Source organism: Scomber japonicus, chromosome 11, assembly GCF_027409825.1.
Source record: "Scomber japonicus isolate fScoJap1 chromosome 11, fScoJap1.pri, whole genome shotgun sequence".
Classification (NCBI taxonomy): Eukaryota; Metazoa; Chordata; class Actinopteri; order Scombriformes; family Scombridae; genus Scomber; species Scomber japonicus.
The window spans coordinates 13,545,936-13,834,293 of record NC_070588.1 but is presented as its reverse complement, the minus strand read 5'-3'; the positions used below and the strand labels follow the sequence as shown (position 1 = coordinate 13,834,293).

The following is a 288,358-nucleotide window of genomic DNA, read 5'->3' as shown; positions in this document are numbered from 1 at the left end:
GCTGAGTTATGTTTTGTGTTTATTTTAGTGTAAGCTTGTTTGGTAGCTGTTGTGTCGTAGAATGATTCTTTTTCTTTGATGTGGCTCCATTTATTTGCTGCTCTTTCCCTTCCTGCTAACTTCTCTTTTATTATTTGTGTTTTTGATTTGTTTAAAAATCAGCACTAAACAGTAAATACTTGTTTTTTGCAACTTTACACTGGCATTATGTTGCTTCTATTTCCACTGGAAGTCTGGGGATGCTTTAGAGAGGAATTCATGTTTCTGTAAATATTACCATGTGTTCTGTTTGTAATAAGCAATGACCTCGAAATAGAACAATAATACTCACAGAAGTCTAATCTGAATTTGGTGCTACCACTGAAATGTGTTTAAGCTCTTACATTGTTTACTCCCTCAGTAATTGTGTTTTTTCATCACAAACTGAAATTTAACCAACACATTATCTGAACAGCCATTAATCTGTTCTACCATATGATGTTAATTGTAGCTACAGGTAAACTTCTGTTGCAATTATAAATGTTATGCTTCTGGCAGCATTTTTTCAGACCTGTTGGAAGAAAGATGAAGCATACAGCTGTTGCCTTGGTAACCTAATGTTGCCTTGTGCAACTAAAGAGATGCTTGGCAACAGAACCACACTATTCTGAGGAGATTCAGTGATGTAAAGTCAAGAGATAAGTTTTAATTGTCTTAAAGTTATCGAGCCCCTATTGTCAGAAAGCTGCAACAGTCCCTCATATTGTCAAGTGCTGGAGAGGAGGCATTCAACCATTAGTCTCAAAATCCTTTGCTGGACACAAACCACCACTGGAGGAAGCTGTATCAATGAAGACCAGTTAGGTAAGAGCACCAGCATTGCTGCCTCAGTGAGTGGGTGGTAGACTGAGATACTGTAAAGCAAGGTGGAAAAAGAAAAAGCGACACTGAAAAGCATAACACAACACACAGGTATAACACTGACATCAACACTGAGACAATGGATTTGTGGCACAAGACTCACGTTTCCACCTCCTGCTGAGTAGCCCCTCCTGTCCAAGGACCCACACCTAGACTGAACATGGCTATAGTCCAGTTTAACACTGGGGATCAGAACCTGCAGGAGCGGAGGTGAGGAATAAGGTGGGAAAAAGCTTGGGCTTTCTGGCATTACACTTCACTATATTTAACAGGTTGTATCCACCCACTGATATAAACATGCTAAGCAAAACAGATTAATCTCACATGACTCACAGTATAAGCTTTGACCCTATAAATTAGCCTGGCTTATGTACTAAACCTGGCTTATATCTGGTGTCTCATTAAGATGATCTTCTTTACTCTATGCCTTCCTCGACGAATCAACGTAACATCCTCTGAAACAGATTTCCTGCAACAAATGGTGCTATGATGTCCAACTGAAATCAGTCAAAGTTTCAAGATGTTGCTGCAATGAGTTAGCTTTTACATGGATCCACAAAAGAATGCAAAACCTTCTGGAAATCTTGATATCACAACTGTATCACAAGAAGAGGCAAAAGGCTCATCAAAACTTCTCAAGAACATACAGTACATGAGTAAGTCATCAGACTTTCCTCTGTGATTTTACATTTCCTGACATGACACAAGTAGATGCACATTAAATGCAGCTAAAACCCATCAGTTTAGGGTGTGAGGATGATAAAATATGAATGTGCTACAGTGTAAATGGCTCTCATAGCTGCAAAGTGAGAAAGCAGGAGTGAAATGCAGACACAGCAGAGTTGGTACAGTGCAGTACATAACACTAACAATTACACATTTAAACCAGCACAGTGAAAGCAATGGGAACTACACTGGATTGACAAAAGACATACAGTACATACATATCCAATGAGGAGAGGAGAGGAGAGGAGAGGAGAGGAGAGGAGAGGAGAGGAGAGGAGAGGAGAGATGTGAGCTCTGTATTTTTATCTTTTTTATCTTCGAGATACCTTGAATACACCAAAGCAATACTTTAAAATGCTTTGATATAGTGTAACACCAAATAAGAATATGCAAATGATTACTCAAAGTCAAAACACATTCTTTACAGAGTATACCTAATGTACTGTATATGACATAAAAAACATGAGAAGGGAGCACCAGTTTTGAATGAGGGGGTGATAAATGATAGTGATAAACAGAGAGTGCATACAGTTCCCAGTTAGCAAACTTTGAAAAATAGTGGCAAAATAATGAAATGATGCACAATCAATCAATTCATGAGCCCCTGTTTCCAGAAGATAAAATTAAACAGTTCTCAAGACTACTTAATATTAATTGGTGTTTCCATAAACATTGTCCTCTTGAGTGTCAGTAAAACATTAGAAATTAGAAATAAAATTCAGCCTTATCATTCCTTCATTTTCCTGACAAGCACTCATCATTTCTTTATGATAATTCATTAGAGTTGATTATCTGTCTCAAATTAAATTAAAATAAATGCTTTAGGCTGTTCTTTTTACTACTGGGTTTCATGCTTAATCATGAATCGTGGGGCACACTGCACACTGAAATAAAAGCTAATGTTATCCTGCTGGAAGAAGGAAAATTGAGAGTGCAAGGAATATTGCGACAAATTTCACTTTGTGTAAAAATTGTGAGGTTTTTGAAGGTTAATGGCACTCTTCTGATAGTGGTAAGGTAGCTAAAATCAGAAGTTGACAGACTAGTTGTTTTTTGCTGCTCATGTATACAGTTATTTGATTAAAATAGGTTTACAATCATAAAGATAAGCTTTAAAAGTGACCTTTGTTACCCTTAAACTACAGGTGAAAGGGAGTAAATGAATTTTAAGGGTACAAGTATCAAACTACAGAAGGAAAATGAGGTATGAAAGTAAAATATAAACTAGGGTACTATAACACTTAAAGTGGCCATGTATCCAGCCTTGCACAGCACAACAAGATGAAAATAACATGTCACTAAAATACACAGTAGGGTCCTTGGACAAACTAACTACTAGAATTAAATCTGGTCTTCACCCATCTCCTCGATCGAAGGATCAAGAGGGAGGGCAAAGAGGGTAAAGATGGAAGAGTTCATACATTGCCTGCATGGGGAGAGGGCTTCAGATTATCCTTGGAGCTGCATTTTGATTGTATCTGACTGAAGTCCAGCTTCTTGTTTAAAATATGAATCTATAAAGAAATACAGAGAAAGTATGGGCCTCTTAAATAGGGGATGGGAAATGCTTATCAACAATACTGGGAAAAACTGGGATACTTATGAACAATGAATTGAAAAAGTTGATGTTGATGCATGACACTGTCTTTTTTATTGCTGACAACTAGACATTGTTGTTTAATATGTGAAAGTTTTTGGAAAGTTAGCCTATAAATCATCGATCTATTTTTTGCTCCAGTTCTTGGTGGTAACACAGCACATGTTTGATAATAAACTACAAGCTTTGTATGACCAGACAAATTACAGTTAGAAACCATCACCTACTACATTGACTGTCTGAACAGGGAAGAATTGTAAACTACATTACTTTGGAGTATATTCTATATAAATCTTTTCATCTTTTCATCTATCCCCAGCTACACCTTACATCATATATTTCGGGTGACTTACAGTTTAGGTGCACCCTTGGGCCAGTGAAATAAACAATCATCCATTTGCACTAGATTTATTGGCCTGGAGTGTTCCACTGGAATAAATACAGAATTTTAACAATTTAAGAAGTAAGTTAATTAATTGCATATAAAAACATAATTGAATCTCCTTTATAATACAATTAATAGAGTAAACAAAATCCCCAAATTAATTTTGATAAGGCGTTTAAATTTCCAGTTATGCTTACTTCTAAATGTGCTGTAGTTGAGCAGCTAGTTAGATATCTAGCCTGCTAACAGTGGTAGCAATGCATGTTTCCCCGTGAATGTTTGTTTGGTGGCTCGTTTAAAAGCTGAGGTAAAGGACAAGATGTGTGTTTGCTTGTAAGTTCAATAAGAAGGAGACTTCAGCATGAATAATGGTGACGCTTTATGCAAATATGGTTGAAAAGGAAGAGTTTAAGCAGAAGGAGAAGAGGTAAGATCAGGTAGCAGGTAAGAGTAAGAGAGTAAGGTAAGAGACACAAAAACATGCATTTTTTCAAAAATCTATGTTTAAAATTAATTTGTCAATTCAAAACTTTATCAATGTCTCATTAAAATTCAAATTTCATCAATCACAAGTAGCCCTGTCTAATTATGGACATAATAACTGATTAATATAATGTTATTATTCCAGTGGCACACTCTACTCCAGACGCTAAAAGAAACGTGGTGCCGTAATTAACAGTGCTGTGGTGTACCAGCAAGTCTTGGGTCCAGGTCACACTGTGTGTCGCTGATAGACTCAGAGTAACGGAGATGAGGCGCAGCACTGACTTCCAGATCCATGAGGCCCTGTGTTTGGCCCCTGCTGACATATTTTGGTCCTTGTGATTCTATGAGAACAGTCGTGGACAGGTCAGTGGCCGGGCAAAGGCCTGCTGTGGGCTGAGGGAGGTTCACTACAGGAGGTGCTTGGGACTACTACGGGTCAAGAGAGTAGTAAAGTATATTGCTGTCATGTTAAATTGTATTTTCTAACTGTAGGAACATAAAATGGCCGACTGCAAAGGTGGCTACTGTATAGTGACCTCTATCTACACTTTAAAATTTTCAGCTGTTGAGGAAGAGCTGGAGCAAAGCACACTGGGTAATGGGAGAATGACACTGTTTATCAACTCCTTACGAAAAACTAATTGTTCTCAAAATCATCATGCTATATATTGGAAATTATACAATATGTTTTCTGATGCACATCAGTCAAAATGTCACCCCGACTGTTGCCTGCTCAGCATTGCTCTGATAATATAATCACTTATTTTGGTCCTCAGGTGGGTCTTCAGTGCCCCAGTTTATAAGGTATACGATGTTACAAACATAGACATGCACCTTACAACATTCACACACCATCTTCACCTTCAGGCACACCCCACACTACTATAGTTTTCATCAACAGCTCATTCATGTTTAATATGGAAGAAAACTTAAAATAGAAAAATCCTCTGTCTTAACTGCTATTTTACAAGCTGATAAGAAAAGGATGAAAAACATTACTGCCTAAATATGTGCAATTGTGGTTCAAAGCACAAATAGATTGTAAAAACAATTTGCTGCAGCATGTTGGTTTAAAATATAGGTTTGCCAAACCAGAGTGTACTGTATGTGATCACAAGCAAGTTAATTTGGAACTATAAACTAAACTAAACTAACCTAAAATTTGAAAAGGTTTATCATATGTTTGAGTTGGCTAGCACTATTTTGTCAGATTTCTACTTCCATTTATTGTCCGATAACTCACATTCAGGAATTATTCATCCCTCTCTGGGCTGCCTTTGTTTAAATCATTTATGAGACGCAAATAGCAGCCTTTAGGATTAAGTGTTTGGCTAGACACTTCCAACCGAGTCTCCTAAAACACACTTATGCCTTTAAACCCCTTGAGTCATCTCATCAAAAGATCATAGAGCCATTGCCTTAAGAGGATGATTAAATTTTAACTTTGTGTCAGGCAGCTTATGGCCAAAGAGAAGTTGGGGAATCACGGCAATCCCTATGCCACATTCAACCCTGTGTTTAGCCGGAAACTGCCATCACTACTTTATGTCTTCTAGGGAGACACCTGATGCCACCAAGGGGTGACACACACAAGTAAGCGCACACACACACACACACACACAGGAACACACAGTGAGGCTGTGGGTAAAGACACTAAAGCTGCTCTATACAAAAACAAAACAATGTTATAATTATTAATGCTAATGTTCATGTAAAGAAATCTTGAGTTTGTAATATTTACTAATCAATACAATTTTCACAATAATACAATAATCTGTCTGGTAGAGTATACTAAATGTTTGACACTGTCAGGACATTAAGATGATGTGATGTCTGAACGTTAATACGAGCTGGTTGGTTTTTGAAATTGCAGAAATGCATCCTGTATCTTTTCTGCATTATTATGACAATCCTTCGTAGGCTGAAGGAACAATATGTATATTAACATGAAATCTTTCAACCAACAAGTTATCAGACGAGATTAAAGTTCTAATGAGGAGGTAATCCTTTTACAGGATACTTTATGTTACACAAAACAGATCCAAAATACCCTGTCTCAAGCATTGGCCAACCACTTCCACAGCCAAAAGTCTACAGAAGAAATTCCACGGATGTGGCACTGGATTACTTATGCCGCTAAGACACTTTTTCACAAATGCCCAGATTGCATCAGTTAACAACTTTCATCTAGGTGACCCTGACAAAATCACTCGCAAAGACTCCTGTTGTAAGTTGACACCCTCTCTTCACAGCCAGGTTTCCCAAAACAGGTGTGTAAATAATATTGCCATTCTTGATAAAGCACAGTCACTGATTATGACCCAACATGCATGTTTGCATGCACACACACACACACACACACACACACACACACACACACACACACACAAACACACACACACACACACACACACACACACACACATACAGACACACACACACACACACACAAATGCTTCTTCTGCAAAAGACAGGCAGGCATTTGGAGCATGATCCCTTCCTATTTGGTGGCTGGCTGCACAAAGCAGCACAGAGCCCAGGCAAGTCATAAAGATGTCAGCCAAACACTAAGGCTCCTAATCAGGTCATCAGTGAAGGCTTGTAAGAACTGATGGCTAGAGACACACACTGCTGTTTTCATCACAATCCTTACTGTTACAGTGGTGACTTTAGTGTTTCAGACTGAAGCTGGAACAAGATATTTGTCAAACTGCAGGGTGTACATTCCCAAACACCCTGCTAATGCAGATTCTGTGCAGCAACAGAAAACATGATTTGAAATGCAGATTTCTGTTGGCTGAAGTGCTGTCCTGGGTTTATAAAGCCAGGGGAATAACTGAGGGCACAGGCAGTGCTCACATTTCTGTCACTCACTGAGATATCAAACTCAGGTCACCATTCAGTTAATTGAAATTTGGGGTCTCAGAAATGTTAGAAGTAGCTGAATAAAGATTGGACCACCAGCCCTCATCATAGAGCTTTTATGAAAAGTGATAGTGAAGTCTCAGTCTTAGCTTTTATCCTCAGGATCAGTATTGTTGATCCCTGAATGGAAAAATAGCCACATTAATTATTTGAAAGCTGTTTAAGGAGGGCACACAGCTTATATAAAAGTCCAAGCAATAGAACATGGACACCCTGTTGGAGACTTCTTTCTTACAATTTGACAAACAAAAAGTCTAATATTTGCTCACCTTTCAGCCCTGGTTTTGTTTGCAAATGTTTTTTCCTCACTATGGCTCTCTGCCATTTCCCAGATAGCAGGAAATATAATCACATATGTGAGCTCACTTGCTGGCAACAGCTGCCTATAGCTTTATTTGGGGACACTAGAGGAAGTCAACCATATTGACTGGTGAATCAAAACAATAAGCTGTTAGTGACTAAAATGCAAATAATTGCAGAGGTGGGTGCTGGTTCTCAACATTGCCATTTTATTCAATGTTAATATTAAAAGTATTGCTAAAATGAGTTATATGTAAATTCTTATTTTAGCACAGCGTGGTATGTGTATCTCTGTTACTCTTTGATGATATACCACTCAGTGAAAAACGACAAGTCATCACAACCAGTGCCCACAAAGTAAATCTGAATGGGATTTGATATTTCTTCAAACTGCACTAGCATTTTGGTGCTAAATTCTAACATTGTTTTCTACTTTTTAATCAATGTGAATTTAATGTTTTGATAAATGGATCTATAAGTTAATATAGTTTTGGTTCACAAAATATTCTTTCTTAGCTCATTTAATCTCTTACATAAGTGAGCCAGCATGAGGATTTGAAGGGTGATGGTAGAAATAGGTAGGTAAAATACTAAGAGACTATGTGTGTGGAGAAAGGATAGAAATAAACATATAAAGTCAGAGGAAAAAGCCAGAAGAGGTTAGTCAAAAACACACTTAAAATTACACTCAAACAATTAGTTTAGATTGTTGCACCCAGTACTGCTCGCCTCAACGGCACACAGTGTACAGATTTTTCTTTAAGAAAAGAGAATTACTGTCTGCCTATATTTCTTTCTATTGCCACTGAACCCTTAACTGTTGCTTTGAAGCCTAAGGACAGAATCCAAGTTATGGTCGGGTTTGATGAAATGTCTTTGTTTGCAGATGATATTATAATTTCTTCTTTTAGATCTAATTTGTTTGTACTTATTTATTCATGTTTTACTTTTAGTTCGATTTGCTATTTTGGAATTCAGTGTTTCATTATGGGGAAGAATGCTACATGTACTAATTAAGAAAAAATGTCTATGAAATTATATCTACGATCACAGGTATAACAGAGACGTGGGAAAAACTGAAACTAGTGAAGTGAAAAAACAAGCAAGTACTTAGACAGAGACTACAGGGATTGGAGTAAACATGAGAGATGAGTGTCACCTGTCCTCCTTTAGGCTGGTACTTGATATTCTCTGTGGAACCGATCTTGGACTTGATGTTCTTGAAGTCAGGCAGCGGCTGGTTGATGATGCGGAGCTGCTTAGGCGTGGTTGCAGGTGACTTGGGTGGGGTACGGACAACAGCCACCTTCCTCTCCTGGGAAATCAAGCTAAGGGAGCGTGGGGTTCCAGGGGTCCTGGAAGATGATGAGTAGCTCGGCGGGGTTCCTGGGGTAATGGCTGTGGAGCCAGGGGTGCGGGGGGTCGAATGTCCACTGCGAGCTGAACGGGAGCGCATTGATTCTGCAACTTGCGGGGAGGGATATAAGGATGAAGATTAAATTGGAGGTAAAGAGGCAAAGTCCTGTAGTTTTAATGGTCCTCAAAGTATATAATTCAAATTTGGGTAATTTCTATGTTTTAAAATCAATCATATTAACTATCCACATTGCATAATTACCTGTACTGAATCAAGTCTAAAGCACTGTATATCTGTGAAGGTCAATAGGGTTCTTGGTAAGTATAAAAACAGTTAATGACTATTTCACAAGGTGCTCACATTAAAAGCTTTCACTGCTCCCCTTGAAGCTTAGACATTAAGTTGCTTTATAACTCAACTGATGTATTTCATGATATTGAAATTTAGATTATTTCAAGAATGCCATTCAATTTTTGTACCCTGATACATACTACTGAGGATACCACTTTATACCTAGACCTGTACAACCTCATGCAATCCATTGCAACAGCCATGTAACAAATTATTTTCACAATGACAGAGTTATGGAGAATCTCCTCTACCTGTCATACTAGGGGCTCGTCCTGTCCTGTGCTCTGCCCTCATCTCAGTGCGAAACGCTACAGGAGGCAAAAGAGGAAAGGTTTAAGATTTAGAGACAGGAACCATTAAAGAGTGGACGACGGTGAAAAAAGAGAAAGTGGATATTTAAGGCTTGTTGGCAGTTGTATTTCATACAAGCCAGTTATATATATGAATAAAACGCCAAAAACAGTTGCAAGGGATGGTGAAAGAGGGCTAGAGAGAGATGCATAAAAAAGAGAAAATAAGATAGATTTACAGCTATATTGCTAGTAAAAATAAAATCTAAAGAAACAAAAAACAATGCAGCGAGCAAAAAATTAACAACTGGATCTTCCATTGGCACACTATAGTAAAAACTTCTGGCATATGTTGTTGCTGCTAAAAAAATCTGTTCAATTTATGAGGTTTTCAAAGTTAGACTCTGGCCTTAAAATGTCAAGAAAGACTTTAGCTCTTGATCAGTCTTGACACTGATCTTCGTTGCAGACCCACCCACCTAATGTTACTTACCTAAACGGATACCTAGTAAAGGGAGTCAATTAGTCAATTACAGAAACTGCTGCCTACATGTGGGTCTGCGAGGAGCTGTTGAGCCAGAGCTGGTGATGGAGGTAGAGCTCTCCTCCTGGTCATGGTATCCACGGCGACTCAGAATGGCGTGCCGCGGCAGAGAAGATCTCTTGTCAGGGCTCCGAGACCCACCATCCTGTTGAGACAAGAAGTAGATCCTTCGGTCAGATGAATTCTTATTTTCTTAGTCTTTTGATTATACAATTTTTTTTAATGTTCTTTCCAGAACTCCTGTAGCTACTGTTCAGTGCTGCACTAGCATCCACCTACCTTGGCTGTGAGTCTCTGTGATAGTGGGGAGCCTTGTGGCTCTGGTGAAGATGAGTGAGGTCTATTTAATGAGGCAGCCACTCTGGATATGGAGGTGGGGATCTTTGTTAGTGGCAAACGATGGGCATGGCACTGAGATGGTGCAACGATGAGACCCGGTGGGTGAGTAACACAGCATCAAAACACAGGACACAGGGTGACAAAATAGCAAAATAATAGTGTGTCAACATGCATTATCAAAGCACAAGATCTGATGTAGCCTCTGTGAAATAAGGAATAACATATTAGCATCAGATCTAGTGTATGGTATTTGATCATAGACCACCAAAACAGCCCTTCAGGCACATTTATTGTGACTATTACACTGAGAAATTATGTATGTGACATCTACACAAAAAAACAAGGAAAAAAATATGACCATGCTCATGCAAAAATTCCTGTGACTTCAATAGCAACATGTTAGACTTGCAGACAATAGTATGAGGAATGTCCGAAGATGGTAAATAGAAGGTGTAAATCAAAAGCGGATTATAATTTGTGCTCAAATGACAGAACACACTTAGAGTATACTGTAATGACATGACATTTAAGATAACTGTGTTATTTTAGACACAATAACTGCCATTACCATAGTGGAGAAGTAAAATGGAGTCACGACCACAGCCGTTGGAGAAATGTCACAGGGTGATTCAACACCCACTCAGTAATTCTAAATGGATCTGCATTGTCTATTTGTGCAAAAACCCATTAAACGAGGCAACAATAGCAAACATTTTACAAAATGCAAAGGCAAGGCACAGTTTTTCATGCAAGGATTAAGGCTTCGATAAGACAGAGAGGAGACAGCAAGGCACGCTTTCTATCTTCAATGTCAATTTGTCTAGGCTGATGTTTATTTAGTTGCTCTACTGCAATTCTACAGGGTGATTCAGGTTTGCCAGAAAAGCTTTGATATAGTATTTCTCTGAGTGGTGCCAGAGGTTATACCCTTCTTGCGCTGTAGAAGTGTACTCACCGATGCTCTGTCGCGTGACTTTCTGGCAACACTGAGAGGCTGACGACCGTCTGGTAGCACATCTGGGAGAGAGAAACTGAATGTCAGGAACAGTTTAAAATACAAACAGCATACATGTGTTCACCTTCATATGTAAAAGGGAAAGGAGTGAGAACCTTTTAAATGTCCTACTTTGGAGGATTATCATTATATTTATGCCTTTATTGCAATATTTGGTTCCCATTAGTACAAAAGTACAAATATACAACTTTGTCACATATCTGGCATGGTAAGCTATATGACAAATCGAATGTACTGGGAGCAGGTTTCTACCCCCTTGAGAGTACTGTTCTGCGAAGATTTGGCAAGATATCACACAGAATGGGGGATTTTGTATTATGTAAGGCAACCCTAGAAAATAATCTAATTGGGGCAGAGCTGCAGTATCCTGAGCTTTCATCATCAGTGACACAGAATTCAGTCCGTCAAGGGAAAATGAAGTGCATACTGCCTCAGGGACAGGGAAACATTACAGAGTCTTTATAGTATAGTCCGTAGAAAGAAAAGCCATGGGTTACTAGTTGCCTAGCAACCATAAGTTGAAAAAAGCTTGAGTGGATATGAGAGAGAGGTCAGGAGTTTTAAAGTGTAATAGTGTTTTTTAGACCAAACAACTTAGCCCATTATAATCAGAAAAGCTTTAAAATATTTTTAGACAATTATATGAAAGACACTAGCAAAGGATATTAATGTGACAGCGCACATCACTGACAGCTGACAGAATATAAAACAGTTAATAAATGGCAGCGACAGAGAAGGATGCATTTAAATCAATCGATGCATTTGAAGAGTAAGTTAACACCAATTAAAATGTTCTATTACTACTCTATATCAAGTACTGAAATTATATACAGTGTATAGAAGTGTACAGTCACTGTTAAGTATGGCTATAAATGTATACAGTAGAGAACATAAAACAAATTTTCAGATCGGTGTTAGGTTACTCTTTTTTGACCAAAATAAAGACGATGCAAAAAAATCCATAACAAAAAAAGGACAAATGAAGCCAAATAAAACATGTATGATAGTATTTTTATTGCAATCAAATACAAAAAAACCCATGTAACATAAAAAAACATCAGAATGGATACCAAAACCAAAATGGAAGCTGACAGTGTAGGTGAGATGCGGTTTGAACTGGTGTTCTGGTGGCTCGTCTGCACCACACCAAGGAAATGTGTCACCTGTGGGTCTCCTTCTGGGACAGGAATGGTGCTGGGTGGGACGGGTCTGGCGGACAGCTGGTTTCAGCACGCTCCTCCTGGTTGGGGATTGAGTCTGACCCTCAATTTTTTTGGTAAACTCTGTCTTCTTAATCACAGCTTCATTATCAGGGGGAACATGGCCATTGACAAAAGCAGAGACACAACAATAAGCAGAAGCAGAAGTTGAATCATAAAATACAGAATGCTGAAGAATAAAAAAAACCCAAATCCCATTTTTTAGTTGCCATAATTGTTCAACTACACTACAACGGCAATTGACTCAAATCACTGTGTCAGTGAGTTATCACGAGGCACATTTTTTTACACAAACTGTTGTACAGGTAAGCTATAAACTATGAAATGCTGTGTTTTGTAACAGCTGAGAGCCACAGTGAGGCACATGATGACATTGAGCCACTGCTTTGAATGTCTATAGTAATAACAAAAAAAGAGTGACCAAGTACAGTTTTTTAGCTACAACAAGGGTAAATAGTATAATGGTGATAATCTTTAACTACAGTATACATAAACAACTACTACTATTAGAATTCAAAAGGAAAACAAGATCATGACAACCTTTTTTCTTCTTGACCTCCTCTCTGGGAATGTAGACAGGTTCTTTGCGGACAGGTTTGCGCTCTGGTGTGGAGAGTCGGCCTTTAGTCCGCCCTCCTTTAGTCTTGGGTTTGACTGGCTTTTCCTGTTTCTCTGTTTTCTTCTGTTGTGTCTCCTTGTTCTGGACCACATCATGCTTTTCAACCTGGCTTGGCCCCCTAGGCAAAGGCTCAATTTGCTCTGTGAGCATGCTCCTATCATCATCTGAAATGTGGCAAAACAGGACATAAAAAACATATTTAACATACATGTTTTAATTTTACATGAAACAGTATTACACAAAGAAGGAGAAGAAGGAGAAGAAGAAGAAGAAGAAGAAGAAGGAGGAGGAGGAGGAGGAGGAGAAGAAGAAGAAGAAGAAGAAGAAGAAGAAGAAGAAGAAGAAGAAGAAGAAGAAGAAGAAGAAGAAGAAGAAGAAGAAGAAGAAGAAGAAGAAGAAGAAGAAGAAGAAGAAGAAGAAGAGAGTTCACCTTGTGTGTCCACCCATGAGCTGTCCAGGATGGAGTCGTCCATTGTGGTTTCATCTCTGTCATAACTTTCTGTCTGTCCTTCTGTTTCAACGGTCTGAGCCTCCTTCTCAGGAGATGCAGGGGTCTCAGGAACATCACAAACCTCCTCTAGACTACCAGCTTCCATGTCTGCTTCCTGGGCCAACTCCACAGACTCCTCATCTTCCTCATCTTCCTCTTTCTGTACACTATGAAGACCTTCAGGCTCAGGTGGAGAAGAGAAACGAACACTGTGTCCCGGTTCATCTGCTTCATCGATGGTCTGGACCACAGTGATAAAATCATCTTCAACCGTCACTACTGATTCAATAGCGGCACGAGTCTCTGGGATTTCCTTTATCACGCCTGCCCCAGCACTCTTGCTTTCTTTATCTAACACATCTTCCTCACCTTCCTCTTCCTCCCTCTCAACCTCCACAGGTGTTTTAGCTTCTTTAACAGCAGGTTCCATCACTGCTTTTTCCTCTGGTTGTTTTGCTATGTCCTCAGGCTTCTCTGTAACATTTTTGTCCAACTCAGCCGCTTTCTCTCTCTCTTCCTTCTCTTTCAGTTCCTTTTCTATCTTTTCCTTCTCTTCCTTCTCTCTTAACTTTTTCTCTTCTCTTTCTTTTTCCTCTCTTTCTTTCTTTTCTTGCTCCTCTCTTTCTATCTTTTCCCGCTCTTCTCTTTCTTTCTTCTCTGCCTCCGCTTTCTCTTTCCTCTCCTTCTCTTCTTTTGCTTTCAGCTCCCTCTCCTCTTTCTCTTTCCTCTCTTTTTCTTCCTTTTCTTTCATCTCCCTCTCCTCTTTTGCTTTCCTCTCTTTCTCTTCCTTTTCTTTCATCTCCCTCTCCTCTTTTGCTTTCCTCTCTTTCTCTTCCCTTTCTTTCCTCTCCTTGTCCTCTTTTGCTTTCCTCTCTTGTTCTTCCCTTTCTTTCATCTCCTTCTCCTCTTTCGCTTTCCTCTCTTTCTCTTCCCTTTCCTTAATCTCTCTCTCCTCTTTCTCTCTCTTCTCTTTCATTTCCTGTTCTTTTTGTTCTTTCTCCTTCTTTTCTTTTTCTTCCCTCAAAATTCTTTCTGCCTCTTCTTTCTCTCTTTCTTCCTTCTCTCTCCTTTCCTTCTCTTCTTTTTCCTTCATTTCCTTCTCTTTCTTTTCTGTTTCTTCCTTAATTTTCTTCTCTGCCTCTTCTTTCTCTTCTTTATTTTTTTTCTCAGCTGCTTCCTTTTCTTGCTGTTCCCTCATTTTTCTTTCTGACTCCTCTTTCTCTTTGTCCTCTTTGCTTATTCCTAACACTGGGGAAGGCGTTCTTTTAGGGGAACCATAAACTTCTCTTTGTTTAAGTTTGGAAGGTGAGAGCACTGGGGAGAGCAGCTTATCATCATCAATATTGCTCTCCACTGAGGAGGCAGGTGAAGTTTTTACAGGCCTGGCAATTCTGTCCTTGGCCATGCCAGTCAGCTGGTACACATCTTCAGCGTCTACCTCTTCGTATGCCTCCTGGTGGACCAGCTTAACCTTCTCCCGAAGCTCTTGCAGTTCTCGTTCCTCCTCCAAACTAAGAGGCCTGTCCTCCATCTCCAATTTGCGGATCTGCCTCTCATAGTCAGCAATCTCAGTTTCTGATGCTGAGCCTTCACCACTACCTTGTCGTTGTGTCTCACTATCTGACCTCCCACCTTCTTCGAGAGTGACAGTGACAGTTGGTGTCACAAAGGCCTCACTTGGCAGCGCAGGTGGCTTTTCCTGTTCGCTTACAGACTTTTTCAGCTGGTCATCTACAACGCCTGTACCTTTTTCTTCAGCAGAATCTTTTATCTCAACTTGCTTCTTGTCTTTTTCTTCTGTGCCTGCAGCTCCTGATGGCTGGCTCTTGTCCTCCACAGAAGTGTCTCTGACAGCTAATTTCCTAGCCTGCTCAGCCACTTTCTCCTCCAGGACAGAGTGGGCAAAGGCCTGTGCAGAAGCATTTGTAGGGCTGAACACATCTGCAGGGGATGGCATGGGCCCTGAATATTCACTGAACACACAATAGCCCATCTCTTCCAACTGGCTCTCACTCTTTCTGGCTCCGGGGCTCAGTTCCCCCGAAACAAGGCTAGCCAGCGGGTCATCACTGAAGGCAGGAACATCAGCTTGAATTGACTTTCTCCGGATGATTTCTGGGTCAGTGTTTTCTGATGCCAGTCTGGAACGGGTACCGGCAAGGTCTAGCATCTCAGGCAAATCTTGCGCCATCACTGCGCCATTTTTATAGGCGTTCTTTGAGGGCTGAGGTGATTCTGGGGAATCTGGTTCAGGGCTGGGTTTTGAAACTAGTTCAGAGGTCCTTGGAGGAGATGAGGAATCTGAAGTGACAGAAGCTGCAGTCTCCAGAATCAGAGGAGGAAAGGATGGCGGCTTCTCCACTGAAGGGGTAGTGACTGGGAGGTAGTCCGCTGACTCATCTAGACTTCCACTAGTATATGACATGATATCTGTAGCCAGTGGGGAGAAGTTCCTCGGTCTGCCTTGGCCACTTTGATCCATTGCTCCAATAGTGATGTTAAGTGAGTAGCTCCTCTGCTCTAAGGCCAGTTTCCCTGGGGAAAGCCTGCATTCATTACTCTTGTCGGGAACTGTGAATACTCTGGTGTCTTCGGCAGTATTCTTTTTGGTTTCAGGTTTATCTTGGGGTTCAGCCAGTGCACTGTAGCTGATCTCCTGAGACTTGGAATCAACCACAGGCTTGTCTTCACCAGCTCTGCTCAGTTCATAATAACCCTCACCCTTACATTGGGGAGCTTCATCTACTTCCATGGCTGATGTTTCAAAATATGCTGACATGCCAGATCTATCTCTTGCATCTCTTGCTGAGTCTCCTCCTGGAACTTTTGTCCCCATTGAAGAAAAATCAGAAGGTGCACCAATGCTGCTGAACTCCACCACCTCTACTGATGGCTGCTTCTCTGATACTGTAATTGGCTCACCATAGGTAGGCTGAAGGGTGAGTGATCTGACAGGTTCTTTGGTTTGGTTTTGAACAATCGGGGGTACAAAGGAGGGCATATCCATGGTGGGGCTCTCTGGTACAACTCGATCACCAGCAAAGAACCCCTGCATCTGGGGCTCAAAAAACTCCTCTGGGCGTTTCTCTGATCCAATGCTGTCTGGGCTCATGGAACCACTTTTTTCACTCCCCTGCTTGTCTGAGTCCATCTTCAAAGCTGAAAGGACATCTGTAAGTTGGCTGTTTTTGAACATCATTGAACAAATACTGATTTGGCATGCTGCAAGTGAGATATTTATTTAGCCAGGGTGTCACAGAAACAGGCAAAGCTCTCCTCAGAAACTTACAACACAATGATACGGCCATCACTGAAGAAGAACGGCGAGATTATGGGATCCACCAAGTCACAAATGGATGAGAATATGGCATGGTATGTGACAGAACCGGCATGAGGCAACTGTGATGCTGATTAATGGGAAACAAGCAATAATAGATGGGATGGATATCCATGCAACTCTTGTAAACATCAGATCAAAAGAATAGCATTTCTGTCATTCTTTGTAATGAATGTTATGATAATTTGACCAGTTTTAATCTATGATTGTTCACAACGTTTTGTTAAAGGTTCTGTATGTAGAAATCAGAAATTCCTACTCAGTAGCAATACCTGTGGACGTCAAGCTTGTATGCTCCAAACATGCTTGTAACACAAGACCATTGAAAGGTGATTACTCCCCCCTTCTCCCTCCCCTTATTGCTGTACACTCACATACAGTACAAGCACATATACAGAGGCTCCTGTATCTTTACCATCCAACCTGAAAAAATATGTGTAAATCAACCACTTGAACCAGACCTGCAAACCACCGACATTTAAAAAAAAAAAAACGTGTTTAATAAACACCAGTAGACCCAGTGAGCTGTGACCAGAAAGCGATGCAATGTGGTTTTGTTGTGAAATGTGTGCCACCTACCAACAGAAAAAAACAAAAGGGGTAAGTTATGTTCCGATTATGCTCTGGAGCTTGTTTTCTGCTCCTTTGTTGAGGAAATAATGTTTCAACTGTGTATGTGCTCTGGAGTGGACAACTGGACATTGTGGCTGTGTTTGTTGTGAAAAGTGTTGTGGTCAACGGGGGTAGCCTGCCGTCTCCTTAGCTGGGAAGCTAACATCTGCAGGATGTTTCTACTTGGATATCCCCATTATTGTTGTGTTATGTTATGCTGGTTGGTTGTTAACATCAGTGTGAGAAAGGCAAGGCACTCAGGAGCACGCAGTAACATCACATTCGTTGGATTTGTGTACAGTTCCTGTCCAGAGATACTCCGGTAAAAGTCGGGCTACAGGCTGATAAACACAACCGACAAGTTAATATCAGGAAATATCTCATTTTTATGTTATTATCCATTCACTCGCTGGCAATTACAAAACATTGTAACAATTTAAAAATGAATGCAAATAGTTTTGTAATAGTTACATACAGAACCTTTAAGATCAAGATGAATTTGGATCTTAATAAGTACAAATACAGAAGAACATTGCTGGTGAATGACAAAGAAATGCCATATGCATGTGGTCACCAGCCAACTGTGACAAAAACAAAAGAAAACTCAGATGAATAGGCGTCTAGCTGAGAAAATAAAAAAACTGAATGAAACATGGTTCTACCAACAACTGTACCACACTGAACATGAGACAGCCAACATGAAATCCCCTGCAAATTCTTAACAAAGTATTGTGAAAATAATGAGTGATCCATGTTTACTAAGTATGATTTATGGTTTAAAAAAAAAGAAAAGCAGCACTGGCACACCAGTGCCAAGCCAACATAATGAGAGACCTGTATGCTTATAGCTGATGATAAAAAGCACTGTTACGTTCAGCAACACTTTCACGTCATAATACCAATACGAAACGGCCGGCCCCGAAAACCACAGCAAGAAAACGAAAATACAAGCGCAAAGATCACATACAATAAAACTAAGTCAAGTTAAAAGAAAGTGACTCTTTCACCAACAAGCCTGTGTTGCCTTGCAGCCACAGCAGAGCGCAGGGAGAATTATTTGCCATTCCACCTGAGTAATGCTTATGTTATATGCTTATGGGCTTGTTTTGACACATCTGGCAATCTTATACAGTGGACAATGCAGTAACATGCAGGCAGGGAGAGCAGAGGGCAGGACACACCTGTCTCAGGGCTCTCCTCACCCTCTGCTTCCTCCTCCTCTCTGTCCATAGAGCGTTCTGTGGCAGCACTAGCTGCGTCAGATAGCTCCAGGGCTAGGTCTTGGGCCTCGTCTATGGCCTCTGCCTGCTCTAAGGGCTCAGCTTGCGGGCTGTCCAGCTCGGGCTCTTCCCCGCTCCACTGCTGCTCATCAAGAGCTGCCTCGGACTCTGCTGCCTCTGCACTCTCCTCCTCCTCCTCTTCCACCTCCTCCTCGTATTCAGCTGTAAGAGCCTCGATGGTCTCTTCTTCTCAAAAACAGGGTGAGAGGGGGACACATTAAGACTACAGGCAACACAGACTTGGGTTATGTGAAAACACAACTTATGAACTTATGATGGGATACTTTCAGCTCTCAGAAGAGATGATCTGAATAGTTTGTCTGTTCACACATATACACACATACAGTACGTACAGTGTGTTGAATGTGAGTAGATTTTTATTATGTCTCTATGCTTTCTTTTTATACTTTGGGTGTTTCGTGTACCCAGCATGTGAAAAAACTAGCAAGATATACTGGTGCAAGGCATGCATGAGAGTTATTAGAGTAAAAATAGAGTAAATCTCTCAATATCTATTGTATTTTTATCAATATTTACTGTATAAGAACCCCTGTGAGAAAATAAATGACCATTTCCTCCTCTACCTTTCTCTCGCTTACACCATACCTGCAGCCCAGATTGAACTACCATCAGTGATGACTGAGGTTGTTTAAGGAAAATGGAAACATAAATGAAGCAGTAAGACTTCATTGCCAAACTAATGTAGAAGAAAATCTGTTCACAGCACTGAAATTCCTGACTATTTACAGAAGGCCAGTATGAAGAGCTGAAGTCCAGTCGAGTAAAAAGGGTTAGGGTTAGTGCCTTCCTCTGTCAGTTTTGTGCCTTTATACTACTTTCTTCCTATGGGTATTTCATCTTTCATTAAGTACCATTGCATTTTCAAAGACTACTTTGGCTTTTGTGCTTTCCAATCTCAACAACATCAATGTTATGAGTTTGTGTTATGTTGTCATGTTTTATTGTGTTTGCGTGTGGAGAGAAGATGGATTATGCTTTGGGAGCAGACAGAGGTATGGATGAAACTCTAATCTGCTGCTGAAACTGCCCTGGCAAATGATTTATTTTAATGATAATGCACTGAAAGAGGCATACAACATAATAAGCTATGCTGTGTCTTTATGCGGCCGAAGTGTAAATACACTGAGACCCTAGATTTTGTCTATGTACTTTGGCAAACATTTTTTAAAATTAAACCTGTATCTTATATTTCTACAGACAATAAATAATTTAGTCTAGAGGGTTCTTTGCAGTGTGCGGAAGTTAAAACTGCGCCATAGAGGCTGTGTAACCAGACTTCAGTGTAGAGGGTTTGACATACAGTAGTACAGCATAATTTAAGAGGTGAGATAGTAGTCTTGGGTAACAAACCAAAACACAATTCTGAGAAATGACTGGCATGGACAAATATGTGTATGGAGGTCGTGCACAGTATCTCTGAGATATTGATGGATATTTGGACCATGTCCCAGGAGTTAACCTTGTGGGGCCATGTGGTCTCACTGATGAGAACTATATTTTATAAGGTCCACTGAGGGAATCATGATAAAAAAAAAATATTCCCCTACTTTAGAGACATCCCTACTATGTGTTGAACTTAACAGCATGGCAACCACAGGTAGCAATGGCTTTGGGTGGAATAAAGGAAAAAAAAGACTCTTAAATATTTATGAAATTACTCAGATTATGAACAAACAAACAACACAAGGACACACAAACACACACAAAGACGGACGAAGAGACGAACTGACGGACGGAGAGACGGAGGAACGGAAGGGGTAGGGATGAAGGGAGGTCAAATCACAGAAGAAATTGGTGTTAAAAAGAGAAAGGAGAGGAAGAAGAGAGAGGAGATGGAGGGGGAAATGGCAAAGAGGAACCATGCGTGGTTCACCTTCAATCTGTCTAAAGGCCACAGCCTGCCCTGTGGGGCGAGAGCCCGAGTGCGTCCACTCTGGGCTGAACAAGGGGTGCTCATAGTACTCCTCGTCGGAGTGGTAGGGGTCGTCCTCGGGCACGGAAACTGAGATGGAGGGGGCGAGGAACTTGCACCTCTCCCGTGAATTTTGGAAGCGGCGGAGAGGACCTGCCTCCTCCTCATCCCCTACATCTACAAACAAGACAGACACAAGGAGAAGAACTGCAGGGAAATCTAGACACACAGACTGAAAGAGTGAGTGAAGAAGGAAAGGATAAAGGAAAAGGAAGAAAAAGGAAACAAGAAAGAAATGGAACACACCAAAGAATGTCCATCTTATAGCTGATTTAGCCTTATATTTAGACATCCATTTTTTCTTTGAAAACACTGATAGGATGTCAACTGAACAGGGGTTATTTTAGTAAAAAAAAAAAATAAACATAAAGTATTTGTAAGTTTGTTCCCATCATTTGAATCTTTGATTTTTCTTCAACTCAAAAATGTAAACTTTTCATAGCAGTTCACATGAAATGATGTGGGCTTTTGGCATTTTGGCTTTGTTAATAGGCAGGATTAAATTGTTCAACACATAAAAAAAGTTGTGTCCTAAATCGGAAAGATATTGAATGTATTTCTTTCTTTTAACAGTAGGTCCTTTTGAACAATTCACGTGTATTATTATTATTATTAATGTTATTATAATTACTATTATTATTATCACTGTCATCATCATCATCATTATCATTATTTATTTATTATTGTTAGGGTTAATTCCTCAGGTGGAAATTATATTTAGTTACATACCCTTAAGCACCTAATCAAAATGGACATTTTCTGTAGTAAGAAGAGAAAGAAATGGAGGAGAAAAGAAAAGAAAAGAAATACAAATAAATACAAATTAAAAAATAGATAACAAAAATAAGTAGTCACCAGAGAGGGGGAATGCAAGAAGGAGACACCATGTAATTGAAAGTAAGAGAAACATATCACACACAGGACACTGACGAGGAGACAGTGACAAGCAACTCAAAGGTGACCAAGCTTTAGGGGCCAGCCATACTCTGAGACAATCCAATTATCACTTTGAAACAAATGGAAAAACTAGTGTAGCTCAAAAGGTCATATTAATTACTAAGGAACACAACTTCTACAGTCCTCAGATGACCGAACCTCTCTGTACCTACATGCTAGAGTACAATATGAATCATGGCCACGAGTACAATAACACACCAGATATACAACTAAACCTCTTTACCTCTGCATCTGATCAAGAACACAGTACAGCTGTCTTCTTGTTGCTCAAAAATAAATCTGTATGACATCAGTCCTTACTTAATACTGTACAAGCCAATACAATATTAACAAAATAAAATTGTGGTTGATACATGGCTGGCCCACCTTCAGACTCTCTTCATTACACAGCGCTATTACAGACTGAGCAGACAAAAGGACGAAGGCCAAGCATGAAGCAGACGGACGTTTTTAGTAACACTGTACAACCATTTCTTGCAGGCAGCTGCACAACAAATAATAGCACTACTTTAACAAACACAATGTATCACAGTGTTAACTGGCAAAATAGAAAAGTAATTTCTGTATAAGATTTTAGGTAAAAATAAAATCAAAATTAACTATCTGTAATTTATGAGCATGGCATTCAAAATATTATAAGGTCAGAATGCTCATTAACACACACACACAGATATATGCTGGTGTGCTTAGTTTAAGCCTGGATGGCCAACAAGGTTACAAATTGGCAAATGTATTATATTTATTTATTATAGTAGTATTATACATTTTATACCTTATTTTTCTTCCAGGCATCAGTTTTATATAGCAAATAAATCATTTGACTTTAGCTTGAGGGCAGCTCTGTCTTCAAGTAATGTTTATAGAGCTAAAACTCTGATCTGTAGCCACAGCCCGACACATACAGAAAAGACTGGCAGTAGACGATGACAAGAAAACACAACACTATGATCAGACGTCGAAAAACAACCAAACCAAAAAGACAAATAACGAGAAGTTGGAGGGTCACCTAAATTGGCTGTCATATTAGTGTGTGAGAAGACAGCAAAGTATGGAGGTTAGAAAGGGCAATGGAAGAAAAGAATGATTAAAAAAGAGTGCACCTGTTGAAACATGGTGGTCATGTAGTTCTTTCTTTTAGAGATAAATGATGATGGTGATTATGATGATGATGATGATGATGATGAAGAAGATACAAATCTGTGTATCTGTGCCAGATGTACAATGAGGAGGAGTGAGCTGGATTTCAGAAGAAATCAATGTGTGAAAGATGGAGAACATGTTCCTACTTTTAGCAACTCTGTTATGTATAGGTTTCTTGAAGGGGTACCAATGTGTGGTTTGCCCCCTGGAGGTGGGGCAAGGCCCACAGGGGGGAGGATTAAAGAGTAACCCCAGAGCCAAACCAAGTCAGCACCCCAGTGTGTTGGCGATCACAAAACTCCAGAAGCTACAGTCATGGGAAAGAATGAAACCACACTCTCATCCATTAGACACTTACTCTCCTATATACTTATAACATTCTTGGCCTACCTTGTTCCAGAGGACCAAAGTGCTCTGCAGCAGGGGAGGGAGGAGGGGAAGGAGGTAAATTGGTGGTGTCTTCAACTACAAAAAATGATAGAGAAAGAGAAGGAACAGTTATATAAATCATATTTTGTACATAGTGTGCATGAGTTCCTGCATTTCATCTGTATAAACACTCTTCAGGTACAGTTAAGACTCGACCAACAATTAAGAAGTATTCAGCTTAAAAACAAAGAGGATGACTCAGCCTTTTCAAACTTGTCATGAAGAACATTAACCAGTGACCAAAATTGCGAGTTAGATCTAATTTTGGTTTCTTTTTCTATATTTACTTAATTACCTACTACTGGAACTCCAAGCCCCCAAATAATATGTTTTAAATTATACTGGTCTGTTAATTAAATACATATGAATAATGCATTATTGGCAATTAGGTCGTATTTTATCAGTTGACAATAATGGTTAGTGATTTAAAAAAACAACATTTTTAATGACAAAATTTGTTCTTCTCTGTGTTGGCCATTTTATTCCCTTGAACATTAAGGGTATACATTTTGAATAACAGTATGAATGGGCGCTCACGTTTCTTTCCACAGTTCAAAGACATGCAGGTTAAGAGAAACGGTGACTCTAAATTGCCTGTAGTTTCGTTTTCATGGTGACCTCTCCACAACTCTCCTCGTTAACTCTTAATAGTGCCATCTGGCTAGAGGCCTCTGCAACCAATCCATTAACTATACCCTATAGATATAGGTAATGAAGTTGGAAGGACGAACCATGTCCACCGTGACTGTCACTGTGCAGCACTTGTGAATTATATGTGCATGTGGCAAACCTGATGGCAGCCTTTGAGTCTCCTGTTCTCCCTTAAGCACCGCCACCGCCTCTGCTGTCACTTCCTGCACGATCCGAGCTGACACTTGCTCTGAACACAAATACAAACAGACACACACAAAAGGATAATTAAGCTTAAGATATTGTAAAAATATTTACCAGCAGTGGCTTAGGATGGAAAGTTGAGTAAAACCCCAGGAATGGGAAGTTAACTGGGAAAATAAAGTGCACAGACACTTTAGCTATATTAGTCTTCAAGTTTTAAATTTGTGAAATAACTGTGAAATTAGAGAGAATGTGAAGTGGGAGTGTTGCTGGAAAGACAACATGATGCTCAGTCAACTTTCACGGGATACGCCAATGTCAAACTAATTTGTTCAAACAAGAAATCACTCTCTCTCATCTACAATCCATTTTATTTCACTGTATTTTCTTTTTCATGTCACTCCAAACCTGAGATGAAAGCCAATGTGGGGGAGCTGAATTGTGTAAAAAATCAAGTGCAGAGATGCCAGGGCTGCGCTGGTGAAGGCTGTAAGTGTTACCATGAAAACACAGCAGCAAGTGCAGACAGAAAATGAAACCTGGATCAGACAGGAGAGAACATCTTGTTCATTAAATGTCGACTATTTTGATCACAGAAGCACTAAGCTACAGTATTTACAAGGACATACACTATTCTGTGTTTCTGAAGAAGCTTGATTTAGAAATATTATACTGACCCTGGAACTTAGGTACACAACACCAAGTTGGCAGACTTTGATGTGAGTTCCATTTTAAAAATTAGCTCATCTACTATGGGCTTTTAACACTTGAATGTTAAATGACCAAAAAAAGGGCTGCACGGGAACACGAGCCAGTAGACTGTGTAGACTTCACAGAGAAAAGGTGAGAAAGTATCTATTGATAGGACCCAAACAAGCTCTTTCTGTGCCCAATTCATACATTTCAAAGTTCTGCACAGTAGTTATTTTTTGGAAAAGATCAGATATGAAATGATAAGTAAATTATTTGGGAAATGGAATGGTCTTACCACCAGAGTAGACTATTATATGTTTCTTTTTTTCTTTTCTGCATCATTTTCCTTTTTTCCTCCCTTTATTTCATAACTGCTGCTTCAACAGGGAGAGTTTAAAATGTGCAGGGTGGTACATATGACTATTAGCAATTTTTCATCTCCAGTGAGGGTGGGTGAAGGGGAGACTGGGGACTGTAGGGGAATTGTGATCAACGAAAGTGTGCGAGTACTGAAATTGCATTTTCCTCTATAATATGTAGAACCAAAGAAAGTCAAAAACTGAGAAAAGTGAATAGACCTTGAGAGTGTCTGTTAAACCTGCATTCATCAGTAAAGAAATTAATACAAAAAAAGAATCCATTAGGACTACCTGAGAATTTACCCTGTTCAACTAAAACTATTAAATATGACCTGAGCTGAAAAGTTGCTTGTAAATATTTTAAGCTGTCTGACTGACTGCACACACCAGATATCTATTACAATTCCCAGCTTCCTCTTTTTTCTCTATTCAACTTGGAGGATGAAATGCAATTTCAGCTTGTTGATTGTTACCATTCATACTGCTCAATAATGAATTCAGCCTCTTGCAAGAAAATTGAAGTAATATTACAATCCCGCTTTTCATCACGACACTAGTCTTAACAGTTAGAAAGAGACTGTCAACACTGTCTGGCACTGGTGGGAAGCAGGTGCTAAACAAGGACAGCACTGTAGGAAAGGTGCACAGTGAGTAAATCTTAAAGTAAAAACAAAGTAAATCTATGATGATAGTTTGTGTATGTTTTTAATGTAGAAACGGGACACACAACAATGCTCTCTTATCAATTTAGGGCAAAACAGGGACAACAGGTCACTCAAATTCTCTAATAGTGTCTGCATTAAAGCTTCCATCTGTCTGTAGGAATCAGTTTAAACATTGCATTTCATGCAGAGCGTGACTATACTCAACCTTCATCTGCATGGTAACAGTGGTTATGTGGGGTTGGGTGCCAATGTAATGCTTTTACTGCTGCTGTTTCAGGACCTTTTTCTATCCAATATCACCCACACATCAACACAAACAGGCTGGAGGCATATACACAAAAATTACACATACAGGCACACACACATGCATGCTTCTACCGGGAACACTTAACACTTAACACCCACTCACCAACTCAAAGCAGCCATTTCCCATTTTCAATAGCAAAGTGGAATAAATGAACACTACCTATTTAAGGGTTTAGACAAAACTCTTTCTTTTAAAACTAGAGGAACATATTCAATGGTTGTAATGTCAAACAACTAAAACAAACCCTGAATCTTACATCTCATGGGTTAAATAACTCTGCTGACTTGGGCTCCTTACATAAATTAGTTTAAAAACTAGTTACCTAAAATAGCCTAAAACACAGTCTTTAGGCACAATGCCTTGAGACTTAAGACTGTTAAAATGTTAGTCATCATCTGCCCCCCATGGTTAAAACATATGACAACGTGAACTTGAATCATGTGATGTTCTCTTTGCTTTTTGTTACAGTGCTCATTAATATCCTGCCAGGTCACTGTAAATCCACACAGTCCAAAGTTAAAATTCAGGGTTTGGAACCAGTGGTAAGATACTCTGTGGTTATATTTTGAGTTAACTCGACTCCTCCTTTACTGGCAAAAAGTAGTTGAAATTTGTCATTCTTTAGTGAAACAACTCAACAACTATTGGGTGGTTAGCCATGTTCACATTCATGTCACCTTCAGGATGGAATGCGATAACTGGATTTTTGATTGGAGGTTACAGAAACAGTGACATCAGAATCCATTTTTTTTTGTCATTTAAAATATTTTTTCATATATATCCCTTAATTTAGTGTTCAACTGAAAAAGGATTGTGACATTGGAGCAATGCAACATCTGACAAAATATGTTCTCAATAAGTTAGTTAATTATAACACCACATGCCTAAAACTGTCAAAAGCACTGTAGTGTTAAAAACTCTCTTGAAAATGGGTGAAACTAATGTAATGTTAAAAAAAAACATGAATCTGGCTTTGTGCATAAAAAAAGGCAGTCTCTTCCAGACATACAGTTAAAAAAATCATGTAAAAGCAACAAGAAGCGTACAGGGCTCAGTGAGACACCATGGATTTCCAGTCTTACAACAAATACACAGACATGCATATTCACAAAGCAATAGCGCTGAAAAAAATGACCTTGTCGCATCCACAAAGCTATGACAGTGACGAAAACTAGTCTGGTCTGGTCGTCTCAGCATTTCTCTGACAGAGTGATGTCAAATGAAATAACAGTCTGGCTTTCACTGGCTTTGGCAGGAGAATAAATCACATACACAAATAGCTGCTTTGATATACAGAAAGGTTACATCATATCTGTGGATCTACATCAATATACAAAAATAATAACATACCTACACACAGACAGTGAAGTAAGAGCATTTATTACCTGTATGACAGGCAGACTGAAGCTGAGAACACTCCGTCTCTGAGCAGAGACTACGACTGATAGACCAGAGTCAACACACAGCCAGAAAGCCACACACACACACGCACACACACACACACACACAGCAGGACTGAGAGGGCACAGAGAGAGCAGGAGTGCTGCTTGGTATGATACCAGTCGGCAACCGAAATGGATAAAGACAGTGGTCGCCATAGCAACAGACTGGTGGGCCAGTGACTTGGGTCCCAATGTAATTCAGATGCCAGCAACATGTCGTAGCTGATTCAGCCTTTGTGTCTGTAGCCTCCAATATGATTGCTGTGTAACATGGCTGAATACTATAACAAATATACTGTATATACCTGAAATATGACACATAATATAAATCAGAGGGAATCTCATAAAGCCAGTCCACTTTTGTTTTACTGAAATCTAAGATTTCCTAAACATTTACTTAATTTTTTTTAAATTTAAATCACATTAAACCATAAACTCAGTGGTACTTAAAGCTGCAGTCTGTAACTATTTTTGTATTAGATTTGCAAAAATTGTCATTATGATCTGACAGTAGAATAAGATACAGATAAGCTGTGACAAAATTCCACCCAGTGGTCGTAAAATGATTAGCAAGAATCCATTCGCTCCCGAGTAAAACAACCAATCAGAGTCCGGAGGAGTGTCAATGACACTGTACACACGCTGCTGGCAGCCCTCCCCCACACAGCGTGTTCTATCACTCGGCAGCGCTCCTCCCCCGTGCAGCGCATGCTCTCACTGGTCAAACAGGCTTCCTCTCTTACTGTAGGGACGAGCCTCCACGTGCATGCAAGGTGCACTGCAGGTTCCTCTGTGGGGAGGGGCTTAGAAGGCAGGGCTGCAGCACAGCAGAGAGGAAGAAGGAGGGACCTGGAGGCTGTAATTAATTCAATTAATTAATTAAAAAGCCATCAGGTAAATGTTATTTTAATAAACTCCTGGTGTACTTACAAACGTTCCAATGCATCAATTTATGAGTAAAGACCCTATTTGTACTACTGTAGAAGTTTGATATCAATCCAGGCATTATTAGTGGGGTAATTTACGAGATACACTTTTGGTTCCATTAGCGCCTGTACTAAGCCATTCGGCTGATGGCTCTAACTCCAACAATTTGCAACCAAATTTAAAAAAAGGGCTGAGGGGGTGTTTAGATAGACGTCATAGTGCATATGACGCTATGTCGAAATTACGTCGAAACATCGCTTTAAGACAGTGAATTATACCAGTTGATAATAAAAACTGTTTTGTCTTTTGTATTACTTTTATGACATATTTAAGTGTTTACTTTTTTGATAAAATGTGCTTGTATTTGCATTTTGTGCTAAAGTAATGTAAAGTAAAATTCTACAGTAAAATCTAACAACATTTTTGAAATTGTCCCTGTCTGTGTGTCATTTCACACCAGAGCTTCATTAGTATGAATTGGGTAAATCTCCCCTCTGCTGCATCCACATACTGATTTACACTGATGACATGGAGGCTTCAGATACTTACATCTGCTCAATAACATAGACATCAGTTCAGTAAACTGAACAATGTTTTGCACTCTTTCTATTTCTATGACCTCGCTCACTCCCTTTCTTTCTCTATTCCTCCCTCCATCTCTTTCTCTTGACCACTTTGAGCATGGCTGACTGGCTTTTTCAACTTTGTGTCTGAGGAAAGTCAAGGGGGTAATTTCATACTTCAGTAGTTCTTGTTGTGTCTGAAGAGCTTTTCACTGGGAGAAAAGGCTCACTGAGTGCCAGCAACAGCCCTTCTGTCACCCATCCTGCCCCACTTATACCGGTCTTGCTCCAGCCTTGGAGCTATGCTAATGTATGCTGACAAAATGCTCTGGAGAAAAACACAGCTTTGATTACACAGCTGCTGTCGTGTTCATGCAGATAATTTACAAAATTGTGTATCTATATACTGATCATAAATAAGACAGCTTTCACTTGGAACTGATTCATTTTGTGCAGTTTGGTCTATGTTGTATACCAGTCCATCATTATCAGCCATTGTAATTTTAATCATGTCAGCTTCTGATGAAAAAAGTTGAGAGGAGATATTTGTTGGTACACTGATTTCAAAGACATCCTTACAACAGATGTGGCTCAGAAAAACCATATTACCAGAATCAACCCCAAGTTCTAAATAAAGGGCTTAGTCTTTAAAGCTTTGACCCTCTCAGAGAAAAAAGTGTTTTCTTGACATCAATTTGAAGCCATGACTTTGAAGTCAAAAGGAGGCTGTTTACAGCTCTCATGTCTTTGATATGTGCCAATAATGAGCAAAAGGCAAACATGAGTTGCTAATTATGTAGACCCACTTGCCACAAAGGTAGCTTCTCTATTCTATTAGAAAGTAATGATTTGCAAGAAATGTGAGTAGAGTCTTGGACATTACAAGTGTGCATCATATTTAAGTAAAGTATAATACAGTTATTTAATCAGAAATGGATTCTCATTAGTGACACCAGTGTTAAGTGAGCTTCAGTTAGCATCTTGGTGCTCATGGAGCGAGCATCAGCACAAGACTACTGCAGGGGATTTCTTTTTCCTTGCTTACACTTCTCATAATAACATAGAAGATCTCTGATGTTGTGTTTTGCACTGTGTTTCACTCCTACTCAGTCAGACTCCATTGCAGTTTTGTTGTGAGATGTCTGTTTATTACCACTTTTAGCCTATCAACAGAAAATATAAAAGGGGTAAATTATGCTCTGTTATCGCTCCACAGCTTTTCTGCTCCTTTGTTGGGGAAATAATATTGTTTTAGCTGTGTGTGTGGTTGGGAGTGGGTGACTTGCCCTTGCAGTGGTGTTTTGTTGTGATATGTACACTGGTTGATGGAGGCAGCTAGTCGTCTCATTAGCTGGAGAGCTAATATCTGAATGATGTTTCTACTTGGATAGTACCGTTTTTGTGGTGTGGGTCCTTGACACAAAAATCAGTCCACAGACTGATATATCCAACCATCAAAGTCGGGGAAGTTTCCCAAGTTCCGTTACAACCTGTTCCCTCATTGGCAGGGGCGGAGCTACAGGGGTGGCTAGGGGAGCAATTGACCCCCCCGAAATCTGATTGGCTACCCCAACTGCCCCCCCAGATGATTGACGGCACCGCAAAAACAGTTGCAGATTTGAAGTCTTTGACTGCGATTGCATTCAAAATTGCACCTTTTGTCTGCTTAGTATGTGGCTACTTAAGCATGATTGAAAATTACTGCTTACATGTGTATATAAGAAAGGTCAATAAGCCTTAATTAACTTGTAAATTCTGCACCAAAAATAATCACAGTGTGTGTGTGTGTGTGTGTGTGTGTGTGTGTGTGTGTGTGTGTATACGTATACAGTATAAGACAAAAATGACCAGTCATGACATGTCAACACAAGACAAGACCAACATCCATAAGTCCATGTAAAATTTAAAAAAAAATAGTAAACACAACATAAACAGGTAGGCTGTGCAGCACTCGTTATGTCTATAAACCATTGCCCCCCTGAAATACACTTGGCCACCCCCTTGCTACCCCAAGGATAAAAGTCTAGCTCCGCCACTGCTCATTGGTTGTAAAAAAAATAATAAATGTAAATGGATTTGTAAAATATTGCATATAGAACTTGTATTATGTATTTTTGACAAAAACCTGGTTTATTTCACTGGTTGAAACTGTCCACATTACACTTGTTGGAGAGTAGTTGATCTTAGCCTGCTGAATTCAGTGTGAAGAAGTTGAAATGTAATAGGCCAAAAAATGATCTTGAATGGCTGCACTTATATACTGTACTGCTTTCCACCAAAGTGCTTTACAATGTTTCTGCTACTCATTCACCGATTCGCACACACACTCACACTGATGTCAGCAAGCTATAATGCAAGGTCCTGGCTCAACCATCTAGAGCAATTTGGGGTTCAGTCAGTATTTTGACCAAAGACACCTCAACAAGTGGACAGGAGGAGTCAGGGACCGAACCACTGACATGATGATAAGTGAACAATATGTTCAACCTCTGGAACCCCAACCACTACTTTGTGGTGATACTCGAGACACTGTTTTTCTGTGCAAACAAAACATACATGGAATCAGGCCAGTTACTGCAGGGCAGATATGTTTTTTTTTTGTCATTTACAGAAAGAAATCAGACCTAATCATGAGTCAATTGTGGGTGGTTTATGTTTATGTGTGCGTTTGGATGATGCTGGTGTATTGTGCTGTTAGATAATCAACAAGCTGAATGTTTGGTTTGTTAATGTGTCTGGATAATTTTATGAGGGAGAGATCATGTAAAAAACCAGACACTAAAATCAATCATTCATTAACTCACAAATAACCTCTGAATAGCAGCTGTTTCTTCCATACTTTCTAAATAAAATCAGCTTGACTTGAATCTTACATTTAATCAAGAGCCATTTTGTGATGATAAAGCATAATCTTTCTTTTAATTTCTTTTTCAAGATATAAGCACTTGAGAAAACTTTGAAATGTCAAATGTTCCTGGAAGCAGATGTATTTGGCTCATTCATTTACACCATTGTTTCTGTTAAAAGCAAGATTTAATGATACTTAAAAACTTAAGATGGGCATTGTGGCCATAAAAATTGGCAGCTACATTCAAAAATACTGTTATCAGTGTTCAAATCTGGTAACCCCTAATAATGTGGAGATGGGAGGTTAATTGGGCTCTTGTCAGTGTATGTAAAATGGCCATGTCTGTGGCAAGCTACAGGCGAAAAAGAACAAAAGCCCTGGCAAAATAAATTGTAGGGGAGCTGTTGCCATGGTTACACCAATGGTACCTTATTGTTCTTGTCTCCAGGGTGTGAGGGAGGGTGAGGTGGGGGCTGAAGGGTAGCGAAACAGATTTTATGTGTTAATTATAGCACTGTTAATAACAGTATGTGATTCTGAAAAGGACGTAGAGTGCTGCAAACCCACGCACAAGAGTCGACAGGACAAACATATTTCAAAACACCACATACACATCACTATCATGCAAACTAATTCACATATGACCATGTCATATGAGAATGCTGACAGGTGCGATCACATTCTCAAACACAAGCATGCATATGCAAACACTGCACACTCATATGTGCACACATACAAGCAGACAAAATCCCAAAACACGACTCTGATTTGGAATTTCCTCTCCATCTGATTTGCCCTCACTGACATCAAACACTTTCACATGAACCCAAAACGCATTTACTAACTGCTTTTCCATTTGAGAATCACCACTGTACCAGTCCGTGTTCACAAAGTTGTAACACAAATGCACTTAGCAGAAGGGACTTAGTGACATTTATCTGCACTTGAGCCTTGATTGTTAAAACATTATTTTAAAATATATGTCAGCAGTGCTTGCAGTGTTTTCTCATTTTTGTCCTTAAAAAACAAAAGTTAATATTACCAGCTTCCTTTCTCCCTGATTCTGACTATCCACTGGCTGCCAGCTTTCTTTTTTGTGGATTTACACTACTTACTTCCATGTCTGTACTTGCTTTAAGTGTGGTAGAGACACATCGCATTTGCTCTTTTTGCTGATGTAGCCACATGCAACTCTGAACCAATCAACAAGGATAAATTATGAATGCTAAATGTGTTAAGTCTTGTGTATCATGGGCCAAATATACATAGAAGCTTGTTTAACGTTTCATCAAATTAGTAAAAAAAAAATCTAACATTTCAAGGCAGCGTTCCCTAGTGGTTGATTTGAATGAAACCTTCAAGTTTTGTTGCACTTATGCAGATATATCCTGGACATTTTGTGATGATTGGCTCAATGGTTGTTGATTTGTTATTATGTTATTATGTTCTATTTATGAGCCACACCCTTTTGAAGTTCATTAGTCAATATCTTGAAAACTTATAAAATATCAACAAGCATTTTACAGTTTTGATAAGGTTAGTCCAATAATGATCCAAAAAAATTTGGTAGCAATCAGACAAAAATCGTGACATCAACAGAATCGAGGACAGACTTACTGTTCAAAAGTAATGGACCAAAACATAAAGTTTGTTGTCATAGTGCCACCCTCTGGCTGACTGAGGTCACATTTCTTGTGCATCACTCACACACAACTTATAATCGATGGGTAAAATCTCGTTTCCACCATTTACCATCTCAAATGAATTTGCGCAAATATTTGTGAAGAAAACCAATAATAAACCAGCACAAAAGCAACAGGGTTTCATATTATTATTATGATTATAATAATATATGAAAAAATGACTTTCTAGGGTTGCCCTGGTGGCCTAGGGGTTTAAGGCAGTAGCCAAAAATGACAACGCCCACAGTTTGAGTTTGCTATCTTTCTCTCTCCTGTTGAAACTACTAAAAAGGCATAAAATGCCCCAAAATTTGACCCATTAAGTTCTGGCTAAAAGGGGCTTACATTAGACCTCTATATAATCCAGGTTCATTTACATTAAATCTCTGTTCCTCAACACAACCCATCTGATGACAAGTAAAACAAGAGAAATTATAAAGACATCTTACCTGCAGTTATAGCAGGAGCACCAGTTAACTCCCCATTGAACCCGTTCTCCCTGGTAGTATAAGATGCCGCAGTCATGTGGGCTGCACCAGGCTGGCAGGTCCTGTAGGTGGAAGAAGAGTAACCATTGGCTCCATGAGTGCCAGTGGGTTCCTGCCCCCCTGATGGGTCCCACTGAGGGGCACCGTCTTCTGGCTGTCGACTGTCTGCCATGCTGGTGCAAGCTAGCAGCAGGGGAGGGTGGGCAAGGGATGGGTTCTCTCCTTCAGGCTGCGAGACAGGAAGGGATGTTGGAGGCTGGAGAGAGAGGAGGCATGGTCAAAACTCAGCATGTCAGTGTTAATAAGCGCAATGTTAGCCATGTTACATGAAGGACAATGAACAGTGCACAGACCAGCGGAGGCTCTAGGACATGCTACATCAGTCACGTTCACAAATCTCTTTTTGTCAGTCATAATCCCTGTTGGAGCATCACTGAGCTTCACTGTCAACAATTCTGAAAGTGCTTGTGTGTATTCGTGTGTAGGTGGTTGTGTGAAATACTGTCCTTGTCCATGAATGCAAGCAGGTAACAGCCACTATTGATTTGTGTAATGGCTTAAATGGCCAGTGGCCCAGGTGAAAATCACAACTGGTTGGAAATTAACAGAGCAGACCTTGAATTTGTGTAACTCATGCAGGGTTGTACGGATGTAAAGTGGGCTCTGATCAATCAATGTATCAGGTAGCCACTGTAGCTCAGCTGTAGCTTAGTCATATCATACCAACAACTGTTTTGCCTTGGAATCGAACAAACCATACTTTTTCATATTAAATCAGACAGTGTCTTGATACATTAAAATGGCCTGTTCAAAATTAGCAAATACAAAAATGAAAGGTTGAAGAATTGAGTGGATTGAAAAAAAACCCAACACATTCATTTTGCCTGAGGGAAGTACAGAACTACTTGCAATGACACAGTGGCCATAATGAAGTATGGGAATGCAAAACACAACACCAAACAAGCATATTTTGAACAAAACTATCTCGAAATCACTGAGGTAAGAACCACAAAACTGAACCAGTTGAAGGCGTGATTCAGACTCCAGCAGAATGTAAAATCAAAACAATTTTCAACAATGACTGCAGTGAAGATCTCATTAATGAACACTTACTGTCTCTTTCTGGCCATTGCACCCTTTTATGCTCACGTTTAAGGACTTGGTTACACAACAAAGGTGTCACAACTCACATTAAAATAAAAAATGCTGTTCATGTACTGACTTTTGATGTGGTAGAAAATGTATTAAATTAACCTCTAAGAATTGTATTTGAGATTGTACAAAAAGTACAAGTATTTCCAGCTTTGACCAACCACTATAGGGCTAACATGTAAAAGATAAAACAAACGATTGATCAGAACAGCATGGAGAGGAGATCAAGCAGAAGCAAAAATGGGAAAATATTGATCAGCCCACATAATCGCCTGAGGCAGGGTTAGACAGCAAGATTCAATCACCTCTTGGACGATATTTGGCAGAAGGTGGGGGAAGGAGATAAATGAGCTTGATGTAGTGTAACATCAATACTTTGCTTGTGTATGTGAAGACCTTAACCCTGGCACTACTCCCAATAAATAGATAATTGAGTTAGCTGGATGGTCCATTGACAATTCATTTTTTATTTGCTTTATGTTGTTCGATTTTCTTTCATTGACATTTTATCATACGATTGATTTGAGGCAATTATCTAAAGATAACAGCAGCATTATTGGCCTTCAGACACCCAAATTAAAGTAGCCTTAGGAGTGATGGGACACAACTAGAGATAAAGAGTTTTTTGAACCTGCAGGCAAAGACAAAAGAAAAATAAATGCTCTTAAAAGGAATTCAAGATTTTTGCAGGAGGCTTGTGGCTGGTAGTACTTCAAGCACTGGCCAAAGCAGCCTGTGTAGCTGTGCATAAAAGGATGTGTGAAAGAGCAATTTGTCATTTAGCTCTGCAGTCCCCAGAGACTGACGAGAAGTCTACTGGATAAAACCGCAGTCAATAATTGCAGCCTGACACCAAAGTGGTGCTACACTGAGCACGAGTCACTGCATTTACAGTATATTCAATACTACTGCTTATGGTCTGTACACTGATAGAATAGAATAGAATAGAATAGAATAGAATAGAATAGAGAACATAAGGTACTTTGAAAGAGTAAGTATGCTTTGATAAAAAGGAAAAAGATCCACAACCAAGTAGGGAATTAACACAAATATAATTACAAAAAATGTATGTCGCAATAACCAATAAAGTACCAACTCTGGTGTTCATTGCATAACCTTAAGTCACTCGTAACACTTTAACGTCACATGCAGAAAACTAGTGAACAAGTGAACAGATGGCAGTGGTTGTGTAGACCACAGCCAATGACAACACGCAGGTTGTGAGGTTGGGACTCGTAGCGTAGTGACTAGGTTACATTGCTGTCTCTGTCTCCCTCCTTTGCTCTGCTCTCTGTCTTTGTGTCATGAATGTATAAAGAGCTGCAGGTCTGTGTGTCTGCTTGACTGAGGGCGGGGCTCACCTACACACACTTGCAGAGTAGAGAAGCCACACTGGACAGGATGAAGCTCTGCATTTACACAATTTCAAGCAATGCTGCACCTTCCAGCAGGGTGGAGGTATACAGAGGTGGGTTCATATTTATTTGTGCTTTAGAGCTGTGAAGCAATCAGAAACTTGCATTTTAGTTATCTGACTTCTCAGCCTACTCTGTTTGAGCAGGAAGAGGGGCCAGCTTTGAATGATGCAATCCTGCGTAATATGACTTTAAAGTCAATTCAAGACTTAATGACAAGGCTGTAGGGTTACATGACATAAAAATGTTGGGAACCACTGGAAAATAATACAATAGGGATGGAGCACAAAGGAGCAGAATAGTATTAAACAGGTCGACAGCAAAAAATAAATGCCTAGAATATGTGATGTCTGTAAGCCCTTGCAGTCTAAATGGATCAGAGTCAGGAGTCAATGGAGCTTTGCATGACTCAGCTCTGAAGGGAACATCAGTGTGAATGAAGCTTCAATAGAGACTCTACAGCACACAACACAACACTGCGCCATCGCCTCACTAACTACAAAATGCTTACTCTGTCTCTGTCCAGGGACCACAGCAGTATATTTTGAATCACTTCTTCATTGTCGCTGTCCCTTCCAATACCGTTCAACTAACATGACCCTGCTCGAGTGTCCACTGAAGAGCACTTTTCCAATATTAAAAGAGTCATAAAATACAGAGATCAGACTGCTGCCCTGGTGCTATGTCTCACTGCTGTCTGCTTGGTGATGACGGTCACTTTGAGATCTGTGGCCGACGTCCAGACCCAACAAGAGTGGTGCTGTGGTATTAAGTGGAGGTCGGGCCAAGGGCGTGAGCAAATGCTGGTCCAACCTGTCTTCCTGAAGCCCTGCTGAGCTACTGATGAAAGTATTTAGTCTGTATGTTTGCAATCAAGGAGGTGCATGCATGTGTGAATGAAACAGCACCACCTGCTGGGTGAAAACCTGAAAGAAGACAATTAGGGCAATTACATCATTATAAAAACTCCACATGCAAGGTTTAGAGATTAGAGAGGCATTAGACAACATTACCATGTGAAACTAGGCCTTTTCTACCAGCCTATATCACAAACAGGCCACAGTCTCATGCCTACTAATTATAATGCTGTATTTTTGCTCTAATTGCCTAAACAAAATCTCACAATATACTGTATAATGTAAAAACTCTGGATACGATGAGCAGAGCCAAATTATTGAGGAAGAAGTGCAGAGGACTGATAAGAGAAAAAAAGGAAAGGAAATGTGAAGAATCTTGTCAAGCAAAGAGCAGAAAATTGTAGATCACAGATACCAGACAATATACAGTACACTATCCAGATAATATATAGTCCTCAAGGCAATGTGTCAGTCGAGGAATGAGACTGTATGAGATGGTAATGACACAATGTCAGGTGTCTCAATAGACAGCAGGTCCATTGCACTTGGCAAAAAGCCAGCAGTACTTTGCCAGGGGGATGGAGGATGCCAGTACGCTCCCTCTCTGTCTTTGCGTGGGACGAATGGAGCTAAATAGCTGGACATACCTGCTACTGGACATTTAGCATAGAAGTCTTTTAGTTACCAAACCAAATATACATCAATAGAAACAAACAGTAGAACCACTGATTGATTTTCATAAATTAGTAAGTGATTGTGATACCAAGCTTGACTGCATTAGAAAAGTTGACTTTCTCTGACATTAACTCATGTAAAGCAATGACACACATTTGATTTCTGATCATTAACAAGACATACCTTGCTGATTTCTGTAGACTCCCATAACACCTTAAATGTATAATTATGCAAACGCACATGAATACAGTTATATAATGATGGTGTACTAGCATTTAATTGTACTATTCAATACATTTTTCTAAAGCACACAAATGGAACCTGACAAAAAATAGTGTCAGTAAGTATGTGTTATGTGTTAGTATATGTTCTGATTTTATTGTGAACATAAAAATGTGAATTCTAAAGCAAATACAGTATTTGATCGTATCGATTAAAGAATTAGTAGCAATTAAACAATTACTTAAATTTTGTCTGTCTGGCTTTATGTATGATTGTTATTGTTGACAGATTGAAGCCGGATGAAACAAGATGATGCTGTAAGTATATGGCAACCCCCGCCCACACACACAGAGGCACAGCACAGGGGTGAAAGGTCATTGACAAAGATCAAGGAGGCTATTCACACCCGACACCATCCTCGAACCAATACGATTAACAACACCATGTATAACCAGTTGTTATCACATCTGCAGGAAGACAGGTGAGCGCTCTACAGGGTTGTATGTCAGACTTTTTATTGCAGTGTTGTTGATGATTAGTTGCCTACTTTACATAAATGTTACTCAAGGCTGTGCTTTTCAAAATGATTTCATAATAACTAAGAATATTGCTTGAAACTCTAAGTATGCGTTTTCCAAGCAGCAAAACAAAAAAAAAAAAGAATGAAAATAATGCTAAGCTGCAGAGTTTTATTGGATGATAATATTTCCACTTCTTTGTACTTATGCTAATTGAATATTATTGTGATGATGTGTTTTCAATAGCAGCTATTGAGCTGGTTGCTAAGCAACACATATGTATGTACTGTATAAATGCAAGCAGTGACTATTGGTTCACAATTGGATTTGTTTCACAGATTTACACATCAATAATTCACTTCATAATTCTTTTGTTCAAATTACAATTCACTTAATTTAGAAACTAAGGGGCTGTTATGTCTCTGATATTTCAGGTTACCACATACTGCAGAATGAAACTGTTACATGTCCTGAAAGTGTTACGAGAGCACAGACGGCTGAGAATCAAGGTTCAGTATTTCTATTCCTTTCACCTATTGCATAATGGCAAACTGATCATCTTCCAAGAGTGAATCAGCAATGACAAGGTGGCTTTTCCAATGTAGTGTGATGTAAATATTGCGGTAATGTTTCATTTCTTTCTACCCTTAAGCATGGCTTTAGCGGCATGGCTTTAGGCAATTTTCCTCTTTATGTTCTCAGAAAAGACCACTCAGGCACTTTTCCTTTCAGGCTTAAAAAAATGTAGCTCCAGAAATAGAGATGAATAGACTAAAAAACTACAATATAACTGATAAATGAATTTTGCTTTCTTGGATTTAGTTTTGTTAGATTTTTAATCTTGACAAAGGAAAAAAAATATTTAGCAGTGTTTTTATTATCTTTTATCTCTTTCTTTAAGACCATGATTTATGCAAGGAGAGATGACAGAGCATTGTGATGTCTTCAAACAACTGCACACTTAATATTCATATAGATTCACATACTGTTACTGCAAGCTGCCCATTATACCCACAGTGGGGGTTTCTTACATCAACTGAGCAGCTCTACTGGAGATGTTCAGTGTCAGAGGTTACTGGGGTTCAGAGCCTTGCTGAAAGACACCTTGACAGTCAGTGTTTCCCACACATTCATTTATTGGTGGCGGTCCGCCACTAAAGAATTACGTCCGCCGCAAATAGATTTTTCGGCTTTTTTCTCGCTCATAAAATAATTATAATGGGACTCTGTCTGTGAATGTAGCTTGTCGTTACAAATCCGGGGCAGTATGTGGCGGCAATAAAACCAAAGAAGACGCACTTAATGCACCTGGTCGGCCAGAAGAAGAAGAAGAAGAAGACGACGACGACGACGACGAAGGCCGGAGGCCGGAGGGTATCTGCTGGTGTGTGGTGTAGTATGAAAGAAGAGGAGCTCACGGACGTAAACAAAACAGTCACGTGTCCCACAGATGTACGTGTAGGTCAGGAAATGACGTAAACGGACCGTTTATGGTTTGTTCCGTGTGTGTTACGTTACGTGTTGGACTAAATACATGGACATATTGAGGAAAGTATTCCGGTTTTATGGAAACGGATTTCATATTTCAGCAGAATGGATACTTGTCGAGCTGTACAGAAAGTCCTGAGTCATAAGATGATCGTTGTGGATAAAGGGAAGACTTTGAAGGTATGTAGCATTATAGCTGTTAGCTTACTTTAGCTAAGTGGCTAGCCGAGCTAACCGCTAATACTATTACGGTTGTGAGCAACTATATAATTCGTGAGTGGTCTTGAATGAATCGGGAGAATCTAAGCTTTCTAACAATGTACGGCATGAATATATATGTTGAAGGGTTGGTGTTTAAAACATTCAGAAGAACTTGTCACTACCTCCCAATTTCCGGTCCGTCCCGTAGGCGGAACAGCGTGTTTTATGTGTCTGCAGTTCCGATCCTTCATGTTGGCTGAAACAGACAAGTCACCCTCAAACATGCTGAAACCATATTGAAGTTTGGCCTGCAGTTAGTCTTCCCTAATGTTTATGTGACAAGCTGTGAGGGGGAGCGATCATTTTCTCATTTGGGGAGAATCAAAAATGAGCTGAGGACCACACCACCACCACCACCACAAATAGATGCCTGTCCTGTGGGAAACACTGACAGTAATTACTAAGGGAGGGAAAAGTGTGACTTTCTCAACCCGTATTTTCCCAGGGAGAGAAAATCCATATGAAATGATTGATCTACGTATAGTCAATACAACGGAGATATACCTGATAGGACACACTCCTGGTGGTGGAGTAAAACAAGGGGCACACACACAAACACTTACTTATTCCCATGACCTCAAAATAGCAGGTTGGTTATCTGGCTTCACAATAATACTCCATGAGGACACAGATTGTAAAATTTTGAATTTGATTGAGCTTGATGAAGTGAAATTGTATGTTTGTTTATAGTCTAAATATTTCTATTTCATACAACCTTTCTTTCTGCCGGGCCACTATCAAAGAGCAAAAAAGCAAAGATTAAAAGGAATCCTAATCTTCAAAGAAAATTTAAAATTTGCAATGATCATCACAGCTAGTCATGCCAGAAAATGTATTAGAATCTGTAAAATTTCTACTGTTTCTAAAATGAGCAGACTGAGAGAGTCCAATGTGTTTGTTTATGAACTTATTGACTGAAATGTATTTGTTGTCTTTTGTGTTGTAGCATTACTGTTGAGTGCTGTTTTGTATCTTTCGGGTCCTTTTATAGACTACCAAAATATATTAACTTGACATTTTTGAAAGGACTACAACATCATACAATCAAGTATTTTGAGGATAAACTTGCAAGCTGTGGGAGTAGTCTGGTTTATTTTTCATTTCAAGTGTGTTTCCCTTGTCAGTTCTAGCATATATCACGATCTGTGTCTAGCTGTAAGAGATGAAGTGGCACTGACATGTGAATGCAAGCTGAACACATAGCCATAACGATTATATCCAGACGAGGTAATCACAAAGCTAATTAAGTAGCCCATTTGTGATTTCTATGGCTCTTACCTGCTTCTTCGTCTTCTTTTGTCTGATTTCTTAGCATCCTTTCACCTATGGGTCTTCCTCCTACCTGTTATTTCTTCCTCCCTCTTCACTTACGTCCACCTCCTCCCAACACTGTTCCTCCACCTACACACTCCTCCTCCTCCTCCACCTCTCATCAGGCTTCATCTTTCCCTTTACTCTTCTCTCTCTCTCTCTCTCTCTCTCTCTCTCTCTCTCTCTCTCTCTCTCTCTCTCTCTCTCTCTCTCTCTCTCTCTCCTCATCTCCCTCCTACGTTCTGAACACTTTCACATGCCACCAATTCACGGTGTGTGTGTGTGTGTGTGTGTGTGCCTGCGTGTGTGTGAGTCACACAGATGCTGCATTGCAGGGCTCTCCTCTCAGGGCCGTCTCACTGCAGGAGCCAGGGAGCACAGTTAAGGAGTTTGGAGATGCAAGGTATAGTTCCTCTTAAGGTGTTTAAAGACAGAAAGCAAAGGGAATGTTCCGTCTCACATCGTTCAAGTGAATTCGACCACTGGACCGTTTGTGTTTATTTGCTCTAAACAACCATTATACCAACTGTATGTTATCTGTAAGCTAGCTAGCAACGGATGCACCCACCATACGAGGGAGTGTGTCTGAGTGTTTGTGTTCAGCGCAGAATCTGACTGATCGCAGAATCACCATAAACTCCCGTCCTCTCTGTTATTTCCCTCCAGTCTGTCTCCTTTTTTCTCTCGTATCTCTACGTTTATGAAGCAGATGCATAAATCCCCTGGATACACGTAAAGCTTTAGTTCAAACGGAAACATTTTCAACCTAATTCGTGCCGCCCTGAACAAATTCATGTCTAATCACGTCTTTTCAATGACTTTGCATGGAATTGAGTGGCATATGAAGTCTGCTTCAAAGTCTGTCTGAACACACAGTAAGAAAGGTTGCCCCTTCGTTTTTGTGCAGATTAAGCAAAAAAGATTTAAAGTGTTAATCACTATTCTTTTGAGGTCAGGTAGTTTAGTCTATAACCTTTAGACAGAGCCAGGATAGCTGCTTCCCGCAATATCCAGTCTTTATGCTAACTTAAGCTAACTGACTGCTAGCTCCACCTAAATATTTAGCAAACAAACAGTGATATCAATGTTCTCGTCATACTCTGAGAAAAAACTATCCCTCCAGCTGTTCTACATTTGTGTCATGTTAGAAAATCCATGTTAGTCCTGAGGCTAGATTTAATGGAGCAGGAAAAACTGCAGTTTCTTTCTACATAACTGACCCAAACTAGGCCACCAAGTCCAGTGGTCAGGTAATTCTCACAAGAAGGACTAAAGAGGTCCTGTATGGTATGTTTTACCTTCATTGTTTGTGACTAATTCTTCACAGTAACAAATTATTATGTAGGCAGGTTAGATTGAAACATAAAAACACTCATGTCAGAATGTACTAAACACTAATCTATTATAATAACTGAATTAAAACCCACCTCATTCCTGCTTTAAGGTGCTGTTAAAAGAATATGCTATTAGAGCAGCTTTCAGTGTGAGCTGTAGTGAACATGTTAATGTGAGTTCAGAGGCTTTTCATCTGCACACTTAGGATTTTTTGGCATGAAAGTAAAAAGATCACAGCATAAACAGCATATGCTGTTGAGCAGCTTCAATCCAGGAATTATGTGATTAGTGCAATATGGGTCTTTAAAAACCTATGACCAAGTACAGATTAAAGGGAGAACACAGAAAGACACCAGTTGCCTCCTGTTTAATGACACAGTTCAATCATTAGCAGGATAATGTTGCTATCGCATTACAAAAACTCAAGGAGGAGGTCAAGGTGGGTGGTCGGGCATACAAAGTGACAGACAATGACAATGTGGTTCAATGTGGTGTAGCTAGTTTTAATTGCTGTCAAATATATTATACATTCCTCTATAATGCTAATTACTTACTTCAAAGGTAATATGTTCAAATAGGGAACCAAGAGAGGTCATTTCAGTTGTAGTTGTCACAACCAATCAATCTCATTTAACACTGCCTGCCTGATTGCATCTTCAACGCCACCAGCTACACATGAACACAAACTGCCTTAAACTATGTGTGCTTAAGTTAGTTTTTATTTTGAATGTTTTGAATGTTCAGACTGCAGCAAGGATAACATTTCATGACTGTCAAGTTGTTTCACCTACAGTAATTGTTGGTGTAAAGGTAAAATGTATATTTGAATATTATTTACTGAAGCGATGAAGCAGGACACATTGGTATTGTCAGCCAGATGCCACAAATCAACATCTCTCAATAGAAGAGTGGCCACAAATGATAACAAAAGATCAGTAATAAACTGTTTTTAGTGAATGCGGACTGGAGCAACCTCATCTAACAACACCAATCTAATCTTTTTTCTTCTTCTTTTAATTCTTAACCTATGGCATGGCCATTGTGTACAAGCTTTTGGTTTCTATGATATGTATGTCTTATGTTTCATGATGTGTAGTATGTACATTTTTAGTCATACTTGAGGTGTGGCTCAGCTGGTCGGTTGGTCACCACTGTGGTCCAGAGTGAAATATCTCAACAACTATTGGGTGGATTGGCATTAAAATGTTGGTGCATTGATGATGCCCAGAGGATGAATCCTATTAACTCTAATGATCCCTTTACTTTCTGTCATCATGTTAAAATTTCATGATGAAACTGGTAAAGATGGTAAAAAAAACATTATACTTGCTTAACATCAGCATGTTAGCACTGTCATTGTACGCATGTTAACATGCCGACATTAGCGTTTTACTCTCAACACTGTGTCTGGCACAGCTGTAGACTCTTACACTGCATCCAAAATGACTATATTTACAATAGTACACTATGTACTCTACATTACACCATTTTAGTTGTGTGTTTGAATACTGAGTGCCTAAATCTATCCACAGAAATGTTCAGTGTCGTAGTGTCCCTGGCATGATGTTTTCTACTTTCAGCTTACATTCCCTTACAATACAGTGAACCACATCTAATAAATGCAAAAATTACCATTTGCAAGACAGCACCGGTCACTGATGATGATTAATAAATGTTTGAAATCTTGATTTATTGCTCACTGTAAGATTTAGGCAATGAGATAAAGAGTAGTGAATGACTGAAAAGGGGAGTAATTTCAGACAATGTTTGTATCTCATTAGTTCTCAGTTTGCAAAAGTTGCAAAGAAAATGTATGTAAACTTTACTGTGGCACAAATCATAAGATCATACAATCACTTTACTTACTACCACTTCCATCAATTGTTTCATTTAAGGCTTGCAAAAAACTTTTCATACAAGTATGTTAAGTTTTTATCCAATCTATTCAATCTTGCTTCTAGTCAGTCTTATAACTAGACAGATAATGATTTGAATGAATATAATGGGAAGAAAAACCTGTTACTGACCCTCACACATACACACACAAACAAGCTATAGAAAGTACGCATAAAAGCACTCTAATCCACTATCCATCACCAACCTTATTACCTGTAACTCTGTCTTTGTACAAGTGCAGAAAACAAAGAGAACCCATGAAAGCGTGACTGCCTTTCAGCGAGCCTTGGTACTGATCGTCTCACTAAAGCAGCTCTTCTCTTCCCACTCAGTACCCACTTCCCACTCACAGCTCCTAGGCAGCCTGCACTCACATGTTCATCCACCCACATAGCCATTTCATGCGTGGAGGTAGAAGGCATTTTTCTGTCTCCTGTTGTAAATGTTTCTTTTCTCTCTCTGTGACAGGTATCCAGCACGTCACGAATGTTTATGGTAAATGAATGTGGCTCTGAACAAGCTGACACCAATACTGTTTAGGTTTCTTACTTTCTTTCATTCAGGCATGGTGAGCTGCCACTGCAATCCTGGCACACAATAATGCTTTATTTTCTCATGATCACATTGCCAACAATGACTTTCTGTAGTGAAACCAGGAACCTGACCAGATCTTCACTCATTTCCCTCCTATCCATGTAGTTTTTCAGCCTGGAGGTACACTTCTCAATCAAAGATGTGTGGGCTATAGAGTTGCAGTAGTGTTAGGAGTATAACTGTCATATCATCACATATCATGAGGATAAAACTCTCTGAAAATGAGTCAGTGTGCAAGCTAAAGGTTCATCTCAACACTGGCTGACAGATGACCTGAGGCATGTTACTGTACGTGTAAAACATAGGTTAGTTTACAGAGCGATAACACCTACATACATACACGAGAAACAATTCCTTTGTCACTAGAGGTAAAGAAGTGACATCTGTTGGGAAGTAGCAACAGCTTGTGCTGTAACTTTGTGTTGGCAAAGCAAAATTTAATTTGTGATAGCAGCGAGAAAGCAGGCACTAAATTAGGTAACACATTGCAGGTATCTTTACCTGGTTAGGTGGTGTGGGACTTCGGATGATGAGTGAAGCCAGATGCAAAAAAAATCAGCCCTCTCTCCTTTATCTCACAGGGGTTGAAGATTGTCAGGGATGTAATGAAAGCCAGGAGGGGTGCAGCCTCCTAGTCACACCTGAAAATCATGAGAATGATGAAAAGTGATTAATATTTTTAAAATATTTTTTTACTTAACCTGTATTTGTCCACATTAAATAGATAAGATAGACATTAGATAGGCAAGATGAGCAGTCAACAAAGCAGCAGCACATCAAACATAATACATAATAAAAAATGTTTGTGGTAGTTAGACAAACTCAGGAAAGATGAGAGAAGGATAAACACAGGAAATGAAGAGAATATGTGAGCTATTCCTCGCAGATTGAGCAGAAAAAGATGGTCGATGCTCAAGTTGTAGTGATTAAAATATATGCAAAAAATATGAGTATGATCCTGTAGATTCAGTTGTCAGCCTAATGAATGAAAAGAAATGAAAGAAATGAATTGAAAGAAATGCACACCCATATCAGTGAGGGAAGCTAGCAACATTAGAAACATCTCTCTGTATAACAAAGAACTATTCAGCAGCACCACGGGCTACAAGGTACAAACATTTGTTGTGTACTGAACCCAGATGGATGCATGTTGTTGTGGTAGAACAGTTGATAATGACTCAAAAAGATGGGCACACACAAATGACCAAACATCATGGAAAAACACAGCCAAAGATTCATTTTATATAACACAAATCTACAATACCACAAACTGAAGCCTAAACAATGACCACAGTGTTGAGACCTAACTTATCAATCCTGTAAACTTCACAATGGCATTGCTAAATTAATTTCACACAGATTTCTAATCACAGCCACCAATACTATGTTTAATATTCGGTTACAGGTTCCATTTTTCCTCATTTCCAACGAAAAGACAATTTGCATGTTGTCAGTATTCATGACTTCTGAACTCAAATATCATCATTAGCGGCACCTGCAGGCACAAAATGAGCAAAAACCTGCAGGATAAGAAATGTTTTGTTTCACCTTTATTGATAAAAATAGCAGAGAATCCAGAGTAGCACAAGTGTCACTTTCCTCAAGTAACACTGCTGGCTGCAAGTAGATCTGAACATTATTTTGCCTTGAAATAATTAGATTGCATAAGAGATGAATGTGTCATATAAAATAATGTAATAAGAGCTATACACAACAAATATCAAGCTTTTAAGCAAATTAGTTTCAGTTTCAATTAGTGTATATCATAGACATTCAGACAGATGGAACTTGTCTTTTTGTGAGTAGTGAACAAAAAGTCTGTTTTTCTCTCTTATATAATCAGATTTTCCTTCTGCAGTTTGAGGCCAAGAAGAGGATATTTGATAATTGTCTGTATCCTGTATACACATACTCAAACTCCACTTGTTATTGGAGCTGTAAATTGTCCAAAGCAATCAGCTAATGCATTGGCACATGGCTCAGACAGTGAGTGTGGAGCTTGAATGGTAATGATAGAAAGATAAGTGCTGTGTAAAAAACATGACACTAATTAATGTTTCTTTCATACTAATGTGACAAATAGTCTATGTACTGTAAACATATACGTCAAAGGTCCAAATACAAAAATGTGGTTTTTGGATTTGTTTTGCATGGCTAAAAATAATATATATCATACTGTAAGGACTTGTAAGGAATGTGTTTGCCTCCCTATTTAGAGGTAGATGAGATGATGCCACTTTCACAACTGTAAACTAATAATGTGAAGCTAGAGTTGGACAAGATTAGCTTAGTTTAGCATTAAAACTGAAAGTGGGGAGGAAATACTGTAGCTAGAAACATTTACAGAAGGTAACAAAGTCTACTTGAAAGTACCTCATCTGCTTACTGTAAAGGTGAAATGAGGGAGGAACCACTGTTTGTGGAAGCCACCCCCCCGCCACCCCCCCTTTTGTTTTCTCAAATCAAATTTACAATACCCTCAATGATACTTAATGAAACACAGAAACACAGACCTCCCCCAGATGATGTAATGATCCTATAGGTTTATATTATGGTCACCAGGCTCTAAATACTCAGATGCCAATCAGGGGCATGAATGAGAGCAGTAGCACATTTCAAACTCAATTGATTCAACAAGTGACACAGGGTTAAAATGTTAATTGATTTAAGCAGCAGATTGTTTTCAGTTTTCTCAACATCGTAATCTTACCACCATCAACAGTGCATGTAACAGAATTTAAGCTCTGTGATTAGATGTTTCTTGCCAAAATGCAGCTATTCAACTATCCACCTGCTTCTTCCATCTCCGCACTTAATGGACAAATATGAGTGTGGCATCAATTTTCACATTTCGCTCTTGGCAAGAAAGCAAATCATTTTGAACAACTCCTTCAAGTTAGAACTCTGGACTCACAGTTTCACCCCAGATCAAAAATATGGTGGTCAAGTATATTTAAAATTGTGTGTGTCAATGTGTTTACAGATATAAATTGACCTCATGATGTTTGTTGTCAGTATATCTACACTCACCACCCACTTTATAAGGTACATCTGTGCAATCTAATCAAATACAACAGCTCTGCCATACATTTGACTGTAAAGAAGCGTACACATTTTCAGTTTTTGTTGTCACTGAAAAGAAAAGGTGATAATTCTGCTTTATGTTTATTATTGCAGTTGTAGTAGGTGGTGGTGTAGAATAATCACGTTGCTGACAATGTCAACGAAAACTGAAAATGTATAAGGTTTGTAAAATTTGAATTTATGGCACAGCTGATGTATTGGATTGCATTAGATATGCTTTATTTCAGCTGACTTCTTTCCATGGCTATTACTGTAGCTCTCTGATACAGTGCCCTACTCCCAAATATGAAAACTTATTGCAACTCTATCCTGCTTTTATTAAAAAAATCATCTTATACCACTATCTTCTATTCCCAAATAACACAGTTTCTAAAGGATAAAAGTCTGTAATAACTCTGATTTGCACTTTACATGGTGAAGGTGACTCATAACCACAAGCAAGCAAAACCTGTGTGCTTCTGCCTCTGCCAATTCTTGCAAAATAAGTGTGGTCAGTGCCTATATAATAAAGTATTAAATAATACATACTCTATCTTTATTCAAGTGCTGATGAGAGCCACGGCTTTACTTTTCTTAAGGATCAAAGCAAGTTGAGTCAGCAGCAACAGAAGCTTTTTCTTAACCATATGACAAAAAGTGGCTTATGTTCTTATATCACACTGAAAGTAGGAAGAAGTGGGAGTTCTGGAGGAGAAAGACAAGAAAAAAAGATGCTCTTACACCTGGGTTGTTAATATGTTAGATTAAAAAATGCAGCTGTAGTCTGATAATTGGACTGCACTGCCATTTAGTTTCAATTAATTTATTCAATTTCAAAATCTCTTCGAATTCCTCAATAAATCTAAGGTGTGGGCAGCAATTTATGTATGCAACCAGGCTACTGCAGCAAATGTGTACATAAGTGATCTAATACCAAATAACATCTTCCAGTATAAAACTTCCTGTGTTCTGTCCTATATATACTGTATGATTTGTCTTTTTTGTATAACTTACCATTTTCTACATAATAATATGGATTAAAATTAATCAAATAAATGAGTAATTATAATTACTTATGTAAAGTCCTGATCACTGACAGCAATATTAGGACTGTAATATTTTACTCTATGAAAGGATAATCAAGTTCAAAACAAGTTACAAAAAACAAATATAATAATATTATATATATACCTATTTTACTTAATATTAAAAGTGAAGAGTACTTTGACAGAAACGGAAGCATTTCTTTGGAGATACACTCATCATAATAATATTTTTCTCTTTCCAGTTTCCAGTTATACTCTTGCAATACTCATAAATGGTCAGTCCTCAGTCAATAGCTCTACTTTTCAGTGCAACAGATATGAGAACACTATTCATGTTGTTCAGTGGTATCAAGGATCATCTTAACTTGGTTCATTTTGGTGCCATACTTCATACATAATAGAAATATATGAGCCATTGATTGGGAATCAATGCCAGCCTGTTGATAAGCGAGCCAAAGCCTCAGTGCTTAGAAACTGACAATGTTTAGAAAAGCAAAAGACATGTCTTTATTCTTTGCCTCAACTCAACAAACAACTGAGGGTCAAAAGTGAGTCATTCATCGGACAGAGCTGTATCTTATCTGTGTAAATATGCAGGTTTGTTCCCACACAGTGCATTACACCAGGAGACAACAGACCTCGGGCTGAAGGTACATATTTTAACACCTTATTAAGATACTGTATGTCTCTCTGTGGTAAAATGCAAATGAATGCCTTGAAGCAAAATGAGTCATAATTAATAGAAAAAAATAAGTAAGAAAAACATGAACTTGTGTGCGCAGCAGTGGATGGACAACAGACGACTGGAGCCATAGCCAGTCTCTGACAGCATCACTTTGCAATTGCAAAGCATCGATTGTCTAAATAATACCATGTGTTTAGACCACCATGGTTGTCTCTTTCTCCGTTACACCTAAAAGCTACAGTAAATATGTAGCTGCCAAGAGCTTATAAGGAGTTTCCATGTTGTTAGCCATCAAACAGAAAACAGTTCAACTTTACTGTTGTTTCTTTTTCATTATAGAGATATCCTACAGTAATATCTATTGTGTACTTATAATGACTGAAAGGAGTTCTGACAGTCAATGTAACTGAACTGATATTAGCACTCAAAGACCAAGAGTGATAATATCAGGATGCATTTTTAAAATGACAGTACTAACATGCTGATGCTAGATAGAATAGAATAGTAGAATAACTACTGGATGTAATTTTTATAACAAAAATATGAGAAAACACACCCCAGATGATGACAGGGGAGTATCTGGGAGACATGAATATCTGTGTAAAATTGGGTTCCAATCCATCAGATAGATGTGGAGATAGTGGAAACCTTGACCTGCTGGAGTAACAGTCAGGGATTCAAAAACTCACTAAACATTCATCCTCTGTGCACCAAGATTATCTGTACCAAATTTAATGGCAATCCATTGGATAGATGTCAAGACATTTCACTAAAAGACAGATATATCAACTAGCTGGTGGCACTAATCTGGGGATCACCAAAGTCATTCGGATTCATTCTCAGGGGACCCCAATTGTCTGAACAAAATTTCATGGCAATCAATCAAATAGTTTTGGACCACAGTGGTGGATGAACTGACAGACAGACAGACAGACCACCTGGCATTGCCATCAATTTAGCTTAGAAAAACATGAGGAGTTCCATTTAGGCTTCTCTGTTCAGCTCTTTTCTTTACTTTACACCCTCAAGAACTGATGGCTTAAAACATGAGGCTTTGGTACACAAAAACATAGCATTTCCAACACCAACAATGCTGTAACTAACTCCAACACCATCAATTGTGAAAGCTTGACTGTATACTGTAAAAGCATGCTGTGAAGGTATTGTGGACTCTTCCTCTATTGCTAGCACAGTGCAGATGATACATTTACTTTCATTTGATTTCAGAAATTGAAAATGGAAAATATGAAATTAAATCAGTCATTTTACTTGCTGTGACCCTCAGTAAATTCGTGTATATTGTGCTCTTGCATAGCAGGCGAAAACAACCTTCACCAGAATAACTCATTCAGACATTTCTATTTTTCACTCCATATTGTAAAAAACAGCCTTCATTTTCTTATCCCACAGCAACAGATAGACAATCATCACCTCTGTTATACAAGGACTGTCACTGTCCCTGATTCCAATCTGTGCTAAATATATGTTTATAGTAGTTATTATATTATAATCTCAGTTTTAAAGTGGCATGTTTTAAAATATTTCATATTTCCATGCTGAAAATAAATAATTCTCTTTCTAAAAGGTGATAATTGTCTTATTAATTACAATGAACATTATTCTATAACATACATTATTTTACCATTCTCCACCATGAAAATAATAACTTTTAAAACATTGTTGAGCTTCTTATTTTCCAAAAGAGTCATTACATATCATTGCCATTATAATTACTTATAATTACACATTTTAAAACTCATTACATTACAAAAACACACTGTCCGTAAGCTAATTAAAAAAATAACCAGAGTTATAAAATCTTGAATCAAAGTAAACACAACAAACACAAACTGTGAACATCATTTGACATAGTTTCACAGTTTTTCAAGTCTGTTTTAAAACAGCAGTCAGGTGTCAATATGAACAATGAAAGCAGTTTTCTTCACTGTAATCATTCCTCCTGTTCAAATGTGCTTCAAATATGCAATATAAGTGATGGACGTCAAAAGCAGTCTGAGTTAGTCATATCAAGTGGATATCTGACACATTTACTGCTTTTTAGGATCAAATGTCCTCTTTGTGTTTCCTCGGACAGTGTTTCCATGTTGAGCTGCAGTAGTGGTATCAAAAAGAGGGACTTTTAAATACATGTTTGCACAGCAGCACTGTGGATTTTGGCCTGCATAACTTACATTTCATTATGAAGGGATCTGATCTCATAGTGGTCAGTATGACCAGGAGGAATGATAAGGACAAAAACACAAAAATGTCAAAGTAAATTTAGGCACCTCACTATTGTTTTAAGACAGACTTGAAAATATTTACGTATTATTAGCTATTAAAAGTGTTATTGCAAATGTGTTAGCCTATTCGGCAGATACAAAAACTTGGATGACCTGTCCTAAGCTTTTCTTAAACTTAAGAAAAAACTCTAGGGTATACATAACTCTAACCTTCAGTTTCTCTGCACTACCATCTGCAGGGGTGACGTATTTGACATCTAATGGACAAATATAATGTTTCTATAAGAATACACACACACACACACACACACACACACACACACACACACACACACACACACACACACACACACTTTAGTGAAAAGTAGAGGGGATATTGGATACATCACTCTAAGATATCCTCTCCTCCTTTTCAGTGTGAAGGTCTTTTCTGCCCATCTGTCATGCAACCCTTTACCATCAAACACACACACACACACACACACACACACACACACACACACACACACACACACACACACACACGTTAAGCATAAAAACCCACACACACGCAATGAAAGTGCTTTGTTCTGTCTCAGGGGACTGCACATCCAGCAGCCACCTGTCAGCCCATATCTAATGCAGTCTGCAGGGGGTGGTGTGTGTATTATGTATGCTTGTGTGTTACAGGTGACCAAGCTTTTTTCTGCTTTTGAAAGCGCAAGGAGCTCATGCATTTGCAATGTGACCTGTGTGAGGAGTTATGTGCTGAATCCTCAAGGCATTTCAAGAAAAAAAAAAAAAAAAATCAAGAAAAAAGTGTGAAGCTTCAGCTTATTCAGTAATGCTGTAAAATGTGTTCCTAGAAGGTTTGATTCTGAATCATTTGGTTATGTAAAGCTTAACTTTTTAATGAGAGTGTTCTTTCTAAGCTTAAGCCTTTACCTCTGCCTCTATGATGCTGCAGTATATAACTCACAGATGATGCACTTACTTGACCTTTGAGTAAAATGTATACAGTACATGGATTTGGACTTTTTGAGACAGGTGACCAAAACCCAAATTGTTAAGTTTCTAATGCAATGAGATACACAAACCTTACTGTTGGCGCTCTTGAAGATTAAAAAAAGGAATATGATAAGTGAAATGAAAAGAAAATCCTCAGTCACCTATACCAGATGTACCATTGTAGCTCCGTGGACTAATGTATTTATTCAAAGCTACTCCTTACTGTAAAAAGCAATATTTAAATGTAACTTATATTTAAAATGAATGAATTTGTGCTATCTGTTAGAATCTACACAGAGCTTCTGCTGGGCAAAGTGATGATTCTTCTCCATTAGCCCCTCATTTATCATCCCTCTCCTCATTAACCTGCTCTTCCTCAGAATTGCTTGGAGCTGTGATCCACTGTGAATATATGAACATGTCTTTGTGTGTGTGTGTGTGTGTGTGTGTGTGTGTGTGTGTGTGTGAATGCACATGAAACTACCAGGTGCGATCATTAAAGAAAGTTAACACCCAAATTGTCCTGACAGTGCCATTGGTTTTAACTATGCACTGTCACAACCAAATCAAACACTGTTTCATGAGTTTATTGGGATGAAAGTGAGACCTATGCAGCCAGTGAATAAAGCTCTATATCCTTATAGGGAGGTAAACTCCACGAAGGCCTAGTTAAGTACTTTGCAACTCTAGTTCAATTAGTTTAGTCCATCTAACCTGACCGATACAGTCCAACAGTAGGACATTACAACATTTCCGTCATTCATAATAACTGTCTGACACATTTTTATTCATTGTAATTTCAGCCGGTGTGCATTACCCAGGTTTACAGAGGCATGAGTTGGGTGCGTTTAATTGCACTGTATCCTAATTGAACCTAAGGGAGGCATTGTGACTAATATTCTACCTCTAAATTGTAATCTTTTAGATCAGACTTCAAAAGTATTCAGAATCTATATGTTAACTCTTGGAAAAGCCTGCGAAACAGCAATGACACAAATTACTTCATATCAAATAAAATCAGAGATAATAAGGATGATTTATATAAAGTATACAGTAATAAGCATTATTGGGTTTTTTTGGCCACTTGGGGGCAGAACTCTACAACAAGTTTACATATTATGGCCTCATATAGTTATTACAGTATGGCTTAACATTGGTTACTAAAGGAGAAAATGTGTTTTTAGATGTGTGAGTATGAATTGTGAAGTTCAGAGTAATCTTAACCTCGGGATTAAATTGATTCTGAATTATTTTCCTTTGTATGCACCTAAGATCAGTTTGACAAAGGTCAGTTTAAGATTGTGTCCAAAATTTGGGACTCATAAGCTGACTCACAGCCGTGATGCACCTACTGCGTGCATCACAGCTGTCAACCACAGTGTCACGGAGAAAATTACCTTCAGCAACAACGATTTCAGTTCAAAATTGGCTGACAGCAGAGTAACCTATATGCACAGTTCACATTAGGAGCCCAAACTGTTTGCTTTTAATGGTAAATGCTGAGCATAGCCACGTTGCCAGCACACCAGTTAGTTCACAGATGGTTGGTGGCATGTTTGTGAGTCTACAGCAGTTTTAATGTCCTGTTTGGAAGCTCACCTGCTGCACATTATGTTAAACTAACAGCTGGGCTGCAGGTAAATGCAACCTTTTAGTGAATAGCTTTCCTGCTAACTGGTAGTACTAACTTAGCACTGTCATGCTGCAAGCTAGTATGATGTCTGCTCTGGTGGCTTGGTGTGCTGTGTTGGTGCCTTTTTAATGATGCAAAATGACAAAGTAATGCTTCTACTCAACATCAACAGTCTGCAACTGCGTTTCAATGCATACCTGCTCTAATTTATATATTGCATTGTTTGTGTTTTAATGTAATTTAAAAAAAAAAAAAAAAACATTTTTAGTCTTCACAAATATAGGTTGTGATCTAATCTATTACATATTTCTATTATGTGATAGGCATTTTTGTTTTTAAAAAAAATCTTCATATTTCATTAACTTGCAAAATAGTCAACACGAAAAAGAATTGTGATAAGATTGTGGACCGTGATCATGTCTGACAAAAATTGTGATATGTTTTTCCCTTATTGCCCATGTACATATATGTGTACTTGGTTCCTACAGAAATCAGACATATAGACAGGATGCTTTTAGTTCACTAAACGCAGCCTCAATCTTCAAGAGGCTGAGCTCCTTTGTGCTCAGTCTGTCAGCATAAAATCAAACGTATGAGTTCTCTGTGACTTTCAGGTACAAAATGTTGCCTTCCAGCCTTTGAAAATGAAAAACATATTGCATGTTGGGACTATTGCTTCCACTACTGTCAAACTTACAGTATAAAGCTATTGGTAGAGACAAAGGTACATTAACTACAAACATTAATGCAGATTAAAGGCACTTTTATGTGTGTATATTTCACAACAATTTTTATCTGAGCAAGATGAAAATGAAACAAGAAAAAAAGAGATGAAAAGAGATGCAGAGAAGAGGTGGTCAAGAAGAGAGATGGGGGGGGGGGTGAATGAAAGAGTCTAGCCTGAGGAGTGGGGAGAGTCTGGGCCATTACATCACTGCTGCAGTGGCTGACAAACGAACATTACTCTCTCTCTCTCTCTCTCTCTCTCTCTCTCTCTCTCTCTCTCTCTCTCTCTCTCTCTCTCTCTCTCTCTCTCTCTCTCTCTCTCTCTCTCTCTCTCTCTCTCTCTCTCTCTCTCTCTCTCTCTCTCTCCATGTGTCTACAGTGATTGCAATCCTGTATATTGTTATGACTGTCTCACTCTCAATTTCTTTATTTGTGTGGCTATTTATCTGACATACTACTGCAAGCGATATTCAAAATTAAACATTTATACCACAAAATGTCATTATCATTGTTCAAAAAAATGTATGTTTGTATGAAGCATAGGTATTTAACCACTTTGCATTAAAACTTAAAATTAAGTAAAATTCTGCTAATCACAGCCCTCAGTGCAACACACAGACATCTAGTATAAAAGCAGTAATCTGGCAGAAACAGATGTTAACACCGGGGTGAGTGTTATCTCTACACTTAAGGTAATCTCCTTGTGCTGGTCCACACCACTGTGCTGGATGTGGCGATCCTGATGTAGGTGTGTGATGAATATTCCACCTACATCTACACCTACACTGTTTAGCTTTCTGTACCTGTGATGGACAATTGGTGTACAAATCTATTCCCTGTTAATCTGGAGAGCCTCAACATAAGATTGGCAATTCCTTTAAAGATTTACTCAAACAATTTTTGCACTTCCATACATTTTAGGGACTTGCCAGAGACAAATTTGAAAAGGAGAGATAATTGTGTCAAAATGTATGCAGCAAAAGATTAGATATACTGACTTTTAATCCCTAGTCTGGGTCAAGACATTCCCTTATTTGGTCAAGTTTAAACTGAAATGACTAAAGTGAGTTATTTCTCAGACATGGCAAAGCTTCTCAAGAGCCACAGAGGACAAACAATCAGCTGTTTTCACAGGATGAGTAGTACTACACCTGGCCAGTAAACTACATGTCTATCTGCATGTGTAAAATAAATGTCCTTTTAATATTATGCTGATACCAGTACAGAAAATATCATTAATTTACTGTTAAGCACAACAGAATGCATTTTTGCTGTACGGTATGGACTAAGATAAAAATCAGAGCAAAGACATGGTGTGAAATAGAGCTCTGTATTTTAGTTCACTTTTTAATAATTCAGTAATTGTTGATAGCACACTGCCACAGTCCTCATATTTTCAAGCAGTCCTGTTGAATAATGTAACGCATATTCACTTCCATGACATGGAAATAGATTAATCTACCTAATTTCACGTTTACTTTATGTGCACATTGAACTAAGATTTGGTTCAATAAGCCATTAATTAGTCAATCAAATTAAATATACATATGATATCTAGCCCCTCTATTCACAATGGCTTGTAATAGTTGATAAGGAAGCGGATAACTGGTAAATATGGCACTTTTGACTACACATATAACAATGAGCTACAATTCAAGGTGCTCACTTGACCATCCGGAGCAAAGTGGGGTTCAGTGTCTTGCCCAAGGACACTTCAACATGTGAATAGGAGGAGCTAGGGATCAAACTGCCAAAACTGTGATTAGTGGATGACCTGTTCTATCTCCTGAGCCACAGCCGGCTAAATGGCTGTGACGTAAACAACGTTAAAGATACCCAGGTCAAGATCGCCTGCCTTACTTGTTCAACCACAAGCAAGTATGATGGAGGGGTGAGGAGCAAAGAAGAAAAGAGAGGCTAAACAATCAGGAGAAGGTCAAACAGACATGTTGGGAAATGCTAACGTTTTCCCTCTTGAGGACAGCAGGGGACAGAGAGACAGAGGGAAGGCTTACATGTTTTCACATCACATCATATATTTTCATTGTGTTTGAAATGGCACCCTGTTAAGAAATATTGAATGTCAGAGCGTGTGTGTGTGTGTGTGTGTGTGTTTGTGTGTGTGTGTGTGTGTGTGTGTGTGTGTGTGTGTGTGTGTAAAGAACAAGACCAAAAGAGTGGTTGGGTCCAAGAGGCCCTCAAGTAAACCAAGGAGCTAAATGATCATTATTGACTGTGGAGATATGGTTATCTGAGGGACAGCAGTATGAAAAGCTGTCTCTCAGAACAGCGTCACTTCCCAGGGTGATAATTACAATTGCTAATAGATGGTGAAGATGGTGAAAAAGTCATTTTGCCAGAATTTTCAACCTGTACTGTCGTGTTTTTGTGAGGATGGGCTGGTAGAGAGGGCCACAGAATAAAGAAGACAGTGTATTCAAGAGGACATACTGAAACATACATATTTCTACATCTATATTTTTTATTCTAGGGCTATACTGGAATATCTTTGCATGAGTTATAAAAAAACTCCTTATATATCTTTATGTTGTAGTCTCTAAGTACAGTATCTTTCAGCTCCTGTCTCTTCAAAGCCTCTCTGCTCTGTTCTGAGTAGAGTTGCAAAGGGGCGAGAAATTTCCGATAAAAGTTAAGCTGGGGAATTTTCGAAATATTCAAAGTTGGAAACTTTCCATGGGAATTATGGGAATATATGGGAATTTATAGGAATTAACTCGAAATGTGGTGTCATTTATACAAACTGTATCAACTGTGTACAGACATAAATATAAAAGTTTTGTTTTATCATTAGCAGATATGCCCCCCCCCCCCCCCCCCAAAAAAAGTCCCTTGATACCATGATAAGCCGACCTCTTAAATGTTATTAAGGAAGCTCAGATCTTTTGACATCTGTAGTAAGATGCTGCAGATGTTTTATCAGTCTGTGGTGGCAAGTGTGTTATGCTGCAGTCTGCTGGGGAGGCAGCATCAGACACAGAGATGCAAGGCGGTTGGACAAACTAGTCAAAAGTGCTGGCTCTGTGATTTGAGCCAGGTTGGACACACTGGAGGAGGTGGTGACAGATGCACTGTCAAGATGTTCGATGCCATCTTGAAATACCCGGATCATCCGCTACACAACACCTTTATGGACCAATAAAAACAGCAGTGGACGGCTCCTCTCTCTCTGTTGCAATTTTGAATTTGAAGTGGTGTGAGCTAGCTTACATTTAGCATATCTGATTTACCAGCTAGCTACTGTACAAATACATTTTGATTTAATATTTGCAAGTTAAACTTTAATAACATACAGTACCAGTCAAATGTTTAGACACACTTTCCCATTCATTTGAATGGGAAAGTGTGTCTGGTATTTGTGACTGGTATTGTAGATCAAATATATTTACCCCAAACAAAACACATGGAACAACATCAGCAACAAACGATACCGAACAGAATGTCATTTGTGGGCATGCCTGAACAATAGGACATCAGTTTAATGTCAGCAGGCTGAAACTCTGGCTTTTGACTTGAAGGTGGCATTTTTATATTTGCCTCAGGTTCACCTCAGGATTTGCAACTTTGACTATATGTTTAACATTGACATCTGACTTTATAACTGTATATGACATAAAATCAGAAAAAGCATGTTATGTCCTCTTTAAAGTCTTGGCCAGGTAAAGATAGGACTACTGGGAACAGAACCAGCACCAGGGGGCAGGAAAGGTAGATGGGTACCACACAGGTTACACAGCACATGCCCTCACCAACAACCCTACCCTCCACAATATATCCGTGAGCAGGAAGCACAGTCCCCAAAATCCCCTGATAAACTAGACAAACCGCCTCTCTGAACACTCCATGCAGAAGGAAATGTTCCTACACACTGCCTGGCCCCAGGGACTCACACTCACACAGAACTTAACTTTGTATACCTGGGCGTGTTTTAATTAGCTGATAATTTATTCTCTTTTTGTTCCCATCCTTCCCTGAGGCTCAGTTGTTTCTAACCCTTTAGGAATTTCAAAGTTTTCTTTGGGAGAAATTTTGAAATCTGCCTTGCAAACACGATTACAGTATTACTGACATCAGATTTGCTATTACTTAAGTCTTACAATTACAGTTTGGAAGTTGAATATATATATATATATATATATATATATATGTATATATGTATATATATATATATATATATATATATATATATATATATATATATATATATGTATATATGTATATATATATATATATATATATGTATATATGTATATATATATATATATATATATATGTATATATGTATATATATATATATATATATATATGTATATATGTATATATATATATATATATATATATGTATATATGTATATATATATATATATATATGTATATATATATATATATGTATATATATATATATATATATATATATATATATATATATATATATATATGTATATTTAATTATTTAATGTATGTCTACTGAATCCCACAATAAAACTACAACAGGGCAATACCACAGCAGATGCTAGATCTATTCTGATTTGCTGATGGACCCAAACATGTAGGATCTTTTTTGTGCATGTGAAAACTTTTATATAATCCATATTCGTATTATATAAATGAAGACATCTTAGGCTGAATTATAGCTAATACTAAATACATCTTTCTAGTGAATTGCCATGTTAAAAGATAATGGAATCATCACGCCTTATTTATCAGTTTTATAATGATTTTATCTTTAAGTACACTGTATTTAGAAATGTTTTCATTAATTTCCATTAAACCGTGATCTCTACCACATAGGTAGCAACATCATCAACCTACAGTTTACTATTATCAAGTGCGAATGCATGAGCATAAACACTTGCATAACTTAACTTAGGGCACACTAACACTAGGCCTGATTGGCTTGAACCGTACCGGAGCACGATTGGCTCGGGCACAGCATGGATTGCCTAGTGTGAGTGCGCCCTTAAACACCCAGCTTGCTAGCTTCGACAGGCTTTTGTGTTTGCCTCCCTTCCATTTTGTTCTGGGCTGAAAATGCAATTAGTTAGTCTGGGCTTGTGACCTGGAAGCAGCTGCAGATGGTTTTATACAGGGCAATAGCCGTAGTCACTCATCCATATAGACCAATAAACCAAAACTGTGGTTAAAGAAAGTGCATCATCCCCTGAAGGCTGGCCATCCATGTTCCTCTTTGGCTCTCTTTGGATGACGCATGAGGATTCAACCTTCTTGTAGAGCATACTGTATATCAGCTGTCTTATTTTTACACATTCTTAAAATCAACCCAATTAATGCCCAGTGCTGAAATGCATTAGTGAAATAAAGTAGATTCTTCCAGAAGTCAGCTTAGTGCTCACTATTGTAAAATGCTTAAAGCTGCAGAGTTTGGTCTTGATTCTTTGTAAGATTGGTGCTACAAGCTGTCCTTTCACATTACAGGTCGGTCAGTTCAATGATTAAATTAAAATAATTTTTACTTGTTTACACTTTTGTCCAGATAAGTTGACACAGCAGCTGAAACTTTGACATAAAAACAATCCATATTCATGCAGAGATAAGTTCAACTGATTCAGGCGTTTTATGTTTGATGATGATGTGTTCAGTACTATCTCGATGGAAGAGAGGTGCAATTTTGAGTGCAAATCACATCTATCAGTTTGAAAGTGTTAAAGCTGCATCAAAGACCTAAAGATGAGGATGGAAAATAGCTAAGGTAATGGCAGTAGCCTTCTCCAATAGCACAGTTATTATTAAGGTGTACCACCTTACTTGGATCAAAAGATTTGAGGTTGGTGTGTCCACCTTTGTCTGGATGAGGCGCTAGACAATTTGTATTTCACACTTTTTGATTTGTCACTTCAAATTAACAAAGAACAGACCAGACTTGACAACAGAAATTAATTCAGACAAACAGAGCACATCTACAGTGTCTTAATTAGTGAGGATAATGCACCTTTCCACCCTGCACCTGAACAATATGACAGCGAAACTGCCCAACAGAATGACTGTCTGGGAGTGTCTAGACATGTCTACACATGTCTACGCACACACACACACACACACACACACACACACACACAGTCTGCTATTTTCCACATGTACACTCACCAAAAATGACTAAACCAATTTAAGATACAAATGTACATTGCTCTATATGCTTCGATGATTAATGGAAACACCTAAATGAATTCAGTTAGACACACATAGACAGAGTAAGAGTGCGACAAAAGAGGACTGCATACATTTTTTCTCAGCCAGCTACTAGTCCTACAGTTAAATTACAATTCGACAAGAAACCGGCACAATGACGCAGCATCTTTGCAGCAGCACCCAAAGGCATGCAGTGAGGAGAGAGAGGGAAAGAGCGAGAGAGACAGAGGGTGGGATGAAAAAACAAAAGAGAGAGAAAAAGATTGAGAGAGAGACTCACCTGGCTAACTTGGATGCTGTCTGTGGCTCAGAAGAAAGGAAAACATCCGAGACCTGAAAGAGTGAGAGAGGATAAGGGGGGAGAACAGTAGTGAGAGGGAGAAAAAGAGAGGGGGAGAGAGAGAGAGACAGAGAGTGAGAGAGAGAGAGAGAGAGAGAGCGAGATTAGATTTGGCTGCCAATATTTTAGGAGTGCAGTGGCAGGTGGCATATCGGTTAAAACACACACATACACACAGCATCAGTATATCTTAGGGACAGATGGGAAATTATGGTGTAAAAGCAGAGGTGAGAAAGTAGTAAAAAGCAGCTGAGGTGGGAGAGTATGACTGGTAGTGGTTTCCAATCAATTGTGGATCTAAAGGAAGCCCTTTGCTATCACCCAGCTGAGAATTGGAGACTACACAAGGGAGAAAGAAAATGACAATGACAAAGAGAGAGCTTATGTGAATGTGTGTGTGTGTGTGTGTGTGTGTGTGTGTGTGTGTGTGTGTGTGTGTGTGTGTGTGTGTGTGTGTGTGTGTGTGTGTGTGTGTGTGCATGTGCTCAGTTGGTGTGTGTTAATGCCCCGTGCAGTGCTCATTCGACAGCAGCCACAAAGACTCAGACGTACTGTATTCTCCACTTCCCTGCTGCTGTCTCCTCCCCAAATACACAAACACACACACACACACACATACTGTGGAAAGCTTCATGAAATGCTAAGCATGCAGCTCAATTTATCAGATACACAATCACATACAAGTGCAGACACTATCTAATTGGCTTTAGTCCACCGGCCACAGTCTGAACACACATGTAGACACTCAGGGCCACTGTGGGTATTTCAGGAAAAACAAAAAGGGCAATGAGTTTGTCATGACGGTATTGAACTAGTCATAGGTTTAATGAACTACATAGACTGTGAAGTGTCCACGTACTTAGCAGGAAAAAAAGTTGCATAGTCAATCCTTTCCTGTTATGACTTTTGACAGCAAATCATTATTTTCTCATTACGGAATCTGAATAAAGAGTCACGGTCAGCTGTTTCACCCTATACCCATTCCCTGGATCATAGTGGCAACAAGGTGAAAAAAGAAAGGGGCCAAGAAATGATTTTGCGCCACAACTTCCTTACTTAACCCTGAGAGGTATAGGGTTAGATCCATGAATTCTAGGGACAACTACGACATGGCTCACACTGACAAACCGATCGCCAAACTCAACATTCAGAAAGGAGCAGTATTAATACCAACGTATAGGGCTGCAAATAATTCCAATCATCCGACAAGAAGCCCTCAAGTCAAATCTCACTGAGACATACACTGCGTAATGATGCATAACATGGCAGACTAAGAAATGTTATAAACTATATTCTATCCATATTACTGATGATTATTTTGTAATATTGATATTAGGTGGGTATTATTAATGCCCAGTCCTATGAAAAACTAACTGTAATAAAAAATAGAGAAGGATGGTGGAATGAATATGAGACAGAGCAGTGTGACACATTTCTGTATTCTGCTGCAACACCCTCAGCTTCGGTTCTGAATGTTGGCAAAGTCGGCTCAACTACGTTTAGACCAGACACTGGCATCATCTTCTCTTTCACTGTCCAGTGTGAACAACATTTTGGCTCAAAGTACTGACAGGAGCCACGCAGGGGAGATGCTCTGTGCTGTGCTAGGATTTTGTTTCTGAACTATGAGAGACACTTAATAATTTCACATGTTGGACTGTGGGAAAATATTGAAAGCCTGAAATCTCCCTCCTAAAAGCTTGTGACCATGGACACAACAAATATACAGTACCCTCATTATTGCAGTATCAATCAATCTCCAGTGAAGACCTGTAATTGGTAGAGATGCTGTCCTCATACCTGAACTGGACTCTCTCCAGGCATCTGCTTTGCCATGATATTCTGTCTATGACAGGAAAGGATTGGCATGTAACCAGAGCTGTGGTTATATTCTTTCCACAGAGTGCACATGGACTGAATGGCTGAATAGCTTTTAGCATTAAGCCCAGGACCATTGAGGCACCTTCATCACAAAAGCCAACGCTTTTCTGTACAAAGTACTTACAGCTTGGTGATATCGCCAAAATCTAAAATCTAGATTTTTTTCCATCTTGGGAACAATTTTAATTGATTTTATTTTACAAAATACAGAACAGTACAATAATTTATACCAGTGACCATGGTCTTCCTGATTGTCCACAACGCTCCCTCAAAAACACACACATACTGCACATGCAGATGTATACATATGTTTTTTATTGCAACTGCGGTAGACTAAATAGCACAGTCCCTTATCTAATTAAAAGTAGATGCCCTGATGTTTTGTGTGTGCGATTGATGAGATGTGCTCCGATTGTTTTAAGGTAATTGTTCCCCAGTGGTTACACTGCAGCCATCATGCAGCACTATAGAAAAAAAAGGCTAAAGCCTGGACAACAGTTTGTCACGCATCAGGGCTGTGGCATCTCAGGGTGCTAGATAAACACTGACTTTTGTGCAGCCCTAGCCCATCTAGCAACATTACATATACATCAAATCCCAAATTGAATATCTTACATTATATGTTAAGCAGGCGATTCTATTCTGTTTAACTATTGAGCATCGAGGTCGGCATGAGTAGAAGTGTATCGTGATTATTTATCCAGAGTTATATACTCCTGCCTCAAATTGCTGTGTTGTGTGAGTCTTTCAGGTTGATCAGTCTTGAACTTATACTGAACTTTCTGTTTTGTGTTTTCACTGGTACCTGTTACAGTTTTTTTTTCTTTTATACACAGTGCTAATTTCAGTCTGAACACAATATTTCATCTGCTTTCTCAATGAGGCTGACCTGAGTGACCCTGAAGAGAAGCAACAATAGGATTAAAAGATATGCCACACAGGACCAGCAGGGGGACTGCATAATAAAGCTGAAATAATAATAATAATAACAACCCACAAAAATGCTTTGGGTCATAGTTACCCTGTGTTCATAATGCAGAAATCCATTCAAGTTCAGCCATTACATGACTCATGTAAACAGCTGTAATGCTTGAAATACAATATCTGTTGTGTAGGACAAACAAAAAGAAATTGTAGCTGAAAAAAGGACTTTCAACTTAGACAACATAGTTAGAAACATGGAAGGACGAAAGACAAAGGACATATGGAGGAAGGTTTTTGATCTCCAAGAAATATTTTTTTTATTTCTTAAAAGTTGTTAATTTGTTCAAAGGGGGACTTCTGTATGCATCTCAGTTATTTTTTAATGCAACCTACTCAATGCACAACCAGTTAGTTAGCCTGCCAGTCATTTATTCAATGTTTGTGCGTGTTTCACAGCTTTATCAGACTAATGCCACTCTGTATCTTATCAAATCCTAGGCCTCACAGACAGCTATTCAGGAACACAACAGTCCCTAAGGCTTTGCTCCATTATTGCACAGTGTCTGCCTGAATTTTCATCATCATTTAATAGCAGAGACACATGCATTAATTAACTTTTTTTCTCTCCATGTGAAATGGCTCAGACATCATTTCTTATGAACACATGGAATTCTTAAGAACGGTTCATTTAAAAAAGAAACCAAATTAGTATAAAAGCATGTCAGTTTAATTTAAATTCTTGCTCTTGTATTCCCTCCAACACTGCATGTTGTTCATGAGACAGAATAGTTTGTAGCAACCATTCATGGAAATAACAGCTAGCACATATGTGTATGCTAATTATGTGGAAATCCCTCCCCTCATCTGCATTGCCCTTTGTAGTTCCTTCCTGATGGATTGGAACTTACACCTCATCAGGGACCTCAGTGGGCCGTCCTGCTCAGCTTCCTGCCTGGCCTGCTGTTATCAGCAAGAACTGTTCTTAATCTGATCCAATGGTGTTTGACAAAGAAGCTGTATCCCACATGCAACACACCTCATGATTGAACCCTGAACCTGGTCAAAGTGTCACAAAAATTACCTCTGCTGTATGAAAAGCTTTTGCCAAATACATGCAGGCAGTTGACAGGAGATCTGCAGTCATGCTGTGAAGCAGGAAAAGAGTTTTGTTGACATGAATACACCTTATTAGTTACATTAGTACATGGACTCCTTCATGTTTCTATATAAAAACATGCCCAACTTCAACATCAGCATCTTATTCTGTCTTTTATCATCTCATACTATACCAGAGTTCAGTCTTTGTGGTATTTCAACAGCTTTAGTTTGGTCAGCACAAATTAAACGTAAGAGTAACAGTCTCGTCTGGTCTTTCAAAACCGTTTCTTATCCAATTACCTTTCAACACCAAACAGAGGCTGTGTGGTTTGATGTGTCACGGTGTGTGGGTCGTCAATGAGTTGATAACAGGTATTCTTTCAAGCTTGAAGGAACAGAAAGAAAAATGGCTACTATTTTGACTGAGAATTATCTCCTCAGTTTATTCTTCAAAACAGAAACACATGAAATTGAACTGCAAAGTGATGAGATTAGATTAAAGCAACTTAATCATAAAAAGAAAGAAAAATCTTGATCCAGTTAATGATTGCATCTGCAAAATCCCTGAATTTAGATTTGAACACCAAATTATCGGCAATCATCTGAGGATGTCAACATATAGAGGAATAATACATGTAATTATTCCCAAGGGCACTTAGCAGCGTTACATTCACATTTTACAAGTGTGATGGATAAGCCACTAAAATGTCAGGACTGCTTACTATGGATATAAAATTGTCCATATCATGTTTTGTCCAGGACAGAGAATCAAACAGGACTACAGTTTGAGCACCAACTCAACAGTTTCTGCAGTATTGAGAATGAATGCTAATACTAAACTGCTTGAAAAATGGCTTTGTAGAAGAAGTATTATATTGGTACTGAAACTCAGGTATGATATAAAAAAAATCCCAAACAATGCCCAGCCTTGCTTTTATAAATGGTGTAATTGTTGGGTCTTCTTCAAGTGTCACAACCCCTTTTTAAACCCAAAAAGTAGTTAAGTTTCTAACTGTATTACAGTAAAACAGACGGAACACTATAATATTGCATTCATCTATTAATCTCCATAATGCCTGTGCACACAGACAAGCCCTTTTGGTTCTAAGAAAAACAGCAGAAGCTCCTGACTCCAACAGGATTTACACACCAGGAGGCAGCAGGACAGAGAAAGTGAGGCAGAGACGGAGAAATGAATAACACAAGGACATTCAGGCTGAGGAAAAGGTCAAGAGATATAGTCACTCAAAAAAAAGAGCAAATAAGACAAATGATGCCATGTATCCCTTCTTGTCAGCTGCCGTTCATGTATCTCTTTCCCTCTGGACTAAATAGTATAACATTCCCTCTGTTTGAGCAATAAGCATTCGGGAAATGAATGTCGTGATTGGGGGTAGGGAGGGAATTCGGTAATGACAGTTTAAATGATTTAGGTATTTGAGGATTAGAAGAGGTAAACAAAGACAGAAGTGTAAAGATGAGTCAGAGAGGCACTGCAATGTCACACCAAGCTACACAATCAATTACCTTAAACCAAAAATTGTGTGACATGGTGAAAATGTTTGATTATTGTAAAACTGATCAATACCATAATTTAGCGCAATCAGTACATTCATTGATAAGTCAGTTAAAAACAAACAAACAAACAGAAACTATGTTTGTAACTGATTAAAAGTTTTAGTGACCTCGCCAAACATTTCCTGGTTCCAGTTTCTCAAATGTGAGGATTTGCTGCTTGGATTTGTTTGTATTAATATATCTTTGAGTTCAAGACATCAACTTGGACTCAAGACTCCACAATACTGGTACTGGTTTTATTGGTTTGACAGTTAGATTGGTTGTAAATAGTTTTCTTGATTTAAATCTTTAAGTTAATTGTTTAATGTTTTAGCCCATCTTATATGTCGTTGTTGGCAGTTATGTTGAGTTCAGTTTAGGATGCTGTTTGTCTATGTTTTGGATTTTGAAAAAAAAAATTCAATATAAATATAAATGTATATAATATATAAATAAATGACTTTTTTTGCTTTACACAACTGATGTTATTGCATCTCACTGCTTGGTCCTGAGAGACCTCATATAAAAGTGACATTATTTAAAGTTTCAGGGCAGGCTCTCCTGTTTTCCTACTGTTTTTCAAGAGGACATGAAATTCCACCGGTGTGAAAAATCTATCCTCATCTCCCATTTTAGATCATTACATAAATAAAGGAAGAGACAGTGTACAAGATTCAAACAAATTAGTAAACTTCAGTGTCATCTAGGACGATCATGGATTATACAGTTGGACAGCTGTGATGCATTATTACACAACAACCTACAACTTTAATGTGGCAGATAACACAGTCAGCTTATTAGCAACTTGACAGGTGCTGAATTAAATTCTACACATCCCTGCATTTCTTCATGTTGTGCTTCAGTCACATATCTCCTTAAGCTCTATTTTCTTGAAACACTGCACAAACACACATTCGTACAGTATGATCAGCACATTTCTTTCAACTTTGGAACAAACAGGGCGCAGTCACACACAGGTCTGCACAACAGAGACTGAACATATTATTAGTAGGAGGAATACAGAATCAGCAGGGAGAGTTGAGGCGGGCTTTGGTGACGTCCAATCACAAAAGCTCTTCTCATCATCTTTAAAAACAGCAACAGGTGAAACCAGGGAGGAGAGATTTTTATATAGTTTTCACTAACACCTACAACCTACACAGAAAGTATTTTTCAGTTGTCAGTCTCATGCCTGTCTGATGAAATGCTTTTACTTTCATCAATACAGCGTTCAACAAAGGGTCACATAAACACAACGCACACTGTTACACAAGTGTATTTTACTCTTTTTTAAAGGCATAATTACTACAATTGTGTGTTCTGCTGTTTTTTCCCCACCTGCACTCTGTGAAGACCCACCCCGACTCTGCCTCTGATTGGCTCTGTCCCTGATGTTCTTACCCTAACCATCTCTCTCCTCATGCCTTAACCTAACCAGCCTAACCAACGAGGAGAATGAATACCAGCCAATCTGAGGCAGAGTACGGTTGGTCTTTGTGGGAGGGAAAAAAATAAGGCTGTGTTGACAGACAAATTGAGCATTAGCTGCTGCTGTTGCTATGCTAGTATCATTCTCACGTTACGCCTCTTGTGTCTCTTGTTCGCAGCAGATAGGTCATTTTGTGGAGTTATTTGGAGTTGATTGCATGCCACAGAAACCACTGCAAGAATGTTGAGACGTGACTGCAAAGTGGCAAAATGGAAAACTCACTGTAATAATTCCATTGATGTGACAGAAAAAAAAAGTTTTGACTTCTGCTTACAGGCTTCATAAAACTGTCAGATGGATTAAAGAAATTTGCTTATAACCCACCCTGAGGACAAAATTTGACTATTAAAACTCAGAATGTGGGAGTTAATAGCTTTCCAGTATGATGTTTAGTTTCCCAATCTATCACTGTGTCAAGAGATTAAAATAATTAATAAAGTTGCTGCTGCTGTGCCATCGTTGCGTTAAATTATGCACAGCACTTCTCTCAAATCAAAGAGTGAAGATGAAACACACGTTTCATTCCTGCTGCTGTGTGATGACGACAGGTTTCAAATCAACTGCATGGAAAAGATGAGACGTTCTACAAGTTGTTGTGGGAAACTCACTCATCAAATAGTATTAATGTTTCTGCAGAACTCAAGCAAAAATCATTCTGCAGTTTATGAAAAAAAAACAAAAAACTAAAACATATGTGAAATGTGTCATGATTTTGGAAAGGTCTGTTTGTGTGTGCCAAGAAAATATGCGATAAGAGGTTGTCTGAGCCAGTTTTTAACACAATTCAGTTCCAAAATCATCAAAAATCTGCATAAACACAGCCTCCTCATCAGTGCTTCTCCTCCCACCTCGGCACAAACATGTTCGATTGGATCCAGGAAATTACCAAACAGTCACAGGGTGTGCTGGAGGAAAACTGCATAAAATACATGTGTTTCTATTTAAGTAAATTCAGCCTAGAACTTTTTCCAGTGGAGCATCTGTCCATTAGGGTGATGTTCATTAGGGTGAGCAAAACCATAATAGTTTATGGTCACTCAAAGTGTAAATTGTTGTATGTCAGCTACTTGTTTTCATCATGACTATTACTGTATATGAATTGCAGCCATGTTTATCCCTCGTTGTTCTGTTGATTCTGTGTGTTTCTATGAGACTGGTAGGAGGTTGGAAAAAGTGAGGCAGGCAGCTGGTTAGGTCCTCTAAAGCCTCTGTGGCCTTTTCTGAAGCCACATCAGTCGTCCCTCTTTTTTGGGTGGGGTTTGGAAGATGCTGCCCTGCTTTCTTTAGCTGGAGCTGGAGCACACACAGGGGCTGGGCCCACATTAAAATGTCACTGCTAACAATCACTGCAATGATTTTGGTTGAACAGAAAAAGCACTTGTTAATTTGTTACAATGATATGGTATCATTAGTGTGCTGAGATTTATCTATCTATCTTGAAGTGAAAAGTAACCAAGTACACTCAAGTATTATGTTACTCAAGTATTATGCCTAATTGCTTGGCCATGCAATAACAATTCTGCAACCGTGTTATAAAGCAAGAGCTCATAAGTGGTCTCATTATCTAGCCAGTTAAGTATTTATATCAAACCTAATTAGGCAATATTGTTTCTGCTCAACCTCCCTGTTACAACCCTTCATTTAACATCCACCATTTAACATTTTGTTTTCTATTCATAACTTATAATAAAATATATAATGTGAATGTATAACTGTCATTTCTGAATGAGAAAGCACTAAATCACAACAATAAGAATAAATTCAGAGGAAAAAGCAAGTATGAAAAGAAACACATTCATAGAGCCATGAGCATTTGAAAGTTGCCTTTTGTATGGAAATTATAAACCACAGTCCTAAAGAACCCTTATCTTTCTCACACTACTGCACACTGGTGAAACACTATAAGGATCATATTATTACAGTTAAAACTGTACAAATACTGCATAATGCATGAAAGTGTGTGTTTTAGAATGATAAGTGAAGCACTGGGGATTTTCTATACAAGTGTTTTTTGCTACAGTCAACAAAAATAATTTCCTTTTGCAAATGAAAAAACGAGAAAAAGAAAAGAGCGACAGAGTGAACCTTCAAAATCGATTTGGGTTTTTTCTGGTTGCAAATTATGGAAGTGAATTTCCTCTCCCTCTTCTTTTACCCCAGGAAGAGAAGCTGTTGCGCTGGTAACAAGTAATGGGGATCCAAATAAATAAACAAATGCTATTTTTTTTTCGCTTGAAGGAAAGAGAAGGAAAACAGTACAAGTAAAAACAAAGGCTTTATACACATTAAAGAATAAATGACCTTACTAAAATTTGATTTTTCCCCTCCATTTGTCTCTGTCGCCTTGCTGTCTCCACCTCATTTTGGTTCTCCCCCAGTCTTTCTCTTTATGTTTCATCAGCATTTCTCATCAGTCACATTAGAAAAGAAGAAACCATTCCTTTAAATACATACATTTACCATTAGGTAAGGAACGCCAATGCCTGGGGTCCCCAACAAAAAGGGGCCCCAAACTGCTATAGATTTATTATGATGTTTAAATATAAAACAAATTATATTATATTATGTTATATTATATTATATTATAACTAATTTACCCTGAAATTATTTTAAAAAGGAGCACAAAAGGAGCACCAGAACTAATCTATGTCAGTGTGCTGTGCACCTCTTGATCATGGATGTGGTTTTTGTGCCTAAGCTGAAGCAGATATCAACCACTGAGTTGTCACAACAATTATTTTTCGATTTGTAACCATTTTGGTCCAATGGCTTGTTCTGGAGTTTATCACTATGCATTTCTATCTAAGTAAATCTTTCTATGTATGACCATGACTAGTGTGGCATTAATAGTTTAAAGTTTTGAGAAGGCTACTTCTTCTGCTACTGCCAATACCAACATTCTTGGACTGCAACATAAACAGCACCATTCAATTATATTACCAGCAGCTACTCCCCACTCCCCAGTCTGCCATCTTGCACAAACACACCAGTGCAAACATAACACACATACAGTGTGCACACTCACTCGCTGTGACCACTCACTGTTGTAGGTGGATGCAGATCTCACTGCCTTCATATTATCATTTTCTCATAACATGAACCACATGAGGTTTTAAGAACACTAGTGCTAGTGTTTTGTTCAACACTGACAGATTGGACAGTTTATTCTCGATAACACAGTTCTGCTGTGCTTTGATAGAGCACAAATAACCTCATCAGTTAATGTGAACTTTACTGACTGTAGGTGTAATATTGCTGTCTTAGAAGGGAAAATCTACCCCAATGATTCAGCTAGAAAGATAGAGTGAGAAAACACTCACTCTGTTTACTGTATTCAACATATGGGAATCACTATAAAGCTTATTCTATGAATCTCTTGGGCAGTGTGCAATGTGCATGTGTGTGTGTATCAGTATCACAGAGACAACTATCAGGGGAGCAGTGAAACAGTGAGCCACAGCAGAAAACACAACCACTGTTGAATTAATAAACAACCGCAGGCAAGAAGCCATGATTAAGTGTGTGGGTCAGGTTTCTGACAACATCTCACTGTTAACATGGCGACCGAAATGTATCTCATATTTAAATCATTGTTATGTGTATTAAATGAGTATTTCATGTGAAAGTTATTTTCATAAATGCTTCAATAATAGCTTTTATAATTTAGTAGCACTATTAATTTAGTAATCTAAATTATTCCTGTGCCCAGGATGTCCTGGAAGTAAAACGACAGTAATAACACAATTAGCATTATAATCATTTCACACACTGTAATTTAAATGACAAATAATTTAGATCAAGAGACATTAGTTTCCTGATAAAAAAAATAGATTCAATCTTATGGTAGACTACATAAGCGGTAAAGAATGCTGAAAAAAAATGGATAAGCCCCACAGCTGGTTACAAACATAAACCATCGGACTATCTCACAACATTTATTTGCATGACACAGCAAAAAGCAGGCACGGCAGGAAAATGGTGATGGCAGGGTTGTAAGTTAAAACTGCTGGAAGGTGAGAAAGCGAGGCTAACAGGCTAACAGCAACAATTCACAAGTAGTAAATTACACAGCCTCTTTTTAAACACTTTATTGCAATTAACTTCTCTCACTGGTCAGTCACTGCATCATTAAATGCATTTTTATAAAGAATACAAACAACTGGTGGTCTATCCTATCCCATTGTAAGTGTCATAAGGCATGCCGAAGTTTAGTCAAATTGAGGTAAGGCTGCAACTAATGATTATTTTCATTATCAATTAATCTAGTGATTATTTTCTCAATTACCTAAATAATAGTATGGTCTATAAAACATAAGGAAACGTGTTTTATTTAGTCTGACTAACAGTCCAAAAAACCCAAATATTCAATTTACTATAATGTGAGGTGAAGGAAAGCAGCAAATCCTCACATTTGAGAAGCTGGGATTAGATATTGTTTGGTTTTTTTTTTAAATATTGACTTAAACAATAATCAAAATAGTTGCCAATTCAATTTTCTGTTGATCAACCAATCAATCAATCAACAAACATTTGCAATTCCAGATTGAGGCAACCAAGGAAAGGATAAATTAGTGCACAATAATAACAAGAAATAGATCTTCCCCACTTCTAGACATTTTGACGTATCAAAGTAGAAAAAGCACAGGTGTAAAATAATTTGATCAACGATGGCTGAATTCCATTTAGCCATTTAACCCTCACCCTAATCTTAACTCCCTTAATGGTAATAGTAACACCTGTACTTTTCTTGCTATAATGCAAAATACCTACTGTTACAACAGCCTGGGAGTATTGAACTGGGAGCAATGTTGTCCTGATGACACCAGGAGGCTGCATACTACAGGTGCAGCTAATTTGATTGATAAAGTGTATGCTGATTTGTGATCGGCTCCTAGCTGAGAGTGAGTACTGTTGCTCTAATCTTTAATCGACTGTATCATGCAAATCCAGAGTCACTGGCTTTAGATTTTAAAGTGAAAAGTTAAAACCCAAAATGCAATCAAACAATCAACTATGTAAGAAACAATGAATTATACTGGATTCTAACAGAGACCAGCATTCAATACTAAGTCAAAAATATGGACAAAAAAACAAATTTGTGTTGCTACTATTGTGCTTTGGGGTGAGAGGAATGATACATCCACTTATGTTGACCAATGTATCATCCTCCCCCACCGTCTCAATTCAGTTCGGGCCTTACTGTTATGTGTACAATGTTTCCATTTGTATAGGAATACATACACCACCTGTCTCTGTTTGTCTGTAAGGTTTTTTTTCTGATTCACAACTGACACATTATACAAACGTATTTACTGTGTGTGTGTGTGTGTGTATGTGTGTGTGTGTGTGTGTGTGTGTGCTTAAGTGTATGTCAGTGTACATCTACATGCGTGTTTGTGTGATACTGGTTGGCTCGAGGTAGTGATGGGGGTAGCTGTGGGTGGTAATGAGCAGCCTCTCAGTTGCCACAGCAACACCCTAACTCAGTCAGTCTCCATGGCAACTGATAACTACATTAGCTGATTCAGCCTAAGCGAAGGTTTATATCAGAAGGTAGAAAATGTTTTTCATGGCTGCCGATGTGACATATTAGCAAAAAAATTCAGTTCCTCTAAAGCCACTACATCAATTTGTGGGGATAAAATGTAACAATGACTCTTGACTGACCATATATTGGTTAAAGCACATATAATTGATATTTTTCATAAAAGCGATATATCAAATGGCAGTGTGCCATGTCAGAGGCATAACTCATAGTGATGAACGCACAATAATTTACCTCTGCAGCTTTTAAACAAGTTACAGCTCATTATTTAACTGTCTACTGCACAGCCGTACTGTTTTGGTTCACTCTCACTGCTGTCATAGTGTCGTTTTTGACCACAGAAGGTAGTAGTTTTAAGAGAAACGCTCTAAAAACCACTGTCCACTACCTCCTCAGCACCACCACAGACACAGTTGGTGACTAGCCTGTGATATTTCCCTCATGAGTTGGTAGAGAGCAAAACTAAGCCAACAAATTCTACAGAGCTGTAAAGAATCGATAAGCGTTGATCAAAGACACTGAAGCATACTTTCCACCAACAGTGGAACACCTTTACCCTGACACCATGATATATAACCCAATTAGTACAAACACAACCCACAGCAGATGATATGCAATAACTTGACCTTGGTTCTAATTTTCCTTATGTCTAACCACATTTATCATTGCAAAGGAAAAAGAAAGGAGGAACTGGAGTGGCTAAATTGAGGGTAAGATTAAAGGAGTAATGAGCAAATAAGAGGACAGTGAGAGGAGGTATAACTGCAACTAATGAGACACTCAAGGACAAGTGACATTAAAGCATAAGGCTGGTGATTTTCTATATTTTTCTTACTGTCAACAAAATTCAGGGGCAAACCAATAATGAACTGATCCTACAAAAAAGCATTGAGTGTGTATCCAAAGCTTGATATATTGACTGATATTATTATTATTTTCTGTGCCGTAGAGCTTCATTGTTGTCCAAAAACTACTAAATGAGCATCAGTTAGCTGCATCGTTCCACTGGGTGACATGACTGTGTGACTTGGCTGTGTGACTTGGCATCATACACGGTATAATAGTAGTATATATATATAATAGTATAAGGATAAGGATAAGGATACATTTATTGATCCCACAGTGGGGAAAATTCATTGCTACAGAAGCTCAAAAAGCTGTGTTGTTCACATGTCTGTCTCATTGGCTGTCTGATGGAATAGGAATGTTTCAAACAACACAGAGCAGTACAAAAAACTTGAAAATATAATTTCACCATTATCACAACCACTGCCACTGCCACCCTCTGTTGTTTTCATCAATCAATCTACACTTTTAAAATATTCAGTTATATTAAGGAGTCATATTGTTCATACTGAAGGGATGGCTGGATGGTGTAATAAATAATAATGGTCAGCATTATCTCCAAAAGAGCAAAGTTGACCTACCCCATAACCCCATAAAAAGCCAGAGTGCTTGCTAAAACAACTAAACTGTGACTCTCAACTACAGTATCAATAAAACTGAGTCAATAAATGTTTGTCAGCTTGTCACACATCATGGGTTTTACTCTCTATCTAATCTTTCACACACCAATACTCCTCAACTTTCATTCTCTCAGTGTACTGTACAATATACGATTATATGCAAAAGACCCAATAGTGAGCAATATCACAAATATCTCCCCATCATCATTAGATAACTCATGCCAGGTTGCCATGGAAGCAAAAGCAGGCGTCACTGCAATGACTGCACAAACACACATTTGGAATAGAAGATGTGATATAAGTGCGATCATGTTGATCCAGCTTTGCATTTCAATGTTTCCTGTCCCCTATGGAAAAATGACAACAGGAAAAATCTGGCAGAGTGCAAATACTTCCTTCTCCAGGATTCTTTCATCCATCTCTTCATCCCTCCATCCCCTGCTGCTGAAAACAAGGGAAGGGCAGCTAAACTCATGTACTGCAACACAGCAGAACACTGCAATGAGCAAATTAAAGGGAAGGCACACCTGCTGACAAGACACTCATTGATTGGAGGCTGTGAAAGAGCAACCTCTGTGTGTGTGTGTGTGTGTGTGTGTGTGTGTGTGTGTGTGTGTGTGTGTGTGTGTGTGTGTGTGTGTGTGTGTGTGTATGTGTGTGTGTGTGTGTGTGAATAATTGGTGGATCTGACTTAATGGTTTACATTGGAAGAAAGCAACAAGTCTCAATACACTGTTCTAGTAGCAATTGTAAACCTAATGGAATCACTCTAACTAGTGGGATTGATCAGGACCAGTCAGAGTGAGTTGAAAGGGGGGCTGTAAGTATAACCTTGTCAGACACTGAATGTAGGCTACAGGGGTTTAGCCTGGACAGTAGGATGTGTATTTGGATTAGCTGGAACTGGTTGAGATTGATTAAATGTTGGCTAGGCAGGTGAGTCCACACTTTAGTTTACAGTATTTCATAATAACTTTTTGTATTTGTATCACTGATTAAGATATAAAACTACAACATCATTCCACATCTCTCTCTCTCTACCCTCATTTCCTATCTTCTCTCTACTGTCACTATAAAGGAATATAAAATGTCCAAAAAATATACTGCATATTTATACATTTTTAAAAAAGACAGTAAATACATCTGCCTATAGGCTGCAATTATTTCATCAATTCTGTACCCTGTTGCATTAATCTGCCTTATTCTGTTAGGTCATTTCTTGACTATTCCTAAAAGCAGGGAAACTGTGCCAGAACAAATTTCATTATCTCATTTCTCTTATCTCCAAGGCTAAATATGAGATGAAATTACTTGTTAAAGTGAATAGTTTGCACGGTCAGGATTAGTCTGTGCTAAATGTGCTTAATTTGAGTCATATCATTAACCATATCGTAAGGTAATTTTATCTATGTCACATTTGTTTTGCTTCTCACTGGTCTTACAGTGCATGATGTCCTCACTGTGTAAGATACTTATGTGCAGTTCCAAGTTGAGCAAAAAATTACTTTGCAAAATTTAAATGTCAGTGACTCAAACATCCACCTCCACTTCTCTACCTTTTTCCATTCTACCCCATCATAAAATTACAACCAAGACATATTCTTACAGTAATTGGCCATTATGTGTGTTTGTTTGTGTGTGTGTGTGTGTGTGTGTGTATGTGTGTGTGTGTGTGTGTGTGTGTGTGTGTGTGTGTGTGTGTGTGTGTGTGTGTTCCCCTGGTGTAATCCTGTAATTTCCTCCAGTCGGGTGGTTCTCCCCACTTAATCGTATATACACTATCCCTTAATCCCTGTAATCTAATAACCATTGTATTGTTTGTGCAGGTTACTTACAGTATGACCACCATGATTTCTCATTGTGTATTTTTGTATTCTGGCATGTGATGGAAAGGGGAAGGTCAGTGCCTATTTTAGTTTAACAAAATGTCATAATTAAGTCATTTCATGTTTTGTACTGGCACTTTCCCTACGCCTGCCTTGTTTAATTCTAATTAAATTCAACAGTAATATAATTTACCTTTCAGTAGTCACAAAAATGAGAATGAACTTCCTCCATACAAATGTACAATACACAGAGGGAGATACAGTGATATACAATTCTTATGAAGAGTTGTATGGCTTTCTCATGTTTGAATTCAATAAATGTGAGACAGAGAGACAGCAACTTGCCTGTAAAGGATAAACTCAAATTGCTTTTAATCTATCTATTTAATCTATTGGGCTCTTTTATCATGACATATGGCAACACTGGTGCACTCATCAATCATTTTAGGGATTACACACCAGCAACTTCCTCTTGTGGCTGTGGTGCACTTACTGTTAGAGGCAAGAGTTGAAAAGTCCAGTTCTCGAGAAGGACACAACATCCTGCTCAGTGATCTCCTTCCAGAGGTCAATGTTTTAGCTCCTTTGACAAATTAGCAGGCTGTTTATTTACAGGAGCAACTTCCTTTCTGTGCCAATAGGGAACTTTTTTTTTTTGTCCTTTTATTTATTGCCTTGGTTTATGGAGACTATGAAGGAGAATGCTTTCCAATTCCTAATGAGATGCTCCTCAGGTGTTGATTAATGTAACTGCTGATTAGCTATTTTAACCACCACATTACCTAATGTGTTTGTTAATATCAGGTATTTTTTGTGAGCTGATGAATCCCAACCAAAAAGAAGAATGGTTTATGTAACACGTGAACCTACAACTGGTTCCTCTGGCAAGCAATCCTCTCTTTTAACATGAATGTTGTCTTTTGATGGTTTATGTATCCTCATTTAGCCTTACAGGTTGAGGTTGACTGAACAGGCATGTCAGCATGAGTACAGGTGTATGACGTTGTATGAGGTAAGGTGAGATCAAAATAGCATTTGGCCGGAGCAGATGGTCCAAGATTAACTACTACTAAAAGAAGAAAGCTGCTTCCCCTCCTCCCGAGAAGTCAAACCACAGGTTGTTTTAAAGAAGGAAGGATACATACTGTATGTACAACTCCACACTATAATGGATCTGTGCTTATCCTTCATAGTGCAGCACTTGTGACAGAGGATCTCTCCAAATAAAGCCTTGTGGTATTTGGAGTAGTGAGTAGCAAGTATGAATTGGTTGCTGTCATACTAATGTGATTTGGTGCAATAGGATTGGCCTGTCAAGAAGAGAAGCCTGCTAGGACACATTCAATGACACACAGCGTTCAAGGAGGTTCACAAATTACCAGATTAAAGAGAGATACATCATCTAGTCATCTATCCTAATCGACTACTATGAGATATCTGTATATTTTTATGTATAGAATATACACACAAGTATATCAGTCTGTTTACAGCTGAGAGAGGCTCCATAGATGGAGGATGAAGAAAGAGAGACTTGAGATGCACCAGAAGAACTTGCTGTTTGGAAGTTCTTTTCATTTAAAAAAATCTGATGTTGACCAAAAGACTATTGCAAAGATTGTCGAGCTACTGTTGTTGCCACCAGTGGTAACACTAGTAACTTATTCTACTAGCTGAGGATCACGACAAAGGATGATCCAAAGACTGATTGAGCAGAAGAGAGCCATAAGTCAGGTGCTAAAAGCTGACAAGAAAACAAGGCCTTGGTTTCCAGCTGGCCGGACATTGAGGTGCAGAAAGCAATAAACAAGGTGTTGAGCTCACTTCAGGAGTTAACAGATGCCTTGTCTGGTGAACACTATGTTAGCATCTCATTCTTCAAACCAGTACTCCATCTCTTCATGAAGAAAATTACACTCAACTGGCCAAGGACATGAAGACGGTCGTTCTAACCTGCTTGAATAAAAAGTAGTCAGATTCTGGCACAGCTGATCTGCTAGATATAGCTTCTCTTCTTGATCCATGTTTCATAACTGCCTACATCAAGAATGAAAAGGTGGATGACATCAAAGCTAGAACAGTAGGACAGATCAAATCACTGCTGACAGAGCAACAGGCAGATGCCACAGGCACTTCATCAACTCTGCCAAGAGCTGTGGTAGCAGCAGCAGCAACTGAACCTGAGGTAAAAAGAAAAAAGACTTGGCCAGCTTTTTCAAAAAGCAGGGTAGCAGCAGCACAGCTGAGAGCAGTGCAACTCTCTCAGACGAGGAGGAGGAGGAGACGTAGAGATGAGAGACTACCTGCAGACTGTGGAAGTCAACAGTTACAATGATGTTTTGCAGTGGTGGAAATGCCACCAAGCAAATTTCCCTTCAGCATTAGTGGGTACATGGTCACCTGCCACAGTTCCACACTGAAACCAGTTGCGGACAGATTGGTTTTCCTGGCAGAAATCTGTAATGGTTTACAAGTTTTGAATATCGAAGCTTGTAATTGTAAGGGTGATTTGCACAGGTAATGTTCATAATGTTTCCTTCATATGAACTGAGATGTTGGCATCAAAGAATATATATAATATTGAATATTGAATAACTTATTTTTTAGTCAGTTTATAGTGTACAACTATCTTTAAATATTTAGTTTTGAAAATTAAATGAATAAAAAATTAAGCAATGTTAAAGTCCTTGGCATATCTATTAAGTTCTGTTTTTAATGTTCATACTGACCAGCACTAAATTCATGTTCCTGTCTCATATCTAACTTGTAAGCACTCCCAGAGATACCACACTTTACAAAGCATCTGGTGACACTTCAAAGTTCTGTTTACTACACACATCACTTTCTCAGGTAACATTCACCCATATAATCAACAATGTTATCCTCACAGCTACACAATACATTGACATTTGTGTTAATCTGAAATGGAGAGATATTTAATTAACCCCCTGTGGTTGTCGATATGACTAAATGCATCTCTCATGTATCTCTAATGTGAATAAATGGTCTTATCTTGGGTGCATTTATACTTGAAATTGATGGGTTTTTGCATATTTCTGAATACAATGCCATTATCCAAGATGTGTTCTAATGCAGGTGGAAAGAAGGTCATAATGTCTTATTCACTTGAGTGCTCTCTGCCTGTTTTCTCATTTAGCTGAGAAAGAAAAACGAAGATTTTATTCCTCAGCCTGGTCTGAGTCGCAGACCTTAGGGGGCGTCACCATCAACCTCTGTGGTCCATCACGAAAAGCCATTAAGAGGAGCATGATGGCAGACAGAGCAGCAATATTAAAACATTTCACAAAAGCCATGTGGGACACAATTATCCTAACGGAGGCTGTAACACAAGTGATTTATGTAAGCTCACATTGGCATTCAGTATCAGCATATAAAGTATGTTAGACTGTTTGCTCTTGTCAGGAAGGAAACTTTGATGATGAATTCCCTACTTACATTAAAACCCATTTTAGTGGAATTATGACACTGTTAAACCACATTCTGACACACGTATAATAGATGAATTACCCGACAATAAAGTGCAGACTATAAAATCACATCTGAGCCAGGGTTTAATACATTTCCATTTAATTCTGCTGGAGAGCACCTGGAACAGCCTCATGAACCTCTGGGAACCCATATTCTATTTAGCTCTGACTATGATTATTGCAAATTATTGCACCTTGATTGACAGGATCGCTCAGATGGCACACATGCGCTGGTATCAGACTTCAGATTGCGAGGCCTGTCATTAGTGCATGAGGAATTCTTCATCTCGAGAGATAAAACAGGAGAATGTAGGGAAGGCTTAGGGATATTCGTGATACAACTGCATGAGCCACACTTTTTAATTTTCAAACCATTGTGGACAAGTAAGTGGTGGGTGGTTGGGATTCAAAGTTCTAGGTGGAGAAATGGCTGTCTTTGGCTCATCTAAGGGGTTCAGGCTCCCCAAGTCTCTGCAGTGCTCACACACTTAATGATACCATAAAGAATTTGACCAATATACTGTATCTGTTTATTATATATTGTATCAAGACTATGATTGTGTGCAGTTTGAGCCGATGAGTGTTGGCCAGCTGTCAATGAGCAATTTCATTTTTAACCTTAAAGGGGACATATTATGCACATTTCCAGGTCCATATTTATATTCTGGACCTCAACTAGAATATCTTTTGTTTCATGGGTATGCGTGACGATCTGACATTAACTCATCGGCAAGGTCAAAAACAAAACGTGCTCAGACCAGGCTAAACTTGGGCTTTTGACTTACAGGGAGGAATTGAAATTTGAGTATTGAACATTGAAATTGTAGAACTGAATTTTATTGAAAATAAATTCTACATTATGTTAACCTCAAGTTTTGGAACTTTGACCATGTTTCATATAGATATGAAAATCAAAATCCCCAAAATGCAGGAAAACACGCTGTGTAATTGAATTAGATGAAGCAGGTAGAAAGAAACTACATTACAGCATTTTGTCACAAAATAAAACCTAGGATATACTCAACATCACACACAAGATATCAAAGTGAAAGCGACAGTTTTTTTTCCTTTAACAATAGCACACAAAACTGCAAGTGATACCCACACAAAAGTGGAGAGAAGAGGAAACACTGCATAGTTAGGTGTGCTGTGAGTCATCCTGACATTTTTCCTAGTTCTGCCTACACTTGTATTTCTATCAGCTCTCTACCTGCTCTGTCATGTAATGATCGGTGAAGAGAATAATGTTCTATAGAAAAAGTTATACAGACATCATACTGGTGCCAAAAATAAATTCCTCATTCAAAATTCTAGTTGCATCTTTTATATTTGCTGCTATTGTGATATGCAGTGGGTATACATACAGCTGGCCTGTTTGTATCTCTGTCAGCCCGCTAACTCCCTGCTCAAGTTTTGTTTTCAATTTGTTTCACATACAGCTTTGCTTGAGAGCTTAGAGAAATATTGCTCCTCAACATGCTTTGCTGCATGAAACTGCATGAGTGTACATGCCATTGCCAATAGCATTAAACACTTGCATGTCTAAATATAAGGAATTATATTTCGAAAGTCAAACTAGTAAACTTCTGTAATATTACACACAGAGAGCAAGCAGTTTCCAAATACAACTTCTCAGATGATTCTGTGTAGCAAACTATTTGGTGCATTACGTTAGGTGTGCAGTAACTTAGTCTGAAATCTTTTAATCATCATTACAGAGGAGGTTCACTCATGGAAGATCAGTATGCTGCAGTGGTCTACCCAACACTCACAGCTGTCAGGAAAACAGCTAGAGCCTGGGTGTTGGGGTAGACTCTTTTGGATTTGATTCACCTCAGCATCCTGCAAACTATAGGCCATCTAGCTTGATCCCAAGTGTCTCTCACGGCAGACAAAAAAAAAAAAAAATTGACGAACAAAACAAGACACCTATCGTGTAGCAGGTAGAAATCTGTCAGTGGACAATGTGGATATCCTTTGGTCGTAGCTCAGATGACCTCAGTTTTACCACTCCTGAGACATAGCCAACAAAGTAAATTACTTGGCTTCTTCTTGTCAGTGTGATTGCCCATTCCCTGACATAGCTGTCAAGAGCACAACAACTGAAGTCAGCACTCTCTAGTCCATCAGAATTTTAACATTGATCTAGGATTAGTACTAAGACTTTTTATTCCCTTTGATGATGGAACCGTCAGGGAAATTTTAATTTTATGAGCATGAGATGACTGCAAAGGCAATAAAACCTTAGTCCTGTGTGTACATGTGTAGATTCTCAAAGAGTAAGGTGGGCATCATGACACATTTTTGTGTTGAACCCATCTACTGATTCTCATTACTACCGTTAAGTTATACAGATTTCATTAAGATGCTTATCTGCTCTGATACTGAATCCTTCACATAATCAAATTTGAACCGCTGACTAAATTTGTTAGAGGCAGTATTACAACAGCTGTAATTGGAACACAGTACACAGACACTACCGCTGCAACCTCAGTATGTCATATTATTTTGAGTAAAAGAACACTGTACACTCAGACATTTGAACCTTTGTGTCAGTAAACATCTGCCTGTTTCACTCCAGCTGTCAATACCAATTTATTATTGCACAGGCATTTTAGACACAATCTTAACAACACAAAAATTGAATCATATACTGACCACAAAACCTGACCTGACTTCCGGTGGTGTCCTTGGCCTTCTCACTATAGAACTGAACATAAGCTGACAGCTTATTTACAAAATGTAGTCGATCGTTGTTTATGGACCATGTACTCAACCTTATTGTTTGTTTAGTCTCCCTACCGTTGAAAACAGGCGATGTCAACTTCAAGTTCAGAGAAAACAATCCTGGATCTCACTGTCAAAGCAAGTTCACTGCTCATTGTTCACTATAGCATTTTTGCATTGTTTTGGGTATAGTCAAACTGAGCCATGACTGGAGTCAAGCTAGCAAGCTGCAAGTGTTTTAGTTTTTCATTTCACAGCAGGGCAAAGAAAAATAAGTTGTTTACCTGTTGGAGGTGTGCTGACTGTCTGCAGCTCTTCATCAAACATCATCATCACTGTGGCTGCTTCTGCTAGTATTAATCCTCCCTGCATCATTTCTAACTGATCTGCTCAACAAATAGCTCCATATGTCTCCATATGTTGTTGTGTCTACCGGCTTTTAGCACTGTTAACAAAGCTCTGCTAATCCAGGAACACGTGTCATTTCCTATAACTTCTTCACAATAAAAGTCTCCCATTATTTAGTCATTCAAAAGCTTTTAATATGATGCAGCAAAAACAGGAAATGTTGGGTTTGCATTTGCAGTAATCTAACAAGACTTTACTGCTCCTCAGCAAGCCTCTGAAGAGTTGGTCAAGCAGAACAGGGTTTTTTTGCAAATGTAAAACAATTTGTTTTACATTTGTACAAATTTGAAGGCATCACCTTGAGCTTTAAGAAACTGTAGGCATTTTTCACCCTTTGATATTGGAACTATTAAAATGTCAGATTTGTTTTTAAATTACATTTTTAATACATTTTTAGCTATTAATCAATTTATTAAGAAATGAGAAACGTAGGAGCTTCTTCTCACCACATACGCACAATGACCAATGGATCAATCTTCCAAAAACCTGGAGTACTTCACTTAGTTACATAGACAGAATAAAAAGAGAAGGAGGGAGAGAGATTGGCATCTAATTGGCAGACATGTTGGCTGTGTTGGTGCTGCTGCCAAAGCTTCCACCAAGTGCCTCTCCTCTTTCATACAAAAGAGCCTTCCCCACTTTCTCTGGCCCACACACATCACACATGGACACAGATACAGACACAAACACACAGGGAGCATTGCGTCAATCTTTGAATGTGACAAGTGTGTTGGTGTGTGTGTGTGTGTGTGTGTGTATGCATGGCTGACTAAGTATCTCTGTAGGAATCGGGATTAGGCTGTCTCACTGACAAACGGGGTTTATGTAAAGCTGACCTACAGTATGAGGCACCACACATGGGTGTGAACTGGCCTGCCGCAGTGCCACCTAATCTAGCTGCCACCTCCTGCCTGGACTGCTCATCCTGACATCAGACAGCACTGTAGACAATGAAAATAATCCGTCCAGTCAATGTTTCATTCTTTGGCCTTTAAGGGATCTCCTTTTATAATGTATGCCTTTTTATACTTTTGCCCATCAATCTTGCTGATTTTTACATTTTACATTACATTTGACCAGTTAATCACTGCAATACATGAATACAGTGACACAGCAGCATTACTCCATAACACAGTCCATTAGGGCAAATAACACATGTGGTCACACAACAAATCCCCAGCTTAACCGAATAACTTGCACAACAGTCTTATCAGGGGGTGAAAATATAGGTGAGTGTTACATTGATTTCCCAAACTATCACTGTGAATGTTCACTAGATATCCAGTGCAATGGACAAAACAGACACTGCAGGTGTGTCCGTAGTAAAATGCTATCATAACTGAATGAAGGCCAAAGCTACTATAGATACTAAAGATACTGGTAGTAAAACGATCTCCCAAATTTTCAGCCAGTCCAACCGTTTTTTAGTATTGAGATTTTTTCCCGTCTTTAGATCCATATGTAAACCCATCATTCCAGAACAAATTTTCAACTCTAAACTGATTTAATTATCAGCCTCAGATCACTGTCATTCAAACTAAAACTATGCTAGAATGCTATGGCTGGGGAAATAATCTATTCACATAAGAATCACGATTATTATAATTTCCAATTCGGACTTAGATTCAGAAAACTTTATTGATCCCAAGAAGCACCATTCATTTGCAGGCTAGAACAACATACATGGATCAATACAAGGACAAAACTAGCAGCAGTAAATGAAACAAAACCATTTAGTATAGTTCACACAATTAAAGTTTATAAAACTGTAACAATTATCTAGAATCCTGTTGGCGTTTAATAGCCTGATAACAGAGGGAATGAAAGACTTTGAGTAGTGGTTTGTGCTAAGGGGCACATTTTAACACTGGCCTGAGGTCATTACAGTGAATTCACTGAACAAAACATGGTCAGATTGGCTGATAATTCTTTTTGCTTTCTGGGCCACCTGTTTCTCCCAGGAGGAGCACAAGTCTCTTTGCAGTGTTCCGATTATGTTTGACAACCAACCCTGTGTTTACATTGAACTTGAGTTGAGAGTCGGACACTGTTCCCAGATACTTGTGTCTACAATTTGAACATCCTTGCCCCATCATTATTCTGTCTGATACTAACTATTAATTCCTTACTCTTTGATACATTACCATTGAGGAAGTTATCATCACACCATTTGACAAAGGCATGTAGGGCACCACCATGATCTGACTTTGAGAAGAGTCAAGAAGACAGGTTTCCTTCACTTCATATTTGAATTTGGCAGACACAAAATGTTTGTACTGTAGGATGGACGTTAAAATAATTTAAACATAATTTAAACAGGACTGGTAGGATCCTCGAGTCACACAATGTGGAGTGCCCCAGAAATAGCTGGTGCAGTTCTGAATCAATTCACAGATACCAAAAAAAAATCTATTTTTGTACGTTGTTTATAATGTTAGGTTGACGGAACAAATAATGTGGACTCCAAGCACTAGACTTGTTTTGTTTTTCATTTTCAAAAAATTCAAGCATTTTGGTGCATTTTACGTTTATTAACTTCATCAATAACTGTCATGTGTGGTAAAGTGAAGTGGAATATCGCACTCCAACAGCAGCAAACAACACACTGTACCACTTTACAAAACTTCAAACACCTCTTGTGGGGTGAAAAAAATATCTCAGTTCGTAGTCTGTCTGTCTGTCTGTCTGTCTGTCTGTCTGTCTGTCTGTCTAACCCTAACCCAAATTTCACTTTCATTTACTTGTTATTATAAAGGCAAAAGATTGTAGAAGACCGACTCATGAATGCTCCTAATGTAATGTAGGTAACCTTTTTGTTGCATATTCAGAAAGAAATCAAACATCTATTTCAAATTGAAGAATTGCAATCAAATCAAGGTTTGAGATTCCCTGAGATTCCCACCCCTGTTGCTTGAAGCATTCATAAACTCAGCTTATACATCTCCATTCATCCACACCAAAGGATGAGGTCATTTGATATTGCAATGTGCAGAATGTCCAAAGACACTGCTGTGTAAGAAAACCACTCAGTGCTCCGGTTCATCTTATGTCTAAAATCTGCCTGACAGTCTTTTAGTCCAGCATATATCGACCACACACAACACAGGCAGTGGTTCATTAGCACAGGTATAGACTACCCATGACCTTGACAACTTCATTTTCAGCTGACATCTTTATGCCAGATAAATATTTAATGAATATTCACTTACTTCCAAATTAGTCTTGTAAATCAGCTTGTGTTTTAAACTGCGTTCTGTCAAGGGGAGTTTCAGTTTGAGTAAATATGGAGAAGTTTATAAATGAAAATATTTTACACTTTGAGGGAGGAAATTGGTTCATTCTTTCACTGGTAGAGAACAGACACAACATTGTACAAGAAGGCCAGTCCCTCCCAAACTCTTAACACAATGTGTAACTCAGTTAGCCTAGTTTAGCGCTAACATTGAGTTTCATAAAATCTATATTGTGTGAGCAGTGCTAAAAGGAGTTGGTTTTGTACATATACACGTTTCCAACACTTATGTAATGTAGCATAATAATCTATTGATTTTTTAGGTGTAAAATGGCTCTGAAAAGCAAAACGACAATGAAAATATGTAAATAGACAAAAGCAGAGAATACATGTGCATGTGTCTATAGAGACATACAAAGGAGGAAGCTCTGTGTCTGAATAATGAGGCCAATGCAGAAGTGACTAAAACCTACATTCTTTCTAATGGCCAGCAGGAGGCGACTCCACTGGCTCTAAAAAGATTATGGAAGTCTATAAGAAAATGACCTTATTTCTCACTGGATTTATTACCCCAGTAAACACTTTCCTAATGAGTTTATGCTCTCAAGTTTCAAGAGACCATAAACTAGTTTAAAGTTTTCTTCAATAGAGCATGATGTTAATTTAGTAAATTATAGGTCCATTTAGAGTAAAATAGATAATAAAGCAGGGTATGCTTTGGGGTGTGGCTATCTTGTGATTGCCAAGTCACTACCATGACAACAATGTTGGTCATAACCCTAGTTATTTTTTTACACTGTCTCAGTTTCAGTTCATGAAAATTAATTGTAAAATTTTGGTCACTTAAAAAATATTTTTAGCATTTGGTTCTGCTAAAAGACCATCTGAGGAATCAGCTGTTCAGTTTTTCCGGCAAGTACATTTTTTATGTCTGTTTTTTGCTAGCTTAAATTAGCATTAGCATGAGCAATATAACAGTCGACCACAAAATGTAAATGCACAGTGGTAACCAAAATAGCAGCTAGTGTCAGCTCCACCTTCTCATCCAAATGTAGTCACTCCTGGCTCCAAAAAAACAAGATGGTGACAATCAAAATGTCTATCTTGAGGCTTAAAAACAGGAGTTCACAAACCAATGGGTGTCTCCCAAATGTTTCTGTCTGTCCTTACAGCAGGAATAGTGATGTGTAACGGCCCAAAGGTTATGTCAGTATAATCTGTGCTTTGCAGTTACAAAAAGCAGACCTATAGGTGGAATATAGAAAATGATACACGACCAGCCTGGCCCTCCAGGAAAATGAGCCCACTCCTTTAGTAAGGCGGAGCTCCAGTCTGCCTGACCTTCCATGACTTAATGCACCCCCATCCTCATCCTGAAAAGATCAGGCATTAAAATGTATCTGCACACACTGAAAGCAAGTGGATGAGACAGGGACAAATCAATAGCCAGCCTCTGTATGTAAATGAGATTTGAGTGAGGCCTATATGTAGCCTACTGCAGATGACGTTCATCATCCATAAGCTCACTGTTCAACATCCACTCAATACAAGGTAAAGGACCTTAAGACTGCTTAAGATGCATTTGCTGTACTGGGTTTATGACAAAGAGGGGTTTTTGTAAAGAGACCAGGTCTTAATATAATCAGCTTTAACACTTGATTTTGATGGACTTGTGGATTCTAACATGAAATACCATGGTAATTACATCAGTTAAAGCATGCCTTTATGGCTCTGATTTGTGTGATCAAGCAGAAAATGACCAACAAATATGACTCAGCACCTGTTTTAGACCCCCCCTTTCCTTCTCTCTCATTAGGCAGCTTCACTCAGAATCAAAATCACAATTATATGTCTATAAAGGCTGATTCTCATTTTTTTTTTTGACAACGACCACATCTTTTGCTTTCTAACATGTGTTAGGCTCACCACAGCCTGGTGGCCGTGCACTGCCTCCTCAGCAAGGCAAGTTCCCGCAGTGACCGCAGGGTTTTCAGGCTTTTATGTAGCACAATGCAGAGATTATCCTTTCAACCCGCCAACGAAAAATAGCCATTTAACAGCGTAATTGGACAAATATCAGAAAAGACAATTAGGTCTTACCTATCTTAGAGATGTGGCTCCTAGATCTGTTGCTCAGCTGTGTTTTCATACCAGACTAATTCCGCAACACCGCTCATCTAAACCGGGATGGAAAGAGAGATGAGACAGTAACTTACAGACTCAGACCCAGTTCTGCTGTAAACGAACAATGCGTCCTTTCTCCATCCACACAGAGGGGGCACCTCATCATTTCTGCTTCAATGCTGCTGAAATGTTAATTCACTGTCGGGGTGTAAAGCCTCCCTCTCACCGCCCATATTACATGCTTTTCATGAGTCATATCATTTACACATTTTCAGTTGTATAATGTCACGCTGTTGTACAAATACAGAAGAGTCATTTTTACCTGTTCAGCGCAGTGTCTTCCAGTGCAACTCCGGGTCTGTCGGACACAGAGACTCCGCAGCCTGCATTTACCGTAATGACTGCAATAGTCACACCTTTAGATTATTACAGTGCTCTAGTAGGCTAATTACGGTGTGTGGCTCGACCGTTTGCTAGATAACCACAAAGGCAGAATTATTAACAAATTGAGTAAATTCACTTCAACATGGGTAAGAATTAAATGCAATGTTAACGTGATTAGCAACAGCAGCATAGAGCTATTTTCAGTCAGTTTAGTTTAGCTATGTTAGTCTGCATGCCCTGAAAAACAAAGTTATTTTTAAATCTTGCAGGGTGGACGGTCCTTTTTAAGTTGTTTTAAATATTGCTTTAGTTTTAGTAGTTGTGAATACTTATGAATATATTACTGTTATCCAGCAGGTAATCTGTTATTTTTCACAGGGGTTGGCCCAATGGGAGAGTTAAGACTGCAGGATTACTATTATGTAGGCCTAGCTTAATTCTTGATATTGTAATTGCAGTCCTAATTTCAATTTAATGAAACTGTTGTTAGACTAAAAACACATTTTGTACAAACCTATTCTTTTACTGGATGTGGATATTAAGCATTTTAATCATGCTTATATTTTTCAGAACACATCTTAACTTTGATGGTATAAACCTCAAAATAGCAGCTGAGCTCAGTGCAGTCATTGCAGGTTAATTTCGTGAGTCACATTACCTGTTGCACTCCCAGGTTATGGCAAACATCGATAGGACAAACTGCATCTGCAATCATGTCTCCCCTAAAATATTTTATTACAGATATGCCTTTGTTCGGGGTTGTATTTTCAGCAGCACAGACAGTACTAAATGATCATAGAAATATTATAGCAATACTAAAGGCAGCTCTCTTCTGCGACTACATGAAGGTGACACTACTCTATAGATCACATTCTGTTATAGAATTGAGTATTTATAGTATATAGTTATTATTGTTCCAAGACAAAGCTGACAGAAGAGCAACAGAGAAAAAGGCACAATTACAAATCTGTTTGCTACGTCAGCACCATAGACAGCACCATGGATTAATCAATACACAGCACAGTTAGGCTACTGACGTTATAGAGCCATGTTCAGGGCCACAGATTCTAACTTGCACAAACCTCAACTCAGATAAAGGATCAATGAGTCAGGCAGACTAGACTAACCTTTCTTAGGTTAACAAGGGGAATGCATTTTGTTAACAACTGGTTGGCACCCCCCCTCAAATCACCTACTGCGGTTAGCTTTATCTTTTTAACAGACCACCAAAAGGCTTTTGAAATAAAGTAGCATTATTATAGCATATTTACATTTTGGGGGCTTGCATCACACCAGAGTTGCCATGTTACCACATTTTTTAAATGGATGTACCCTTGGCTCAGAGGAGAGGTCATCGGATGGTATCTAACCTTCACAGTGTTTTGACCTTTATCCATAACACTCTCTAGTTGGCAGGTTGGAGGTGTTGGCCAAATCACTGCCCCTCTCCTCCAGTCTTCCAACTAGTGTCTTCCTCTTGTGCCAGAGCCAACAGGAGGTTCTTTCTGCCGCTTCCTCCAGCTGCTTTTCTGTCATGGCCCCTCACTCCTACTCACTCCTTTTGTCAGCAAATTCCATACAAATTGGGCTGGGACTCCACAACATCCCAACTCAACTGTAAACAGCCACATTGTCCACCCTTTTTTCCCTGGACCAGTTGATGGTATTTCGTAGTCTCTCTTTCTGCCGCTTCTTCACAGCCCCCTGTTAGATCCATCGTGATGATCTTTACGATTATTTAGTAATTTCTTAAGGCAATAGCTAATATTACATAATTCTTTTGAGAGGAGCCTCAAAGATGCTAATAATGCTTCATCCAGTACTATCATTTTAATTCTCCTGACAGTCCTGACATTACACCTTGCTGGCAAGGTGTAATGTTGCCTTTCACAGAGCCCTGATTTCATGCATGCTGGATTAGGACACCACCTGGTGTTACAACCAGAAGTTTCAGTTTCATCTGCTTGAAAACATTAACATATATAAATGTCCCAGGTATGTGTAATCCACTAACACTGTAATACACATGCAATGTTGTTCAAGAGCACCCCCTGGAGTATAACTGTTGTAATAGCCAAGTAGACCAATACAATGTAACATCATGGCTCTTCATTTTTATATATAATGTTCACGTTCATTTATTGATGATTATTATAATGATGATGATTAACTAATTTAAACATATTCTATACTAATGATAAATAATTTAACACTAATTTATTCTGTTAATCTACGTTAAATTAAACACTGATTGAGAGATTATGTTTTAATACTAATTGAAGATGACTTCTAAAGAGCAATATGGCCCCCATGTGGCAACCAGACATGCTCATTTTCCTGCCAGGCATCAGGATCAGACAGATATAGAGAATCAAACAGATGTGGCTTTAAGGTGAACCACTGGAGAGGTGAGACTACTGTTGTTGCTTTCTCTGTTCATTGAGAGATGTGAAGGCCTCTATTAGTCACAGCACCTGAGGAGCAAAGAAACTGTCCAATTGGGAGGTGACCTTGATTGTTAAAAGCCTCTTATATAAGAGTCTTACAGAAGAAGGGGTAGAGTGCACCTTTTTATGTAATGCTAGTTTGTAGTCACTTTCTTTCACTAGTGACACATCAGTACCATTTTTGGTTGCATAATTATGCAACGCAATATTCATTTAACCATTAGTGTCTCTAGGTATACTGTACTGTACTGTTTTTTTAGTGTTTCTAAGAGCATTATCATTCTTTTATTGAAAGTATGTTGATGTTTTCTTTTATTTGTTAGTTTTATGGTCTATCTGTGAAGAAGAACTGTCTCAGCAGCATTATCAAAGTCTGTTCCAAGATCATTGGAGTCCAGCTAACAGACTTAAGCTCCATCTGGAAAAAAATGTGTTATCCAGAAAGCCACAGAGGTCATTAGTCCTGACCACATCCTCAGTCAGGAATTCTGTTTCATGCCCTCAGGGCGGCGTTACCTTGCCCCCCTGAGGGAGACAAACAGATACGCAAATTCATTTATTCCTTCTGCCATCAGGCTTTTAAATGCCGCTGACAGCTAAATGAACACAGGCCAGGCATTGTAAACCTGAGAGCTTTAATGTGATATTTATTCATTATTTATTTCTATTATTGTTACTTGCTGCTAGCTCCAGTTTCCATGCCAACCTGTGGTACTGACAGAGTTGTTTTTTATTTTGTGGTCTTTTTGTTGTTGACTTGAGGCTGCAAACTGAATTGCCCTGCAGGGATGAATAAAGTTGTTTGATTGATTAAATACTCTACGTTTTGATAGCAAACACTGATATTTTGGACAAAGCTTAGTCACATCCAAGTCTATTCATTGAGAGCATTTTAATTACAACATAATCTATATATGTTTAGGGATTCTGACAGATATATGCACATTTAAAAAGCCTCTCACTTATACTGTGCATTCAAAGTATGTAGACTACATACAGTATGTCATTTCTTTCTGTATACTGTCCTCCAAGAACTCAAAAAATGACCTTAGTACAGGAAAATGATGTGAGGATACCCTTACTGTACCAGTATGGAATCAGATTTCATGTGATGGAGTTTCTAATTCTGAATACCTGGTGTCCCAATCCTTGGCATAAAGCAACTGACACACATACATATTGAAGAGAGGGATGACCTTGACCACCATCTGTCCGTTAGGCCTTCTCGTACTGTATCTGTTAAGGATATTACGAAAAGAGGTTACACACATGGGATCAAAGAATGAGCTATTTCACAGGGACCGTGGCCTTAAAAAGCTGTGACCTCCATAAATGTCAATCATCTAAATCACTGAAATGTCCTCACATGGGTTTGTCCTTCCAGTATTAGCTTGCATCAGTGACATCATATTAAATTGACTTGGCTGAAGTTCCAGACATATTTCACGTGACTAAAATGAAAACCCTAGTGCTTTTCTGACTAATTACATTCACTTCTGTCTATTTAAGACTTGTTACGTATCTACAGGCACACATAGTAAAATTGTACATTATGCTATTATTCTAATATTTTATCTTCTTTATTTTTACATTAACTCATAATGTTTAAATCCTCAACTTTCCACTGTGATCCTATGTGGAGGGTAAATCCCAACCTCTTTGTGCGGGGGTTTCAATTGATCAGTAGGAGTCGATGTAATCCCTCACTGGCTTCCTACCATATTACATTAACACAATTGTCAACATTACACTCAGGAACAATGACACCCACAGGTACCTGAAGTGACCCCATGAGGTGGGGAGTGTTCTGCTGCAGTGTCACCCATTATTGTCAGCACTGGAAAAATGTACTGCTTGGCAAAGTATGACACCAACCACTATGTTTACTAATATTTGTTTACTTTTCTTTCTTCATAAAAATATATATACCAAAATGACAGCATTAACATACAAAACAAAATAAAAAATAAAACGTGAAATCACAAAGCACATGCGAATCAAGGAAACATTACACAAAATGTGTGTTTTCTGAGGTCTCTCTATAGAGACTCTCTAAGACAACTGTGAAAATAAATAGCATGTGACAACTACAAACAGTATATAAACCTGAGGCTACCATGGAGTTTTGCTGGTACATATTTGTTAACGTTTGTTTCTTCTTCACATACAGAACCTCTTGTATATTACAACCTGAAAGTATAGCAGGGGCTAAAGTAGCACATTAAAACTATTTTTTACTATGCTCATATATAAATACTTCTATATTATATATAATAACATCAAATCACTATACTCATTGAATGTAACTAAGCATCCTAATTAAGGTTCTGAGGGCACGCTTCTTCCTCATGGTCCCAGATGTGTGGTGATCTAGAAAAGAAATAAGACAATAAAAATGTAATGACAAATATAACATGTCAAAGCCATAATGTGGCTGTCAAAAATATTCAATGTTTGACTAAAAGGTAATTACTGTATGTATGAACAAATAATTAGTATAATTCCTTTCTTAGCTACTTGAATTTCTCTGACAGAAAGAAGGAATTATGCCTTTGTTAATAACTACAATAATCAATAAATGAACATATGTATGCAGTGATACATTTTTAAATAGTTTCTGCAACAAAATGACTTATTACATTGAGTTATGGATTTAATTACTTTGAATTACTTATTAAAAGATAACAAATTAACGATTTCCTAAAAACGTTCCAAATTCCAAAATTGTTTATAGAAATTCTGCAAAAAAAGGTTTGTCATACATAATCTACAGCATTTACTGTATGCTGTGGCACTAGAATTAATTCATATTACTTCTCTACTTGCTTACATGTAAAAAGTAAGGCACTGCTCACTCAGATGCCAGTGGGTGCACTGCTCCTGTGTTCACCACCAGAGGGCAGTGCAGCACCAGGTTATCAGAGAGCAGGGCTTCTTCCCGGTCATCCAAAGGGAACATTCGTGGCTCCCAGGGTGTCTGAGGCTGCAACAGGATTGTGAGAACATACAATTAATTTAGCAAATTAGTACATGTTATCCACATCTGTAGGTTAAATATATTTCACAAGTTGTTGAAGTTAAGTACACAGACTACATGTATGACTTTTATAGACATAAAGATGAGAATATAACACATTTATCAATAAAGTAATTGTGTAATGACCCTTGTGCTTGTTTAACATTTCATAAACTACATACAGATTGTGCAACTCATATCAAATTGTGAAATTATGTCCATAACCCTGATAACTGCTATGTATTTCTATTGAATTTAGACTTTAAAGTCTTTATCATAGGTCTTCATGACTCTGATGCCCATCTGTTAACTCAAACGTTTCATCAGGGTTTGTACGGGCGCTGGAAAGCAAAGCACTGAAGTAGAGGATATTTGCGGTGTGGAGAAGGTTGATTAGGCGAGTGTGGTTTTATAGTGACGTAGTCCTTCTCAAATCAAAGTGAAGTGGTAAAGAGCACTGCAATCAGTGCATCATCAGCTGGCGCAAATCATCTATGTGGTCTCTCAAAGATCCATCTAGGCTTTAATAATGGCAAACTCAAGCAATATATAGTCTTTGTCTCTGTTCTGGAGCACAATAACAAATACAGTTATATCTTTGATTGAAATGTCTCAGAAAATGTCCTTCAAGCAAAGATTGGGTATAAAAGATTACCTATAGGTGATGTACTTCTTAATTTACTTCCATCTCTTTATAGGGACTGGGGCACTTTATGCTTTTAGTCAACTTATTTTGCTTTCATGGCCTTTTTTATCATTTTGGTGTCACAACAATACTTTGGGTAAAATAATAGTTGACCCACGCTGACCCTTGACTCATTACGGTTTAATTTTTATGTTGGCAATCCAGTTAATGTGAAAACATTGAAGTAAAGTAAATCAAGCAGCCAAAATCATCTTTCTGAAGGTTGGAGTTGAACTTCACTGCTTTTTGCATTTTATTAATCAATTATGTGCATAAAATTACCATTTTCCCTCTATGTTGAAGACAGAAGGGAAACACTGCTGTCATCATAACATGACAGCCGTTATAAAATAGATGTGTATGACTCAGCATGAGCAAGTTTGTTTGGGGGATTTGGGGTTTCAGCTGTGCTGCTTTTTGATCTTACCAACCACTCCTCTAAGCTGGGTTGTTCATCAGTATCCAGCTGAGCACAACTCCACTCCACAGAGCTTTCCTCTCCCGATGTGCACATCCCACCCCCACTGCTTGACAACCTGCTGCCAGATCTGGAGTGAAAAAACAAGCATACCCCATGAAACTCGACCAAAACATTCCACTTTCACATGAGCCATATTTACATGCACAGAGAACAAAGTAAGTCTGAAACAGTTGCACTGGGCTGTCAGCACAGTCTTTATTAGATTTGTTTTAATCCAATCGTCTTTGTTATCATCATATGATAAAAGCATGGAATATGAAACTGTCAGACATATGTGATATTTTATATTTATTCTCAACCTGACACATGTAGTTTACCTTTTACATTTCTGCTTGGATGAAGAGACCGCTCACATTGGCAGGACACATTTTGGTGTCACATGATATATGTTACAGTATTCAAAGCTATGTTTGTGTGTGTGTGTGTGTGTGTGAGTCCACCTTGTAGGACGCCTGCAGCATTTTCTCTTTCCCCAAGATGGCCAGCACAATTTCTCTCTCTTCTCTAAACCCAAGTGTCTCTGGGAAAAGACTTCATCATTGAGGTCCTCTACCTGAAACACACACCCATGCACGCACACACAGATGAAGAAATTTTCTTTACAAATCAAAATGCAAAGCTAAAAAAGAATGACACACTACCTGCCCCTCCTCATTGTCATCTTCTTCCTCTCCCTCCTTTTCTATCAGTGACTGGGTGTCAACTACCCGCCAACTGTGAAGAAAGACGGATCTTTTGAGGTGACAGACAATGATGATGGACAGTGTCCCCAACTCATTTCTATTTCAATGTTAAAAAGAGTAAAAACAGCTTAACAGCAATACAATAACATATTAGACTTGCATTAAACATCATGAAAACTGTGAAAATGAATTCCAATACAAAACAAATCAAGCACCATTATTTAGTTAGATTTAATTAATACATAATTGCATAAAGTCATACATACATTTATAAACTTGGGGACAGTGAAAACCCATTGGCCATTAGCTTCAAATAACTGTGTCATGGGTCAAAGTACAAAAACAGCAGACCTTAGGAATTAAATGTAACTCCTTCAGAGGTAGTGCTGTTCCATACCTTGGTGTGAGGATGTCTTTGTACTGCAGCTTCTCCACCTTAGCCAGTGACATGGGGATAACAATGTTGTCGATGTTGTACACACTCTCTCCCTGACGTTTGCGGACAAAGCCCTGAGAGGAAGCACGGCCATGTTGAAGAAAGAGCAACATGACAGTTCACACCAACGACTCAGTTCACACATTCAAACTAATTCTGCATCATTAGGTTGCTGTGATAAAGGGTTTTTTTTATAGACTGACCAGCCTGTGATGCATTTGAATTTGTGTTGCACAGAAATCTAAACATTACAATGTGGACTATTAATGAATAATAACACAGGTCACCATGGTTTGAAGTAAATATATAATTCCATACATTTCCCTTTAGCCCATCACCAAACCCTGAGATCCTCAGTAATAATAAGTGGAGACGAGAGCATTATTTTTAAGTCAGAAATCTCTATCTCTATACGTAATTTGTGACTGATTTATTAAATGAATTAACATTAACTGTACAGCCCTGGTGATAACACATAATGATAACATATGATGATTGTCCTTTACCCCACATTTCATTCAGAAATCTGATGTTGTATCAGCCCTGATTACATTGTCCTGTTAGATATAATGTACATTGGAAGAATGTATGTCAATTAGGAATAATATTTTTACAGCCTTTTGAGGTTTCTGAGTCCTAGAACTTTGAGACTATTTTACACATTGATTGTGAGAGTGAGGAAGGGGGTGGTTAAGTATTACATTATTTAGGGGTCCTCCCAAGTAGAAAAGTGTGTGTGTTACCTGTGAGGCTTGCTTGCGTGAAAGCTTGTAGCTCTCCTCCAGGATTTCATCTGAACTTTCCTCTGGATCACAGAGGTGGTACAGTACATCTGCTTCATCTAAGTGTAACAAACACATATACATCAACCTAGTTTAGCTAGTATTAAACTAAAACTCTAACGACAAAGTAAACACTGAACAAAGTTTCACTTATTATAGTATATGTTTATGTAATAATCATATGTGCTGCTTCGCTGTACAGTGTGTTGAAGCTTTCATTAATATAAGTGACCTTTTCTATAAATAATGCATGTGACTTGACTGTACCTTAGTATTACTAACTCTCAGCTGACATTACCACATTCTCAACTATAACACTGATTTCCTTTAAACCACAAGTCAATTCATCCCTGATACCGCTGATAACTTGAACCCCTCCTAAAATCCTTTATACAAAGTTTATTTTTGGAACTATTTCAAGTGACTTACCAGTATTCATTTGGCAAATAGAGACTGAAAACTGTACATCTGTAATTTTGTGACTAACGATTTCAACACCATTTATTGTTGTGTTGCAACACTGATTTTTGATAAATCCATGCAAAATCAAGATGACTGTAAACTGTTTTCCACTCTAGCCATTCAATCACACTGATTTACTGTACATAGAGAATAAGGGGTGAACATACCCCCTACACACACACACCTTCTATCAGCCCATGGATGTGTCTTCTCTTTCTTTTCCTCTTATTGGATCTCCTGTGTTCACTCCGAGCAGAGTCTGCCAACCTGATAGGTGACAGATCCATAACTCTGCTTTTACGGTGTCTTGCATGGTGTTTGCGACCTGTAAAGACACAAAAAGTCACACAAACAGAAACTGAATTAATGTCCCACAGGAATTTCCTCTGTGATGTTATGCTTTGGTTAAAGTGTACAAAAGCTAATCCGTAATCATTAGTCTTACTACTTAAGCAGGTGAATGCTTCTCAGTTTTTTGATCTGTACTCATGTCATACTGCACCAACACATTTATTTTTTTACAGTAATCATGGCAATCAACTTGCAAGCCTAAGATTCCTCACCATTTTAGGAAATATATTAAATTCATTTACTTTTTGCTTTACATTTGTATTGCATTTTTTTAGACTTGTACGTCACTGGGTAAAAAGCTAAGTTTTGTATTGTTTCAGCCTCTGTTGCTGATCAACTCTAAGATGAATATACTGTAACAAGGACTAATGGACTGATGCCTGGAATCCACTAACACAGTATATGATTTGAGTTATAATGGTTGTACAAACATCTAAAATAGTTAATGATTAATTCAGTTACGTCCTTAAAGTCATTATTCTCCATGTCAATCGTCCATACTTCCACCTCTGCACGTTTCTACTGTTTACGTATTATTATTGTATCTCAGCTACAGTCAGATGTGATAAGAGGTTTGTTGCTATGTGCCAGGCTATTATTCTGGGGGATGTTTGCTTGACTTGGCTGTCTTCTTCTGTTATTGAAAAAGAGAGCAAGATTATTCAAGCAGACAAAAAAATCGACAGAGTGGTGCATGAGTGACGTCTTCATCAATTTCAAATTTACCAGCTTTGGGTCTCCTCCTTCACTCCCTCCCTACTTCATCATTTCTTATGTCTTCTCATGCCTGCTAAGGTTGAACTGCCACTTAGAACATAGTTTTGAGATAACCTTCACTGGATAAACAGGGAACATACTAAAATCTATAGTCAATGGTTGTTATGGTCTGCTTCACTGTGGAAATCATGAAACCAAAGCAACAGACGTAAATCATTAGCTAATCATTAGCTGAGACTAATATACAAAGACACTCATTGACATTGGTGAAATGCCAAATGATTTCATTTCCATCTACTGCTCGGTAGGAAGCCACATAGAGACGCAGTGGGATGTCTGACATGCTAGCAAGTAATTACGATGGTCCACAGAGAGATAACAAGCAGACACAGCAGTCGACTGTGCAGCAGCATTTTATTCACATTGATATTATTTTGTTATACTGACTATAAGCAAATGGAAAAATTGTCTAAATAATTGTTTGTTGTTTTGTTAATATACCTTATTTTTTAGTAATGTGTTAACAAGTACTTTAAATGGAAAAATGAGCACCAATAAATCAGGATCTAATAAATCATATTACTCAGAGTTATGTGGTAAGAAGACGGGACCAAGTGATGCTGGCAACCAACAATGTAGCTAACTCTGGTGCACAGCACTGACATTAGATTAACACTGACTTCAAAAACAAATTCATCGAGTTCAATCACAGCAAAGCAAAGTGAGGCTCCTATCTGTTAGTTGAATAATTACAACAATAGCACCTTTGTCTTCCTGTCAGCTCACTCATCACTTCTCTGTGACATCAACACAGTGGGTCAGGCTTTGGCCTCGCTCACAGGCAGCACTTAAACATATTGGTTCAGTAATTGCTACATGACAGAACTGAATTTAAGGGAGGAGAGCACCATAGAACAGGACAGGGTACTTAATCAATGCTGGTTATATGGAGGGACTTACTGCTGTGCAGTGGTGTGGAGCTGCGTCTGTTGTAGTGTGCTGGACTGGATGGCTGGGCATTGATAATCAAAGGCTTTTGGGACCATTCTTCTCTAGCCAGGGCTCTGTGGTGGGACAGAGGAGTGTCTGAAAGGAGATTACACAACGTTTAATATTAGATTACAATAATACACCTTCAGCAAACAATAACAATCCATTATTCAGTACATTTCTCCATGCAAGCATGGAATTGAGGGCAACATACACCGGCAGCGTGAAAACACTTACATCCATTGTTGTCTATGTAAACCCCAGACATGGACCCACATCAAAACACCATGGCAATTATTATATTTCCCAAAAATGATGCGTAACACTCCAGTAATTTTTTTATCAGAATCAATCCCTGGACTACAGCTACTGGCTACTGCTACACTTTTAGGTGGCACATTTGGCTCACAGGCGTCAACTAACAAACAATGAAACGTTAGTAGAGTAGCTCTACCCTGTCAGATGGAAAGCCAAGAAATTACTCTTGTTCAAACAGTGGATAAATCAAAATTACAAATTTCTTTCAAAAGGAAAAAAGGCCCACATATTTTAGATTATGTTAATGTTTCCCTACCAAATGAAAGCGCCAACAGAGAGTGAGATCTGGAGCTGGGGGTCGTGGAGGGCAGGACCCTGTTGGAGCTGCAGTCAGGATCGGAGCACAGGACCACAGGATCACAAGAGGAGCAGCAAGAACAGGAAGATGATGAAAAAGAAGAGAGGATAGAAGTGGGCTTCCCCGAGTCCTGAAGCACAAAGAAGAAGGGACAAGAAAATGACTTACATTACATGATATTTAATGGTCAACAGAGCCAAGTTAAATTTGTGTATAATTTAGGACACAGACTTAAGTGTTTTCTGTGTTTTGTCGAGGTATGAATCATAAGGCGTTAAGGTCGTTGCTTGTTAGGTTGTCAGGTGATATTACAATCATTTTGGCTCTGTGCTGCATATTTTAATAATAGCTTTGAATACTCTGCTGTTCAGCTACATGTTGAAACTAAAAATATTATGGCATTGGGGAATCCAATGGTCTGTCAAGATTTAAATGTGTTGAATTCGTACATGAGAAGTGAAACTTTTATCTAGTTCACATGGTTTTACATGAACTAAAGAAGAACTAGTATAGAGATTCGGAAAAACAAGACTCACACCTCATGTTTGTACAGGTGTGAGTTATTTCTGATATATTGTGTACGACAATGACATAAGGAAGAAAAGTGATTGTTTGAAATGTTGAACAAAATCAGACATAAGGTCCTAAAGTGATACTAACAGGTCAATTTGAGCAACATCAGCATTCAGCTAGAGTAATGTTTCTAACCTCCCTGCAAGTAGATGTGTAATTTTCAACTCTCTCTATTTAACTCTGCATTGATCTCCACCAATTCCTGCAAAAAATAACCAACTTTGTAGCCACCAAATGCTCCATTATGTTCACCAGCTAGTCGTTAACTCTGTCTGTTTGTCGTAATGAGGTGACTCACAGTTTGTCAATCAGAGCTTTTTCTCTGAAAAACAGCTGCCTACTGCAGCTGAAATCAGCACTGATGAGAGCTGTGAGATTGAATAGTAAAATTTGTGGGCCAAAGGAAAGTAATACAAAGAGCTGCACTGCACTAAAATGCTAATGAGCTGAGGGGGACTGCAGAGTTGATAATCCAGCATGGATTTGTCACAGCAGCTATGAATGACATTACATACTGTATACATATGGCTTCTCTACGATCCTCCCACCTAAACCCAGATAAACTGGACCCCAGAATGAAGGAAAAGCAGCCAACAAGTTCTCAGTATATGTGCAAACTCGTTCAAGACTGTTGGAAAACCATACCAGGTGACTATTTAAGTATGCAAAGCTGTCATCAAAGCAAACGGTGGCTACTTTGAGGAATTTAAAATATGAAAGGCATTTTAGTTTGTTTAACACTTTTGCATTTACGACATGATTCTATATTTATTAGTGTAGTTATTATACAGTTTTGATGCCTTCAGTACTGTTCTACGATTGAGAAAATAGTAAAAAATAAAGATAAACCCTTAAACGAATAGGTGTGTCCAAACTTTTAGCTGGTACTGTATATGTACAGAGTGGAATCATTAGAGAGATGCAGGTCACTCCTATTTTGGTGGTTTTAAGAAGAGCCACTGGTCAAATAACATTGCCTCGCTGCATAATAATATTAGACTGTGACCAAGTGGTAGAGAAAAGTGAATATTTATAAAAATGCACCTTTAATAGTAGATAACCCTGTGCAGCTGGTTGCTCTTCTTAATGTGAATCAATTATGCATGTTAATGGAAGACATTGATTAGAAAGTGCAGCAGACGCTCTAAACTACATGAAATTCAGTCAAATCCAATAACAATAAACAATTCAGTGTTTACATGTTATGTTCATTACTTATTTACTGTGTATCATTTTTCAAAGGCAGCGTTTGAATGCTTATAACTGAAATAGTGTGAAGCTAAGCAGAACATTACCAACCACTTCACACACCACTGCCCCTCCCCTTTATTTTCTTTGGCAGTAAGAGCATTACATTATATTACCATGACTAAAAAAAGACTACAGCTTTAACATGATCACATGCATTTGTGTTTATTTGAAGCAAATCCAAGAGATATTATGTTTTAATTAAAAACAGGTGACTGGCTCTAAACATTAATTCCTTTTTAATTTGGGGAACTATTTTAGTGATATGGTGATCCAGCACTGAGGAACCTTCTGGGCGCTATCACAGCTTGCACATTTTGCCTGAGTGCTTTGAACCTCTACTTGATATGAATACTTTATTCATGAAATACATTAATGGCAAAGTTTTACACATTCATCAGCTTTTCAGTCTGATAAAACCTCAAAAGGGTCTCTACACAGGATTTGTAAGTAGCACATTTTGAATGAGTAGATTTAAGCACGGACACAATATTAATGTGTAATAGTAACAGTGTCATTTTCATTTCAGTCATGTAATCGCTCCCCCTCAGAGCAGAGGGAGGGAGAAGAGATCACATTAGCACATTTCCAGAAAAAAAGTCAAGAACGTGCGTGCATGTGTGTTGTCACAGCAGTGTGTGTAAAAGGTCTCACAGACTGACTTGAGTATAGAGGAGACTGCATGTAGCCTACCTGTGGACTGCTAGGGTTGTAGATGTTGAAAACGAAGAGTTTGGGCTTGTGGTAGGTGACCAGGGGTCGGGTTCGAGCACACACACATGACATATCAGCTTTGAAGAGCTGTTGCCTCCTGGACCTCAATCTTCTCGGCATAAAAACCTCGTTTCCTCTCTGACCACTGCAAGGACAAGATTGGATGAGGCCATAGAAATATCAAGTATATGAGTAATGCTACAATCTACTAGAAAATGTTTTTCAAGGTCTCTTAGAATAACAGCCAGGAACAAACAACACCTACATATAACCCCATGTTACATCCATACACAAGCAGAATGTCTTGTATTTGTTGTGTAGCTTTTATCTTCACAGCCAGACAGGGGGAGTTAAAAAGGCAGAGGGAAGGAAAGACATGAAAGGATGATTCAAGTCAGACCAGATGGAGGGGACTGACCAAACTCTTTCACTGGGTTACATTCCACACAGGGAGCATGCTTTCAACCTTGATAACTTAGCTGACTGCCTCAGCCTAAAACCTCTATGGGCCTGATTTACTAAAGGTTTGCGTGTGTAAAAACTTGACATCGCCCACAAAAAATGTGCAAGCTGAGGTTTGCGTCTTGTAGCTGTGCAAGATAGTACGCGCTGTCCATTTAGTACGTTTGCCATAGTAACTTAGTTTGTCACTGTAGAGAGGAGGACACGGAGGCACAATGACAGAATACGCACAGGACAGAGTTTTTCCACCTGTGTTATAATTTTGGAGTGGAATATTTTTGGTTTTACTAACAGAATTGACTTTGTCACAAATACTCTCCCATATGTCGGTTTTTCTGGTAATATTTGTTTTTGTTATAACTCAACATATCTGTTAACCTCTTCCACTAGAACCTGATCACATTTCATTTTGCGCTTGCAGCTTTCTGCTCATCCAAACTCTCCATAAAGACACGCAAAACCCTCATTTAAATACTGCTGTCTCCACCCTGTTGCACCTGTTTTCATTTACACAGTTATTCTTAGTAGATCACCCGCAAAACTCATGCAAACGAAATGTGCAATCTATTGCACTGTGAACGCAATTTAGTACCCACTATTTGGGATCTTAGTAAATCAGGCTCTATGACTACAAGTTTCTGTCTTTTTTTCAGTTTAAGTTTAATACTTCCCCCCATGTCTGACAATAGACATACTGTATATCCACATGGATGAGTTAATGAAAAATTGACTAGTTCCATGTTATCCTTTGTCTCTGAATAATATATCCTTTCACTGCAATTACAGATTATTGTAATGTGTGTGTGTGTGTGTGTGTGTGTGTGTGTGTGTGTGTGTGTGTGTGTGTGTGTGTGTGTGTGTGTGTGCGTGTGTGTGTGTATGTACTCTACCTTGTGAAGGCTCGCTTGCCTTTCCAGGTCTGTGCTTGTTTTGATGGCGGTGAAAAACTGAGAGGAGGCATCAGACTGTTGACTATCTGGCTGAGCTGAGCACTCTGCAATGAACAACATCAACCATATAATACATTTCATAGGCGACAAATAAAAAACATAAGTGTTAAATATAATCCTTCCTTTCAGAGGCAGTGAGTGAGTGAGTATGTTCTTGGAGGACATTCTGCTTTCTTTTCTTAATTTCCACTGGACACAGACTACTTTTAATTCCTAAAAAAGAGCACAGACGGCAGAGAACACAGAGCTGACCTCTTCACCAAGTGGGGTTTGAACAGTGACGCTCATCAGATCAACGCTGGTGCTTTCAAAAAAACCCTTCATGGCTGAAAAAATAACTAAATTAACAACTGAGCTAAAAGCATAAATGACCCTGGGGTCATTTGAACCAGAGTGAGGATCAGACAACTCCAAACAACACATTTACGTCTAGTGTAAGCCTACACCTGCCTAAACATTTTTATGTACTGTAGCATTTATAGTTGTGATAGTAAAAATCATTCAGGAGGGACACTTCAAATGATTGAATTATTATGAAATCAGAGCTATTATAAGTTTTTATTAAGTCGTTTTATACAGTATACTGCTGTATGTAATTTTTATCATAATGGATTTGACCATAGTGATGTTTAAAGTATGTGATACCTGCATGTAAAAGTTAAAATAATTTAGTAGTTCCTGTAATTACGAGCTGCCACCTTAAGTCAGAGCATCAGCCAACATATTTGAAGAATCTCCAAACTTCTAACAGGGAATGAATTAAAAGAAGGAAGGAATTAAATATTAATTGGGAGTTTTGGTGTAAAATGCTTTATCCATGCCCAAAACCCACTCAAGAAACGTCTACTTTCTCTAAAGTTTTTCTTTAAGACGTCTCTTTTACTTTTTTGTTGATTTTGTTGAGTGAGTGCACATTTTAACATTTAAATTTATCAACTTTAAGATTTCTTTTGTCTTTTATAAATTTGGTAAAATTAAGTGGCATGTTTCTGCATGTAAGTTTTTTTTTACTAAGCCTAACTGAATATTGAGTAAAGTCAGGAATAATTTTATTAAACACTCCAACATCACAAAGATGCAACAAAAGCTTAAACTCATCACCAGCAGCGTCACTCCAAAACCACAGACAGTGATGAATCGGCCGGGACTTTTGCCGTGTCTGACTGCTTCAGGAAAGCTATAACAGGAGGTCCGCCTTCAGCTCTGAACAAGGCTGCTGGACTGCTGGTGGGCCCCGCTATCGGGCCCTCACCCACTCGGAGCTTGACTGGCAGCTCAAACTCTTTCTCAGCTAAACCTAGCTGGTTTCAACACTGCAGGGGCCCAGAGACAGGCCCATATCCCACAACTTAGACCACATCATGAGTTCAAAGGCACAACAAACCAGACCTGCTGAGACGGCCTCATCCCTGCAACAACAATCTTTAATACAGTCGGCTCAACGCACTTCACTATGGACAGTTAAGGTTAATACTATTATATAAAGATATTTTATTCCTTCATTTTAACATTTTCTTTATCATTAATAATCGTATTTTATCAGCAAGAAAGTGTTCCACCCTCTCGTCAATAAGGGTGGATTCCTGAATACATTTTATTTGGGAATCCTGGAATCCATTCATGCTACAAAGGTGCAAAAATTGCCCAGTGCACCGCTTATAACTTATAAAAAACACTTTATAACCTGGGCCTTATTTTTCTAGTTTTGGTTGTATTCATTGACCATAGATTATTTAAAATGTATGTAGTTGCTTCACTACAGAGCTTGATGTGGCTAAAATCAGCCACATATACGGTGATGATTCGGGATTAAGCCATTACTGTTCAGGCAAATAAATAAAATTGCATTCAAAAACAAATTACAAGGTGGTTAAACATCCAATAAACATTGTTTGCACTTTTCCCAGCTCTAAACGAACTCACTCACACCAAGATAAATGAAGGCACATTGCTGTGTTACTTCACATCAGCTGTGCTTGTTACTCATTTTGGCACAATATTGCACTTGAGCATCTGCCTTCTTGGACAACTGCTCCATACAAATGCAAAAAAGTGTTGTTTGAGTTGGGGGAGGTGTGAAACCGCTTGGATCTATTTGTTTAATATTCTCAAGTAATGGTTGTGTATCTAACATTATGGATAGCTAACCCTCTGTGACTGATGATCAGGATGCTCTGACATTAGTGTGTAGCTCTTCATACCTGTCTCTCTATGTTGTGCAGAAGGCGTGTGGGGCTGCAGGGTTCGGTGTCAGCATCTGAGGCTGTGCAGGATAACCCGGCCATTTCCCTCAGCAGGGTTTGCTGAATCTGCCTGTCTGTCAGTGGCTGGGACTCTGCAAGCACCACACCACCCTTAAACACACATATAGCATGGGTTAATCCTTTCACTCTGCAATTATTTTATATTATTGGAAAGGGAGACTCGTCTGAAGGTAGAGACACACTATATTTGAAAGTTTTCAGTAACACTCTGCCATGTATTGTACCTGGATTATTTCTATGAGTGTTCCGTTTTTAAAAATGTCCAAAGTGACCAAATAGAGTCTAATCTATTGATACATCACATGTTCAGTTTTACAGTACCAGTCAAAGTTTTGGCCACACTTAAAGTTGTGTCCAAACCTTTGACTGGTACTGTATGTAACTTCATAGTACTAGCAGTCCATGAAAGTTGCTGTGAGTTTGTCAAAAAGTGTTTAATTCGGCTTTAAATATGACATTAGGATACCCAACTCTATACACACATAATCATTACTCAAGACGAACCTTATGGACCTGATTATGTCAAATGCCTATTTTGTTGAGGCGTTTACTGTTATCCTACCTTGGAGGAGCGGATGTGCTTGTGGAGAGCCACCAGTTGCTGTATCCTCCCCTCCAGCTCAGCCAGACGTAGCTGCAACCAGCTCCATCTGCTGCCCAGCTCCGCCCTCTCCGCTAGCCACTTTCTCTCACAGCTGCTGTTGCTGCTGGCAGAAGGGACAGAGTGATGGATGAGAGAGGAGAAGACGTAGGCCCATGTAACAGAAACTCTTCACAAGAATCTTAATCCTTATGATGATTTGTAATTAGTCATGGATGCAGCAAAAATATCAAGATATTGACTGGTTGGACTTGGGCACCTGCCATCATTGAGCCTGTCAGCCTCTTGGTGTGCATGATGTATAAATATGAGTGGTTTCCATCCCAGTAGAAGATCCCAGTAGGATCAAAACATCATCTTGATTACATTTTGTGGCTTGGAGTAAGTGTGCAGGTGTTATCTTCTTTCAAAGATATTAAATGCGGTCATTAAATCCAGTATGATACGCTTAAAGCACAAGACATGTTTAGCATATGAGAATTATTAGCAGGAGTATGTGGGCGAGTATTTGTGCCCTAGAAACTAAAAAGATGAGAGAGAACAATCATTGAGAAACAAAGACAGTAGAGACATACTGTACCAAACCATTTCTCATTTCACACATTTGTCAACATGCAGTATGTATGACCCATTTTTACACAGCCATGCTGCCATGTGGTGTGTAAATTGTTCAGTGTCCTGACAATGTACGGGGGGATGCTGAATCACAAAAGCGTATCTAGGCCACAAAATAAAACACTGTTGATTTGTGCGGTGTTTGTCTATACGTTTCCATGGCACTATCCTGTTCAGTTAGCATTTCTCTTCTGTGTGTGTGTTTGTGTGTGGTTGGCTGGCTTCAGCAGGGCCACACAGTGGTTGCTATGGCGGTGATCTTGGACATTGGCTAGGACAGAGAGGGACTCCCCCACTTCAAACACTCTGATGCATCACAAGCAAAGGTTAGGCCAGTCAAAACACAGACACACACACACACACACACACACACACACACACACACACACACACAGTGCCTAAAATAACCTTTGGTATTGTTAAGAAGTTATGTTAATGTTTGCCTGTTATGTGAAATATTTTAAATTGTTAATCTGTCTGTAATTTACAGCCTTTGAATGGTTAATGGTTAACGGCTCTCGCCGAGTTTCACTCAACCTGAAGCTAATTTCTGTTTATAAAGGAGTAGGCTCTCTCTGTCCTACAGGAACAATGAGCAGACCTGGCTGCCCTGCGGCTCTTTCCGACTGTATAATGAGAAAATTCCAGGAATATTTGCCAAACAGTAGGCCAGTCAGGAGGAGAGGAAAAGACGGCAAAAGAAAAGGAGAAATCTAATCATACTTACCTCATACCTAATACCTGCTACTGAGACATGAATGTGCAGTACGTAAAACATTATGTATATTCAACATGAAGGTTTTGACATTGCTGAAATAAATGTGCTGCGGAGTATAGAAAGTCCACAGTGAAAAAAAAAAAAGGTTTTCTCAGTCAGTTCCTGGTTAAAGGCCAGGCTCAGTAAGTAGCTCTGGATCTACAAATTCCCTTATTTGAAAAGTGTTTCCTTTGCAGAGGCATTAGAGGTTTTGGGTGTGTCCAGCAGTTAAACTTTCCAATACTTGGCCTCTTACAAATACTCTCACACAGTGAAATATATTTAAAATTACCAACACACTGAAAATGAGCAACAGCTGCAGGCTCGTTTTTTGTTTTTTTTAGGGATTTTTTGCAATGACTGCTGCCAGTGCAGAGAAAGAGCAATGTGGACATGTGGTTTCAAATTAAAATCAAACCATGTCACTGCTTCACAAGTTTAAAGGCCATTCCCACATTTTCTGAAGGAGAAAAACTTTTGCCCCCCTCTCTCTAGAGAAAGGAGACATCCTCTTCAAGGAGGAACCTGCCATAAAACTCCCCCAGGGGTAGGTTTACTGAAGGGGCACAAAGCATTGCTCCACACAAGACCACACACCAAGGCAAAAGACACACAAAACACTACACACACATATAAAACCCTCTTTCTAGTTTCTGTTTTTGGTGTTAATACTATAAACGTGCCCTTATTCAGGAATCATGAGGAACAAACTGAAGGGTCAACATCTTCCTAAAGAAATGCACTTGAACCACTGTTAACTTATTAAAAAAAAGAAGGTTTAACTGGACTGAAGCCGACGTCACTGTGAGTACTAGTTAACAGAGTTGTTCCACTGACGCACCGAGACCGGGATGTGACCGGCGCTGTCCGAACACTGACGTTACACTGACGTCCACACATTGTTGACAAGACCTTAAAAACATCATGACAGCATCTACACAGGCAAGAACAAGAACTGTGTCCCAGCACGACTCTCTAAGTGTCTGATTACTGTCATATTTTTTAAAAGCACTTACTTATTTTAAACATTTCTTCTTCTCCAGTCAAATATTAGTGAGACCTTCTTAAACCCAAAACGGTTCAAGTGTGATAATATTGTCACATTCCTGACTTTGTATAGGACGACTGAAATCCTCTTTTTAAACCTTTAAAAACGCTCCTGTCCAGGATGTCCTGGTTGGCAGGAAAGTTTAAGATGGTTTTGGAGGTCGACAGTTCAACTCCCGCTCAGGACCTTTTCTTGGATATCCCTCTGTCTCTTTTTCTCTCTCTTTCTCCACATGTTTCCCGTCATTCTCCGCTTCCTGCCAGAAAAAATAACCTTTATAGAAATGCCCCTTTCTTTCTACTTGATCCCGGACTAAATCCAGAGCCTGCACTCAGTTATATGATGTATTAAAAAAGAAACATTAGATTAAATATATCATAAAACGATTGACAGTAACGAGTTTGTTTTTAATGAAGGAAGGCATGATTTATCGTAAATGATTTCACCAAGCGCTGCTCAACATGAAGAGAGCGTGATGTTTGGTAGCATGCTGGTTCAAGTGCCATAAATAACAGAATTTAAATAGAAATTTAGCACTAAAAAGAAAAATAGTACATGAATATCTTGGATTTGTTGTTCTCTCAAACATAATTGTTATCGTTGTTGTGTTCTCACATCGCTCAGTTTTAGCTCGATTGCTCTTTTTGCCTGCATGTAATACTGCAATATTAACAGTATTAATGAGATCGAAGCAAAAACATAAACCTAAACTGACAAAATATGTCAAATTATGATTATAATCTTTTTTCTTCATGTCCGTACTAGTCTTGTCGCTCGCTGGTCCCACAAAAAAAACACTTTTCAAAAAGGATCACAACTCACAAACATACAAGACTGACATCTTTTTTTCCCCTCATCTGGAGCACGATGACTCCCTTTAGGCAAGGGCACGAGTACGGCAGCACCACCCAGCCCAACTTCACACGCAGACACACACTTCAAAAGCGTGTCTCACTAGAAACAGGAGGGGCTGAGGCACAGAATGGCATGCTGAAGGCTTTCTGGCAAGTCCGTGCCTGTGGGTAAAAGAGAGCTGGCTGGTGTGTTGCATGGAGAGAGAGTAATGCGGATGTGTGTGTGTGTGTGTGTGTGTGTGTGTGTGTGTGTGTGTGTGTGTGTGTGTGTGTGTGTGTGTGTGTGTGTGTGTGTGAGGCTGGAATACAGTGTCATCACACTCTCCACAGCTGGGAGGACAACAGTTGTGACAACCACACTGTAAACTTCTCCGAGGACCAAGACAAATATGTGCGTGCAGTTTGAATCCAGCACAGCAGAGGTAGATGTGCGTCAGTCTACGTCTCTCTTCACTTAATGTCAAAGAAACTAAATCAAATATGCTCGTTTTACTGCATTTTTGCACTTCTTCTCTCTTGCTGTGCCTGCATTTCGTTGCTCCAATTGTCTGAATTAAAACAAAAAATGCTGCACCATAAACCAAAGATTTGTTGTGGTGAATTTGGTTTCTTATTGCTGTACTAGAACAGTAGTGGGTACTTTATTATATGAAACTGTGTGAAATGATATGATTTACTTCAACTCGATAAGTAAGTCTCTCTTGTTTATTTAATTTTAATAAGCAGCTGTGGCAGCAACGTACACACCTCATTTTTATACAAGCCCACAAGGAATTTGGTTTCATTTTCTTTTTGTAGCTTGTAGAAAATGTGTGTGTGTGTTTGTGTGTTTTTGACCATGCAGTACTGTAAATCCCTTTAAACAAGCAACTTTTTGTAAATAAGTATATAAAGAACGATACTGTACTTCTGCTCTGCTCACTTGCTGAATACTCACACAGGTGAAGTCTTTGTTTTTCGGTGAATCCTTTCCTCTCCCTGCTCTTCATCTGAGCTGCTGCTGCTGCCTGTGACCTCTGAGTCAAAGGCCTCCTGCAGGCCTTTCAGCACCGCCTGGCTAGAAAGGCTGAACTCTCTGAGCTCCGTGAAGCAAGACGAGGTCGTGGACGACTCAAGCCAAGAAGAATGGGGTTTACTGTCCGCTTGTGGAAGTGGCACACCAGGATGTAGGGAGTCCGTGCTGTCAAGAGACACACCTCCGCTTTGACACTGCCTGTTCAGCCCCTCCAGCTGCTGAGTGCAGTGTAGCATGGCATGCTCTCCTAGCAGGGCTTGCAATCTCTTCTGAAGCCTCCAAGCTCTGCTGTGAAGTCCTGCCTGTCTGGAGAGGTGCTCCTCCAGCACCGTTTGTGATACCGGATGCTCAGAGTTCAACCTGCCACCACAAGGCCGCACCGATGCTGGATAAACACAGCTTATTCCAGCCATGTCCCTCTGTGTCAGTGTAGGTGGGGGTGCAAAGCAGGCAGCATAGCCTTCTGATTTTACCTCCGCGTGGGTATATGAGGGAAAAGCGCTTGTAGGGGTAAGAGAGGAGCGATGCACATCAACACCATCTGGCCCACCTTCAGGAGCAGCACTGTGTCCATGCAACAGACGAGCCTCTTGGCTATTGTGCTCAGGGACAGGGACTAAAAACATGTCTGGTACACCTGGGAAGACCGAGGCCACCTGATGAGAATCTCTCCGGCCTTTATTTAGGGCCAGGAGGCTGAGGAGGGAGCCTGTACTGGGGAGGAGGACCATCTCACACTGGCTGGCAGACGTCTGAAGAAATGGAGAAAGCACTGGGTTAGCAGGGACGTCCAGAGGGGCTGTGGGGAAGCAGGAGTCCAGAAGCGGGAAGGAGGAGAGGTTCAGCCACATCTTCTGGAGGTCAGCATCCTCTGTCGATCTCATCTGAGACTCGGTGCTTCGTATTACTCTGCTATCTGAGTCCATTCTGACAGAGGCGGGAGGTGAAGACAGGTGGATCCCATGGCCATCTTTCAGGATTTTGGTCAGGGCTGGGGCCATAGCCCTTTCTGATCCACAGGCACTCTAAGGTAGCAGACTTCACAGACTGCACCTTAAATGATCTGACAGTAAGAAAAACACACGTTAGTAATTTCCCCTACTGATGTAAAATATGCCCATTTTTTAGTTTTAGGCACAATGATTCACAAATATGCAAAAAAAAAATGGTGAGAGTGACACAACAAAGCCATGATTTTACTGATCAGCAGCAGCACTTCAATTCTGGGTTAATGATGCAACCCAGTGTCAATTGGTGTAACCAGTATTTTTTTCATAAAAATCTGATTATATATACAGGAAAATAAATGTGAACTAAAATGTGGAATAAATATAATCCACTTTAAGCAATGTCTTGTTACAAATGTTACATAATTTGACATACAGTTTTTTTTTTAGAAATAACTGTTGTTTTTTAGGACATGCCCTGCTCAATATTGACAAAATGCATTAAAATGTAAATGTTGAAATACTTGTGTTGTTGATGTTTTAAAATGAAGACATGATCTGTATAAGTGCACTTAAACATACTGTAGGTGGATAACATTCATTTGTGGTTACACCATTTGACATTTTCAGGAGAATTTCTTATTTTTGGTTAAAAAAATAAAAATGGTGGAATTAAAGTCTTTTCAAATGATATATAGCCTAACCAACAAAAATACAAAATGTACATTTTAACAAACCATGCTGCTTTTTAAACTTAAAAAAAAGCATAATTATGAATTGCTCTCTTGCCAACCCTTATTTGTCCCTTATTTATCCCTTATTTGTCCTTTATTTGTCCCTTATCTGTACGTTATTTATCCCTTATTCTCCCCTTATTCGTCCCTAATATGTACGTTATTAACGTCACCTTTAGCTTACGTTGGCTCATTTTTCTCGTTAAATTAAAAACTCAAAGGATTAAACTAACTTCTAACAAGTCGTTTTTGCCCTTGTGTTTGTCGACATTACATTTAGGCCTATCTGATAACAAAAACTGTGTCATGGTTTTTAATTAAGCTAACTTTTTCTAACTAGTCCTCATCATGACAGCACGCTAATTGTACGTTAAACTGGTTAAATTTAACGGAGAGATAAACGATTAGCAAACACTGTTTTAATACTGTGTAACTGTGTGAAGTGTAATTTACCGAGAGTTTAACCGTAATAATACTAATTTATAACATTTGACGTATAACATATGACTTGTGTAAGAAGTGGAGCTAACTGTTGAGACTACTCACCTGACCGGGAGGTAAACCGTTAACGGGAATAACCGCAGCTCAGATTTACGACTCAATCCCGAAATGACAATGAAATATTAATAACATAAAACAGATATGGCCATTGAACCCGTCTGCCTTATAGGTATCCAGCGGTAACACTTGTTTGTTTGTTTTTTTGGTCAGAGTATCCACACAGACGTCCTCATACAGGTCTCTTCTCCTCCTCTCTCCCCCTTTCTCTCCTCCTCTTTCTCCCCATCAGCTGCAGGAGGAGGGGCGGAACCGGACCTCGCGATGCCTTCAGGGGCTTCCTCAGAAACTCGGATTTACGAGGAACACTCTGAGGTCTGCTGAGGATTTTTAAATTCCTTTTTTTTTCTCATTAAACTCAATGACCATTTCACTTGTGCAATCTAATTCAATCCAATACAACAGCTCGACTATAAATTCTATGTTTATGAGGTTTATACATTTTCAGGTTTTGTTGATATTGTCAAGCAGGTGATAATTCTACTTTATGCTTATTATTGAGGTTGGAGTGGATGATGGTGGTGGACTAGAGTGCATTATATCGAATGGTTTTCCACTACATTAACATACACGAGGGGGGCAAAATATCAGGGACACCATTCAGTATAATGGACACCAGTACGCCACCACCACTTAGTACAACCTCAGTAATAAATGTAGAATTTATGGCAGAACTGTTGTATTAGATTTCATTAGATTGCACAGGTGTACCTTATGAAGTGGCCAGTGAGTGTGTATACAATAAAGACTTCCCATGTCAACAAAACAAAATATTTTTAAGAGAAAGCTAACAACCTATCTCTTCAATTTCTAATCTCTTTCAATAAACTTTTCTATCAGTCACTAATGTACTTATTTTTGTATTTTACTTGATTTTATTATCATTATTCTATTTTTAGTTACTTTTATTGTTATTTTTATTCTCATATTCCATCTTATGGCAAGGCAAGGCAAGACAGTTTTATTTATATAGCACATTTCATACACAATGGCAACTCAATGTGCTTTACATAAAACAGATATTTAACAGTAAGAATTGGAAATAAAAAAACATAAAAACATGCAATTTGACAAATAAAAATAAAACCCAATAATAGTAAGCACATGGAAACATTAAAACATCTTTAAAATCAGTAATGTTTTTATTTCTTTCCTTTCTTTTCTGTATTCCTTTTTATGTGAATCACTTACAGTATGTAATTTCTTTATTAATTATTAATATTATTATTATTTAAACAAACACCCACAACCTTAACAACAAAACAAAACAAAACATTTCAGCTGTGTTTATTGCATGTCTCTGATCGCCAAATAAAGGCAAAAATGCTAAACCTTCTTCTTCAAAAGATCTCATAATTATGAGATCCTTATAATTACTAAAAAAATAATTAAAGCATCTGGATCTCATTGTCATGAGATCTTTGGAATTACAAGATCCTTATCTCATGATTACAACATAACATTACACATCTTGTAAATATTAGAAGAAGTACTTTTTCTAGATAGAAGTTTTGTATTTATTAGATACTAAGTCATAACTATGCAGTGGATCACAATAATTTAGACATATTGTGTGATTATGAAATTTGGACATGTTTTTTGTCATAATTATGATCCTATGTCATACTTGTACAATGATCTTATAATTTCAAGATTTATGTCTCTTAATGATTTTTCCTCAGATGAGTAAATTACAAAATTGCAGATATAATGCAGCATAATTATGAAATAAAGGTTTCGCAATTGTAAGATATTTTCTATTGACATAATTTCATTATAAAATAAATATATCTTAAATGTAGACTACCACGAAAGTGTTTATCATGTATGCAGTGGCAACACAATATTTTAACTACATTGAATAAGGAGACATGCAAAAATGCTCATAGGCCACAGTTTTATAATGGGAAAAATCATTACAACACCATTGATGTACAACAGGGTGAACAATAAAATACACTACTTTTACTACTGACATTGACATAAATTGCTTCACTTCAGAAATTTGTATTACACAAATAAAAAAAAAATTCTCAATTGTATTTTCACAAATATCTTGAGGTGTTGATTTATGTTCAATGTGGATTGGAATATTTCCTGCAGGTCATGAAGGTAACATCTAATCGTTTGACCTGAGTTGACATCAAAGGGCAAATTCTCCAACAAAGAGTTATTGTTATGATTCTTGATGTTTTGCCATTCAAGTACCTCAAGTGTGACATGAAGGATCTACCACAATAGAAAAGCTTGTGGGAGTTATTTATAAAAGACATTTTATACATTGCACTGTATTTTCCATGGGTGTGGACTGAAAAATGAGTCTAGCAGCTAGTTATAAACTACACATAAGCTTCGAATAGATTCCAGCTACTGAATTCTGAATCTTTGTATATGAAATGCAGTAATCAAGCATTTACAGAGATGAAAACGTAGTATATATTCATCACAATATATTTTTTATGCCACATACAGTACACCCTCATCTGGGTGTATGTAACATAAACACTCATATTTCTGATATGAAACACAACACAAAAGCAATTATTGTCTATGAACTCACACACTAATATTCCATACTTCAAGGGCAGTTTGCATCCATTCATATTTCCAAGACAGTGTTAAATCTGTTGGTTAAATCAGATTAATGTCACCAACATCCTTGTTTGAGCTTCAGAATCATCCTCATCCTCCTTGTTCAGACTGCTGTACTTTGGTTGCTCTGAGCCAGATGTCCGCTGCTTTCTGCCTGAATACAGCCTGACCGGCTCCCAGGTTGAACGTGGTACCCAACATGTACAAGTTGGCGACAGTGATATAAATATCTTGTTTGAAGTTTGTTTCAAGTACCATATGAGCCAGATAGGTGTAAGAAGCCCATGCAGCACAGATCATGAACAGGATTCCTTGTAAGATGCCAGTGATGGTGACCCTCACCTGACCACGGAACCGTGAAGAGAAGAAGGCTTGTCCGTTTGCCGTCATACGTCGCATGTGTCTGCACAGGTAGGCCACAGTTGAACCACTGGACATCACCATTACACATAGGCAGAAAAGGAAGTGGGCCTTCTCCAGGGAAATCATAATGATATATACATCAAAAAATATGTCAGCTAAATACACTGAATACACATAGTCAACTGTGGAATTGTGACTGAATTCAAATTCATCAAAATAAACAAGCTCTAAAGACATAACAGTAAAACCAAGCAAATTGTAAATTCTCTCAATAACCCAAATGCTGTAGATGATGGGTTTGATGTTATTCTTAATCCAGATGGAGAGTGCTCGCTTTGCAGGTACAATCTGTGTGCAGTAGAAGAAGTTCAGCCAAACGGAGGAGGTCATACTACTGCACAAACAGAACAGCGACACCAAATTTAAGGTTCGAATGAACATGTAGCTTTCACCTAGGAGTTGAAAGAGGAACATCACAGTAAAAAACACCAGGCAAGTGATTGTACAGCAAATCAAGGACCCCAGGAGAATCTTCAAAGGTTGCTTTATCCTGTCACTGCTGCAACGTGGACTGACCATGCAAAAGATGTAAAATGCATTAGCCACGATGTTGAGAATAACAGCAGGACCATTAATTAGGAGAAAAGTTAGGAGGTTCATTTTGTTTGCTCTTTCTGCTTTAGTGTCTTCTTCCCTTGTGATGCTCTCACAGTTAAAACCTGAGAGGCACTCCAACTCCATAAAATGCAACAAGTTGGAGGTATTTGCATCACATGCAAACTGGAACATGCAAATAAAGACAATTTCTGTGAAACTGCCTAGAAATAGCGATACAGTCATTACTCCATGTTTTTATTCCATGTATGGGTATGCAAAGTTAAAGAGAAAGTTGCAACAACCATAATCTTTTTAGACTAAGATCATGTGTATTACATGTTGGGGCTTTACTAAGATAGCAAAACAAATGTTGATTGTTCTGCAGTGGAATATTTAGGTGTAAATGTAGTCCTTTTTCTTGTTTATTTAATGACACTTGTTCAATGGTGTGGTCATGGAAACAGGCTTGTACCATCATTGAGACTGTTTGATTTGATTTTGGTTATTAAGTGTTGTGTGAACGTTTTCTTCAATTCAGGGCAACTTTATACATCCCTGTAAAGTTATATGCAGTAATTGCTCTTGCAGAAGAAAATCATTCATTACCTTTTTTATGAGCAAAGTGCACTCTCCTAAAGTTTATCTAAAGGTAATTACATTGTGTTAACGTGTATAATTTATGAATCTGACACATACTCTGACATTTCCTGTTGACTAAATAGTTATTGAAGCCTCTTTGAAATATGGTGAAAGGATTCCTGCTGTACCTGTCACCTCAGTAATTGCTGTAGTAATTACTGACTACTGTACTTACATCCAATTTTTGAGGAATTTGTACTTCATACTCTTTAAAAAAATACTCGACAACATTTCAGCTCGAAATATTGTCCTTTTTTACCCCACAACAAATTCTCACAGCTATCCTGCTACTACCTACTTTTCATATTACATTTATCATGAAAAAAGAATATAATATACAAAGCATTGTTAAGGCCTAAACCAGTGACTCCCAACCATTATCCATTGTGATCCTTTCATAGAATAACAGTGTGTAGCTGTGTTAAGCAGTTCTGCCAGAGAGAGACTTCCCCTCTGAACTGCTTTGATGGTTTCATCTGAATAACACTTTGAGGCCCAAAGAAGTTAAATCAGATTAGAGAAATGTTATTAAGAAAATCTATTCAAATTTGTGTATTAAAACTTTTTTTTTTCTTTTGTATCCCATTGATCATCTCTCAATCCCTCAAATCTTTCTTTGTGACCGTGAATTGGTAATCACTGGTTCAGATTTTTTCATTTTTTCTGAAATTACAATGTTTTTAGCATGCATTCCTGCCTTGTGTGCCAAACCTATGCCTTGGATCAGCAAAGTTACACTGTGTATGGAAGCACAAAGAAATGGATTACATGCTAAAAGGACTGTAACTTCAGAGACACCCACCTGACTGGTCTAACTCAGACTGTAGAAGCATCTGCAGCATGGATATTGAAATTGCACAAAGTACTGTTTAAAATGATTTTCAGTCTCACACCTTTTTGCATCTAAACAGGGTCTGAAAAACTTGGCAGCAATTATATGAGGCGGGAATTTATATGAGGTTTAAGTGTCATCAGCAGACCACTAACTTGAGTTGAACCCCACGTGGCAGGATCAACAATAAATCCGGTTTCATCCATGTTATTTGCTCCTCTTTCTGTTTTGGTGTCATCTTCCCTTGTCACACATTTTTTTTAACAGAAAAAGCGAACACTGAAACAAAACTGTTTTGGTTTTTTTGCATCAGATGTAAATTGGAATATGCAAATAAAGCAATTCACGATTTTTATTCCATGCATTGATATTTTTTCAACATCATGATCACGATTGTGATTAAAGTTCTGAAATAAAACATTTTATGAAAAGTTAGACAGAAAGTTACACCACCCAAAAAAAATGATTACATATTCAAGCTTTACTGCTCTTAGAAGAAACAACTGATTCATTTACAGCATCTAAAGATTTAGCTTATTATTACTGTCTTGTTCATTCAAGAGCAGCTGTTCACAGAAGTGGAAATGCAAATAGATATGTTCAGATATCTCCACATTTGCTTACAGTTTCATTTGTGTATAATCACCAGCCCTGTATAATGAATGTGTTTGCACAGCATTGTTGGTACAATGTTTTGGTTTCTTTTGAAACATTTTCTGCTGTTTGTGAACCTCTTTGTAATCCTGGATGTTTTAATTTGCATAACCTATAACATTTAATCCAGTTAAGCCTCAAACTGTATCCAAATGGTTCAAGCAAAAATACATCATACATGAAATAATCATGTTATTTGGACATCAGAGGTAACATTATTTCAACTGATGTCAACTGAGTGAAGTGTCACATCATTTGTCACCTTGCAAACACCAACAAGGGCTTTGAGTGTCTTCCACAGATCTGCAGCCCCTTGCCTGAAAGCAACCTGACCGACGCCCAGGCTGACCGTGGTGCCAGATATGTACAGTGAGGTGACTGTGAAGGTCACCCAAGGGTCGACGTAACAAAAAAAAAAAAAGGAATCAAACTGCTGTGCAATAACTTTATTTAAATAAACACGTCTGACTAAAACGCCAGAATCAACAAATCATACATACACAAAGAGAGAAAATAGTCACATAAAAATACTATTCCAAACAAAGTATGATACATATTTACATTCAAATACTCATCAACAGTAATGAAACTTCTGGTATACAAACAGTTATTCCTCACACACACACATACATGCAGACACATGCACACACGCACGCACACACACATGCAAGCACATGCACACACGCACACACATAAACCACAGGTTTGTCTTAAGTCTGTCAGTGTGTCTGAATGAGATGTCCACTATGCTACATGTCAAGGAGTTGGACATACAGGGAATAAATAAAAGCTGGCATCAGATAACAAAGTCATTCCTCAGTTTCTACTGATATCAAACTAAACTTTGTGCATCCTTCAGTGGTTTATTATTGTCATGTCCCATTAATATGTAATGCTCAGACTCTTATCTATTTTCAAATCACAGCAGTGGCATGCACATATTCATATTTCAGCATTTAAAGGACTCTGTCAATGTTTTTGCATGTTCAAGTCTATTTACTACATATCTCATATACTTTACATATCTGCTGTCTTTTATTTATTTTAAATATGTCCTCTGACCTGGTAACCAAATATGTCCTCTGCTCTGCCAATCAATAATTCCCATTCTTTCTGTGAATGCAGTGGGCATCAAATCTGCTTTTTTTTAACCAACTGCAGTAGCACAGTGTAGACTTCAAGAAAGTCTGCACTGCATTACCAGGCAGCAACAACAACAAGTGACACAAGTCAGGGAAGACAGACATGCTGTTTACTGTAATGGTTGAGCGACCTTTAGCATGTTTCAAGTGTCTGCAATTTGTTTTGCATCATACAGCGAAGTAAATGAGAATCATTGGCTGCCTGCAAGGTAGAAAAAACAATCACACCACAGCACGCTTTGGAAGACTGTGGCAGTTTAAACATTCGAGTTGAAGTAAATGAGCTAAAACATGCAAAAACACATGATCACTGAACACCCCGAAAACATTTCACTTGCAAAAATGTGCACTTCCATAATACGCAGACACAAAAACACACACGCACACACACATTTCCATAACTAATGTGTAACCCTGGATGCACATAGTCAAATGGATTCTTGAAAATGTGCGGCTCATGACACATCACAATTGTCAGTATAAGAGATGGCAGTTTTCTCAGGTTGTGTGTGTGTGTGTGTTTGTGTATGTTCAGAGTGGGGCTATTAGAAGTAGTCTCTTCTTCGAGAATCATCACTGATGAAGGATGGGTTCCATTGGGCGGGGTAGATGCATGAGTGGCGGGAGCCCGGCAGACCTGTGAACGGGTACAGGCTATTTCTGTCCAGGTCAGAGTTACGCAACGCAGGCTGCAAGAAAGAACACAGAATAAGAGAAAATAAGTTGTCTTTCTTTTATATTGTCTAATATAGTGATTTATCAATTCTCTCTTACACACACATACACAAACACACACACACACACACAAAACAAACAAAGCAGTGGGAGTCAAAATGAGAGTTGTATTACGCTGTGCTGTATGTCTCCTTACAGAGTAGTAAATGTCCGTCATCTGCAGCAGGTTCTTGGTGCTGCCATTCTCTTGCATCTCAATGGTCTCTCGGCCCCACTCTGTGGATATGCGGTTATTTTTGGGGAAGTCTGCATACGGAGACATCTGGAGGTCGCCACTCTTGAAGATGATCTTGTTGATGTCGTTCTTGTCTCTCCTTGGGGATGAAAAAGTGATGAACAACTGTTTGGCAGTGAAGTCTTTGATGGTATTGTTTCTAAGAGACACACTGACATTAAAGTTTACCATTGTTATTCATTACATACTTTCTTAAGAATTCCCAATGGGACATATCTCTGTATAAAAATCTATCTAGCTTGCTACAGTAGAAACCACTAGGGTTATTGTAAACTATGTATTGTGTCTGGAATTTGGGTGAATAGAGCCTTTAAGTTACTATTTAAATATTAGTATATCTATATATTTGATATTATATTATAAAGTAGAATAAAACATATTACTACACAGGATGTAAGAAAATGGTAATTTAAGGTTGTAAAAGTTTGCAAAACGAGGAAACTGTCTACGCTGATAATAACAGCAGTCTTACTTGCAGCAAGTGACAATGAGAGCAATGATGAGGATGAGGAGCAAGCCGCCCCCTGCAGGTGACACCACAACCGCAATAAGCTTGTAAACTGGAATGTCAAAAAGAAACATATTAAATATGTAACTACACAAATAAAGATCTAAAATGATTTTCTATTGAAATTGAACATGTTATAGATTGCCAGTGTCACTTACAATTTCCACAGTTTAATCCCCCGAATCCAAACGTGCACCTGAAAAGTAGAAGCAGAATTTGCAGTGAAAAAGTGGTCTTAAAGCTGTCAGAGTAACTGGACAGATGCACACATTAAAAAGGAAATATAGCTGAACTTACTTGACACAGGTGCCATTTTCACGCTTGTAGCCATCCCCGCAATCTGAAAAAAGACAATTTGATTAGAAATTGTCCAATTTTGTGCTAATCTTGAATTTAACACATTTTAAAATTCTACATTTCCCCCATGAAAGGCATTTTTGAAGAAAGGGGTACTTGGTTGTAATCACACCTACACATGCTCCCAATCAACTGTGATAGGAAAATCTAATGAGGTGGAATATGTAGTTTATGATTGGGTTTGTTGGTATTTTATAGTGTCATTATTCACTGGCAAATCACAACACATACAAACACACACACACACACACACACACACACACACACACACACACACACACACACACACGGAGCTTACCTAAGCAGGACAGGTCATCAGGGTTGTGTTTGTAATATCCTTGTCGACACTCGCACTGGGCTGTGCCGCTGCTGTCTGTACAGTTGGAGCGATTCGTATCGCAGTGAATGTTCTGGGCTAAACACAGACTCTCCACTGGAACACAGCGTGGACAGAATTAGTTAAGACTAAGACGATAAGATGGTTCGTTGTTTCCCTTCATTATCAGGTTTCATGTCAAGAGGAAGTCAAAAATCCACTTATATTAATTCCATTGTCTATTATATAAATTATATATATAATATGAGTATGTAACAGTATTGCATCATTGTCATTTCATTTTGTTGTAGGATTCCCTGTAGTGTAACGTTGTGAAACATAGCAGACGAATGATATCATGTCAAGTATGTGAGTGACATGCTTCTTCAACAAGGGAGCTATTTATGGCTAAACTCTGCCCTCTAGTGGCTGAAAACATATCCACAATTGCGTTAGTTTGCTCTCAGTTGGATTAAAGCCTGAAAATAAATAGAGATGACTGGATATAACATTTACATTGATAAGTGAGCTGGTGGTGCAGGACCATCCGGCAGTGGGCCATCGAGGAGCTGCAGTTACTGAGAGTCATCTTGATGCTGTTGTAGACCTCAGCGCTCGTCACATCAGTGGAGAGGGAAAACATGTTGACAGCCAATATATGATCTCCGTTGTCTTCTCTGTGGGAAGGAGATAAGGGGTCTTTAAAGAGGTCTGCATTGACAAAATGTCCATGTTGCACCATCTAGTATCTACAATCTTTATGACATCTACTTTTTTAATCTTTGACTGCGTCCGAAATCACCTCCCATTTACCCTCCTTATTATTTATTTAAGTGTCTGAATGTGTGAATATATAATCTATACAATGCCCTCAAAAATTCCACAATGAAACAAAAAAAGTAGTGTCCATGGCATGTACACTACATCCTGCTAATAATCACATACAGTAATGCAATCTTCCACATTTTAAAAGTGTGAAAACCACTGTCACACACCCCCATAGCTGATGGTGATGACACTGACGACAATTAGTTAGTGTCCTAAATATTGATTTGCTGCTTACGAATAATAAACTATTCAGTGAGTATTATATGTGTTATATATATACAGCAGTGAATGAGTGAATAAGGGAGTGATTTCGGACACAGCCAGCATAAAATGAGTCATGGAAAATAGCAAAACAAGCACATCATTCCACTATTATGAAGGAAATTACAAGAGGAATTGCTTTTGGAACAAGTGAGATAATCTTAGATGGCAGGCCAGTTATTGTCACTTAATCGTTGAAAAATGTGCTTGTTTTAAAAGTGCTAGATTTTAATAATGGTCAATAGGTTGTTAAAAGGTAATCACTACAGAGGATGCACTGAAATTGAACAGCTTTGTCATGGCAGGAACTTACTTTTGACTAAGAATTGAGCGACTGTATCCTCGGAGGACTGACAACGAGGCATTGAGCTGGAGAGAAGGAAGGAGGAGATATCATGTATCAGATATAATTCACATAAACACAGAGAAGAATATGCAGCGATGTGAACCACCTCTCACCAGCTGAATGATCTCTCTCTGGATCTCATGCATGGTGGCGCTCTTGAAGGTAACAGGGTCATGCGGCAGTCTGTTTACGCTGAAAATTCCCAGAAATGTCTTCGCTATAGAGGGTAAAAATGTACTGTCAGTGAAGCAGAATAAGATATGAATTAAACATACAAAGATTTTACTGCAGTGACGCATTCCAGCATAGTTAAGGGTCTTACCTCTGGTGCAGCTGCGTCCGTCCTCCAGGTCAAAACCCAGCGGGCATTCACAGGTGAAGGAACCTTTTGTGTTCACACATCTGGAGCCAACAGGGCAGGGGTCCTTCTCACACTCATTCACGTCTGGATACACAATTACATGCTTGTTATAATATAATACTTAAAAAGGCCTTCACTGAATCCATAAACCTACATATAAAATCTTTATTTCCAATCTGCACCTTAACTTTCTAAACTTGCACAAAACTTGAATTACACTACACCAGTTACAATCATCATGACTGACTGACTCACTGTAGAGCTTTTATACCTATAACTAGTGAAATTGTTCCAATACACACTGTGTTTAAAGGGACAGATCCTTGGCCGTGCCTGCTGTGGTTTCCTAAAACCATTTACTGGCAACAAAGATAGCAGCGTACAGTATTCTTAGCCTCCTACTGCAGTGTAAAATTGAATGTTTCTGGAGTCTAGCACCACATCCTCAAGAAATGACACCCACATTCTATGAACAAATCAGACACAAAAGCAAAACTAAACAAGATGTTGCTCTTACAGTGAAAAAAGACCAAACATTATATATATATAAAAAAAAGAATTAAACTTTATTTCATTCTTTAACTTTATTCCATGTTTAAACTACAAATCCAACAAAAATCAGCTGCAGTGTGTTTATTATTGAAGTCATATCCATCTAAAACCTGTTTGAATGTGTGAATGTCTGAAGATTTCATATGCGGGTGCACTGAAACACAAACAACAAACTAACTGTTAGGAGGTAGAGAACAGATCCTTACCATGGTTGCAGGTTGGTCCTGTCCATGCCTGTTGACAGTGGCAGCTGAACTGATACCCTTTATAGCTCACACACGTCCCCCCATTCATACAAGGATTGGACACACAGGGGTTTCCTGGAGTTCAGAGAGGAAAACGGACATTTTACCACATTTTCTAAAAAAAATGAAGTGGAAAGTTCTGTAAAAACTGAAAGAAGAGTGTCAACTACTAACTTGGTGGAGGTGCTGCCTTGGTGGGATGGAGTGATGTGGTCACAACCGGCTCTGTGGTTCCACTGTCTGTCTGTATCCTGGTGGTGTGCAGAGCCTCTGTGCTCCTAATCGGGGTGCTGTGGGTGTAGGTAGTGGTGATGTGCTGGCTGTGGGCCGTAGTGACTCCCAGAGTGCCTGTGCTTGTGTCTAAGTGTAGGGTGGTGACGTCTGTAGGGTTTGCCACCCCAGTTGATGGTTCCTGAGTTTGGCTGGGGGACAAGCGGTGAGTGGAGTGCACTGCAGAGGTCTTCTGGCCCAGGTTGGAGGCAGTGGTGGAGGGTGTGGTGTAAAGGACGGTGACTTGGGTTGGTGGCCCTGGAGTGGAGATACTAGCGGTGCTGCTGAACCTGGAAGATGAGGTGGCAGGTAGAAGAGGGGTGGTGGTGGAGGCAGTGGTTTTAAAAGTTTCTTCCTCTGTTATCTGTGATCTGTTAAGAGTAAATAAATGAATGCAACTTTGAATCAATCTCACAGACTCTTGACAAGAACTGAAAGTGAATGTTTGGGTAGTGCACCTCAGGACTGGTTACAATTTTGTTGATAACTCAATATAATGAAGGATAAAATATTATCAAGGCTGCTGATCTGAGCTTGCCAATCTCGCATGTTGCAATTCCTTAAAACGATATAAAGCTATATGTTTCTAAATAATGATAATAATGATAATATTACATCCCATTATCTGCTGCTGTGCTAATTCAACAAACAAATATATGTCCTTGGAAAAAACATCTATTATTTGTTTTGAGGACAAATGTTAATATAAATGTACCTTTCTGTAACAATGACAGTTGTGGTGGTATGGGGAACCTCGGTAGCCAGCACAGGTGTTTGAGTCAGAGAGTTGTCCAGCTCAGTTGTACTACTGCTGACTGTGGGGGGCGCTGTGGTCAGAGTGAAGTTCACACTTTTCTCACTGGTCTGGGATGAAACTCCCTCTGTTCCATCTTGGTTTTGAGTGGTGGAGCTGATAGCTCCAGTGGAAGACTTTGTGGGGGATCTAACACTAGAGCTCGACCCCTGATCTGTCCCTGATATTGTGGTAGGAACACCCGCAGGTGAGATGACAGGAGGTGTGGATGAAACAGACACTTCAGATTGGTCAGTGCTGGGCTCTGTCACCCTGAGATGTGGTGTTGAGTCTGAAGTTCCTTTTGATGTTGAGGTGTCCTCGGTGGCGTTAGGTGCTCCAGTTAAAGTTTGGGTTCCTCTGGATACTCCTGTGCTCCCATTTTCTGAATATATCCCCCCAGAGGACTGAGTGATGTGCTGGTCTGTTGTGTTCCTGCTGTCAGTCCTGGTGGACGGAGCACTGTGGGTGTAGTCCTCAGTCTCTGTGCCCCCTGTGGTAGAGAAGGGCTGATGGGAGCTGGAGTCCTCTGTAAATCCAGAGGAGGTGCTGTTGTTAGATGAGGAGGTGACAGAAAGCAGGGTCCTCTCCCCGGCCCGGCTGATGGTGGTGGAAGCGTAGGTGCTGTCGGTGAGGATGGCTGTCTGTGATGCAGACGATGTGGCGTCTCCCAGTCGGAGAGTGCTGTCAGGGCTGTCCTGGGGCATGCTGGAGTCCTCTGTCACCATCCAGGACGTGGCCTGCTGGGACACAACAGGGGAGACATGTGGCAGCCGGTCTGTGTTAAGGGGATTCGTCCTGTCACTGCTGCTGCTGCTGCTGCTGCTGGCCTCAGTGGTGGCTGCAACAAGGGTGGAGGTGAATGGCTCAGTCGACAGACGTACAGTTTCTAATGACCTGATGCTTGTTTCTGTGAAGGTTTGTGTCTGTTCAGTGTCTGTGGAAAAACAAAACAATGCACAGTAGGTTTAACTACTCATTTCAGATAAGCAATGAAACATTCCCAAGCCTGTTATCTCTGCTTCTGTAATTAGTTAATTTAGTCAGTTGACAAAAAATGATTTGAAAGTTAATTACTGTTATCAAGCAAAAATACCAAACATTTGCTGGTTCCAACCTCTCAAATGTACATTGTTTTTATATCACTGTAAATGTTCACAGAGGAAAGCAGCAAACATAAAAGTATTTTAAACAACCAGAACTCAATGAATCAATCCATCAAACAAAAGTCAGATTAATCCACACTGAAAATAATCATTAGTTGCAGCCCTACAACAATTGTGTCCCTCCTTAGTCACTTGCTGTCTGTTTCAGGCTTGAAACAAAGTCCTTTAACTTGAAATTAATTTTAGAATCAGGGTCAACGTGGTGGATGCCATGACAGGTAATCTAACCCCACTCTTTGATTGTTTTTCTTTCACTTTGTCAACTTTTTTTTTAGTTTAAAAAAACAATTAAAATGTATATTGTAACTCTCTTTCATCTGTGACCACCAGAGGGCGCCTGTACAGGCTGCAGAAAGAGGGGGAAGATGCTGTCAGAAGTACTGTTGCTTTCTGTGGAGGCAATGATTTTGGGTGGAGAACAATTGGCAGCTGTGCTCGTCTACTCTAACAAAGGATTGAGGTCCTAAATATGGCAGTGACTGTCTCCGTTGGGGATATGCCATTTCCTTCCTAAAGCTGAGTGAGCACAAGGCACAGGCAGAAAAACTGTCACCATGGATCTGGGCGTGTATTCATATATAAGTATCTGTTTTTTTCAGCCTGGCTCAAAATGATTGTTTAGTCATATAAACTAACAAAACATCCCCAGAGGTGAAGTGTTAAGAAAAGAATGTTGCTGTAGGATAGTGATAGTTTTTTTCTGAATTAGTTTTTGGGCATTTTCTCTTAACTTGACAGTTGAGTGTAGACATGGGAAAAGAGCAACATGGATGAAAATCCCCAGCTTAAAACAACTCAAAGATATTACAGGTACATGGTTCTGGTATGTTAGAGATAACCAGGCCCAAAATGCTGACTCTTCAATATCAAACATAGAACAGTTTTAAAAGCAGCTCATTCATTTAAACCTGTAATGTGTACACTGATTTTAGAATTTTTTGTCCACTTGAGGGATCAGAGGATCAAGCTGATAAATATTGATATGTTAACTTTAGTTTGTTATGGATAGCATTTTAGCAAACAGGGCATTCCTCAACATCCAGTAGATATGGAACAACATTAGCATTCATTCAGAGTCTGGCCATTTGATGAGTGTCACCGGTCTTCACTGACTGGAAATATTTGTCTCTTAGCTGTTAAATGCTGCACTACATTCACCAGCTTGTCACAATCTGTGTCTTTATGCCACTTGGTGCTGGGCAGGTAGTGTACAGTCAGTTTGTCAGAGCTTTTATATAAAAAAGTGAACCAAAATAAGTAAGGCTGCAGATTGTTAAACCAAAACACTGAACTGAAAGATGTTAAAATCATATGGGCAGTTAATCTAAATGTATCCCTTTCATGTAAACATTAGTCATTTCATCCATTACTGATATAAAAATATTCATTAATGAAGCTTTAAACCTGAATTAGTGGATGTTTTGACCACTTGGGGGCAATGAGAATAAGATGTGAACACAAAGTTGACACATTATCACCATTCAAGTTGATATGTTGAACTTTAATTTACACATCCAGCTGTTACAGAGCAACATCATCATTCGTTTGAAGTTGTATTTTTGTTCAACTGATGAATGTAAGTCCCAATTGACTCTCTTTTAGCTCTGTTTTTTGCTCTGTACTAACTCTAGAGGGAACTATCTGGCTCCTTAGCTGCTAAATGCTCCACTCTGTTCACCAAAACTCTTTCCCTTTGCAGTTTGGTCCTGAGCAGGTTGTGGACAGTGGATATTTAGAGCTTTTTAATTGAAAACAGCTGCCTGCTGTGGCAGAAAATGACACATGAAAGTTCTGAGAGTGAACCAAAACAGTAAAGTTGCAGCTGGACAGAAAAAATGACTAAAATAAACTTAAACTTGATATAAAGTTCTTGCTGCAGAATCAGGTGATAATTCTATGTGGCTTCATTATGATTGATGCCTCTGACATTACGTATCATCATTTCATACATTATTATAAAAATGTTGATTATAGCCACTTTAAATGATAGAGCATCTGACCTCTGACCTAGAGGGTTTTCTGTGCCTCTCCCGGTGCTGTGCTATCTGACAGGCTGTCAGTTATCTGGCCGGTGTCCAGCAGCTCAGGACCGGAACAACAACCCTCTGAGGATGAGTGTTGGTGCTGGCCAGCATCCTGACAGCCAACACACAGTGATCAGCAGCCACCATCCAAAACCAGTGGAGGGGGGGAGTTCAACTGCAGAACGACCCGTCCACTGGGAGTCTATTGGAAGAACTGGGACACTGGACTCTATTTTTCTCTCTCACTTCCTCTGCATGTGTCTCTTTCATTATTTCATTTTCTCTCTCTGGATCCAGCCTGGGCAACAAAACTCAGACTGGAACGTTGTGTTGGCAACAAGTGACGGACACTCCCAGATTCTCTGCTGTTTATCTCTCAGCTCTTTAACACAGTCTCTGTCAGTGTCGTCTTTTCACATCTGTTATGCTTGAGAAACTCAGTGGCCTCCATGAGACAAATGCAATATGTTCAGAATATTAATCAGCATGGATGATCATATGACGCAGCAGTGTTGTGAATAGATTGGTTTATAGTTTATTGCCAATAGGCCAAACAGGATATTCATTGCTTTGGTCAGACATTAAATCTTGAGCTAACACTCACGTCAGTTTGTGTGTTTGTCATCAGATGACCAGATGAAGATCAGGTTCAGGACAGGAAAGGTGAATTTGGGTGAAATATGTGTGAGGAAAGTGAATCATTTCCCCTTTGTCATTCTTTAGCCCTCACATGGCTTTAGAGGAATTGTACTGAGCAGTTCCCAAGCCGAATGTGTGCAAACGCATTAATTCAACAGTGTTGGTGAAAATGAACCGAACACAATAAAACAGACATTTCTGTTAAATAAATAAATCCTGCGCCTTTAAAAGCGGACAGATCTCATTAACAGTAACAGTAAGTTGTGTGTATATCAGATTTGTGTATAGATCTACAAGTAGTGTCAACATATTTTCACTTTAATAATATGATATATAATAATAGTCTTTGAATATTTTACTTTGTTGTGGTTATGAATACTCGCGCAGAAAAACTGTAACTTTTATTATTACTAGTGTAACTATTACTATATTACTATATTACTGTAACTCTTACTTTTACACAGAGCAGGTCGATTTACTGAAATAATTTACTGTCTGTAATAAAGGTGCGGTGCTCTCTGTTGATGAAATAAAGGTACCAGCCATTTTTGGCTATTTTAAAGGATCAGTTTATAGGATTTAGTAGCATCTAGCTGTGAAGTTGCAGATTGCAACCAAGTGAATACCCATCTCCCTCCCCTTCCATCATGTTGAAGAACCTACGGGGTAGTGAAAACTGCAAAAGACCCTCTCTACAGGAAAATGTTTGGTTTGTCCGTTCTAGGCTACCGTAGAAATATGGCAGTGTAACATGGAATCCTCTGCGGAAGAGGAGCCACTCCCTATGTAGATATAAAGGCTCATTCTAAGGTAACAAAAAGACAACAATACACTAATTAAAACATATTTATGACTTTTTTTATTCCATTTCCATTAAGTCCATTATGCCTCTAAATTCTACACACTGCACCTTTAATGCATTATTTTTGACGATGTTTTTTTGATCTTGTCAATGGCTACATTATGCATCCTAATTTGAGCTGCAACAATTAGTTGATTAATCAATTAGTTGCCAACTATTAAATTAATCACCAAATATTTGTATTTTTTTCTATATAGTAAACTGAATAGTTTTGGGTTGTGGACTGCGGGTCGTGAGAGTAGAAGATATCTAAAGGGTCCTTTTAGTCTTTTCACCATTTTCTGAAAATGTATGGACCAAACAACCAATATATAATCAATAATCAACAAATCAATCCACAATGAAAATAATCATTAGTTCCAGCTCCAATCCTAATATTAAAAAAACAGGTTTCTGATAGTTCTTCACGCATAACCTAATATGAAAATCTCCCTTTATTCACATCAGCACAGGTGGAGAAGTATCTGGCTCTCCTAAAATATTAAGTAACATTTAAAGCCCTTTATTCTTCTACTGTCTTTAATTGATTTGAGACATATTCTCCTGAATCTACAACATGAGTGACTTTGGTGTCCATCTCATATAAAGGTGTCCTTACATCGTGACAGTTGATATTGGACCTTTAGTACAGGGAATCAAACTGAAGTCTTTACCACACAATCCAAGTTTTGGGGCTGGCTGTGACATCCTCACAAAGCGGAGAAGGTATCTTGGGTTTCCATCAGCCCAAATCTATATGTTATTTAAAAGTATTATAATCCCTCTCTGATGTGCCCATTTCTCTTCTTTTGTATCTATGTCATAGTCAGGGCCACAACACTGCTTGTATGAGGTGGTTAACCACACAACGTCACTTCATTTCAAACAGGAAACTAGCAAAAGGTTTTATAAAAGTGAATGGGTGGAACTTGTGATAAACCCTTTAGTGGTGTAAGTTATTTCAAAACTGTAACATTTCACAGAATGGATTGTAAGTCTAAAATGTTGGTCGAACCTTATTCCATCAATGAAAGTAAACAGACTTAACAACAGTTTACCCTCCCCGAGACATGACAGCCACAGTGTGACCACATGAGCCTTAAATACACTACTTATACTGAGGTAGCGCTTCAATCAAAAACTAGTTCAATCAACTAGTCAATAGGACAGCAATGAATGACTTTTTCAATTATCTGCAGATTATTTAGTTAGTTAATTGATCATTAATTTAAGCAATGTCAGATAGGAGTAGATAATATAAGCACATCCAACTTTCCCTGAGTCCAATGTAACTTCTTAAAAGGGATTTAATTTACAATGACACAGTAAATCAGAAAGGATCAGCAAATCCTTTTCCTTCCATTCCATTTCTATTTCAGAACTTTTTTGACTTGAAAAATGACTTGAACAGTGAGTGAATTATTAAGATAGTTACCAATTAATCATTCAACTAAGAATCTATAGCTATAGTGACGTATTAGTTGACAGTAAATTAATCTGTAACAACTTTGACCACAAACTGATAATTGAATTTCATTTTAATCAATGAATAAATAAATGATTCTAACTTTTGAAATGTAAAATGTTCAGTTTTTTCTTGCCCTCTATGCCAGGAAACGTAGGAGCTTTAGATGTTGAGCTGGTAATCAAACAGGAAACAGAATATGACAGCGTGGGTTTTGTTGATTTGGTCAAAAAAATGAAGGACATAGTTCAGTATTTTCCTATCATTTACAGACGAAGTGATTATTCAACCAACTGAGATAACAACCAGTTGATTAACTGATTATGACACTAATAATGAGTAGCTGCCCCTCAGTATACTGAAGCAAGTCAAACACAAAGACCATGATGCACTTGTCTCATGGCACCATGTCTGGGAATGAATATCATTTGAATTCATTTTGACATGCAGGCTGTACAGAGGCTTCCTTTCAGTTTAACTTCATTCATAATTTAGAAAAACTGGCAAACTTCACTTTGGATTTATAAAGTTTTAAAGTTAGATTTCTATTGTATCGTCCAGCTAAAGCTCATTAATAACATCAACCAGACTTTTATAGAGTCATTTCTTCGCAGGGGGGAGAGACATTTCTCATACGGGGGTATAACGTAGGTATAAACTGAACAAACATTTAGTCTAGAAAAGCACTTGCCATTTGCAGGCCTCATTGACAGTGATCTTACCTAAGTTTCCAGCAGCAGCAGCAGCAGTAGTTTGAGTTTCAGCAGTGTGTGTGAGCAGGAGGTTTCTCTGTGATGGTGATAAACTCTCGCTGCTAGACTGTGAAGTTGAAGTTACTTTGTATTCCATGTCACCGAGTTCATTTGTGGCGGTGGAATAATACAATCCAGTCGCCCCCGGGTCTGTGCTGCTGTTGTATGGGGTCCCTGCCCTGAGGGGCCCCGGTAGACCCAGCAGGAGGACCGATAGAGACAAACCGAGGACGTGATTCAAAAACCACGTTTCCATGATTGTCCAGACGGTGGCCGATGGTTGCCGTGAAAAGTCGAATAAATGCCGGGGAGTCTTCCGGGGACACCATGAGAGGAGAGCTGCAGCTTTTTAGAGAAGTTTCATGATAATGAGATAAATCGGTGTGGAGGTCCGGAGAGGAGATCCGCGGCTCTGACGGCGGGGAACGGAAGATAACAGAGCCGAGGCAGCAGCAGCCTGTTGTTATCACAGCCCGGGCTCCTCCTCCTCCTCCTCCTGCACACACACACACACACGGTCCCGTTATTCAAACCAACAATGTGCACCTCCGCTCTTGCTGTTAAAAAAAAGTAGAAATATTGCTTTTTTCGATCATGAGAAGCTGTGACTTTTCATACAGATCAAACGATTCATCGGCAGTTATAAATGTTAAAGGATAAGTTCACTGTTTTTCCTGTGGGCTACTCCATAAAACAACCTGTTCTGCCCATTATAGGACACCCTCCAAATGTGCTTACAGTGTAAGTGATGGGGGACAAATTAGCAAACATGTAGTCAGAAGTTTATCTGAAGATAATTTTAGGCTTCAGTTGTCTGTGAGAGTCAAATAAAGTGAATATCTTTCATCTTATCTCTGTAGCTATATCAGCAGACAGTATTTTCCTGTTCAGCTTAAGTCGAAGGATCGTGACTCAAAGAGACAATACCTTTGAAAGATACCGAATTCATTTAACAAATAAAGTTTTAAACACATTTTTGCTCAAAATGAGTTGTGTGGATTTGTCGCCCATCTTTTACACCGTAAGCACATTATGAATAATTATTAATATGAATATGGGATCTCCAAAAGGCCAGTTTGAACAGGAGGAATGAAAAACATGTCAGTGTTCAGTTGGGCACCTGACTGTTGTTTTAGGACAGACTTGAAAATTGTGAACCTGTCCTTTAAAAAACAGTTAATAAATAAAATCTGTCCAGATACCCTGAGGGGTCGTCCTGCTAAGTGGAGAAGAGGACGCTTTCTACAACCTGGTAACCCAAGTTATTCAATGCCTTAAAATGATCTTTAAATCATTTTAGTATGACTTTAGTTTAAAGCCACAGGAAGAGTGCCTTATTAGAAAGTAGTAGACATACTTCTGACCCTTTAACTCACTTAAGTTTGAGATCATGTCAAATGTATGACTTCTAATTATGAAATTTTGATTCACGACACCACAATTATAAATATGAATACATTTTTTATTGTTCAAATCTTTATTTATTAGTTTTCCTTGTGGGAGTGGGCTTATGTATCATTTATAAAAGATTAAGGACAATAAGGTTAAATAACAGCTACAAGGAGCTTTTGAATGCTGATACTGCTTGTCAGGAAGAGGTCTAGAAATACTATAATATAGTTTAGAAGTTATTTTGTAAAAGTAATGTAGTCATACCAAGTCAAAAATGAAACCACATAAAGTCCTCATGGAAGACCTAAAAATAGGCTGCAGTGTATTGAGTAGTAAATGAATTTTTGCTTGAAAAAGAACTGGTTGTGGAGCACTGAGTCCTCACAACAGTTAGCATCGCTTTTGGACTTGTGACAGGAGTTTGAACAGTTCGAACAAGTGATTCACCAAATTAAAAAGGTTATCATAGTGTTTCATCTGAATAAACATTAGAGGCCTGAGGAGCTAAAACTACCCACTATTTCACACGTAAAAAGGAAGGTCAACAAGAGTTTATCGTGTAGAACAATATTCTGCTTCTTTCCAAACTTGTGACCTCTCAGATTTTATCTTGTGATCCCCTGGAGAAATCACAGCTCTGAGGTTGTGAACTGGTGACTTTCAAACACAGAGAAATTATAAATAATTTCAAGATACAGTCCACCAGCAAAGTTTAAAATTCATGCCTTAGCTGCTGTCGAGCTGATTTACAGGACAGACTGTTGTGTTTCCTGGCTGGGACCTACATCAGTGCTGCCACAGTGAAATTTAAGGGTGGCGTGACAAAAAAATGTTTTATTGGATGACAAAATAGCTTGCGCTGTAAGATAAGCAAGCAAGTATCACAGGGTTCATTCCAACAGCTACAGGAGATACTGCAATACCTGCAATATTGAATCATGAATATGGTGATCTATAAGAATGGGGCATTTTATTGTTCTTTAAAATAGACAATAGAACAATTTTACAATAGATAGTAAGGTAGTTTGTGCAGAAACACAAGAAATGGCTAGCAAAAGTGCAATATGTGCATTAAATTAGAATACCACCTTTGTCATACTTTAATGGCCTATAGATTTCCTGTAAAGGCAAGACTCACACTGTTACCTCCATCCTACATGAGGTAACAAACCTGTGTGCCCACAAATGTATTTTGTGTGGTACAGCATACCATCATATACAAAGCACTGTCCTGTATGAGTGGCTGAGATTATCTTGAATAATCTGATGCTCAAACTCTTTTCTTAGTACTGACTGAATTGTAGAAACTAGTTGATGATTTTCAGATATACTGTATACCTCTACACAGTTTGCAGCTTTGGTGTTAGAGATAAAATGCTGAGAGGAAGTGGTTTTCATAGCTGTTGCCATAGAGTTGTAGATGCACTGCAGCACGCAGTTCACCTGAACATGACCTATACCACTGACATTTATTCAGTATTTCTAATCAAATGAAATGCTGTCCTCAAATCACTCCTTATTTTGTCTTGAATGATGATTAACAGCTAAGAGAGATCAGGCACCTGTCCTCATGCTTGGATATCTCTCCAACCAGGAATGTTAAGTAAGTATTTGGTACATCGTATAAATCTTGCACACTGGTCCTTTAAAGCTTCAATTTTTATTACTGTGTCTCTTTTCTTTATGATTCCACTGATAAGGTTTGAATGTACAGTACCACGTACCCCCCCAAAAAAACATCAGTCTGTTCTAGGGGAGATTCACCATTTCCGCATCATTATGAAAGACAGTGTTCACTTGTGTTGTTTTTTCTTTGAACCAACTGCATTGAAAAGCTTATTTGACTTCTGACCTTGGTTTAATGGTTTTCAATTCAACATTTTAAACATAAAGTGAAGCGATGTTAAAGTGAGTCAGAAGTTCAACAGAGGGTTTTCTTTTTTTACATCAAAGGCCAGTAATGAATATATTCTTCTTGTCATTGCAATTTCTCATATTTTGTGGCCTGCTGTTGGCAAGAAGACCTGATAGGCCACCTCTGAAGTTTAACAGACAAGAAAAGTACCGTGGCAACAATATTCAGTGAACAATTAACTAAAAGCATGCAAAAGTTAACATATGTATTTTAATGAAATTGTGTCACACATGCAATGTTTATGCCACATGAGCACTGTGGTGTCTGGACCTCTTGGAAGTGACACAGCAGTACAGTTAACTGATGACAATAACTTTTAACAGGACAGATTGTGATACTTCATTCAAAGTTAAATTGGTTTATAAATAAGTTATTTTTTTAAACTTGTAATTACAGTTACATTTAGTCCCCAAACATCTCTCTTTCTCACACACACTCACACGCACACACAAACACACACATGCACACACACACACACACTTTGTGCAACTCAAGAAAAAGCTTAGCTCAGATTTCATCTGACTACCACAGGAAAACGATCCGAGTCCCTGAATGTCTCTCTTAAAAAGAAAATGTGTGCAGAATGTGGTCGATCGGGGTGACACCACAAATTGTTCGAGGCAGAAAAATGTTGTTTGGTTTCAGAATGTGAACAATTGCACATGCTGCAGTGGTGGCAGTGTTTGAATCAGTCAGTGGAGTGGTGGTTGCACCATTTTGTCAGTCATGATGAATGAGGATTGGTGATAGCGGTGACGAGAGGCAAAGTCAGCATTTTCTTCTGTCAGCTGCTTGGTTTTCAGGCCGACCCCGGACAGGGAGGGTGTCACTACAATCTCATCGTGGGGAGACCCTTTTCTCCTGCAAGACATGGAAATAGTAAGAAGAATTAGGTGTCAGGTGACTCTGTGACCTGGGAAATTAGTTACATACAGTTGCTTATCTTACGTGCTAGGACTTAGTAAAGCAAAAGTCTGACACATAATTTAAACTTAATTATTCAGTTAATTATACAGTCAATTACACAGTTGACTAAAATGTCAAAAACCTTTGACTAAAAGCCTCAAGAATGCAGATGCAAAAATGCAGATAATACATCTTAAATAAACGCTAAATTATAAATTTAGTAGTTACTAAGCATTTTGTTAGATAGTAAAACCACACAATACCTGCAAATGCTACTTAATGTTGATTTGAGCCATGTGAAAAAGCTGAATCGAGCTGCAATACCTGTGAAATAATCAAAAACCAAACTGTTATATTTTTGGACTGATGAAACAGGGGTAATAAGCTATGAAATGATTTTTACTACTACTGTAGATGCAAATATTTGTCTAAAAATATGTAATACTCATAATAATAATTTAAATCCTCTATGGAAACACTTCATAAATATGTGAAGTTGTAACAGGGTGGAGGACATACACAGCATCTCACTGATCACCTGTGGCACAACTGTTTAACACTTGCAGAACTTGTGCTCAGAAATGTGGTGAGTCAGACAGCTGAGGCTCGCTCTAACATGGAGAGTTTAATGCACAGATGCACAATGTCTCATCCAGCTATTCAAGAAATCCTAAGCCACAACAGCTGCCACGCAAAGAGACTGCAAGTGAAACTCTGAGTACATTACCAGGTCACATAACAACAGGGCGTAAGGTCTGCAAATCTAAATTGCAAATCAGGATTTGTTTTGTCGGACATAATGGGATAATCTAAAAAACATTCCAGGTAACACAAAGCATTACTAATAGACTGCTCCTACAGTTATGGGAGGTTAAAAAACCTTATGGGATGACCTTGTAAACACAACAGGGATACAAAGACATCTCCTACTATCAGCAGACTAACTTAAGTTGATATCAAAAGCAGTCAATGTACAATAAAACATGTTAAAACAATTCACAGTTGAGTATATAGAGCAGTAGCCCTAGATTTGCTCAACAGACTGTTTATTTAGGTTAATTGAATCACTGACGTTCAGATTAAATCAACCCAGAGCTGTACTGGGCTGAAATCACACTCATATAAATGATCCCAGAACAGGAGGCTAACATTAGCTACAGAGGCTAAGCTTAGTGCAATTCAAGTAAAGTGTTCAAGAGCTGCACATTTCAAACCAAATTATTAATTAACCCTAATAAAATATCAGGAAAACTGTTGTAAACAGGAAATGTAATGAGGGAGTCACCTATAGGTAGTCCAGGACTTGTTTTCCCGATGTAGAAGAAGAGCAGCAGGGCGATGACTATGTTTGCTAAGGCATACACCCACTGAATAACAAACATGATGCATATGGAGCTTAACACCTGAAAGAAAACACATTGATATATTCATATTATTCATTCAAATCAGGTAACACCAACTGGAATGAATCATAGGAGGAAAAAGAAACAATGCACAACATGAAAAGTCTAACTTACACCGATAAGAGCAACCCAGTGGTTGCAGAACTTTGCATAGCATGAATCTGGCATGGGTTTGATTTCAACGCTCTGGTGCTCTGCTTTCTCTCCAGTGCCTGAGAGATTTAAGACAGACAACCTCAACTTAGTTTTATGCATCTTCTCTACTCTCACTTCTAGTTTGATGTTTAAGGCTGGTCACCTGTGCTGGGACTGTGAGGTCCAAGAGGTGGATCCTGCTCTGCATGGCAGGTTTTTATCTGTGGCTCTTCTCCGGTCCTGGGTTCCCCACTTCCACTTTGCACCACAGCTTCCTCTTGTGGTTGAGCTGAACTGATCTCTTCTTCTTTTTCTTCTGAAAACACATTTCTGTTCAGATCCAAGCCGAAGCTATCCATCAGCTTCTGCTTTGCTGTAACCTTTCTGTTCTTGCATTTGCTGTTGAGCTCTTGCATGATGGAGGTCTTCTCGGCTCCAGCATCTCCATTTGAGATGGAGGGAAAGATCTGATCCATGTCCTTGGTGAACTCCAGCAGAGTGCCTTTACTCTGTGGACTCGCGCCTCCACTCCCATAGTTTGGGAGAGTAGTCTCTATCAGAGGCTTGGAGCTCTGCCTGGTGGACCTTCGCTGGTTGCCTCTGGCCAGGAGGGCGCCCTTCTTCTCTTTAGTCTGTAGCTGGAAGGTCATGGCTACGCTGAAGTAGGAGTAGTCGATAAAGCTGTAGGTGAGCATGAAGTTGATGCTGACGATGGGGGCAAGTACGTTGACCTGTCCGATGAAAATGAAGGCCATGGTCAGCAGGCTGGTCAGGCAGATTGCTGCCACTGGAGTCTTGTTTGGGCCTTTCTGTTAGAGAGAAGAAACATCATGTAAAGAAACGCCTTCCTTGTGCACTTAAGACAACAAAAAGACTTTGAGAAAGCAGAATGTCCCAATTCACCTGACTGAGATTCAATAGATTCACAACATCAACCATTTGTCCCCAAAAAACTGCATGGACACTGGTAAAAATACCTAGAAATTGAAACTGCACATAAGGTCTAGAGAGGAATTTTGCTTCTCTTGTGTGGTTCACCAAAACGTAGTGATGTATGACTTACATATGCTCTCTATCTTGACGAAAAATAAAATAATTGACATAATTTGGGTATTATGTCAATTTCGTGACAAATCTCAAATATATCACACTAACATATCAATTTGCAACCTTTACTCGCCAAAAATGTGCTAAAAAAGGTTTACTGCAAATTGCTAAATAAGCCATCCATGCCTTTCTTTGGTCAGAAGCATTAGTCATCCCTCACAAATGTAAACCTGACACTGGAAATTTGTCTGCAAACTCATGAGAAAGTAAGTCAGATTTACTACATTCAGGAAAAACAAGGATTACAGACATTTCCAATCCAAAACATACACTCTACTTAACGAAACACGAGTGCATCTGACATTTCTGGTGTAGTGAGATGAAGATTAAATATACATGAAAGCAGCTGTAACAGGAATACAAAAACAATGCCCTGACAATATCTCAAAATGGACAAATCGTTTTAACATGTGGTTTGTTAACCCAGCTTGCTTTCACTTCCCAGGTCCTGTCATCCAGTTAGACGAGTACTGCTGTGTGCCTGGCGGGCCTCCAGAGCACACAGCAGCGGAGTGGGGCCCTGCCCGTCGCCCTTCCTGCGTTTGTTCTGAAGCTTTGATTTGGGCCAAGATGTCTAGGGCCTCATTCCAGTCCGCTGAGAGAGGTCAGACACTGCTGCCATCCAGGGAAGTCTAAGGAAAACTGGGGGTGGATGGGGTCAGCACATCAACATGACTGTGTGTGTGTGCGTTTGTGTAGTTTTGTGTAGCAGCAGTGAGTCGTAACTCTTAACTGTAATGCAGTCAGTCATTCACTTCTATGGAGTGGAGTAGGCACTCTATAATTAGGCAGTCCTGTCACTGTTTCCTGCTGAGTCCAACCACCACACCCCCCTATACATCCAGGCTACACACACTTATTAGGTTACAATATGCCAATTACTGTGGATAATCCTAAGCAATATTTCTACTCAAGCTTCAGATGACTCATGGTAATATGATTTACCCACTAGTTAAGGAGTGATGCAATTATTTAAGTATGTAGTTCAGTTCCTTCATTTTTTTCTGAGACAGATAAACTCATAAATGCTCTTTGTAATTATACTGAGGTCTCCTGAATAATGAGATTTTTTTAGCTTATGTCATAGATTTCTACAATGAGCAGAACATCTCAAAAGCAGGAGAAATTTGTCAGTCGGGGTTTACTAATCTGTATTTCTTAGCTTAATGTTAACTGTTTCGATAACAAATATGTTCATCACACCTTAAGCCCACCTCTTAAGCATTTCAAAGCAGTATATAAACTTTAAATAGATTACATTTGTTAGAAGTTGTAGCAGTAGTGGCCTAAAATTTAGAGAAACAAGCTTGTGACTGGACCGGCAGGACAAATCCGGGAGGGTAAAGTGGAAAAAAGCAACCCCACCTTCATTACCCCCACAGAGGTGCCCTTGGCCAAGACCCTTAACCCCAACCACTCCAGTGGAGCTGCGCGGCGGCAAGCAGATCAGACTGTGGTTGTGCTGGGTAGCTTTGAGGTGTGAATGTGTGTTACTATATGAATGTGATTCTGGGCGTTATTGCGATAGATATACTTCCTCTCAGTGAAACCTCTCTGCATTAATAAAAGTAAAAAAGATATTATAACTTACAGTATAAAGACATCTTATAAAATTAACTATGTTTTATTACATTATTATTGTCATTGTATTGTTGACAAATACATTAATAAGCACTTAAATATCTTCCAACAACTACATTATAGCGTTCTATACTACTTATAAATGATAACATGTTAAAAGTATACCCGAGAAACTCTCTGGCACCAGCTCCTCCAATTCACTGTGCATGTTTAGATTTTGGATATAGATGGTTGAGATTAGAGATTTAAGTTTTTTTCTATCCTGGTGAAGGAAGTGTTTGAGTACATGTGGGCTAAGAGGAAGTATAGACTTAAAAAGTCAAACTCAGCTAAGTGGATTGTTTATACATGAAAACAGGAAAGGGTTAAACATTTGAAATAATCAATGTAGTTAAATGTTAAAACAGTTAAATAAAAACCTTTTCTTGCTACTAGCAGTGTGATATCTGTTGGTATGAAGGTCAAACCACCATTTTGGTTTAAACTAAAACTTCTGATATCTGATAAATGAAATAACTGCAATAAAACATGGTTCCTGCAGGCCATATGGTAAGAACTTTGGGGATCTTTTAACTTTTCATCTTGCGCTGTCATCAGGTCAAAATTTCACTTTGTGCTTCAGTTTATCAATACCTGCTTAACACAACACATGACATTCCCATTAGCCTGAGCTACACTTTAGTACTAATTAGCAAGTTAGCATATTAGCATTGTCATTGGGAGAATGCTCATATGCTGATGCTTGCATTATTTTTAAACTCAATGTATCACCATACATAGGCTAACGCAAAACTATCTGGTTAATAATTCGTCTCAAGTTTGAGATGAGTAACCTTGCAGTGTGCAACAAATCATTCGTCGCTAAGGTTATAAGATGTCCACATGTGTTCAGCAGGTACGGCTCATTCTAATCATCACTTTACTTCGAGGACGATAATCTTAGATCTGCAATTTAAATACTCAGAGTATTGCTTGGTTAAGAGTAAATATTTATTCTGTATGTAAGTGCACTGACCAGTGTGCAAACACACACACTCTCCCTAAATAAGCTGAAGTCACATCCCACACATCCTTCACTTTTATGGCACCATTCATCCACCTACCCCTCTTCCCAGGAAGGACAGAGCGGGGATGACCCTCTCTTGGGCAATGCACTGGAGGATCCTGGGTGCTCCATACAGGCCGCCCATGCAGGAAGCGAGGGAGGAGATGTAGAGGCCCAGCAGAAACAGGAAACCCACCAAGGAGACCTGAAGGAAGAAGGAAAACAAACAGAGGCTGGAAGAGGATGGGGTGGGGTTGAGAGCTACACCCTGTTCAGTTCCGCTGCAGTCAGTGCCTTATAAAAACAATGAGAACTAACTAACCACCGATGAAGGTGTCAAGGACACTGAATAAATTCAGTGATAATTTGACAGGGGTATGTTTGATTAGTATTAATAGCATATTTATAGCAATACTACACTATCTGCACACATGTTCACAGTATCACTGTGACAACTGGCCCAACTTGCACTGTGTATTATGAGATGTGTGTAAACCTAACTTCCGCACTCCTTGCAAACTTAACAGGTCATTCCTGGTCCCTCTAAAATCCACTGTGCATGTGAAGCCAAACTCAATGTGGGAAACCATAGATCAAATCAAACCTCCATTATAGGAGCAACATTGCTACTATGCGAAAATGTTGTCTTTATCATACATTAAGACATGAAGCTCATAAATTAAACACTAGTATCAGATGGTTACTTTATATCAGCCAAAGCCCAGACAAAAGAGACAGGATAAAAGTTAGTGAATGAAGTCTCTGAGATGAGAGGTCATCCTCATATTGTTACTATTTAATAATAGTTGGTTAATGCACTTGATTTGAAGTGTTAGTCCTATTAAAGTAATTTAATGTAAGTGTCCTTGATTAAATAGTATTACACTCATTTAGTTACAGTTACCACATAGGGTCATAACTAATACAAATATCTTTGTGTATGTTCAAAAGGTATATAGGGGATAAAAATTTGAATCAAAAGCTATGACAGATCATTTCTCACTGCATGTGCTCAAAAATTCCTTTCATATAATTGGACCTGAGGACACTGACAATTCAGTTTTCCCACTTGAGTGGAAACCAACATGTCCAGTATCAGCATCTCAAGCATTCAGAAAGTGCATGCAGTCAGAACAAGAACAAACCACATCAACAAAAGGCAGGCCATGATAGGAAATCCCCCCACCTCGCCCCGTTCGATGAGAAGGCCGCTCTCACAGGGCAGAATGGAAACTCAAAGAGGGGTTTACCTTTTCTGCTATCAAGAAGTCATAACGCAGTGCTTCTCTGGTGCAGATGGCTCCCAGGAGGAAGACAAAGACCAGATACAGGAACCACCTGTGGGTCACCAACAGTGCATTGTGCAGAATTATCAACTGCTTTTTTCCCTCACTATTAATAGGGAAATTCTGTCATGACCACTTCATAAGTAGATGTCAGAAAAAACCATGCAGGGAATGTGGGTTTGTTTGTTCTCTATGATGAAAGGCCTTTTGAAAAGACAGAAGTCAGTGATGTGATCAAAAACTTGATATGAAAACATTTGGAAAGCTCTCTTATGATTCATCAACCAAGGAAGAGAATCCACATTGTTATATTCTGTGTGTGGGTTATACAACTGTTCCTGTTACATGATGAGTCGTTAAATAGATGGAGAAATTTGACAAAATAATCTTAATTTTGTCACATATTGGTACAAGGTAATATTTTGCATGTCAATATAGCGAGTCTGTTTATTCCAAAGTATTTTAGTTTCTGCTTTTACAGCAATCTGGCCATTCTAGTTTTTATTCTTTCATTCTTCTTTTATTCTTCGTGTAACTCTACTGTACAACTATTGTTGTTCAGTCTGTACTTGTAGTCTTGTGTACTCAATTGTGTAGAAATTTGGGTATTTTTTTCTGTTGTGTGTGTGTGCGTGCGTGTGTGTTAGGAGTGTGTTGTCATCATACGAAGTGAAGACAGCTGCCAGTGTTCCCACAGGGATGTTGTGTTCAGGCCGCTGAAGGTCTGAGCTCATGTTGAAGCCTGCCATAACCCCTATACAAACCACAAAAATGTAAATCATTGTACAGTACAAAAAAGGCACTGCATATTGTATGTAGCTGTGCTGGGAATTTTGGGTGTGACCTATGACCTTTTTAAATGCAAAATTAAAAGGAGATGAGGGGGGATACTCACCTGTAGCAGCAGGAAAGAAGACCCCAAAGACAGTGAAGAAGTTTTCTCCTGGGGTGTAATCTGGCTTTGCGTTGCTGCCGAGCAGACCAGCTGAATAACCAACGAAACCGTGCTCTATAACAGGAGGCAATAGCACACAAAGCACATCAGTACTGAAACATTATACCCACATTTATTCACTGTTGAAACAGTGTCAACCACCACTGACATGCCTGACAAAAGACAATGCATATGAAACGCTTTCTGTTAAACATTGTGATGTTAAATAACTTGACTGAAAGAGGTTTTCTAGCATTTTAACTTTAACAGAGAAACTGAAATGTAAAACAAAACCCCAAGAAAAATGTGAAATAAAAAAGAACAGAGGGATACAATAATCAGTGTTCATTTAATTTTCATGCTTAAAGAACTGTTTTTTACAAGTCTGTCTTAAATCAACAGTCAGGTGCCCGAATTAATATTGAAATAGTTTTTCCTTGCTGTAATCATTCCTCCTTTTAAATACAGTTTTGTACAAAATGACAAATCACTTACACTGTAAGCACATCTGAATTTATTTATAGCCAGTATGAATAGCAAGTACTTAATAGATGGAAATACAATGGCAATATACTGTAGAGTATCACAGTATATAACACTATAGCATGATTTTTTAAAATGTTTTATTATTAAACCACAGAGTCAAGGAAGATGGTGGCTAAAGCAATTCTCTCATCACAATTTGTGTATTCCCCCACAAAATTCAAACAATTTGTCGCATTTACATCCACCTTTGCATTCTATATAAAACAATTATAATGCATGCTACGGGACTTATCCTTGCAAAAACAGCTAAACTGGAATACAGTGTCTTTAGTCAAAATAAATGAAAACAATAGGAAGGTAAGCACTCTGATCCTGTGCAGAACCTTTAAAAGGTACACAGTCTAAATACGGGACGGTTCGGTCCAGTTTGTTGAATGTGCAGGAGGAGAAATTGTTCTTTATTGTTGGGGGTCATTTAAAGCACACAGTCTGAAGGGCCAGCCTATGTTATAACACCGGACATTTCCCCCTTGGTTATCTTGCGATGGGAAAGAATGTGTTCTCTCAGATTAATGACATGTTTATCCAAAAGGAAGTCACCACCCTTTTCAGAAGCTCAGCAGCTTCCAAGTTTGAAAGAATCAGAGTGAGAGAGAGAGACAGAGTGAGAGAACAGAGACAGAGAGAGCTGGCTCATATTTTTCTTTTGTTTTAGACAAAAGTCAAAACCAAAAGGGTTGGATATACTAGTTATATAATGCACATGTTCTCCAGAGCAGGAATTTAAAAGGAGGGTGTAAAAACGGACATGAGATGGGACTAGAAGCCCAAACTTTTGCTCACTCTGACCCGGTGAGACCGCCCTCTGTCCAAACATTCAGAATCTAGCAAATCCAGGGCAGTCAGTGTCCATAGCTGCACCATGAGCTCCCCACCCTTATTACAACATCACACTTCAACATCCAACTAAGCCTGACTCTCACAGCCCTCGCCACTGACTTCTCTTCCTCTCTCTCTGAGTATTCAGTTGAGGGCGTTCACATATTTATAAGTCAAAACTATTTCTATCAACATGAGCTGCATGTTTGGATACACTGCCAGTGTTTCAGGATGGATTTGATCTCAAGCACAGTGAGCAAAAACAGCAAACAAACATGTGTTTCAAGCTAAATTTTTGTGTATGTTTCCATTTTGTAAGGGATGTACATGCACATCCATCATACCATGGCCCTATAAAACATGATGGATTCATTTGTTTGTTGGGGCAAAAACAAGATGTTGGGTCCCCATTGCCTCCAAATACGATGCACACTATAGAAACCTTAATTTATTTGGGACCATCTACAATAATAAAAGGCACTAAAACCAGATTTTGACACCAGGGCCCCTGTACAAGACTGGGACTAGGGCTGGGCGATATGGACAAAATCAAATATCACGAGATTTTAGACCAAATACCTCGATAACGATATTGCAACAAAATTGTAGAGATGACTGTCGATACTATCACAAAATATTTACACAATGAGATTTTTGATAAATAACCATAAGTAATGTGAATATAATGACAGGGTAAAAGGTAAATAATAGAACAGCTAGAACAATCTGGTAAGTTCATAAAATTACAAACTTTACAGTAATGCAGCATTTAAAACCAGGAAAAGAAACACTTATGCCGTATCACGATATTATCTAAGACGATATCTATTCTCATATCACGATATCGATATAATATTGATATATTGCCCAGCCCTAACTGGGCATCAGCATTTAGTAATAATGCAAGACCCAGTTGATGTTGTACCTTAGTGTTTCAAATTACGAACTAAAACACAGTGGACCTGGGGCTTTGGGGACTTCTGAAGGTATTAGTAATTCAGCCTTGATACACAGTTGATACTGATTTTTGAGCAAAAACTAGCTATTTAGTACTGATTTTACTTTAATCAAAGTAGCAATACCACAGTTTAGAAGTATTCCATTACTAGTAAAACTTCTGCATTCAAAATTTTACTAAAAAGGATCAGTGTGCAGGATTCAGTGGCATCTAGCGTCGAGGTTGCAAACTGCAACCAACTGAATACTCTCCTGAGTTAATATTTAGTTTGTCCATTTTGGGCTACTGTAGAAATACGGTGGTGCAACATGGCAGCCTCAATGGAAAAGGACCTGCTTCCTATGTAGAGCTCATTCTAAGTTAATGAAAACACTATGATTCTTCAGGTGATTATATCATACTTAAAACATACTTATGAATATTATATTCAATTTCTGCCAAGTCCATTCTGCATGATGCAGTGTTATCAGTTACTTTATGTATCAAAAGTAGAAGTACTTCTTGTGTAGCAGAAGGCCCACTATCATTTTTTATTTTAATTGATAACAATACTTTTATAATAATATATCTTATGAGTTTTGAGTGTAAAATCTGAATCTGAAAACAGGTTAATATTATTATTCTTTTTCCTTTTTTAATTATATGTGGCTACTTGGAGGAATCCACTGTAATGTGATGTGGAAGGATCTCACTGTAGTGTGCAAAAAAAAAAAAGCTAGAAAAAAAACTGGCGTGTTGTTTTTGTGAGGCCAGCATCCATATTTGAGTATGTATATTATCTGAAGAGCAAGTGTAAAGTGGGTCTCCTTTCTGAGCTTGGCATTCCTCTGATACAGACTGGAATGTGCAGATTACATGCGCATCTGAGGCCTCTCCCTCTGTTAGACTGACCTCTTAGTCTCCCACACTAACCAGCATAAACTCCATGTAATACAGGGCAGGCTCTGATTATACAGAGGTGGGACAGGTCCCTCTGGGATGATTGAGAACTATATATTATAATGAGGATCATAGGGAAAATTGATGTGGTGGTGTCAGGAGTAGCATCAGGCCTCAGATCTCAGTTCTAGCCTTTGCTCTTTGTCATTTACCAAAAATGTGGGTGAGGTCTGGTTAACACCCTAAAATCCAGACCCAAAGAGCACATTACGACTTCCTGTTCTTTGGGGAATAGACTTCAAGTACAGAGACAGGGTAAGGCGTGTCTGATTGTATTTAATCTGTGCACCACAATCAGAAGGTTTTGCAGCTAAAACTGTTTAGATGTACAGACAATTCCTTGGCAGTGTTAGTGACCAAACTAAATAATTTACTGTGCTCAAAAACACCACAAACTACAAGTTGGAAACACATTCTCCTCCCATCACAGATGATAACACACTATCCTCAGTTATCCTACATGTTGCAGCCATGCAGTTTTTCAAGCACAATAACAATTCTGAGCCAACCTGACAAGGGGCTGCAGAAAGGACATGATGATCAGTCTTTTAACAGATGCATGTGGCTGGGCAAATAAAGACGCTAAGTCTCTCTATGTCGAGAGGATATTTTAATAGCATAAGATTTCTGATTATAGATACAAGCTGCGTTGTTTAGCCTTCCTAAATGAGGATAACAATTCTAACAAAAATATCAAAAACAAATACATAATATAGCATATTAATTTCTGCAACAAAACTTATTAAACCATTTAAGATGATCAGAAAATTGAAGTCTGATTGTTTGGTTTAATTACCAGAAATGAGGAATCAGAGTACAGAAACCATATCTCATCTCTGCTAGACTGGTGCAGTGCAAACAATCTGGAACTCAATGATGGTAAAAACCAAGGAAATGGTTGTGGACTTTTGTACCAAACATGAGGTCCACCCACCCTTGACTATCAACAACATAGAAGTGCAGCGGGTACACAGTTTTAAGTTTCAGGGAGTGACCATCATGTCCACCTTGAAATGGAAGGACAATACCTGTATGATTTTAAAGAAAGCTCACCAGACACTATTCTTTTTAAAACAGTTGAAAAAGAGTGGGGTGTCTAGCAAAGGATTGCTACAGTTTTACCGGGCAGCTGTGGAGAGTATCCTCACCTATGCTGTAACTGTCTAGTTTGGAAACATGATTGTAGAGGAAGAGGAGCAGCTGAACAAGGTGGTGGGCACCGTATCAAAAATCACTGGGTGTGAGGTTCCATTGCTTTCAGAAATCTACAAGGCCAGGTTGCAGAAAGGAGGTCTAAAGATTTTAAGGGACCCCTCCCACCCAGCTAATTGCCTACTGAACTTTCTCCCCTTTCATAAAAGACTGAGAAGCATAAAAACAAGAACAACAAGATTAAAGATCAGCACGTACCCCCAAGCTGTACAACTTTTTAATGGTCAATACTTTTATGTATGATTTTAATTATTATTGTTTATTGCATTGTGCACTTTAACATGTATTATGCACTTTATTCAGCAGCCGCTGCTGTTCTAATGCACTTTACCATGCATTTTGCACTTTATTCTGCTGCTGCTGTTCTCCCCCCACAGTACTGTTTTTTCTATGTTCTATTTTTACTTTTACTTGGATTTTATTTATCTTATTTATGCACTTGTTTTTATCCTGGAATGCTGTGAGTGAATGTTGATGTATTTGTGAGACCCACTGCAACAAATTCCAATCGACTATGTCAACATGGCAATAAAGTATTGAATCTTGAATCTTGAATCTGATGTTCACGTTTTAAATAAAAGGTCAAACATACAGACAAACCAGTGTATTGTTACAGTTTTGATGGATATATCACTTGGCTGACAAGATATGCCTTAGCTACTGATGGTGTCCAAGTGTACATGAGAAAGGAGGGGACAGTTTTATCAAACTATGACCGCATGAATTTGGCGGTGGCTCCTTTTCCGTCAGGATGTGCCACAGCGTTCAGTGAGTGCAGGCTAATCTGGGCTGCTTCAGCTAGCTAGGGGACCTGCTGGGAGTCTGCCAACCATGAGGTCACCACAACAAACACACTCAGCAGCTCGTAATTGGAAAAACCTGGAGTAGCCATTAAGGCTGCTTCTCACATAAGTCGGCAGCAACTGTAAACTGGCCTCTGTTGGCCTGTGCTACGAGGAAGACAGGAGGTAGGGAGTGGTGGAAAAGGACAGGTAAGGTTTGGTGACACAGGGCTGGATAGCATAATAAAGATTAATCTTGCAAAACCTACACATTTCCCAACACCGGACAGGTGGGCTGAGCTCCTTGTGGTTTCTGGGAAAAATAGGCCACTATGTGACATACACATGTATTTTTTAGTGTATGTGCAGTAAATGTAAACCATAGTGAGTACTCTTTTGTCTGAAGTGTGTTGTTCACATGAACTGGCTCCACTTCTGGAACACTTTACTCTTCCCACTGGACAGGACGTTCATAATCAGAGAGAACAGAAAATATGGGGAAGGACTTCCTGAAGGCCAGCTAAAGAATACAATCTACTCAAAGAAACAAAACAATACCGAAAACAAAAAACCCACATTTCCTCACCATAAAAAATGTCTCCACAAGTTTTAACGCTGACACAACGGGAGGAAAACTGCACTTTGGCTTAGTAGACATAATGAAAAAATGGTTAGATATGTAGCAAAAGGATTTTACACAGACTCATGAAGAAGTGAGTTGCAGTGATCTGGACTCAGAGGACTACTAGACTAACAATGATAAGTGATACTACAGCTACACCTACTGGCCCAAACAAGTCATAGACTGATGACCATTCAAGTCATCAATGTAGTTTGGTTTTCCTGCCATGCCTCTCCACACCCTACCCACAACCTCTTTGGAAACAAAATCACATTAACTGACTTGTTAAAGCAGGAAGAACACACATGGAGCTGATAACCTTAACAATGGCTCAGATTTAGCAATTAATGCAATACAATACAGCAGCTAATGAGGCAAGTCAAAATATTGACATCTCTAGTTTTTCTTTCTTCCCCCTTTTTTCCCGTTGCTGCTACAACTTGCTACAATTTCCCTCCTGATACCACCATGGTAAGATGATATTACCCATATATTCCAAATCCAAATCTGTAACTGACCTGCGGCTGGCCATAACTATGACAAACACATACAGTATCCATGGGGAAGGTTATGTCATGACAGGACACAGTTTATGCTCACATTTGTCAATTTACTTAATAACTGACAAGAGTTTAAATTTGACCTTTTTCCTACTAATTTTGTTGTTTGTTTTTCAGTTTGTTTTTATTTCCATGGCTGTCTATGTTTTGGCTATTTACCCAGTGATTGCTTAAGGCATATTTTCTTGTTTTTCTGTAAAATTTCCCTGGCTCTGATTGTGTTAAACTCTACTAAATGTCTAAACATTTACAATCTGTCCAAATACTGAATACTGAACAAGAATATAAATCTTGGCCAAACACTGAATAATTTGAGGATTACTTTGGCATTAAAATACTCACCGAAGTCATTGCATATTGGAACAAAATATATCGCTAATGTGTAAGGCCTCCCATGATCACTGTTAAGTCCCTTTACCCTTCATGTCTATGTATCATGACCTCTGCCCTACCTGGGTCAAGATGTGTGAAGGTGCCAATGACAAAGTCCAGCGTGGAGACAGCCAGTACAGCTAGCAGAAGCAGCTGGAGTCGCACAATCCACTTGACACCGCCCAGGTTGATTCCGACCAGGGCCAGCAACACTGCCGCTGACATGCCACGCACTGCCCATTGGCTCTGCAGACCCAGCAGCTCCGCCACAGACTCAGAGAAGCCTGTGATGTACATGGCCCCAGCTACACACTGCAGTGATGGAAGCAGCATGAAAAGGAAGATGGAAATTAAAAGTGTGGATCTGTGTTAAATGTAGTATTCACATGACACAAAAAACCAAAAACACACACCACAGCCGTCACAAAAACAATAGTCCTCAGTAACAGTCTGTATCTGTTACTCACCTGTCCAAACACATAGAGGAGGCCCACAGTGCCCCCGACCCTGCCCCCCAGGACAGTGGAGATCATGGAGTAGATTCCTCCACTCCCAACTCCACAGTGCTCATTGACTCCAATCCCTGACATCACTGTTACTAAAGCAACCAGCACAACCATAGAGACCAGTAGCATCCCGAGCGGCACACCTGTGTTCCCCTGCATGATGTCAGGACACAAAGTTGCACAAAAGGAGTTACATGCAGCTGTAACCTCAACACCATTATACAAAATGTTCTACACCTACAGTTCTACACCTACAGTAGATTTCTGAAATTATACATTTTTACTTTGTACTGCTACTATTTGCTGATTTAAACTGATATTACCAAAAAGGAAACATCCAACTCTAATTTGCTCAATCCCATTCTTTAACAAAGGTGAACAGAGACATGAAAAGTGAATAACATAACCCAGATATTACAATGTTTAAAACAGAAAACTAGCATAATATACAGTCCTTTTCTGTTTCACATATTGAGAAAGATCACTCTTAAATTCAAGAGTAAATCATAAATTGTTTGCACGGCCATATATCCTGTAAAGTACCAGCTTGCAATAGTAGTAAATAGAGCCCATCACTCCAGCTCATAAATAAGTCTACATTGTTCTCATTGTAATGCAGACCTTGTACACTCAGCTACACGGTCCACACTGTAATGACAACCATGAGACAGCAGTGTTTCCGACAGAGTAAGTTTGTTACTGTGGTGAAAGGATGGGTAATGTGTTGGTGAGAAGGTCTTACATACAGTAAAGTCATTGATACTGCAAAATCCCCACTGCATTCAGACGTTAATATCTGATCAGGGAAATCATTTTCATCATCATTTTACATCTTTACAACTAAGAGTGAAGGCATCATTCTAGCACTTATCTGACCAAGACTGACTATGTTAAATCCAAATGGGAAAAGAAAACGCTAGAAAGGACAAGTTTGTGATTTTGTTTCTTGAATACACAAAAAAAAATTATATTCAGCCTCTCTCACATGTAAACTAGGTAAAAGTCTGTTTCTATGCAGGTTTTCTGACTATATATAGCTGTGCAGCTGGCTATAATACATAAAAATGCAACACTGTATACTCACCACCAGATAACCTGTCCGCAGGAACAACACCACACCAAATATGTTGATCATGCATGTGGTGAAGACGCCGTCCCAGGTACCGAAGAGCACCGGCTCCCACACAAACAGTTTGATTCGCCACCACGGCTGGCTAGACTGCTGGAGGCCCTGAACACAGACACACAGCTGTTTATTCAAGCAGTTTACTCAGGTGAAAACATCCATTTGCACCTGAATGAACTGCTTAAGTGAATCTTGTGCTCCAGTATCTTCTTTGGGTGCAGTCCTTGAGAGGTGGCCCATTGAACCGTTCTCACAGACACACAACTGTTACTTTACTACCTGATTTGTTTGGAGAAAAAAAAAAGATTCTATGTAATTATTAACAGTGCAAATACAAAAAGTACAGCATCTGTGCTACAGTTTGTTGGTTTGCTTGGATTCCTGTGACGAACAAACGAACAAAGAAAAGGAACCTGTATGCCTCGTGCCAGGTTAACTACCTCTTTCTCAACATTGCCTAGACCAAACAAATGGTGGTGGCTCACAGAAGAAGAGAGGACAACCCATACACCCCTCTCTGTACAAACAGGTCCCCAGTGGGGGTATAAATACCTTGGAATTCACCTCACTGAGGATGTCATATTCAACCAGCACAATCAGGCAAAAGTTTAAAAAAAGCCAGGCAGAGTCTGTACCACCTCAGACAACTTAGAAAACTCAAAGCATCCCCAGCCATTTTAAGAACCTTTTACCCTGCAGCCATCCAGAGCATCGTGTCTGGGAGCATCACGGCTGGGAGCTGCGCTCCTCCCAGGACAGAAAAGTCCGCCAGAGGGTAGTCCACACAGCAGAGCGCATCAGAAAAACCTCTCTCCCCACTCCGCAGGACATATTGACAGACAGGTACTGACTAGAGTTCAGAGGATTGCCAAGGACTCCTCTCACCCCAGCGAGGGACAGTTTACACTGCTCAAGTCTGGCAGACACTTCAGCTGCCTAAAAACTCAGACAGAGAAGCTGAGGAGGAGTTTTTATCCTCAGGCTGTCAGAGCTATAAACAAGGAAATGTAGAAAATATGGTGTGTAGTATCTGTTCTACTTGTTTTTTGCACATTCACCTGCTGTCTACTACACTATACATTAAGTGTATGTTAAATATTTATCTATGTTTTCATATGTTTACTGTGTCTTTCCTTTTTACGCTTCTTCTTAATAATCCCCTAAACTGCCTCTTCCCTTATAATTCTTTTTTTCTCTACTTATATTATCTAATATCGCATTGCACAGTCCTGGAGCTACCGCAATTTCATTTCACTGCATAACCACACAGTATCATCCTTTATGTCACAAATAAAACCTTTGAATCCTTGGATAAAAATCCAAGACACAAAATAGTAGAGGATTAACATTAATGCTTTTATTACTAGCAGGTTAGATTACTGCAATGCACTTTTTACTAGTCTCCCAAAAAAATCTATAAAGAAATTACAACTCATACAGAACCCTGCAGCACTACTTTTAACCAAAGACCAAAACGCTGACCTGCACTGGCTCTGTGTTTCTTTTATAACTGATTTAAGGTCATTTTAATTACCAACAAAGCCTTAAATGGTATAGCACCTTCATACATCGCTGATTTTTTATTATTATTTGTTTTAGTGGTAACCTATAGCCTACTGTTGATTTTAACATGCTGTACTGTTTTGCATTTGTTTTATTGCTTCAAATGTAAAGCAGTTTGAGCTGCATTTTATATATGAAAGGTGCTATATAAATAAAGTTATGATGATTATTATTATTATCATTATGTAACCTGTATTTTGTTCAGTGTTTAACCCCTTAATGTAAAAGAAACGTTTGCTATTACTTACTCTCTTCATTTCTATTCAGATTTAAACAAATGTTTCTCCAAATGCCAAGCAAGAACATCCCAACATTACAGGAACTCAAATGACTCATTGGGAGTGCTCCTGTTGCCTTCATCACCGTGAATCTCTTAAATATTTGAGTTGACAGAGCAAATATCTTACCTGTGCATCTTCATGGAACAAATCATGGACATAAGTGTTTGCGCTGGTGTCAACTCCTCCCTTTAACAATCCTGAACCGTCTGCCTCCTGGTTACAGGTGTGCACTGTCTGACCTGCTGGCAGGGGATCCATTGCAGCCTACAGGTGTTCACAGGTGAATTACTTGGCACTATACTCCAAGTTAATCCGAAATAAAATTAACAAAAAAAACAAAAACAAGCATCAGCTTTGGGTTTAATAAATAACTACACTTGATCTGTTAAGGAAGGCTGCTGAGGTTAAAGACAGTATTAGTTCCTGACTGTATTAGTTCCGCCTATCCTGGTTAAACAGCAACAGGTGTAGCATGAGGACACTTTACTTTATTTTCCTAGGAAGGCGAAGTTATCATGACCCGCCCTACTCTGCCTCTGATTGGCTAGTCATATGCATGGTTAGAGGATGAATGTCAGGGTCAAAGCCAATCAGAGGCAGAGTAGGCCGGGTTATTACTTCGCCATCCTAGGAAAAAATATCTTGCCACCCGGACACAGAAGGGTGTGCTCCTGATCCTGCAGACACATAAGTGTAAATAAAGAGCTAAAAGGCTTCTTTTCTTTTTTCTTTTTCTTAACAAACAGCTCACTTGAACAATAAATCAAACTGGTCAGGCTGTGGTTTTCTTTTATAGTCGACACTAATGAAACAAAACAGATTTAACACAGGGTTTACCTCAATTTGTTCCCTATAGTTTAAAAAAACGAAATACTTGTAGTCCACATTAATCCGCTGTGGTATCCTTGTGCTGTCTTCCTTATTGAGTAGCACTGACGAAGCCGCTAGTAAAATAAGTCAATTTAATGTTTCTGATGGCAACACTAAAATATGATCCTGCATCTTCTCTTAATTACTCTTAAATGAACCAATACGGTCTCTCGATTAAATTAAATGATCTTTAAATTCATATTAAATACACATTTCTTTCTCAAATGGATTTGCCAAACAAGTGACAAGCAAGTTAAACAGTAAGTGTATGTTTCTTAAAATAACTGCTTGTTGGTGGGTTGCGTGAAATCAATTTGCGTAAAAGCTCTTGATTCAAACTATAAAGTCTCAGTTTAAATTGGCAGGTGTTCTGAATAGTGTTTAGCCTGGAGCGTCTCAGCCAAACTTCACTTATAAAATGCCTAAATCTTACCTTTCACAGAGTGTCATCAGCTCATGCTCGGGAGAAAATGAGAAGTAAAAAAACAAAATGATAACTCAATTGAATCAGTCAGTATTGACAACGTGTTTCGTGAAAACGTCAGCAGTCAGTAAGCAGGTAATGCCAGCATGAATGTGTTGTGGTTGGTTCCCTTCCAGGGTGTGTTGCTGCTTTGCACAAGGATCCTGTGTTAGTTTTGGCAAGCCCTTCAGTAGGCAAGGTTGACCAATGATTACAGCTGAAAAATGCAAGTACTGCTCAATATCCTTATCTTTTTATTTGTTGAATTCTTTGCCAACATTTGGGCTCCAGGTGGGAAAGGAGATAATGGTTTTTGGCTATAAGGATGTTTCTGTTTCTGCCAGTCAAGCCTACAGTAGTATTTTATTCATTCACAGCTACAGAAAGTGCTTCCTGGCATATTCTGATCATATTTATTTGGATTTAACATATCAGATTAAATGAAAGGTTCATTAGAATAATGCTTTGAAGTGTAATAGGCACCAAGTTGGAGAATTTGATAGCCAACTGACAAACTGGTTTATCTGGTGCCTTTTGAAACTGAACTTTCTAGTGCCGAAATTATTACAGTCTGTTGACAGAAAGTTCATCAGCAACCACTTAGCTGTTTAAAGATCCACTCCAGACGTGTTTTAAGCCATATCAAATTCCTCTTCTTTGAATAACAATTTGGATCTGAGATGTTTTTTAAACATAAAAACAAATTCAACCTGCTAAAAATTCCTAAAATTACATCTTCTCATTCTTTCTTATTGAAAAATCCTTAATCTATGAATATACTAACATTCTTTTAGTGAAAAAGCAGGCTTGACATTTCCACTTAATTGTTTATTGCATACTGGACCATGATTGGCTCCAAACCAGATGTGATGTCATAAATCATGCTCCTTGCCACAGGTCTTAATCTCAGATTTAAAGTGAGCACACTGAAAATTTCCACTTTCAGCAGATTCATGTAAAAACAGCCTTCTAGTGTCAAAGTCTGCATAGTGAAGCTCACACATCCAACTGAGATAACAAGAAGCACTTTGAGTGGAGGGGGACATTAATGTCATTTATCCATTGATAATTCCAATTATTCTGGTTCCAGTTTCTCCATTGTGAAAATGAAAAACAAAAATAAATAATATTATGGGGTTTCAGACACTTGGTCAACCAAAACAAGGCATTAGAAGACATCTAAAAGGTTCAAACTTGTCTCACCAAGGTTTAATCCCAGCTCGTTCCCTTTCGAAATCCAACGCAGCGTGAATTCTACTTCACAATGTTAGAGAGAGCTGACATCAAATGATTCAGTCCTGGTGGCACAAGGAAGCTGCTTGGCATCACATTCATCATATAGCAGAGGCGGACAGAGTACACAGCTTCCAGGTGCCTGCACAATCAAATCACGTTTGAGAGGGAAATGACAAATTGAGTTGTTTTTTTTTTTTTGTAGAAGTAACGGGTACTCACGGTTATGGATAGAAATGTAGTGGAGTAAAGAGTACAATATTTGCCTCTCAAATGTACTTGAGTAAAGTCATGAGTACTCCCTCAAAAATGTACTTAAGTACTGTACTCAAGTAAATGTACTCTGTTACTGTCTGGCTCTGTCATATAGGCTATATTATTAATCCATTATCTTTTGATTTCCTGTTCAATGCTGTATTCTGTCATTTGCGTTTCTTCCACTTTTTCTTGTTAAATGGTTTTTTTAAGGTAATTTTTCCTCATTTGCATTAGGGTCTAAGATGTTGTATTGCTATAAACTGTAAAAACCCCTGTGCCAAATTTGTGATTATGATATTGAGCAGTAGAACTAAAGTTGACTTGACTTGATTTGTCTTTTTGTAGTTCTACACTTTTACTCATTTTGTCAAAGGACCAAGAAATGGACTTTTTGTTGCCTCAAACTTAGCCTGAATGTAATGTACAACACTAGAGTACACAGCAGCTGCAGATGAATGGCATATCAATAACAATTCAAGGTCAGTTTCTGTGAATTCTTTTATTTATAAGGACATGACACACAACAATCAAAACAACAATTGAATCAGATTGTTTACAAATCATAATATATTGCAAAACTCTAATCATATGGGTTACTTTACTGAAATTAATCAGCTACAATTAAAGCTGCACATTATCCATAAAACACGTTCACTCGACCCAACAAGTTAGAGACCATGCAAATAAACCTCAGATCAGACCCCCACACCCCCCCACCCCCACCCCACCCCCCACAGTGACGTTGCAGGGCTTCCTTATCAAGCTCTTTAAAAGTATGAAAATGCTTGTCAAAAGGAGACTCACATCCTTATTTGAAAGATCTTGACACAAACGACTTGTACAGAGATAAATGAGGGTAGCAATAGTGACTGCATATGATATACTGTACATATCAGTGCCTTAAATGACATGTTTCAAAAATAGTTTTTATCAAAAAAGTTCATAATTCAGATCTTTACACAAAACCTTTTTTTTTCTCTAGCTTATACAAGGACACTTATGGCCAGGTTATTGACAATAGTTAATTAAAAGGAGAAAAGAAAAAGAAGAAAAAACCCATAGTACTGCTGTTATAAGTCACAAATCTCCATCAATAGGTTTTTTTTTTTTTAAAGAGCTGAATTCAAGATTCGCCACAATATAGGATACAATTTACCCAAGCAGAATGACTCATCTGCGCTGTGCTTTTAATAATTGCTTACGATGAAATGGGTATCTAGTAGAAACCACAGAGCTATTATTTTCAAGTAATATTCCACCCACATTTTTATATTTCTCTATAGCTGTTCAGGTTGAGTATTTGATACTAAAACGATTTTATTGGAGTATTACTTCAAACCCAAATTATCTTTCCCCCAGGGGCTTTTCTTTCATTACAAACAGTTGTATACAGTAAAAATCCATCATAATGTACAATCAACTGCATTCATTTACAAAAGAAAAACAAAATTCACTTTAACCAATCAGTAATAAAACTGTAAAAAAAAAAAAAAAAAAAAAAAGAAGAGCCAATTTTCTTCGGATAACAGTGGTGAAGATATATACAAACCTCAGAAAAGCCACGTTCTCGACAACAAGTGAGACAGAGTCGCTGTTAAATCTAATAAATGCTGGAAAAACAAAATGAATATGCCTTCCACTGACAAAGAGTCTCTAGCACAAGCTTCGTCTCTCTACAGACACGCAGATCTAACAGTACTTCTCAGAACATAAAAAAATATACAATGTATTTACAGCAGGACATTTTCCATATATTCTAGAGGGAATGTTCAATGAGGAAGAAAATAAAGTATTTTCGATGATCAACGTGGGTGCCGTCTGTCCCTGATTGTCAAAAGAGTTGTAACAAGAGGGAGCTTAACATTAAATTTTCAAACCTAAACATGATGCCGCACATTAAGAGAGTGTTTTACACGATAGCACCTAACACATCGCACGTACACAGGAAAACAATCTAATGTCTAATGAAGTACAGAAGAAACCTCACTCAACTATTTGTACTTCCAACCGCTTTGTTCAAACAAGACGTGGACAGATGTGGCTTAATAATGATTTCTACTGTAGCAAAGAGTTGATAACCAGTTATCAAACCTGCATATATCTATAACATGATTCTGTGCTCATATACACAGTCTTTGAAAATGCTATTTTATTACAATAGCTTGTATCATCTTGGTGCAATTTCTTGCAAAAAATTGAAAAACAGCAAATATATGATGGGCAAGATTAAATGAAGCTCCCAGATCTCAATGTAAGATGACAGGCTGAACAGATGGATAGCTTATATGTTTGTCATTATTGTGCGAGTGGAGTTGGTAGCCTTAGAGCATCGACTAAGTGAAAATGAAAACATATTTTAAAACAGGAATAAGTATAGAAAAGGCTGGAATAAAAAAAAAAGAAAAAAAGGCACAGATGCAAAACTAATAAAAATGGAAAAACAAGCACCTCATTTCCACATTACTGTATATTTATACCTCTACATCTTCCGAGAATAATAATCATAATCATAATAATAATTAATAATAATAACAATAAGGTAGCAACAAGAGCTACATCATAAGTGACTAAAGCAAAGAGCATCGTCTCTGGGTCAAACTTAGACATCTTATTTAACAGAAATGATTCTGTAACTCGTGAGTACAGGTCTTCCTCCACTGTGATAGTAAGTACTACATTCCTTTGTAGTGAAAAATGTGCAAATTGTGCAAACCTTAAGCACAATCCTTTTAAGTAATTTCACTACAAACCACTTATACTATTAAAAATAACAATTATCCTGCAACCATTACATGTGTGCAGCTGATATCTCCACACGTGAGTGATGGGGGGGGGGGGGGGGGGGTGTTGTTGGTGCTTTTTAATTTAACACAGCCCAGCATGTCACATTTGTAAAATCAATCAAATTGGCCATATCAAACATGTATGAATGAGAACTATACTTTTTTTTCTTATCAATTCAGACCCAATTGATCAATGGAAAACACACTGGACTCAGATCAATATCAGATCAATACAATCAGTTAAATCTTTTCATTCATTACACTTATCATGTGGAAACACCTATTTCAGGTGAGAGTAAAGTGGCTTCAATATAAAGTCATGGTGCTCTAATCATGATGTAATTTCAATAGGCAATTAGAGAGGAGTTATATCTCTACAATAAAACTATTTTAGGAGTGATTTCTAACTTTGAATTTGTTTTACCAGATGAACAGCAAGGGGAGGTAGCTGACAGAAAAAGGGCATTCATAAATAGGGCTTACATCTTAGATGTCAAGTGGAAATATTGCATTAAGCAGCAAGATTGACTTTATAATTTTTGTGCAAGGCAAACTGATTGACAACAACATAAAAGAAACTCCATGGCAGTGGTGTGAGAGAATATTTCACTATATCTTTTGTATTATACTTTGGTCGCTTAATCTCTCAATTCAAGACATTCTGGAGCAAGAAATATACCCATGCACTAATTCCTTTTTTTTTTTTTGTTTAAGGGGAAAAGCCAATATAAATTTTTTTTTTTCTTCCAATTTTCAATATTTACATTCTAGGAGGTTTGAACTGAACAATGACATAAAGAAAAACATGAATATGTTTTATATCAAAATGCTTTAAGAAAGAGCACATATTTGCAATGGGACTCATTTTGGCAAAACAGGTGACATGAGATAAAGTGCTGCTGAAATTATTAACAGAAATGAATTCTTCTCTCCCTTCAACCAAAGGTTTCGCTTGTTGAAACATCAGGCGACGAGTTCAACTGGGACCTGGTCTCAGTGACTCTAACTGAGGGGAACTCTGAGAAGTCTGTGCTGTGACCTCGTAGACTTACTTGTCCGTTGGCAACAGTAAACTGTGAGGAGGGTCCAGATCTTGACGTCTGGAAATGAGATTTGAAGTTTGGATCAAAGGAGCTTATTTGAAAAGTCTGCAGTATCCCTTGTGACGAGTCTATCTTTTTGGAGGTTGAAACCTGTTCCAGGAAGTCTTCCTCCGCTGGGGATACTGCGGAGGGAGGTGTGGTCTCATCACCTGAAAATGAAAATGAGTGCTGGGAGTCTCCAACAAGTAATCCAAAATGAGGTTTCTCTAAAGTGGATCTTAATGGAGAGCTCATCCCTGATTTGAACCTACTGGGGGAAGGAAACTGTTTCTCAGTGGAGAACAGAGGCTGTCCGGCTAAGGTGGGGTTTTCGGAGACCAAGCTGAGGCTCTGGCTCGTCAGGTAGCTGTCGTTCTGGCTGGTCCTCTCCAGTGCTTGCTGGAGAAATTTGGAGTACTCTTGCAAGAGGCTGACCTTTTCGGTAGGTGGTTGAGTCTGGGCAGTAGAGGCTCCGAGACTCTCCACAGGGCTGCTGTCTGAAACATCAGAGGAGTTAATGGATATGCTTGAAGTAACCTCTGTATCAGCCACACTAAAGGAAATGTCTGATTGCCCGTTGGCTTTGTTGGAATAGTGGTCCAACAGAGTCTGAAGAACCTCATCTGGCAACACATTCCTATCGTGAGTTGCCTTAATCTCTGTGTTGATGGGCTGGGGCTCCAGGATGGTGGCAGGTACAGTTTCGTCAATGACGGTTGACACCACAGTTTGTGTAACAGGCGCCTGAGAGGAGACGCTGCTCGTGTTCAGGCCATAATCCCGACTGTTATTGGCCATTGCAGCTTGAAGATAACGTTTTTTCTTGAGAAACTGCATGGCGTCGTCGTAGTTTGTGCTGCTGGCTGCTGGCTTTGTTGGTCCTCCTTGAAGAGTTTCGACTGACTCAAGTTCAGTGTTGCTTTCTACGTCTAAAAGGCCTTGCTTGTCCACTATTTCAAAGGTATACTGTGCATCCTTGCTGTTATCCTCGAAGGAAGACAGAGTGGACAGGCATGGCGGAGTTGGTTCACTGGGTTGTTTTAGACTTCTCTTGGGGACCTTCTTCAGGACAAGTTTAGGAGGAGTCGTCTCTTCTGATGACCCCTCTACTTCTTGGTGTTGGCTTGCCGTTTCTTCAGGAAGTTCCACAGAGTAGTCTGCAATCACGTACTCGTGTTTGACTTTGGAGGACACAGCATAGAGAGGTAGACCTTCAATTTTATTCTGTCTCTGCTCCTCTTTCTCTTCTGTTTCTGGGGCAGGGGCAGCGTGTCCAGCTGTTTGGGCAGCAGTGGAAGAACTCTGCAACTTGTCTGCACACTTTTGGCGTTTCTTCTTGGGCAGTGAACACTCTTTGGCGAGGAAGGGGATGCCTAAAGAATCTGCTTCACGCAAAGGTCCAACTTTACCAACAGCTTTGTTGGTCTTCCTGTCTCTGTTTTCGTGACACATTCGCCTGTGCTTTAAAACCCGGTCTGTTCTGGAGAAGTACTGTGGATGAAGGATAACATTAATTGATTCTATTTCAGCAATAAACAGACAAAATGCAGCAGAAGTCAAGACAATACAGACAATTCTGATTTAACATGATCTCACAAAACAGCCTATAACTTTATTTTACATTCAACAACCTATGACTTCAGTCTTTTTTCATTGCTGGTTCTTTATTTTTTTATAGCCACTGACTCAAATACTGGCTTTACTATAGCAAATACATTTACTGTATACTTTCTCTTTTAAATTTTATAAAGCTAATATGAGCACCATTACTGACTATATGGTGAATTTAGTACCTGATTTACAAGCATAACGAATATTCTTGTTGGTCCCTGATATCCAGATAGTCATGCAAACTAAAGCAGCTTACCTGGTGACAATAGTCACATTGGTAGGGCTTCTCTCCACTGTGTGTCCTCTTGTGTCTCTCCATGTGATACTTCTGGATGAACCTCATACCACACTCATCACAGCGAAAAGGCTTCTCACCTAAGCAAAGAAAGAAAAAAAAAGAAGAGGTGATTCACTTGAGACTAACATGTCAAATAAAATCCTTGCTAGTTCTGATTATACCATTTATCCTTCACTCACCAGTATGGATTTTCTCATGTCTCTGGAGAAGATATTTCTGAATGAAGCGCATGTCACACTGGCTGCACTGAAATGGCTTCTCACCTGCAGTATGAACAATATATAGAAACCTTAGTATATGAATAACAATTTCGACATTGCATATGATACTTGAGGCAACTTAATTTTATATTTTCATGATTTAAAAGATCATCCATCAACAATTTTTAAAATAAAGCAAATAATTATGACATTATAAAACATGACTGGGTAATTCATACCAGTGTGAATGAAGACATGCCTCTGTAGATGGTAGTTGGTTCTGAAGGCTGCATTACAGTGAACACACACATGACACTTGGGGTTTTGTATCTCAAGTGATCCATCATCATTGATGTTGAGAATCTACAAAAACAAAAGGGAACACATAAATATACTGGTATTTGTTTCACTCTTAATTCCCTGCATTTTCAGTCACAACAAAATGTACTTCAATAAAATAAGTATTACAACTTAATTTCTGTAAGAACTTTTCAGACTTGCACCTTTGCTGGTGAACGCTGCTTCCTTTTTTTCTTCTTGGGACACACAATCAGGTCCTTCACTGCTTTTTTATCCTTCTTCATCTGGACTGCTGGCTCGGACAGCTTCAGTTCCTGCTTTATGCTCAGCTGTAAAAGTATGACCACACAGACATTTGACAAAGCACATGACCTGCTTTACAGTCCACCCACCCATCCAGCAGTTCATCTGGGTCAAGGACATCATTGCAAAAGGGCAAACAGAGGACAAACAACCAATCTGAGGGAACCTCACCAAAGAGCAGCCTCCACAATATAAGAAGCCAGTAGATTTGGTTCATGCATCCTGTGAGGGTGACCCCTGCTCCAGGCATAATAGACTGCAGGGAAACCTCAGTACAGACCTGGGATATGCTGAGATATTACATCTGCCAGCTGGCCTGGGAGCATTTGCAGTTCCCCTGCCAGACGTTTTAAACATCTCTCATTCCTGATCCTGTGGACTGGTTCAGGTTATTCTTAGTCATGTTCATGCTCAGAGTAAAAAATAGCCTTTGAGATTCACATCTGCTGTATCTTTATCTTGTAATGAAGAAAATTAAAAAGCACAAACATTTTGACTGATACTTTTCTCACTGTGACAAGTGTCAGTGCTATGATCCCTCGCTATATCGTGCTTAGTGTTCATTTCTCTCCAGAAAATGTAATTCACCAATGCAATGAATTTCACTATGTGGCAGAAATGAGACGTCTTACCAACGGGGGGGGGGGGGGGGGGCATGGGACCTTTTCAAACTAAAAATGACGGAGTTCATTGTAAACCCTGCACCTTGGCCAGGCTACCCAGGATAGCACGACAATGCCTCTGCATCCCGGCTACTTCGGTCCCGTCAGAGCGTTTCAGCTGCTGGACTGACAGTCACCAGGCTGTGCTCACGCTAAAATGCTAACATGCTAATCAACAAGAATCAGTAGGCTGGAGTTACTTTACTTTGTTAGCAGTGGACAGTCACCACTGCAGCCTTTAGGTGAGTCATTGTTTTATGAGGTTCTAGTTAAATAAGCATAATTGGGAAGTAACACTATCTCTGTCTCTCTCTCTCTCGGCTCGGCTGGGTGCATTTTGGAGTCCTTTAACGTTATATTTTGGCAAAAACTGTCAGTCCGGAGTAATATTCTGTTTTTTTGATTAGATTTTATTGTTTTTTTAGAAGTGTTTCTAAAAGAGGCTCAATTGTGTTTAAGAGCGCTGTATTGATTGATACGTGAAGAGGTTTGCACTGTGCTAACGTGTGCCAGAACAAACCATAATTTTAATATTTTAATTGCTTCATAAACTAGGGGTTGAAGTTCTGACTATCTTGTAACATTATAGGGTGCTGGAGTCACATTACATGATTTCACATAGTAAAAATATAATGCAAATTTGTTCATAAGTGCAATGTGATGAGGAGCACAAGCGGATATCAAACTCAGAAACTTGTAATCTAACAGGGACACTGACCATTAACAGGACTTAACCAGCAAATATCCCTGAAACATGGAGCACAAATTAACATTTTGTGGAGGAAATCTCTGAGCTTCTATCTCAGAGCTTTGGACATTATTAGCAGCAGCAACACTAACTGAGCATGAGGAGGTACAGTATAATATGTGTACACAGTGTTTGAAGAAGGGGAGATCCTGTTAGAGTGAGGAGACACACAGCCTGCTCATTGTGTTGCAGCCCATGAGAGGTTGACAGTGCTCTCCAGCAGCTCTACAGCGCTATCAATTAAGGCATAGATCTCCAAGAGGTTACATGTTTACATTTTGAGAGAGAGGGGAGGTTTGTGGCAACATTTACTTTTTGGGTTTACATTTTTTTTCTATTCTGCCGTGTGTCTGACCACCTGACATGCTGATGAGGTCTGAAAACTGCAGTAAAAAGTCTCACTTGGACTTAAATTGTGTTATTTAGGGTGACATTTTTACTTCTTATATTTGTGTCATTTACTTAATATTGCTATCCTTAACTTAAATGTTAAATATAGTATACCATTTCAGACTGCTTTTTTAACATTATTCAAACTCTATTACTCATAATTTATTTGGCAGTGTTTTACAAACTGATATTTATGTGTCAATACGTGGGATTGTTTTTAGTGTTAAACCAACATCACATGGAAATGAATGAAAGGAAACTCAGTATGATTATGTGGACTGAAGGTACAGTGTCCACACAAATCATTTTATGAAAATGTGGAGCATTCTCAACCAGCATGAACTCACTGGCATATGAAGCAAGCAGGGCAACTTATGGGTGAGTTTTAGGGGGAAATGGACTCCCACCTCGCCTCCTCCCTCCTCTTCGCCACCGTTCTTTGTCATCTCCTCCTGCATCATCAGCTGCTCAGGAGGAACCAGGTCATGAGTAACCAGCGAGCTCCCAGTCAAGTCCTCATCTTCGTCCTCGTCCTCGTCATCCTCAGCCAGCAGAGGGTGGTTTGCCAGTGATCGCTCCCCCAGGGTCATCACCACTAGTCCCCCTCCGCTGCCCAGCCCAACTCTCCCTCCTCCATCTATTCCTCCACTGCTGCACTTTAGCAGCATACCCTCCAACTTGTCATCAGTGTTCATCTTACATAGAGTAGTTGGTGAGTCTACAAAAACAGAAGAAAATAGAGAGATGAACAGACAGTGTTGGCAGAATAAATATCAAATACAGATGATGGTTTTTGGGTTGTTTTTTTTTTTTTTTTTTACACCAGCAAGACATTAAATCACATTAAAAAAAATCACATAAAGTTTGTTTTATGTAAAGCACATTCAGTTGCCATTGTGTATGAAATGCGCTATATAAATAAAGCTGCCCTGCCTTGCCTTGCCTAAAACTACATAACTGTCAGGGATAACACAATAAAGTCCAATATTTATTTTCAGTGTGGTCTTGATGTGAAAATTGCAACAATACAGGATTTCAGAAGACAAATATTTACCTGATATAGTAAGTTTACACTTTAAAGTTTCCCATAAGCCACAATTTGACCTTCTTTTTAAACATTTGGTGGCTACTCTTAATGTGCAAAGGTGTCTTTTTTCATTTTTTGGCATCACAAATCCTTAAAGAGAAGATGCTATGTTGGTACTAAACCTCTCCAAGATATCAATAACTCTAGCTTGAGTCTGGTGGGCTTGACTCTTTACCCTATTGAAGTGGTCTTTAAGGTGGGCTCTGTCTACGCTTATCCTAATAGGGGGTGTCACCTCTTCATCTGTTGCACATGTACAGTAAGACTAGCTTATGGAGTATATATATGTGACATACCACCTCTCAGACACTGTCATGCCTTATGATCAGGCTCAGTCGCTCATGTATCCTTTTTCAGCAAACAATGCCTCAAGTGTCAGCGTTTGTAACTGGGTCAGCTGTTGTTTCTGTAGTCCTTATCTCACAAAATGTTCAACACTGCAGAGAGCTACAGAAAGCACTGTGAACTAACTGACAGTGAACAACTCATACCAATAATGTGTTGCTTGTGTGAGCCCAAAATTACAAGCATGATCGTGGATTTCCACAACGTCTGCAGTCACGTTGTGTAATGTACTTTTTTACTCGTGTTAATACAGGCAGACATAGCTACTGACATAATTTCTGTATATTAATGTGAATTTTTAAAGGCGGATAAATGTCAATCAGACTGAGTTGACAACCGGATGTTTCCAGTACTAAAAATAGTAAGACTAGTTTTTAAAAAATAAATCCAGTTACATTTAGTTTACTGCAAAATTATACTAGCGTTGTCTTTACTTGGCGTTTAAGCGCTAACTAGCCATCACTTGATTTTAAAACAGGAGCTAACGTAGCATTTGTGTACCGTGAATAACATTGAAAGGCATTATACACTAACCCAAAGAGGCGAACAAGACAGGTGAAGTATCGGTCACGGTTCAAACACTCACACCAACAACCACTAAGCCCCATATGTAAACACACTCACTGTCACTTAGGTTAAAGTGGGTTCTGTCCCTTTTGCTAACCAGCTAGCTCAGTTAGCATCGCTGGAACGTCACATTTAGCTTCAAACGCAGGACGAGAGACAGTCCGCCTTCAAAATAAAAGCGCCACCACACCTGCAACATACTCCACACGTCAGGAATGTCAAACTCATTTTAGTTAAGGGGTCACATACAGCCCAATTTGATCTCAAGTGGTATATAATAGTCTGAATAGTCTTTCCTCTTAATATAAATTTCTTGTATATTTTTGTTGTATATATTATTTTTTACTTTTAGGCTTTTTGTATAATATTTGTTCTTATTTATGTATTTGTGTTTATGTATGAGCTATTGGATACATTAAATTCTCCTATGGGGATGAATAAAGTACCTATCTATATATCTATCCATCTATTATAACTAATTTTAGTTCACATACAGCCCAATTTGATCTCAAGTGGGCCAGACCAGTAAAACCATTGTGTAATACCCTATAAATAATATATAATATGTATGTAATAGATATTATAACTTTACTATGATAAACCATCGAGGGAAACCCTGGTAAGAGACACTAATAAAATGTGTCCAAGCCCACTGAGGAAAATGTGTCCTTCAAATCTGAAACGTATTGCCAGTCAGTTATCTCAAGTTTGACGTCACCGGGCAGATCAGAAGCCTTAACTGTGAATGTGGAGAGAAAATAAGTGAGAAAAGCAGTTCATTTTCTTGAAGAACTAGAACTACTTTTCTACAATTTTCACACTTTTCAAGGTTATCCATTGGGCCAGATCGGACCCCATGGTGGCTCATGGACCATATATTTTGACTTTGACACCTCTGCTCTGTGTTGTCTGTCTGGGATCAACACATCAACTCATACTTACAGTATAGTCAAACGTTTGATATGATTCAGGTAGTCCAAAGTAACATGAATACTATCATTATACCAGATACCAGTATCATCTCTCTATACAAAATCAGACTCCAAAGCAGTAACAATAACACAACCATGCTACATTAAAGGAGGACTTTTGAGTCCACTAGAACCTGTTAAAGGGGTGTATATTTTCTTATAATCACAGTACAAGCCCGACCAGAGTCATTATAACTACAATTTGTGCATTAACCCATCAATAAAAACGTGCATAAGAGTGCTTTACACTGAAGGCAGCCACAGGAAGTACCATCTACTTGACGCTGTCTTTGGCCTGTTTCGAGCTAGCTTGCTAGCTGCTAGCAAGTTGCAGCAAACATTGGTTTATGTGTGTTGCTGTGATATTCATTTGACACCACATCTGTCACAGCTCATATTAAACTCTTTACGTGGCACGTCACACAACTTTCCTCAGCGTATTTCAGCAAACTTGTCCAGAAGGTGCTAGTTCGCGTTAGCCACTCTGCCCAATAGGCCACAATGTTACAGCTGGCTAGTAAAGCTAATGATCGTTAAGTAGCTCGCTCCTGAGACAAGCACGTCTACGCGATACGTACAGAAATAAAGAACTGTTTCATTGCTGCTTCTTACCTGCTTAAACGTCTCAAATCCGTTCAGCTGTCATGATTGTTATGCAAGACTACAGTGTGATGATGGTGAGCGGAATAATCAAATACACCATCACGTTTCTCATGAAGGCTTGAAGATGTGTGTTTGTCGCCATCTAGTGGCCAGCGTGTGTCAGTGTGGCGAACAGCGCGCTCTTCATCTGCTGATAATCGTCCTTAAAGCTTCACTTTGATGACCTACTTCAGTAACTGCTCTAATAATGACTATCCATCTACTTTTGTTATTTGTGATTATTTATATTAACTCATGTTTACATTTAAGTGTATTAATAGCCCAGTCTTGCCCCAGTGGCAAATAGGCCTGTGCAGTAGTAGTAGTAGGAGTAGCTTATTGTCATTATATTGAGGGTCAGACAATGAGATAGCGATGTTTAGGCTAGATAGCATTCCATGAGACATAAAAGCATTTAAGACAATTAAAAACAATTTAAGACATAAGTAAAACATGAATTATCTATAAGATCATTAAAGTGCAATATGCAATATAAAAATGTACAAACAACAGAGCAAACAGCAGTAGTTCTTCTAAGTAGGTAGTTCAAACAATTTTAAGGCACACGGGTCACATTATTATACAAAGAGTTTTGATTTGGCAAATAGGCTTATGATGATACTCTATTGGGCAATGATTGACAACTCAAGTTTCATGCAGTCATTTCAATCAGCTGTTGAGGTGTTTGCATTATTAACATGGCATGACTTCTTGCCCATACGTGGAAAAAAACAATGCAGCATTCCTCGTTTGACTGCACCTGGCGTTATGAGGTCAGTAAGACATTTTAATTTAAAGCAAAGTGATGGACCACGATCACACTGTGGTCCAGTTGTTGCACATAAACGGAAAAAACTAAGTAGGTTACTGAACAGAATATAATACGATAGAATTTAATATAACTATGACTTGACAAGTTTTCCATTATCCTTTAATTTGGGATTGTGGGCTATAGGATTATATGTGAAAGGCTACGTTGAGGCAACCTATCAACTTTAGCCTATATAATATAAATTAAAGGATGCATCAAGTGGAAGCACGTTTAACCTTCTGTATTAATCCTTTGATTGACAACTTCACTACCAAAAGGGATGTTGAGGGTCGTGATAAGATGATAGCCTGCCATGCCGAGCCATCACACACACACACACACACACACACACACACACACACACACACACGCACTGCCGTGAGGAATACTAATCAACCTGTATGCCGACCCAAGTGCAGCAGCTCGGCGCGCAATTTAGGACTTCTCCACTCTGTGTCTAGAAACGTCTCTCTTCTGGATTTAATCTGAACCTCCACCTGCTGAATCTCAGCTTTATCAACCCTCTTTGAACGAATCACGACTGTTATCACTCTCGCCTCCCCGGTCTCTCTACCGATGTGCGACGGGCAGCCAGAGAGAGTGGATCTGGGGACAGACAGCCCACCCCTGCGCTGCTTCTAGCAAGGGAAGCCCCCCACGCTTTGCGCGCCTGGATCTACGGCATATATTCGCGTCGGAGAGTGCGTGTGCATGTGCGTCAGGCTCTAAATGTGTGAGTTCGTGCACGTCAAAGCCCCGGGCTCAGTCCTCAACAGTTGCCACCAGAGCGGAGGAGAGGAGAGGAGGAGAGCGAGAGAGATAGCAGACTGAGGACGGACGGACGCGGAGCTCCACGCCGCTCTGCCCGGCTCTGCTCCTGACATGCAGTCGCTCATCTCTCCGGTGACCAAGGCCATCCTAGTTGCGCTCTTCATCTTCGCCATACTTTTGATCCTCTATGTGATCCTTTGGTACATTTGCAGAGACGTGGACTGCGACCACGGCATTTGAGGATTCCATTAAAAACGAGAATAACTGGAATATCACAATGGGGCGCACTGAGAACCCCACAGAGCCCAGGGTCATTCCGTAAGTCTGCTTCAATTCCTTTTGTGTGTGCGTGTTTCTTTGTTATTTGTTGATGTGTGTGCACGCGTGCATTCCTGTCGTGCGTAATGTGTGTAATGTAAATGCGCTCTGGTTAGAAGGCGATGACCGGCGTGCGTCTTCACCGGCACCCCAGTATCCCAAAACCCTAAAAAGAGCAGAGCCCCCAAATAGAGCCTATACCTGCATCTGTTAAACTTAAAAAGCAACACCGATCACCTATCAATAATGAGATTGTGTATTACAGACCACGTTTTTATTACTGACAGTAATTGTCAAAGGTGATACAATGTCATCAGGAGGATATCGAACTGGTGTCAAACGGAAGACGGTGCGGAGCGCGCGTGTGTGGGCTCTCAATTAACGGAATAGAAGATGACCGCGGGTGACATTGCGGTAAGCGGCACGCGAGTCTCTTGGTCAGGAACAACAATGTTTACCTCAGGTTGCCAATATTGTTTTATCCTCACCCTCCTCCTCATCCTCCTCCTCCTGCCGTATATCTGCAGCATTAGTTCATGTTCAGTTCATCTTGGTCTCTGAGGATGCTTCCACATTGGCATTTTACATCCGACGAGATAACAGGATTATCTCCATTGGCTCCTGTGCGTCTTGCTAATCTGTCTTGTGTCATGCTTTTTTTTTTTACTCCTTATCATTGAATACACCACTAATGCTTTTACGCATAGCGTATTTATATTTCCCCTTTGACATTTTTGAGCTTCTTCAACATCTTATGTCCAATTTTAGTTGAAGAGGATGTTTCTCTCACACAAACACACACACACACACACACTCGCACACAAACAAAGCTTCTATTGAACAACCTTAATGAGTGGCTTCTCAATATTGCAGACAGTTGGCCCCTAATGCCTACATGCTGTCACATGGCCCATAAAGCTATTAAACATGTGAGATATGATTTCCATGTGTCACTCATGGGCCCAAAGCATTTTGTTGTATTTGATTTTGCCCACCCCCCCTTCTCCCCATTACTACCACCACCCACCCTGCAACCCCAAACCAGGAAAGTTAACAAATTGTGCACATTGCAGAGTGGAGTGAAGGACACACCAAGGACACAAATGCTTTTTAAGGTGTTTTACTATATTTAAGCAGTAATGTAGTGAAGGCTGTGCTTACTAAATCCCAGTTCATCTTTCTTTACTTGCAGAACGTAGGTTACTCATCTTTTTATGTTTGACATAAATCTTGACATAGCACAAAGATGGCTTTTTTTACAAGGGAAATGCATGACTGAATCACTTCTGAAGTAAACTTGAATGATGATTGCTGAAACTGGTGACTGGAGTTTAACCACCTTTTAAGGAAACGCCACATCACTATTTTTACTCATAAACACCCTGGAGGATTTTAACAGCCGAGCACCTCATTTCAAAAGGAAAGTGCAAGTTTAAGCTTAAAATGTTTAAACCTTCTTATTTTTGAGCAATGAGTGCCACACTCTAGCATTTAAAAATCCATAAGAAGCCTTAATGCTGGATATGGACATGAGGAAGAAATCCCGCAGCTTCCTAAACTGTTGTGTGTCCTCTTCCGCAGAGAAAAACAAGGAGTCAGATGGGATGGCAGATGCCCTATTTGATCGAACTACAAAATGATTCCTGTCAGCTAATTTATGCAACCAGCCTGTGTCAGCCCTCAACACAAAGACTTACACACACACAGACCATAAATGACAGTTCACACTCCATCATTCTCAGCAAAAGATATAATAACAGAAAGAGAGAGATAAAGAGCACAGAGGTGTATGACAACTGCTCCAACTGTCTCTGTCTGTCTGTTTAAACCTGTGCCCTGGATTGTGTGTGTGTGTGCATGCGTGCCTGCGTGTGTGTGTGTGTATGTGTGTGTGTGTGTGTGTGAATGTTTGACTGCGCAAGAGTGCGGGTTAAGGTGTAAAGAAAGAAAAATGCTTTGTTTGAGTGATTGTGTATATTTGTGCAGTTTGTTAAAGACGAAAGGCAGTGCGTGTGTCTGTGTGTATGTATGTGTGTGTCAGTGTGGGAGGGGGTTAAACACTGACATGCTCCAGAACGACAGATGAACAAAAAAAAAAAAAGAAAGTAGAGCAGGGAAGGCTCAGCGGGACTCAGCATTGAAGACAGGTGTGTGTGTGTGTGTGTGTGTGTGTGTGTGCGTGTATGCAAGTGTGTGAGCATGACTGGAATTCACTCATCTATTGCAAACATTTTCCTTCATTGAATACATATAAAGTTTAATATTGCTGTGAAATAAATGTGCAACCGCAGAAGTAATGGTTTATGTAATTTGTGTATGAAGGTGTGTGTGTGTGTGTGTGTGAGTTAATTAAACAGTGACGACACACAGACATTGCAGACTGCGTCAAATATGACTCTCAATAGATTTTTCCTTAATTTGTTGAACTTTTTACTGCTGTATGAAGTACATTTGCTGTTTTTTCAGGTTGTTGTAATGGTCATAACTCAGATGTGTGATGACTTATACAAGTTGTGATTGCAAAGTGGGATGCAGGCACAATTGGCTCTCAGACTGTTTGGACATTAACACACCTTGATAGATCCAAGTTCAGTCAAGATTGAAGTCATAAAATATGAAGAAATAAAAATAAATTATTGAAGCTTGAGGCTGAAGAGAAGAGATTTTTAATCTATTCTGCCCTCAGAACGTGCCTATACTATATATAAAGTGTGTGTTTGTGTGTGTGTGTTTGTGTGTGTGTGCATGTGTGTGTGTGCGTGTGTGTGTGTGTGTGTGTGTGTGTGTGTGTGTGTGTATGTGTGTGTGTGTGTGTGTGTGTGTGTGTGTGTGTGTGTGTGTGTGTGTGTGTGTCTCTTGCCATCCTGCTGTTTATACTCACAAATAACTTATGGTTGAGGAGGTAGAGCACCCTGCTGACAGTCCAATATTAACACTGCCTTCATAAATATAGAAATGATTGGATATATTTCCCATCAACAAACCATGAATACAGTTGTAAAGGTCAGGACTTCTTTTTGGATTATTGAAATATGTCATTTAAGGTCACAAAGCAGAGGCTGCTTCAACAACTGATGGAAGAAGAAATAACAATTCTATTGTTTGGCATTCAATGTGATCAGATTATTTTGTATATTTACATTTTCAATGTGTGTCTTTCAAGTGCCAAACACCTGCAATACCTATTTTGCACACAAGCCTAATTAACATTTTCTTTCTGGTTTAAAAACACACGAACATCCACAAATATACATTTAGTTAGAGGGTTAAAATTAAAGGTTCAGATGTCAGAAAATGTAACTTAAACACTATGACCAAAAGTGCAGAGAAACCATTGTCGTCATTAGTGGCCGGCCTCACTAATGCGGTGGTGGCTGAATGGGCGCAAATCCTGCTGCAAGGTTTCAAAACCTTGTGGAATGAATTCCCTGAAGAGTAATGTTTTGGTGTCCACATACTTTTGTCCATGTAGTAAGTATTCAGAATGTGAAATCACTTTTAAAAAAACATTAGGGTAAGAACAATATGTGAATATGTATAAGCTTTTTTCTTGTTGAGATGTCAAAGGTTGAGGCCAACTACAGAACAGCATTGCTTGAGCTGGTAATGTCAGTGTCTTGCTCAAGGACTCTTCAGGAGAGAATACTGATAAAGGGACTTTAATGTGGCTTTAATGAATGGTTTTGTGTTAGTGGTGTTCAGTACATACAAATTCATCTTAATAAATTAATCATGGGGTGCTTTGTGAAATCCAAAATGCAAATAAAGTACATGTTATTGGAAGTTTTTTTGTGGCAGTTTTCCCTTAAATTAATTAACGAGTGAGTGTGTGTGTGTGAGAGAGAGAGAAAGAGAGGGAGAGAGGGAGAGAGAGAGAGAGAGAGAGAGAGAGAGACAGAGAGAAAGAGAGAGAGAGAGAGGGTGTGACATGCAACAAAGATCCCCTGGGTGGGAATTGAAACATGGACATTGTGGTTATGTGGTATGAACCTTAACCATTAGCAGACCAGAAAAACCCACAGCAACAGTTTTGAATTAAAATAACATGTTTGTTCATTTTTGGGTTCAGTTTTGTGTGTATCCCTTTCTGAAAGACCCTTCAGTGATCTAATTCATTCTCATACATCCCACTCCTGACCTCAAAGCTATGTGGTCATTGGAGTGAATTGAATTTACATTCATGCATCTCATGCTCTGTCCCATTTCTTTCTTTGTCTGTTTTTTTTACACCATATCCACTCAGTAACCAAGTTTAAGTGATCCCAATCAAAAATGTTTGTTTCTACAATTAATTTATGTAAAGTAAATAAATATATGAAATATAGAAATAAATGATATCTATATAGGCTATCATTAATTATTACCAAAATAAATTCAGTATGAGAAGTGAGAGTTAATAGACAACCACCTTTTTCTGCTTCAATAACTGATTTATATTTTTCATGTTAAGTGCTCAGATTTTCTCTCTGAAACGCACACTTTTTTATAATTTACTTACCACAACTCATTTTCTACCTTCTGTACTACTTTCTGGGGCTCTCCTGGTGGCATAAAGGCTTAAGTTGCTAACTGTATGATTGAAATGTCCCTGCTTCCTGTCCAGGTGCACACTTTAGTTGCACATCATCTCTCATAAAAGGCGAAAAAGCACTACTTGCTTCAAATATCTTAACCTAATCCCTATTCCATCCTTAACCCCAAAACTAAATCCTGGCCTTCACACAGCCCCTTAAAGTAGTGGAGCATTGTCAGGATGACCCAAAGTCTGTGAAGGTCTAAAACTTAAATTGGTTCTCAGAAAGATAGAAGTCCTGGAACACGCACACACGCGCACACACCTCAAAGCCATAAAAATAGATTGTGAGTGACTCAGCCGTTATGTAAAGTCCATCTCTGATAGGGCCGCCTGGGGCTGTTTATGTCAGTTTAGCTTGACGGCACTGGAGCTGAGGTGACACGTGTCTGCTGTGTCCGAGCTTCAAAACACACATTAACATTCACACACGCACACGATTTTCCCAGAAAATGCATGCAAGTCTCTCTCACTCTTCCTTCCCTTCCATGTTCTATGTCTACATTCCCCAGTGTGCCTTCCCCGATGGACGAAGATGTGATACAGTCAGCGTAATGGACTCCCTGCAGCCCAAACAGCGTACGTTATTAGCATTTCAGCACTGACTAGGAGGGAAACACCCCCTTAGACATGAATCACATCCGCCACCCCTCTGGCCAGGTGGACAGTTCAATCAATACTGGTAAACATGGGCAACCCAGCACTTGACTCTACAGCTAGACTGATATTGTATAGCTTGTTGATGCTGTTGATTTAATAATTGTCCGATCTGGTTCTGTTTGTATCCTTTCATAAAACAGATGTGATGTAGTGTGTTTGATTATATATTTATCATCTGCGCAGTTTTCCTCTAGGGAGACCATTACATGTATTAATTATAATGAGACATTTTAATCATCTTCCATGCAAATATGTTTCCGCCCTTATTAACCGCGGTTTCAACAGAGAATTTTATTGTCCCGTGGTGCTCTTAATGCTGGTTTAGAGGCTTTTCCATCCTCACTAGAATGGAATTCTTTGGGAAATGCTAATGTAGAAAGTGTTTTTTAAATAACTAGGGGAAATGGACACATTTAAAGGTTTTTAAATTCAGCCCAAAGTGCAATATGCCATCCAATAACCCTCGCTTGTCCAGGCCTCATCGAAAGTGACTTGAGGAGTATGAAAGTTATATTACAAAAGTCTCAACACTTAAAATGAAATGCTGTAATGATTTCACTGTCACAACACAAATAATCATCACATCACATCACATTCTGAAGTCTGATATCAGATGTAATTTTCTTTGACACACCATAAACAAAATAAGTGTGTGTGTGTGTGTGTGTGTGTGTGTGTGTGTGTGTGTGCGTGTGCGTGTTTGTGTGAATGCATGCTGCGTGGGTGTTGTTGGGTTAAATGGAGGGGTAGGTGAAGAGCTTGAAGCTGAGAAAACAGAACACACACACACACACACCAACTGCGAGGCTATCTGTGTTCATGCAGCCCTGAAGTGAGAGACAGAAAAAGAGACAAGAGAGATAGCAAGAGATGAAAGAGTCTTCCCCCAGTATCGTCTCAGTGACAACAGGTTTCAGACAGAAACAGAAGCGCACACACTGACTCACAGACTGTTAAATTAAATGTGTCAAATACTGTGTGTGTGCATGCGTGCGTACATGTGTGTGTGTGTGTGTTGCATAGCGTTAATGACAGGCTTAATTGGTGCAAGCAAATATCCCTCCCACTGCTCCTCATTCTACATCTACTAATGGGGAGACATCCACTCCCCGAAGACAGCGAGGAAAAACGGTGTTAGGATGTATTTGATGAGTATGAGGGCACACACACACACACACACACACATGCACACACTGATGTTTGTTCCGATAACGTGATGAATAAATGGCACACACTCAACTCCCATACATAAAAATAACATATATTCACACGTATACGTCTATAGACACGTGAAAATAGCTGTAGGCATAAGAAAAATGTTGCTTCTAGGAGCTACTACATGCAGTAATAGACTCTCTCTCTCTCTCTCTCTCTCTCTCTCTCTCTCTCTCTCTCTCTCTCTCTCTCTCTCTCTCAGAACCTGATTTTGTTGGAAGGTTTCTGATATATTTTTTTGCATTTCCAGAGCAGATGTCGTGTTTTTCAAGCTTAAATATTAGAAGCATCACAGTTCAAGGAATAGTGTGTTCAAGTGGTCACGAAGAAGGGCGTTAATGAGTGTGACGCTGTGTGGAAATTTGGATATTGGTATTTGGCAGATGAAAACAGGTTAGCTATTTGAAAACAAATTTGACATTATAGTAGGTTAATGAAACTCTACTTTTAAAGTACAGCTGTTTTAATGACTAAAGATAACTCTTAGGTTCATTTATTTGAACCTTGTGCTCCAGGATTTACAAAACATGTAGCTCTAACGAATCAAGAAGCAATCATAGGAAATACTTTTTGCTGCACACATGGTAACTTCCCACTCCCAATAATAAAGGTGTACAACTTATTTTTAGTCTCATTGGAAACACAGAAATGCCTGTAAGTCAAAGAAAGGGCAAAAGTCCCAGACCCTATGTGACTCTAGGATGTTGTTATATGGTGTGTGTGCAGTTGCCCACTGCAAACACATGCAAAAATCTCAGGTTTCATGTTTACAATCTGGCCTTTGGCTTCTCTCCCCATGGATAGCATGTGATGGCTGCAGCTGAGGCGACATGACTATTACCAAATCTGTCCACGTACAGTCCACTGCCTTTTTCCACCTACAGCTCCTAGTGCACATCCAGGCATCCACAGAGGGCGAATTGCCTCTCCTGATGTTTCCTCTATTTATTTTCTTTTTTACTTTCAAGCCAAGTGTTACTGTTTGTTTTCAGGTGTTTTTTCCTCGCCTTTCCAGATAGCTTGGATTGGAACCAGGGCTGTTGAGGGCAGATAAAGCTTTGAGACACTGTCCATTAAACGGGACAACACAAATCGACATGACTGTATTGAAAATGGTGGAAGTACCAGAAAAAAATACTCGGTAAAAGTAAGAATACTTTGACTCACCAAACTTCATTATAAGTAAAAGGACTGAATTTCCTAATTTAGGAAGTTATTTTTAAGTTCAACTTAATTCCTAAGTTGAATTTAAAAGAACAGTTTGACATTTGTTGAATTACCTTCTTGCTGAGAGTTAGATGAGTAGATAAATATGACTCTCATGCATGTACACTCAATATGAAGCTGGGGCCAGAAGCTTATCTTAACATAAAGACTTGGAGCAAAGGGAAACAGCTAGCTGTCCAAAGTTAAAAAATAATAAAAAAATCAAATTAACATGTTATATCTCATCAGTTTAATCCGTACACATCTGGTAAAATGTACAACTTTAGGTAGTTCCAGCATGTAACTTTTAAAAACCACAACTTGTTGCTTTTACATGTCAGTTTGTTTATAGATTAAAATATAATATAAGGTACAAGTGACCTTTACACAAAATTGTGTTTTGTTTTTATACATTTTAGACAAGCCAAAGCTAGCTGTTTCCAGTTTTGATGCTAAGCTAAGCTAATCACTTCCTGGGCTGAGCTGTATATTTACAAAGATGAGAGTGGTGTTGATCTTCTCATCGACTTCTCAAAAGCAAACATACACATTTCCCAAAACGGCCCTTTTCAGAATACATTGGCATTAATATAACATTGCAACAACAAAAAAAAAGAAAATGTCATATGAAGTAGTATAATATATAAACTACTGTATAATGGAAAAACCTTAAACATGAAGGTCTACTTAGTACTTAAACAAGTGTACTGTCTTATTTCCAAAAACACTGGGGTAACTGATTCACCTCTTTAAAAAATGACAACCAAAATGACACACGTACCCCAACAGATCTGCACACACCTGCTGCTATTTACTTGAACACAGATAGGGACACACAAACCTCAGATTGCATCAGACTGCAAAATAAGGCATTTCCCTGTGGATTTCTCTTTCCTACATATGCATGCACACGTGCTGTCTCATTAGGGGCTGGACACTGCATAGCCTGCAGCTCTGGCTGAGTCTCTGAGCTTTAAGTCCATCTTTGATTGTCTGCCTCTTAGATGTCGGAGGCATCTGAGGAAAAGCTCTCCAAGGAACAGCTCAAAAACAAAAGAGCAAAAAAAGACAAAAAAAAACCAAAACTCAATTCTCACAAGCTGTTGCACTTTGGAGCTCAAATTGCCCATGACACACCTGGAAAATTCCCTTTCTTCACAATATGACACTTCACCTGCCATCTCCTCTGGGTGTCAGTTGATCAGTAACAAAAACAAGCGGCAGTAAAGTGCTAAGAAACAGTGTGTTAGAAACCGTCCTATTTCAAGTGTCACAGTTAGTGCCATTTTCTGCTAAAAATACCCATATCATCCACCTTATTTCTCAGCAGGAATAAGTCTATGTGAAACATGGAGTAAAGATTACATTTTACACGGGCAGCGCGCACACACACACACACACACACACACAGTCGTTGTCAGTTTGGATTTACAAAATGAGACAAGCCAGCCAGTGGTTGTCATATAAGACTAGGTGACTGTTGGTTGGAGCTATTTTGATGCTGTTCACATGTTGTTTACATCACACACCCTTCTGTCATGTCCTGTTCCCAGCATGTCTCTGGGTGTATGTGCATATGTCTTTGTGTGTGTGTGTGTGTTTGTGTGCCTGTGTGGAGGACTGTCTCCCTGATGTCCCATCATCCCAAATAATCATCTCACAGTCATGCGTGAGATGCGATTTCCTTTAAACAATAGCAGGCCAGCTCGCCTCACTGACCCCCGACCTCTCAGGATGCTGCAGAACAAACTCTCTCTCTCTCACACACACACACACACACACACACACACACACACACACACACACACACACACACACACACACACACACACACACACACACACACACACACACACACACATTCTCTCAGCTTGCATTAACAGCAGTATACAAGTACATTTAATACACACTCAGCCCCCACAGCTCAGCTTCCATCAGGGCGGTGGTGATGACACAGTCCCTTTATGTTGCTGCTCACTTAACTGCCTTCTAAGCAGACTTTAATAACTGGGGCCAGCTGCTTGTCAGTGCTGCTGTTCTGACCTGACCTTAACTATCGGATAGTGAACAAGACCCAAACCAATACTAATGATTCCTCTGCCAAGAGGAAAAAGCGAAGTGATTGTGAATGCCCCAGACCTGTCTTTAACAGAAATGACTGTAATTTAGTTGAAACGAGGGACTTGGAGAGTTTGGTTGCCCTACTTTGTGTGCCAGTGATAATTCAGCTGGCTCCTGCCCTGCTAGCCAAACGCAATCCATCACAGCAGCAGGCTGTCTGATAATGTTTTAGTCTATGACAAAACTTCTGCATTATGCTTAAAATATTGTCTGTTAATGATGTTATGATTTCAGCCTCTTTTCTGCCAAGCATTCGCACCTGCAGTGTGTGCCAATTGCCTGTCGATCAAACAGTGTGGCCTATCCTATGTTTGTCTTTCTTGGATTCTCTGGTGATTAAGTGTTGGCTGTGATGCTCTCCACTTCAATCCATCAAGATCCTACATAAAAAAATGCACTATTCAAACGTGAAAGTGGTCTTTCTGACCCACAGTTTTCCTGTAGCTTAGGTACCTGATACAACCTTTGTTGTATCTCCATCTCCATCATTTCCTGTCATCTGTATACTGTACTTTCTATCATAAAGATTTAAAAGATTTAGAAGACCACTTTATTGTCATTTTTCACATTATTAGATTTCTACAACAAATTTATTATAGACTCAAAAAGATCGTTAAAGCGATTTCAATATAAGTAAATGGGATTAAAAACCAACAGTTCTCTTTCTGTGCAAAAATGCAGTCTAAAGGCTTCTGCAGTCTAAATTAGACCAATCCAGTCGGTTTCTTTTTGACATGAAATTCTCTTCTTTGTGCTGCCACACACTGTGTTTCCTTGTTGAGCTATGTGGTGCAGGAACAGCAACACAAAGCAGGAGTCTGCGCTGAAAACAACTCATTTTGGAGTTTGAGTATTTTATTAACACTTGAAAAAAATGTGAACCTATGCTTTAACTACAGTTCAGTATGCAGTACAGTGATTTCCAGTTCATGGTCGTAAAATGAATGTGACATGAGCAAAGGGATACAAATTGTTCTTGTTTTTTGGACTTTTAATAGGATTTTACTTCTTTGGGTCTCACACAGTTATTTAAAGATAAGAGCGGAAGACTCTCTCTGGTGGAGCTACTACCAACTCGGAGACATCGAGAGGGAAGAGGACCCAATTAAATACAGTTTTTTTGCGAAGGGGTCACTGGTTTTGTCTTTAATAATGCTTTGTATTTTATAAACCTATTGTGCCACTGTGTGTTTCTTAATGTAAAATCTTTATGGACTAAAAAGTAAAATAGCTGAAATGTAGTCATGTACATGTAGAAAATGCAATAAAAGGGAAATACTCAAGTGAAGTGTACCTCAAATTTGAACTTAGGTACAGATGTGAGTCAATGTACTTCATTTCTTCCCACCACTGATAGCCTACTATACAATACAACTACTGAAATTATACTTATTTTACAATTCAAACAGAATGGCCTCCTTCATAAAAAAAAACATCAATCAGTCAACCACCACTCTCATAAAGGTCTTGCCACTTCAAATGATTTAGTGATTGCCATTACAGAGAGGTGACTCAGTGACGCCTGCTGTCCTCTCACAGCACTCCGAGAGGCTGAAATAAACAATCCCCCAACATGGAAGGATTAAATAACAACTTTGCTCTTTTAATCAATCCCTGACAGCTTCACAGTCATCAATTACACACATTAACATGATGTAACTCCCTCCAGCTAAGCTTGTGTGTAGGAGGCCTTTCTCACAAAAAGATGGATGAATAAATTGCATCGTTTTTGTAAAAAGCCAACCAATAAGCATTTACAGGGAAGCTTTCATGAATAAAGACACGCTTTATTTGATATAGTAATGAAACATTTCCATTCATGAACAGGTACATGCAACAAGTCTTTTAGCATCTAATCTCTTGTTAAAAGGGAGCTTTTCCTTGCCAATGTCACCATGTGCTCACTCATGGGGAAATGCTGGGTCTCTTTAAATTCAATTAAAGAATACGGTCTAGACCTGCTCTGTGTGAAAAGTGCCTTGAGATAACTTTTGTTGTGATTTTGCGATGTATACAATTCATTTTTAATCTTGACAACATGTGATCACTGTGGCATTGAAACAACTGTTCTCAAGTGTGAGAGTGTTCTCAACAAACTCAGCTTCAGAAAATGGGGAAAACTGAAGATAAAATTATAAAATGATTAGGAATGTCAACTTGACATGTGAATCTTTTAGTCCCTGATATGGTCTAAGACATTCAGTATCTACTGCGTGCAGACTAGAAGTTACAGTGAGTGACGTGGAGTGCTGATTATATTATTGAATCAGTGTTCAGGTGGTTGTGATTTTCACAGCTGAGGTCCCATTTGGTTAATTATCACAGCACCGTGGGTAGAGTAGCCTGTAATAAGAGCCATCCAGCCACTTGCTCCTCATACTGTAAGAGGAGCAACATTACTTCATACAGGCACTGTGCTGCTGCAGAAACATGCTCTTTATGTCTATCTAGGAAATTATAGATCAAACTAGTGTGTCATCCCTCTGTTGCTTCTATGGTGTGTGACCTCTCTGGCAGCTGTTAATGAGATAGTCTGTGAGCTGAAGAGAGCAATATGCTGGATCTACAGAGAGGGATCATACGGCACATCAAGCAGCCAAGCAGCAGGCACGAGTCCTCTCCATCACGCACTGATTCTGCCTCTGCAGTTACAGCTACAGATGATGGATGGCTGCTGCAGATCGCTTTTTTTCAAGGTTAGCTAGTCAGTGACAATAGGGCACCAGAACAATTAATCAGCTTGGTAATCTCAAGAAAATAAATTATTCAAATTAGGATTTGGTGTGAACAGGTTGATGTGAAGTAACTGTGGTACAGTATAGATAACAGATTGTTAAAAATGAAACCAGTGGTTTACAACCTTTTTGGCTTTTGACATTTTATAAAAAGCAGTGTGTAGCCATGGTCAAATTTTAGATGTCCATGAGTTGAGTCCACCAGGTAGTGATTTTTCGAGTAGTGAAGAAAAAATACTAAAACTGAAAACAGATTTGTGTATCAGAACTTTGCTTTTTCTTCTTTCCTCTCCCATTAAGCCTTGTTGTGAGACACAGTGGTGAGGGCCTCTGCACAAGGCATGCAAGCTATAATCATGCATAGAGGCATTTATGCTCAAAGTGTTGTTTGTTGTAATATTCTCCAAAACACCAGGCGGTGTACAAACAAAATATTCTGTGAATATGCAATAAGTCAACAAGTGTTCTTTGTTACTATTTCTGGTAGAAAGTTATTTCCCGGTTTTGGTGCGTGGTTGTGCTATAAAGGCACACCGCACATTGCATTTGTATACTGTTATTACAGTTGCTTGTCTCAGCGTTTTATGAAATGGGACAGCCATCCCAGCTCTACCAGATTAAGTGGGAGTGCAGCATGAACCTAATTACAAAAATTCAAAAGCTGTGATAACTTGCAGAGCCTTCATGTTCAATGCAAAAGACACAATGATATCATTTGTAACGTGCAAAATCTTGCTTGGGGGAAACAAGGGAAAACAAGTTCACTCTGAATGCTGCCTCCAGAAACTGCCACCTAGCTTATTATTTAATGTTTTATTTTATTTGTGTGCCTTCATTACAATGTCAAGCCTAAACTGCTTCAATCACCTTACGACCCCTCAGATTTATCTGGTGACCCTTTGGAGGTCCGAACCCATAGGTTGGGAACCACTGGATTAACTGTACATTAGGCTATAAAGTAATTCAAATTTGTTCCAACAGTAAAATGTTGTTTACACACTGATGCATCTATGATTTTATAGACTGTAAATATTAAATAATATGTCAGACCAAACCACCAGGCCTATAGTTAAAATATATTCTACATTTCTTCTGCGTATAGCCTACTTTTACTGTGGGATTTTCATGCAGTACTTTTACATTGCTTTATTGGTACTTTCACTTCAGTAAAGGATCTGAATACTTCGTACACCCGCTGTTAAAATAAGTTTATGTGGCAAATGTTAATTTAAAGTCACGACAAGGAAGGAAGCGAGCATGTAGGCTTCATCACATCTTATTGGTACGTGTCCCACTGACGGAGCAGCTCCTCCCCTACAGCCTGTACTCAGACTGTGTCTGCCTCAACATTACCGACATATAACTAACAGGGATGTGGTCTTATATTCAGTCCTATCTTCTCCCAGCTGTTAAACTCTACCTGCTGGGTTTGGAGGTCCTGCTGGGTCAGCTGTTCAGCAAAATCTCCAGGTTGCCAGGTCTGTTGAGCTTCCCGTAAACGTTGCTACTCTTCATTTAGCTACAACTGTTGACAGGTGCAGCTTGGGTGTCACATCCAGTAAGGGTTAGGGTTAGTCAGTAATGTTATGGTCGTTACGTCGTGGTTTGTATACACACATTAAGAACAAACTTAGCGTCAATTTGGACATTAAGGAGCCATTATTCATGTCGGCGGTGCAGCTAACTACGTTAACTTATGTTAGCTGGCTAGTTAGAGATAAGGGCAGAGGTGTAAACATGAATGAAATACAGTGCTGACTGATGTATTATGTTGGCCGAATTCAGCAGAAAAGCTTAAAGTCTACTATTATATTAAAATATCTCCTTAAGAAGGGAGTTTGTTTGTTGACAAGCTATGTAGGTTTAAATTGCCACTTTCTGTAATGCAGTTTGGACCTGTGTGGAGTTAAGTGACAGTTCAACAACTGCAGCCAATGAAAATTAGCACATGGCTACAAGAAAAGTTCAGTGCAGCAACTCAGAGATGTTTTGAAGTTGTGCACTCAATACTTAGCAGGAGTTAAATGTGTACAGGTACGTAATGGTTCTGTTTGTTGTTGTATTTATTAAAACTGATGAAAATTCGCCGACAATGGCACACCAATGAACTGCATCACTGAATTGTGAAGCAAACTTTTACGATGAGTTATAATCATCATATTCACTCCTCATCTCTCACTTGTTTGGTCTCAGGAATCAGATTTATTCACCAAGTTGCAAGTACAAGGAATTCAATGTGGTCCACATGTTCAAGATACCATGTAGTGGGGGTGGACCATGCATATTAACATGATGTAGACAATGTGCTTGTACACACAATAAAAACTAACACACACACACACACACACACACACACACACACACACACACACACACACACACACACAAGGAGAAGATGAATAAAAGTTCAAAGACTATGATATGATATGAACAAAAGTATAAATACCAATGTAGGCATAAATATGAATTTGAGTGTAAATAAACTAGCCTATACATATTAGTATTTACACTTAGCAATTAAAAGATACACCTACACAGTGTGGAACAGACAAAGAATCAGTATTCATATGAATTTGAATAAGTGAATAACCTTGCTTATGTACAGTAACAGTTTATTCCTAGTCAGTAAATCTCAGTCTCAAACGTTACAATAACCGTTTCTGCAGCCATGATCAAACACAACATTAGATATGCACTTTCTCAAAGTTTGGCTTCTGACATTTGTCTTACATTCTTCTTTTTACTTTAGTTTTGACTGAGCCACTTAAAAAAATATTACCAGCTCATTCATATTCATTAACTTTCCTGATTGATGTGAGCAGAATGCTGATACACTGCACAGACTATGACAATTCACATATGAAGGGATGTCTGTGCTTATTAATCCTGTTCAACAAGATACTTTTACAAACAACTCAGTAACTGTGTAAGAGCCAACATTCTTCAATAGGAGCATTGTTTTACAGTATCACAGGAATTTAAATCCTAGATAAAGTCCATCTGAGACTCGCTGACATTCAACAGGTTTGACTACAAGGACTACTCATGTCTCGAGACAGCGGCTTTTATTGGAGGATGTAAGCAGATTGCTTATCAAATGACATTCTCCTTGATATCTCTATGTCCTCTTCTGCCTCTGCCAGTGATGCCCAGACAAGATGGCAAGGTTGCCATAGTGACAGGAGGAGGCAAGGGAATCGGCTATGAGGTAGTCCGCCACATGGCCAGGCTGGGGGCGCATGTTATCATAGGTACAGTATCTAACACGGCACCACTTACACACAAACGGGACGAGAGGGTGAACACGTTTATGATAAAGACATTTCAACAATTGCCTCCTCACACTTAATAATAATCTTCATTTATGTAATACCTCGCATGACATGCTTTATAATTAATATATAATATAAAACATATACAGTTACAACATAGTCAAGAAAGGCAAGATACTGTGGGAAATAAATAAAAGAAAGATAGATGAAGTGAGTATAAACAAGTAAAAGTAGAGTTAATTTTTTTTTTTTTTTTTAAAGAAGTAGATGAGGAGTGTGTTTTTTTCCAAACTGTAGGCTCGCTCATTTTCCTGACTCATAAGCCCTTTTAGATATTTTGGTCATATTACTCTGTTGTTGTTTGTTTGCTGTCATTTAGAAATGTGAGTCAGAATTGTCCGTACTCATCTGCATTGAATGAACACAGGATGGACAGTTTTAGGAGACAACTATGTGTCAGCCTTAAAATTGGGGGGTTGTCAAGCTTGACATCTGTGTAGAAGCACTCCAGCTTTCCAATTAAAGGGATATTTCAACATTTCTGTTACATTGCAATTATTGGTTTGACAAAAACAGCGTCTACAGTGCTCTAAGTAAAAAAAAAAATGATGTGGCTTTCCAAGGTCAGAACATGCATGGGTACGGGAGGGAAGAAGGTAAATAAAGTGCAGTTTTACAGAGTAGGCAGGATACGCTCATTATTTTGAATTAACATCAAGCTGCGTCCACTTCAGAGTCGCATGTCCACGGCAGCAAAAACGACAAAGCAATCTGTCAAAACACTTGCATGCTGCATGGTGTGAGACTGAAGGCAGAATAACCTTGTCTCATCACATACGATGCTGAGAACGCTTTGAACACTGCTAAACAGGTTGGGAGTAGTTTGAAGTTGTGCATCAGTAATGCCAAGAGGACTGAAAAGACTTGTGTCAGGCTGCGCAGAGGAGTAATAATCATCATGACAGTGATTAGTCGAGTCTCCATCTGTCAGACAAATAAACAGATAACACACCAATGACAGCTAAAGGTTGGTATGACCTTTAAAAAGTAACACAAAAGTAAGACAAATTAGTTATTTTTACGTTTTTTTTCGGTCTGGTACAGATTACAGGATAATCCACTGAATCCACTGTGGATTGATTTCAGTATTTTTACCTTTGAAAACTGTTTCCAAAATGGAAGAGTGAAGAAAATGTCCAATATTGTGTCAGGAGTCAGGAGTCAGGCTCATGTTGTTGGTTAGGTTAAGGAGAATCAGCCTCTTGTAATAATGTACATTAATGTGTATTGTACAGCGAGCAAAACCACAGTGCTGCAGTGCAGAGGTGTCCTCTGTGTGTGCCCACTTAAAATCCTGTTGTTGTCAGAGATTCTTAATTAGTATCAGGCGGTCAATAGCACATTCAGACGCCTCTTAACACCCCGTTGATCCCTCTTAAGGTTTAGAATAACATCAAAACAGTTTGTTTTCATCATTAGAATTAGGGTTGTGCCAAAAAATCGATTCATATAAGAATCGCGATTCTCATTTACTACGATTCAGAATCGATATAAAATGGCCCAAAATCGATTTAAAAAAAATAAAACAAATCCGCAGGCTCTCTGCCTCCGTTTTGTACGCGGGACGTCCTGATGTCATCACGCAGCCAGTTCTGGAACATACGAATGCGTGGTAAGCACCAAAACAAGGAGGAAACTACAATAATGGAGGAAAGAGAGATTAAACCGGCCCCGTCCTCGTTGAAGGCAAAGATGTGGACTCATTTTGGTTTTTACCGAATGCCCGGGAAGACCGAGCTTGACATCAGCTTCACAGTGTGCAAGGTTTGCAAGATGAAGATTAAGCACTTCAGGAACACCACAAATGTGCAGGCTCACATGATCAGGCATCACCTAGAGTAAAAAAAAACAAAACAGGTCTGTCACCTGCTTCATCGCCAAAGACTTACAGTGTGGTGGAGAACGAGGGGTTCATCTACATGTTGCAGACAGCGGAGCCAAAGGTTAGCTACTTAGAGTAGCAGTTGTGGTCCACACACATTGGAAAAGGCACTTTCCTTAGAATTTAAAAGGCAGCATGTTTAACTGCACTATTTTTTTTTTATAAAGAGACATTTAAAACTTAATAAATGTGAAAAAGACACTTTAATGTCTCCATTTGTCATTCTGTCTTGCAAAGCAGACCGGAGCAGATCATGAGGATCCTTTGCACACCTATAGATTGAAGCTGAAATCATTATGAAGCCAATCGTTTTGAATCGGAAATCAATTTTGAATCGAATTGTAGCCCCAAAAATCGGAATCGAATCAAATGGTGAGATAGTAAAAGATTCCCATCCCTAATTAGAATATAGTATGTGCGATGCTCCAGTGTGGGATGATGTAAAGTCTTGTGGAGCTCAACTGGGATTAAAAAGCTGTTGTCAAACTGGGTGTTAAATGCAAATTTAGGATTAGGATGAGTTTGTTTTTTGCATGAAACACGGTCTGGCATTGTTCCATTCATTATTTAGTCATATTTCAAGGAAATGGTGAATATGGTCTCCATTCGTGTTGATGTGTAATTGTACTGTGCACAGACACAAAAATACAGATTAACTACATCCAACAAGTCTGTATTAGTATTTGCAAAAGTAAATATTAATAATCAAAATGTTATTGTGCATAAAAATGTAAATACAAATACGTTATTACAGGAACAATCTTGGTACAAATAAGGGTGATTTGTTAGCCTGGTTAAACTGCACACCAACCATTCATCTGATCTTCCAGACAGAAGCTGACGTGCTGTTTATTGGCTCATCTGTTACTCTACATCTTTAGTCCTCTCTGCAGTGGAGACACAGGAGCAGTAAAATGGCTTCCTGTTTAATTGCTTGTATTGCTGCGCTTTGTTCTTCTGTCTGGAGGCTTTTGCTGGAGATCTATGGGGATCTGGAGTGCATTTTGCTTTTCATTTAGATTTCTCTCAGCGATACTCCACAAATGGCAGCTGAACTAACTGCCATTAGCATCTCCTCCATTGTACACTCTCCTGTGGGGCTTGATGTCATTTCTGCTGCTTCCATTAAACTAACAAGATCGAATTTTACTCTTTGTTGTATATTTGTAGTCAGGATGCACCCATGGCATTTTTCTTGGAAGATTCTGACCCCAAATTTCTTTAAAAGCCTTACCTTCCATTAAAGATTGTCTTTAGTTTGATATAAATAACAGCCTACAAGAAATATACACGTTAATTCATTTAAAAAAATGGACAATGGACTTAATGGTCTTCATATAAAACACAGAACAGATTAAACAACGTCTCCAAATTGAAAAACTAAATAAAGTGCAGCAAGATAAATAACCTTATGGCATCTTTTCTACTTTTTTAAATGACAATAAAATACAAAATGTTACAGGGCATTTTTTCCTACTGAAGTCCCACACAGCAGACAATATATTTCTGACCATTTATAAGTGCGCATGTGCAAAAGAACAGAGCAAGTAAGGAAACTGACCTGATAAAAATAATACAAAACACACGGTGAAACACTGGAGAGAGTAAAAAATTGTGTTCTACATTCCCGTTAAAGAACATGAAAACAAAGATTTCCCAGAGCTGGTTGAAGCTCTCAGGAAAATTCCCATTTTCATCTGAGATTATATGAATAGGGTGACTGACCTGTTCTCTTTGGCAAATGGGTGTGCCGACTGCAGCACAGTGACCGTCTTGGGGAGGTTGTGGTAGGGGAGAAACCCGTCTATGTAGCCATGCATGAATATGGAGATTTAGAGTATAATCAGTGTAAAGTAACATAACCTGGTCGCTCTCTATAATTGGGTTTCTTGTCTGTATGTTAATGTGCTGATGTTCTTGTTAGTCAGCTCAGCCACAGTGTGAAGCCAGATCGGCTAATAACAGTCAGTTTTATAGTCAGAGAGACTCTGAGCCCATCAGGCGTAAAAAATAAGTTTGGATTGATGTCCGATTGAAGGCATCCCAAATTTGTAGTCCACCTTCACTGAGATTGGTTTTCTCCTTAACTTAAACATCTAGTCATCAGAGTCAAGCGAGGGGATATAAAAGTCTTGCAGTCATCATGAGGAGAGTGATGACTGTCACTTGTTGACAGCAAGGAACAGCCAAAAAAGGATTTTACATTCTACAGTCGGTATAAAAACCCTCTTATCACCAAAATCATAAATTACAGAGAGCTTTAGTTCAGCCCAGGGACGACAGATGCAAATTAACTTGAAGATAATTGTGCAGTAATTTTTAATTGTGCCTGTCCCTCCCAAATTAAATAGTAAACTAAATTAATTTATGTTATAGGTCAAGGTGCCCAGGTGAAACATAATAAGCTATCAGTAATTGCAACTCCCAAATGGTCAAACACACATTATATTCTCCATTACCAATCATTCTTTTGGGGCCGAGATAATGGCTTTTACAAAAGCTTTTATTTTCTTTTAATTTACTTTGCTTTTTTTCTCAGGGCAAAATAGCAGTGGTTCAGGCATGAATTGTCAACACAGAAGACGAATAAACATATAAATCTGAATCAAAAGTACAGTGTGTATTTATGTGATACATTTATAGCAACGTAATGCAGCTACAGTTGATATAGTATACAACTTTCTTATTGTGAAATAATCTCACTCTCAGTGTATTTGTTAATATTTTTGATTGCCTTGATTGATTTTTGATCACTTGATGGCTGTTAATCTGACAGCATTGTTTCTTTGGAAGCACTTTGCACTTAATTGATACGGTAGCCTAGCAGCAGTTCTGGTAGCAAGATCTAAGATGTGATTATATTTTGATATGATATGATATGATATGATATGAATGAAGACTTCATTGATTGGTATCAGTTATATTTATTTCTGTGTAGTGGTTCATTATTAAAATGACACAATCAGCTTGAAGCTTTTAAAATCCTAAATGACCCTTTAATAAAGCTAAGGAAAGGGAAATCCAACTGACAATTGACTGAACATAGTAGCAGCAGTAGTAGTAATATAAGTAGTAGTAGTAGTTGTAGCAACAGCAGAAGTAGTAATATAAGTAGTAGTAGTAGTAGTAGTAGTAGCAGCAACAGCAGAAGTAGTAATATAAGTAGTAGTAGTATAATACATTTTTATATTACAGCTGCTTGTCTGTGCAGAGTCTACATCCTGACAGCAAGCAGAGAATATGCGGAGGAATCATGCTGTTATCCATTATAATTAGGCTATTACCATATAAGTGACAGGCAGTTGAGGTGGCAGTGATGAACACTGACAGGGATTCATTCAAAATCTGTTAATGTACCATGAAATTAATGGAAAATCGCAGTTAAACATTTACTTTTATTTTCCATACATAAAAATCATCTTCAGGTGCAGGACCTTGCAGCTCCATGATGCCACTAACAGCAACATGTTGTCAAGGCAATATTGTATTTTTCATTCAGTTCACGTGTTAAAATTTTGAAGAAAACACAAGCTTTATTCATTCACTGTGTGTATACCGCAGAGTCAATGTCAGAGTATCCTTGGAGACTGAGCAGACCATAAATGAGACCTGAGCGCAATGTATGATTACACACACAAAATCAATACATTAAGAACTTTAAGTGTCTGATGTTGTCTCAGTCAACCCTGTGTGTATGGAAGTTGATCTCACAGGACTGTGAGTGTATCTCCGTTTCATCTATTTTCATCTCTCGAGATAAATCATGAAGTGAGAATATTTATGGTAAAGTGGATTTGTCTCAGGTAATGGAGTGGATGCATATTTCAGGTGGAGTGGTAGCACACTGCATGTGTGATGAGAGTTTATGGATTGAGCGTTTGCACTGTCAGATATCACAGCTGGATATTAAACAGTGTGCAATTGCATTTGAAGCAGTTTTGGTTACATTTTTGACTAAAATGACATCTTTATTAAGCTAAGATCATGCATTATGAACTAAAATTCCTGTGGAAAAGTGGCGTCTTAGCAGCTACAAAATATATATTTGACAGAAAATAACAAAAATATTATAAATGAGGTTGTGTTGAATACTTGAATGCCTTAGTGTGAATGACTACAAATAAATTGCAGCACATATTCATGTTGTGGAAAGACAAACAGAAAAAAGAATGAAAGTAAAACGAAAATATGTGCAGTGAGTATGTGAGTAATTCTGTTATTCTTGTACATACGTTATTGAATATAATAAGCTTCAGTTTTTGGACACACATGAACACATGAACGTGGACTTAACCACTGATGTAACATAATGCATCAGTCTGGTTATGGTTTTACATATGATGAGGAAGACTGTGTTTCATTTGGCTAATTGGACTTTTCATTTCAGCAGCAAGATAATTTATAATTCAAATATCTTACAGAGTCTATTAGTATTTGTAGTTATGACTATAATAATGATTAGCATTAATGAGTTCTGGACAACCTTTTGTCTCTTAATCATTCATAAAATCATGAATGAAGAAGACAGTTTCAGCCATTCAAATATGGAGAATAATAACTGAATACATTACTTCATTACTTCACTCTGAAAAGTGCTGTTAAATTAGGTTTATATAAGACATTGTGATATGTGGGATTGATGAATGGAACACTCAAAGGAAATCATCTTCTGAAAATCCACATTACTGCATTTGCTACACAGGAAGCAAAGGTCTCAGGAGGACAAATTTGTTATATCAGACTTGATGAAATTTATCAATGAACTGTCAATCATGATGCTCTGATGAGTGTTATGTAGTCCCATCAACTGAGATTTACCTGGGGAAATATGCACATCCATTTATGTCAATAAGCCCGTTCTTGAATATGATGAGAAATTGTCTTCTGCCAACATGCATCAGCCTCAGCTTATATGAAAGACTAGCTGTTTGCAACAATACAAAAAACCATGCCAGTTGTCTAATGCAAAAACTGAAAGTATTAGACTGCTGATACAGGAAAAAGTTTAACTTACCAGCACCTGATATGTGTTAATATGTATTTCTGTAAAAATGATTCATAACCTGCAGTTAAACCTCACGACACAGCAAAAAAATAACTACCTGCCACACATCTGCTTTATCTGTTAAATACAGAATTTACATCTAATGCCATCACTCAGCTCCATTTAAACCTGAATCACAGCTAACTGACAGCAGCACACTGATTATCATTATGTTCATTCATACACTTGATAGATCAATAAAGCATCGATAACACAGCCTAACGATGATTCTGCTTATGACATCAGACATAAACCTGCAGTAACACATGTGAGACTTGCCTTATCTTGAATCAGCAGTTTCTCACCATCTCATAAGCAATATTTATATTTATATAACAACACTTATATAATATTATTTAACACTTATTTATCACTTATATTCAATATTACACTTGTATCGCATATCCAATGTGCAAAATAATGTATTTTTGTATGTTTATCATGCTCGACTCTCTCCTGGTTTACTCGTCTCTTGTTAATATTTTACTCAGTACTTTAATTGAACTACAGCTAGAAGAAGCTACATTTTAGTGCCTTTACTGTTGCTGTTCATGTGACAATAAAGCTCTTGAATCTTCCTCCTGAACCACAGCATTTTTAAATATTGGCTGTTTGGTCGTTTGTTGTATGCGTCCCAACTTTTAATACATTTTTATGTATTTATTTATACAGTGCCTATAAAGGGCATTCAGAGATGCTTTAAAATAGTCCAAATACCTTACCAACACAACTAAAACTGAAAAATGAACATGTTGTGTCTCATTTGTATAACCCACACTTTAATAGAATCATAATAACAGCAGTTGTAGAGGGAGTTACTGTACATGTTGGAGGTTTTTCTTTGCCAACAAAAGCCAAGCACAGTGACTGCATGCAGCATCTCAAAGTCTTTGTGTCAAAGTGAAGTTGCCAAGTTTGATATAAAACTAAACTTGTGACAGTGTCCAAGTAGTGTTTTTTCTTCACTGACCTACTTGGCCAGTAGATCCAGGAGAGTTTAATTGGACCTTTATATATTTTCGCTGGGCTAGCAGCCAAAAATTGAAAACTCTCTTTTCCATAATTTATAGTGATTTATTCATTGCATACGTAATTTGTGCAACAGTGTAGTTCCTTTTAGATCTGGGTGTTTTCCTTTAGTTAAGGATATGAAATGTTGATTTATTACACACATATGCAAAATATAAAGTTCACATAGGCACATATATCAGTAAATAAATGGTGTATAAATGTGAGTTAGGAAAGCCAGACTGTATGGAGTATATAAAAATACATATTCAGTATGGATGACCTTGATAATAAACTCTTGAACAGAGAAATGTAGAAATGTACTTGTTAAGTTAAAACAATGAGAGAAAGAACATAATGGCATCGACTGCTCCCACGAGCCACCTGTGCACTGCAGAAATGGAGGTGGACTGTGATGAATGAATACAGAGGAGAAATGCAAAGGAGGAAAATGAAACTAAGAGCATCTGTCTCAAATCATCTGTAGAGTGTTTGATGGGTAACGTACGTAACACCAATGAAACAATCAGAAAATGTATTTCTCTCATTCTTTGTTCTCACTACTGCTGCTCCCTCTCCTTGCCTGACCATCACTGTTGATCTCTCTCTTACGCTCACCTACTCATGCTCTCAGCTCGCTCACGTTCTCTCTTTCCCTTTTTTCCTCTCTTTCTTTTTTATAATGAGCTGGGAAGCCGACAGCAAAGCCTAACTTTACTTTTAACATTATTAAATGAAGAGAAATGCCCTCCCTTTGTCCTGTATATCTGTGACTCTGATTGGCCAGTCATTCAACCCTGTTATCTGGAAACCAACGTTATAACCGGAGGTACTGCACTGTTTTTTGTCAAGAAAGAATTTCAACACGTAACTAAAATGACAAATGGTTGTTCTTAAGTTTTTTCTCATTTGCATTTTAATGAACAACAGTTATAATATGAATAAGACAGACTGACTATTTAACACACAGACAGAAGAGATATTGAACTATGTGTAAGTATAAGTGTAATTTTCTCTGTATGAGGAGTTGAATGTTGGGACTTTATTGCTCTGTGTCACACTCAGTTTATCCATTTGTTCAGAAGCAGCGAGATTATTTCAGCAAATTAATTAGGTTACATTTTTAACCCTTAGCTCAAAATGTTTAGTAGGCAAATTATTTCCTCAGGGCATATTTTTAATCAGTGGCTATTTTAATGGAGAGCTTTGACCGAAAGCACTTGTGCATGTGGAAATGTGTATTTAAATGATATGCAGCATTGTCAGTGACTGCTGGTCCATAAGCAGAGAAGTCTGTGGAAAAAAAAAAAAAAAAACCCAACATATTTGTGTGGGATCAATGTGCGCAGGTCCCGTATGTGTGTGACCCTTGTGACACATCACCCAGAAGAGCTGCATCCTTCAGCCTAGCCTGAACCGCAGTGCATCGGGGTAAATGATGCACTGCCCTTGAAAAGGGCTGCGTGATAATCCAAGATTAGTGTGTGTGTGTGTGTGCACGCAAAGAGAAAATGAGAGTGTGCATGTTGGCTATTTGTGAGTCTGTGCAAAAAGACAGTTGCAGAGAATCCGAACATCTGAGAAGTAGGGTCAGCTGATGTCGAACTAATGTTTTCTCAATCAATGTTTTGTCAATTCTCTAATCAGTTGATTGACAATTGTCAGCACTGTCACAGGCAGTGAGAGTATGAGTTTGTCTGTGTCTTTCTCTCTCTCTTTTCCATGTGTCTTTCTCATATTTTCAGCCTCTGTTTCTAAACATTTCCCTCTCCCTTTAATAGAAGCCAGCTTCATTTGTATGCAGACAGCCTCAGTAAACAGAAAGTCCTTCCTGAGTCAGAGTCAATGACTGTATCTTTCACCGGGGGCATCTGTGCATGTTGAAAATATTTTAATGTACTTTTAGTAGTACTGTATCTAATGTTAAAGTAGCACGCAATTTGTGTTTCATGTTTCAACCTGCCTGTTCATTTCTAAAAAATATGTTTTTCTTTTTTGTTAATAATAATAAATTGTATGGATGTATTTCTTGTTTACGTAGCGGCACTATGACTCAAATAACTTGGATACGTGTAATAAATATGACACACCTATATATGCATACATATACACACATATAGATACTTGTATATTAACTTGCACAAATGCATGTTTTAAATGAATTTAAACATGATTAAACAATACAATACACTTATTACACTTATATGTTAATGCACTTTATATAACCTTACTAATGTAGTGATGATCCTGCTTATTCATCCCACATTATTTAGTTCTACCCTAAAGTTCTCCTCCCTCCTTATAAGACAACGCATTAACAAGTGGGATAATGTTTTACACACAGCTAGTTTGTCTCTGGATGTCAGGGTAAGGGTTGTTAATTTGGAAAATAATTGGCCCATTAATCAATAATGAAAATACTTGCAGCCCTACTATATATTCTTTAAAACCAGATTTGCAGACGGGTTCTTTACTGAAGCAGAAGGATTTACTCAGAAACTTTAACTCTCTTAAATGTCCCTGAAGTGCTAAATGGTTACATCAATTTTCATCTTAAGAATCCTTCCTGGAAATATATGTTTATATGAAGACACAGGACTGACAAACAAACTGTTACATCATTATTATTTTATGAAAAGCCTCGAAGGGCTTGTCAGACATTGTAATAACCGGCTCGTGTGTCTCTTTTCCTTCAGGTGGGAGGGATGAACAGGAGGGTCTGGCAGCCATCAGAAGGATCTGTGAAGAGTTCAAAGAGGCCAAAGGTACCATTGCGAACATGACTGTAAACACATGCACAAACACACAAATGCATGTGCGCGCATGAAGATAAAGGGCAGGACTGCAGCAGCGTGTCCCTGAGGCGTCTTAAAAACACACACAAACATAACTACACATTTGCAGATGAACATACACAGCTTCCATGCTGGCTGTGCAATGACAAGAGTGCTGTTGATGCACTGTAATGAAGAGGAGGATACAAGGGAAAGGAGCTATGAGAAGTAGAAGAGGGGAAGATAAGTCAGGCACGTTGGGAGGTTGAGAGAGACAGGGACATGTATGACAAATAGACAAATATTGTGAAGTATAGGAAAAAAATGGAAAGCAGGTGGAAGGACAATGGAAGAAGAGAAGTTGATAGCCCATGGTAGCCCTAAAGAGATTCATTACTCCATTGACTATAGCTTAACAGTGGTCTCTATAACTCCCATGTTGAGAAATTGATTTGGGCGACCTTCACAGTACCATAAATTCCACCGAAGTCTCACGTCTAAGCAGCCTCATAAGTTATTCTTTTCTGTACCAAACAGCCTTGAGTCTTTAACTCCTTGGGAGTCGTGTCAGAGGCTGTTCAACTCAGCTTGGTGTGTAAGAATTTATAAAAACCACTTGATGTGATTTAATAACTGGTGATTTAGACTTTGAAGTCACACTGAGATTTTAATTCATTTCACTTTTTGTGTTAGAATATATTTACATAATAATACTTACATAACATATTTCTATGTATTTTACATTTTTTAAACTGCTGTGAACATATCTGTACAAACAGCATCTGTCATTTCCTCTGACATTCATTAAGTGATGGCTGAGAGCTTGGACACTCTCTGTCAGCTGTCCACACATCTGTTGACCATTACCAATTACAGCTGCCTCTTTCTTCATTCATCATCTTGAAGGATCCATCGTACTAAGTCTATATTCTATTTTGACAGTACTATATATGCGCGTTGGTACAGCATTGGGTGCTGCTAGCCAGTGTATCGATGTGTCAAGCAGCCGCCACATTGCTCCAAATGCATGAAAGTATATTGTGAGAAGAAGGTCTATTTGCTCTTACAGCTATCATAACTCACTGAATTGTCAGTCAATTTAAGCAGTTTAGGTTCACAGAATCCTTAGGTGATCAAAGACCATGTATTTCATACCAAAATACTTCTGTTTAATGCAAAGCACCGAAGTACAAATATACAGACTCTATACGTTTTTTATTGTTATTTTGAAAACAATACTTCATAATTGCAAGATGTTGCAATGAACAGTGTTGGGGAATGTTACTTTTAAAACTAATTACATTACAATATTACTGCCGTTAGATTACAACATTACCTTCTGAGAAAAGTAACTTGTAAGAGTACTTGCATTACCGAAAATGAAAACCCCTTTGTGATTCCTCACACATGTTGTTTTAGTCAAGACCTCCTTTCAATATAATTACTCTGCCATCAGCACACAGCCAAGTCTGGCCCATAATGGGTAAATCTTTACACTAATGACAGACAGCATGTTCATTTACACCTCTTTATTGTACGGCTTACAAAAAACTCCCAACACTGCCAATGAATAATGCAGACAATCCTAGTTAGCAGACAGACAACTGGTGTCCTTCTGATCTCTGACTGTTGGAAAAGATAAAAAATATATTATTTATTATTGATCATTTTATTTATTATTTAACAAATGAAATTGTAATAACCACTTTTTCAGTCAGTACCAAAAATCTCTGCCCAGAAAAACACATTTTATGTAAAAATTCAAACCAAAGTAACTACACCACACAAGTTAAAACACAGTTATTCTTGGCATTCAGGAAACTATTGGTGAGAAAATTCTATTGAAATTTTGAGAGTATTGAGTGAAAAAGAACCAATTCTCTGAGAGAGGAAGGACTTGGTGTCATTAATTGAACCTTGTATGAATGTAAAAGTTGTTTTTTGAATGGAATCATTTGGCTATCGTGCAATAAAAGTACAATAATGCATTGTTTAATTAAATACACATCTATAAAATCCAAGTCTATTGATTAAAACATATCATCATAGGAAATTAGCAAACCTAATGAGTTAATGGCGGAGCTGACCACAGGTAATACATCTGTGGTTTTCCTTACGCAGGCTTGCAGTGGAGGGCAGTAGAAAGATGGCTGGCCGGGTCCTTGCTTGTGTGTAAGTGGCTGTCAGGTACAGAGACAGCGACCATGTAGCTGGTGTCATTGAAGTCGATTTCCCTGGACGGGGCCATGGTGGAATTGATTACTTCTTTTGTAATTGGCAGGCACTGAGGCATAGGGGACGGGGGGGACGGGGGCGGTATCCAGATGCTTGTGCACTGAATGAGAGTGTGTGTGTATGTGTGTGTGTGTGTGTGTGTGTGTGTGAATGAGATGGTAATGGATTCTCATTAGTATGTGAGGCAGGAGCTTTAAACATCTCTGTCCAAACGCCCTTTGGCATCCTTCCTAGTGTTTGCACATTTGTCTGTTATGAGAAATGGGAGACAGCTCCTAATATACATGTGGGCTGAACGGGTAGCTCTGAAATGAGGGACCTGCTGATGAATCTGTTCAGGTCCTGTAAGGGATTTCAAAGTGTCGTCACAGTCAGTACGTAGGTAATGTAAAAACTGGCTATTTGTTTTGTTTTTTATTTAATCAGTTAGTTACTTGATTCGTAATTTCGGCTACAAAATGTCAGATAATAGTTTAAAAGCATCCCCCAAAGTTTCCAGAAGCCCAAAGTGATGTCATCCAAAACAATCCAAAACTAAAATCGCTGCATTTGAAGTTCAAATGGCAAAACATAATTTGGCTGTCACTGTCTGTTCCTCAGTCCCTCTCTACAGCAGCCATTTACTTTCCTCCAACTCCCCCCACACTTGCCATCCTCAAACTGTCCACCATATGTCCTTGGACTTTCCCTACTTTTACCCATCTACTGTACACACCTGTTCCCACTTTTCATCAGTCCTGCAGTTACCTGGCCTACTCCGCCCACTCATCTGCTGCAGCTCACTCCCTCATGAGCCACTCACTACGTGTAGCGGTCCACTTCCACTGTCCTCTGCCAGACTGTTGTAATGCTTCATGCTTTTGCTTTCTAGCCTCCAGTCTGTTATCTGTTTATCTGTTATTTGAAATCTGAAATCCTGTAATCTGCGTGTTTTGACCTGCCTCAATATTGGATTTTGGATTCTTGCTTGCTCCCATTTCGATACCCTTGACTGCCTCACGTACTCCATAAGCCTTTTACCGCAAGTTTTGTCATTAAGTCATTGAACTGTATCAGTCACCTGCATTTTTGGTCCTTCCCCTGTATTCCTTTGATCCTACTTGCACCAGCTGTGACAGCAACTACTAATTATTTTCATTATTGATTAAACAGTTGATTATTTTCTCAGCTAATCGATTTATTGTATTGTCCATGAAATGTCAGAAAGAGGTAAGAAATAGATCACTGTTTCCAAAAGCCTAAAATAACGTCCTCAAGTTGTCTTAAGCAGTCCACAACCCAAATACACTCAATTTATTGTGTTGTAGAAAATATTCACATGTGAGAAGCTGGAATCAAAGAAAAAAAGAAAGAAGATTAATTGATTGTCAAAATTAGTTGCTGATAAAATTCAGTAGTAGATAGTAATCCATTTATCAACTTGCTAATTGTTGCAGCTCAAAACAATTATTTCTGAAACAGGATAAAATGGACAACCTACACCCTAATAAGAAAGGAACTAAGCAACTAGTTTCTAATTTCATCCATTTTTATAGCTTTTAATTCTTTCTGACACACACCTCAGCATGACCCTGTCTACACTTTGACTTCACTTTAGAGAAAAAAAAAGCCTGTTTTACAATAGTGAGTCCTGCTGGCTGTTTCTGTGATTTTAAAAGTACTATTCCCTGTGTGGCCAGTAACAGAAGGAACAGGTGTTCAGCCAGCCATCTCTCTCATATGGTCACTCCATCTAATCTTGTTCACAATCCCTGGCAGCCTATGTCTCCTCCACTGCCCCATACCAAATATATTCAAGGCAGGGCTACTCAGTGTAAGATCTATGTTAAATAAGTCATTCTTATCTGGACATTGTATCTGGACATTTTTATGACAACTGTATCATGGGTACAGCCTGAGAATTTTACTCCTATATAATATTTCTCCTTTTTTGTGTCTGTGCCGTCAAGTATACAGACCTCCAAAATATTCTCCTGGCTTCATAAATTAAATGTCAGAACTCTTATCAGTAATCCTACTCAGATATGACAGAATTTTAATTCTAGATGATTTTAATATTCATGTCTGCTGCACCTATAGTCTGAAGTGCCGAATTTGTATCCCTAATTGATTCTTTTATCTTGCTCACTGACTGGGCACATTCACTCTCAGGGCCAAACTTCTGATCTTGTTTCATCTTAAGGTCTTAAATTATCTGACTTGATTGTTCTGATCCTTGCATTTCTGATCACTATTGTATATGTTTTGTTTTACCTCCTTGCTTATAGCTGCTCACATACAGTTTACACGATCTACAGTTTTTAATACTATCTCAGTTTTTATATTAAAGCTTTTAAAACTATCCCGTGTGTGATTATCATCAGTGGATACACATCTAGCTAAATTAGATTTCACATGTGATTCCATGTTTAATGAAATTGTATCGTAGTACAGAAACTGCCCTTCTTAAAGTAATGAACAATTTGCTTCAAGGTGCTGATGCTGGACATGCCTCCATTTAAGTAGTCCTAGATTTTAGTACAGTGTTAGACATAGTTGATCGTATTTCCTCTTGTCCTGTTTAGAACAATGGTTTGTCATCAGTGGCACTGCCCTTACACAACATCTGTTTCCATTTTTATGCAGACGATACCCTAGTTTACATCATTTATTGACAATAAATAAACATCTATATCTATATTAACTTCGATTAATGAAATGTCTTCGCTTATGAACTGTCTCAAGGATTCTCCTAAATGGCTGGCTCAAAATTTCGTTCAGCTCAATCAAAAAAGACTGAGATATTTCTAACTGGCACTGACTCCTCCAACACTGAAATTAAAAACATGCTAGGTTCATACTCTGATTTTTTATGACTCCGCAGTGTAGAAACCTAGATCTATTATTTGACAGCAACTTGACTTTGAACAGCCACATAAAATCTATTGTACAGTAATGCTTTTTTCAATTTAGGATCGCAAGCAATTTCTGTCTACCAAAAACCTTTGTGCTTATACTTCATTGCGGATAGATTATTGCGACTGTCTTTTCTATGTCGGCAGCAGAAAGTCTCACTACAATTAATTCAAAATGCAGCCGATAGGATTTATAAAATGAGAGCATGTTACACATATCCTTTCATCTTTGCACTGACTGAATGTTAGTTTTTAAAATCTTACTCATCACTTTTGAAGCTCAGAACAGTTAACTCTCCATATACCATCACACTCCATAAAGTCCTCAAATGCCTGGTGGTTCCCAAATCTGAAACAGATTTTCCAGATTTTGGAAAAACCTTCAAGAAGAGATTTGGAGCACAAAGTCCATCTCTTCATTTTAAGTCTCTTCTTAAAACACCTTTTTTATATAGTCTTTTCAGTTAGTGGTGTTGTTGTGTTTACCCCATGAGGCTCCTGTTAAACCTTAGTTTAGAAAGGTGCTATACAAATAAAGTTCATTTGAATTACTCCCCCCACTCCACTGACTTAGCATGTGTATTTTTGTTTGTAAATATGTAAAAGTGTGTTTGGCACTGTTTGGTATCATGCTGCAGTGTTTCAAAAAGATACTGTCCCTAGAAAACCTCGACTCTCCTTTAGAAATATGCTAATGACTTCAGACTGTAAGTGGGCTTTAGTCAATGAGGCTTTAAGCATTTTAAACACACACACACACACACACACACACACACTAACACACGTAAGTACAAGCAGATACAGGGTATTTCTGTATTTTTGCCATAGGCTGCTGTCTGTCCACTAACTTTAGTCACGGTGCACTTGAAAGTAACACATTCTGCCTCAAACCATAGGCCTAGATTAACAGTGTGAAACAAGGCTATGTGAGTGTGTATGTGTGTGTATGTGTGTGTCTGCTTAACACATATTAAATTCTCTTTCAGCGCAGGTAACCCAGCTGCTCCCTTTCTACAAAAACTGTCATTACCTAAGCACTCTCACTCCAATTAACATAATTTTTGGTCACCTTTGTTTTTATAATATTCAGTCCTGATGAAAGTAATCAACCTCTCCAAAGTTTAAGTTGTCAAAAGGTTGACCTTGTCAGGGTTTGTGCATATATAAGCATGTCGTGTGCATTTGTGGAAAGGTGTAGTGTTTCAAAAGTTTGTGTCTGATGTCTGATTGGTTGTACGTGTATGTAAGACATGTATATGTGTATACCATCAATTATATTTTGATGTGGGAAACATAGTGGTTGGAGACATTAATTCATATATGAAGCATTATTAGTTTTATATATTAAACATTATTAGTGCTTAGTTTGCTCTTGTTGATAAAATCACCAGATTAGCAGCAGAGTGAAACAGTGCCAGAAACAGACATTCAGAGATGCAATGTCTTAGACTGTTTTTTTCCACCAAAAGACCAGCTTTGAGCTGCCTCATTGTAATGTTCCACCTGTGTGTTCCTCTCCTCCCACCTGTACACCATGTACTCTGCACTGGGCACCAAAATACCACACAGAGGGGCAAAGTAAATTTCAAAAATGCCTCTTGACATGGGTACAGATGAGTTCACCTTAGATTAAAGATAAATTCATTCAATTTATTTCAACGTCATTAATAGGCCTGTCACTTGAGGGGACGCACCTGTGGTGATGAATGTGCTATAACCAGCGCTGTGAGAGGGAGAGATGAGGATTGCCTCTTACTAATAGCCTATTGATTAATAAAAAGAGAAAAAAAATCTCACCAGAAATTTGGCCTTGTGCACAACATTTCACCGTTTTGGGTCTCTTTATAGTGGAGGACAACTTATGAAGGACAGCCTCACAATATACAGAGATTTACAGCTTGGGAGACTATCATTCCACGAGCACAGCATGTTGGGGTTGACTGGGGCACCAGCCAGCCTCCTGTCTCCTACATGAGCTGAATAAAAAATGCTTTGGAGGATCTAACATTGGCACTCTGCCCAGACCTAATATTCTTGGATATCACTGTGGTGTTTATCAGACAGCTCAAACTATTTATACTTTCTTGTCTAGGTCTCATAAGAGGTGAGTTTAGAGCAGAGGCGCTGGATTCATTTCAGAAGTGTGGGGGCCAAAAAGTGTGTGTGTGGTGGTTAATAGACCGGATACGATGACTGTTACAGGGTAACTATAGCTTGAACCACAGATTGGCAGTAACACTTCTGTAGCTGAGTAAGAGCAAGCAATAGGAAAGTTAACATGTATTTCTGTTGTAAGCAGCCATGCCTCAACTCCATATTTGATGATAAATAAGAAAAAAACATTACTTTCCTACTGCTTAACCTTCGCAAATCAACATGCTATGCTGTTATGAAAATGTTATTCATAGCCTGCATTAACCTAAATAAACTCTTGCACCTCCCATTTCCGACGAAGTGTCTTATACTTATGAAAGACATCATTCATCGCTGCGGTCTCGGGCGGGCTTTTCCTCGCAAGAAGTGGTATATTTCACCGGTGTTTGTACCATGAGTCGCTGTGGCTCAGGTGTCCAACCATGATCTTTCCTTAACCTTAATCAAGTGTTGTTTTGTGCATAAACCGAACCAGAACATATCCGCAGTGTTGTCACACCATAAAACATCATTAAAATGCTCCTGTGCATCGTTCTTGTGATCCCCATCGGTCTTCATCAGGGCGCTGAAAACTTTAGATAGCTAAGTTAATGGCTTAAACAGACTTAACATAACAAATAGAACTGAAATATTTTTATTGGTCTCAATGTACACTGTATGCAATTGGCCCTTGGACCCCCTTCTTCTGGTACCCTTGGTTCAGAGGGGACAGCTCATTCTTTTTGTAGTTTCACTCTACATTTATGATAATAATAAATAATACATTTTATTTATAACGCGCTTTTACAAGTGCTCAAAGACGCTTACAGAGAACACCAAAAATATGGAAGAACAAACAATGTAGAAGGTTAAAAAGACATAAAATGGAAACAGGATAAAAAAAACAGTTTACAGGTTAAAAGCCGGTTTAAAAAGGTGTGTTTTTAAGAGTGATTTGAAGGTATGGGGGGTCTGTGCAGTCTCTGTTGGGTTTGGGGAGTGAATTCCAGAGGGTGGGGGCGGCAGCGGAGAAGGCCCTGTCCCCCCAAGTTCTGTGCTTGGTCCGAGGGGGTAGGGTAAGGAGATTTCCCTCTGAGGATTGGAGGGCACGGGAGAGGGTGTAATGGTGGAGCAGGTCTGTGAGGTAGGTGGGGGCCAGGTTGTTAAGTGATTTGTGGGTGAGCAGATCCATAATTTAGAGAATGAGTGAAACTGAAAAAAGGTTTGATCCAAATACAACAGAGAGAGAAGCATGTTAATTCATGGAAATGTATAACTTGACAGTCATCTTTGAGTACTACAGTATTTAGAGCAAAAATGAATAAAACTCATCATCTAAACACTTCAACACTCCAACACAAGATGGTCGGTCACATCTGACCACATTAAGACTGTGTATTTCCAGTCGTGAGAGCTCTCATAGTAAAGCATTTGCCAAAAAAATAATTGCATATCAATGTATTTACTGTCAGTTTTGAAGCATGTGTGTAATGGAAGATCTCCGGTCTTTTGGCAAGCGGAAGAGAAATTTGATGCGTTTACCAGCAGTGCATTTTAATATCAGATTTAGGTGTAATCCAGCTTAATCATATTTACTGTAGTCACAGTCAGCACACAAGATGCATGTTAAAACCAGGTGGAAATGGGGGGGGGGGGGGGGGGGGGATTATGCTAAGTGGAAGCAGTCCTCCCTCATCATTTTTGATTTTATTGATTTTTGTGAAGTTATTTGTTTTTATGTGAATAAACACCAAAGAGATTAGACAAGGTGCCTTAACATACAAGCTTGAAATTCCACTTACAGTTTAGCCAAGCTACTGCAGTTGGATTAACTACAGAAAAAAATCATAACTGAAGGTTTACTGAAACAGTCTGAACATTATTAAGGTAGAAAACCTGACACAAGAAGTTTCCATTCAGTGTCTGTACTGTTATCCCAGCTGCAATATTTGGTTTAAAAAAAAAACTGCCTGTATGAACTGATGAACTTTCAGGCTAAAAAAATACTTTAAAAACAAAAATATAAAGTTTGGTGATATTGTGTCCATTTCACTGGCTTTTATTCAGGGACATTTACTAAGTCTGTCTCAAATTCCCATCAGGGAATGCAAATATTTTGTATTGCATTTTCATTTGATTGACAAAGTGCTGCAGTTTGGGAAACATTTTCAGTTGGAACAAGCTTTCATTCTGTTTTTGTTTTTGTGTTTTTTTTAGTGGCACAGGTACTTCAGAGGCTCTGATTGCGCAATGATGTGGCAGAAACCATTCATAATCACATTTGGTGTTCAAAATTACAGACACAATTGTGAAACCTGCTTTTCTGTGTGCCTGGGAAGAAGAGACACCAAAGGAAACAGGTCAAGGTGACAAAGACAGAGCTGTATGTGTAGCAGAGTGAATGGAAATTGGAAAAGGAAGCAGAGTTACACCGCATCCTGACATACAGCGACGCCAGCGAATGAGCGAGTGAGAAAAAGTGATTAAATGCAGGAGTTTTCAATCAGCCTTTCCTGACATGCCGCGAGTGACATCGCCCTGTCCAGCAATGACGCCCACCCCTCAAAAAATCGCTCGCCCTGGCTCTGACGAAATTTCACGGCCATGTCCCACCCCTAAACATTTCTTATTGGTTGAAATGTACACGCTGCTTCCTGTTGACAAGCTAGCTAGCCCCTCAATAATTTGATTGGTTTGGAATATACTTGCGATAAAATTGTCACGCTGGATATCAGGACAGTTTCGCGCGAGATTGACTTTTAACCCTTTCACAGACTTCACAAGTCATAAATGTGAAATATTGCTTTAAAGTGTCCTGGTTTTGAAGTAATCTGTATTTTTAAGCAATAGTAAACTAGTATGGGCAGGCCCTTTTTACAGTAGACCGTTTGACTTGTCTTAATAGGCAAAGCACAGGTGTTACTAATACCATTAACGATGGCTTGTTGCTAGTCTGACAGCGAGCCAGCATGCACAATACCAGGACACAGAAACTAAACTGGAATTCAGCCACGATTAATTTTATCATGTGCAGCTGTGCTTTTCCTATTGTTACACATGAAAATGTCTGTAATAACATGGTTAATGAACAAGCCAACAAACAATTAAGAACAGGAGTGGAAATAACTCCTTCATTCATTATAGAAATGAAGTCCTTTCTGTCGCAGCAATTTCAGTCAGACAAATTGGGGCACAAAAGTAGTGCATTGAGTGCTCTTGAGGAGTCATCCTTCCTCCCCACTAATTTTTTAAATAGGATTGTGCACCAAATTTCTCTGTATTCTTACATATTGTAAATTGAGACTGGCCATGCCTTTTCATCTGGAAGTGGGAGCCAATGATCCATAGTTTGACTGTTTTTGTGCTCAGCCATTCAGTCAGTTCAGATAACTGTGGCCATGTCATTAAACTGAAAACACAATCATTGTAGAGCTTAATGGGATTATACAGTGTTCAAGGAGTAGTGGTATTATAGTTTTAGATAATTTAAAGTGTATGTAATTATACCATCCAGCATAGAAGAAACTGATAACAACCAGCTAAGGAACATCTTAGTAAAAAAAAAAGCTATGTTATGCAAAAACTGTAAATATACACATGAAATGTAACAAAACACTGCACTTACATTTGATTTACAACCCTGGAAAGTGCTTTAAAAAATACACATTATTTGCGCATTTTACAACAGTAACATGTATGACTTTAATAGTTGACATGCTTTTATACTGTCCACCCTCCTCAAAGTAACAAAGTAACCATGGTTCAGTATTCAACAAGTATGAAACCTCCACTGAACATACACGGAGAAAGGACTTTTCAGTGAAAAAGGATATATACTATATATGTCTCGTATCTTGTATTGAATATATAAATATTTGTATATTCATATTTTCCAGGGACAACTTCAGGTACTTGAGCTTTAATGTGGAAAAACCATACGACCATATAGTGATTACACAAATCATTATTCAAAGCAAAGTATTTTTTATGTCTTAATACACGTCTTGAGGGGATCTTTAGCTTCACAGCTCACATGATTATACGGAGATGAAGACTGAATGGATATGGTGGCTTTAACACTGCACACGCGTGTCTCCAAAGCCAGTTCCTGTCGTCAGTTTCAAGTAATTCCTTTGTAACGAATGCATAGTCTGTGTGTTTGGTCGTTGAGCCAAGGAAGCTGAGCTATAGAGAGGATCCTGGGGTCTTAATTGAGGGCTGGCAGCAGCCGGCCCACGTCCGATCGATGGCATTTCGCTCCCGGTGGGCTTTCTAGATATGACTGGCCAGTCTGAAAGGGCCTGGCCCCAAGGGAGGCCACTCAAGAGGACAGGAGTGGACTGACAGGCAGCACACACACACACACACACACTAACTCACGTACCTGATCTCAGGCTAATGCACAAAGACACACGCATTTGCTTGCTGGTACAATTCAAATCCACATCACATACACACTGATATACCTAGAGTTACCCAATTCATACTCACACACTCTCTCTCTCTCTCTGTTTGTGTCTTTCATTTCCTTTTCGCTCTCTATTCCTGTCTTTCATTTTCTTCTCTTTCATTCTCTCTCTCTCTCTCGCTCTCTCTCTCTCTCTCTCACCCATGCACACCAACACACACTCAGCAGGAGGTGAGTGGCACGTCTTGGAGATAAGGTTGCTATCAGACCTTCATCGGGAACCGCTGCACTCTCATCTGTCACGGCGGCCTTTTTTGTTATCAGCTTCATCAACTCCCCTTCCCTCTGCTCCTTCTCAGTCCTCTTCCTGTCTTTCTCCATTATATTTGACCCTCTACACGCGTACTGCAGATGTACTATATGGAGGAACAATATATTTTTTGGATGATTTATGTTGTCATCTTATTTTATGCATTCATATTTTAGTACTTTGGCAGCAGTTAATCCAGAAACGATTTATCATCCTGAGCCCGACAGAAACCAAGAATATTTTACATATTTGGTACATGCCCAATTTTGGGTTTTAAACATGTCTATTTGTGCCTGTGAGCTGCTTGCCTTGTTTTTTATGTGTCTGTTTCCTATCTGCTCTGGTCTGTACAGCACTTTGGTCAACGTGGGTTGTTTTTAAATTTGGGTTTGTTTTTGAAATACATTTGACTTGACTTGACACAGTTGATGGAAAGAATAGAAGGTTCCCCCCCAAATGAGTTATCCCGAGGTTACATGTAGCTTGCCGAGTATCTGTCACTGCTGATGACCTCCTGGTTCTTCATTTTCTCATCTTATTGTTCACATCCTCACTGTTTCACCCGTTGATCCCAGAGTGACTGCTCTCTCCAATTCTATGAGGATATAGAATATTACCCCTGTTGCCTGCCAATGTGGTCTGTGTTTTAGAGAGGAAAATATCATCTCTGTCTAGTAGGGCCTCTCTCCCAAACCAAGAAATACAGGGCAAAAAAAACACCTCAACCTGTTGTATTTGTAAAACAGTGTTATAGGTGAAATATAGGATGAAATAGAGGACATTATGTAAGTAGGACATGAAGCATTGTGCGCTCCAGTAAGTTTATTTATCTTAATTTAAGAATTTATCTTGAAGAAATGCAGGATTTCTTAAAGAGATGAGATTTTAATGAAGAGCCTGTAGGGGCGAGGGGGGTAATGAGCATTCTTACTTTTATTGTAATATGGAAAACAAGTCCAAATACAAAGCTTTAAAGACGGTGAGAAAATCCTCTTATAAGAGTTAGAGGAAAATAAGGCAGGATATGACTGTGAGGACATACTGTAGATACATCCATGCTTCCTCAAACAGACATGGTGCAAGATCAGAGCGCAGCTTAGTGTGTTGGTCACTTACTTTTATACACACTTCTACTGGTTGGAGCAGTTACATGACTGACATGAGGGGCAGATCAAGTTATATAAAGTAAAAATATAAAGTAATCATGTTTCATTCAATGGCCATAGTTGACAGGACTCTTATTGGATATCTGTCTTATAATTCAGCAGGTATTACAATAATAGTGCTGAACACTTTTTACAGTGTGCTAAGTAGATGCCCTCGCAAGAAAAGAGGTCCAGGTTTTTAAGTTTAAGCTTTGTCAACTCTTCTCACATTACTTTATCCCTAAAGTAATTCTCTGCATGCATACACACTCTCACACTTACACTTAAGTCACTGTCACGCTCTGATGATAGCAGCTCCTGGTCATTGCTTCCTTACCTGTGTCTTATCATACATTAGACCTGATATATTGGCTTTGATTGAGCTCAGGAAGACGTATTAGGTGTGTTATAATGTGTTGAAGGAAGAGAAGTAAAGCGCTGCCAGTACTGTAGTGTGAGAACGCACCAAGCCTGCTGTAAGAAATGATTAATACACTCTTTGATGTCTTACCACCGAAATGGCTAGCAGAAATAATCCATTTACAATGGCTCTGATGTGTATTCCCCTGTGTGTGTGTGTGTGTGTGTGTGTGTGTGTGTGTGTGTGTGTGTGCGTGTATGTGTGTGTGTGTCTGTGTCTCTGTCTGTGTGTGTGTGTGTCCTTCCTAGTGGAGTTCAAGAAACTGGACCTCGCCTCTTCGCAGTCTGTCCATCAGTTTGTGGAGAGCTTCAAGGAGCGGGATCTACCGCTTAACATTTTGGTCAATAATGGTGAGTGATTGAAACACTGTATATACTGTACATATAATGTACATATAGAAAGAGAGAGTCTGTCTTTGCATTCAGGGATAGACATCTTCTGCACAACTGAAATGTGCTGTCAAATGTAGGCAAAATGTGAAGGAATTAAACTCGACTTTAGTCTCACTGAAAAGTCTTTCAACATATTGAAGCATTTTTTGTAAGTAGAAGAGGTGCAGAAGGATTGCTTTTTATATGCTTCATCAGGTTGGCTTATCAATTAGTGGACAGATCTGGGTTTTTTTTGTCTATATAGTTTATTTGATAAGTAGCATACATGAGGCCTTACAGAGGATTTTTGGTAACATCATGCTCTTAGCAGTATATAGTCAATGTTAATATATTCAGATTATTATTTTATGTTTGTTTACTCTCTGCAGCCAGACTGAAACAGGCAACATGCCAGTTATACGTTTCTATAGGACAATATAGTCACAAGATTTAAATAAAAAATACCACATAGTAGTCTACTGCAGACAAATTACATATATTGGAGAAGATATTATATAATATATAATACAACAGTATTGTTACTCTGCCATCAGACAACTAAATTGTATATTAATGTGCATGACATTTTTGTGCATGTCAAGCGGGTGTCATGCTGGTTCCCGAGGGTCGTACTGAGGATGGATTTGAGCAGCACTTTGGTGTGAACTACTTAGGCCACTTCCTGTTGACCTGGCTGCTCCTGGACACACTGAAGAACAGTGGGACATCTAGTGATTTCTCCCGTGTGGTTAATGTCTCCTCCTCTGCTCACCGCATCGGCGAGATCAGACTCAGTGACTTGAATAACTGGTAGGTTCACAAGCACACACACACTCATATGCATTTAAAGTATATGTATATATAAATGGAACAGTTTCCTATAAACAAAAAATAATATATTTTCAGAAACATATCTAGTTTAGCTGATAGTTGGCCTTCTACAACAAAAGTCTCCAACTGTTACAGTCACCTGCTCTCCCTCTGTGCTGGCATCACCAACACAGGTGTCTTAGTTTCTTTTGGCAGTAGTGGACAACTGTTGGCTCAGTATAGTCCCAGCTAACAGCACTGATGTCCGCAGGCATTAGCAACCTGGACATCTTTATTGTCTTGTTACATTGCCTCAAGAGGAAAAAGGGAACAGTTTAGAAACATTTTATTCATGTGCAAGTTTATAATAATAGTTACGTTATGGAGGATTGCTGCATTATTCCAACAAGATATCTTGTTTTTGTTCTCTGTTTCTGTATCACTGATGATCATTTAGATCTATGTACCTGTGTTGTCTGAGAAAATATTTTATAATAGCTAACCTGCTATAAAAATTCAGATTATTAGGTGTCAAGTTGCTATCATATATAGAAAAGGAGAATAAAATCAGCAGCTAATTAGGCCTGCAAATGTGGGCATGTCATCAGCAAGAGGTGGAGGACGGTATCAGCTGCTGCAATTTTTTATATATATCTGCTTAATATTTTTTATTTGTACCAGCGGTTAGATCAAATACTTGACGGAATGGAGCACCACTTACCTCAAGTGGCTATTAAGTATTCAAAAAACAAAAGAAAAAGAAAATACGGCTCAGATTGCAGCTGTAAAACATCAGAGTGTCTAGTTTCCTGGGTGTGTTTTTCAGTGATATGGGCTCTAACATGAAATCAGATCTGTAATATCATACAGACTGTGCATCTGCAGCACAGTCTCTCCAGATATCAGGGAAGAGATGAGTTTTGTTTCCCTTTTGGGTTTAACACCTGATCATCAGATGTGTGAGATGTCCTGGAACAATGTGCTATTTGTGTAACAATAGCAATAACAACAACTGAAACAATAATCAACATGTAATTAATTTCAGTAACACCTAAGTAATATTGAAATTACTTTGCAGGTTGAAAATATGAGCTTTAAATCCTCTGAACGGCTCACACACACACACACACACACACACGCACACACACACACACACACACACTACAGCTGAATGATGTTGTCTGGGCCTTTCAGATGCTTCACATCAAGGTCACTGTGTGTCCTTGTATGCTAAATGTACCTGTTGAGCCTGAGGATTGAGAGAGGTCTCTTTTATATTTCCTGTGTAAAAAGAACTTGTCTTTGTTCAGTAGAAGCCCTTCTTACCAGGAAAATAGTTTGCTATTGTGGCAGCAGTTTATTGGAATGAACTGAAGAAAAACTGAGAAAAACAGTTTTGTCCTTGTCATTCAAACAGAGACGCATTTGATTATCGTCGCTGTAAAAGTCTGACTTTTCTTTCTTTCTTACTCTTCAGCCAGTGTTATTCAGCCTACAGAGCTTATTGTGACAGTAAGCTGGCCCAGCTGTTATTTAGCTCCCACCTCCACCGAGAGCTGCAGGGTGGTGGTTTTCCAGTGAGTTCATGTGCTGTGGATCCTGGCATGGTGGATACTGCTCTCTATCAACATCTCTGGACGCCCCTCCGCCTGGCACAGAGTGCTCTTGCTCGCCTGCTTTTCAGGGTAATACACTGATTGAGTTTGATCCTGAAGGACAAGGAAGCAGATATTGTATAAACTGGTGACAAGACAATTCATTTTAGTCAAGATTGAATGAAATGACTTTTTTAACCCTTTTAGATCACATTTGCAGTCATATTGTGCACCTATTTAACAATACAACAAAATACCAAAAAAAATTCTTTGTATTCTAATATTTAAATCGAATCATGTTTTTTTCCTGTAAAACAAAATATGACATGCACTTATGCAGGCTTGAACCAACAAATTTTAACCAAGATTATCATGACAGCCACCCAGCAATCTTAGTGGCACAGAGATCAGATTCATTATAACACTTTTCAACATTCAAATCAAATTTCTCCCAGCGTTATCCCACCTGTATCTCCTGTTTCACTTGGAAATAAGTCACGATACAGAAGTTAGTACTCTTGAATGCTGTTTCGACTGGACAACTACACCTGATAATTAAAATGTTTTGTTTTGTAGGAAAGTCCCACGAAATATAAGTAATACACATTTTCTTCACTTTTCTTCTCATTTAACAATGAGTGATTCTCCCTCTGTTTTCACAGTCCTTGGTCTCTAACCCTTGACCTTGATTTGATCTCTGTATGGTTGCGGGACTATTTTAAGGCCACTAAGTAATGTCTTTGATCTCCAAACTGTAGTTCTCCTGGTCTAAGTTGTTATTTGTTAAATTACTGCAATGTAAATGTCAAAGTCTGAAACAATGAACTCAACTGTTCAGGATTTTATAACACAAGATGAAACACAGACACTTATGTATTTGCATGCACATACACACAGTCCATCTACATCACTGAAAATAGAAGTGCTACTAAAAATCAAGGCATGCTGTTCACTCCGTGTTACATTTTAAAGCACTTCTTGCATAGCTTAAAGCACTGGCCGCAGGCTGCTGTTAATGTCCCTGGGATTTAATGGAAGAAGACGTGCGTGCGTGTTTGAGCACAAAATGTAATTGTCACAGGCATTTGCCTGCAAGCACAACCTCTGGGATGGTTCCGGCCGACATACACAAACACATTAATCACATAAACTCATGCATGTAATCATTAACAAACACACACACACGACACACACTAATGCACAAACTGTGTTTCTCGGCTGTTAAAACACCTTTAATCTCCGGCAGGAATGTTTAAGAGCATGCGGAGCCAAAGGCTAGAAGATAGACAATTGGACAACCATGAGAGCAGATAGGTAGAAAAAGTGCTCCAAAATCACAAAATAAACATGGACCAAAAAAAAGGGAAAGATGGAAATAAATAATAACTGAAGCATGAATAATACTAAACCAAAATATTTAACTAGAAACTGAACAAACTCAAATTTGGACTACACTAAACATATTGTATACATTGATAGCACGTGGCAATATGCTGTAAATTACCAAACCTACAAAGGTTCTGGCTTCAACACTAATCAGGAAAGCGTGTGAGCTAACATCGTTATCACTTCAAAAACACACACTCAGTCACAAAATTCAAATGCCACCTTTCAATTAGGAAAGTTCATTTTTACACAAAGATGATGAAGGTGTGGAGTGATTTAAACAATACATCGACAAGAAAACTTAAATTTTACTTGCAAAAAATCCGCTTTACGATGTTCACACACTGCATTGTTTATCTGAACTGACAAAGAGCAAAGTGGATTTAAAGCAGTCTTCTTCTGTCACTCTTTAAAAATCAATGCAACCAGCAGATGAAATCAGTATTTGGAGGAATTGGTCATTCTAATTAGTGCATATTGTTTTAAAACTGCAGTATTCTTAACAGACAAAGAGGTGAAGTGAGATACAACAGAGCAACAGGTGAGCTAAAATGAGTGGTTGTCGTCATGGAAACAAGTTTTTGTTTTTTTTTCATCTTCACAAAAACTGTTCTTTTCCCCCTCCGCACTATAAAACCTGTCATGTGTGAACAGGCCTTTAAACTGTGCACTGCAAAATAAATGAATAATAAAATACAAGTTGTGTTTGACCGTATCGTTGTTCAAAGTGAAAAATATTTCCCTGCAAGCAAAAAAATTAATTTAAAAGAGCTATTAAAAGCACCGCGTGTACACACAAACACAGACACACACACACATGCAATGTTTCTCACACAAACTATGCAAGTGTGGTGTTGATGCTCCCAGGATGTGATCCGCTCTGGAACCTGCTCCTGGTCTCCCAGCTGACACCGAGATCATTGTTAAAATTCAGCACTAACACTCACACACACTTATCCAAGCAGACACATACACACACCACACACACACACACACACACAAACACACACACCCTGAGCCTTCTTTTCACTGATGCTGACATACAATGACACCAAGCTTCCTCCGGCATTCACACACACATACACACACTCGCTCTTTGTTATTTCCGTACTTGTTGTTGAACTTGTCATCCTGCAGACACTTCAGTTCTTTTTGATGTTTATGTATCTTTGGTATGCTTTCTTTTTTTAAATTTTGATACTTGTCTGTCTGTCTGTCTGTCTGTCTATGTGTGTGTGTGTGTGTGTGTGTGTGTGTGTGTGTGTGTGTGTGTGTGTGTGTGTGTGTGTGTGTGTGTGTGTGTGTATCTGTATTTTCCCAGACTCCTGCAGAGGGCGCTGCCACTGTGCTGTACGCTGCTCTGTCTCCAGCCCTGGAGGGGGAGTGTGGAGGAGGCTACTGGGCCAATGGGCACAGGGAGATGACAACATCGTCGACCTCTGACCTCCAGCTGCAGCTAAGCCTATGGGAAGCCAGCCGCAGGTTGCTGGTCCTGCAGTAGCACGGGACTAAAGGAGGACTAACTGGGCTAAACCCCAGATGAAAGCTTCAGATATAGACCCTTAACTCGGGGCAACCAGCCAACCTTTCCTAATTTTTCTCCTTTTCTCCTTTCATACCTCACGTCGAGGTTTTCGTAGCAATTTATGTTGACAATCTCACAATCCACCACTGGACTGTGATTAGTTATTTTGGGAGTGAAGTTTCCCTTTTTGTTCCAGACCGGCCAAAGAAGGGCTACAGGGGATGGAAGACGTTTTTTTTTTTTCACTGTGAGCAAGCAAACATGCACACATACAGCACACCACACTCTAGGGTTCTGCCGATATTTAATTTTGCTGCCATAGATAATAATCAGTTTAATTATAAATCAGATATCAGTTATCATCCATCTCTGATATAGTTGAGTTTATTCCCTGATCATAGCTAACCTCTGATGTCTGACCAGAAAAGTCACTCCACAGTGAGGTGTTCAAACACCTGCTATGAAACCTGCCTCACTCTGCCTTAATGTCAATAGTCTGGCTTTCAGTGAAGAGTCATTGTTCCTCAGTGAACTAGATGCTGTTTCAAAGGCTTTTACATCCTAAAAATAAAATTCTAGACAAACTAAAATGCTTCTCGGGTGTGAAAAGAGTTCAGTTCAAAAGCAGATTTTGAGTATTGGCGTCAAAATCACATGTCGGTCGAGCCCTAGCACACACACACACATATTCCATGACAGCGATGTGTTTTTCAAACCTGAAACCGCCTTGCTGTGGCGTGGGAATGTGATGTCATCAGGATGTTTTAATGCATCACAATGATCTCTCAGATCGTCTTGCCATCCCACCTGTTTGACTGGGAGCACTTTGTGTTATTTTGGTACATTCGTGTGCTTTTAACGGTTACTTCTGTCATCTGTCATCTTAACTCCTTGTATTTGTATGATAAGCTATGTTTCGAAAAGGTGCATCTTGTCGTACTCATGAAGATGCTGAGAGAACATCACCAACTCTTCTTTCCTCTGTCTCTTTTCAATGCTTAGAAATCCAACAAAAGACGTTACTAAGGCCTGAAGTGGGGTTTGGGAAGAGTTCTCATGTAAAGGTTGGGCCAGATTTGAAGTAATCCCCTCTGTAGACCCAAGAGTTATGTGACATTCTGTTTTGTTGTGGAGAATTTTCTTGCTGAATCCAGGATTTCCAGACGATTTCCTGTTTGCTTTTGTTCTTCTATGGTATTTGCTCAGAAACAAAAAGGAGAAGGAGCGGCAAACAACAGCTCCTTCACTCTGTCCTCATTTTCCTTTGTGATCCGTGTTAATCAGTTTTACTGTGTCTGTGATACATGTCTGTGTGTTTTATGTGTGAGTTAATTCCTAACTCGCCTTATAGACCCAATTCATGTTGATGGATAGCACAACAGTGGCCAGTCATGAAGGAGTGAAGACAGTAAGAAGAGAGAGAGGGAAAACGCTGTTATTTTTTTCCAATATTTAAGCTCTGATTGGTTCCCTATTGCTGCTGCTGCTGCCACTTCTTCATTTGGCGCTGCTCCCAGTGCATTGTGGGATTGAGATTTCCCAGTGGTGAGAATCAAACTCCATCTGCTGAGCTGACACACACAGTCACTCAGAAACATTGCAGGCAGTACATCCAGGCACAGGCTTATCTAAACAAGCACACAGCAAATAAACACGTCTGGTCTCATGCACGAAAATACTCTACACACTCACTTGCTCACACACACACACACACACACACACACACACACACACACACACACACACACACACCATAATACCATCACCACTGTGATTAACCATTTTTGCTGTGAAAATGAGAAGTTTTATCTCTAATCCCCCCCCCCAAAAAAAAAAAAAAAATTCTCTTCCCAACAAGTCATCGCTGTGTGTGCATATAATGTTGCTTTGAATAATGCTATTGAGCATCCAGGATTCATTATTCTCTGCTGTATGTGAAGCAATATTATCACTGTGGTAGCTAACTCAGCCAGTGGAACAGAGTTGAAACATTGAGAAGAGGAAAAGTGCCCAAGAGTGTAACAAAATCTCAAGTTAGTGTATACGTATGAAACAGACACCAGCTTTGAGTCACCCATAATATCAGGATTTCAAATTTTCTCTGTCTACATGCATAAAAAATGTTCAGCAAATTTATTATCAGCATACATTTGGATGAATTTTAGATAGTGTTTTCAAAAAAGTCAGTCTGAGGTCCTGAAGCTCAGGCTGAGGGAGAAAGAGCCACTCGACCATGTTACTTGATTTCACTGGATGCGGCTGTGGCACAGTTTTATTCCGTCGTACACCACTGGGTAGTGGAGCACTGCCTGTTCCTTAGGTGGCAGCTTGGATTCATGAGATCACGTAAGAATTGCAAGATCATGCAATAATCTATGTAACAACCATGGATATCTAAAGAAAACAACAAACAACATTAGTTTGGCTGTCCAACGTTGACTTACTCTTGATTTGGTTATTTTTATTCGATTTTTGTGCCTCTATCATTTCATATATGTGATTTTCTACTTCAGTGATTAACCTTTCATCGTCCACGGTGTCAAATTTCGGTCCTCTTAGACCTTCTGACCCAATGACCTCTGGCGCAGTGCCACCTGTGTGCAGCGTGATGTGACTTCCATTAAAAATGGACTAGGTGCGTGTTTTCAGTGGAGCGGAGAGCTGCTTCTTCAGTGCTTCTGAAACACACTGCAGCCTGTGTGATGGTATCACAAGCATTCATTAGAGCCTCCGCTATCAGCACTGGCGGCCACATCACAGCTGAACTGTCGGAATCAAGCCATTGCTTTGAGAGTCTAGACTGTGGTGTGTTTGAGTGCTCCTCGTCAGCTCATGAAGTAACTTTCCAAGTTTGTTCAAGGGGACATATCGTGCTTTCTGGGGTTTTAGGTATTTTCATGCTGTTATGATGTCTCTGTTAAACGTGGTCAGAGAGCCAAAACTTGAGGTGAACATTATGTAAAAATTCTCCATGTGAATCAAAAGCCCAGGTTCAGCCTGCTCTTAACGCCAAGTTTGCAAACTTCTGATTGTTTATGTAGCCTTTGAGCTGCCATAAGTCTGTCGAGGGGCAGCTTTCAGGAGCTGACCAATCAGAACAGGTTGGGCAGGCCTTAAAGAGACAGGTGTTAAAAGGGCTTGTTTGAGACAGAGGCTGAACTGACAAGTTGCATAAAGAGTCATTAAAAGATAAATCAGTTTTTGGAACCATAAATAATGCAAAAAGTATTCCAGTAGGGCCCCAGAGTATTAATATAGAACAGGAAATATGCATGATACGTCCCCTTTACATGATCTTTTCCTCATACAGCCAACAAAATTTGTTTGCTGTTACATATGCGACAACTGATGGGCCAGGTGAATGGTAAATACATCTGTATAACTTCCACTTATTTGTAACACCCTGTGACTAACATGTCCATGCTGTAAATACTGGAGTTCAAGCCTGGCTTCCATTATTTACACTTGTTTGTTGGTCTTGTTCATGTGATATGATAAAAAGGCATAGGGTAGATAACTTGAACACAAAAATCTGGTTAAATAGGTCACAATGATGTGATGTTGCTCAGAACTTATGAGTTGGCAAAGACTGTCTGAATGCTGTTGACCTGCACAGAACAGATTGTGGGATTCAGAGGCCCTCCAAATTTTGGGTAATAGCTGGCAGCGTTTCTTGGCCATGTGTAGAGGAGCTTTTGAAATGGGACAGGGCTTATTGGCTTGTTAAGATGAAATACCGACTCTGGAGGGTCCATCTTTAGACTAATGACACATTAATGTCACATTAAGGAGAATATGGTAGTGATGGAGAAGATTCTCACATTTTCCAAGAGTTGGCTGCATGAGGATTAAAAATAATAACAAACTGACAAAACAGCATTCCACCCGGAAATTAAAATTAGGGTTTAATTAACCTTGAATGACTTCGGATAATGTGAGGCAGCCATGTTTATATGGTTTTCAGGCAACCTAATTACAGCTAAGTTTTCCAATCATAAGTACTGGATTATTTGGATGGTGACGTGGACACTGTTTACAAGCCAGACAGTGATAATTAGAATTACTCTGATATGACAAAAGAAAACACATCACAGCTTAGTCTTGGCTCCATTGTAGAATTACTGAAATCTTCCCATGCAAGCTATATTATAGTATTTGAACTAGAATTCAATTCAGCTACTTTAACTACCATAAACTATGTGAGGAATATACATAGCAATAATATCATGATACCAACCTGAATATATTGGAAAAAGAAATTAAATGGCTTGTTTCAAATTGTAATTTTAAAGCAGACCTCATCACATTTGTTGTTTTTTTCTGCTGTAGCATTTGTTTTGGATTTGACTCTGCATGACAGCAATGTTTTTTCTGCATTTTTCTTCTTCTCAGCGTTGTCAGGCTCTTCGGAAACAAACACTGTTTATTACCTCTGTGCTTGCTTGTTTGATTGGGTGGTTTCCTGAGGCTGTTGTAAAGTATTGACTAAATAACAAACATCCAAACCGAGTCCCATTGGAGAGAAGAAAAAAAAGTGTTTGCTTCCCCCTTTACACAAATGAAAACAACAGCTTCCTACTCTGCAGTGCCCATTTAAAAAGTACAAGGATGCAGTGTGAGGTATTGTGTTTTTCACAGTCCAGCTGCTGTGGTAGATGTATTAAAGGTTTTCCAAAGACGAGGTGAGGACGAATACAAAGGTCTCTCTTGGTGTTCTTGGTTTTCTCAGTGTGCACAGACGGGATGCTAAATTGTCAATAATTACCGTGTTATAATTTTAGCTCTCTCCTCAAGTGTTCCACACAGACAGAACGACACAGTGAACTCTCTGAACTTGAATTACAAATATAGAAAAAAGAGCAAAAAACAAAAAAACAGCTCAAGTAACTGTCTGTGATTTCGTCTTAATGTGATTTACTCGTATATCATAATTTCAAAGTTGCTGGACACGGACCAGTGGAGCTGTATGTAGACTGAAAAACGCTCTAATAGCTATTCTACTGACTGACCTGGGATTACATTTATATTAAATGTTCCAGTCCCAAATTCTGCAAATCCTAAATGTGTATATGTATAGGAAGAGAGAACAAATAAAGATGTATTCTAGGGGTCAACCAGATGAACTGAGTCCTTACTCTGATAGCAGTTTCCCTTGAGAGAAAACACACTTCCCCTGTCATTTCACCTTTAATACATAACCTCCTTTACCATTTTCTCCTTTTGGTGCAAGTGTTGGCTTCAAATAAAGGATGTTCCCGCCTCAAATCCAGTGTAAACATTCAGTCCATCTGGGCCCCTATGGTTTTATGAAATGTGCAAAATGTTTTATTTTTATCATAATTTTGTTGTTGTTGAGATACGCATCTTATTGCTTTTGCTGTGCCTAAGAAAATCTCCCTCATATATGTGTAACCGTGAATTTTTCATGTAGAAATGAACTTGTAGAAGCTGTGAAACCGTCTTGTCCCGTGCATTGCCGTAAGTTTTTTCTCTCTTTGGAGTGATGGGAGTGGAGGTGAGGAGTGTGTGTGTGTGTGTGTGTGTGTGTGTGTGTGTGTGTGTGTAAGTGCGTGTGTGAGTGTGCGGGTGAGCATGTGTGTGTTTAGATAAGGGAGTTTATGTCCATGTTTTTTGTCGATGGTTGTGACATTCCAGCAGCAGCCACCACCTTTTCTATTATCCAAAGCCTCTCAATAAACATATCATTGTGCCACTCTTCCTCTCTGTCTTTTACACTGTGTGTGAGTGAGAGACTGTCAGTCTGATGACTCTCGATGTGAGACACCGAGCCTCGGGCGCAGTCTGAACTTTTGAGACAGTCTCAGATCCATCAGTGAAACAAACACACATTTACCATCCAGTCACCAGGATGAACTCAGTGCTGTTTTTCCTATCATTAAATGTCACATTTGTGTTACTAAGTGTTTCATCTCTGATACATTTATTCTTTATGTGGATCCCCATTTAGCCTCTACAAAGTGGTTGCTAGTCTTCCAGGGGTCCATATCATAATAAAACAAACAATTTAATTTCATCACATTAATCAGTAAATCTTCAAAAAGGTTAAATAAAAAAGCCAAGTATAAAGATCAGAGGATGAGTGAAATGAACTAGATCATACAAAGAGTACAAGGATAATCAATAAATTACCTTAACCTAAATTACTAAACGCAACATCTGCAGTCTGTAGATGTAGTTTTACCTGTTTTTTGAACCCTGCTGTTAAATTACTGTTGCATTACATTCATTTGGCTGAAGCTTATGACAAAAGCAGTTAACATGGAGGAGCATTTTAGGACTCATCACCTTGTTCAAGGACACAATTTATCAAATTTTGTGGGGAAAAAACCTGAACTGGTCTTTTTAAAATCAGAATCCACACAAGTATAGATTAGTGTTTCAAATATTGTTCCATTTGGACAAAAAGACAATAAGAACTCTCTCAATTTAACCATAAATCAACGAAATTATCAGATTTTATTAATCAGTTAATAAAAAGTCAGCCGTGGCCATCTTCAGTCCACAGGTGGTACGTGCTTGTTGAACCCTGAAACACTTTCATTGGTTCATTTGTTCAGTGTGACACAAATTTTTCATCAGTGTGCTCATACTGTACATTCAGGTGGTTTTCAGATCTGACCTAATGCTCCTCTGTTACAAGTGCTTCAGGAATATGAATGTACCGGCACAGTCAATTTCCATCTTTCATCAGAGGTCAATTTGGGATTTTTGCCTCTATAGTCTGCATTTGGGTTCACATTCATGGTTTATATCACATATACATCACATTTTTTTTAACAGATTTGACACTTATCTTTTCCACATCATAGCTATTTCCACATACTGTATTGCCCTCTGCTCCCCACTAAATATGCAAACCTTGAACCCAGTGTAACAACAACATGAATCAGACATCTCTCAGTGTGCATGTATGACAAGAGTTTCTATTAAAAGAGGCAGAGAAGAGCTGCTGTCATCTTGTCTTAAAGGAAAGTGCTGTTTAGACATCTGATTAGGCAGCTGAGCCAACATGATGGAGCCTCAAGAATCACAGCACAAGAAAGAATAAGGCTTGAGAAATGTAAGACAACTCCTTGTGGTGCTTTTGAATGGCAGGCGAGGAGAAGTAAATCATGTATATGCCGCCTTGTTAGAATAAATATCTGAGGTGGTGTTTCCTCAGCTCTTTGAAACACGGGGACACATACATCGACATGTCTCTACTTAATTGACATCTGAGTTCATTCAAGTAGAAAACAGAGAGACAAAAGCAACCTGAAATGGCAGAATGATTATCCCCATTCATGTCCTGGTAATTGACGCTCACATACATGGGACAGATTATGGTTTATAACAATGAGTATGACCCACAAAGCATTACAAACACACTTAATAGGTCCTTATCCAACCATTAAGTGGCAGCTCTCCCTCTATAAATTCCTTATGGGAGATTCAATGAATGCATACTCATAAACTAGGAAGTGGCTTCAATTTATGTAATTATTGCCAAATGACTAGGCAGTGTTATTTATAGCAGTATACAAGAGGGACCAGATTATTCACACTCACCTTTTCTTTTTACACAGTTTTTGAAACATTTACTACTGTGCTGATGTATATAGTTTGGTTACTCATTATTCATCTCAAGAGTAATATTAAGTTGCTGACGACTGTATATTGCTTTACAGAGGCATTAGTTGATTATCTCCAAGTCACTACTTTCTATGAACATAAACTTGAATGAATTGGTCGCTGCCTCATTTTAGCTCTTCTAAAAGTCAGTTTTCAAGTCCATTTTGGTGACGATGATGTACTTTTACTTGTAATTGATTTTTTTTTCATTGCAGTATTGAAGAAGCTACATAAGGTGACAGGGGTCACTACAGTTTATACTCTCATATTTAGAAAAGGTGACACTGTAGAGGTTGGTAAATGTGATATAATGTCACAAATGGAATTATAATGTGTTGCTGAAAGGTACAGTTACATTATTTACTTGGAGAGCCTACTTTTAAGGAATTGTTAGGTGTCTAACTGGGTATGAACCCAAAACATAATGAATCAGTGCTTATCAACTAAATGAACAATCACACTTTCTTCTGTTTTTTTCTTATAATTTGTAACAAATTGCCCCACCCTCTCTGTAAAATGCCCTGAAAATTAACCGATAAATAACTGCAAACCAGGAAATTAGTATAACATAAAGCTAGGTTCACAATTTTAACTGACTTTAATTTTAATATTAAAAGCACATTTGAGCTTTTAGTGTAAGTAATGGGGTCCACAGTGTGTCCACACTGTCATTTTATAGGAAAATGCATTTAAAAGTTTATCAGAAGGTTCTATGAGGCTTGGACAGTCTGAGTTAGTGATATAAAATGGATATCTGACACATTTACTGTCTTTTAAGCATCTAATTCCCTCTTTGTGTTTCCCTGTTGAACTCGGGTGACTGAAGCTTCATCTTAGCTTCAGATTAAACTTTAAATAATTTTTTGCACAGAAGGACGTCTGTGGATTTTGGCCTCTATCACTTTCATTGAAAATGTATAATGAAGGGATCCTCTAATGGTCAGTATGAATAATTATGGCCAGAAAAACCTGACAATTATGGAAATAAAGAGGAACCTTCATTGTTCATCTGAGCAACTGACTGTTGTTTTAACACAGACTTGAAACATGTGAACCTGTCCTTTAAAGAAGCTGTAAAATAAAGTGTTATGTTTTATTCATATTTTGTTCATTTCTCATCTCATGAATTAACTGACTAAACTTGGAGTGATCCCCCCAAAACTACATGTTTACATAGAAAGGTGAACAAATGATGAAGCATACAAAACAAATGAGGATCTCTTTTCCTCTGAAATATGAGAGCGAGCTGTCTGTGTTCAGGTCCACCTATTAGCCATCTTTAAGTGTGAGATTAAAACAGTCATTAATCTTCTAGGCAGCAATGGGTTATGGGAAAGGCCTGACAGCCGAGGGCTAAGTGATACATGGAACTTGTCAGGGCTCCTGATGGAGGGATGGATGGGGGGAGAAAAGGGCACACACACACACACACACACACACACACACACACACACACACACACAAACACACACACCCTCGTCACCTGGCCAATAAGAAAGGCCATTGAGATTACTGCAGACATAGTTTAGGTTTCAATGTTTATTTATGAAACACAGACAAAGCAATCCTCCAAATAATAAGACGATATCTCATCAACTTTAGCTCATATCACATCCATCTTTGAATATACTATATATGTATTTAATTTAGCCATAATGCTGATCTTCCCCTTACATTATCAACCTATGTTTGTTTTAGATATAGTTGATTACTTCTATGATGCACAGTGCAAATAGAGATATTTAGAAGCAAAAGTAACAAAATTAGTATGTTAATTTATATTATATTAATTTCTTTTGCCCTGGAATTGTGTCACAATATGCTTGAGTCATTTGAGGACAGTGATCTGATAACCTGCTTTTCTGTGTCTAACTTCAGTCGCCTGCTCCTCGTTCCAGACACAGACGAGACACAGAGGTTGAACTCTCCTTCACAGCCTGGAGCAGGTTTCTGCACGGCATCCATTTCAAATAAAAACTGCATTCATCACCTCACAGGACGGAGAGCCCACACTGTTATTCATTCAGTGAAGTTAGAGTTTGTTTGCTATGCATCTCAGTTAATCTATTTCTAATCATGGACTGTTCTGTGCTCTCTGATTGGGGCCAGATTGATTTGGTTTGGACTCGGGTTTATGGTCGGCAGCGGCTGGAGTGTGGCCAGTGGAGATGCAGATGGTGATCATTATATTTTAGAGTGTGTTAGTGTCAGTGGTCATTTTTGAAGTCATATATTTGTGTTATATATAGATTTGCAGGAAGATAGTGGATGTATTAGTCACTGAAGTATTTGTTTGTCTCTTTTTGATAAATATAAATGCAGCATGCCATATGCTATTAGTACCACTTAAATTGGAAATGATGCTATGCATACAGTAGAGGAGGAGGATAATTATTCATCTATGACATCGCTCCCATCTGTTGGGCTCTACTTTGTAAGCCATTATAGTTCCTCCAAACCACAAATGAAAGTTTCAAGTCTGTAAGTCTAAACATGTGCCATTCATGTCCTGTAACTTTTGTATCTCCTATAGTCAAAACACCTACACTGGTTTCAGACAATATTAATTGTAGTGATACCGCTTTAGTTCAGTTGCTGTCATATTGTTTGTTGCACAATCTGCAACACCAGTTTGAAAAGATAAGGCTAATGATTATCTCTGTTTTTCTTTCTGTCAAGTGCAGAGCTAAACCAACAGTGAATATCCAAAGCCTGATTCCTATTCATAATCGTAGTCCTCTGTGCTGTGGACTCTGCACATGAGATTTGTTGTAATGCAAAAAATATTTAAAAAAAAAACAAGCCTCAGCCTTTAAAGCTCAGTTTCATCTTTCATCTGTTACATTTTAGTAGCTAATTCTGCGAGTTTGGATCTCAGCAAGCTCCAAACATCTGTTTTCCTGGGGACGTGGGAAGCTAATAACTGGCTGTCAGATCAGTGCCAACAGCTGATAGTAACTTCATGTCAGGTGAGCTGAGATTATCTCCAGTACAGATCATTAGTGTGGTTAAATATAAATACTGAAAACAAAAAGAATGTGAAAAACATGTTATGTGATCAAAATGTTGCCGTTCAATAAATTAACAATGTGCTGACTTGTCTGTCTACACGAGTACAAAAGGCTGCTTCTGTATGCACATTTAAATATTTAAAACATATTTTAAGATTAAACCCCAGCAGCATACATTTACTGCCCTTTCACTGATTAAATTATCAAGAGTGACTCTCTCTCTCTCTACACACAGAGGTTCTCTACACAGCCAGTCACAGGTTTAAAGCAGGCTGATTGTTGGGCTTTAATTCTATGTTGGATATAAGCTCCTCGTGTTCTTTGCGTTCACCTTTTAATGCCCCATGATGATCTATTGTTTATATGGAAGAAGCTTCAAATTTAGCCTTGAACATTATATTCAAACAACAGACACGCAGAACAAAAAAATCAATTATTTGTAGCTTCAGCAGGAAAAATATGTGCTTTGGTGTTCTATAACCCAAACCCAGTGGTTCACCTTGCAGAGAGAAAAAGAAAGTAATGGAAAAAAAACACTTGCCTTTTCTTTTACATGCAATAAAAAACAACAACTTGAATAACAGCGTGGGAAATGTGTGACATAGGTTTTTTTTTTTTTTTAAATCCTCAAAAACACCACAAATGAGTTTCACAGAACTAATCAAGTCACATTTCCATTCATTTATTCAGTAACTGCCTTGATTTGTCCACTGATGCATCTTTTTTTTTTTTCATTCGACTAATGAGCCAACTGGTGTGCAAAACCAATTATTCTGCTGGAGAATCACTATCACTGCTTTCACTTTCTCTTTTCCAGTAAATGCAAATGGGATTCAATGTGGCAAAATATTTTTCGATAAGGCTCACAGTGGCATGTGTCGGGTAACGTGTTATATCCAGTCATAGTCAGTGTGTTTTCAGTATGCGTGTTCAAAAGGTGAGTGGTGGCAAACTTGGTGGCTCAGCTTGTGTGTCACTGCATGTGCATCCCTTTCTATCTCTATCACACACTTACGTATACACTCAGAGATGTACTGTAGGAGAGGACGGGATTTACTGTCTAAAAATGGCCAAAGAGGAGGAAGACGAGGAGGAGGAGGAGGGGATGAGACGAAAGCAGGGTAAGTGAGAAGATACATGGCAGTGTAGAAAGACTTGGAGGGGGGGAGGGAGAGAGGAGGAGGAGGAGGAAGAGGAGGATACATTTCTCTCAGAGCTGACATGGAAAGGAATAAGGGGAGAAGAGGACAAGTCATAAGGGAGAGAAAAATGACGAAGGAAAAATAATCAAAATCAGAGAGAAAAAGGAAAAAAAGAAAAAACGGCTCCACACAAAAAAAATCAAGAAATGCAGCAAGGCCGTAAAAAACTGAAAATGAGCTGTCATTTTCTAAGTAAGATTTATATATGTGCAGGACAACAGCGATAAACCAATAACTGAGATCATTTATTTAAGCCCATGTAATAGGGAGTGTCAATGTTTTCTTGCTGTGTGTGGGCTCTACAAGTACACACACACACATACAAATGCACTTGGTTCGGCCCGTCTTAAAAAGCGGATGGCACAACAATCTCCAGGGCACAATGCTCCACTCCACCCACTCATCTCCGCTGAGAGGATAGACAGAAGAAGAAAGAAGGGGAAAATAGCGAGGTGGGAGGGCAGAGAGCTATTTAAATAAAAGCAGTAAAGAGAGAGTGTAGAGAGAGAAAGACAGAGAAATGCCCGGAGTGTGAGCAGAGGCATGCAGAGAGAGAAAAACAGCAGGCAAGACAAGGAAAGGAAATGAAGAAGATGAAGGAAAGTGTAGAGGAGGTGAAAGCGGGGAGGAGGATGACACAGCGGAGAGAAGAGAAAGAGGAGTGTACGTTTGCGTCACATCTGCAGTGGAGGAGAACTGCCTGACAGCTATCAGACGCCTGCTGAATGACAATCTCTTCTCCTGTCTCAGGTGGCTGGCTTATCCCTCCGTCCTTCCTTTTCTTCTGTGGGTAGAAAACACTTCCGCGTCCTACAACGTCCTTGAAACTCAATGAACAATGCACAGCGCTTACACTGCCGGGCGATTTCACACCTGGCAATCCATCTTTTCTAAGACAATATGAGCTCCTGGAGCTTGCGTATGCCAAGCCGATACCATGTCATCACGGTCGATAAACTATTACAGTGGAATCAATGCTCAGCGTGAAACATGAATTGAATACAGTCAAGGGCCACATTGTGTAATTTAAGTCTTCAGCTGCCAGAGCAAATAAAAAAAAATACAAACACATTGGGGCTTTGTTAATGATGAGGAGTGCAATCTCTAAATTGCTACCGTTGAGTCAGAGGGCATTAACAATGTAAATTATTTTTATTTGGCAGATGTCGTCAAAGTGTCAGTGTGACATTTTGGAAAATACACTTGTTTGACGTCAATCCTACAGACTGATGAGAGGATCAATATCAGTTATCTTTATTAAACCCAGGACATGTTTAGCCTAGCTTAGCACAAAGACTGGAAGCAGGAGAGGGCAGTTAGTGGTGGATACCACAGTATACTATTGTGTTTGTGCCTCCATACTGCATAAGGCTGGAAATTGTATATATTTTTTCCTATTGTCCACAAATCTCATGTGCCAAACCAACAATAAACTCATTTTACCTACAATTAGTGTTTGTTTAAAACCTGATATATCTAATTCTACTGTGCCATCTCATTGACATTGTTGTCCAAACACTATTATAACATGTCAGTGAGTCACATTCTTGCACTGGGTGACATGTTCCTTCATCACAAGATTTTGAGCATGTTGGTTTGTTTAGAAACAGCTCCAAAGATTAATAACAGCGATCACATTTTTAATCTCTAGAGTATTTCTGTGTAAGGCAAACACCAATGTGGTTCTGTTTACTGAGCTTCACTAGTTGGTTGTGCTACATATGATAAGCTCTTGACTTTGTGCTACACCATACCTTTCTCAGAAAACTTCATTACAAAGTCAAGGAAAAAAGAGCCATTTCTAAAGAAACAAACTCTTATATAAGGAGCATACCACCCAGTGCAAAAGTGTGACTCATTGACGTGTTTTCAATAGTTTTTGGACAACAAAGGACATCTACGGTGCTGAGGAATGAGATAGAACAGGCTTTGGATAAACACACAATATTTGTAAGTAGGATCAGTTCGTTGTTGGTTTGGCTCTGCACATTTTTGTTGACAGTAAGGAAAACATAGAAAATCACCAGCCTTATCCTCTCAGACACCACGATAGATGTCATGGAGAGCTGTACTGGAATAGATTCAGGAGAAAACGGGCTAAAATAAAGATGAGCTAAACCTTAGCTGACTAACAAACAGCAGCTAAGGAGGGCTCATTGATTTGAACACAATGTGTACTTTTAGAGGAGCTCAAGTTAAATACCGACAGTCTTGGCCTATTGACAACAAAACTCTTTATTTCCATAATTGTCAGTTGGCATGCAGTCAGTGCAGCCGTGTTTATTTGAGTCTCATCACCATTTATTAAGGAAGGCAGATGATGACGTGCTGCTCTGTGGTGGGTTTGACAGTTCGTATCAAACTGGAAGCTCAGTCTTTAAGAACCTCTGACATTCACGACGCAGGATGGTTGCTATTTTCACCTGATTGATAGTCAGCTCATGATGGAGCCTAAATGAAATCCATTAAAACCAATCTGCTCCTGCTTCCCTATGACAAATATTTGACAGAACAAGTTTGTATTGCCTAGAAGTTATTTATTGGAACAATTACTGCTTTGGACTACTGTCTGGAATCACTGTATGATCAAGATTTCAAGGACTCTGGAAGGTCTCAGGTTGATCGGTGTATCCTAGTTTGTGCTGAGTAGATACACTGAATGCAGCACAGGAAGTAAAATACTGTGGTGTTGTTTTTAAGACTGAGGTTGCCTCTGGGATTTTTCACACCCACACGTTTGATTGAGTCACGGAAACTTCAGAGGAGTGAAATATTTACACAGCGGACTTTAGTGATTAGACCCCATCCTGAAATTAATTAACAACCTGTGAAGACAGCAGATGACTATTTTCCTCTGGTGGGATTTTCCTCCAGACACTGATGGCGGCGAGAGAAATTCAGAGTTTTTCTGCAAGTGGCTAAAACCTGGTATTCTCTGTCACACACAATTCCAACATACACTTAATCTGTGAAAAACAAGTACACATGTGTAAAACCACACACACACACAAGCTAATGAGTCAAAAATCTTTTTAAAGCAGTAATTATATATTTTAGATGCACTGGCTGCGGGGCTCTGGGAAAGGCAATGTCTTTTTTCCACACTGAAAAGTCTCAACAACTATTAGATATCATTTTCTAAGAACAGCAGGATGAATTGTAATGACTTTTGTTATCCCCAGGCCACATTTTTGCTGTCTGAAATATCCCAAAAACTATTGGATGGATTGACATGAAATTTAGTACTCTCCCCCTAAGGATGAGTTGACTGTGGTGCTCTCCTGATTTGGTTCAGAAACTGTTTGACCATCCGACAAGCACATTTTTTGTTGCATGCAGACTCTTTTAGGCCTGTTTTATCTTGGGTGATCTGATCAAGATCACCACTTTAATCACATATATTTTGAAGTGCCCCTGGCAAAGACATAATAGGAAAATATGTCATCAATGTGGCATTTGTTTTGAATAATCTGAACAGTTGGAATAGCCCATACATGTATGTTAATTCTTGAAACCTTTTTGTAGGCTCTTTAATCTGCACTAAAAACAAATCTGGTGCTTGTTTGACGGGATAACTGTGCATGAGTGCCTTTGGTCTTCTATCAGAAATTACGTAGGCAGCAACAAGATCCAGACAAGTTGACCAGTAGGTCAGCTTGTGACGCATAATAGAGACTGGTGTGAATGGCAATGTGTCTCGGCTGTCCACTTGTGATCAGATCACCCAAGATGCATGTTAATGCCTGGTGGTGACAGGGCTTTTGACATGCCATCAGGTCATTTTCAGACATCTGTCCCAGGAGCCTGTTGTATCATAAGTTTTCTATGCCTATGTGTGTGTGACAGAACTGTAGTGAGTTGTTGGCAGAGGGATAGATGTGCTTGTAAATTAAAATAACAATTTTCAGGTAAATTTAAAATGGAAATAGATAAAGCCAATTATGCCACCGGGGTTTGTTGTGGAGTCGAAGAACTCAAAGCAAGGACACACAGGATGACAAACAAGGACAACAGTCAGTTCAAGAATATTCATGATTCATGGTTAAAAAAGAGACCAGATATGACAAAAATGATATAAAACAATAAAGGCTATGTTAAAATAATTAAAATGACTCAAATTCAGGGGCATGGATTCTGAGATCAAAGTAAAAAGTGATTTAAATAGGGAGATTAAAATGTTGCCCCAGCAATTAGTAGAGCACAGAGCCCGGGAGGGACCATGGAGAAAAAGAATGACTAATTTGTGCTGTCGATTTAATAATTTATGCTCTCGGTTTAACGGAAATAACCCTCATGCCATCTTGGAATAAGATATGTGGATATTCTTCTGGTTTTGGCTTGTAAGTACAACATTGTTTCTGTCACAAGGAGAACGAAGCAGGTGGACCAACATGCAGGAAATGGTAGGCAGATGGGATCAAAAACAGAATTATTTATTGAAAAGCAAAACAAAACTGGCAAACTGAGCAGATGACTCAACAAAGATTGAACTGAAAACTGGACTTGCATACGAACTGAAAACTGGACTTGCATACGAACTGAACCAACAAGAAGATGAGGTGCAGGTGGGGAGAATACAGAGCAGGGCAGGGCTAACGAGGCTTAATGCAGGGCAGGTGTGTAGAAGATCAGAGGCCAACAATACAGGAAACCGAAAACCCAGAAAAACAGTCCTCTTCATAATAAATCGACATGCATAGAACCGCCACAGAATACACATTAACAAAATTCTCAAATTAAAAGCAAACAAAACAGCAAATTACAGTAAACGAGAAATCACAAAAAGCACTTAACACACAAATCATCCTATAATCAAAATTTGCTGTGTGACATATTTGTGGATATTCATTGTCACACGAATGCACACACATATCCAAGCTTCCCCTTGTTTCATCTGACAAAACTAAGGGTGGCTTTCAACAGACACTCCATTTCACTTAAAATGGAGTGTATCGAGTGTGTGTTTTGGATAATGTTGAGGAGTTATTACAATTCTTTGACTTTCATCCCACTCTTCTTCCCTCCTTCCCTGTTCACGTAGGACCGAGGAAGAGTGGGAGATTAGCCGGAGAGAGATAGAGGAGATTAAGAAGAGGAGGAAGGATCAGGAGGAAATGGAGACTATGAGATGGGAGGAGACAGACAGGAAAACTGGGGGATGAAATGAGGAGGAGGAGGACAGTCGTCCATTAAGCAACCATTTGGTTTAGGTGGAGAGTGCTGTGGTGTCCTTGGGCCTCAGGTCAATAAAGCCATTACATTATAGAAACACACACAAACACCGTCAAGGCAGTCCAGAGACCTGACATTGTGAGTGAGCATGTGTGTGTGTGTGTGTGTGTGTGTGTGTGTGTGTAGGAGACAAATGAGTGACACTGCACAGTCTGCCAGAGAGACAATTTGTCATCATGTGAACATGAGCTTTACCTCTGACAGGGACAATGACACACACACACACACACACACACAGCCACACACACACATACAGACACAAACAGCACTCACACCTTCAGGGTTCCAGTTCCCAATATGCTTACATCAAAGCATGTATGCCTTTAAAGAAACATTCTGCCATTTTTCATCTTCAGCTCTGTATGTCTATGATAAGGATAAAATGTGATTAGCTGTCCCTGTGCTTTTCTATCTTAACTTTGTCACCAACAGATACCCCAGCAGTGTCTAGAAGAGTCTGGACCATGATGTGAATGAAGTCAAATATCTGAGCACATTTGGCAAGAGATTAAGGAGCTAACCGGGATTTGAGGGAGACATTTCAGGAAGCAGGCTAACTTCATTCCTCTATATAGGTCTCGGATGTTCACATCAAGATGATTACATCTCAGGATGCACACACAGTACAAATACTTGTCTACACAGTTTTATTGTGACCACGTGGAGGTCTGCTAGTTGACACATACCACAGTAGGAGCCTGCTACCTAAAGGTCTTCTGACCTGCTGTGGATACGTTTTTATTGATATTTAAACAAAACAATGTAGTGATGGCATTCATTAAGCCATGTAGTGAGGAATCCATGTAAAAATTCCCAGAACTAGAATGGATGAGGACATAAATATTACAAAAATATTTCTACATGGCACTTGAAATGGATACATGATTAAGCTGCCATATTTCATAGTATTCTTATTGATTATAAATAAGTGTGTTGCCAGTGGTAGTGTGGCTTAATTCACTGTTGCGGTCATTACATTGCTGTATCTTTACATAACAAAGAGTTGTTGGCTGACATCCAGTGAGGCTTAATGTCATTTATCGAAGAAACATTTTTTTACTGCCTCAAACAAATAAAGTCATTTTGAGAACTGAAACACCTAAAGTCAGTATTTGTGAACCTGAGCAGAAAAAGTTATGATAAAGGTTTATGGCCACACACAAACAGCTGTCTCTCCTCAAATACTAAAACTGATCTCAAATGACACATATCTTCAGTTTATTTATTTTTGTGCTGCAAGTTTCCTCTTGTTTGTGTGTGTGTGTTTGTGCGCAGGTCTTTCAAGCTGTTATGCTGCATCACTCCTTAGTCACTGATACTCGTTTATGTGTGTGTTTTGAACAATGAAGCAGTAGAGCTATGTGTATTATTTATTTCACGCATTTGATTTGCTTGTGTGTGCCTGTCAGTATTCTTGTGCCTTCTTTTATTATCAGCTATATCTGTGATCTGTGTGTGTAAGTTTCTCTTTCGCTCTCTTTGTGTGTGTGTGTACTGTACGTGTGTGTGTGTATGTGTGTGTGTATGTGTGTGTGCCTCAGCTCCCCCATGGTGCAGTAATGAGACATATTGGCTAGACAGAGCTTTGGGAAGGTCATGCTAAATTGAGGCATTGAGGAAGAAAGGAGGGTGTGAGTTGTGAGACTCTGAGCTCCTAATGATGAATCAGAATATACTTGTGCTAAATTAGCGGTCAAATATCATCTTATAATAACCTGAAGAGGAAAAAAAGATACTGAGATGGAGAAAGAATGGGAGGAGAAACAACATTAGAAGACACAGATAAAACAATTCAATTTGTCATCTCACAGTCATCAACACCTCAGAGATCTGTTTCTCCAGACTGGAAGGCTGGGAAGTAATATTGGTAAGTTATTACCGGGTTACATGAACCTGATGACGCAATACATGATGCAGCTGCAGATGGATGCGAAAGAGTAAATCAAAAAGGTATACTGGCTTTTCTCCAGCCCCTGGGGAGCAACCCTTCTGGCCCACATACTTCACTGGCTGGATCTACAGCCTTCAGACGATCACATTTCTTCTCCTGCCAACAAAGTCTCTGAAGAATCACCATCATATACAAATGATTTGCACCAGGAAATGTGATTCTGCCTGGATTATGTTTTATTTTGCATTATTATATATTACATATGGAATACTGAATGTATATGCAAATTATTCACTGTAATATTAATTTGTTTTCCCCACAGTCTGCTACAGGCAGATGACTATTGTTTTACTTGCAGCACTTATTAGATTAAGGAGAATTAAAAGCATGTAAAATGGGATACGTTGACATTTTTAGTATTGAACCAAAATGAAATGATTTACAAACATCTAGCAAATTAGACCTCTGCTCAGGTTTGAACGTATGATAAATGTGTAATATGCTCCACCTCATAGGTGAAACAAAGCCAAGAGTCATGGCGATGTCAGTCAAGCACATTCTGCACACGTACACACGCAACATCAGTCAAAATGATTAAAATCTCCTCTGTAGGCTTACTCTGGCTGTGCAGGGTCTTTCATCAGATTTTTCCACAAACAGTGAGCTTTGAAGGGGATGTTAAGAAGCACATCAGTAGAAAAGGGGCTGGTGGCATTCATAAACACAAATATGTATGAAATAGTGGCAAAAAATTAAATTGCTCTTAAAAACAGAAAAAGAGATTTAAGAAAAAAAGAAAAACTGCATCTGCAGGACAAGCTGCCACCCTCTCTCATATGACTGTAAACTGTAAGCTATGACTGCCATTTAAGCTTTTCATTCTTTTCTATGTTGAACAGGGTGAGACTGCCCACAACTTTTTGACCCTACTCTTTCACTTCGTTCAATCTGATTGACCTTTGACCCATGAAATCGTGAGGATCTTCAGTGTCCTAACTGTTTGTGAGAGAGTGTCAGATTAACCTTTCACTGAGGAAATCTTGCTTGTTTATAATCTTGTTTTATAGATATGCAGCAAATGATACATGCAGCAGAGAAGAAATGTTGGTGTTTGACAGCAGTGAGTACAAGCACAGTGACAGAGATTAATCACAGTAAAATCTTTAATAAGAAGCTGTATAATTTACAACCATGTGGGAAGTGGTTGTCAGCAAACTAGCCAAATTTATATAATCTCTGCATCACTAATTCCTGCCACTTCTGTTTTGGCCAAACAGCTCAAGTAAATTTCACCAGGCAGATTTTGGTCTGACGGCAGCTTCAGTTAACTGAAACCTACCATCAGGTTAGCACTGGGTGAGCGAGACAGATACAAAGCTTTCAAAGAATACAGAATAACAAACAAACATTGATAATGTTCAACAGAATATCTTTAGTTTTACCATTCCTCCCTCAGCTTGACGGTGTGCAGTCACGTCTGATTTCGCCATCACTGATTAAGCAGATGATCTGCCTTAACATCACAAGCACACACAAAAAAACAAAAACAAAACAAAAGAAATAAAAAAAACACGCTCTCACAGCAGGACTTAAAAAACTGAAGCACCAGACTGAAATTATGAATTCATACACCAAAATAAACACGGTTAATGTTAGGAAACAAAATCCTGTGAAAAGGAAGGGCAGCAGCCTTCTCCCATCCTGGTCGTCAAGTTTTAAAATATGTTCCCTTCTGTCAGTTATTTCAGTGTCAGATCGATGCAACCCACCTCCACACCATTCACCTCCCTTTTTCATCAGGACCAGCTGTCCACCGGGTCTGTCCAGTGTGCTCATGTCCATCCAGATATTCAGCTACTCCTCTTCACTCCTTTATCTTCACCGGTGAATAGATTCAGGGGATATTCCTGTATGGCTCATGGTATGATAACTTAACTCTATTAGAGATTAAATCAGACCAAAGCTTTAGTTGCCCAAACATGTGGGACTCTTGCACTTTGTACATTTAAAAATATTTTTTGAAGACAGAGCTGTGGTTTGACTACCCAGATAAAATGAGAACACAGTGTGATCTAATTGTGAAAGACTCCTCATGTACCTTCTCAATGTGTCTTATTGTGCACAATCTATCAAATAAATGTATTTTGTAATAACTCGCTTAAGTTTTTTTTTCATCTGGTTTCTTCTCACTGATTTCAAATAAAGTTTTTAGAAGCTTACATCAAACAACCAATCTCCATCTATTCACCCCTCCTCCCACGTCTTCTGTGCACATTTTCCCATTTTAAAAAGTAATGCATTCCCGACAGCAAGTACACTCCCTCAAAAGTGTATTTGGCAAAGCAAATTCAAAATATATTTGTAGAAGATTTGCTTTGCAGCATTTGGACACTGGTCATAAAGTAGTACTTTGAAGTATTGGCTTTTTATCTCATTGCACATTGAATGATTTATGAACACATCCTATGACTCATACACTGACCTTGGAGGACACTGACCAGTAGGATCCAAGCCAACCGACAGCCAGTCTTTTTGTTTGTCCCCTCTTAGATTTACTGTTCTCTGAAATCTCTTAAATTTCTCGGCCTTAAATCACTGTACTATTGCATCCTCAGCTGCCCCACTGCTGCCAAGTGACCACAAATAAAACACCACGTAAAACAGCTGACCTTACATGTGGTTAAATTATCATTGCTTGAACTTTTTACATGAGGACGTACTTGAAAAACTGATGTCACTGTCTCTGTGTAGCACTCTTCACCTTTCTCGCTGTTGTGACCTTTCCAGTGTTTCGAGCCTTGGAACGTATTTCGGAGGCCTCTGGTATTGTGCTAGCCTACTTGGCTTAGCCTAGCTCATAGCTGGTAAGAAGCTTTATACAAAGAGTCCAAACAAACTCTGCAGTGGACAACTGGCACTTTTTGTACAACAGCGAACATAATACACGGCCTCTCTGTGATGCTCTAAACAGTTCTCTTGCTAATATCACACATTCCCAACTGAATACATTTACGTCATGGATGTATAAAGAGAACTGGGTACAGCTTCTGAGGCAGGGTCCTGTTCATTCCCATGAAAGTTCCTCAGTGGTACTTAAAGGCAAAAAAGTAACTTCCTTAAAAGGTACTGTGCACCCTCTATGGGCTCAATGCGTTCCATGGAGCATGCTCACTAGGGACATCTGCTGGCTGAGACCACTAACTGCCAGTTTAGCCCTCTGGCTAACTTGAATCGTAATAAAACAATTCAAAATGTGATCAGACCAAATCAAAATGGATGGATTTTGATAATGGAATTAGTCATTTCGTGGGGGGTTGTTCTTACTCAAAAAATGTATCAGTTGATCTACAGACGTGTGACCCATAAAGCTGGCTTCTTAAGGCCCATTTATGCTCAACATTAAATACGGATACAGACAGAGCCTTCTGTCCGTGCTCCGCGTTCATTTCGTCCGTATTTCTGCACGTTTCCTTAAAGCTTACGGATACGGGCCAAATGGAGCAGTACCATCGGAAATGGTGGGGGCAGTGTTGCTGTCACTACCCAATACGTAGCTCTAGTGAGACACGAAGAAGAAATAACAATGGCAGAACTTATGGAGGAAAGGTTGTGCGAGTAGAAACTTTAAACATCGTTTTTGTCTTTTATGCAAGAGGTACATTATCAATATCTCCTCCACAGTCACCATGTTTGTTTTTGAGTTTGTTGTTGTCATAAATCTTTGACTCTGGGCTGCCCCCTGGTGGATGTATTCGTTAAAATCCATGCCAACGTAAAGGACACATGGAAGTATGTGAGCAGTGACGGTAGCATCATTTGAAAAGGACGTATACATTTTCGTACGTACGTTGAGTTTAAATGGGCCTTTAAAGGGTTGGGCTCATAATACTGTACAACTGAAACTCAATCTCTGCGATTTCTTCCGGCATGATGAAATTATTAGCAACTCCTCCCACACGACATTAGCAGTCTCCTTACAGCTGCTAAATCAATGTCAGATACCATGGCTGTCTTTCAGCTGCCCGTGTCTTGCTGATAAATCCACATGGTTCACTCTCTGCTGGGGCGGTTGTAACAACTGAATGTAATGGCACAATGCTTGCTGCCGTCAGTGTGATTAATGCAAGCCAAACTCCCTCTGGACCTGCCGAGTGTTCACTTTTGTTCCTTTAACAAAGAGGTCAGAAACTGACTCTGTGAGGGCAGGTAAAACAATCATCCAGCTTAAGCCAGAAGCAGTGTCTGACTGTACAAAATGTAATCCATGTATAAGAAATGATGGCAAAAGGACACACACATAAAATAAATCATTATAAACATTGTTCTTCAAGTTTTTTCTAGAGGCTTTTCCACTCAAGAAGAGACCAGAAACAAGTGCTTTTTGACATAAAAACTGTCAATTTAGAGCTACAGAGAGATTAAAATGCCCATATTGACCTACAATTACTTTAATCTATCTATCTATCTATCTATCTATCTATCTATCTATCCATCTATCTATCTAATAGTTGCAGTGCAATGGTAAAATTGATTTGGAGTCTTGTATCTATTCAACTGGTGAATATAAGTCTAATATTTACCCTCCTTTACAGCTAAACAATGAGCTGAATCTTTCTACAAAACACTGCAAAGCTGATTGGAGCTGCAGTTTATCATTATAAGTGATGGCTCTGATATTATACACTGTCATTTGTTGCATTGTTATTCTAAAAATGTCAATTACTGCTGCTTTAAAGGGAAACACATAAACCACAAGAAAACTGTGAGCTATTGCTTTTCAACTGGCGCCGTATCATTAAAGGCACATTAGCATGTGAAAATACATATTTTTCTCATTTTCTCCCAATATGTTTTTTGGTTTTCATCAACCATATTCTATTCATATTCTTCTAACACTTCATATCTTCATATTTTTCTAACACGTTACTTTTTTTTATTAACTTAATTTGTCATTTTGGATTTGGCATTGTATTTTAGTTAGTTTTTAGTTTGAGGGATTAGTTGGAAACACCATTATCAAACCTCAATAGTTGTTTGATTTCTACAACAGTAGAAATTCCAGAGAAAATGAATCTTTGTTGTTTTCAGGGCAGTTTAACCTTGGTGATGTAGCATTTACATAAAATATGGAGCCATTCATCAATAGTGGGAGCTGTGTGCTGGGTGCAAAATCAATTGTGAAACAGAAAAATAGTAAGAAAGAATGCAGATTGTTTTACTTTTGTGTAAGTGTTGAAAAGACAAATTAAAAAAACCTTACACAAGAATAATTTTTGTATGAGACATGGCAGCTGAAAAATCTCAGAGGAGCTGAGATTCGGGGAAGTGACAGCACATGCAGCATGAAACTGAGCATCATGGGCTGTGCTCGACATATGCTCAGTGGAATTACATCCTCATCTCGCTCACTCCTTTCACGCTGCAAAAAATGTACATTTCAACAAGTCGTCATTAGGTGTGAAACCCTAATTTTGTCTAAATAAGTAACAGAAACATGATAATAGTGACATGCAGTACACTTATTTGTTAGTCTATCCTGCTTTGCTTTTATTATACCACATTTTAATACAGTAATTCTTATGTGTTGACAAATCTTGAGACAAATTGTTGCAATCCACATTTTCTACAATTTTAAGACAAGTACTATTAGACTGCATATGACACTTGTTTTGATTCATATTTTTTGCAGTGTGCCCCCCTCCTTCCTCTTCCCTAGTTGTTATTCTGTCCCAGTCCGCAAGGCTCTTACTCAGTGCAGTGGAGTGCCAATTATTATGGTAATGACTGAAACAGATATCAGATGGGTTTCCCTGGAATAAGCTTTTTCATATTTCACACACATCACTCTGTGTGTATTTTGATGCCTGCATGTTTTTGTTTATGGGGAGAAAAAGCGAGAGACAGCAAAAGAAAAGCAACAGGGAGAGTTTCTCCTTGAACAGAATTGAGTTTTCGCACCTTCCCTGACTGAATTAAACCTTTATGGGGAGAATTTGAAACAAACTACTTTGGTCTGCTCACCAATAACACATTCCTTTGAACACTTTGGACATAAATTCAGGATTATAAAAGGAACCAGTGTCAGTGCCAGTGACAGAAATTTGACGAGAGAGAGAGGGATGTGATGCGTTCCCAAGGTCATTGCATCTCCCTCCGGTTTCATCTCCACTGCTTTTCCGCTGGAGGGGTTCATGAGACGCTGGCTGTGATCCTTGCGGTGTCATATAATGTGTTTCATCAAATGTGTTTAAAATGCTCGATGATGACAGTGAAGTTCAAGTCCATTTTCAGAACTGGTATTGTTGACCTAGTTGCAGGGAGGCAGTGGTGAGATTCAAAAAGGAAACCATGGATTTAAAAGAAGTAAAGAAATAGAACATTTGGGGGATAACTTTTGGTGTTGATGAAATATTGGCACCACTTTCATGTTTCTACAATAAATATGAGGCTACAGCACTGTCCAAATGTATCAAAATTGGCCTACCAGCACCTTTAAACCTCACTAATTAACACATTTTATATACGTTTTTATGTTTAATCAATTTAGAAATTCAAGTAAAGTCATTTAAAGGAGACATATTATGCTTTATGTGATTGTTACTTACATATCGTTATAATGTTGGACATCTACCTTAAACATGGTTGAATTTCCAAAACTCAAGGTTAATGTATGTACAATGCTCCCTGTAACTCAAAATCCTAGATCGTTTTCCAGCTTGAACATGTACCAATAAAGATTTTGATTTAAAATATGAGAAAAGGTTGTGAAACCTACTACTATAATTTGTTTATTGGTTTGTTGGCAGAGCCTCTGGAGCCAGTGGAAGTCTGCTGAGAACAGAGTGGGCTCATAAGTTTCACAGAGGCTGAACTGAGGGGCTGCATAAGGTGCAGTATGAGTTAAACAAGCAGTAAATCATGCAAAGATATTTCAATAGAGCCCCAGATAAAAAATATAGACCTGTAAACTTACATAATATTTCCCCTTTAAAAACCACTGGTAAATCAAAACCTGCATCTCAGGTTTTACCCTCAAGATGTGTTGATGCTAAGACAAAAGGAGAGCTTAAGTTTATTGATGAAAAATCATAAAAGTATAACAGTTTCAAGGCCCCTTGTTCATTTCAAGACATTTTTTCAACAAACTTTTTCTGCTCTTCGAGAACCATGGACACCCTGCAGAGACTACTGCGTGGGCACCAGTTGTTATTCATTTTTAGTAAAGAGAAGATGACTGAATAATGCTATTCAATAATATTCCACTGAGTAAATAATCTAAGAACAATATGATGAGAGTCGATAACAACAGCAACTGTTGCACCCATAAAGCAAAAATGATGCAGTATTTTCATTATGAGTTCATTAAAATTCTCTCTTACTTTTGTATAATTGGCCACTTAACATTCATAATTCATGAATGATTGTCAGCTATAATTATCTTAAGCAATTGTTTTCATTTTATTTGTAGTCAATACAAAACAAAAAGCTCAGCTGTCGTGTTCAAAGTGTTCCATCATTTATTTTCTGATTTTCTTCTTTTCCTATTTCTTCTACATGTCTTATCTTTTTTTCTACTGGCGTATTTGTTTTATATACACATATAAATAAGATTGCCTTATAGTAAGATAGGAGAACATGAAAGATAAACATGCCCTAGGGTCTTAATTCTCCATGGCAAGCACATTATGGAGATAAAAAGATTAAAATGCTATATGAAGACAGAAAACTGGGTTTATTTTCAGCATTTATAACAACACATCATGGAAGACAGGCAGTATACAGACTGAAAAACACAATGATCATCATCAGATCAAACCAGCAACACAGACAACATGAATTAGTTTTTTTAATCCACACACATAGTTGATAAAAGAAAACCAATATTAACCAGAAGGAAGGAGATATTTTCTATGCAGTATACCCACATTTCAAAGAAAGAACTTGAACATGTCAGATTTAGCTTTGGATTTACATACAGACGCAGAGAAATATGATGAAAGCAACGGTAAAAAGCAGAGGAAGAAAAAGTGACAGTTTGAGTCTTTACTTAAAACTGAACAGAGCTAAAAACTTACTAGCAGAGTTCCTGCAGTCATGCAGAAATATCATCATTTCAAGTGTTTTCCTGCTCATAAATATTAACTGCCAACTCAGGTAATGTTTTTTTTGTTTTACATTATCCATCCACTTGATCATTAACATATTATGCAAGGGGTTTATAAAAGGAAAGTCCTGTCACTCCCGAAGTCTTGTGGAGAGGCTCTGTACATAGCTCCCAAACATCAAAAAACATGTCACTGTAAATTACAGGCAGATTTATATAAAAGAAATTATCTCTGGAAACATTTGAAAGTCAATTTGGCATATGTGCAATTTGCACTCACAGTATAAGCTTCCGTAGGTTTGAAATTGCGAGTTCAAAGGCGATTTCTCCCTTTTATCATTCTGTGATGAAGCCTGGGGGCAAACGTTGCGATTGCAGCTGTGTACATGAGGAGGAGGCTGATCTGCTTCTCCATTAGATTACTTTGTAACTTTGCACCAAGAAAACATCACTGAGGTGCTGTGGAGGAGGACATTACCAGACAATATATATTGAAAAGAGCCAAGAACTAAATGATGAGCTGTAACAATATCAACCCACACCACCTTGTGTAGTGACGTAAATGACAAGCACATTATTTCTTCATGCAACCCAGCATAACAGGCATATTAAAGCATATTTGTACTTTTCTCACATTCTGATCATTATTCGAAGGACACTTGGCACGTCATTCAGAGACTGAAAATCCTTCCATTTCAGTTTTTGTATGTTGCCTCTTTATATGAAGAAAACAGTTGCCTTTTTAATGAAATGCACACAGAGCAACATTAGCTATAATTTGTTAGTTGTGTTTCTGGCAACATGACTAATGTTCCAATATTCACTCTTCTTCGCCCTGTTTTTGGTCTCTATTGACTCCTGAGGGGAAAATCTCTTTAGCTGCTAAATACTTAATTATAATTATGTTCATCAGCTGTCTGGCTGCTGTTTGGTATACAGTCACTCTATTAGTCTTTTGCCCTCACTATACAGCTATATATGGTGAACACAGCCTTTGAGGTTTTTACTGGAAGTGCTTGAGAAACTGTAAAATCAGTATTGGACAACCTATTCAATGATGGTGATTACAAAGCAGAAAAAGATTTCATAAACAAAAGTTGGATTAAAGTTATTGTAAAAATTAATTAGTATAGTAAAAATCAAAACTGGATTCACAAAAGTAGAAACTTCTACAGTAGGTAGTTCAACTTAGCTGTCAAACTAGTTACATTGATCATATAAGAAATAAAGTATCACCAGTAAAGATCAACATTAGGTCCTCATAGGAAGTACAATACTGTAATTATGCTTGTAAACATGCACATTGTGTCCAAAAAGTAAAGTTGATGATGGCTGGAGGGAAAAATTATAATAATTGACTCAAAGATGTTAAATAACTCCACAGATTTGGGGAAACTATAGCTGTATTTATATATCTATATTTTTGGAGGGAGTGTGGTTCATCAACACCAGTCATTTTCAAGTAAGATTAATATAAAATATTGATTCCAGATGTTTAAATTTTCTTTACCTATGTGTTTATGTTAAACGTATTATGTAGGAGCTTGATTCTTACTCAAGTTTGGTTTCAAGTGCCAAATGAAACACAGAATTAGTGGAATGAAAATGTTTGAAAAGAACACAGTACAAGCTCCACTTCTGCTTGTACTCTCATACCATGATCACCTTCCTCGTCACGCTTTCTACTAAGTAGACAACGATCTCATAATGTCTCAATCGTGTTTATGGACTATGCTGTCAGGCACAGATGGAAGATTACAGAGTCTATATTGCATGTGCAATTGTGCCGTGTACTCAGTAACACCTTTTGAAATGTTCTGTTCCCGTTTACACTCAGTAATCAAACTTTATCACATTTGTCATGGTTGATTTAGCTTCACTGTTGATGAACTGAATCAGCTGATGGGGAACAGGAACAAAAAATTGGACTTAAAGAGCACTGATATCCTGGGATGTCTTGTGTACATGAGGGAAAAGGTTGTGCTGTTGGTTTGAAGTTAACCATCAGGCCTACATCCTGCACTAAACTACACATTTTATGTTTGTTTGCTGCACTTTTTGACCCTTCGGCCATCTTGAGTATTAAAGAAATTGAATTACAGACATCTACTTAGCTTTTTTGGTGCTACTCTGACATTTCTGTCCCCTCATCTTGCCACAAACATTGGTGGTGGCAATTATCAGACACTTAATTGACTTAATGATTTTCATTTGTGCTCAGAATAGTTACAATAATATGGCCTCACTGAAGTAATGACTGTAACATTTAGAGGAACCACAGCTGTTGAGAATGAACATTTTGCAGTCAACAGAAAGATTTTCTGTAATAAAACTCACTCACTTTCATCAGTTAGGAGGAACACACCAGCAAACTGAAAAAAGACCATGAATGTCACTGTCTGTTACTTTTGTATCTCAATATGCTGGAAAATTCAAATAAAAAAGAATTGGGGGAAAAAGACCCAGAAAAGCCAAGAACCAGCGTGCTAAATACAGTGTTGTTTTCCTGTTTTTGTATTTCAGCATATGCCTAACATCACACTGACCTAATTGAAAAACCAAAATTGTGCTCAACAAGGTTGTGTCCTTTTCAAACTAACACTTGTCACTGCAATATGGAAAAAAAAGTAGTTCCCTTCCACTGTGCTGATGCAGTCTGTTATCTGTCTCATTCTTGTCTCTCCCCTCTCATGGTTTGCAACAATGACAGATCCTGTCTCTGTGTTTGCTTGAAGCTGCTGCAGTGATGAGCCGCACTGGCTCCCATCCATTTTTGCAGGGATGAGGATATTTTCACAATGCATGCGGGAGAAAGAAAAAAATTCAATTATTTCATAAAAAATGTTCGCCTTCTTACATGCATCTGCAGTATACACAGCACATACTGCACTCTGTCACTGTGAAGTGTGTGTACAACATGTTGTCTACAGTGTTGGTTTTGCCATGATTGAAACAAAATGTTAAATACATACGCCACAGGCAATTGAATCTCCTGTATGTTAGTAGTTTATCCGATCATTAGTACAGGCAGTAGAAGAACAATTTAACTCTAAACAGTCAGGTTTTCATCCAAATGTACTATGACTACTACTGTGGTATTCTACTGGATGGAGCACACTGAAGTAAAGAGAACTGATTCTCCTATGGAGTGCGGTGAACCGCAAAATGAAGAAAATGGCGCAAAGCCATGATGAAACTAATAGAGCGTCAGTCAAAGCTGAAGCAATAATAACATGATACAAATACTGGTGATGAAAAGCATAAAGGGCAGTGGAAATGGAGAATTCTGAATACATAACATCACAGCTTTATGCTTTTGGAAGTGTTTTATACATTTAAGTCATGTTTCCTGTATGTCATCACTTCTCTCCATTGCACTTTGTTGCATTTAGCTTTTGTCAGTAAATTAACCTTTTCATCTCAGACAAACTCAAACTCAAACACAGACTTTTTTGACAATATTTCAACTTTTTTTAAATTTCCAGAGTTTCCACTTGTAATGACACCTTGTTGCAGACTGTGTGTGTGTATGTGTAGGTATGTGACATCAAATGAACTTGGTAAATCTGGGAGTTCTTCATTGGATGTTAAATCTATAAGTTTAATTAATTCTCTGATACTAAAAAATAAAAGATTATCTAAATGTTTAAGCACTAGAATAAGGGGTAATAAAGACACATTACACAACATACAAAAATAGTATAGATGTAATGGCTAATGGAGCCAAAAAACATTTACTGTAATAGCTTGAATGAAGGGGGACCCAAAACTTCCTGGAATTATTTAAAAAATTGTCATTATAAATCTTTCAAATCCCCTTCAAAGTACTCTCCTTGCAATGCAACACATTTGTCTTTTTCCTGGAAAATTTTCATGTGGTCATCTTTTGTCACCATGTCTTGAATGTCCTGCAATTCTTCCTGGATTTCTTCCAATTATTCTCACTTTCAGTCCCAATTTTAGTTTCACCAAGCAAGGCATACTTGGGTGCTATCCATATCCCTCCAGGAATTTTGAGTGACCCCACCCTCCTACCCTGAGCCTCTTATACAGTATACTGTACAGTACCTTTATCATATGGAAGCCTAATATAATCCCATTACCTTGATATCTTTATTTCATTATCTCCAGTAAGCAAAATGTATGTTTTTCTAAGATGCACAGATGTGTGGTCTTGGCTAATGTAGCTTCATGTCACAGGTGATCAGAGCCCTTTATTCATCAATGCACCAGGTCTAGAGGCTAATGCTGCTATTTACTTATTATCATTAGTTTTTAATGCATGTAGGGTGCCATTCAGTTGGCTTGTATGTTACTTAAGTCATAGGCTCTAATGACTTCTGATATAATTGTGCATATTTGTAGGTGTGCTGAGAGTTACATGAGATAGAATTAGGATTTAATTTAACCACCACACTGTCTCATTTTAGACAGCATGGTACAGCTTTGAATTCGAAGAATCCCAGAATAGAGCAGAATAAACTCTATTGCAAGGAAGGACAAACCCTGATTCAAGGTAAAGGGAATGTTGCAATTTAACAGTTTCTTTCAATACAACTGTTATTTTACTTTGGAAATGTTCACATTTAATCAAATGCTTTCCTCTGAAGTGGCATCGTGTTTAAAGACACCTTGCTCGATTGAAAAACAGCAGCTTTAGTTGCCTTTTCTCATTGACATACAAGTCTGAAGAGGTGGTTTGGTATGAAAAAGTGATTTTTTTGACACCTGTTGCTGAAACATAAAAAATACTATACTAATATGTATATCATTCTCTCTTTTTTACTTGAACATATAAAAAATTGGACTGGAAAAATAGTTTATTTGTATTTAAATACAGAAAACAGAAACGTCATTTTCATTTTACCACAAACTCATAGTTTATTATTGCAGATAATATCTGGCATTTAGGTTTGGTTTAGTAAGATTTTCTTTGGCAATTTATGAAAGAAGTATTTTGTTAGTAAATACATGTAATTATTGTTTTTGGTATATTTTTCATACTGAATATGCTTTGCATTTACTTACTTCTTTTGACCTGGACTACTGTTTCAACTTCAGGTAAATCTTCATTCCTACCTGTTGGTGTAAAATGTTGTCGACATATTGTCACATGACACTTGAATAGCCTCATCAGCTCTTCTCTTAATCTCTTTATTTTGTGCTGTCTTGTTAACGTCTTTTGATGCAATGACCCAATTTCTCCACAGAGATCAATCAAATTTCATTTAATCTTGTATGTCTTTGCATACATCCTAATATATTCATTCCTTTTCATGACTGTGACAGTGTGTTTTGTGAATTTGTGGCAATGCGAAATGTCTTCCGACAACCCTGAACTGGGTCTTGCAAAGGGGAGAATGAGTTGCCCCGGTTTCATAACCAAGTAATGACAAACTCACCACAGCGCCTGCGATGCATGACTCATAAAGATACGATTTTTGAAATGCTAATGAGGTGAAGATTATACAGAGTGGAAGAGCAAGATAGAGTGTGAAAGAGTGAGATAGAGACCGTAAGACAGAGAGAGAGAGAGAGATTCTTCGTATCTAGCCTGGTCTTTTGCAGGAGCTGACTGTCACGCTTTCTGTTTGAATGTATAAGATAGTTTTTAAATAATCTCTCTTTACCCGCTTTAGTATTTATGACTTTGCGATGAGTCAGAGAGGGAAAGAGAGAGTCAGAGTCTAGGCGGTAAAGCCTGCAGCGCTGTGAGAACCCTCTTCTTTCTCTTTTCTTCATCTCTCTTGCTCTCCTCATCGTGTGTGTGTTGAACTCCCATGCAGTGAAATAGGGCTAAACAAGGTTAAAGAGAAGGTCAAACACACATGGATGCACTTAATCTTTCTCCTGTTATTTCAGCCACACAAGACAGTGCTCCTGCAGGAGAAACTCAATTATCTTCTAAAGTAGAACATACTGTATCTTCTGAATAGCTAGTAGAGATCCACTGGTATGTGGACAAAGGTGCGTACCTTAAAAATGCCTTATAGGGGTAAAATAGGGGTGATGCTATCTGATTGAAGGCAGATCAACAGGGTTGTCAAGCCCCTCGCGACATGTGCAGAGTGAGTATTTATTTTAGTAGACATGATATCATTCCTCACACTATTACACACATCTTTTTCCCATTCTTCATACCACTCAGCCTTCACTTCATCCCCATCTCACATCTCCTGTTTTCTTTTTGTTTCCTGCTTTCACTCACGCTCCCATGTCATTTTTCTCCCTCTTCTCTTTCATCATCCTCCTTCCATATCCTCCCTCCCCTCCTTCTCAATACACCTCCACCTTGTCTTGTCTTGCTCTGCTTTATTTTCCACATCTCCTTTTTCTTCCCCATACTGCTCTGCTTTTGTCGTTCCCATCTTCTTGCATGTTGAGCTAGTGAAGGTCATTGTAGTGTTAGAGGCGGGGGGAGGGGACGATGCAGCTATATGTAACTGCAGCTGTTAGTAACTGCAGAAAAGACGGATGAATGGATGATAAGAGCAGGAATGCGAAAGCAGAGAAACTGAAAACATGGAGGGTGACAGAATTTGCTGTAACCTTTTGTCTGCATCCTGATGAGGACACACTGTTCTTGTGTGCCTGCTGCCCGCTTTTACGCGTGCACCAATGCATGCTGCTTCCATTTGTTTTTCATTAGTGGTCAATCCTTTTACCTTAGTGTCAATGGTGGCAACAATATTTTCATTTTGCAGTCAGCATGGGGAAGAAATGCCTCTAAATTGACAGTTTGCTAACCACCTTCTCCAATAATGTTCTCCACATGCCAAAGCAGTGAGCACATTTTCTTTTAGCCTCTCCAAAATCAAAAAAAGGCAATGACATTAATCTTAACTGAAAACATTAGCATTTCTGATCAACTAGCTTATAACTACAGTAATGCTAATTTAGTCCTCCTCCCAAGATCTTTTTGACATATACTCGTCTTTACATCAACTTTACATGCAATTGCGCCACCACTAAAATTGACATCACGTTCTTCCTGAATGAACTTAATCCTCAAATTCTTTTCTCTTGTAAAGGCGTATAAAGCTTATATTAATGCGTATATTAAAGACCCTTTGACAGTGTTCTGCCTGGGACATAGCTTTGTCAAGGAATTTTGTGACATTAAGGCTAACTAACTAGCTAGGTGTCATTTAAGTCTGTTCAATCAATGGTCTTTGAAATGAGAAGCCTGCTTTTGTATCCCCCTGTATAAAATCCAGGCATCCCAACTCTCCCAGAAGTTTCGGGAGTCTCCCACATATTGATAGCAGCTCCTTGACGCCCACAAATGAGATCCAATCTCCTGGAATCTGGATCGAGCAAGCAAGAGTGCGCTGTAGCGAGTGACTGCGCACATGTGTGTGTGTGTGTGTGTGTTTGTGTGACTATCAATGCAGCGCGTGTGAGAGCAAAGCGTCCTGATAGCTTTATGCTGCCCACCCGGAAAGGACCTCCCTGAAATTACTTTTTGCAGGTTGGGATGTCTGACAGACCCAAATGTATCAAATATGACTTGAGTGAATCCATCTGTGTTGTCATTGTGAACTACATGGGTGCAATACGAGTTTGGAAAGTAGGCATAGCAACAGTAACTACGGGTTTTTAGCAAAGGGTAATTTTGTTATGATCACCCTTTCCATTTACCTCAGCCTCCATAACAGGTGAGTGTCATTATACTGCACTTACACTGTAGTTATGTCTTTTTTTCATTCTTTATATTTATAGCATACTAAAAATAGCATTCACTCTGAATTTCTTTTATTCTGACAGGTGTTATGGGTAAAATATGATGTTAGCTTTGAAATGTGGAAGCGCTTTCACATCCAAATGTAATGTAAAATGTATCTATCATGTCAAGGAAGACCAACAGGCTGCTGTAGACTGTAGCAGTCAGAGTTTCATTTAGCTTGCATCAGCTTTATGAATACATTTTTATCATCTTAGCATGTTGACAGGCGCTTGTTGAATTGCATGCAAGAGAGGGTTTTTTTCCCTCTCAGATGAACCGTTGAAAAGCACCCACAATATTGTTTGAATATTGCCAAAACTGTCAGTTCCCCTGCTGTGTCATTGTCAGAGTCGCTGCTACCTCTCTGTCAGTCCAAAGACAGTTAAAGCTCGGTTGTGAGTTTAAACTAGTCCAGTATTTTGCAAAACCTGAACCATTCCTTGTCTTTGTGGAAAATGTATAAAAAGAAGTAGAGCTGATAAAGTACTACTGTACAACAGAGCCGAGCCGAGCCAAGCCTCTATCCCTGCCACTAAAACTGATGCACTGAATCAACATGAGTGGAGGTGGCTAATAATCCGTGGAATTAAATGAATGGGAGCCATTTCCCCTTGTGGATGTTCTGACTTGACAGTGTAAGACAGATTAGTGGCACTCTGTGATAACATGTAGAAGGGTAGGTGCATGTTTTTGCATGTGGGGTTAGGCTTACAGATATACCTACAGTGTGTTTTATGAATATTAATTACCTTCCCCACCCCCCCAACCCCTGACTGTAAAACAGGCAGTGTGCTTCGCCTGTTCTGATTCCCTCAGGGACAGGGACCGGGGCGACCCTGGCATTTACACACTAATGAAAACAATCATGGAAATATGTTAATCTGCCCAGCTCTTGTGTGCTGAAACAAACTGTGCTCTTTCAAAAAGGCCAGATGCTCCTGTGAGTAATCACCTATGGCAACTGAATCCATTTAACCATAACCATTAAGGCTCTATTTGACCCATTTACATGATGCACTTCATACACTGCTGCAGTAGAGAGATTGATAACTCTCTTTTGTCAGTTTAAGATTATCCATTAGTGTCCCCTAAACTGCATTTTTAATTACCTGGGTAGCATTTACAGGTAACAACCAAAAAGGGGAAAATGAGTCACCACAATGAGTGGTCACAAAGCTTGTGAGAACATCATTACCATGTGGGAATTATTCTGTTCAACAGCACAAAATGCTGAAATTATTAGTCATACACAGTGGACGAAAGCTGTAAACCCGAACAAATGATGAAATGAGCTAAACTGTTCTACAGAGTGGTGTACCCAGAACGGCTGCTGAAACTGGACTGATAATGGCTTTGAGGGAAGAAAGTATTCAGGCTTGTACTACTGTCTATTACACAGACCTAATATGACTCATCAAGGAGGAACACAAAGCAAGTTACATGCACTATATGGCAAGAATCCATGCAACTTTAATGACGATTATTTATTATTATTATTTAAATAAGAATAATAGTGCCTGTGCACTGAAAGTCTTAATGAGTACAGAGCAATTAATTATGACTAGTTTTTATGCTATAATACAGAAAAAGAAAGTTACAAACTTCCCACTCTGTTCTTTTCACTGTTACTAATAGGCACATTTCTTAAAGGATCTATAATCAGTATTCTTTATGATAACAATCTATTAAATCACAATATGTAATGTGATAGCCACTGCTCACAATGATGAACACACAGTGATTATCACCCAACTGTGCAGCTTCCCGCAGCTTTACAGAGACTTATAGCAAGTGCTGCTGTTTTTGGCTGGCGCAGGCAGCTGTTTTTTAGAGAAAAAGCTCTAAAAACCCAATATATGCCACCTGCTTAGCACCATACAGCTGACAGACACAGTTAACGACTTTCTGGAGAACATAGTGGAGCATCTAGCAGCTAAAGAGACACATACTTCCCTTAGGAGTTGATAGAGAGTGAAAACAGAGCTCAAATAGAGTGAATATTGAACAATTCACCAGGTGGGCAGAAACACGACTCAAAATCAATGCTAATACTCCATGAACATAAGCAACTGTTTATTAACAAGAACATATCAACTTAAAAGGTGATGATATTTAAATGTGTCCACAACTTGTTCCCGCTGCCACTAATTGGCCATAAACACAACAACAATTAATGCATGTTAAAGTATTGAAACATTTTTTTCAAGTAAACATAACAAGTTAAAATGTTTCAGATAATCAAAATACATAATTTAAATATACTAAGAAAATTATGAAAACAAATGAATAAAAACATCCATGTTTGTTTTACATTGTGAGGAATGAGCAGATTTCATGGGAATCCTCTTTGTGTCTATTTAGCCCCGTTGAATCAAATCTGCTTTCACTACAAAGTGTGCATTCTGAACTGTTATACTTGAGCACAACAACATAAAAGAATGTGCGTGTGTCTGTCTGTGTGTGTATTTACCTGCTTATACCTCATTTTCTTTGGATGTGGCCACAAGATCCTTTACTTGTTCTGTAGGTCTACATGTATAAAATCTTGGTGTTAGCTCCATCTAAGACAATATATGGCTTAGTCTAAATCTGTGAGAGATAGTTTTAAAGACAAAAGTAAAGTTGCTGCAACTGAGTCCAAATAATAAGATTTCAGTGGTGTTGTGTTGCCTGGAAAGATAACAAAACAGAATAAACATGAATACAATGTTAATGTTTTTTCTTTTTTTCATCCTAGATCAGAACGTCTTCAGGCGTGTGTGCTCATGTAACCATGGAAGAACATTAGGTTTATGTAAATTGTCCTTGAGATGTAGTCAGGTTTTTGTTAAAGATGTAAACATATCATCAGTGGAATTACATGACTGCTGAAAGAAACAAGGTTAAAATGTGTCTTAGAAATGACTCAGGGTCAACAACAAGTACAGGATCTTAATAGACCCCAGGACTGGATTTTCTGAGATGGAAAGATGGCTTTAAAAATGTTATAATCTCACATCCTAACCCTTCCTTAAAGCCCTACAGAGCATATGTAGAAATTATGTTATTTGTAGGTCATTTGTTTGATTATGACCTCAAACTCAAATGACTCACTAAAATTTAAAGCAGTAGTAGCAAGTGAACTGGATCTACAGCAAACACGGATGTCACCAATAGTCTGGATGGGGTTGTAGATGTGAGAGGATGATAAGAAACAGCAGTTCAGAAAACTCTACGCTACTGTAGCAACAGGACTCTGCAGATTACAACAAAATGAATCAGGAACCTACTGTGGAGATTAAATCTAAAATGTTTGTCAAAAGAGACACAGGAACATTCAAAACTGAGGTTGTAGAGCCACCTGCTTCTCTCGCAGGCTGAGGCTAGTCACAATTAGAAAGGCTTGGAGTTAATAGACAGGGACCTGTCATGGAAAAGCACAATTTGAGCAAGTGACAGATAGAAAGACTTGTAATTGCGACTAAGGGACTTGCAAAGCTGCACTGTTTAGTCTGGATCTCAGGTGGAGACCAAGACAACAGTACTGAGCCCCTATGAGGAGGTGGTCCCGGTTCAGCCCCAAACAAAATCATAGAGGGAAAATGATCCGTCCTCGATCACACCCAACTACAAGGCATACTACCTCCCATAGCCAGGTGTGCTTTTCATACCAGGATCCTGAAGAGTGAAATCAACAGTACAAGCAACTATCCAGAGAATGACTCAAAGTTAGTCCTGGACTAGTACAACGAAGTGCATAACATTTTTCATAATTGGTTGGACCCTCTTCAGTGCCTTCTTCCTTTGTTTCTTTCTCCTACTCCAGTTACCAATGAGCAGAGTGGCTTGTAGTAATGATCACTTGGCTTTTTCTAGAGAGAAGAGAAAATCACCCACTGGTCCACACCAGAGCACAACGTCTATAGGTTTGAGCCTTCTGCATACAATTACCTAATTATGTTTTTCTTTTTCAAAGTATTATTTGTATAATTTCTGCCTTTATCATTACAGACAATGGAAATTATAATAATAATGGAATCAAACAGCTACAGCAAGGTATATGGCCACTATCTTAAACCCTAAGTTGCTTTACAAAAATGCACATCTGAAAAGCACAATAGAACACATATGTTTATATACTGTATGGTATTTAATTTACTGTACTGTGCATAATAACATAATAGTGGCATTAATAAAATCTATGATTAAAATCATTTACCACATGATGTATACTTGAACCCATTACAGTTAATTTATCATTTGGCTTACAATAAACATGTTACAGTAATACTGACAAATGAAATTTCAAGTATTAACCTGGACGTGGAGGTCTTCAGTGTCACTTGTACAAATGCAGCAATGACACGTGTCACATCTTTCACTCTTACTCTCAACTCAATATAGGCATCAATGCTGTGAAAAATCACTTCAATAAGCAAACACTGTTGGCTGGGTGCATGTTTTTCAGCTTGGCTAGAAGGACCAAATGACGTCAAAAGCAGGATGTAGATGTATTTCTGTCCCTGGTCCCTTCTTTTTTTGGGAGGGGGCATGTGGGTGGTGACATGTTGCCAGGAGCAGAAGTGACAACCTTGTGGCTAAAATATGTCTGCTAGACAGCCTCCTGTTGTGTTTGTGTGTGTCCAGGTATTCCTTATGTTGTGGGGACGTAAATCTGCATGTGCGTGTGTGTGTGTGTGTGTGTGTGTGTGTGTGTGTGTGTGTGTGTGTGTGTGTGCATATTTGTGAGACAGTCTGTATTTAGTCATGCTAAGGGGCAGGGCAAAGATACAAAAAACAGAGTCAATAGTAAGTGACAGATAGGAGGAAGGGCAAAAAGTCATTATCAAGTGGAGAAGTGTAACATGCACACACACACATATGGGAGCGCGCACACACACACCCAGACCCACAAACCACCTAGCAGAGCTTTATCACTTCTCAAAAGTTCTCCACTAACATACATTATTGTTTCTCTGTATTTGTAGCTCATGAAAATATACAACCGCCTTTTGTATGTGTGTGTGTCTGTGTGTGTGTTTGTGTGTCTGTGTGTGTGTGTGTGTGTGTGTGTGTGTGTGTGTGTGTGTGTGTGTGTGTGTGTGTAGAGCCTACAGGGCAGACATCTTTGTCCTCAGTTCAATACTGCTGTCACCGGCCCATGAATTATGGAAGTGTTTGGAAGTGACAAAGCACGACTTACAGCCAAGAGACACTTTTATTGAGTTGTGAGATGTGATGGGTGTGTGTGTGTGTGTGTGTGTATATGTGTATGCGTGTTTGTGTGTGTGTGATTGTGTGTGTGTGTGTGTTTTGTTCCCCTCACCCTGGGTCTGATGAAAAGACACAGATATCTCCCTTGCTGCTCATCCCCATCTTTCCTCCTCATCTCTCTGTTGAGGAAACGTTTCCATTACAACCTCTTTTGTCTCAAGCTTTTCATAACATACAGATGCTGTACCACAACAACACAAATATCAGTTTTCCTAGTGACATGCTGTGTAACATGTCATGTTTTTTGAATAGTTAATCTCCTATTCTAATGAGGAGTTAAAAAAAATACCTGGGTGTAACACATTTTGACTGTTCACCAACAAAGACCACGCCATCTAAGATATGAGTTTAAGTATTTATTATGTAGGATGACAGGGTGAAAGGCTGTTGAGGGTGGCGTCTTGGGATGTAAGTATTAAATGTTCCAGTCGAGGGTTTATGGGAAGATGGTGGCTGAAAACAGTGGGACCTGAGTCTGGTGCTAATCGTCTGAATTTCTGGAAGGAAAAACGAGAGAGTGAGTCAGCGACTGTGTTTTTGTAGCCAGGTATGTGATGTGCTTGAATAGTGAACTGGTATTGAGCTGAGACGAGAGTGGGTTTGCGTATGAAGGGCATGATGTCTTGGCTACGTGAACGGCTTCTGTATATGGCTATGTTCATTTTCGCCCACTCATGCCCCCAAAGGATAGCTGCAATTATGATCGGGTACATTTCGTAGATAGCGGATGATGGGGTCAGAGAAGAGAACTCGGGAGGCCAACCATCTGGGGAGGCCAACCATCAGACCATCTGCCGCTGAAATAGCCGCCAAAGCCGATGGATGGGCCTGCATCCGTGTACAATTCTATGTCTCCGGACCTGGAGACGTAGTCGTTATAAAAGAAAGAAATTCCGTTCCAAGTGGACAGGAATTGATGCCACAGATATAGTTCCATTGTACAACCTTCGTCCAAGGTGATATGGTCGTGGAGGGATGGGATGGCAGCAGATATGGAAAGGAGATGTGACAGGAAGGCCCGGCCTTGGGGAATGATACGGATGGCGTAGTTAAGGTGACCCAGCAGGGAAAGCAGCTGCCTTTTTGTGCACTGGGGGGGGGGGGGGCCAGGAGGAAGTTGGAGATGAGGAGTGAAATCCTATTGAGTTTGTCTGTGGGCAGGCATGCTTGAAGTAAGACTGTGCCTAGGTTTATGCCAAGAAATTCCAGTGAAGTGCTTGGACCCTGTGTTTTTTCTTGAGAGAGTGGGACCCTGAGGTTGCGAAATGCTGAAGTCAGAGTAGTGAGGCCGTGGGCGGGGGGTGAGGACGGAGGTGTGACGGTGAGGAAGTCATCGAGAAGTGAATGAGTTTACAGTTGTTAATCAGGATCCAGCACAGAGCCTCGGACAGGGAGTCAAAGACTTTTGGGCTGCTTTTACACCCGAAAGTCAGGCGAACGGAAAAGTAATAAGCACCCTTCCAGGAAACGCCAAAGAGATGCCAATAGTCAGGGTGAATGGGGATGACTTTGAAAGCACTAGTGATGTCTGCTTTGGACAGCCAAGCACCTTGACCTGCGAGACGGATCAGAGAAAAAGCATGGTCAATTGTGGCGTACTGCATAGAAAAGTCTGGGCTGGGGATGAGGCTGTTGATGCTCAGGATGGTGGAGCCGTGGGGGGAAGAGAGGTCGATGATAAGTCTCTTTTTACGGAATATTTTCTTGTGGCTATGCCTATGGGATTGATAAGGGGAAAGGTGGACTGGAGAATGGGCCGATCATGAACCTATTTTTTACTTCGCTGGTCAGGAGCGAGTCGACCGAGTCCGGGTCTGATGTGGCTGACTGGAGATTATGGCAGTTATGGGAAGAGTCGGGCATTACCTGTAAACTGGGATGGAAACCGTGTGTCCAGGATGAAGCGCTTGGAGCCGGAAGACGGTCGGGTAGCTGGCAGCAGAGTGGTGGCTGGCCGCGGTGACTTCTCTGGTAGCCCAGGCTCCGGGATCTCAAGCGGGATGGAGAGGAGCGACGTGGATGTGCGGCGTCCCTTGAGCCCCATCGGTGAGATCTTCCCCTGGAGTATCGGTGTCTGTGGAAGGGGGACGTGAGCCCCTGGGATCTTGGATAGCTGAGTGCCGCTGAGGTTGCCGATGTGACAGGACTTCAGGTGATGGGATCCGGACTGGGAGAGTCTGCTGGTCGGTGAACAAGTTACGACTTGTTCACCGACCAGCAGACTCTCCCAGTCTGAGGCGTTCAGATAGATCTCTGGGTCCATGGTAATCAAGGTAGGCGATGTATTTTGTCACAGATCGTATTCGAAATGAGACGAAGGGGGATAGAGGTGTGACTTAAATACTGCTTGTGCGGAAATTGAGAAGGTATGAGGCGTGTTCTCTGTTCCTGAACTTTGTTATGAAACTTCATAAATAAAAACTAAACAGGTTGTGTCACATAAGGTAAACTGTGGGTGTCATTTTTGGAAGCAGTTTGCTTCTTTTTTTTACTAAAAAACTGTGCCACATCAGGTTACTATAGCAACACAGGTGGAATCCTGAAACATTTATGTGATGTAGAAATTACATTTTGTCCATCACTGTGTTATAACAAACTATAAAAGATTTGAAGAAAAAATGTTTTATTCAATTAAGCAAAACATACATATAAAAAAATATGTGGAATTGAGCTTTACTTCTCTGATCACAATGACATTTTCCAGGAGATTCCTGTTTGAAAATGCTGAGAAAAGAAACTCCAAAAAGAAAAGCAGATCTTAAAATTCAGTTTCGTGTCAAAACTTTGGAATGAAAACAACTACATCTCTAAAAGAGCCAGGAGGTTTGATAAGCACCACACACACACATACACACACACACACACACACACACACACAAAAACACACACAGTCTCTGGGCTTAAACTGAGCGTGATCACTGAAATGCCCTGAAGTTGTTATCTTAAAGTGGCATCCTGGAGCTTGAGGGTGCAAGGCTGTGTGACTTGTGGAGCAGATTTAGAGTATCCCCACAACACACACACACAAACACACACACACGCGCATTTACACACACAAACACACACACAATGAATATAAAACACACATGTAAACAGATGTGATTTCCTATATTGCACTCACACAGCACAGAATACACACTGATATAAACACACGGTTGTAAGTCGTAAATTATACTTAATGTGTTATAATTTAGAAATACTCATGAGAGTTCCTGTTTTTATTATTCGTAACTTTTCATCTCCTGGAAGGAAATGTGCTTCAAAATGAATAAATAAATATGACGGAATCCAATCACAAACATCATTTTTGTATCATTATAATAATTCATTTGTCTCTTATGACCCTGTTTGAGTTCAATAGACAAACAGGAATCATGTGGAGTCACAGAGGGATTAAATGCACCACAGGTTGCATGATGTACATCATAAAACACTAGGCAGCAGGGACACCCTTTGTCTTATTTTGAGATTGTGTGTTTCTGGTCGTAGTCCTCTGATCATTCCTTTTCTCCATCACAGTTCCCTATTTTTATTGCTCTAACTTTGTAGAACCCTCCCTAAAACACACTCTGGTTGAACCCGAGGTCGGCACAATAATAGCTTCACGAGATGGAGCAGTAAATGGAAGTAAAAAGTATGTATGCACCGTTCTCTGCTGAAGTGGAAAACATTGACCAGAGTCTAAATCACTGACGAAAAGCGAGGGGAAGTACTTGAAAAGATACCCTTACAAAATTACAGATTTTTGTACAGCAGGGGAAAAAACAGAGAAGTTTGTAAAAATGTAGACTTCCACCAAATAGTTGTTTCTCATGCTGACTGAAAAGTAGTCCCACTGTATAGCTTTAAATGTTACTACCTGCTATATTTATACAATGTCCTGACTTCATTTAATAAATCAACAGAACAATTAGGCAGCGTATATGTTATTATATGTTCTTTGTATATGTTCTTTTTCCTATAAAATATAAGGTGCTTTCATCCAGAGAAAGTTAACTTTTGTCCCTTTTTTTTCAAAGCCACAGAAAAACTTAAAAAGCTTATTCTTATCTAATCTGGTTTGAGAGTGAGGGGAGGATTTGTAATTATGGGAAAGTTAAATCAGGTTATAGGGATGACTGCAGATTTGGATTAATTCAGACTCAACCTCATATTTAAAAGGAGCGCTAAGAGTTGTGACGGCTTATTTTTCTTGCACGTTTCTTGCTTCAACTGCAATAGTGTTTTATCCACAGGAAAAGATATATTTCTCAAAGGTGCTCAATAACACCAGTTAACTACCGTGATATTGGCAACACTGTACCATGTCACTCAGTGCTATCTCTGTCTCCGCACAGGTCAAGCTGTCTTCAGCCTCAGCACTCCATTTCCCCTTATTAGGCTGCCTCTTTGTGAAACTGTCCACAAGGATTTCTAATTTGTTGCTCTTTGAAGTCCGATTAATTCACAAGAGAGAGAGGGGATATGAGAGGGCAGTGAGAACAAGTGGTGGAAAGAGAGAAGTGAATGGTGATGTTTGAGTCATCTGAATGCAGAGTAGAGTTCAGCCAATATTGGTTTATGAAGGCTGATTACAATCTTTTTTTCAGCTTAAGATGCTGACAACTGATATTTATCTCCATGCCTAAATAAATGGCAATTACTGCTATGTGATATTTATTATGTAAATGATGCAAAGTTTTTTGCATGAGACAGCTCGTTGTGGCCTACAGCAAGCTCTTCTCCTCATCCTCAGAGTGGCGGAAATGAGAGATGGAAATACTTGCTATTTTGCCTCCATTGAAATGCCTTTTTTCGCAAGAGGTTGTTTGTTTTGAATGTTTTATAGTGATGTAAAGAGCTTCAGCTTTAGATGTGTGTTTAGAAACAATTCATGTTCACTTATAGTATACGCTACACATTTGTGTTAACATACCGTCTGAGATCATTTTTCCAATGGGGTAGTGCTCTGAAATTCTGCTGTATGTGCATATCCAGTGTTTATTTTCGGTCCAGGGGGGTAAAGCGTACACTTTGCTGCTGTGCTGCTTTTCCACTATGGGTTTCCCATTATTTCTGATATGTCATTAGTGTTATTCTAAGCACAGTTTCTAGTCAGCTAGCATACCTGGTAGCTTATTAGAGTTGATATTTCTTGAGAAATTGTGGAATATTTATACTTTTCTTTTCATTCATATATGGAGAATTACAGAACAAACAGAAACTGTTTATATTTACATATCTATGTGGGAAACAGATTTTTGTTGCATTATTTTAAGATCTCGTAATGGCTTTAAGAAGAGAAATGTGAAGTAAAGAGAACAGATAAAGTTTTGGTTAAAATGAATACATCAGAGTAAATAAATACTGGCAGAAGCAGGACAACAAAACACTGTCTGTTGCCCGCGCCATTACTTCCCGTCTCTTTACAAGACAAATGTAATCTGGCCGCAGGCCTCACACCTGGGGTCTGTTACTACAACGACAATAGATGCTAAACTATATTCACTGTATTTACCTGTGTGAAATCTAACCACACAGTCTCACAAACAACAAACTGTATCACATCATCTCAATAAAAGGCTGATATCTGACTCCTGAAGTCACTCTGTGCTCAAAGAGAGAATGGGGATAAAAAAAGAGATGGGCCAAGTCAGTGTGAAAAGAATTTATTGAGTCATGTCCATCATTATAGAGAACACGGCACAAAGACAGCTTTACTAGGCTGTTAAGAGCCGTATGAGGCAAGAGGATCAGACACAGGGCTTAGGATTGAGTGATGAGAAAAGATATGCAGGAAGTTCATCTTCTTACCAATGACAGTGGAAGATCACACTGCATAGCACCTAAAAGAGTTTGACCTTCATGATATATGGATAATCATGTAAAGCAGAGTCAGGTTGGAGTGGGTTCAGTCTTTTATTTGATTGTGTAGAATTAGGCAGGCTTGGTTATTAAAAAAATGTCAGTTTTAGTATTTTACTGTCAGCAACATGTAGTATTTTCTATTAAAGGTGCAGTGTGTAGGATTTAGTGGCATCTATAGGTTAGGTTGCAGACTGCAGCCAAATGAATACTGTCTTTCAAAGTGTTTAGGAGAAACTAGGGCTAGGGCATCGTAAATGTACAATTGCATATGTGCAAGTCATGACTCAGATAGAGCAGCATAGTGTGCATCCAAAATAATTTTCAGATACTGAAGACGCATATTAAGCAATTTTTTCTAAAGCCAGATGCTAATTAGTTAAGCGTTCTTTTTAGCACTTGCAAGGTGATCCAAAAGGTGAAATTCTCTAGAAATTCCCAGATTTAAGACATATTCTGAGAATATCCTCTTAAAAAATGACAGATACCTGATACGCGAATATCTTTAATTTTCTCATGTCTCTTTGCGTCCCAGGACGGCGTCATAAATCTTGCCTGTGTGGCGGTGCTGGATGTCAGTGAAGCCAGCAGCAGCCAGCAGAGCAGCATACTGGGCTGCGGTTCTCTCCCGGCCCTCCGTCTGCACCAGCATGTTCAGGGAGTATAGCTGCACCGTTAGTGGGCCAGAGCCGTCTTCATGGAGCAACGCCTCCACCAGCAACACAGCGCCTCCTACAGGACCAAGAAGTCAGTTATGTTTGCTCTGTTTCTCTCTTTCTCTGACAGTCTTTATTTCTTTCTATCCTTCTCTGATTGATTGGATGTGTGTCCTGAGACACCCTTCCTAGGGATAGCTTCAATTGCATTTGCTGTGCCATAGTCAACTACTTAATTAAATGCTGAATAGACTGTATATCAAAACAATAGTTTAAAATGACAATCAATTGGAGCGCCCTGGTGGTCAAGTGGTTAGAGATCACGCCATATAATTGTAGTGTCCCTGGTTTGAATCTGGCCAGGGACCAATGCTGCAGGTCATTGCCCTCTCTCTCTCCCTGTTTCCTGTTGGCCAGACTGTCTGATTAAAGGCATAAAAAAGCCCCAAAATAAATCTTTAAAATCAACTAAACAAGACAATTTGTTTAATCTGTTTTGTGTAAAGTTGGATCATGTTTGTCCCACAGATAGATGGATCACTTCTTTTTTTTGTTCTTTACTTTAAATAAAAATGCATCTATACAATATAAAGTATGAATACAGTTTGAAATATGTGAGTGGATATTGCAAACAACTCATAGAACAAGGTTAGCAAAAAAAAAAAAAAGGCTATGGACCGGATGGCCATTTGTGGGCATGCACAAACAATCTGAGGACATCTCTAGCTGGAAATTGAGGTAACATTGAAAACTATTGTTCTTTTCAATTTCAGCAAAGCATTTTTACGTCTGTTCACCTCAGGGTTTGGACCTTTGACCATGTTTAATACAGACATTAATCATAGATCATAACAGTAACAAAATCACAAAAAATCACAAAGTGCATGATACGTCCCCTGCTCAAGCTTCTTATAGCTCTCACTGCAGACATCTTTAATTATCAAACACAGGTGTAACTAATATTGTTTATTGCTGCAATAACTGCTGGAACGGAGCAATCATCAATGTTATTAGGTCCATCTGTGCTGCTCTTGTTACGACCTTTAACAAGGTCTATTCTGTGACTTTGCTGAAAAATGAGATACTACAACAGGTTGTATTCACTGTCTGGCAAAACTAGGCTTCTTTGTTTTTTTTTTTCTTCCTCCCTACAAAAACACATGAGAGGGTTTTCTGTCTCCTGAGAGTGTCTGCTGCTTTTTTTTGTGTGTGTGTGTGTGTGTGTGTGTGTGTGTGTGTGTGTGGCAGTGATCAAAGTCAGAAGGACAGATTTTTCTTGGATCAGCTGCATTGTGGGATACAATCTGCCGTCTCATTTCAAGGCATAGAAAAAAACTCATCCTCCCCCCCCCCCCCCCCACACACACACACACACACACACACAAATACAAACACACATACATGCACGCACACACACACAGACCTGGTTTGCAAGCTTTGTAGGCTTTGCTGAGTAGCTCCACACAGCGATCGTCTGTCCAGTCGTGGAGGATTCTGGCGAGGATATAGAGGTCAGCCTCTGGCAGGGGGTCTTTGAAAAAGTCCCCTAAACACACACACACACACACACACATTCATAATTCAAATGCATTGTATTCCTGAGACACTGCTATATTTAATTACTTCATGTAATTATAACTCCACGAACAAGACCTCCAGTAATATGACAGTGATTCTATTAGTGCTTTACATACTCCAACATAATTACTCCACACGAGTGATGTCTTTTGTAATCAAATTATGTCAAATACATGTGACCTAACAGCTAATAGTATATTTGCATCTGCTCTCTTCAGTTGTGATCTAGTATTGACAAGGAATGAAATATTTTGAGGATCTTCATTTTGAAGGTTTTTCTTGTTTTATTTGGTCTCAGCCAAGACTTGTCTGGTACTAATCCTGTTCATTATAAGTGTAAACAGAAAAGATCAAATTAAATAAAAAGTACACAGAGGTATTCAGTCTTAAAAAAAAGGAGGCAAAACTTGTACATTTTAGTTTTTGTGTTTTATGTGTTTCATCTCACGCTGTTTTCAACACCATCATGGCAAATGATGATAACAAGGCAAGAATTGATTTTACTGCTGGGTTTCAAGATTGCAGTCAGTCTCCACATTTGCTGTTGTGTTGGTGAGCTGACGCAACAAAGGAAGCTGGAATTGAAAATTGACAGTTTTGTACACAATATTTTCAGTCCAATATGCACATGGGTATCAACATCAGCAGTGTTTTATTCTGCTTTTGATGATATATTCACTGGAAACACTCTCCATTCAGTTCATGAGTAGTGGACATGGACGTGAATGGCAGTTAAACCTATAGTGCACTCAGTTGGACAACCACTGCCACGGTGTGAGTCAGTTTACATAACAGTGTAAGGATGAAATGTGACTTCGAAAACTGTAACTGAACCATTTTTGCTTTATTATTATAAATGGGAGAAAATATCTTCAAATGGTGTTATCTCCAATTTCTTTATGCTTTTAGAAGGAAAAAGAAATAGTGTTTTTTACTTTCCGTTCCATGGAAAATGTTTTGTTAGACCTATGTGTAGATTCATAGAGGAGGACAGACTGTAATCATGTCAAAACGTGGTCTGTCAAATTATCCTTCACTGCTAATGTTGAAATTCAAATGTCACCGGACCTAACATCTACACTTCAATGCTCTCTGAAACAAATGCATTTTTCTTTGAAGTCATTGTCATGAATGCAAACAAATTAATATATTAGGAAAGATATTAAGACATAACTTTTATAGAGACATAACTTTTAAGATCACTTTTATAGACTAGGTTCCTTTCTTGATGCTCTATTAACATTTGAAACTGTGATGGAATATTGTGAACGGTAAGACATATGGACCCCATTTACACCAAGGGGGACTCTACTTATTTAACAGGTCTGGGGGACCTGTAAAACTGTTACTGCATATGTGAAAAGAATTGTATAAAGCCTCTTTTATGGCTCAAGAGGCTGCTTGAGGCTAACGCTCAAGGCTACTTTAACCAATAATTGCATAACACACTTGTGACGGTTGAAACGAGACCAAGCTGGTTGTGCTGCTTACATGTTTATCGTTTTGTAAAAACCAATACATGTTAATGCAAAAAACAACATCAGCCACAGTCTGGCTCACACTGTGCCTCATGTAAGGAGATCTTAGTATTCTTATCCTAATACTAACTTGCTTTTTCTATGAGGTTTGTTTGTATGGTTGTTACAAGTTGGATTCAACAGACTTTCTTTACTGCACAAGCTTGTCATAAATTGTTCATTTCAGCCTGATGAATGCCACCTGTTCACCAATAGCTACACATTAATTAGCATAATCAACGTCCCCTGTATAAGACAAAATGTTACCAAACTGTAAAAACAAGTATTTCACACAGATGAGCTTCAAGACATTATATTTCTAAGTAAAACAAGCGTTTCTCCTCTTGTAAAAAAAAAGCTGTCCATGAGTCATGCGATAGGTATGTACCTCATAGGTCTGGAAATCACTCATACATACCTTTTTAAAGGTAATTCACACTGGGAATGGGCCAGTTAAACACCTGTTAAACATCTGAAACTAATAATGTTTGCATATTCATAGATTCTGGCTTTTTCTCTGAGGGAGAAGAAATCGATGTAAGTTTAGGTATTTTAACAAGATTTTTTTTGTGTGTGGAAAAACTGTAAGAAAAAAATTATTATTCAAAGAAGGGTGTTTTATATACGTCTTTACACATATCTGGGGGGATCTTAAAGAACAAATCTGTTGATATACTGTATGTTGTTCTTGCATGAGGCCCATTCTGGAAACTACACTTTCCCTTCCTCTGCCCTCATGGACATAGCAGGAGTGCATACCAAACTCTGTGAGTTTGTAAGGTGGACATAGAAACTGGGCACAGACTGTGGAGGAAGGGACAACCCCTTCTGCAACTATACAAAAAAAAAAAAAAGTAGAGCCCACGCACCAGCTTTTCTTCCCTTGACCTGGTATGTGCCAGTTTTGTCAACAAGCCCACCAACTCTGCTTATTTGCATATTGAGATCCGATCACAATGTGGGCAGAATTGAGATAACGAGAGAGCTCCTTAATACTAGGTGTAAATGTGAAGACTCAGATGTGCATGTGCATGTACATGTTTACACCAAATGTAAATGCAGTCATGGAAAATCTGCAACATGTTGGACATGAATCACTTCAGTTTTTCTGTGTATGTTTTTGACAAAACTACAATACTCTACTCAGCTCATTGGGGGAAGACTACAGTTATTTTTGTGTGTGAGCGTGTGAGTGTCTCCGTGTGGTGTGTGTGTGTATGTGTGTGTGAGTGTGTGAATGTGTGTTGAATTGGCTTTGTATGATTAGAAATGTCAAGTGATTTCACACAGCAGTAATGACGTTACCTTCGCTGAAGCTTATCCTCTGGTCGGCCTTGGTGACAAAGTGTTCCCTCGATGTACGCACCACCTTGGGGAGGTCAAAGATCATCACAGTGCATTCTGGGTAGGCTGACGTGCACTGCTTGGCTAATGCTCCACTGCAACCTGGAGAGACAGATAGGCACATACACACACAATTACTTTTAGTTACGGCACAATGGATACACACAACCTTCATTAAAAAGGTAGTGCATCACTCACATACACACTACACACACAGAGATGCTTTCAAGTATGTACTCATTATTTATCTGCATGATTTCTATTCAGTTGCATATAGCAGCTTTGGGAATGTGGCTCATCTGACATTCATACCAATAAAGCAGACTGAATTGGACTGAATTTAGAGTGACAGAGACACAGATACTTCATATAGAAACAGAGAGAAGAGCCTGCTGTCTAGGAATCTTCCAAGAGAATGTAATCTTAGGAAAATCAACACACACACACACACACACACACACACACACACACACACACACACACACACAGAGTTTGATTTGATTATTATCTGAATATAACTGATTTAACATGCATTTGAATATTAAGATCTACGCTTTAATGCATTTGAATATTAAGATCTACGCTTCAATGCATTTGAAAATTATTGTGCTTCTTAGTTAATATTTATTGCCCTCATAAAAAGAACTGCTAACAGCTTGTTGTAGGGCAGAGATCAGACCTGATGATTTGAAAACCAGGCAACGAAATGAGCTTGAAAACTCACACACACACACACACACACGCACACGCACACACACACACGCACACACGCACACGCACACGCACACGCACACACTGACACATACATATGAGGATGCAACAGGGATTTAATGTGAAAATATGAATCTTTCAACTTGATGCTTTGGCAGCATTATTATCAGTGCCCATACTTCATGAAGCAAACTGAATTTAAAACAGAGAGATTGAGACAGAAAAAGAGATAGACTCGGAGCAAGAGAGAGATGGATGAGGAATGCATGAATGGGATAAAGTGATAGAAAGGCAGTGAGGTGGAATACAGGATAAAAGGATCTCACTTTGATAAACCTGCAACACCAGCCAGACGTGGGCTGTTGTGGGGCAAATTGTCAAGCCCTGTAGTCCCTTCCTCCTAACATGAACTGTTGCTACTGTATCAGTCTTTATTCTTCACACACAGACAGAGAGAGAGGGAGAGAGAGAGACAGATACCCTTTGGCTCCCACATCAAACTGGGGTCAGCAGAGGATGAAAATCAAAGAGCAGCAAGGAGAGGCAAAAACCAAACACAACACTGTATACAAGACCCCCAGCTAGCCTGGCTGCCTCAGTTTGTTAATGAAATCCTTTGAGAGGAGGAAGTTTGTGATTGTTGCAGTATGATATTTTTCTTGCACCATTGTTATGTTTTTCTTTCTCTTTTTGTGTTTGCATTGTATGTTTCTCTGATATGCATTTGTTGTTTTTGTGCATGTATGTAAGATATTTTCAACTCAAATGTGCCAACACTGCTACAAAATATATATAAGTATAAGTATTTTTGAATGTTTTATAAAAGGCAGCAATTTAACTTGCGTATCTTTTGGCTGGATCTCACTAGACAGTAAATCTATTGAGTCAGCAAATGGATTCTTTTGACTATCTGCATCCAACCTACTCAGCTGTGTGAAGGAATCACTGGAGGGGAATTTATGTGGGATTTTACACATCAAGATCAGTTTACTCACAAAGGAGAGTACTATTCAGTCTGGGAAAGCAGTTGTATGGCGTCTTCTTTGGCTCTGAGAGAGATTTTTTAAAGTCTGAGGAAATAACCACTAATGATGTCAATGGGGTTGGATGAGCCTCCTTTTTTTTAAGGGGGATATATTATTCACATTTCCAGGTCTACATTTTTTTTCTGGGGCTCCACTGGAATATCTTTGCATGATTTGCAGTTCAGAAATTGTATTTATCCAGTACTGACCCTTCAGTTTTAGATCCTGTCCCTTTACAGTCCCCCACCTGATGAACCTACTCTGTTCAAATTGGTTAGCTTCTCAAAGCTTCTCTTGTTCTTTACTGATTCATTCAATAGGACGTGGTGTTACAATCCCTGAAGATTCAGCACTTTACTTGCTAGCGTGGAGTCATTCTTGGATATGACCACCAAATGGAGCCACCATTGCGACACATCATGAGTTGTGTACCTTGATGTAATTGGGTGTGTTGGCCTGTCATCACAAGACACCGTCTGTCATGGTAGGCCCACAGCAGGATGATCAGTCCTGGGTGTGTGTCTCATGGTTGACTTCTCTGTGGTCACTTGGGAGCCCAGACAGGATCTTTCCTCTGCAGCCACAGCCAATGACTGCTCCTTTCGCTGTTTTGGCCAGGGCTACATCCCTCAGGAGCCTTATGGTGGAACTGGCAATGAAATCTCTGCACCCCACTTCCACTGAATGCACTTCCACCTTTCTACTCAGATTTGTTAGCTTCTGAAATACATCTGTTCATGTTTGAGCTGAAATTCAATCTGAACTATGATGGACAATGCAAACAACAGAATGGAAAAATCGTAGCAACAAATGATACGGAACAGATCACCGTTTATGGGTATGTCCAATGAGCTGACGTCAGCTCGTCGGCAAGGTAGAAAAAAATGTCACAAACAAAGCGTTCGAAGCAGGTTGAAGCTTAAACTTTTGACTTGCTGGGAGCATTTCTACATACGCTCACCTCAAGTTTTGGACCTTCGATGTTCCATGTTTAACATATATGTTGTACAATATATAAATTATAACAGTATATAACAGAAAACCAAATAATAAGTCCCCTTTAAATAGAAGCCCTGTGTTACAAACTGGGAGAAAGACTTGGCAGTTAGGAAGATCTAATGAAAACACTTTTTGAAGCTTGGCTGAAAAAACTGAAGTAAGGAACAAAAGTCAGGATATTGTGGCCTCTACTGTTTTGATTTGGACCTCTTTTTTTAATTAATCTCTTTCAGGTCCCCCAGCTTTAGTAAGTGCAACATTAAGCCACTTCAATGGCAAGAAATAAAATCCAGTCATGTTACATTTGGTGTTGCTGTGCTTTGAATCATTAATGCTCAAGAAAGGAGAAAAACTGAATATTTTCAGTTATGATCGGTGGGTGACATCATGCTTCACATCAGGAGCAACACAAAAATGACAACAAACCACTTGTTGGCAAGAAGAGTCATGTTTTGATGATTGATTAGTACTGCAGGATAATTAATTACATTTATTCAAGTAGTTACTGCATCTGCTCGAGGAAAAAAAGCAATCTGTGTGTCACTTATATTTTACTTCATGCAAATGCAAGCCTTGTGGCACTTGTTTCAGGTGTAACTGACTGTCGAGGCATTTATTTTCGAGGGCTTTTCATCTACTGTGGCTTGAATGTAAATTGATTTTCTTCTGGGAGACAACACATTTACTTATGGACAGATTATGTGATAATGGGCCCATGAGCACAGACATGTAGAATGCTCCCTGCACATACTGCAGGAGCAAGATTCCCAGACAGAAAGAGACAGCGATAGCCATGATGCTGTTTGTAGTTGTTTTTTGTCTCTTTCAGCCACATTTTGCAGGTGAAGCAGAGTTCTGAGGTGCTGCTGTTGGTTCAGTAATTGCATCTGAACTTCAATATTTAAAGACGGTCTGACCTGTACAAAGCCTCCTGCCACAGCAGACCCACAATGACTCACCTCCACACATATTTTATGATTAATACCACAGCAAAATGTGCACAATATTGTTTAAAAAAACATCAAAGAAAGCCTGAGATGCAGGTTCAGTTTTCTTGAAGCAAAACTATTCTCCTGATTTAAATAGCTTTACCATTGTTGCTGTATTTTTCTGAAATGTTCCTGTTTCGGCTGTGTGGCAATAATATGAAAGACAAAATAAAGAAAAACAAATGTTGTTGAATGGGATTCAGATGGCACACTAAAGAGTAAAAGACTGATCAGGATCAGGACCAAAAATGAGATCAGGATGTGCCTATTTTTAACTGAGCTCAGTGACTTTCCAACAAGAAAAGTTGAATCTCATCAGTCACTTTAAACAGAGACACAGGCTCGGGGGCCCAGAGGACCTCTGACACATTGGGCCCCTGGGTCTGTGCCCAGTACTCAACAATCCATCCATGCTTTTATTTTACATTTCAGAGGGAAAATTGTACTTTGTAACTGTAACTGCATTTGTTAAACGTTGCATCATGAACCAGATGGCTGTTAACATAAAAAAAAACAATATCATGCCTCAAAGCCATTAATTTTAATTGAGTAGAAATAAGTTAAGATGTTAAACTTAACATTGAAATATGTGTTAAATGTCACATTAAAATAAATCTAACTGAAAGGCTGCCCTCAGACTAGCAGTAAAGAACAAACCCCCTCCAACCTATAAATTATATAGACTCTAAATGTGGACACGGACTGACTGATACCTGATTTGGTCTAAAGTCAGCTCGTTGGCAGAAAGTTAGACAGACAGAGGAGGACCTGAGCAGCAGGTGTGCACAGACACAACAGATGCTGTGTGAGAGACACGTTTCGGAGATGTACCTTCATAAATAAACATGAACACACAACCCCATGCTGCGAAAGTGACAGAGGAGAGGAAGGCTGTCCTGGATGTGTGTATGTGTCCGCATGTGTATAATGTTCCTTTAGTGGCTTCACAGCTCCCCTCTGTGGTCAGCTGAGGTGTCACAGCTGGTGTCGACTGTTTTCTTTGCGTCATTGAGCACAAACTAGATGTTGAAGCTTAAAAATGATTATGGAGACTCACTAAATGTGTCTTTCTTTTTCTTGATAAATGTTGAGCACTTCTTACTGTCACAATACTCTGAATCATTTAGCTTTTTATCCATTTCAGTATTAAAATAAATGACAGTCAGTGTAGGAGAGAGTTTCTGATCTCAACTTCCAACTTGATTTAACACAATAATGCTGGATTTCAATGAACAGTGTGTTGGCTTATTTTACACTGAGCACAGTCATGTGTGTGGACAGAGCCACATACTTACACACATACTATACATTTATTCTTTAGACACGGCATTATTCTCTCTTTTTTTCATTCCTGCCATTTCTATCATCTGCTATTTCTGACTAACTGAGGAGTATGTAAGTGGATATACATTGTATACAATACTGATTTCTGGGGAGTTGCTCTATTATTCTAAACAGTGATCAACAAAAAATAAAATTAAAAAAACTGACATAATCTCTTTGACAAAAGCTTTCTGACTATTATCATTCATACCGTTAAGTTTTCAGCAGGAGATGAAAACATCTTGTGACATCAGAAGATACTTTCTTTCCTTTTTTTCTCTCTGATCTGATCTTGCCTTGTAGTTCTGCTTTTCTTTGGAAGCTCCAGCCTCACACTGTGGAGTTCATGTTGTGTTTGTTGATTCTGTTTTTTTTCTCTCTCTCTCCTTACATTTTTATCATTGGGACCTTTGCTCTCTGTGAAGCATTGTGCAAGGGATATGCTCTTCAAAAGGCACTTACAAATCATTTTGTCAAATCATCTTTATACATCTGACCTGACAAGGCAGATTAGATGGATAAGGAAGCTTACTTTTTACTTTCATGTATGCAAAAGAGATGACAGAAGCTGTTAAGTTCATCCAGTCCTCTAGTGTTGAACTGACAGGGTGGTAACATGGAGTCAGGGTACGCAAAAAACACAGCAAACCAAGCAGGATTATTTTTATTCCTGCTTGCCATGTAATTGCTGCTATACTGTACTCAAAAATACTTTCGCTTTGCCAGAACAAAAGAAAAGCAGATACAATTCTTCATCTTCTTCCATAAAAATGTTTAACGCTAAAATGGCTAAATACAGTTTACTGTATTGACAGACATGGCTGAATACTTCCCTTTGAGTGGGAATTCAAATTCTACTCTGCCACTTTTGACTTAAAGTGTACATATTTTGTGTTTTCAATGTAGACGGACACTCAGCTCTCGAGTGTTTTTCCTTCAAATTATTGTCTTTGTAAGGCTGGATGAGTGTGAATTTGCATTAAGACCATCACAGGACACCACACTCACTCAGCAGCAGGGTAACTGCTGGATTCATAATTTACTCAAAAATATATATTTTCTGAATAATTAATTAATGATATCAGCTGTCAATAACACTGATTTGCTGATATTTAATATTTATTAAGACTACTGATGCCATGTGTCTGTAAACTGATGTATTTCTTCACTGTAGCATCATTGACACTCCTGTAAAAAGTTTCATTATTTTTTTCTCACAGACACAATAGGATACAGGATAAGATAATGTTGGTAAAAGTGAAATAAAGCTTTGAGTCTTTGAGATCTGTGACAGGATAACGAGGCAAATTCCAGATGGAGGTGACTTTGAGTGCTGTGTGTTTGAAGGTTGACTAATTTATTAAGAGCCATTAACTCAGAGAGTCTTGGAAAGGGGTGGGAGGGCTAATAAAGGTCACCGCTGACTGTTGTGAATTCTTGCACAAACGCATTGTACTGCATCCGTATGTGTGTGCGGCTCAGCCAGCTGTCGCTCAGTTAACACACGACACCCACCATTTAAATGTTAATGACTTTAAACTCATAACCTTATGAAAATGAGATATGGTGGCTCGATAAACACACACACAACCACACAAACTTACCTCCGAGGTCACAGATGAGTTTGAAAGGCGAAAGGTCAAAGGCCGTGACCACGTCTCTACCACAGATGTTCCAAATGGAGTTCATTAACTTCATAAACTTCACCATCTCCTCATCAGACCTGCATACATACACACACACACACACACACACACACACACACACACACACACACACACAGACAAATACACAGTGAGTCATTCTTGTTTCGTTTCTTTATTTGTTTACTTGAATCTATTTTAGCTCAAGGCTAATCTCCCAAGTCCATCATGAAATCACAATAACAACATTTTTAGAAATACTATAGACCTACATAAACACCATATGTACACATGATTATAATACTTACTTACTTACACACACACACACACACACACACACACACACACACACACACACACACACACACACACACACACACACACACACACACACACACACACACACACACACACACACACTCAGTTAGACTTAATCATACACTGTAAAACACACAGTATGTACACTTCCAGAGGCATTGTGACTATTCAATTTGAGGGAGGATATTTAAGATTGGGTTTATTTGATCCTGATGCATTTCCCATATATGTGAAGGTTTGTGACAGACAGAAGACTAAACTGGAAAAAAGATGCCTGACTTAAGTGGAGCCTGGCGCTTTAACATTACAAACTGTTGTACAATCCGAACCACATATCGGGGAATTACCTTTCACAGGTAAGACTGAACAGTTGTTTTTGGTTGTGTTCGGCCCTTGTAATATTATGTTGAGCACTAACTAGTTGACCTGGCTAAATATGGATGCGTGACTCACGTTGGATGCCATGGCTATCAAAAGAAATGCCCAGTACAATCATCATACCCAGAAAATGTCTGGATTTGTGAATATAATGGATGGAATGAATGACACAGATGTTGCCACTTGTGCTCTTGTTTTTTAATGGTGGTTGGCCTACAAGGACATTAAAAGGCTCCAGCTGCCTGCTATCTGACCAAGTCACTCTCACCAGATGCACAGAAGGTCCTAATTGTGCATGTGTTTGAGGAACTGCATGAGCCTGGGGTGTGTTACAATGGATGGGCATGGATCCAATGTTAGCATGTGCAACCAACTCAGGTGCCGGCTACAGACAAACACTCTTGAGCTTTTAAAAACCTTTTTTCCACATCCAGTGCTTTGTGAAAGGGTGTTTGTGATGATGGACGCTTGCCACATGTTGAAGCTGGCACAGAATGTGTTGCAGGCTTACAGTCCAATAACCGGCACCACGGGCCAGATAACCTGGACATACAGCACAGTGTTCATCTGGACTTCATGCTGCCCACAAAGGTAACAGACGAGCATGTGTATTTTGATCCCCAGAAAACGAAGGTGTCCCTGGCTGTGTGGAAACTGTGTATACTGATGATCGGATATTCACCATTTAAACCCTATCAGAAAATGGCTGAATTCATTGCAGTAATACTGCATGAAAACATTGTTTCTTATCAGAGTTTACCAGCCATGCTGCAAATACTGAATCCTTTATATTTTAGAAATTAGGCTGATGATTCATGGATGATCCAAATGCTTTCAGTAAATGCAAACATTTGCTTTTCGATGACTGACAGCCTCTTTGATATAATGAACAGCCACAATCCCTGTGCCAAAGGGTTCAGCGCTCCCCTGGCTTCTGTGAATTTGGACTGAGAGACTAGAATTCTTGTTCAGAGGCAAGAGGGAAGACTTAATCAGTTTGGTAATCAAAGATGGAACACCCTTTCACCAATCAAAGAGGTCTCTCCTCTTCCAATCTTTTTGCTGTCGACAGTTTTGTTTCTGTTAAATTTCTGTTACGTTCAGTGTTTTTCAGTTCATACAGGTGTCAAAATGGGATGTATGGCACTGTGTTCATGTTTGAGCTTTCCCAGTTCTGTTTTGATGTTATTCCTATTTGCTGTAATGTCCTAGAGATAAATTATTTATTTCAAGGACCCTAACCCTGACACTGATTTATTCTCCCTAAGGAGCAAACACTAATTTTGTAATATTAGATACTATTTTAGCAAAAATGTCTTGCAAGGTGCTGGCCTCTTGGGTTCCAGCCCTGAATGTTTTTCCATTTTTGGGTTTAAAAATAACCCTTAGTCCCTCTGACTAAACTGCACTGCAAGTCAATAGAGTAAAAGTTCTGTTGCTGGAGCCATCTGTTGGTCAACATCCATGCCTGTCACAGTTGAGCCTGTCCATGATAATTGCACAGTGTGGATCTTGTAATTTGGAAACTTGCAGATACCAACCACTTTATTCCATCTACTAAGTTACTACTACTGTAGCATGAACAGATGCTGAGTTATCCCAGAGCCTCAGATGTAAACATACAAATATGCAATCTATCCCAATGTGGTTCCCTATACCGTTAGCCATAAGGCTGCTAGAGGCGGCTAGTGTGTGTTTACTTTCATTAGACTCACAAAAAAATACTTTAAGTGATTTATGTAAAAATCCTGTTTATTACTAAAGCATCAAGGGGCTAACAGAGGTTGCCTTGATAACATTTTTTATATATGAGGCCGCGTTCAACCGAATCTCAATCTAAATCTCCAGAATCTCACTAACAGCTGCAGACAACAAAGTTAACAGGATAAATATGGCACGTTGCCTGGTCCAATATGGTGGCGACATTCACCTATGATTAAGCGGCCAAAGAGGCATCTATATATATGTCTATGAGAGTCTTAACTGCCACATTTATGGTAAATACGTCAGGTTCAAATAAACTGGAATTTTCCTTTATTTAAAACATACTTGTGCATATTATATTCAATTTCTCCCAGTAGATTCCCCTTAATCTTACACACTGGTGATTCAACGATAGTTGTAGATAGTAAGTGATGTGGGGGAGGTTTGATCATAAACATAGATGCCAAAGCAGATAATTACCGTACTGGTAAAAATGGGCATTTACACTTCATTTACACAAACACATCTCTATATATCTAAACAAATGCACACATCCTGAATAACACTGCACAGTCCACAATATGTCAGTTATATTAGTGTTAGTATTGCATAAAGCATTAAGCTCCACTGTTTAATTATGCCATTCCTGTTTTTGTCCCTGGTAATGACTTCTTTTTCTATTCCTTATATTGACTTTGTTTCATTTATGTCTCATTCTATTAAGGCAAAAGTTTCTTTGTCAAAGGGTCAACTTTTTTAAGTTTTCAGTGAACAGACAATTTGGTGTGGTGGAGAGACATTGCACCGGACTATGAGACCGAGGAAAATGCCCTGTAACTAGCCTGTAGAGGGATTGTTATTCCAACCCCCTAAAAAACAAACAGGCAAACACACACACACACACACAACGCCTCTCCTAGTGTGCAAAGTTTCTTCCCATGGCGATGTAATGTGTGTGTATGTGTGTGTGAGTGTGCGCGTGTGAGAATCAGGGTGCAGCAGAAGAGAAGAGCCTGTGGTGACTGTTGCTGCTCTGAGGAATCTCCACCTCATCACGCAGCACTCGGCCCTGCCACACTGACTCTAAGCATCCTTCACTCCGTAACATTAGAGTTTAATGTATCCAAACTTCACTGTGGCAAAGTTATCAGCCATCTGATACGTGACCAAACTTCAGATGACACAGCGACCTCCAGAAGAACTCTGAAAGTGACTCATTGTTTGGTGTTTTGCGGCTTCTGGCTCTGATTACGTCGGATGTGAAAAGATGAAATGACTGTGAGGCCAAACAGCAGACTGTCAGCTTTAATTTGAGATCATTTCAGACATAGGATATCTAATGCCCGCCCCAATGACAACATGTGCAGCCCTTTTCGTCTATGATTGAGTAGATTTACACGCACATACAGTCATACTGAAAGTAAGATGCTTAACCTGATTACCCTTGTCCTTATACATGTCTATCATCATGGCCTATGATCAGTCTGCTCTAATACTCCTCAACATCCCTGCAGGTTTCTGTCATATCTGTACACACGGCTGCCTGAACACTTGCATGTGCCTTGGTTTTTCTATCTTATCAGTAGTAATGGAAGAAAAGAGCGATCCACTTAGACCAATGTGATGCTTTCTGTTCTACCAACAGTCTGAAACACTCTAGCACTGACAGCAGCAGTTTACTGAGACAATAAACACTAATTCTAACACGTATGTTGTGCAGTCACACTGGAAAAACTGACAAAGCCAGAATAAAAGCTTATCAAGGCTTCTGTGTCTTCTCTTATTCAAACATGCATTAAACCCAGTCACAGCTGAGAGGTAAGTAACCATTCAAATGTACTCCTTCTCCCATAAGGTAAAGTCATCAAACCTCAGATAAGAGCGTTACATTTAAAATGTCGTTCAGCAGTTAATAACCTACAGTTCTGTATTTCATGCTCTCGTTTTAATTAAATGCACTTTCAATTAATTTTATGCTGCTTGATAATATGATATCATAGGATGACCTCCTAATTGAAGCAATCAGTTCAAACACCTGACTGTGCCGTCACTTCTCGATGTTTGAGAAACAGAAACATGTCTTCAAAATTAAATGAATTCAGCTGTGAAGGTTAAAACTATCTGACATATTTAAATGACACATTTACCCAACTTGGGCAAAATAGTTTAAAAATAGAAATATAAGGCAAACACTCGTCTTTAGAATTTAAAACCATGCAAAATCTTGTATGTGCTCAGAATCTCAAACATCTCTCAATCCAGGCTGGCCACTTTTGTTCCTTCAAATCTCTCCTGCTTTTCTTGAGTGTAAAAGAATTCAAGCTGTAGACGGGACTTAGCTGTAAATTATTCAGGTGCAGTACATGGCTGGTTAAATGGCGATGAGTAAACAGGAGTCTGAGTCATCCAGTCGGCTTCAAATCATCCTGCTACAGAGCTCCAAGAAGGCACCGAATTACTTCAGTGGTTGTTTTCCCTGCTCATTTACCCGCAGCATTCACAGGGGAAATCAGCAGGGACAAACAACTGCTACTCCACATTATATCAATTTTGAACAGGTGTTGACATTTTTTCATGCATTTTCAATCAATTAAAGCTGAATTGCAAATTCATCCATACAAGGGTGTATTACATTATGAGTGCATGGATCATATTTTGAATATTCTCATTTTGCACGCATCTTTTTCCGATGACTCACTTTCTCTGAGATCAGCTTTGCAAAAGGATGTGAGAACAAAAATGAATAAAAAACAGCAACTACAGAAATAATGCAATTAATGAGCCTGCCTAAATTACTGGCAATATACAACAACAAAATCCAAAGATGTCTAATTACATGTACATCAATTCATATGGTAATATGTCAGATTCCACATTTACAACTTTCTACTTTTACTGAGATGATATATGTGTGATCGGGTTGGGCTAATTTAAAATAATAATGTAAATGTGCATTTTAACATCTGATTTTTCTTCCATTTGGTACAAATGAGATCCCCTTTCCTCAAAGTATAATGGTTTGCAAATTGTGTCATGATGAGGACAAGAAGAGGGGATGTTTTAGCCAGACATTTCTCAGTTTTGGCGGTTTCTGTTCCTTCGGGACTGGTAGTGTTCTGCAATTCATAGTCCCAGGCAGACCGATCAACATCTATTAGTGGACAAAGTGTGAAACTTTGAGCGTGTGACTGCTGGAAACCGCTGACCAGCAGATCAGTGAAGCGTTAAAACTGTGGGCATTAGATATTATAAACACACTAGACCTCAAGGACAATGGCTCAGAGACGTATTCTCTCTCTTGCTCCCTCACACATCCCTTGCCTCATAATGAATCCCACGAGTCAGGTTTTTGGGAAGAGAACGGAGAATGGCAGACAGACTTAAGATGGAGAGACGGGGATAGACTATAAATTACCAAAAATGTGTGTTTCATCTGTCTGTGTGTGTGTGTCTCTGTGTGTGTGTGTGTGTGTGTCTTTGTGTGTGTGTGTGTGTGTGTGTGTGTGTGTGTGTGTGTGTGTGTGTGTGTGTGTGTGTGTGTGTGTGTACATCAAAGACAGATTCTTACCTGTAGAGAGCCTGAAACAGGTCTTTAGAGCTGACTCCAAAAGCCTTTTCATACTGGTTTCTTCCCTCTCTAAGACATGGAAAAGACAGAAATATTCACATATAACAACTGATAGCATTATATATATATTGGGTATGTATTGTTAAATAGTATTTCTCTTGTCACATTTGCTGTGTGAAATGTGGGATCCATTTATTGATTGTCTCACTACTTCAAAAATCTGCTTCAGCTTAACCTCACAAAAATATAATTAAGTAGATAAAATCAGTAAGGTCAGATACAGAGATGTCCGTTTAACACCACATGCTCCTATTTCACAATCCTGCAAGAAAGGATTAGAAAATAATGAAATGCTTCTGTCGTTTAGATATCATCTTTACTGGTGTCATTTTTTCAGAGTTATTAACAGATTGACTTCACTCGACAGTGAATCCAGTCACGCTGTCTGAGAGCTGCTGGCTGTCATCCCTCAGACATAACAATGAGACTAGAATCCATCTTGAGGTGCTGTTCAAACAAAAAAAAGGACAGAAATCCAGATTCTGATTCCAGAAACTGCAATCTAACAGTCAATCACTGCTCACCTGTATATGATTTCATGTTGTTGTTTTAACCTTGATTTATTTTCTAAGCAGTTAAGGCAACCATTTATTTGATTTTTGATTTTTACTTATTGTTCTGGTTTGCCTCCCCATGCACTATTTCGAGTTCCCAAAATAAGAAATGTTCTTGTACAAAACCCGCTTAAATTTTACAAGAGCAAGCAAGGAGAGCTTTCCACAGGAGGAAAGAGAAAAATCTATAAGATCACATCAGCGTAACCTGTAAAAGTTTTATAAAAGATGCTGTCAATGTAGGAAAGACACCGTCCTATTTGAAAATACTGCAGCTATTACTGGGTACATACCCCATGAGAACTCCAGTTTCTCAGACTCCTTGAAATCTGAGGTCACTGAGACTAATTCAGAAAAATGAAACTGCAAACACAAATATCACTTTGTGCACATGTTTTAGGTGTTCTGTGTTCAGAAAATGTCAAGAAATCATAATTGAATCTAACTGGTTTGATATTTTCAAGAATTTCTCTGCGTCCCAGAATGGTGACTCTTGATGTGAATGTGGCAGAAACTCTCTCTAGTGTGAAATTGAGTCAGAATTGTGAGCAGGGATGTGTACTGACCTGACAGCGTCGGTCAGGTGATGCCAGCAGAGGTAGATGGTTCTGGAGCTGTACTGGATGGAGTGGTAGAGGGATACAGGACTGGAGCGGGTCAGGTAGACACTGGCTTGCTCTGTGTTACTGTAAAACGCTGAAATGTAGAGCATGAGAGGTGGAGGAGGGGAGACAGAGAAGGCGGATGAGTGTGAATGAGATTCTGCAGGTGTTAAGAGAGAGTTTGACCTTTTTGTTGCTACGTGGGAGACGTTGAAAGTGGAAAACAGACAAGACTGAGAGAAAGGGAGGTGTGGAGGTGAAAACTGGACAAACTAAATTAAAATCTGCCCATAAAAACATAATTAAAACAAATATTTAGCACTGTAAAAATTAGTCGATCAATTAATCAATGAGGAATGTCTTTATTGGTATTAGTGCTTCAACTCTTTTAGATGATGTTGTTTTTACATTTATGCTTCTTCTATTTGTGTGTATATACTAACATTTTCCATTGTCCTGGTGCGTGTTGAGCAGCTGCAGGCCGGTGCAGGCAGCCAGCAGCCTCTCTGTGCCATCCAGACTGGCTCCGATCGCCTGACAGATCTCCTCTGCGGACAGGGGGCGCCCTGCACTCAGCAATACATCGAACACACCAAGCTCACAGGACGTGAACACTGTCTGGATCAGAGAGAGGAGGCATAGAGTAGAATATTAAGGAGATGTAGGACCCCCAACATGAATATCAGATCAATGAATACAATCAATACAACTGTCACACAAAACACTGCACATATATGGTTATATACTATTACTGCAGGATCAACTATCCATTATGTTATTGATTCAGTTAACCCCTGAAGATCAGTTCAGTTCAGTCTATAAAGATCCCATATTGGGCAATTTGGTTGCAGCACAACAGCCAGATACATAAACATAAACATAAAAGAAACAATGTAGATAAAAGAATAAATGTATATCAAAAACACTTAAAAACCCACAATAGAAAAATATTCTATGAGAAGGGTAAACACTCTTGGCCTTTTTCTCAAGACATATTCTCATGTCACACTGAAAATATGGGTCTAAATAATAAAATGAATAATGGATGAGTCAAATTTAAAAAAAAAGTCTAAGATGAAAAGGTCTAATTGAGTCAATAACTTTAAACTGAGAACAGGTAAACTATGTCAGCTGTGTGTGTGTGTATGCACTACATGTGTGTTACCTTTGAGATGAGGAAGCCTTCCATATAGTCCAGTATTTTTCTGGGGTACGTATCAGCAGCAGGTGTTCCCTCAGTTGAACCCATCTCTAGATGACCAGCCATGGACACAGTTTGGAGAGGAATCCCCTAAGGAAAAAAAACCCTGATTGTTGTGTATTGTGAACTGAACTTTACTGTCAGTCTGCTCAGCTCCAGAGACACAACAGGTGTATGTGTGAATGTGAGTCAAGACAGAAGCAGACTAAAAGCTAGAGAAAGTGCCCACCCAGCAGCAGCAGCAGCAGTAAGAGTAGCAGTGGGCTAAGCTGATTACAGCCAGATAACCCAGATTAGAGCAGGGGCTCAGTCTGCACTGGACAAAGAAACAACTCTGTTGCCATACACTGCTGCCTTGTTCATTATCACTCAGATGGAGACTTTCACTCAGTGTATTCTCATACCAGACATGTTTTCCACAAAGTTTCAATGACCCCGAAAATGATCGGCACTGTTGGAGCGCCAAACCTCTCAGGGGAAAGTCTCATGAAAGATGTGCTCCCCTTCTCTTCTCCATATGGCCTGATTGCACTTGCGCTGGGAGACTAATAGTAGTTTCAAACCTAATGACACAGACTGTCACATCACATGTCTTGATGAGATTACACAGCCACTAATCAGTTTGACTATTAATTATTCATCTGTGCAGTTCATGAGCCCAGTGGTGCACAGATAGGATACAGACGTGACAGCTGCGCTTGGGTAAGGTGTGACCTTGACCTCACACAAGGTTTTAGGGAAATAACATTTAAATACACAAGAAACATTTGTCAATTGCTCAGCTCAATACAACATGTAAAATTTTAAACACTATCTGACTGAGAAGAAGCATGTTTGACATGAAAAGTCAAACGTGTATGAGCCAACATTACAGAAAAAGCAATAACATGACAGGATATCAGGAACCTGACATTTAACGATGCCCTCCAGACATGCACATAAAATACTCTACTTTGAATAACTATGTCTAACTTGATTTTTTCACAAAAAACAGGCACCCTGTTAAAATCCTTAAAATGGCATCTGCTTTCTCCCCTATTAAAAATGCTGGAATCTATGAATATGCAAATGTTAATTTGAAAAGTTTTCCTCAACTAGAGGCTTCAGATTTCCACATCATATGTATGTAAAGTGTAAATACCAGAGCACCACTGGCTATAAACTAGTTGTGATGTCACAAATCACAAACTCAGATTGAAGGTGAGCAGACAAACTTTACACATTCAGCATATGAATGTGAAAACAGGCTTCTAGCGTCAAATTGCATATTAATCATTTTGCAGAGTGAAGCTCAAACATCAAACTGAAAAAAACATGAAAAACAGATTCGAGTGGAGGATGATTTTAAACACTTTTGCTCAAGTAAAGAAATTCAAAAACTGAATAAACTAAAGCATATACCTTAAAAATATCACTAGAGCTGCAAAGATTAGTTGCTTAATTGATAGGGGAAAAAAATGGTTACCATTTTAAAAATCTATTTGTAGTTTATTTTAAAGCAAACATATATACCCCAGTTCCTGATTATTTGCTGTTTTTTCTTAGTTTTATGTGATAGAAAATTAAATATCTTATGGACAGTTGGGTGAAAAAATTGGCAATTTGAAGAAGTCTGAAGAAGTTTTAGAGTTTTCAAATGTTTTATAGAAAAATAGAAAATAATCTGTATATTAATCTATAATGAAATATCACACAAATACACACTTTGGGTCAAAGCTTCCCAACATGGTGACAAACTCACAGCTTCAATAAAAGAAAACAAGGCTTTCAAAAAATGGTCAAGCTCAAGATTTTTATTGTTATCATCTTCTGGTGCAAGACATGCTCCAACAGACCATGAACATACAGTACACAGAACAAACGTGCTTTGCTCTGACAAACACGTGACGATTTCAATGTAGAACTGTCGATGACACCAAGACTGACTTTCCCGCAGGTCAAATCCAGTCTGTATAGTTACAAGTAAGGCTAAAAAAAATGTGTCTGGCACTATAATGTGAGCATGAAAGCACTAGTTGCATCCTAACATCCAGTTGCTTAATTAGTACTGTGCTGGTTTGACTTGAATTCCAAACGATGATTAAACCTTGTGATCAAATCCTCAAATCCTTCGCTGGTGGGAAACAACGTATGAACCAAGCCAGAGACGATACACTATTTTCTTAAATCGGGTCCAATATGTAATAACGCCATCATCTAAAGTATTTACACAGTTCAAACACACTCCAAATCTCACTTTCTTTTCAAATAAATCTTTAAAACATTCAAAAATCCAAACTAAACTAAAATAAAACTGTTACTTGAAACTATGTGATCATCAAATAATGCTGCTGCGTAGCTAGACCTCAAAAGTCTGTCGCTGTAGAATCCACTTGTGTGTTTTTCTGTGCTGCTGAACAGCTACGCAGCCAATACTGAAGCAGTATTCTA

General features: G+C 38.9%; 8 protein-coding genes and 1 pseudogene across 13 annotated transcripts in view; 1 reads left to right on the top strand and 8 right to left on the bottom strand.

Annotated features, from left to right (window-relative positions):
- The window catches only part of map2 (microtubule-associated protein 2), a 39,372-nt gene extending 5,100 nt beyond the window's left edge, over window positions 1-34,272 (bottom strand). Inside the window, exons 1-15 of the mRNA XM_053329153.1 lie at window positions 34,062-34,272; window positions 24,083-24,172; window positions 23,254-23,328; window positions 20,668-20,883; window positions 18,675-18,959; window positions 14,756-16,703; window positions 13,485-13,927; window positions 12,976-13,218; window positions 12,379-12,516; window positions 11,156-11,217; window positions 9,868-10,006; window positions 9,279-9,335; window positions 8,479-8,786; window positions 4,301-4,435; window positions 3,048-3,140 (exon numbers count right to left, since the gene is read on the bottom strand). Coding sequence (XP_053185128.1) covers window positions 3,048-3,140; window positions 4,301-4,435; window positions 8,479-8,786; window positions 9,279-9,335; window positions 9,868-10,006; window positions 11,156-11,217; window positions 12,379-12,516; window positions 12,976-13,218; window positions 13,485-13,927; window positions 14,756-16,703; window positions 18,675-18,959; window positions 20,668-20,883; window positions 23,254-23,328; window positions 24,083-24,172; window positions 34,062-34,272 — 4,443 coding nt within the window. The remainder of the gene's footprint in view (window positions 1-3,047; window positions 3,141-4,300; window positions 4,436-8,478; window positions 8,787-9,278; window positions 9,336-9,867; window positions 10,007-11,155; window positions 11,218-12,378; window positions 12,517-12,975; window positions 13,219-13,484; window positions 13,928-14,755; window positions 16,704-18,674; window positions 18,960-20,667; window positions 20,884-23,253; window positions 23,329-24,082; window positions 24,173-34,061) is intronic.
- Window positions 34,273-96,156: 61,884 nt separating this feature from the next.
- Window positions 96,157-114,626, bottom strand: kansl1l (KAT8 regulatory NSL complex subunit 1-like). The gene is made up of 14 exons (XM_053329152.1): window positions 113,548-114,626; window positions 109,298-109,442; window positions 108,673-108,825; window positions 106,440-106,515; window positions 105,039-105,208; window positions 102,483-102,642; window positions 101,879-102,004; window positions 100,035-100,175; window positions 99,350-99,447; window positions 98,568-98,680; window positions 98,129-98,201; window positions 97,928-98,040; window positions 97,434-97,542; window positions 96,157-96,288 (listed from the first exon to the last, which is right to left on the bottom strand). Exons 1-14 carry the CDS (start codon window positions 114,624-114,626, stop codon window positions 96,157-96,159), a joined length of 2,688 nt encoding a protein of 895 aa, XP_053185127.1.
- Window positions 114,627-118,546: 3,920 nt separating this feature from the next.
- Window positions 118,547-119,479, bottom strand: LOC128368360 (uncharacterized). Its single transcript, XM_053329150.1, has one exon. It carries the CDS (start codon window positions 119,477-119,479, stop codon window positions 118,547-118,549), a length of 933 nt encoding a protein of 310 aa, XP_053185125.1.
- A 3,133-nt stretch (window positions 119,480-122,612) lies between these two features.
- On the bottom strand, window positions 122,613-135,788 carry heg1 (heart development protein with EGF-like domains 1). Its single transcript, XM_053327981.1, has 14 exons — window positions 135,348-135,788; window positions 128,413-129,427; window positions 127,602-128,068; window positions 127,389-127,502; window positions 126,592-126,714; window positions 126,383-126,486; window positions 126,237-126,292; window positions 125,351-125,511; window positions 124,817-124,951; window positions 124,459-124,501; window positions 124,320-124,357; window positions 124,126-124,213; window positions 123,555-123,732; window positions 122,613-123,372 (listed from the first exon to the last, which is right to left on the bottom strand). The coding sequence occupies exons 1-14, from the start codon at window positions 135,631-135,633 to the stop codon at window positions 123,229-123,231; spliced, it is 2,952 nt and encodes a 983-aa protein (XP_053183956.1). The 5' UTR covers window positions 135,634-135,788; the 3' UTR covers window positions 122,613-123,228.
- Window positions 135,789-138,857: 3,069 nt separating this feature from the next.
- On the bottom strand, window positions 138,858-241,597 carry slc12a8 (solute carrier family 12 member 8). Of its 4 annotated transcripts, none has more exons than XM_053327986.1 (14): window positions 241,586-241,597; window positions 157,494-157,631; window positions 155,482-155,628; window positions 154,359-154,550; window positions 153,972-154,203; window positions 147,043-147,156; window positions 146,814-146,901; window positions 146,112-146,199; window positions 144,920-145,066; window positions 141,292-141,937; window positions 141,108-141,205; window positions 140,876-140,993; window positions 139,854-139,914; window positions 138,858-139,545 (listed from the first exon to the last, which is right to left on the bottom strand). In XM_053327986.1, the coding sequence occupies exons 2-14, from the start codon at window positions 157,623-157,625 to the stop codon at window positions 139,377-139,379; spliced, it is 2,232 nt and encodes a 743-aa protein (XP_053183961.1). In that variant the 5' UTR covers window positions 157,626-157,631; window positions 241,586-241,597; the 3' UTR covers window positions 138,858-139,376. The 4 variants fall into 4 exon arrangements, with proteins under 4 accessions (XP_053183961.1, XP_053183960.1, XP_053183962.1 ...); XM_053327985.1 differs by lacking the exon at window positions 241,586-241,597 and adding an exon at window positions 158,671-158,821 and having other exon boundaries at window positions 157,494-157,662; XM_053327987.1 differs by lacking the exons at window positions 141,108-141,205; window positions 241,586-241,597 and adding an exon at window positions 158,671-158,821 and having other exon boundaries at window positions 139,413-139,545; window positions 157,494-157,662.
- Window positions 163,178-172,245, bottom strand: znf148 (zinc finger protein 148). 3 transcript variants are annotated; one of them, XM_053327982.1, is made up of 7 exons: window positions 172,151-172,245; window positions 168,916-169,286; window positions 166,669-166,794; window positions 166,405-166,528; window positions 166,145-166,228; window positions 165,924-166,042; window positions 163,178-165,547 (listed from the first exon to the last, which is right to left on the bottom strand). In XM_053327982.1, the coding sequence occupies exons 2-7, from the start codon at window positions 169,261-169,263 to the stop codon at window positions 163,910-163,912; spliced, it is 2,439 nt and encodes an 812-aa protein (XP_053183957.1). In that variant the 5' UTR covers window positions 169,264-169,286; window positions 172,151-172,245; the 3' UTR covers window positions 163,178-163,909. The 3 variants fall into 3 exon arrangements, with proteins under 3 accessions (XP_053183957.1, XP_053183958.1, XP_053183959.1); XM_053327983.1 differs by lacking the exon at window positions 172,151-172,245 and adding an exon at window positions 170,535-170,710; XM_053327984.1 differs by lacking the exon at window positions 172,151-172,245 and having other exon boundaries at window positions 168,976-169,451.
- LOC128367463 (dehydrogenase/reductase SDR family member on chromosome X-like) lies at window positions 187,933-219,999 on the top strand. The gene is made up of 7 exons (XM_053327989.1): window positions 187,933-188,068; window positions 189,734-189,841; window positions 200,553-200,621; window positions 214,425-214,526; window positions 215,150-215,357; window positions 216,835-217,042; window positions 219,660-219,999. The coding sequence occupies exons 1-7, from the start codon at window positions 187,963-187,965 to the stop codon at window positions 219,837-219,839; spliced, it is 981 nt and encodes a 326-aa protein (XP_053183964.1). The 5' UTR covers window positions 187,933-187,962; the 3' UTR covers window positions 219,840-219,999.
- Window positions 241,598-260,273: 18,676 nt separating the features above from the next.
- LOC128368359 (uncharacterized) lies at window positions 260,274-262,177 on the bottom strand (annotated as a pseudogene).
- Window positions 262,178-266,272: 4,095 nt separating this feature from the next.
- Window positions 266,273-285,952, bottom strand: asmt (acetylserotonin O-methyltransferase). Its single transcript, XM_053327990.1, has 8 exons — window positions 285,893-285,952; window positions 285,171-285,345; window positions 284,692-284,821; window positions 283,512-283,580; window positions 277,505-277,623; window positions 270,815-270,955; window positions 267,838-267,960; window positions 266,273-266,490 (listed from the first exon to the last, which is right to left on the bottom strand). Exons 1-8 carry the CDS (start codon window positions 285,914-285,916, stop codon window positions 266,273-266,275), a joined length of 999 nt encoding a protein of 332 aa, XP_053183965.1. The 5' UTR covers window positions 285,917-285,952.
- Between the last annotated feature and the right edge of the window lie 2,406 nt (window positions 285,953-288,358).

What these genes read in the sequence shown, in the direction of transcription:
- znf148 (XM_053327982.1), bottom strand. Translation starts at nt 169,263, where the DNA reads ATGAACACTGATGACAAGTTGGAGGGTATGCTGCTAAAGTGCAGCAGT. An exon ending in CCTGCTTGCTTCATATGCCA is followed by an intron (nt 166,795 to 168,915) that starts GTGAGTTCATGC and finishes ATACTTTTACAG; the next exon opens with CTGAGCATAAAGCAGGAACT. An exon ending in ACATGAGAAAATCCATACTG is followed by an intron (nt 166,043 to 166,144) that starts GTGAGTGAAGGA and finishes TTCTTTGCTTAG; the next exon opens with GTGAGAAGCCTTTTCGCTGT.
- LOC128368360 (XM_053329150.1), bottom strand. Translation starts at nt 119,479, where the DNA reads ATGAACCTCCTAACTTTTCTCCTAATTAATGGTCCTGCTGTTATTCTC.
- slc12a8 (XM_053327986.1), bottom strand. Translation starts at nt 157,625, where the DNA reads ATGGATCCCCTGCCAGCAGGTCAGACAGTGCACACCTGTAACCAGGAG. An exon ending in ACTGGGTTGCTCTTATCGGT is followed by an intron (nt 140,994 to 141,107) that starts GTAAGTTAGACT and finishes GTTTTCTTTCAG; the next exon opens with GTGTTAAGCTCCATATGCAT. An exon ending in ACATTAAGTAGCATTTGCAG is followed by an intron (nt 139,546 to 139,853) that starts GTATTGTGTGGT and finishes CATGTCTTGCAG; the next exon opens with GAGAAAAGGGTCTCCCCACG.
- LOC128367463 (XM_053327989.1), top strand. Translation starts at nt 187,963, where the DNA reads ATGTGGTCTTATATTCAGTCCTATCTTCTCCCAGCTGTTAAACTCTAC. An exon ending in CAAAATCTCCAGGTTGCCAG is followed by an intron (nt 188,069 to 189,733) that starts GTCTGTTGAGCT and finishes TGCCTCTGCCAG; the next exon opens with TGATGCCCAGACAAGATGGC. An exon ending in GGGGGCGCATGTTATCATAG is followed by an intron (nt 189,842 to 200,552) that starts GTACAGTATCTA and finishes CTTTTCCTTCAG; the next exon opens with GTGGGAGGGATGAACAGGAG.
- heg1 (XM_053327981.1), bottom strand. Translation starts at nt 135,633, where the DNA reads ATGGAAACGTGGTTTTTGAATCACGTCCTCGGTTTGTCTCTATCGGTC. An exon ending in AGAGAGAGATCATTCAGCTG is followed by an intron (nt 126,293 to 126,382) that starts GTGAGAGGTGGT and finishes CCTTCTCTCCAG; the next exon opens with CTCAATGCCTCGTTGTCAGT. An exon ending in TGACGGACATTTACTACTCT is followed by an intron (nt 123,373 to 123,554) that starts GTAAGGAGACAT and finishes TCTTTCTTGCAG; the next exon opens with CCTGCGTTGCGTAACTCTGA.
- asmt (XM_053327990.1), bottom strand. Translation starts at nt 285,916, where the DNA reads ATGGAAGGCTTCCTCATCTCAAAG. An exon ending in CACCTGACCGACGCTGTCAG is followed by an intron (nt 283,581 to 284,691) that starts GTCAGTACACAT and finishes TCCATGTCTTAG; the next exon opens with AGAGGGAAGAAACCAGTATG. An exon ending in CTACAAAGCTTGCAAACCAG is followed by an intron (nt 266,491 to 267,837) that starts GTCTGTGTGTGT and finishes TTGGTCCTGTAG; the next exon opens with GAGGCGCTGTGTTGCTGGTG.
- kansl1l (XM_053329152.1), bottom strand. Translation starts at nt 114,626, where the DNA reads ATGGCCCCAGCCCTGACCAAAATCCTGAAAGATGGCCATGGGATCCAC. An exon ending in ACAACCCTAGCAGTCCACAG is followed by an intron (nt 102,643 to 105,038) that starts GTAGGCTACATG and finishes GACTCGGGGAAG; the next exon opens with CCCACTTCTATCCTCTCTTC. An exon ending in CTCCACACCACTGCACAGCA is followed by an intron (nt 100,176 to 101,878) that starts GTAAGTCCCTCC and finishes GTGTCTTTACAG; the next exon opens with GTCGCAAACACCATGCAAGA.